We start from the raw sequence: 287,110 nt of genomic DNA on the forward strand, positions 1-287,110 counted from the left end.
TGTCCTAATCTCACAGTATATATGGAAGGGGAGGGTAGGGGGAAAAAAAGAATATACATCAACTGTGATAGTGGTGTGATGCGACAGGATGCGAAGTGAACTTACTGTTCCTGCCCCGGAATATGAAAATTATCCAATTTTCAGCAACAATTACGTTTTATTTTATTTTTCATTTTTATCCAGTTACGTTTAACGTTCAAGTTAGTTATCCTACGAGTCCCTGTGGAGGAGCTGTTACTATGGAAACCGTAACGGATTAGAACAAGCGCGTTAATAAAAAAAAAAAACCTGTGATTTGAATTACAGGTTAAGATCAACAGCCAATCAGAATACAGAATTCTACACAGCTACGGTTTAAACTTTATTTATTTATTTATTTACATTTTTATTCTCTAAGTGCAGTGCTGTCTGCAGGTAAACGAAGATAAATAAAGGAGCTAGGAGAAGAGCAGGTGGAACCTCGTTAGGCTTTGTGTAATTGGATAACATCGTTACGGTCACTCCGTAATGGATCCTAATTACCTAATAGCGGTCGTGACATAAATCACGAGTCGACTGTGAAATATTTTGCCTTATTTTCCATGATTATGATGCAATCATGTAAGATCAGTTCAATGTGATTTTTTTTTTCCCCTCATGGTCTGATTACATTTTTGGGTTTCTGTCCTTGATTATGTTTTGTCTTTTGTCTTATATTTTCCTTAACTAGCCTTGGGTATTAACTCGTATTTTATACTAGTATGAGTATAAAAGCCAAATGTATCCAATTTATGTTTAGACTAAGATTGAGACTACCAAACGCTGTAGTTCCCGCGTAATAACTCATCTCTTTTGACTTATACCCTGGCTCTTGGTCTCCTTGATTCTCCAAGCATCTTACTTCTGGTCAAGCTGAAGCATTTTAATCATCCAGAAAAGATTTACATCACAGCAAAGGATCTTGGAGTGTCATGGAATAATGTTTTCGTTTGGGCGTAACGTTCGATCCCTGAAAAGACGCGATATTTTTAGCTACGAGAGGACGGGAAGCAAATATTGATTGATATTTATCGGTTAATGTTTTCGTGCGTCGGCTTCTTTTAAGTTGATAACTTGACGTGCTGTATGAGAACTCGATAAAATCTCAGTCGTGTCGTAGAACAGACGAAGATCCTCTAACGATAGACCTACGATTTAAGGGACTTACCTACGTTCTGCTTACGTCCGTCAATCAGCGCGGTCCGTGAAGAACATGGTGTCACATAGACGGAGACGGACAGAGATTTTCCAGCATCGTATTTGTAGCTACCCCGTGAGTTTCACGTCCTCCTGCACTGCCGTCCTATTGGTGGACCTTTTGGACCAGCGTTGGCGCATCAAAGAATGTCACACGCCGAACAAATTCATTTTGGTCGACGTTGGATTTCATCTTATTTTTGGTTGTTTTGACCAGAATTCAGACTAGCCACATCGACATCAGGCGCAATTCAGTTTTATTCGACGTCACTGGATGCAAATCGAACCGGATTTTCATATGCTGACGCTGAATGTCCTCAGCACGCTCGTCTCTCTTGGACGTCTAATTGGATGCCAAACGGTTTTCGAGGTACGGCGAGAGACACAGTTCGGAATGGAAATGTATTGATTTTCTTCGAGCTTTTGCTAACTCTGTCTTTTTCTCTCTCTCTCTCTCTCAGTCTCTGCATTTCTTTTTCAGTTGACAGAAGCTGTTTTGTCCTGTTTTGCACTCAAGCACACTTCAATCGATACCAATTGAGACCGATTTTGTCCGACTGTCCCTCATACGAGCCGGGGCCGTCCCGAACGTCTCGCCTGGTCATCAATCTTAGCAGGTAAGCGTCACGTCGAGTCACTCGATGTAATCCAAATGAGCCACGGTGTATTTCTGTTGTCCTTACTGAAGAATGAACATGATGGATTTCTGCAACTAATGCACTCTCATGGAATGGGAACTTATTATTATTTGGATTTCTTATTTTTTTTCTTTTTTGTATTGTTGTGGGGTTTTTTTGTTTTTTAAAAAACCCAATATATCTGATTCATTTACTTACATTTTGTCTTCTCACAGTGACACCACGGAACGGTGTGCTGAACGCATGAATGGTGATTGGAAAGAAGCGAAAAAAATCATCATTTTGTCAGTAACGTGTACATCAAGGCGTAAAGTATCAACTATAATGAAAGCTGCCTTCCTGCAATATGTTCACATTTGGAGTCGCTCCCATCTGGCTGTTTTTAGATTTTCCCAAGGGCTGGGGGGAAAAAAAAGCTTGTATAAAAAGTTTAGTCCCTGCAGTAAATCCTGACCGGGCTGGAGGATGTAAGGAATAAAACGCTGTTGTAAGTAAATAATCAACAATGTCAAGTTTTCCAGCGCAGCTGTTTTATTTGCTGTTTGATACCACAGTGAATTTCCCAACACTATTTATTTATTTATTTATTTATTTGCATTGCCACGTAAAATGTAGCCAATCCACCAACCAGGATGGTAATGTAGCTAAAATGTAACGAAAGTTAACGTTGATAAAGTTTATCGCGGTTTTGTAAACTACAAGTGATTTGGTTGCTCATAACGATAATGATAATGATAATGAGTCTTTATTAATCACATATACATATGCACAATGAAATTCTTTTCTTCGCATACACCGGCATGCCAGGAAGTTGGGGTCAGAGTGCAGGGTCACCTATGATACAGCGCCCCTGGAGCAGAGAGGGTTAATGGCCTTGCTCAAGGGCCCAACAGTGGCAGTTTGGCAGTGCTAGATGTTCCAATGTGTAATCCAGAGCTTTAACCGCCAAGCCACTACTGCCCCCTGTATTTTTTTAAACGTGTACATTCTGTAAGTTTCCTTAAAAAGATCGATTAGAAATATATAGGAAGCCATGTATCTGAGCAAAACCTCCCTGACTTTACATCAACGTTATTTTACCGATGATACGTTCAGCAGCTTGCTAATGAGAAGCGAAGTACACACACGGAAAGAAATGTTTTTAATTGCTTAATGGCCATGTTAAAGAGGCTGAACATGATGCTTGTAGACTGTATGGACCAGATCACAGTGCATAGACTAGGCTGCTTTTTGGTAACACACCAAATCCAAACAACGCTCCAAATCCAAACAACGTTCCAAATCCAAACAACGTACCAAATCCAAGCACCAAGGTATGACAATTTTACATCACTGTACATCAACTTGCATGTTTGTTGAGGTGTTGAAGTTTCTAATGTGTTTGTACACACAGAAACCTTCTGTAAATCTGTGTGTGTGCGTGTGTATGTGTGAGATGTGAGGATATGTGTTTACTGTAAAGGACGATTCATATTCACAAAAAAAAAACAAAACCCAGATGTTTGCGAAAATTAATTAGGCTAGTAAATGTAAGTAAAAAATATAGCTTGGAAAAGACAGGAACTTTACTTTGTTTTTCTGTGAGGCTGTCAACTGACAGGAGAGAAATGGAAATGTTTATCTTCAAACTCTCATCACGGCACAAATTACAGCAGCTGTGAAGCGAGGTCTGTCTCGTGCCGTGTTTGTTTGAGCTGACAGACGACTGGAGATCTTTCGACGCCGACGACACTGTCCCAGCCTCGGGCTATGCTCGAGAACTCGGTTAGTCATGCAGAACCGATCGTGTGTATGTGGAGTGTGTATCGATTACGTTAACACTCACAAACTTCGTTTATGATGTTTCCCTTAACATGTTTTGTGCGTGATCTTGCACTTTTTGCAGCAGCATAAAGACCTCAGGACTTAATTACCGTTTTAAATAAACCATGTATTCATCTATCTTTCAGCTTTTAATAAATAATACAAGCTGTCCATTTGCATTCTAAATGCGCTCACTGTCTCATTTCACACGCACACACACACACACACACACACACACACACCATATTTACTGGCACCCTTCGTGAACATGAACAGAAATGAATAGTCTATATAAAATGAGTAATACAGTATGAGGTGATCGTCAGGAGGGACACGCTTAAGTGTGTACGCTTAACGTGTTTATTTAAAGAGCACCTATTATGGTTTTTAAAGCGTGCCTAAGTTTGTTTTAAAGCTTTAATATGATAGATTTACACACATCCAAGATCAAAAAACACTTTAACACGCTCATGATTTAACCTGCAGCATTACCATTTTTCCCCCAGTGTCAAAAAGGATTTGTATTAAAGGATTCATTCTAAACTCTTAACGTCCCAGTCTGTTGTGATTGGTCTACCGCTGTCAGCGTGTGTCGAAAAGGAAACGCCCACTACCATAACGAGTATCAGCTCCGTCTGTCAGCGAGCAGCCGATGAAGACCAGAGGCGGGGCTCTTTGTTACAAACCTTCGTCGGTTAGTACAGGAATTAAAGTCTGGAATCACTAACGAGTCGTTTCAGCTGTTCAGAATCACTTCCTTCTTTTGAGAGTTGATAACTCAGTTTGTTGTGCATTTTTTTTAGATTTTTTAAACTTTGCAGACGTTTTTACATTCACGAATGGGTCTATAACACACTACGTGAAAGGTAATATCTGAAAAAACATAATAGGTGCACTTTAAGGCAATCAATGAATCATAGTCAAAGTCCATTGCGGTTCCAGACAGCGACAAACCAGGATAAATTGTAAAAAAAAAAAAAAAAAAAAAAATCGGAAATAAACCAGAGTCAAACTTACTAGGTAGGTAATACTATACGTGAAAGTGTCACCTGAACACTGAACAAAAAAAAAAAGAGTAACAAATGCATGATACAACAGGGTAAAATAAGTAAACAGGTGCACACAATCAGGAAACACAACAATGGCAGAACAGGGGCGGAGACAAAGTACTATAATGCGAACGCGGGACTAAATATTTATAAACCAAATATTCTTTCAATGTCATAATTGGGTGGAGGTCCGGGAAAACCCATCAGATGTTGCTGTGGCTGAATTCTGCCAAAAAAAGAGGAAAATCAGGCAAAAATTTTGCTTTAGATGGTAACCAGGCTACATACGATTGAGCTCCATGCAAAAAAAGGAAATGCATTTCAGGAACGTTGAAGTAGAAATGACAAGGATTTCCACAATCCCCCCCCCCCACACACACACATACTGTTGCTTCACACTTTTGTAACCTTAACATGTACTGAACTATTTTCACACAAACACAATTATAACAAGTTTTTGAACACAGTATATCATTGACAAACTGGTTCATTCGTTCAGGTCGATTTTCCGGGTCGTCCTGCAATCTCCTCTCTTGGAGATATCGGGACAGCGACGGCGGTCCCTAAATGGCTTTTGACATCTCCTCAAGGTAATGTTTTCCGCATCAGCACAATCCAATCCCGCAGTCGACTTGATTCTGTCAGTTCATTTCACAGCTTAATGAGAGTACGATGTTAATCCACTGACTCGACAGCGTTCGACAGCTGCGATCGATCCCTTGGCTTCAATAAGCGAACGACCTGCGGCTAAAGACAACGGCTGCACTGCGTCAAAGAAGCGACACTATACAGTGCCAGCATAAAGGAACACAACATGATGAACAAATCGTTTGCGTTCCATTCCATTATAATAAGCTGATATTAGTTGATGGTCGATCATTATTTCACACACCGTGCGTCTGCTTTAAACCCAAATCAAGCATCAAAGTATTTACATTCATCCTACCACAACTTGTGTTTCATTGACTAATATATTGTAAACTGGAGGCTCAGATCTCAGCTTTGCAGCATGATAGGATGAAACTAAGTGCACTAATGTCTTAGTCATAGTCTTCATGAGACGTGGTGTGAATTTGGAGGAACTCTGAGAAATTCGTCGCCTTTGTGGGGTTTATTTTGGGGCGAAAATTTCGACTTTCTCTGACTTACACCAAATTGGCGTCGTTGGTTAGTGGAATCGAGACAAAGAAGGGAGTGCATTTAATTTTATCCGATCACATTCCAATCCACATTTGAATTTATGCATGAAACAAACATAAACATCTTTAATTTAACAAGTCAAATTTTGTGGGGGGGTTTTGTTGTTGTTGTTGTTGTTGTTGTTTTTACTGTTTATTGTGTATCTGTGCGTTAGCTACTGTAGCTTCCTCCAAAGTGGAGACATTTCCTCAACCACAAAATTGCTAGTCAAAGCCAAAACGTTCCAATTGTTAACTGAACCAAAATGCAGGACTTTTACTAATCCTCACTAATTTCAATCAATTGCATGTCTCTAGTGGGACTGTCTCACCGTTTGTTTCATTTCTACCTAAACACAGCACTGTGCTAGCATTATCTAACAAATTACATCCGGTGTAGTATTCATCGGGTTAAATCTCTGTAAATCCCTGTTTTTATTCGGTTATTTGGTGGTAGGTTGATCATAGTTTTACGATAGCAGATATGATAATGAACTCAGTAAACCAACAGTGTGAATTTGATGAAAAGCCCCCCCCCCCCCCCCCCCCCCCCCCAAAAAAAAACAAAAAAAAACAAAAATGGGAAGTGGGAACTGTTAAGCCCCAAAGGATATCCCCCATCCAACATGAAACCCTGTTCTGATCTCGTATTTCACTCCACAAATGTCAGCTAAGTCTACCGTAATTGCATATGGACAACATTAACGGGATCCTCCTGCCATCGACTGTTTTTCCCCCATTTTCTACCCAATTTGTGTACGTGCTCATTGCCGCCAGCTAGCTCTCCCCATCGTGGGTAGGGTGAGAGCTAACACATGCTTCCTCCAAGACATGTGGACGTTCCTCCTTATGCTTATTACAGGGCAGTGTGCACACTCAGCTCACAGATGCCCACGATTGGCAGTTTTGCTGTGATTGACAAGGAAGAAAAAGCATCCCATGCCATACCATCAGCACCAACATCTAACCTCTGACCTCTGAGGTGCGAGAATAACGGCATTCCTTCCTATTCTTTCCAGTTTCCTTCCCAACTCTGTGCAACAGTGTTAGTTTATAGTTCTAAACGAAAGTGTCTGCCAGACTTCCTGTTCTAGTAAATTCGAACGTGCTGTGCGCTATACGAATATAAAGCAGTGTAGCGTGAAGATATATCACATCATCACTTTATCGTTCTCTTGACTGAGCCAAATGTAAAGAAGAACTCCCGACTTTGCACACTTGACTTTGGCCTGTCTAAACCTATATTCATTGGAGCGCGTTATCCGGCTCTTTATCTTCTACCACCTTGGCAGTGACAGCCTAAATGTCCATAGCGGTGATGCTGAGCTTGAGCATTACATCATCACAGATGGTAAAGCTGTTAACCGGTGGTCTGCTAATGCCCATCCATCAGCGTGCTTACACCACTTCCTTTCTCTCCGAGGACATCCGACTGATTAAATATTCAAATCTGAGAGGAGCATGGCGCCAAGACAGAAAAAAAAATGCACCTCAGCACGAGGGCAATTTAGCGTAATGAAACATGACCCCATACATATAGTGTATGAGCGCTCTTCCAGCATCAGCAGCCCCATTTGGCTAATTACACATTGAAAGCACAATCACTCGGGCACCTCGGACGGGATTGATGTAAACATGGCAGGAGTAATCAGCGGAGGAGATCAATTGGGATTCGTGACTGGGCGTTATGTTTAGCTGTGATTATAAATCCTGAATTTCTAAGCTAGGATTCTGCGAAATATCTTCATTTTCCATGACTCGGCTTTCTTTTTACAGCGGGAAAATTCAGACAACGCGAGAGGTCAGAAAAGGTCAAAGAGCTTTTTGGCAGTCGTCTATAAATTCATTACGTTAATTGCATTACCTCAACGCACGCCATAAGCTTGTTTGTCAGGTCTAAATGTGCAGCTGACTAGCATAAATATGTATGAATTATCTGTGACACGTGTTCATTCCTGACTTGAGCACTCGCGAATGAATCCTCATTAGCATGCTGCACGAAGCTCGCTGGCTAGAACGGCGGTGCATCGAGGCCGGGAATATACAAAGACGATGACGAGCTTGATTGCGAGTTCATCCAAAACAAACAGCTCGATCGCAAGATTAAAGCTGGACCAAATAAAATGGAGGAAATTTTGTAGAACAATAACCTCAACAAAACAAAAAAAATCTCTACACATCTACAGGAGTGGGTCAATATGAAGATTATTCGTCAGTTATTCTAGTCAGAGGATTGTCACGCAAACACTCGGAGCTGAATTCACGCAAAATTGCTCCGATGAAACATTTACAGTCCTCGTGACGAACGAGCCCAAAGTGTTGTGAGAGAGACGTTGAATTTCACATTTTAATAATCAGGCTGGAAGGCAGTCAGAGGAGAGACCGCTCACTGAGATGAATCTGCACCTCGGCCTCGCGCATCAATCCAGAGCTACTCGGGCTAAGTTAAGACAGCTTGATGAAACGCTCAATCAATTGAGGTGGTTGTTTTTTTTTCTCGTTTTTTCACCTGCTTGGAGGTAGAGCTCACGTCATCTCACTCTGCAGGCTTCCATGTTTTAACCAGAACCTGTTGGGAGCTTCGATTAAATGATAATTCCTCACTCGGGTCCGAAAGTGAGATGGTCTGTTTAGAAGCTTTTTGGGCAAAATCGATAAAAAATGGACGAGCAAACCGAACAAAAACGTGGCCTAAACGACGCCCATTGAGGATCCAGTGGCTCAGAACCTTCCTAGGTTTCACCACATGTAGTAGGAAACGTGAGTATATAAAGAGACAAATTCTTACTGCAGTACATTTCGCTGGAAAAACCTAATCGGAACATAGACATAAAAAAGCAAAAACGTATAATGACAGACAGCAAGACGTCTGCTTACGACAGCTGGGAGAGTTCACTTAAAAAATAATAAATGACCACAGTAAGCTATATTTAGTGAACTTAAAAGCATATTATGTACAAATACAACCTCGAAAGCGTGAAAAATGCGTTATACACGCTAGTATTTCTGTGACTAGCTATGCTAGTTATCGCTACAGAGGCGCGGACGTTTTGGACGATCAGTTCAAATGGAAGGATGATGTGAATGTGTAAAATGGCTGACACTAACCAGACATGAATTATGGCTTGTTTTGTTGCGTGCTGCGTCGGCACCTTCGTATAAACGACTTCACATTAAACGCCGGAAACATTTTCAGCGATTTCTCATGTGGGTTTTTTTGTGTGTGTGTGCACTGACTAATACGTTTTGAGAGCTTATCCATAAAATATGAGTTGTGACCAGGTTTGAGCAGGGTTGGTGCGGCGCTGCACGCTGATTTATGAGTGTTCTCACCCAGAGCTGTTGTAAAGTCAATGCATGCAAATCAAATCTATAAACAGCACTCAGCTACCGCACATAAAACACCCCAGATTATCGACGCTTTTCCAGTCGCGCGCTTCGTAAGAGCCGACGGAACGGTGCGAAGCATGCCAAGCCGAGCCGTTCGTGTTTTTTTTTTATTATTACACGCAGCAGTTTGTGTACAGTGATTAAACTGTAGTAACTGATACAATCAGTGGATGACGTTATAATATGATCTTTCCCTGTGAGAAAATCAGGAGTCAAGATTACATGTTTACAAATTGCTAGTCTAGTGCTAGCTTCATTATCGAATAAGTCACAAAAATTTCAATTGTGGTGTAAAATGGGTCTCGATTTTTTTTTTTTTTTAGCTTCTGGTTCAAAACAACACAAGCTCTGCTCTCTAGAATAACGGATCGCAACCTTTGTTACATAGGAAAATGTTCGTAGCTAACAAGTTAGTAAGAAATCACAGCTAGTACAAACGATTAAGCTTTAAGTTAGCGATGCGTTTCCTTAGCTACATGTTTTGCCTCTGATGTACGTATTAAAACAAACCTCCACATGTAAATGCAATTAAAGGTGCAACTGCAAAGTGATTTACTAACTGTGCCTGCCAACGATGACGTCTTATACATAAGCAAAACACAGTTGCATATGTTTCCCTTAATTGGTCCCGTCAAAGTAGTAGAAATGAATGCCAAATCAAGCAAACTCGGCAATATTTTTAAAAATATTTTTAAAAATCTAGCATTTTTGGCCGCAACAATCACCAAAATAAAATTTTTAAAAACTCTGTACGGAACTAAAAGCCAGAAATACAGGGCGGAGGTATTACATTTGCGGACGTCAGTTGTTGAGGATGTTTATCAGGAGTGTGACTTAGTATATATAAAAATGATTACTGTGGTTTTATGTTAAATATTCATTAAATATTCTTCAGCCAACAGTATTCTAATATATATATATATATATATATATATATATATATATATATATATATATATATATATATATATATATATATAAAATATAAAAATATATCCTCCATTGTATGTGCTTGTCCTTGCTGTGATTCACTGAACTCTTATCACGGCTGAATGGGCAAACCTCGGCTCTAAGCAAACTCTTTTCTCTACTCTAATCGTGGTCCAACAGCTGTTCAAACATGGAAACACAGTGTAGGTGTCGAGCAAATGGCACCGTGTTGAACAACACGGGACGAGGTGACTGACAGCCGAATCCACAACTAATTAGAGCAGCTGGCTTCTGAGCCTGAGAGTTTGACAGGAGCGTTCAAAAAGGGCCTGGTGCATGTAAATGGGCTGTTTTGGGTCTAACTGTATTTAGATAAGAGCAGGAGAGAAAGAAAGAAAAAGAGAGAGTGAGAGAGAGAGAGTATGTGTGTGTGTGTCTGTGTTGGAAAGGATGGCTGCGGAATGAGGAAAAAAAAATCCCATGCAGTAATTAGATGTGTGGATTAGAGAGCAACAGAACGGCTGATTTGGAACACAATAACGCTCAAGACTCCCATATACGGAAACACGGGACAAACTTGGCTTTAACGAGGATGAATTACAGATGGAAAATGTTTTATTAGCAGCCTCATTTGTCAGCGAGGAAAAGTTTTGCAATGCATTTCGAAAGGGATTATAAATAGCCCTCGGAGCCGGGAGATAAGTCTTGCATCTTCTATGCGATGATAATTCGAGGTCCTGTTGGGAAATTAAATAAATAAATAAATAAAACACAAAAGACCAGCATTAATCAGCAAAAAAAATTAGCACTGACCATCTTTTAGCAGCATGGCGTTTTGGCTAATCTAAGCAGTTTTTGTTTATTTCTGTTAAGCGTGAGGGGAAGGGAATACGCACGCAATGTTTTCTTGAGACAACGTTCTCTCGCGGTCACAACAATTCCACATCCGCCACTGCTGCCATTTTCATTCATGCTGAGTTCATCTAGATCATCCAGCGAGCCAGCTAGACTTGATGTGATCGTCGTGCTGCAGTTCTGAAGACACGGCATGTAGGAACTGCTTCTTACACGGTTCACGGTGAAGCATGGTATTGGCAGCATCAAGTGCAACCTTGTTTAGAAACCTGCAGCTTCTCCATTAGGTGCTTTTTCAAAATTGTTTTTATAGATTTATATAGTTGTCGTATTTAATAAGAAGAAGAAGAAGAGGAAGAAAAAGAAAAAAGAACCTCTTCCTGTTTAGACCACACCCATTTCGGGTTTAAATCAGCGTTACACCTGTAGTTCATGAAAACGATTTTTTTTTTAAAGAATAATTAAAGAAAATATGAATATTATTGTTATTAAACACTTTTAAACACACTCCAGAAGATGTTTAAACAGTTGTAAATGATTTTATTACATTGAACACAAATAACAGTACAGGAATAGGACATTCTGGCATCTTTGACATCTTGGAAATACAGTATTAAGGCTCTTCAGCATAATACATAACTACATACGGGGATTTTAACGGAATAGTAAAAAGATCGTGTCCCTTTGAAATGTTGTATAAAAGAGAGAAATGGGGAGAAAGCATCACTGACTGCGCACGCATTAATTACCACATGACTTGTATGTGGACATTGATCAACGAGTTTTAGCCCAAAAAACCAGTCCATTATTTTAACAGCGCTGGCTAAAGGCTTTCCGTGACACTTCTATTGAGCCACTTACAGCCTGTCGATGAAAATGTAATCGAGAGCTAATGCACGCTAATTACCTCAGGCTCTTTCGTTTCACATTTCTCAAATCGCGACAGCTTTCAACGAGCGACTTTAACTCCGACGATCGTGTGCCCCCGTGTCTGATTCGTTTCGGGGAAGAGCATCGAGATCGAGAGAGCGTTGAAGAATGAATTAGGGCCGACGTCGGTGCATTTTATTTGACAATAACCTCGAAGATGCTTCTGCGCTAATAAGATGACGACATTTACGTGTCAGCATCGTGCTTGGGGAAAGTGGCGCGATTGACGTTATGGCGTCAAGCTTGGCGCTGAACATTAAACATCGAGGAGTGGAAAGGAATGCGTCTGTAAAGTTCTCAATGAAGGAAGGAAACACTCGTGCTTGCTTTTATTTTGTGCGTTGGTATACGTTAACGTCACCGCGAGGTGATAAAATAAACCAAGGCCATTTGTGTTTAACGGATGAACTCACTGAGCACTCATCTGCTATGGTTACGTCTCATGTTTGTTCAATTTAGTTCATAATTGAAATTTTAAGAATCTATATGCTGTATAACGCTGTATACGTGAAAGGCATATAATAAGCAATCACCTCCATTAGTTCGTATTATAACGTCCTATTTATATATATCTACGTATTTCTGTTGCTTTCAATCATGTAGCTACTTTTTTTTTTAACGGATCTGTGCAACGAATCAAAATATACTGACGAGATGCCATACAACTTCTTCTTCTTCTTCTTTCTTGCACGAGAAAACCACACCAACAAGGCTCGTCAGAGTTTACCTGAACACAGACGTAATGAGAGCAGCTGTTATAAAGCAGGGGCTTTGGACTCTGTTTCTTGAAAGCTACAGCGCTGCACAGCATGATTTAACCTAATTCTGAAATACGTTCGCAGCAGAATGAGGTGTGTGTGTATGTGTGTGTGTGTGTGTGTGCATATATATATATATATATATATATATATATATATATATATATATATATATATATATATATATGTACATATATATATATATGTACATATATATATATATATGTACATATATATATATGGGCATGAAGGAATCCTGATTCCAGTGGCAAAATAATAAGTAAATACTGTATGTAGGAGTGATCTCTGTATGCTAAGAGAAGGCATAACAAGTCAAGAGTGACTGAAATGTGGCTAATTTCTCTTCTAACTGTATACTGTACTGTTAAAAGGAACTTGATCATGAACATCGTTAGAATTTTAGTATATACATAATGCTTGCAAAATATGTGTATTTGATAAATGCTTCATGTCCGCCTTCTCAATTTCCGAGTCGGAGTCTCTTGAGGAACTAGCGGAGGTAGATGGACAGCGAAAAGTGTGCGTTTTTATTATTATTAATCTCCTATTGCAGCATGTACACCCCACCAAACACACCAAATGTGGCTTGTTTGAAGTAATAGGACGTCTTCGCGATATAGTTAGAGTGGTTATATTCGTGATTATATTCGTAAAATAAATGAATAAAGCAAAAGAGGAGCTTGTGAGCGCCTCTCACAACCCCATAAGAACATCCATGCAGTTTTACCCGATCAGCCAATCTGGGTCACTTGGACTGTAGTATGGTTGCTGGAAAACTGCTGATCTGCTGAGATCTTCACGTATGGTGTAAAACAAAAACAAACAAAAACTAACTTAAATAATCACTCTTTGCAACCGTGGTGAGCAGAAAAGCATCTCAAAACGTTCCACGTGTGTCCGCCAAGAACAGGAATCCATGTATTTATTTGCTGGCAAGACCTGAAACTGAATCTGACATCAAAAACTGGAGAAAAGGGTTGAGTTTGATCAGAAAGGATGGCGTGAATAAATGAATAACGCTCGTTCACACCTTCATTCTTTCATATTGTGTTGCGTTTGCATGGTGGAGAACAGCTCCTTCTAAATGTTCCCTCAAGTGTCATTGTGACATGAGTCATTTCAATGCTACGATATTGAATATTGTATCGGTATATAATGATATAACTCATTAAATAAAGTTCATTTGAAACAAATCAAAACGAGACCAAAGTTGGTGAAGTATGAGACGTTTTACAAAACACGTAGCTACCAGCGTTTTTAAAAGACCGGACTATAATAGGAAAATAGGGTGGTGTGATCCGGTAAAGCTGATTATTTTTGTTTTCCTGCATATAGTCTGGCTTGTTATGGTAGGTTTTATTTGTGTGTTTGTTTGTTTTGGGGTTTTTTTGGGGGGGTGAATATTTAATATGTTGCCAAAAAAATTGTAAAAAACTAAACTAAAAGGTTGAGGTGTTTAAAAGTCCCTCGAATAGTCTGTCGGGGTTAGTCTGAGCAGAAAGTGAGAGTGTTTGTCATCAGCTCTCTATCTCCATCAGTGTTCAGGACAATGCGCCAGCTGAATAAACATGAGGGAACATGGTCAATACCGAGGCAATTAAAACGAGGCTGCTTGGGGAGGGACGGCGCCATAATGAAAGCTCTCCGGTGAAAGGGACGCTATCGGCTGAGCGACGCATTGGCGCGAGACACAGCAAATTGTAACGTGGCTGAATAAAAGGAGCAGCAGTGAAGCAACTGATGGTATCTTGAGCTAATTAATCCGGAGGCCTCCTCGGACAAAACGTTGGACCTTTTGTAATAACTTTGCATCAGTAGTTCAAATCCCTTCACGGCTGACCGCGTGAGTGTGAGATTAGCAAAAGATCCATCTCTTAAAAAAAAAAAAAGAAAGAAAAAAGAAAAACCCCATCGCGAATGATGCCGGAGACGTGCTCGAAGTTACCGAGACGACCTAACCGAAAAAGCCCAGAAACCACACAAAGACACGGGTGACATTTCATTTTCTCGCAGCGCTGAGCTTTTGGCAGGTGTCCTCTACTCTTAATCGAGATGGATGGAAGCGATTAAAGTGTGGGCTTTGTGTTTGGGGGAAAAAAAGTCATTCGTATGGTGAGGAGCAGAGAACACTACCAAACAGGAGCTGATCGAGTGGAGCGCAAGTGTCTCACGGCGCCAGATGTGCTGAATGCAAATTCGAGCTGTCGGGAACGTTTCAAGCGTCGAGCTCGAGTGATCTGCACTCCGACGAGCGCTGAGAGACTCTGACGAGAAGCTGAGAAACACAGGAGGTACATGCCAGGGAAGCATGAGAGCCCCGCAATCAAATGATAAGCACGTCTTCTTCTAATGAGACCGCAGATTTAAGTGCTCCATCCGAGCTTTTAATCCGAGGGCACCGTTGCTCGCCGCAATTATTGTCTTTCAAAGTGCACAGTTTGCAGTAGTGAGCGTCGAGAAGGTGCTCAGCAAGGATGATTCTAGAGCTCTTGAAATTCTAGGAAGGAATATCTACAGCCTTATATAAAGGATAAAACACTCAGAGCAGTGCCATTTCGGTAAAATAACCAAAGACGGAGTGCTGTGATGAAACAAAGTTACCACAAAAAAAACGCAGCTTGTCATACATGGGGGCAGCAGGGGCTTGGGTTACTGATGGGAAGGTCAGGGTTTCAAGCCCCAGCACTGCCAGGCTATGGGTTACTCAAGGCCCTTAACCCTCTCAGGGGCGCCGTATCATGGCTGACCCTGCATTCTGACCCCAGCTTCCTGACATCCTGGGGTATGCAAAGAAAAGAATTTCACTGTGCTGTATACGTGATCAATAAAAGACTCATTATCATCATACCATTACCGAGAAACCATAACTGGTAACCTCTTCCGTCCTGAAGACTTTCATGTGGTGGAAAACCTAATGATGTTTGTTAGAAAGCACTTACACTGGCAAATGCGTTCATAAACTTTAAATAAACAGCTCCTAAAGGGGAAAACTTATCAACCATATCAACAACTGCACATTCTGGTCAGTTTTATATTCATAAGAGGTACAAATTAAAATGGATCCCCAGTTTTATGAGTTGGCCAAAACATAAGCATTCTCAGTTTAACAAGCTCGAAACCTTTGAATTTTTTTTTTGTTGTTGTTGGTCCATGCTTGCTAGTACAGGACAACCTGTCCAACCTTACTACGATAAAGCACCAAGACTCACCTCACCTCATCTTGCATCGGAAAACGTAGATAATCGATTGGATGCGCATTCACGTTTATCTTGGAAAAAAGCTGTGCCAAAAGGAAACTACATCCACATCCATCCAAAACACCCTCTTTTTCACCCTCTTTTGAGGACAAAGCTCTGAAACTTAACTTTGGAGCACTTCTTCTAACATGACAGAGACCCAACAGAATGCACTATAAGCTTTCAGAAGTCTTCAGAAGAGTTTAAAGGATGGTCGATTTGAAAAGCAGTCTATGTATGACGGATAAACAAAGAGAGCTTCAGAAGTTCGTAAAACAGGGAAACCTACTGCATTCATGTTCTTTTAATGTGAGCAGCACCGCAAACCAAATCATTGAGGCTTGACACACAATCCACCACCTCAGGAATGCCTTATGATTTCAACTTTGTAAGGATTTATGAACCAGTAAGGATAAGTGCCGAACTAGAACTAGGAAACACCAAAGAAAGGGTGTCCTAGACCCCGGGTTCAGCACGTGACGTCACGCCAACATGGCCGCTCACGTCGTCAACAGTAAATAAAATGTCACTGTATTTCTTTAAATGACTTTACAGCTGTTTTGAGAGAGTAAATCTATCATACGCTCATGATCGTCAATGTTAATTGGCTAGCTTGTTGCTCATAGTGTCCGCGTTCATGAAGGCATCCATGTCTTTTCCCACTTTGAGTTCAGACTTCCGACTTCTGAGTAAAGTCCAATACCACAGTACAACAACAATGGCCAAGTCGAACACCATATATGAGAAGCTTATAGAAATAAACTGGCAGTAATACCACATAATAGCGGATCGATGATCTCTACAATCAAGCCTCTGTGTTTTTGGGAGGAAGGAGGAAATTGTGGAACTAAAATTTCATATCGAAAAAATCAAACCGGACTGTTCCTTATCGTTGTTCTAACCAAAAACGAACATCGACGCATGGGTCGATGCAAGCGGCCCAAAATGTGGTTAAGTAAAATATATCAGCTGAGATTTCTTGTTTATGCCGCTCCATGAAGAAGGTGTTGTTATTATGTGAAGAACACTCGACACGTTCATTTCATATTCAGGACACCGTGGCGACGCCAAGATTTGCGTGTTTGCAGCTTTGTGCTCCTTATTACTGCTGCCCTCTCATCTGTGCTCGTTCCCTGCTGTGCATTCATGCATGAATTAAAGTTCTTTGAACGTGAAGCCTATCTGAGGTCAGGCAAATTAGACTTTATGATGGGCCTGGGACAAAGACCAAGAAAACAAGGGCTTAAGTCTTGTACAACGGATTATCCGAGATGTATAAAGCGCTTGATTAGAAATTCTAAAGCAGTACCAGAGCTCGTGGAATTTGTGAAAAAAAAAAAGCTTTATAAAGAAGCTTACACAACACAATCAAGAAATAATAAAATGTACTTGTGTTCTTAAACGATTGGAATTGAGGGTGTGAGGTTGCTTGAAAAACACAAAGGAATCTGAATAAGTAGCTGTGATTTTGTACAAAACTTTCAATCTAGAATCCCAGGTTCACCTGACGTCGTCACTCCACACCACTAGAGGTCAGAGATGCAGAGATCCTAGTTTCCGGTTACGCTTCGCAAAAAGTCTTGCCTATTTGGCCATCTGCAATTCTGAGCTGATTGTTTGTTGGAAATTGTCTACAATCTAACAAACCTGTTTTAGTTGATCAAGAACGTCTCAAGGCAGTGATTAGAAGGTCAGGTGGGCACTATTATGGTTGGGGGCTAAAGTCTTCAGGAAGGTAGATCTCCAGGAACAGGGTTGGTGACCACTGCTCTTGAGGAACCCTCACTGGTTCCATCCTGCAAGGGTGCTTCCTTATCAGATAGGATCCCAAGTACAACTATGTCCCCTGTCGAACGTGGGCGTCCCTGATCTTTCATATGCGGAAGAGGGTAGATAGCGCTCTCCTCCGAGTGTGTTGGCTGGCTTCACGTGTCTCAGAGGAAGCACGTGATAGCCTTCACCATCCACAAGTGGTAGTTGTTGTTATGATAATGTCGAGCTGCTTGGTGGGTGGGAATTGCCCAGGACCAATTTCCTTGTGGTATTTTTGAGTTCTTTGAGGTTCTAGGAATCAACGATCCATGAGGAGAGTATATGAATGCATTAACCAATGTGTGACATGAGGAAAGAATAAAGCACTTGCATTGCTGCTACACTTTTTTCGACCCAACTTGAATTACAGTGTAATGTTTACAGTTTATGGACAATTCTCTGCACTGTTTTCTTCCATCCAATAACGTTCTGTTGTCCTTCCTAGTCAGGATACGCTATTTGATGCTCATCTTTCTCTGCCATGTATCTGCACTTTACATTCTCCTGTGTACAGTACCATGCTGCTGTATTATATGCCGCACCATTGTCCTGAAGAAACATTTCATTCCAAATTATACAAATATAACCCACTTGACTTGACACTACAAATATTTTTATAAAGCTGGAACAGTTGAAGACAGAATATTAAAGGACAGTGTACGCCGACAATGTCAAGAAATTGTGCCTTTTATTCTTTACAAATATGTGCCCACACAGTACTGGCAAACACTCCAACACACACACACACACAAAGAGCAAGGACAATCACTTGAACAGGCCACTCGACTGTAGATTCCTGATTGGCCAGACAATCATACAGAGACAGTGAAAAGACAAGGGCGCTGCTGAAAAGAACGCATTCGCCTCATTCAGGACCTGGCCAAGCAGGAAGTCCGACCTGACTTATTCAACAACAGATACTTATTGCTGGTTCACTGAGCATCAATGTTTAGGAGAAAACCATGTTTAAAGTGTCATTTTTAACTACCACTACAAACTGTAATTTAGTTTGTGAGGACTGTGCAATGGGCAAAGTCAAAACGCTTTACGTTCTCAAGCTGATTGTATAAGAGACTTCGAAGCCTTCCACTGTTTGTCCCTAAACAAAGCTAGCAAGCTAATGGTAGAGAAAATTCCCAAGCAGAATCTAGTTCATCTTTGAGAATATCCCAAAAACTAAATAGGGAAATCTTAGATAACATGCCCAAACAAAGCTAGTTAGTGGAAAAAGCTAGCATTAGATAATCTTCACAAAGTTAGCAAAGTAATTTTACTAAGGAAATACTTGGACAACATCCTCTAATAAAGCTAGCTAAATAATGTTAAAGAAGATACCAAAAATGAAAGTTTTATATATTGGCATTCAAGTGAGAAAAATATATTTGAAGTATATTCCCATTTTTTAGTACACTGAGGTGAATAAGAACAGGAAATTTTTCACCCACGATTAACTGTTTCACAGGGGTATAAATATGAGGTAACACACAGGCCAAATTCCCTTAGTCATTCATAACAATGGGTAAGACCAAGGAATATAGCTGTGACGTGCGGCAAAACGTTGTTGAGCTTCACAAAATGGGATGTGGCTATAAGAAAATAGCACAAGCATTGAAAATGCCTATTTCCACCATCAGGGCAATAATTAAGAAGTTCCAGTCAACTGGAAATGTCATGACTCAACCTGGAATTGAACGCATGTCTATATTGTCTCAACGCACTGTGAAGAGGACAGTTCGAGTGGCCAGAAAAATCTCCAAGGATCACAGGGGGAGAACTGCAGAAGTTAGAATATGGGGAGAACTGAAGAGGCGTGGACCTTGAAATTTGAAGGGTCTGGAGAGATTCTGTATGGAGGAACGGTCTTCGGATCCCTCGACATGTATTCTCCAACCTCATCGGGCATCATACAATAGGAGAAGACTCGGAGCTGTTATCTTGGCAAAGGGAGGTAGCACAAAGTATTGACTAAAAGGGTGCGAATAATTGTTGCACATATATATTTAACAAAGTTTTTTTTTTGTTGATAAACCTGTGTTGTGTTTGCAATTGTTTGATATCCATGAGAGCAGAGTATTTTTGTGAATTATTTAAACAAAAGAGCAAAAAGTTAAACAATAAAGACCATTTTTCACAGCCTTCTTTGGTCATACTTACCAAAGGTGCCAATATTACTGGAGGGCACTGTGTGTGTGTGTGTGTGTGTGTGTGTGTATATATATATATATATATATATATATAAAGCTGTACAGATCCTGAATTTCTTACGCACATTGATTTAAAGTCGTTATGTGTTTTGTACCCCACACCATTGTAGTAATTTATTATATAGTCTGTCAGTTGTAAGCTTTATTGGTTCCTGTACTGATTGATTAAAGTGTGTAAGGAAACAGCAATACGCAGCAACACCAATAATCTGTGACATGATAAAACACAGCTTTTTTTCTCTTCTTCTTCTTCTCCTCCTTTTTTACTCCAAAGCCTCCTCGCTGTTCCTTTCCATAAGGGCTATTTTCAATCAATCGAGAAATCCTGTTCGCCGGAAAAAATAAATCTCTGTCGAACTAATTAATTAGCTTGTTGGCGTCCGCGCGTTGTGACCCAGTGTTCCGTCTTAAGCGATGGTTTTAAAAGCACTCTGCCACTTGGCTGAAAGAGATGAAGTGTTTTGTTTGGATGGTAAAAATTCAATATACGTGTACAAGCTAAAAGAGCAAAACATCTCTGACTAATGCATTAGAGCCTGCACTCGCAAAATTCATAAATCATAAACCGCGAAAGCAGGAAGATTGAGAGCTAGTGAGCAGGAGGATGCGGGTTCAAATCCCAGAACGGCTGAAGAGCCGCTGTCGTCAGTTCTCAATTTTCTAAAATGGGTTGTATTTATTCCTCATGTACCGCAGTAATTTGTCAAGAATTCAATTTTCTATTAATTAAAAAAACTACACATCATACTTTTTATCTGTTTACAGGTGTACAGTAGTTGATAATATTTGCAAAACATGGTAGTTCCTGTTCTTAGTCCCCTTTGTGCCCATATTAGCCTCTCTCTCTCTCTCTCTCTCTCTCTCTCAAACAAACAAAACAAAACCCTGATTACAGAAAAACCGCAAACTGCTCAGTCCTTTTGTCCTTGCAAGAAGAGGAAGAAATACTCAATGAAGGCGACAGTACGCAAACATGTAAGCAAGATAGAATGAAAAAATAAAAAGACAGGATGAAAGTAAGAAGGAACGAACCAAAGCATGAACAAAAACAAAGGCCAGAAAGAAAGAATGACAGCGAGCAAGAAGGAAGGCAAGAAAGAATAAAAGCGAGGGAGAGACAATGAAAGTTAGAAAGAAAGGACAAAAACAAGAACAAAAGAAAAAGTGAAGGCATGAAAGACTGACAAAAAGAAAGAAAGTGATAAAGAACAAACATAAGTAGGAACGAACAAAAGCAAGCAAGCAAGAAAGAAACAAACAAACAAAAAAAGACAAGAGGCAAGAAAGAAAGAATAAAAGCAGGAAATAAAGATGAAAGCAAACAAGGGCGAGCAAAAGAAAAAGTGAAGCCAAGAAAGAAAGAAAGAAAGAAAGAAAGAAAGACAACAGGTAAAAAAAGAAAGAAAGAAAGAATGTGTCAACAGGCAAAAAAGAAAGAAAGAAAGAAAGAAAGAGGAAAGAATGAAAGAAAGAAAGAATGAAAGAATCTGTTGATGTGGAGCCCCTGCTATTCAGGCTGCTTCCTGTTTGGATTCTTTGCACTGAATATTGATTTTGTTTTGGGATTTTTTAACTTAGCCCCAATCTTTCAAGCTGCATTTCTCTACTACTTCCTGTATTATTTCCTGACAGCCTTCACCTGAAAAGGGTATAGTTAAAAAAATAATAAATAAATAAATAAAAGCTTAAACTGTGGGACATTTTTCACTGAGGACATTTGTATATTTGTGTATTTGTGTATAGACTGAATTTTGTTTTTATTAAAACGAAGGACCTTGGTGTTCTTTAAAAAATGAAAATATGCCCCATCCAAGTTACTGATTGATTGTTCTCTTTATTCGTTGTAGCTTATTGCCTAAACTGTCCTAGACCTTTCTTCAAGCTAGTCACGTAAATCTGTCAAACAACATCGTTTTGTTCAGCCTTGCTCTGTTTATCTGCCTATGGTCGGAAATATCAACATTTAAAAATTTTTGTATTGTATTGTGTTATATTGTATCTAGCTAGCAATCTACTTATATTTCTCAGACCAGTGGGCGTGGCATGGCCACTTTTTTTGGAAAGTCGTTTTCGATTCACGTGCGTTGAACATGAGTACAGCTGAAAGGTCTCATTTACCAACAAACGTAACTGCAAAAGTTTCGTGCGAATGCGATTTTGCCAATTTAAGTAGTTTTCCGCAAATCGCATTGCGAAATTTGGGGGGACAAAACCCGCAGCAAATTAAAGCATTTTTTTGAATCCAAGCATCCAAAAACAACTCCACAAAATCCTGTACGGATTGTTCACTACAGATTGAAGTGCATATCTTACAATTGTAATATTGGAAAACTGATTTATTGTCCTAGCTATAGTTTAGCCCTCGTGGCAGGTTTAGGAATTACAACTTCACGTACAACAAATTTTTTTTCACAGCCACTGAGAACTGGTGGCTTAAATAGGGCGGCAATATTTGCACTTGAATGTACAAAATTAAGTTCCAGCACCACCGTGGCACCTTTTATTCTTTCTTTCTGACAGAAAAACCCATGGCGGCTCGATGCAGAGCTGATGCAGCTCGCCTTCCCTTTCAGGACGCTGCACAATGGCAAGATAATTGCTTGAATTCAGCTGTCATATTAAGTCAAGGACGACCTTGATTTGAAGAAGAAAAACCTCCAAAACAGCCCGAATGAATGAAAAACATTATAGGACGTGCAGCTTTCGTAGCTTAGGTTTGTTAATGCCAGCTTTATCAAGCCGGTTTACCCGTTTCTTTGACACTTTCTCCTTTATCTTTATCATATATACATATATACGTTTTTATTTAAACGCTACATGTAAATAGGCTAAATATGTGTTCATACATACCGTACACTCATTTATACAGAGATTAGAAATTTGCAACGGATGCAAACAAGCTGTACGGAATCCAAACCTTTTTTTTTTTTATCTCTGCTAATTAGTTTCTTCCTTCAGTAGGCAAAGAGGTCAGATTACAACTCTAAAAGTCAACAAATTATTCAGAACTGTCAGTTTGCTGTCAGCTATAACACAAATACAAAAATTAGCTTTCACAATTAACTAGACCTTCACCTGGGTTTGTGCTGGGGTTTATTTTTTTGTTTTTTTTTGAGGTAAAAATGATTCATAGGGTTGAAAAGCTAATTAGTTTGACAGAAATAGTAAAGTTAAACACGTTTAGCTCAGAAACCTGGTTTGGAAATAACTTTTCTCTTCCTCTCTGATGAGTACATGCTGCTACGGGTGACTAATTGAACTCACGTTCATGAATAACCGTGTATTGTAGTTGCGTAAGCAGCATTCTAGGAAACGCAGCGTCTAAAATGTGACTTGCGCCTTTAATATAAACACGAAACTCACGAGAGATGAAGTAGGATTTACTGAAGCGGGTGGATTATCCACCAGGCAAATTTACAGCTAATACATGTGGCGGGTGGTTAGCATTAACATGTCAATCACTGTGTTTGTTTGGGTTTTTTTTTTTTTGTCTTTTCACGTCGATCTTGGAGGGAATTGATGGTTTATTAAAGCTTTGTAATTAGCAGATGGCTTCAAGGCTTATACCCGAGCTTGCGTTGCGGTTCTGCTGTTAATAGCCTGTCGACTGACTTCCTCTCATGAAGAAGGGGATTTATTAAAGTACACTCGACCTTGGCAGCAAAGCATCTGAATTTCTTTTGAACCTTGGACAGAGTCAACCTAGCTTGCTAATGAGCTAGCAAAATGTTCAATGATCATAGATCAGCTTTAAATTACAGATTGAGTAGGTGGCTGTACAACATTTGGATTTAAAAAAATCTAATAAGTAGGTTAGCAAGTTATAGAAGATGAAAGGATCACGATTTTGCGGATTGACACTAGCATTAGCTAACTAACACTCACAGCAAGAACAGCAAAACATATTTTCACCTAATGTTAATTTACTTCAAGAACACAGGCAGGGGTCATTCCTATGTTCCCAGGGTCCTATGCTCCCAAGTTTTATATGACACATAATGAACACATGACATAGGATATTAATTAATAAATCTGGGTAGCATAGGAGCGAACTTAGCTCACATCATGTAAATCCAGTTTTGGTTAATATTAATAAGCTACACTTGCTAGCTGGTAACCGCTACCAAGCACTTCATCGTACATAAGTGATTTTTAAAAAAGAAAATAACACGTGATACCACATATATTTATTACTAAATTTTGTTTAGTGATTAGACAAGGAAGTGGGAGAATAACTGAATAGCTAGCAGTTTGACTAGCACAGCCTGTACTTTGGCGCTTTTTCCAGCAAAGATGTTAGCTAGCTAGCTAACTAACATTAACTACTAAACATACCTAAAAGGTTTTAGGTATGTGAAAGGTTTGAGTAAAAAAAATAATAATAATAAATAAATAAAATGCTAGTTAGAGTTCATTTTCACTCATGCTAAGTTTACCTTCTCCTAAAAATGAATGCTAGCTACCTCAAGAACACTAGCATGTTAGCTAACGTGGCGCATATGTAACTACAGGTTACTGGTTGGTATTAGATAAATACTTAAGTAAAAGCAAAGCTATAGCTATTGAAAACATGTTTGTTTGTTTGTTTGTTTATTATTTTCACTCCAGACCTTCAGACTCCATGTTTATTTCTGCAATCTGCTTTTAGCATCCAGCATTAGCATGCTTAATTGAATTGATTTGTTTTTGTTTTTTTACTCATGACCTTCAGCTCCTGTCGGATCAGACACCATTTCGGATCTTTTATTTATTTATTAATTAACGACCTTGTGGAAATGACACAGTCCGAAGCAGGCGGCAACGCTCACCCTGAGAGACGTGGCCGAGTTCCTGAGCGTCCCTCAGGAAATCTGACATGACAAATCGCATTAGGCTGGTGCTCAGGCTTAATTGCTGGTGGTATTGTAAGTGCAGCAGATGTGTACGTGTTTGCGCTGGCGTGTGTGGGTACCTCGCACACATGGGTAATTACAGAGCCGTGCGTAGCCGAGCTCGGTTACTTAGCACGAGCGATCGTTTCATCCGGTGTAATAAGATGCGATGATACGGAATGTTACACGAGGCGTCCCACGCTCCCGGTGTGTCTACTTGCGACGGGAATAAATGACAAGTGCAGTGCAAATTGATCACCGGCTGCCATGTCGCCCACGTATGCATGACATTTATAATGCATGGCTTCACCTGAGGGGGAGGCAGGAGTGCCAATTACATGCCACTCTGCCAGGGCCTCGGGTGCCACCGGGGTAATTACACCAGAGCAGGAGACACCGGCGGCGCTGGATCGGACAGAACTCTAATTTGTACACGAGCGCAGCGGGGGAGGTCTGAGAATTTTATTATGTGCATGGAGGATGTAGTGATTATGTTCGGACTGTAGAGTCCAGAAGTCCAGCAAGAACTATTCAAAACAAAGGAAACTGAGATTTTCAGGATATTTAATTCATCCATGAAAATCAGTCATATATATATGTGTGTGTGTGTGTGTGTCTATATATATATATATATATATATATATATATATATATATATATATATATATATGTATGTGTGTGTGTGTGAGTGTGTGTGTGAGTGTGTGTGTGAGTGTGTATACATACTAATATGTACAGGCTTCTAACACAGTGTTCATTTTTATTACTAGATTATATGACTAACATTACTGTAAGAGCAAAAACAGTTGATATACAACGGCAGTAGTATGATGTATGTGACAAATCAAGAAATCTCTTTTTTTTGCCCTTCAATCAGCTAAGTTTGGTGTCTAATTTTTTTTTTTTTTTTTTTTTTTTTAAATGTATCTCAATACTGCAAAAGTGAAACATTGCACCACTACAAAAAGGAAAATAATGCTGGTGCCAGACAAGCTGTTTTGAGTGTCTTATATACTGCTGATCCCCTGGGATTTTCACACACAACAGCCACTTTAGTATACACAGAGTGGTGTGAAAATCACTCTCACTCTCTCTCACACACACACACACACACACACACACACACACACACAAAACATCCAGTGAGCAACAGGTCAGAAGACAACTGCTATGAGAAGGCTATGGTCACTTAAATAACCACTCTTTACAGCTGTGGTGAGCAGAAAAGCATCTCAGAAGGCCCAATTTGTTGACACAGCAGAAGACCAATTCGGGTTCCACTCCTGTCCAGGAATCTGAGGCTCCAGCAGAGACAAGATGATCGAATCAGAATATTTTGTCCCATCCCTCGCTATTAATGTCTCAACATACGCCATTGACATCACGCTTTTTGGTACGTGTCATAATACAGGAGCATCTATGAAACCTACGTAATATACAAAATGTCTTAAACGCGGTCTTTAATCTGTCCTAATGCTGTGCAGAACTTTCCACTGTAATGTAACTTTGATGATCTCATGTGGAATTAAAAATAATAATATTATCTTTTTATAAGATTTCTCAAAGTGGATGTATCTCTTTTAAATAATGCTTCGAGGCTCCACGTCGATGAAACGAGACGGTTCTTTGTAGTGACCTCAAAGTGGCTGTGGAAGTACCTGCAGTGAACGTCTTTTTGGGAGGAATTCCAGGAAGAAACGAGTGCTCGTTAATGAAAAGAAGCAAGGAGACCATATGTAGTTGCCAGAAACAGAGCAGATGGGCTCCGCCGTTCTGTGGCATCGGTCCAGGAACAGAGAGCGTCTTAACACTTAAGTAGCTCCTCGAGGTGCAACGAGCAGCGCTATCAAAACCTAGCACAGAGACGGGTTTTTTAGGAAGCAGGCTCGCTGTGCTCGGCACGCTGACATTTTCGTCTTGAGCTGCACTGATGTTACGGCTCAGACAAAGCTCATGCAATCTGCTTGGTTAGAGGAACAGTTTGACTAATAATCAACAATATTGAAAGCATTAAACAGCTGCTCACATTAGATTGCTAGATTAGGTGCCTAGGGTGTTGCTAAGTGGTTGTTAGGTGTTTTCACTGTGCTGGTAAGTCGTTGCTGTGGTATTTCAGGTGGTTGCTGGGGTGTTGCCAGGCAGTTCATAAGTTATCCCATGTGGTATTACATGTGCTTGCTAGGGTGTTGCTAGGCAGTTGCTATGTGGTTGCTGTGTTATCCCAGGTGGTAGATAGGGTCTTGCTAGGTGGTTTCTTGTAAAAGTGCACATGTAGCTACAGGAGCGTGATACAAATCGTCATGTCATGGATCCCATGACGACAAGCTCCTGTCCTGTCATTCACTTATTACCTGATTGTGTTCATCTGTTTTGTGTTCCTTCTTGATTTATACCCTGTTTTGTCTTTAAACTTAAAAAAGTTTATTATAAACGTTATTATGCTTTTGCTACCCCTAACTCCAAGCCTAGTTTCCATGTTACTCGACCTCCTGGTTTTTGATTTATGATTATCGAACACCCACGTTACCCATAACAATCCGACAGACAGCTAAATCTGAATAAAAATAATTTTGGAATATAGTAATCGGGATCTTGCGCAGTTATTCCCACGCCGCGTCTTTGTGAGATTTATCTTCTAGGTTTATCAGAGCATTCTTGCTCCTGAATATCGGGCAAACATGAAACGCTGCGCAGGTTGATTGACATCTGACCATGAAACAAAGCATTGAAGGCATGAATAAATATTATTGTGTATCTGGATTACAGAATGATCAATGCATAGCGTAGCTATTACCTGGACATGTCACATTCACACACACTCCACCGAGGCTTCAGCAAATTTATTCCTCTTTACTGGCAGCTTTTGTCAGACCTCAGGAAATTCGTGTCAAACGTCCAATGTCCAGCTTGGCAGACTGACAGGCCCCATAGAGGGACATGTTATTCTCATCTGAGCAGTACAAGGAAATAATGAACAGTGTATTGCATAGGATTTCATTTAAATGTGTGCGGGGGGGGCTCACACCTGCCTGAACACCCCCACTGGGTCCTCAGTCCTATTAAACTTATAGGCATTTTGGGGTAATTCACGACGTGACATTGCTTTTTCCGCTGCGTCAGGACACACTCGGGCCTCCCGGAGGACTCGTTAATGAGCCGGAGACTGGATCTTCACGTCCCAGCTTTCTCAGCAGCACACAAGTTGACTAGGAGCAGAGGATATAAAGTGTATGTGGAACTGTTATTATTTCATCAGGTAACGTTTTTTCTTTCTTATTGCGCATTTCTCAAGCAATTTTTCACTAAAAATAAATTGTTAGCGATTAGCAATTAACACAGCGACAATGAACGAATAACGCACACAGGGGCAGCCCCCCCAACCCCCCAACCATACACTTTTTCATTTCTAAAAGAATAATATGTACTTTTTTCCCATTTATAGTTGCGTTTAACCCTTTCTCACAGTACACTGGCATTCGAAATCATCTTATCGGGCATTTTCAGTTTATCAGTTTAAACAAATGAATATTTATCACCTCGAGCCTGTTACAAGGTTAGTCGGGACACCATTGGGTTTCTGTGTGTAGAGTATCACGGATCTTTTTTTTTTTCTTTAAACAATGTGTTAGCTGTTACTAACGAAACAGCAACCTATCGGAACGAGAGCAGTTTTACAACACCTTCCAACCAATCAGAATCGAGAATCACTGTTAGCGCTACATGCATGTCAGAATTTTTTGTCCGTTTTCTCCCCATTATCGATCATAATCATATAGAATAATATCTAGAGCTACGGTCCGGGGCAGACTGTGAACACCACACAGGGGTTAAACTTTTTATGTCTTCAGAATAGAATAATAAAATTGGCGTAATTGTGATACGGTGCTGCGTTTCATGCCGTCGTACGTGTCAAGGCGTGAAATGGAGTTAGCTCGGCGAAGGATTTAGCACCCACTCAGTGGAATGCGATTGGCTATGAGAGGTGGTGTGGGGTGAGAATTTCATGTTAGTTCACCTCCGTTTTAGTGCTTTAACGACACACACACACACACTTGAATGAAATCACAGAGCAAATCTACTTTGCTGGATCTCATTTCACAGTTCTGCTCACACACACACTGTCAGTTCTCGTCCGTATCATCTTCTGCGCTCTCCTGATTACATTCATGTGTAGAAACGTATCATTTGCGCCACTCGGACTGACGCCTCGTTACACTCGCACGCCGCTTTCCTCACCATGGTTATGGGTGTGAGGATACGCTGGTAGGGTATGAGTCACTGTTTTCAAGCAATCTTTCAAATATGGGATTTTTAAAAAAAAATTTTTTTTAAAAAACAATAAAACAGTATCCTATTTTGTTTACTCTCATTTTTGTCATCATCATCGAATAATCAGAACTTTGAAAACTGGCATTTGCAAATCTTTATCCTTTAATCCATCTCATTAACTCGTTAGTTTATCGGGAATAAATTCCGTCCGAATCAGAGCGCTGAATTTCCACGAGGCAATTAAGGGTCCTAATGGGCTGTTTGACAAGATGTAGAACTTTCCAGAACATTTTTTTTGTTCTTCATCCATGCTGTTATTGGAAGACAATCAGCTTAACAGTAACTCCACGTCATATGGGCCACATCACTCCAAATTGATAGTCATTGATTATTTTTCTATAACATCAAGTCTTTTCAGTTTCATGGTTCATATTAGAAGTCCATTTGCCATTTTAAACCAATCCAATGGTCTTTAAAAGCCTGCATGAAACTCTTTTTGAAACAAATTGAAACAAAATCAATTAGAAATATACTGAAATATTTACCAAGTCACACCACATGATTCATTTTTAATGAAACGGCATACTACACTCCCCCCCCCCCCCCCCCCCCCCCCCCCCGCACCCCGTCTTAAGATGATCTTGACTCAATAAATAATTTGAACTTCTTACTAAATGGAGTAAAGCGCATTCCTGCTTTCCTTTTTGACCTGCGAAACGCTGAAGAAGTCGTATTTCTCCATTCTTTTTGCTAAACAACACACGGCTAAGAGCAATCCTTTTAACAGTTCTTGCAGATGAAAATCGTGACGCATGACATGTTGAGCGGTTGGTCCTGCTGTGAATTTTTCCAGACTGTTCCACCCCTACTAATGAGGAAAAAAATTTATAAACTAAAGCGGTACGAATGTAAAATGGCCTTCCGCTGAATTGCACAGCGGTGTGTGTACAGACGCACAGATTTAGCGTTCGTTTCAAATGGCATTTTAACACAATGGCCAAAATCAGCAGAGCTAAATTATTTCCTGCAGAGTTAAGTAGTACTGAAGTCAACGTGATCCATTTTTCACTGAACAAGGTGTTAATTTTTGCTCGGATACACATGCCGATAGCATATAAGAATTTATCATGGCAATATACATTAATATATTTAGTATTAATAAACATTCAAGTGGAAGATTTTGGAATGGAGAACACAAAAAAGTACTCCTTGATTTTTTGTTTTATTTCGCAATGTATCTGAGCAGATCGTGCTGGAGCTCAGTGTTGCCCTGGGAAGACGGGATGGAGGAAAGTGTAAAGAGCAAGGCGAGCGTGGAGCGTGTGCGCCACAGGGACACGATCCAGGGTAAGTGTGTGTGATGTTGAAAGAGCTGAAAACACCCAACGACCCCAGGATACGCATCACTGGTGATGTGTCAAAGTGCACGAGATGAGAGATGGCGCAACTGTAAGGATCCAAAAGCACTTTCTGTTTCCGAGAATACAAACAAGGTTAAAAGGCACTTGAGTGCACATAAAACTTAGAGAACATCACGTTCAGAAGGGGAGATGTTCAAATATTCATTATGTTTCACGCCATTTGACATGTAATTTGTGTTATCGTCTTCTTGATCTTGCTCTGAGGGTGCGCAAACTTTCGCACTCGGCTGTATCTGTATGGTTCTATCGCGTTTTATTGATGTACAGCTCTTAAACTGGATGACCCTTTTAACATTAACGGTAGGAGTCTCCGGTTTCAGTGCTTCGCTAAAGCCGGTAAGTTTTCCACCATTATGAAGTCTTCAGGACTTTGCTAGTTTCTTGGAAACAAGACACTTTAAATGTAATTATTAACAGCTTTTAAAATAAATAAATAAATAAATAATGAAGGACAGCATGCCATTCTTTAATCAATAATAAATGGAATGAGTGGCTGTGGTAGAAGGAGAATAAAACACTTCAAGATGCTTATTCTTAGACTTCTTGATGAGATGTTGTCTTGGTCACTTGGTCCAAAATTATGGACCAGATCTTCATTAGGCGCAATTCAAAATGGTCCATAATATTTCACACCTCACTTTTTCTCATCCCCATAAACGGCTTGATTAGCGTGGACACGTGTCTGACTGCTCAGGTTGACCATTTGTTTTATTTTCTCCTCTCCTTTCTCTCACATGCCTCTCTGGACTTTATTGTCCATTTGCAAATATATATATATGTATATATATATATATATATATATATATATATATATATATATATATATATATATATATATATATATATAAATATATATATATATATGTGTGTGTATATATATATATATATATATATATATATATATATATATATATATATAAACAGCAGTGTAATGGATATTGACATGACTGGAGTCATGTCCCTGTCTGTCGTGACTCACGACTGATTTCCTGAACAAGCCATTCCTATTCTTCTACTGCCGGACTCTCACCGGTATACGGAGGGCTGGGGGAGGACAGATATACTGCAGCTTTGAGTCCACGCATCGGAAATTACTGCTGTGCATCAGACCAGCCAAAATAATTTGCCTTTGAAAGCACACAGACTGCAGGATATAAACACAAGTTCCACACAAAAGCCATCTCTAAAAGCTAGCTCGGTTATTAAAGTCATAGAGGGCTTTAATTGTAAAATTAACGGTAAAACAACAGCCAGTGAAGGTAATGATTCAGATGAAAATAATTAATGAACACAGCTGACCACCCGTCGCCACTGTTTATTCTTTCTCTCTAAAGCAGATTCACAGAAGCGCCAGTTTATTATGCATCATCACCTCGATATGGTGTTCAGAAGAAATGCTGTGGGAATAAAACCTAATTAGCATGCAGTTGTTTTAAAACCTCTGTGCCATTTGAGGAGAAATACAACTTCAGCTCCAGCATGACTAATATTAATGGGGTTTTTTTGTTTTGTTTTGTGTTTTTTTTAGCTATAACACCACAGACAAACTGGCTACCTGCTAGCTCGATAACAATACGCAGACGTAAGCATTGCTTGTTTGCTAACATACTCGTGTATATGTGAGAAGTGAAACCACATGAAATTGTTAATAACTACACGTTCTATATATTTATGATATAGAACACGTTTCTTGCTAGCTCACCTGCTAGTCACTCATAGTTGCTTTTATTTATAGAACATGAATACTTAACAGGAAAGTTAACAGACTCCGCAGTTAAACTGGCATTCGCCAGACATCTGTTTCGGGTGGCCCTTCATGTTAGCCCTTCATATACAATGTTCGGCCAATGTTGGCAGAGATGGATTTAAAGGTGGCTTGAAGAATGTTGGTCGAACAGAATGGAAATGTTGCCTTAATGGACAAAATGACATTGAGCTCGTGTTGAACCAACAGAATGTCTGACACTGGCCCAACAGTTTGGCTCATGTTGACCCATTGGATTGGCTGACATTGGCTCAACAGAATGGCTAATGTTGGCCCTACAGACAAAAGCAAAAAGCCAATGCTGACCCAATGGAATGTCTGATGTTGGTCTAGCTTTGGCAAGGTGGATTTGAAAGTTTATGAAATCCTGTTGATCACTGTGACCCAACATTGGTCCAATGGAATGTCTGGCTTTAGGCCCTATGGAATGGCTGATACTGGTCCAAAGGAATGGCTGATGTTAGCTCAGTGAAATATCTGGCACTGGCTCAGTGTAATGGCTGATTTTGACCCAATAGAGTATTTAGTGTTGGCCTAATGGAATGGCTAATGTTGGTCCAGTGATGGCAAGATGGATTTAAAAGTCTTTGAAATGCTGTTGACCCTAGTGACCTAACATTGGCCAAATGTAGTATCTGGCTTTGGCTCAATGGAATGGCTAGCTGATGTTGGCCCAGTGATGGCAAGGTGAATTTAAAAGTCTCCGAAATCCTGCTGACCCTAGTGGTCTAACACTGGCCCAATGAAATGTCTGGCTTTAGACCCCATGTAATGTCTGACATTGGCCCAATGGAATGGCTGGCTTTGGCCAAGACTGTCAAGATGGACTTCATGGTTGAAATTCAGTTGCCCCTAGTGGTCATTTCAAAATGATTTGAAATGATGGAGAAGGCCAGATATAAAAATGTCAATTCATACTGATGTTCAGTGCTAGGGTTTTTGTTTAAACAAGAAAATACTCCAGCCTTCCTATAAGTCCAGTTCTTGACTGTGAAACATCATTATCTGTAGGGGATGCAGCAGATTGCACAGAATTTTCTAGCCTCAAGTACATACACATCTTTTCATCTAGATTTAATGCAGTCTTCCTCAGATAGTGTTGTATAATTAGTCAGTTCAAACACCAACACTGCCTCTGATGCCTCCTTCATACGTCGGCTTCAGCTGGGAGATCAAAAAACGCAGCATTCACCCCAAAGGCGGGCATCTGGTTACTTTATGTAAGAGGCCAAGGAGGATCCCGCTACGTTGGGTATTTCCTCGCAGAATATTCTGCTTCTGATGCCTGTAAAGAGACTTTGCTAATTACCTTGTTGGCTGACTCTACAAAAATAAGCAAATGATGTATCAGGGGTATCATTAAAGCCGACTGGAAAAGTCTTCGAAGGAAGCTCAATTTATTTATTTTTTGAATAGCGTGTGTCCCCCAAGCAAGAACTCAGCCTTTAGCATTCGATTTTAAGAAATTGCCGGCATTCGAATAGTCAAATAAAAATCAAATTATGTGGGGTTTTTTTTCCAAAGTGTAATGTTAGCTACAATATCTGTAGCATGCCGCTGTTTCTTCAGCGCTGAAGAGATTCCTGTCCTTCAGCAACCTTTGCAACACGGCATCCATTTTTCAGTTGAAAAAAGCAACGGTTTGGTGAAGTTCTTAACGCTAACAGAGGCGCCTCTCAGCACGTTGCCCGTTCACAGGTATTTTAAATTTGATTGAAAGCTTAAAGACGTGCTCTTAAAAACACAGATGGTTGCTCTCTAAATCAAGGCGCCAGGTTTCGTTGAAATCGAGCAGACGCTTCATCGCTCTCAAAGCTGCTTGTAGATTACAGACATAGCGAGATGTTTGTTTCTTCACCGTGAGCCAAGTGGAAGGAAGAAAGTGTTGAAAAGCGGACGAGACATTCTTATAGGATTCATCATCTCTGGAAAAAAAAAGGCACGCATCATCAGACACCCAACAGACTTCCTGGACAAGAAGCTGAGATGTAGATGAGTTCCTGTTATGCGCAAAGTCACAAAACTATTTCACATAGAAATCAGTGCCCTTTTTCGAAAATAGCGCTTTATTTGTTGGACCCGATAGTAGGTTATTACTATTATTATTATTATTATTATTTTTAGTTTATTGTGCATTGCTTGGATATTGTATGTGTGTTTTATGTATTATAGATAGTGCTGTGCTGTGGAGTAGAAAGAATCACACCTGCACCTTGTTAATCTCATCGTATCCCAGATATTGATTTTGACGACCACGGATGAGCCCGGTTGATTTGATTGACAGCAGCGTGTGGGGTGAAATGACGGCCTGGAGTCTGTCAGAGGGTTTGGCAGAGCAGGTCTGGCTTTGAACGTTGATGCATATTTGATGTGGCTTGGATCCACGCTGTAGGCTCGAGTACAACGGGCCTGGCACTCTGGATTAGTGGAAGCCGATTAATAAATAAAAGCCAGGCAACTTTCTCTCCTCTGCAGGGCTTGCTCTGGACAGCCAGGGAGAGGAATGTAGCTGAAAATTGAGTAAATGAGGCAGTTTGGGGTTTGCATTGTGAAGTTCTTGAGGTTTTTTTGTTGTTGTTGTTCACCTTAAAATCAGCATTATTATCACAGTAAACCAGGGCAACACTCTGTATTTCGTAATAGTCCAACGTTTTTTTGGTGGTTTTTTTTTACATTCTATTGTCCGCATACAATAGCAGCTCCAAATCTAGACTTCAGAGGTCAAAAGAGAATGGCCAGACTGACTGTTCAAGCTGACTGGAAGGTTACGATAACACAAATAACCACTCGGTACTACTGGGTTAAACAGAAAAGCATCTCAGAACTTGTTGAACTTGCTTGAGGCTCAATTGCTACCACAGAAGAAGACCACATCCGCTCCTGTCAGTCAAGAACGGGAGTCTGAGGCTACAATGGCCACCGAACCTGGACAATTTGGAGATTGGAGATTGGGAAAACGTTGCCTGATCTGATGAATTTTGTTTCCTGTTGGGTCAGAATTTGGCATCAAGAGTGGACCTTCAGAGTGGTGGTGGTGGTGAGGAACGCTTTCTTGGGCGCCGTAATATCAACCGAGCACGGTTTGAATCACGAAGTCATCTTGAACATGACAATGTCAAGCGAATGTATATTCCAGTATTTAAATAACTTTTTATTCACACACCCGACACACGTCTCAGTTTTCTTGCTTATGAACACTCTGACACGTCCCCTCATTTTCTCATCATCCGTGTGTCGGTATCTAATCGAGCGCCTGCACGAGTGCCATCGTCTCATATCCTGATACTAGCATTTATTACAGAGCTGGAAGTGTTGTGACACCCACGGCTCTAAAAAATGGTTTTCTCTCCTTATAATACAGTCAGCAAGAGGGGGAAAAAAATAATCCCCACATACCAGAAATCTGGAGAATCTGGGGGAAACATTTCTGTGTTCATTTTTTTTCTTTAAGCACCTCCGGCATGGTGCGATGCTGACGCTCAGCCGTAATCAGGATCAAAAATTGATGGGCTGCCTCGATTAATTATTAAGCAAAGACTCAACAGAAGAATCACTGCAAGTGGTAAGGTAGGCTTTGTTATTCTCCTGCAACAACAAGGCTGGGGATAGTCTGATATTTTAAAAAGTATTTAAATAATTCTCAAGTCTCAAGATGGTCATTGATTGTCATTCATAAATACACCTTAATGCCGGTCTTCTTTTTTTGATTGATTTGATTGAGTCAATCAACCTACAGTATGAATCAGAATTTGCGCAACTCTCGACCACCTTGAAGCTCTGCCTCCTTCACTCGACTTTACATTAGTAATGCTTTGAGTTCGTTAACGCGAAATTAAATGTGACAACGTACAAACATATACGTACTTAACATCACTTAATATGTTAATTGGGGATGCAATTTTTGAAATATACTCAAATATACTGTATACTTGTCTAATGTTGGAGAAACCTTCTCCATTTAGCTTAACAGAAACCAAGAGCACGACATCAGCACTTTTTTCACATTGGAAAAATCAATCTTCATTATGCTATTCTTTTGACTTGGTTTACTTCCCATGTAGTAAAAACCCACCAGACTTTCTTTTACAATACTGAACCTGTCGAAACGGGGTCAACCCTCCAAGGAGCTACTTAGACTGGTTAGTTTGGGCTACAAGGTGTTCCTTTTGCTTTGTGGATGCATCCGGTGCTAGTCGAGCAAAGACATTAAACCAACAGCGGGGCCTTTAACGCTCTTGTCCAATGCATTGGCCGAGAAACTCCCAGCATGGACGCTATTGAGAGACTGGAAAGAGAGGTAATGTGGTAAATTGGGAATTTTTTAGGGGGGTTGATCCTTTGGTCACAGGAACTTGGAATTGAGTGCACAGATGGTCTGATCTAGGTCACGTGATACGCCTTTCTCAATCAGGCCTTTCATTTGGAGGTCGACCGCCTCTCTAGAAGCCTCCATTCGACGCCTTCCATTATTGATCAAACCAAACGCATCCACCAGTCATGCCCTTGTTGTTTTCCTCAACCAGGTCGAGGGCAGGATGGTGCTTCAAACATGCGTCAGGCTTGTGTACTGCTCTCTGGCAGACAAAACACATCCCTATGGCCGTGTTATAGAGCTGACTGTCGTCTATTTGCTACACAAAACCGCTGATCTTGGGCATTTTTGTTGGTGATATTTGTAGTAGTCGGCCCGTTATGGGGTTTTTTGGGCCCAAACGAAAGTCTAGTCTTTGCCAAAGTGGCCAGATTAATAGCGATTCTTTGTTTTAAAAAGTAAAAATGTGTCAGCTAATATTCTATATACAGTGTAGAAACAAGGACACAGTGACTGTTGCACCAAAGCATTGCACTGTAGTGCCATCTACAGGATATAATTTTTTTTTTAAACACAGGAAACAAATACACAGGGTACTGTACACATCCATTCCTGATACATACAGTAGAGAGAGATGTAGAAGAGAAAAGTACATCCTGCTAGATACATATTTAGTGTCCTAAAGAGCAGAAGCATTGACGTCTCACGTTGACGAAACTGGAAAAGAAACACAAGCAAAATGAAAAAACAAACAAGCTGGTATAATATCAAATAAATTTTTTTTAAAAAATTACATAAAAAAAGTGAAAACTTACACAAGAAGGAACTCCTGCTCCTGCTTTTTTTTATTTTATTTTAATTATTCTGCTCATAGAACATGAAGTCCTAACGAATAAAACAGATCCAACAGTCAGATGGAGGAAAAGTGCCGGGTTTTTAAAAAATATATATATATAATTAACAGGACAAATAAATGCTTACGATGAGAAAACTGGCTCCGAGAAGTACAGCCTTCATCTTCACATCCAGATCCAGTGGGAACTGGATCCCAAAATTGTCAGCATCGCTGAAAGCCTCTTTCACGATGCCTGTCCAGTGCTTGCTGATCCGACCCACAGACTCCGCTTCATCCAACGACAAAACCTGAGGTAAAAAAAAAACAAACAACTGACATGACATTTGTATGCTTGTATGCTAGCTTTACAGTTTACCTTACATTTAAACTAGCAAGGGGCAAACAGCTTATAGTTCATCTCTTCTGACACACTAATCAGTGTGAGAATCAGTTTGATTGGCATGCTATGTGCTAGCTTCGCGATCCTACTAGCGTCGCTAGGTTAGCATAGTAAGCTTACTAGCGACATACATTCTAGCAGCATCAACAAACTATAGTTATATAGTTCCTCGACCATAGGAACTATACTCGAGAGCAGGGAACTGAAGAAACGTCAGACCACGCGCTTTATAGGGTTGGTCCAAGGAATCACTTAGGTACATTAAAAAAATACAGGCAAACTCCAAAAATATTGGCACCCTTCCAAAAACAGTGGGGGAAAACAACGACAACATATCTGTTCAACACATCATGCCAGATTTTTCACGAGGAGTTCAAATGGTAGTGTGACCAAATAACCCGAGTGGTTCTCGGAAAGAACTCTACCTCAAAATTCACATCGAAACAACACTTCCAGGAGCAGCAAGGTCCCACCACCTTCAGAACGTCCTGCTTCATCTCGTTTTGAATGGTGTACTTGGGCAGGCAAGGGTGCCACGTCTGAACCACATACCCGATAGGAGTGCCTGGTGGAGACTGCACCTCGAGCTGAAAGTGGGGGGTAAAAAAAAAGTTTCAGTCGACGGAATTTGACCCGGAAGTTAGTTTCAGTAGTGCTGCAGTACCTCTTGCAGACAGCAGGGCCAAAAGCAGCTGTCGCAGCGCAGAGGTCGGGTCAGTGTGATCACCTCCTGGCCCATGTTGTCCAGGACATGGAGGACGAAGGAGCGGAGCGGTCCGCAGAAGTTTCGGTTACAGCAGTCGTTTTCCTCGGCCACGTAGAAGACCTGCTGCCCGAGTGCGTTCCTCACCAGATACTTGTTGTTGGATTCCCATCCTAAAAGAACTATTGCAGAACAACGTTTTGTTTTCGTTAACTGCACTGCAGAAGCCTTCGGACGTTAATAACGACAAACAAAAAAGTCGAGACGCTATCACACCCGACTAATAGGCAGTTCAGCGTCGCTAGCACACAGTTGTCCACAGTATGCACTCTAGATGCTTGTTTTGAGCCGACACATTCGAGTGAATATCATGTCTGCCACCCATCCCCCACTCATAAAAACTAAACGTTCAAAGAGCAAGCATGGGGCAGTGTGATTCTCACCCCAGTTGGTTTCTTTTTATTAGCGTGTGTTGCAGTTCCCATTTTGCAGTTCCCAGTTTGACCACTAGGTGGTGGTCTTATAATAATAATAAAATTTTTCCATGATTATTTGTGAATGGATACATGACTTATTCCTTTTAAGACCAATTCAATTTAATGTGATTTCTGAAACCATTTGTTTACTCATGATGTACACGTGTCTTATCCTTGGAAATTATCTGTTTGTCCTAGAGTGTGTCCTTTTGTACGGCCGTGTCTATGTGGACGCCCAGGTTGTCTTCACTCATGCAATAAACTATTTTATTATAACCTGGCTCTCGGCCTCCTGATTCTTCAGTCTGAAACTGTAGTATTTTGACGGTCACCCAGAAAGATTTATAGCAAAGCGTGGCGTCATTATGTGCTTTACAGAATTCAAATTCAAGTGAACAACGCCGTGTAGTGGCTGCCAAAGTGTCAAACGCAAATGCAAATCCTGTTTGACCTTTGATCGGTTTAACCTTGTGCTGGAAGTGTTGCAAATATCAAGATCAAGGAAAAAGTCACAACAACATTGTTCATGTTCGTGACAGAATTTCTTCCATTTTTTGTTTTAGTTTAAGAAAGTTTTTTTTCTTAAAAAAAACACTCACCCTCAAGCATCTCCACTTTCTGATGAATGAGAAGCTGGTCGATCTGATCCCCATAAAGAGATCACACATACACAAACATTCAAACATACATACACACCCATATTTAATGTTGGGTGACACAGTGTCTATATCCAAAGTACACTAGAGGCTCACACGTTACGTACACATGAATCCTTTTGGGTGAAATTCTACCTTGGACGTTGCTCAGTGATTTTAATAATGTCGGATCTCACCTGTGTTAAATACTCCAGCCCAGATGGACACCCGACTGGTTTCATCGGCAGACCCTGAGAAGCTAAAAATATCACACACACGAATATTATATATATATATATTTCCTTCCCCCTTTTTGGTTGACTGGATATAATCAGCCCTGATCATCGGATGTTTTTAAACTATTGGCCGATTACGGGGAAAATAGTCTTTATCGGCCGTTACCGATTATCAACCGATACATCTCTAATTAATATATATATATATATATGTATTTAGATAGAGAGAGAGAGACAACCATACACACACATTATACACACACACACACACACACACACACACACATACATATACTTATAATCCTGAGCTCTTACCTGCTTGATCCATGACGGATTTGTTTCTGATGGCACGACTCCACAAATACAGGTGACTCGTAAGTAGAGGCTGGTCGAAAAGAAAGCTCACAAAATGTGCGGTATTGCATTTTACAACATAATGACAGTGGGGTTAATAGCTAACCTAGCTACACCCACATGTATATTTATGATGCCTATTACTGTAATAAATAAATAAATAAATAAATAAAAAGAACTCAAGAAGAAAGATAGTTCAAATCAAGTAAAGCTACTTCTATTTGAATCTTTTTTTATTAAATTAAAAATAGTTTGGTCACTTGGGGACAATGTGGTTCAGGTTCCTTAAAATGCAATAAACTTATTGGTTTAAATAAACACTTTTATGCATTTATAAATTTTATATATAAGATTCAGTTGTTATTGCAGTCAAAAATGAATTTTAGCATGTTACTTGTCCCTGTTGGCGATGATCTTAATATGTAGACAATTTCACCCAGTTCATACAATACTACAAGAATATGTTGATGATGCTTACAGATGCTGTTACTAGGCGTGCTACAAACGAATAACGTTTTGAACATGTAACTGTGAACATACCACATGCGTCCCAGATTACCTTCTGACCAATCAGATTCCAGAATTCAACAGCGCGTGATACCGTATGTCTACATGGAATGCCTAGAAGACGACACAGGACCACAAAACCGAGTCTTCCTTCTTTTTATCTTTATTGTTTGATACATGCATTGAGAATAAACACTAAAATGTGATTAGACTCTGTATATGTACTAAAATAAACAAAAAAATATACATATGTTTTTAACTGTATCTTTAAATACATATATATATATATATATATATATATATATATTTATTATGAAGACTTCTAAAATTCTGAAATACTGAGAAGAAAACGTAGATACAGTCTGAAATAGACTGTCGAGCACCTTCGACCTAATCAGAATGAAGGATCGTCTCTTTTTCTTGCACTTTATCAGCGATGGATAGAACTTTGACATTTCCGTTTGCATTGCTCGTTGTTGTCAGGTGAACGATGAAGAGAAGAAATGTCAGGAGAACAACTTTGGAACACCATCGAATTAACTCAATGTTCTGGTGTTTTTCCATTATCAACCATTTTGTCCAAAACATCATGTTTCTATTGATTATGTTGAACAAAATGTTTACATTAAGCGTGTTGCGCTTAACTTTTACTACATCTACTATTATTATTGACGTACGCTGCAGTAACTTCCTGGATTCATACACTGGAGATGCCGTTTCATCTCCTTACTTCATCGTACTTTTCAATTAAGCAAGAGCCAAACCTTCACACATTTGGCATAGGCATGGGAGAACTTCATTCGGACACACCGGAGTACGCTGCTAGGCATTTTCACTCAAAAATATGTCAAAAGTGGAATCTTTATATCGTTTCCTACAGTATATTGACAAGGAATTTAAAAATATATATATTAGCGAATATATGTATATATATATATATATATATGTATAGAGAGAGAGAGAGAGAGAGAGAGAGAGAGAGTTATATAAAAAAAAAATAGAAATAGCAAGAGTTCTTTCATTTTCATTCCTTTTCCGAGACTGAACATGTTTATCCAATCAGGGTCAACCCACCAAGGAGCTGGATTAGTTTGGGTTACGTTCCAGTTTGGTGTATACAAGTCATTAGGAGATTGTGCGTTCAATCTGGCCTGTTATGTTTCCTGTTTTCTTGTGTGAACTTCCAAAATGGACACTAGGATCAAAGTGGGATTGTTTTTGGGCGCGTGCAAAAGCGTTCTTCATTTCGTTAGAAGCGAGTTATATCAGAGTCTACAGTCCACAGATGGCGCGATGCGGGTCAGGTGAAACGAGCATCAATCAGGCCTTTCATTTGGAGGAGGACGACTGCCTCTCCAGGGGCCGCCGTTAGACGAATCCTCCATTATTGATCAAACCAAGTCACACCCCTGTTGTTTTGCCCAAAAATGGAATGAGGGCAGGATGCAGGCTTGCATACTGTTCTCTGGGAGAAGAAAAAAAACCCCACTCTATTCTAGTCAGCCTAGGAACACGGCAGTTTTAAGAGGCTGAGTGTCGTCCATTTTCAACACAAAACCTCTGTTCTTTGGTGTTTCTGTTGGATAAAGTTGGAGTAATTGTAATGTAGACTGTAATGGCTTCCTGAGCACCAGTTAAGGTCAAAGTGCCAAAAGTGGCCCAATTAGTGTTGATTCTACAAAAATTTCTGCTTGGTCTTATCTTTAAACGACAGACATTTACAGTGTATACACAATGATACGACAGCGTGAAGGGACAATGACATCCGGACTGCTGCTCAGAACAATTGCGCTATGGTGCCATCTAGAGCTTATAACTAAATAAAAAAAAAAAAACACATAGAAATGAGAAGTCCCATACACAATGTACATGCACAGTATATTAAAGATACACTGAATATTTGTAGTAAGAAAGAGATGTACAGTATATTCTCCTGTTGTATTTGGTGTTGCGGGTAAGGTCCAGCGAAGACACGAAGCACGGACGATTCATGTCGAGGAAACTGGAACAGAAACAAAAGCAAACTCAGAACGGACACATGACGTGACAAATCAACACTTTGAAATATAAATTCGAATACTTACACAGGAAGGAACCTCCCGCTCATTGTTTATTCTGTTTATTCTCGAAGAACATGAAGTCCTACAGAGGGTCATACAGGGGAGAAAAAATGAAGGAGCGTTTATACATTTCTCGTGTGTTCGTTCAACAGATCGTTACAAATAAACACTTACGATGAGAAAACAGGCTCCGAGAAGCACGGCCTTGATCTTCACATCCAGGTCCAGAGGGAACTTGATCCCGAAATTGTCGGCGTCCGTGAAAGCCTCTTGTAAGTAGCCTGTCCACTGCTTATTGATGCGGCCCACAGCCGCCGTTTCATCCATCGACAAAACCTTACGTAAAAAAAAATAAAATAAAAACACAATACTTCAGTTTTAGCTTTCTAGATAACCCTACATTCACACTAGAAAGTGATGAGGCACTTGTGTCGCTCGTACTTTTTCTCTTGAGGGTCGGTATTTGTAAGAGTTCTTATTTGTCACCAACATTTGTTTTTTGGTTGTTTTTTTTAGCTCTGATGAGAAACCTTAGTAGTTACACATAGTATCTTCTAAAACTAACTAATTAAACCCAAATCCATTAACGTACTTAGCAGTGTGAACATTTGTTGTTTTGATTCACACGTCGGCCGGCGGAATGGAAATTGGCTTACCGGACATTTTCGATCAGTACATACAAATGAATTATTGTATTGCCGCGAGTCTGTTATAAGAGCAGTCAGGGCACTGTTGGGTTTCTGTGTGTAGAGTATCACGACACTGTATACAACTGCTACAATAAAATTATAATATTTAAAACTAGAAGGCTAGATGAGAAGAAAAAAAAAGGAACCACTCGTGAAAATTCTTAAAGCCCTGAGTGACTACTTTATAGGAGCCATTAACCAACTACTGTGGAGCCTCTGGTAATCTCATTCATCATATTAATGGGATGCAAATAATTATAGAGTTGACTTGTACTATTGTATTATTATTATTATAATTATTATTATATGCATAGGTTTAAAAAATACCTCAAAATTCACATCGGAACAACATTTAAAGGTGCAGCAAGGTCCCACGATCTTCAGAACATCCTGCTTGTTCTCGTTTTGAATGGTGTACTTGGGCAGGTAAGGGTGCCACGACTGAACCACGTACCCAATAGGAGTGCCCGGTGGAGACTGCACCTCGAGCTGAAAGAAAAAGTGGAAGAAAAATAAATAAATATATATTTTATATATATAATGTCATCCGCTGAAATGTTCTAACGATTATGTTCCTATACCAGCCTTATAGTGTTTTATTCCTCTTATAAAATCTTATACTCATGTACAAATGACACGTCATACATTTTATCTGTTGAAAGTAATTTTTAAAGGTTGTACGTTCGTTATGTGTTCACTTGCGTTATAACAGCTATAAACCTGCCATCCCTCGCCAGTATTTTATTGCTCTTGTTTACATTTCATACACAGCTTCAAGTCATCATTTCGATGCCTCCTGGGTAAAGTTCTGGTTTCTGAAGTCTATCATGATGTTGAAAATGGAGAATACACAGAACACGCAGTACCTCTTGCAGACAGCAGGGGCACAAGCAGCTGCCACAGCGCAGAGGTCGGGTCAGCGTGATCACCTCCTGGCCCATGTTGTCCTGGATGTGGAGGACGAAGGAGCGGAGCGGTCCGCAGCAGTTCCGGTTACAGCAGTCGTTCTCCTCAGCCACGTAGAAGACCTGCTGTCCGAGTGTGTTCTTCACCAGATACTTGTTGTTGGATTCCCATCCTAAAAGAACTGCGTTACATAGCAAGGAATTGTGTTTTCATTACCTGCGTTGGCTTTAAAGATCACATTTTGGCTAAATAAAAGGGATAAGATTGCAGGGGTGGACATGTGGCTTTATAATGGAATAATAGAGATGATGTCTTGGATCACTAATGATTTCACTGGTTAAGCGGAAGACATTAGGCCACTTTCCATTAGTAAGTGTTTTATCACTCACCTTCAGCCAGCTCCACTTTCTGGTGAACGAGAAGCTGGTCGATCTGGTCCCCATATACAGAACAATCAAACACACACACACATTTTTTAATAGCGTCAAGTGACACACCGTTCACATCAGAAGCTCACACGCTGTGTACACATGAAGAGTTTTGATAGCAGTACGATGGTGCTTAGTCATCACTGATACAATCAGCTCTCATTTTCCATCACAGCTTCGCAGACCATGCTGACGTGTTAGTAACATTAATAACGTAGAACCTCACCTGCGTTAAGTACTCCAGCCCAGGTGGACACCCGGCCGGTCTCAGAGGAGCCGGCATCATCGCCGGAGCCTGAGGAGGCACATAGCCTGCAAATACGGTGGATTTATTTGTAAAATACTAGCTTAAAAAAAACCCTACAGTATACTATATGTCTATATGTAGTGTATAAAAAGCATATTGTATATAACACAGGGTCTAAATCCACGACCAAGAACTTTCCACAGCAATAAACATAACTCTAAACTCATAAAAAGTATGACGTGCGGGTTGTAAAAGTCAATTTTCTTCATCACACCATCCAGTCGGTGATTATTTCCCCATAACAGCACATCCCCAAGTGTTTTATTCCTTGCATATCGACTTACCTCGGATAACTAGCACTCTTAACGAATGATACTAACTTTTGCTATAAAATGCATTCGTTTAGCTCATCAAAGGAACTGAAACATTTCTTTGTAGTGGACTCGCATGTTCGTACTCAGCTTCATACCTGGCGGGACGGGCGCTTGTCCATAATTGGGATTGGAGAAGGTTTTTCCCGGTTGGAGATCAATGCAGTTGGCTGTAAAATGACCAGTGTTTTTGACTGAATGATGGATCAGATATAAACAACATTGGAGAACCCAGAGTCTCAGAGAACATACCTCAACAAACAGCATCGTGATTAAGGGGCAATCAAAACAAGTCTGAGACAAAGTTCTGGACTAATATAGTATGGTTATTGAAAAATATTAGGAAAAAGTCCACCAAATAAATCAGGGTGGGTGAGTAAAGATCAAATGAAAGGTAACACTTAATCAGAGAAGTCAGACTGAGCTATTAAACTGACTTACCAGCTGGATCCATGACTTTCAGTCGAACTTTTCTTTCTGTCGAAACAAAGAAATACCAGAAAGTCACGCCACCATTTCCTGCATCCTGATAGAAGTGGGGAAATAAAAAGCAAATCATGTGACGCCTAGTGCAAAAATACATAAAGTGATAAAGGATGCATACCGTGACGGACAAACAATGAGTCTAGTCGTAGCCAGTTTCAACGTGAACTTGGAGCACAGAAACCAGATGTTTTCGTGTTGAGGAGGAAGGAGGAGGAACCGAGCTGGGAGGTTTAAAAGGGGGTCCTTTCAGTGCTTGGGGTTTTTCATAATAGGAAACTGAATACAGTGTGTGTGGGGGGAGGGGGGAGGGGAAGTGTGCGCACTGTTGGAAATGATATGTTGATTACACTGGGGTCTGTTTCTAACACAGCAAGATGTAAATATATACATATAAATGTGGCTGTGTGAGTAGAAGAGCACTAGGACCTGATGGGATCCTGATTTGAAAGGAGTCCAGATCCAGTCGTCTGTATTTTTATTTTTTTAACACTTAATCGGCCATTTCCACTGGGCTATGGAGGGAATGTTATTGTCACGACGCACACGTCTTTCTCTTTTTTTTTGGTTAAGGAAAGGTCATTTTGCTTGAAAACGCTTCGCTTTGAGTTCATCTAAGTGGGCTTTAACATCACAAAATGGAGAAAGGCTTATTATTTAAGCTTACATTGCCAAAAAAAATAACCTAGCCCAAAAGATAATGAACAAAAGCACACCAGGAGCACCCTTAAAAGAGTTTTGTTTCATCCCAACAAAGCAACCCTAACCTTGTTAACTGTAGATTAGGAGGCATTTTGGAAATAACTGAACTAAAAACCGCCCATATCCTCTCTGAGCATTTGAAGAATTGATACGTCCTTAAAGATGGTCCTTAAAGACTTTGGCAGACTTCCAGGTCACAGGCTGAAGGACGTAGATTCATGCCATCGAGGATATTCCCACTGATTCTGTGCGGTTGGTGGAGTTATCTGTCATGACACTTGGAACCGCCCAAAGTTGTTGGTCTTTGCGTCCCTGTCGCTTTAATAATAATGTGTATCAGTACATTCTTACTTAAACGTCGTATTACACTGACCGTGCATCATCATTCATCTTCATTAAGCACTTCCTCCTGATCTGGATTGTATCGCATTAACACCAGGTAGGAGGCTGGAGTTCACCCTGGATGCCAGTTCACACCTAGGGGGACAGTTTAGTGTAGGCAATCCACCCACCAGCGTGTTTTTGGGTGGTGGGTGGAAACCAGAGAACCTGGAGGAAACCCACATGGAAACTCCGCTCAGACACTGATGACGCTGGAGCTGTGCAGTGAAGGGTTTGCTCATGATCTGGTTTTAGCCTTTTTTTAGTTTTTATTTATTGCTCCATCTTTCCACAGTATGATTGATTTAATATGAATTTAACCACGTGTGATTTTTACATTCGTTGCGGATGGCTGATCAATTAAAATCAATCTTGACAAGTGAACTCAGACTGTAGATTTTCATTTACCCATCAAAAAAAAAAAAAAAAAGTGTCAGTGATGATAAGAGATAAGCCTGGGAAACAAGGTCTGCCTTGATGAAATCTAACTCCTAAAATGGTTGTTAAGAATTTGCATGCCCCTGTGTTTGTTTGTTTTTTTTCTCCCCCCTCTCTTCTCGGGACAAGGTCACCAGAGATTGGCGTGCCGTAACGCCAATGTTTTGAATTCTAAAAACTCTAACATCGAACTTGTAGGAATACCCATGTCTAATATCCCCACCCCCAAGACCTAACTTTAACCATAATAGATTTACTATTATAGTGTGGACCTGGATATCGTATATTAAAGGGGTATATGTGGTAAATCATGAAGTGAGGAAAAATAAATAAATAAATGCACCGTTACCAAAGCGACAGGAATGAAACACTTGGGCGTGTTCGGTTATAGGAAAGCAATCAGTGACAGAGTGATGATGTGAAGAGGAGTTACTGTTACGACGTGACCATGGCTACCAGTGAGGTCAAGTACTAGGTAATTTTATTTTCCCCATGAAAACAAATTACTAAAGAATCATGCTGAGTGGTAGCCTAATTAACACTGGGTATATATTTAAAGATGCATTCGATAGAGCTTTCTCACGATTCACAAGAACTCCAATGACCACGATCTATTCCACACACAGCTACAGCACAGCGTTTGCGTTCTCAAGTTTTGCATTGCTTTGGAATAGTTTTTGCATACTTACGTAATATTTTCCCCCCCTTTTTCCCTACATTTTAGTTAGGCATTGCCTCACGATAGCTTCCCGTCCTATCGCAAGAGTTAATTTTCCATTCCTTTGCACTGTAAATGAGATTTTAGAACGGCAGAATAGACAGACATCTCCTTCTATACTCTGTATATTTTAGCCCATATTTTATAATCATAAAACAAAACAACAAAAACAAAGTGCAAGCACTGCTAAGGAGTATTTTATGTTCATGTTGTAGCTGGGTATCTAGCTTCGAAACCACAAACACCTCTGCCTTGAAGACTTTCACGTGTCAGAAAACGTACTGGCTGTTACAAAAAGCACTGACGACATTTCAATTGATAAATAACACTTTAAACAATAAACTGTTTAGTCTTAGGTACACCATACAAATCTGTTGCTATAAAAACAACAGCGTATTAGAACTGGTCGTTCAATTTACAGCGAAAACTCCACATAAACGGTCAGCTATTAAATCACTGTGTGAGCCTCTGCATTTATTGCTTAGATTTTCTTTTTAAATCTATTATTATGAGTGTTAGTTAATGATGTATTTGTATCAATGCTGAAGTTCACAGCTTGTGTTGGTTTATGTAAAGCGTTACCAACATTTTTACTGCATAAGAGTCAATAAAAACCATCTTTAAATGCATTAGGTGATATTATCTACTGAATTCCTAAAACTGATTTGAAATCCGTGCAAAGTATACCTGGAGATACTAATGCAAATCCCAAGCTAATGAATTCATAGCTTGGACAGGCTTTTCAAATCAGCTCTACAAGTCAGTTCACCAAAATGTCTGCCATTTATTGGACAAGAACATCCTAAACACATTGTGTACTCTTGACTAACTATAAAAGTGTTGTTGAATGTGTGCGGGGGGATAAATAAATAAATCACGCACCTTTTACTCAGTAGATTCGGTTTGGAGAGCAGAGTAGAATGAGGACGAGTAACACCACGCCTGTTAGGTTTCCACCATACGCTCATGACGTTGCCCCTCTCTCTCTTCTGCTGTTATAGCGATCCGGAAAGCTGTGAGAGAGGCTTACCTAAACACTCGCTTTGCACCAGGAACTGGAGGGTAGCTCCCACAAGAAAGGGGTGGAGATGGTAACTCTAGGCTATAGGCTATAACTATAGACTATACATTTCTACAAAAACACTGTACATATCTGTCTGACGTCATTCCTTTACTTTTCCCTTTTCAGAAACACCTGCTGGGTGCTGAGTTTTGTGTACGTGTGTGTTTGTTTAAGCTCTTTAAGATCATATGACACCTGACAATGGAGGTAGCTCCAGCAACAGAGAGGGAAATCCTAGGAGAAATGGTGTTTGTGGGTGTGTGTGTGTTTACATAAGTATGATATTATTACTCAGTTTTTCACTCTACTATGAATTAAACATTGACTACAATAAAACTAAAGAGTAAAAGTGTATAGCTACAAAAGTAAGTGCAGAGCCCAGGACTTTAACCTTCCCATATTGGTTATAATGTTTAATAACTTGAGCATGTGACGAGTCGATTCGAATTTCTGCCACGTTCCAAGTTCATCGATCTAGAATAAAATAATGCTGAATTGGTCACAATTATAAATCTATTATTTATAGCCTGTAATTTGTTAACCAAAACAAGGTTACAAATAAATTTCTTTTACAAACTTTAGTGTGTAAGGGTTGAAGGTAACGAGCCATAGATACTTTTGTTAGAGTGTTTGACTATATGGTTCACTGCAGTAGTATATTTTACTATTGTGTAAAATACCTGGCAGCTGGAGGGTGGACTTATGGCTCAGTTCACAATAAACACAGCGCAAGTGCCCTCTTGGGTACCAATATGGAAGGTATAAAGTGATAAAGTGCCCTCTAGTGTGTCCTGACAATGGAGAAAACATGATGAAGCACCCTAATGACTACCATTCAAATGAAAAAAGATGGATGGATGTGTGATCTTTGTCCTTACAGAGAGAATATGATACATGAAGCACTGCACTATAAGCTTCCACTGTGTGTGAGGAAAAAAAATTATGAAGTGCCCTAATGGGTACTCTTCTAATGAAGGACACATGATGTGCCCTCTGGGTTACGCTATTTGCAAGGAAAAACATGATAATGTGCTCTCCAGGCTGTCCATCCAGTGAAGAATACATGATGCAGTGCCCTATAGGGTGCCGCTATGTGTGAGAAAACATGAGGAGGGTGCCCTTCCAATGGGGGAAAACCAGCCACAGTGCCCTTCAAATAGAAAAACATTGGATGGATGGATGGATGGATGGATAGATAGAAGTGCCATCAAGGGTGCCCTTGCAGAAAAAAAAAATACATGATGAATACAGAGAATACATGATGCACTGCCCTATAGGGTGCTGCTATGTGCGAGAAAACACGATGAGGGTGTACTTCCAATGGGGGGAAACCAGCCACAGTGCCCTATAGGTGCGTCTACATGTAAAGAAACACAATGACGTGCCCGAATGGGTATCATTGCAGCGGAAAATACGTGGTGTGGTGCCCTATAGGCTCCAAGAAAACATGAAGCAGGGCCCTATAGGGTGCCCCTGAGTGCAAGCAAACATAAAGCTGCCTTTCCATTGGAGAAAACCAGATGCAAATGCCCTATTGGCTCCCCTACATACAAGAAATGAGAAGAAACATGTACGAATTAACATGAGTTAGCCCGCTAGCTAGGGAACATATCAAATTACTTAACCCTAGCCCAACAGCATCTGGATAAGTTACTTAGCTAGCTACCGTTTATACTATTGATAATGATAAGTGATGTTCACCTAGGAACCTAGGCGGAGCTCACTTGGAATATTTTGTTACACCACCCACACACACACGCGCGCACGCACGCACTCGCACACATACACACATTATATTGACCTCTATAAACCACACACAGTTGTATAAAGTGCAATTTCTAAACACACAGCCGAATTCACTCCTTCAATAGGAAATGTCAGGTACGGTTCACTGCAGAGAACATGGAGCACCAAGCAGGAACAAGATAACATCATTCAAATCCAGTTAAAGCCAAATGGACATATAATGCAATCAGTGGATATGAAGTCATAGAGGACGTCCATTAAACAAATGGTTCACTCACACAGGCACACACACACAGAGAGAGAATAACATGAAATGATCCACCACCCAAATATCTGCTCAGTGGTGCTTCATGGATGGTTTTAGTAGATATATGTTTGCAAAGCAACACCACACTTTATAATGGCTGAATAAGTTATTGTTCCCGATGGGCGTGGTCTCTTCCCGGAATTGACAGAATGGTTTGATGAGTGTGAAAAAAGTTGCTGAAACCTTACACTATGCCCCCATTTATACTTACCAGATCACAAAACATATGAAATGATGTATGCGGGTGTCATTTTAAGCTTTCTAGTTTTCTACATATCGTGGCATGTTTCTGTACTCACTACCCAAAGAGACACGGGTTCTCACTGGCACTTTCGGCTTCCCTTGAGTTCAGGGCCGAGGGTCAGATTTCTATAACGTTGCCTTGTGACAACGACTGTTACCAAAAAAAAAAAAAAAAGAACTGAAATAGAAATTTGCCTGTGTACTATTTTGTAGCAATGGGAGTGTGGATAATTTAATAAACTAATAATTCAATAAAGTGTCAAAGTCATATACATACATAATATACATACATGTATATGATTAAATAAACAATACTCTGTGACATTTCCTTTATTAATATGAATGTTAGTCTTGATTTGGTGAATGCTCGAAAAACATGAAATCCTGTCAAAGAAAAAACAAAAAAAAACAACCAAAAATAAAATTAAGAAAAATCATTAGTTTCTTTTACACTGTTTATATTCATATCCACATTAATACACAGTGAAACGACACTTACAATGAGGAAACAAGCGGCCAACACAACAGCCTTGATTTTAACGTCCAGATCCATGGGAAACTGCACACCGAAATGATCTGCGTCCGTAAACATTTCAGTGTCCAAGCCTGCCCACTGTTTGCTTATCCTACCAATTACCAAAGCCTCGTCCAGGGACGTCACCTATCAGGGGGGACACAGAAAAAAAGAAGGGATAAAAAGGAATGATTACGTCATTGGCTGAGCATCGTACACAGAATCTCGTGAATTTATATACAGTATGCAATGTGTAAATAGTTCATTTGGATAATTGTGGATCCTGCGCTTACTAAAATGAGGTATTCAAGCTAAACCCTGAACAAATAAACACTAGAAGAAGGTTTTCAAGAACTAGAATATGCCAAAATACAATTTTAAAAAGCCTAAATAAAATCTCATAAATCTCAGAATGCCGAAACGAAATATCACAACGCAAAAAAAACCCCAAAAATCTGAAAAGGCCAATATAAGATCTCAAAATGGCAAAATAAAATCTCAAAATTTAAAAAAATATAAAATCGGTCCGTGTACGTTCATTCGTTTTTGGTTTCAAACTTGAAAAGCAAAATGCAAATGATGACGCGTTCATTAATTTTGTATTTTCATATTGACTATTAAATTACTCATTAATTATGTTGAAACCCCATTTTGGCTCAAAAATGTAAAAGATTTCAAATCTGCCTCATTTATAGTTTCTTGCTGTGTTATTTTTTGAGTCTGAGTTATTTTGTTTTGCAGCATGCTCGCAGAATGTTCTGACTCGGTCCTAAGGGACTGTCTGGCAATTCCACAAACTGAGTTAAAACGTCAACAGGTCTGGTTCTTGCAAGCTAAAGAGGGTGGGCAGACTGAAGCCGCCTCGTGAGCATAGAACACACATTTGCTTTCAGCCAGTAAAAACGTAGAAAAATACTGCAATTTTCTGGCATTATTTTGTGATTGGTTGTCCAGATCTACAGCCCTTCCTCAAAGTTCTCAACATACGGATTGCTTTTAACCAATACACGAATTGTAAAAAAATAAAAGATTAATGAGGTCTTTGCCCAAGTTTTTATTGTGTGGGCAAGACATTTGTTTGGCTGGGCTCGGACCACCCTGGTGCCTAGATCCGGCCCGGAATGTGAACGCTGTCCATGCAGTAATTAAAATGACATAACTATAAACATACAAAAGTCATTTAAAAGCGCACATTTTTACATTCTAAAGGCTGTAGCAGGCTCACAATTCAATGGTATTGGCAAAATCTCACCCAAGTTGCCTAAGGGACCGTCTGGCAATTCAACCAATGTAGTTAAAACGTTGACGTTGTCCACACATTAATTAAAATGACTTATAAAATTTAACATACAAAAGTCATTTAAAAACACACATTTTTACATTCTAAAGGCTGTAGCAGGCTCACAACGAGATGCACCTCACCTAAATGTTTTAAAGATATAATTCACCTAAATGTTTATTTATTTATTTATTTACAAATTCCAAAAGTTGTAGTTCCTAGTGTCCAGACTGATGTATTACAGTTACACAGTGTTAAAGCAGGAGAAGTGCAGTCCAGATGTGGCATTTAATGCCTCTGGTGTGATGTACTACAGTAACTTGCAACAGAACCTTAAAAACAACGTCTGAGCAGCAGTTACAGTCACAGAAAGGTCCGACGATCCGCAGCACCGCTCTCTTTCTCTCATCCCTGATGGTGAACTTGGGGAGGTACGGGTGCCAGTCCTGCATCACATATCCAATGGCAGTGCCAGGAGGGACCTGGACCTCGAGCTGAAACACACAGTGTATTTCATATGTAGCTAGAGATGGCAATTCTCTATAAAACAGACGACATTATAACTGTGTAGTGCTGTCGTAAACCATGAGCCCTTAAAGTTCAGGCTTAGTAGGAATACGGGATCAGAGATAGAGAGAAATAAGAGTGGAAACAAGTGAGGAAGGGGGATTGGTCAAACTAAAAGCTAAGAAATGCAATGGAAAGGATGAAACCTCAACCACAGTCATGACTACAGTAAACAGGAAACCTCAAGAGTGTCAAGAACCTGTGCTCTACAATACAGACAGAAAAAAAAAGGTATGAATGAGATTTTAAGGGTCTTACTCATTTAGGAGCTTGATATTGCGTCAAGGTGTTGCAAAAAGTTATAAAAAAATTCACTTTAGTTCTTTTTACTAGATATAAGTTGATGTTCCATAGCTTTGCATAGACTTACTATTACACCTAGTGGTCAAAAATGGGAATTGCAACAAGTGCCAAGAGAGGTCCATTAGGGCACGAATCATGCTGCCCCAATGCTCACGTTCTATAACAAAGAACCGGTATTACTCCAAATTAGACTAATTTTTTTTAAAAAAATACTTAATCAGAATTAAATCTACCGCTCCAAATGAGTTGCTAGGATGACTAGATAGGTAAAAATGCTACAGATATACTATCAATTTTACCATGGCTGGTTCAGTATTTATAGAGTCAGAAGAGGAAACAAAACTATTACAGAAAGAGTGTTTTGTTGCAGAAGTGGACCTGGAAGTGAAGCTAACCTAGTTCGCTACACACTTGTGTCCTAGTCTGTATGTAAATGATGTAACACTATATCCATTAATTCTTGCTACCTCATTTGAATGTTTCCCCTATTTAAAGGAAGGGTGGTGGGTAAAGCAAAATTGTGGTTGACGTTGAAGTAACACTACTCAATTCAACCACAACTTTGCTATTTTGGAATCAGCATTGCTCTCCAATACAAGCATGACCGCTAGTAATCACAAGTTGAACATGGCTGACACTGCTGTAGCACATCCTCCATCCAGGGAAAGTCCAGTTATTGAGTTATAATGAGCTAGGGATTTGTTGACAGATAGGAGTTTCCATGCTGCACGCACTCAGTTTCAGAATCAGTCATTCCAGTGTAGCTACTTCAGTTCGTCCCCGAGTGCATTTTTAAAAAGTAGTGCATTCTTAGGGGTGTAATATAATCCACAGATTTTTTACTTTGCACATTTATTGCACAGATTTATTTATTTATAAAGCTGGAAATGTAAGGCTGTTAACTGAAGAGCCTCACATACTTCCTGCAGGCAGCATGGAAACCAGCAGCTGCTGCACTTTAAAGGCCGCGTGAGCGTGAGCACTTCCTGCCCCATGTTGTCCCGGACATGGATGATGAACGAGCGCCTGGAACAGCAGACTATCCGCGTACAAACGTCACTCTCTTCGACCGCAAGCAACACTTGCTGTCCCACGCTATTTTTCACAACGTACTGGTTGTTGGTCTCCCAGCCCAAAATAGCTTGGAGAGAAGAAAAAAAAGAGACAAACACAAGTTTCACTTCTGTGTATGATGTTGTGTTTAGTAACTGAATTAAGACTTGGTTTATTCTCTACCTTCGATCAGTTCCACCTTCTGATGCACAAGGAGCTGGTCAACCTGTGTGCGATTATAGTGTGATTAACACTTCAAAGTAAGGAGCAACACACTGGAGGGCATGCTGGTTTAGAAATACAATCAACGACGGACCCAATGGAAAATAACATCACCTCCCGAAGTGTTTTATTCCACGGCAGTTTGCCGACAGTTATAACATTCGATTTATTGACGGGCGTAGTTTTTTTATCCGTTTATAGTTACGCGGCATTTCTGCATCGTTTGAGCATTGTTCCGCTGAGATTATGACTTACATAGTCCCTCACCTGGGTTAAGTACTCCAGTCCAGGCGGGCAGCCAGGTGGTCTCTGAGGGACGGGCATTATCGTGGGAATCTGATGTTGCACATATCCTGGCGTAAACACAAACACTGAGTGCATGCTCTGTGACTGAAGGTGCAGAAAGTCGACATAATGCTTTTTTTGTTTTTAAATGTACCTGGTGGACAGGCCATCATCACAGGTACCTGATGGGGAACAAATCCTGCAGGAAAGGATTACTGGACATTAAATTTGTCATTACAGCAACCTGTGTACGCAACAAACTGTGATGGAAATGCACCCTGGTGGCAAGGGAATCTGTCCGTTTGAGAAAGAGTTGTCACGAGGATCGGTGCAGTAAGCTGTGGTAGAAACTTTAGAATGGTTAATATTACAGTCTTAGCTAGAACACTCACTCTCTCATATATATATATATATATATATATATACACACACACACACACACACACACAGTATCTCACAAAAGTGAGTACACCCCTCACATTTTTATAAATATTTTATTATATCTTTTCATGTGACAACACTGAAGAAATGACACTTTGCTACAGTGTAAAGTAGTGAGTGTACGGCTTGTGTGACAGTGTAAATTTGCTGTCCCCTCAAAATAACTCAACACACAACCATTAATGTCTAAACCGCTGGCAACAAAAGTGAGTACACCCCTAAGTGAAAATGTCTGAATTGGGCCCAAAGTGTCAATATTTTGTGTGGCCACCATTATTTTCCAAAACTGCCTTAACCCTCTTGGGCATGGAGTTCACCAGAGCTTCACAGGTTGCCACTGGAGTCCTCTTCCACTCCTCCATGACGACATCACGGAGCTGGTGGATGTTAGAGACCTTATGCTCCTCCACCTTCCGTTTGAGGATGCCCCACAGATGCTCAATAGGGTTTAGGTCTGGAGACATGCTTGGCCAGTCCATCACCTTCACCTTCACCTTCTTTAACAAGGCAGTAGTCGTCTTGGAGGTGTGTTTGGGGTCGTTATCATGCTGGAATACTGCCCCGCGGCCCAGTCTCCGAAGGGAGGGGATCATGCTCTGCTTCAGTATGTCATAGTACATGTTGGCATTCATGGTTCCCTCAATGAACTGTAGCTCCCCAGTGCCGGCAGCACTCATGCAGCCCCAGACCATGACACTCCCACCACCATGCTTGACTGTATGCAGTACTTCTCACCTGGGCGCCACCACACACGCTTGACACCATCTGAACCAAATAAGTTTATCTTGGTCTCATCAGACCACAGGACATGGTTCCAGTAATCCATGTCCTTAGTCTGCTTGTCTTCAGCAAACTGTTTGTGGGCTTTCTTGTGCATCATCTTTAGAAGAGGCTTCCTTCTGGGACGACAGTCATGCAGACCAATTTGATGCAGTGTGCGGCGTATGATCTGAGCACTGACAGGCTGACCCCCCACCCCTTCAACCACTGCAGCAATGCTGGCAGCACTCATATGGCTATTTCCCAAAGACAACCTCTGGATATGACGCTGAGCACGTGCACTCAACTTCTTTGGTCGACCATGGCGAGGCCTGTTCTGAGTGGAACCTGTCCTGTTAAACCACTGTATGGTCTTGGCCACCGTGCTGCAGCTCAGTGTCAGGGTCTTGGCAATCTTCTTATAGCCTAGGCCAGCTTCATGTAGAGCAACAATTCTTTTTTTCAGATCCTCAGAGTTCTTTGCCATTAGGTGCCATGTTGAACTTCAAGTGATCAGTATTATTTACAAAAATGTGAGGGGTATACTCACTTTTGTGAGATACTGTATTTTATATATTATATATATAATTATCTCATTGTGTGTGTAAATTATAGAGGCTGTCGTGTTTGAAAACCACAGTAGAACAAATGTTATGTATTGACACTGAAATGAGGAAGCAACATCACAAACATGTGTTTCATTCCCCCTGATTTAAATAACAGCAATGAAGCGTGCACACATGCACACTACTGGGCTCGTTCTTTGTAACTGTAAGCAAGTCGATTTTCAATGAAGTGCATTAGCTAGGTACTTGAATTACTTTTGGATGAAGTACAAATGGAAAAAAAAATCCAAATTAAATCTTGGACCTTATTTGGAACAAAGATGTTTAATGAAGCAAATTGTGGCTCAATTGGAGGAGATTTGCCTCTGGGTCAGGCGGTTACTGGATCAAAACCCTGTACGCGTCTCAAGGATATGAGCACTGAAGGTCTGAGTGGCAACAGTGAGAACGGACATGTCAGAGGCAGACTTGAGAAGGGCCCCATATCCTAGTGCAATATTGGGATTTCACCCCATCACCTCCACATTTGATGGGGTTCAAGCACCCTTTCCTTCACACCCAACCACTTCAACGGCTCTCGTGCAATGCAACGTACCGAGTGTGCAGGCAAGCCGGATTTGAACAAGCAACCGCCGAGTTCTGAGGCAAGGCTTTTACAACAAGAAGAGGAAATTCAATATACATTAGACGAGAGGAGATAATAAAATAGTAGGACATTAATGAAACTAGAAGGAATAAAGACCGAATGTGAAGGAAAGACAAAACAGGTCCACACTAATACCAATGTGTTGTTGGATTTAAAATATCCCCTATTGACTAATGAATAAAGCGTCGTAGGTAGGATACAGCAATTTAATCCAGGGCTACCCGAGTCATGCGAGGTGATTTACCACCAAGGTTACAGTGTCAGATTTGCTTGCCAATGAAGAATTACACCATTGGCACCATTTTCAGTAGCTTTACAGCTCAATCTGTACTTATTGGCAGTGTTCTTATATGACAGGTTTTTGAAGTTTATTGGTGCATAAAAACAGAACCAAAATCTTCGACCTGAAGTCTAATGGCAAGGAGTCGAGCAAGACCATTAATGGATCAACATACAGTAAATGAACATATACTGTTAACACCTCACTCACCCGGGTTCATGGGTACGGTGCCTGGAGGTCCGGGAAGTTCTCCTGATGGATCAAATATAAAGGGTTAGGGAAGGTTAGCATGATCTACCTTCCTTTACTAATAAGATCCATGAAATATGGAATATAAATGGGTTATCAATCATACTTTTATGGAAATATAATTGCAGTTTCATTTTCCTTGGTGTTTTAGGAGTAAATAGATTGTCCAGTGTCAATAATGAACAACAGTTAAAGCCATATGTCCTTTATGCAATAGGTTCCTGATTTCGACAGCTCATGAATTAAAGAAAGAATGAAAAGAAGAAGAAGAAGAAAAAAAAAAAAACAGTGAATTTGGCAGGATCATTGTAAGCAGCTTATATTTTCTGAAAAACCTTGCACAGGTTTTCAGGAGGATCCTCCCAAACTGCTTTCAAATACCAGGAAATTCAAGGGTGAGGCAAACATCTTGCAGGCATGAGATTTGTTCTTGGCTTTGGCTCGTACAGCATATGATGTATTTAATACACTTTCCTGGAACCGGGCGTCAGAATCTTGAAGACTGGCTCTCTGCTACTTCTGTGTATACGCGCTAGCCCGGTTTCTAATGAAGACTTTTTGGGTATTCAGAGGAAAATATGATCACGAGATTATTAAAAAGTCCACAGCATCAAGTATTTAATAGCATTTCAGGTGTGGAGGGTGAATAAATACGGCTCATTTTTTACAGTATCGGTCGATCGATCAAGCTTTTCCTGTGATTTGTAAGCAGTTCTTGTGTTCTTTAATTGAAGAAGCTTTACCAGCCTCTCTGAATGGCAACAACGTGAGATTTGTGGCTTGGCCCCTTCAGCTGCCTTCAAGTAAACCTCAATTCTTTGAAATGCTTCCAACATCACCATCTGATGTCAACAACCTCTTCATACCACTACAGGTCAGGCTTCCAAGTTGGAGGTTGGAATTGTAATCAAATACTGGTTTACGTCTCTAAATAACCCAAAGAAACCTAAGGTGATAATATATATTTGCTTCTATGCTACAGTTGAGGTAAGAGATAAATCAAGTAATTTTGTCACAACATCAGTTTGAAGTTCCTTCAAATTGTTTTATTTGGTGAGCTGAATCATGAACTTCCAAGAGTTTGACAGCAACTTGGCACCTCTCATACCTATACTTCCTGTAATCACTCCATTTACAGTGATTTTATGAGTCTGTTGAAACAAGCTTGCACAATAAGTTCTTTAACTATTGAGAATCCATAGAGTCAGTAAGCTACAACCAGAAACTTAGAAACTTTGCTTGAATGGCAAATTGCCTCATTTAATGGCCAAGAGAAATAACGTGTTTCAGTGGTATTTAAATTTTTTATTTTAATAAATAGATGGATAGTTATATTGAGAAGTGGATATGAACTTTAAAAACAACAACAACAAAAAAAAAAACAACCACACAAAAAAACTGCTGTCCAAAAGTTCTCTCTCCTCAACTAGCAATAGTTTCTAGTACTGTTTCAGGTCATATCCTACCTCGTCCATACATGGTTGACGATTAACGCTCTTCTGAATGACAACACTGTAAAACAAAGGATCAGCAACTTGATACAAAACATTTCTATGGTTACTATGAACTTCTGAAGTCAATTTTAACTCCACCTGCTGACAGAAACTACTATCGTGCACTGGCGCGTCTATGAATTATTCAGAATTTTTCCTCGTCCTGAATTCTCAGTGGTGTCAAAGGGAGTATACCGTTTCATTTAAATTTAAACAGAGAACCACAAGACACACTTAACCTGGTGTCAAATTGGATTTAGGATTTCCCAGGCTGTAAACACTATACAGCCGACGTTTATGTAAATATAATTTGAGGTTCAGTCCATACTTCTTACTACACCGCTCATGAGAACGGGTACTCAACCATGTTGCTAGGGCAGAGCCCTTATTTTCTTTTGTACCTTTAATATCCATCTTTCAGCTGAAAACATACATATTTATCTTTTAAGATTTAAAAGGCGTGCACATGGACCACAATTAGCTTTAGAGTAATGTTTTAAAGGTGCACCTTTCATTGTAGAAGATGCATACTAAATAAGGTACAGAGTGTTTGAGAGTACCACCAAAGCAACAAGGTATGTTAGAAGAAAGGGTACTTATCTGTGTGTATGAGAAGAGTATCTTTCGATGCACGTGATCATGCTTAATACTAAATAAATAAAAACTATTAAAAGCATCACATAAAGCAAAGAATTGGTTAAGCTCCACCTTCCTGTACACCCTTCAATTTAACCTCTGTTAATCAATCTTTTCATCTTTGGTCTAATACAGTAACCCACACCTCTCTCTCGCACTCGTAGCATACTTACCCCTCAGAGACAGTCACATGCACCATCTACATTTACAGGACATAACGAACTGTTGGTTAATTCTTCACTCGGCACCTTTTCGCCCCGTCTTGAGTAGCATTTCCTACAACTAGAAGACACCTTATATGCTACAGAACACTCTAGATAGCCTAATAAACCTCTCCTATCATGCAGAAAGGTTGCCAGGTGCTCAAACACCACTACACAACATCAAATGTTTCCCTCTTAATTTTTAATGACCGTTGCACGACTCGGTAATAGTTGTTGGGGTAGGGATCACAATCGGGGTAATGACCGACCTGGCGGCTGACTGCAAGAGTAAAAGGAGTAGAGGTAATGTTTTTGATGAAATAGTAGACAGACAGTTGCATATTCATGCATCAGTGATCATGGAAGTTTTAGAAAGAGTAAGAAAGGGGTAAAAACAAAACCTGACACACAGGCGAGCCTTTCAATCATTACAATTTTATTGAACGACAGGTCAACAATGCCAAACAGTCAAAACCAACAATTCTCTGCAAAAAAACAAACAAACAAACAAAAAAACAACACTACAACAAAGCCCTAAACGTGAAAGGATATACATTCCATATTTTCAACGGTATATGACATGACACCGTTTGTGTTTTACCTCCCGGCCACGCTCCCCATTTCTCAGATAGCCTCCGATTATGTCTTCTTTTCTACACCCCGCAACGAATTCTGTTGTGGACAGTTTGCTCAGAAGGACATAGCATACTGCATGCATACCACAACATATGCAGCAACGAACAACAACAACAACATAACACTCTCCAATGAACTGCCTAGAGCAAGCAAGTGTGCTATGCAAAAATAATAATAATAATAATAAAATAAAAAAGGTTCCTGGTTTATGATCCATCTAATCTGGCATTTGATGCACATTTTACAATCCCTCTCCAAAAATCAGCAAAAGTGTGCACGATATCATCATCATGGAACAGTTCATAAGCCATTTCAGCAATGTGAAAACGCTAGCATCGACATAAGCATCAACATTTGCCCTAAACGTCACATTTCAAAAATCACAGATTTCCTCATGGTATTAATTTTAATTTTATTTCTTTTTGCTTTACCTTATAACTGGAGCCCTTGAACGGTCTATGTTCAGCAGAGGGACACAGTCAAAGGACTCCTCCTTAGGGACAAACCCTAGCTGAGGACCTGATTCTACGAACTACGCCTGCAGCGTCTTCAACACTGTGAGCGAGAATGAAGGCAGCAATTTGTATTAGCGCCACAACAGCACAGGGGTTTCAACCATGTCAGCATACATAACACGAGTACACTTTCAGAAAGTGGAGTAGTTAGAATTGCCATAACAGATCTTTTTGGTTTTTTAAAAAATGGGGGTTTTTTTTCTTAAAAAATATATATCCAACTGCATGCAGCATTGGTAAAGACAGGGAATACAGTCTACAGTGCCATCGATTTGCTCTAAAACAATGACTAGCACACTATCAGTATGGATATGCATTGATATATATATATATATATATAAATATATAGGAAACAGCATTTCAATCAATCATGTACAGAAATCCTTAAAGTATTCTGCATATTTATATATTTATGTGTAGGCTATTTGGGAGGAAGAAAAATATATATCACATTGCCAATAACAAAGCAATTAATACAACATTGGGCCTTGTTCAACATTCAGAGAAATTCCTTAACGAAAATGCAGCAAAAAATTTCGGATTCACATCAAGACTTGAGTCAGAGTTCAAACAGTTTTGTGTCTTAGGTTAAGCTTACCTGTGTTATCGCAGCAGAACCTAAGGTGCGGGGACGACGCTGCGCATCGTGCCGCCAATCAACATTGGGTTATTCAATATATTTCCGAGAGAGAAAAAAAACTCGCAAAGAAATCTGAGTCACACGCAAAGAACTAGGACAGCCTGGAAAATGGTAACAGAAGTCTGCCAACATCCGAACACCACATATTTTGGAAATGCGAACAGCCTTATGCCTGAATTGTTAAGTGGTTCATTAACTTGGTCAAACAGAATGCAAAACAATAAAAATAATATTAATATTAAACAACTTGCACAACGATTAATACTCATACAAATGGCACTGTGAAGAAACGAGATGAACATTTCGTATCGTCAGGGATGGACAAATCAGTAGCCCGGGCTCCCAGGACAAGCGAATTTGGGATGTAAGCGTATTTTGTCTGTTCAACCACAACCGGAGAACGGAAACACATCCCTACTCCTTTACCGACTTTCACAAAATGTTTGTATTTCGAAATGGTATGGCATTCCCAAATTCTATGCGCATCGTCCGAGGCGAACGCCGTTTTACTTTATACGCATGTCAATTAAACCAGAACAAACTCGGTTTCTGGAAACTGGAGGTTTTATGCTTCATCTGTGGGGGCTAGATTAGAAACAAGAACAGATTTATGATTTGTTCACCCCTGATTTCTAATGCAAAAGTAGTAGTAGTTTTAACGCCATGTGCTGCCCTGACTACACAATGTCAAACTTGCACAGATATGGATAAGCGCATAATTTAAGGATTAATACAGTTGAAATGTTGCTTGACAGAACTTAACAGTCTAGGGTAATGTCACAGGCTCAAGAGAGACTTCGGCATTTTCATACGTCAATCAATCATTAAACTGTAGCCCAGACATACTTACCCCAAAACACAGTCAAAAAGTAATTTTTTTTTCTTTCACAAATTCAGGGTACAGTTCAACTTTATGCACTACACTTGGTCAAAGACAATGCATTGACAGAAGAAACTGGGGCTGTCTGTATTGGGTTTTTTTTTGTACTTACGGAGGGCTCATTTCACTGGTGTGGTAACAGCATAGCCTCCTCAGCCCTAAAAACACACACCTACATGACTACGCCAAACAGGGTGGGCATTTAAAAAAAATAAAAGAAGGCCACATTTTTGCGTTTTAAGTAGTGAGACATTTGCCAGAAAAATATGCATTTAAGAATCGGTAAAAGGGGCACAACTGTATAAATACATTTAATAATGCAATACAAAAAACACCTCACCTGGCCTGGGAGGGGGGGGGGAGAGAGAAACAAAACCAAAAAAAAGCAGCTTGCAGTGATATCATATTATCTTTTATGACATATTTGCTTACCGCTGTCCTAAACTGGCCTGTGAGGGGGAAAGTTTCTCACGTTATATGAGTAACAAGACGTCATAGCATGGGTCACATACATCCTCGCACCACCTTTCCCTCAGATACACCTGCCTACGCCACTCCTACTAAATGCCAATAAACCAAACTAGTTCCTTTCATGTCGTAGCTAAAAACACCAGGAAATAATAATAATAAAGCTGTATAGACAGTTGGAGAGAAACAAAAAAACGTCACTTTAGACAGAGAGAGGGAGGGAGAGAGAGAGAGAGAGAGAGAGAGAGAGAGAGACTGAGTCTGTGGATTGTATCCCTGTTTCACCCACCCGTCCCATCCCTTGATGAACAAAAACATAAAAAAAAAAAAAACACCCAACAGTATATACACATACAAATCAAGGTCAACCTTCCCCACTTTTTCTTTCTTTTTTTACCGGCCCACTTACCAACACAGGAGGTTTCATTATGTTTTATTGCAAAACACAACAGGCATTTTTAAAACTGAGCATTTACATGAAGAAAACAAAAAAAATAATACTAAATTTAGAGAGAGAGAGAGAGAGAGAGAGAGAGAGAGAGAGAGAGAGAGAGAGAGAGAGCACTAGAGCACTTGTATAGACATGAGTTCTGAACTACATAATGAGATACAGGAGCTGGAATGACCAATATTTTAACCGCACTAAAAACAGTTCATTTTATACAAGAGGAAAAAAAAATATTACAAAAACAAATGAGCAAAAAAAAAAAAAAAAAACAGGAGGAGAATTCTCAATCCGGAGCCATTTTTTTCCTCTCTTTGCAATCTAGTTTAAACGCAAAAACCAAGGAAACTACGATCTTCGTCAAGAGGCGTCTGCATCCAAACATTTAACAAAGGTAGCATTTTTCGACAAGGTAGCATTTACTTTATGTCCGCTTCACATTACTGGCCCTGTGCAGAAGAAATACATAAAGAAATACACAACATGTTAAGAGCAGAAACAGTGACTTGCTACCCCGCCCCACCCCATAACCTAATTACAGAGATAAAGACGCCTGTGGAGGAGGAGAGGGGGAGAAAGAAGAGCTTGGTTAAGTCTCGTGTCGCTGGGTTGTGCACCTGGATGCCTGATGAAGCTGTGGAGCAAAAACGTTAGAAAGAGAGACAGGGGGAGAGGGGAAGCACAAACACACACTCACACAGAGAGACCACAAATCACTTTATACGACGGGGGTATAGATGTTATTAGGAGTGTACCTGCTGGGCCGGTGGTGCTGCTCCCATGGGCTGAGAGGCGCCCTGGCCGTAGTAGGCCGCTTGTTGGCGGTAATACTCAGCCCACGCGGCGCTGTAGTCCGGCTGGCCTCCGGGCTGAGAGGAGCTCGCCCCGGCCGCCTGAGGAGCTGCCTGACCTGCAATGCGTGATCGAGACAGTAAGTAAGTTACCATCCACAGAGTAGTCAAAACAAGAACAAGGCTTTGTTAGGCTACTAAATCTATCACTCACGATAACGAATCAATGAAAAGGTCTGAACTAACAGAACGTACGATCCATCACTACGATTCCATCCAATCTGTGCACATTCAACTTGTGTGAAAAATTGGACTTCCGATCAAAAATAAACAAATAAATAACTTAAAAAAACAAACAAAAAAACAGCGTTTCCATCCCAGGTGTTCAAGAATACACGTGCCTCTTCCCTGAAATGTAATAACTTAATCACGCTCTTCCATTTACTTCATAAAACAGTCAAAAGGTTTCACGTATCCTTTAACGATCATCATCTTGGAAAAACCCCACACGTTTCGTCTTGTCGATTTCTCCATCAATAATTTAAGTCACATGATCAAAAAACACATTTGTCGAGGCAACGTCACATGACTTCTGGGCATCGAGGAATTTCTTTTCGTCGTAGTTTACGCTGTGTACGTCGTCGAATTTAAAAAATAATAATTATCCGCCTGAATTGAGCGGACACTTTTTTGAAATTTTATTCGCATCTGGTGTTTCCACCCAGCGTTTATTTTAAACGTGATACCCCAAAATCCACGGATGGAAACGTAGCTATCGCTCAAGCAGAATGAGGACGTACAAACGCAAGAAACGGATCAAAATGACTAAAATTGAAACACGGGCTCGACACCGATAGCGTTCCTGGTTTATGACCGATCGTGTTTTGATTGAAGATTACGACCGCTTTAAGCAGAACCCGACAGAGCAGGCTACTTGATCGTGTATTCGTCATGAAACAAAAAGGTTCTGTAAGAGGGGGAACGACCCCGGCCACGCTGCCTCTGAGTGGCGGGGCAGAAACCCACTAGCTTGCTCTAGGGCAGCCGTATTTACAGCAGCTCTACCGTAGAGGGCCGTAACACAGAACGCAGCTGCCCGTGTGCACTGCTGAACGAGAACACCTACGCCGACACCTCTCACCTTGTTTCTTATAGTACTCCTCCCACGCTTTGGTGTAGTCCTGTGGCTGCTGGCCTGGTTGACCTGAGTGATCAAAAAAAATATATTTCTTACCTTATTAGAAGCACACACGTTAAAGAAACGAAGACTTCAATTAAATCACACAATTCACTAATCCTTTAGGAGTTGTGTTGCTTTGTGTACCTGAGGTTTTATTTATTTATTTTTCTTTTCTGGACAATAAAACACCACTGAGCGCACACAAGCTCCTCGAAACGTATCTAGGCATCTCGTAGGAAGTTAAAAACATGCGCACCCATAATACTACCTCGTTTCAATGTGGAGGAGGATGGGTAGTAAATTCACAAAGAGGAGCCGTTCTATTAGGCCCACGTGGACTGAATACCAATGAACTTAAATGCCTGGTACGTTTAAAAAAAAGGTACACGGTGAAAATACTGGAGTCTAAACAGCAGGACTTTCGGTGGAGGAACCAAAACCTGACAGACTTTTGTGAATTAAAAACCAAAGGCTGCTGTTAATGTCCCTGTTGCTGTTTAGCTTGAGGTTTCATAATAAATAAATAAATAAATAGAAGTGATTGGTGGTGTGGAGGGGAGTGAGGGAGAATAAAATCTAAAACTACAATTTACCCATTTTCTTGTAATATTCTTCCCAGGCCTTGGTGTAATCTGCCTGTCCGCTCTGACCTGGAGCCTGCGGGTCACCTGTTAAAAACGGTGCAAACTAATTGAGAACCGTCATGCGGGGGGAGGAGGGAAAAAAAAGAAAAGAAAAAAAAGTCTGCGCTTGACCCAAAATTACCCAAAACTAGAAGGGAAATTTAACTACACATACAACTTGCTACACTGCTGATGTAATGGTGGTGTGGGTCTCTTGGAGTTGATCTCTGAACCTGTGTAATGTAGAGGGGGGTGTGGTGTTAGAATAGGAAATGATGTTTAAACCTTGACCGTTGGATGGAGCGGTTCCAGGGGCGGCGGCGGTGGGCGTCATGGGTGCCTGGGGCTGGGGCTGCTGCTGGTACTGAGCGTAATAGGCAGCCCACGCTGCTGCGTTAGCATCCGCTGCTGCTTTGTCTGTAGGTCGTAATAAACAGCGTGTCGGGTTACCTCGTTCTACAAAAGTAATAACAGCAAAGCAAACGCAAAAATAAAGAAAGAAAGAAATAAAGCCACTTACTGGGATCAGGCTGGCCCTGCTGCTGCCAGTGAGGGTAACCGTTACCCCAGCCCTGAGGCTGGTACGGCCCTGGAGGACCACTGCGAACAACCAAGGAAAAGGTGAAGCCACACAACACACACAACTCTCTTATCGTTCATATCCCCAAACAATACACAGAAGTCGAAACTCTTACTGTGGTCCAGAAGGCCCCTGGTTGTAAGGCCCGGGATTGTAAGGTCCCATAGGCGCAGGAGGTCCAGGCGGGCCTGGGGGACCATGCGGTGCGGGGCCTCCATGCGGCCCCGGTGGTCCGTGAGGTCCACCCATGGGGCTGACGGGACCCTAACCACACACACGTACAAACCTGTTAGTTACGTACGAGATGAAACAAAAGAAACAATGTTTTACAATTTCTTTCTTTTTTAAACTCACCCCGATCTTCTCTTCGACAAGCTGTCTGGCGTAGTCAATCTGCTGTGGGTTCCCACGCACAGTGAACATCTTTATATTGGGGTCGGCGTTGGGAGGAGGGTTCCTCTGCAGCTCTATCCTTGCGCCGGACTGCTGGCTTATGCTTTTAATCGTCTCACCTCCTATAGATTGGGGGGGGGGGGGCGCAGTGTATGGGGGTTTATATAGTGTTATAAGCCGTTAGGATTAGATGGAGCTGGTATATTGATATTTTTCTCTAATTTAGAACTGAAGCAGGACTGACCTTTGCCAATAATGAGACCGGTCTTAACGGTGGGAACGGTGAAGGAGAACTCCTGCAGGCCCCCTGGTGGCCCCATATTCCAGTTACCGTGGCCGCGACCTCTGCCCCTGCCCCCGGGGCCTGGCGGGCCGCCGGCCTGCACGCTGCGCAACAGGTCTGTAATGATACTGGCTGCATGCTGCGCCCGATCAGGGGGACCCATGATCTGAGCGATCCTGTCCGGTGTGGTGCCGTCATCTACGAGTCAGGATAAAACCCAGAAGTCACGGGTTACCCACGGATGATACCACGGGTGTAGCTATTTTTAACACCAGCATAAACCTAGACAAACCTGGTTTGAACTGAATCTTAACACCCGTGTCGTTCTGGATCTTCTTGATCATTTCGCCGTTCCTGCCGATCACGATCCCCACTGCGAAGCGCGGCACGGGAACCTTGGAGATCGAACAGCACACCAAATGTTAATGTTTAAACCCTGAACACAGAGTATTGTGACCGTAAACTCTCCAACATCACAACTTACATCCAAACCTTCTCCTACGCTGCCACCCATCCGGGATCCGTATTCGCTTCTCTGCTCTCTGAAACCCTGGTCTCTGATCAGGTCCATCACCATGTCTTTAGCTTGCTGAAAGTAAAAACGTTTGCGCTACTGATCTGGATAGTGACAATTCAATCTTCTTTAATTCTATGTGTGTGGCGTGAACTTACCTGAACTTTAAAAGGATCCCCAGAAATCCTGAGCGGTTTGTCTGCCCCGGTGTTCTGAGGCCCGTCCTGAATCATTACCATCTTGACTCCGGCTCGCTCCTGCAATTCAGAACTCAGAATTTTGTGCTGATTTTAAAAAAACAAAAAAAAAAGACAACAAGTCTGACTTTTTTTTTTTTTTTTTTTATTAAACACACACGAAACAAACTAAATCGGGTAACTCACTCACCTGTAACTGTTTGATCGTCTCTCCTCCCTTTCCGATGACGAGGCCTGCTTTGGAAGCCGGGATCATAATTTCCTGCACGGACATCCCAGGCCCATCACTGTGGTGAAACGGAGTCGGCCTGCCCTTTTCCACAATCTCCGTCAGCAACCTCTTTGCGGTCCTGTGAATTAACACAGAAAAGAAAAATCTCTCAATATGCACACTGCCGGCTCGTAGACTTATAACCACGTTGCCCCTCGTGTCCGCGTGCACACTCACAGGATGGAATCTGGAGAGCCCGTTAACGTCACACAGCGATCAGGCATGCCGCCGCTGTCTGTAAAAAGATGAAAACAACAAATAAAAACATCCTGGTTGTGTGGAAGTCTTACAGAAAAAGGGGGAATTCTATTAGCTGGTCGTATCACCTGGAGCAATCTGTATCTTGCATCCCGATTCCTGCTGTATCCTTGAAATCTGCTCTCCTCCTCTTCCGATAACTAGACAGACAAAAAGCTCAACGATTAAACCTCTGTAAAACTACAGATAGAAATACGAACGACGCGGACATCTTGGGATCTTACATAATACAAAATATACTCACTGAAGCCGACCATGCCGTCTGGAACCTTGAACTCCTCTGATGTAGGCCTGGGTGAACAAATCAGATAAGACTCGTGCGTTTTAAAAAAAGACCAAAAAAAAACCCGAACGCCGCTCCAACCGCTACTATACAAATATAGTGTACCTCACCTTGGAAGACCTGCCATTCCACCCATTGCAGCAAAAGCTGGAGGGGGGGGGGAAAAAAACAAGTTACACAATGTCTAATAATCAAAGCAACACTAAAGCGTCATGATCAATATTTTGGAACTAAAATAAAATAAACGCTTACGATCACTTGCGACTTTCTTTGTTTCTGGCTGATCTGTAGAGTAAAAAAAAACAAAAGACGAAAAGGCGATGTGAACAATGTATACCAAAATAACACAGGGTTATATTAACGCGCTCGTCCGAATACGATATCTTGTTTACTAACAGATAGAGAGAGGTATACTGTGTTTAACGTTTATAGAAGGAAGGAGTCTCCAGTGTCAGCGGTTTATTGGAAAATAGCTGTCGAGAATCCCAAATCCCATTTAAAAAACCGAATGAATTAGTTTTTCAGGTCTAGCATTAGAAGTGAGCGATATTTTATATATAAAAAAAATTAAATTTAAACTATTGCCAGAAAACAGTGCAGTAAAAAAAATATATTGTTAAATAATAAAAACATACGGTATTGCAATGCCCAATCAACTTGTCACTAGAAGTAACAACTGAATCGAGACGAAGTGTAAATCAGTGTAATTTAGAATAATAATATTCATATTATTTTCCAGATATCGTACAGAACGATTCACTACAGAGTCGCTTCATCTCAAATGAGTCATTAAAGAAAAGATTCGGTTGAACGAATGGAGCAACGCTACTTCGTAGTGCTGGTTCAGGAGGAGTTCCGGAACTCTTAGTTCCTTTAAAAAATTGAGTGGGAACTTACCGCCGTCTTCCAAAGGCCTTTTCTGCCCTCCATACGCAAACTCGTTGGCGGCAGGAGGTGGATTCACGCCATCGCCTCCGATTTTAGCTGCTATCTGAAAAGCCAAAAGAATGAAATAAAAAAAACAAACCATCCTTTTAGTTCAAGCGGCGCGCGTGCTAACAAGGCCTCCGTCTGAGGTAGCGGAATAAATTGGCCCATTGCTAATTTAATAGCAAGCTATCTTACTAGAGCTAGCTATGTTAGCCAGCTTGTGAGAACTTTTACATTTGAGCCATTTCGAGCCTATATTTAAAAAGAAGGAAAACACCAATAACCTGTATTCATTTAGAGCTCGTCAGTGAGGATGTTAGCATGCAAAGCTAGTTAGCTATACTTATAGCTCAAGTTTAACCATAGCTAATAATTTGTTTGATAAATTTTTCACACTGATTTTTTTAAATAAACACTGCATAAAAAAATTTTGAACGAGAAAATTGCAATAACGGCCAACTTATATTGAAACATCCGGGGCCTTTAGCGTCCCCTTTGTTGCAATCCGCTGTCCCATTAGCAGGCCCATAATCGACAAGGGCCACGTCCAGAATCCACCCGTACTAGTTTTAGAGTGCACTACGTATACATGCATACACGGATACGTTTAGTACACTACGTAGTGCACTTGGCAGTAAAGTAGACGCGATTTGGAATGTAGCCATAGCATAGCAGTGCAGTGCGCTGCTTTGTAAAGTAGTTTACAAGAAACTAGGGTTTGATAGTTGTTGTTTTTTTTTAAAGCTGGGAAATATGTTTACAGTTATCGAATTAGTCGCTCACCTGTCTCGCCCGCTGCAGCGCGTCTTTAAAAGCGTCGTTCATTCCTCCGCCGGAGTTTGAGGACGGCGGCGCCACGCTCCCGTAATCGGCCATGTTTGAGGAGAAGTCGTGTGTGGGGGAGAATAATGGCCGCGCGGCTTAGACCACAAGGCGGAAAAAAGTCTAACTGCGACACGAATGCAGCCTCGCGCCTGGAGGGGGCGCGCGAACAGAAAGCCGCGACTTCCGGTTATGTGGGGGATGGGAAAAGGATTAGCATAGTTAGAATTGAAGATCAAAACCCGAGTTTGTACAAAACGTTAAAAAAAAAAACTAAAAAAAAAAAAACCGTGTTATGTCTCAGACGAATATTTATTTCCTGAGGAAAATAATCAATGACTACGTTTACATGGACAGCAGTAATCTAATTATTGACCTTACTCTGAGTAAAACAATATTGTGATTAAGGTGTTTACATGAGTTGCTTTTAGAAAATTCCTCTCCTGTTCCCGTTTTACATGTTATAGAACCTAGTTCGTTTAACAGCACGTCTTTATGTCCCCGCCGATCCTCCAGAATTTCACGTATCAACATACAGTTCATGTTCGTTATGGTACCCTATACAGATTTGGGTGTTTTTATTTATTTATTTATTTTTACAAACTCTTTAAGTGTGGATAATTATTTGTCATGCTGTACTTGCAAATAGACAAGTGCTTGAAGCCGTAGGCTGCGTCCCAAACCGCGTACTTACCATCTATATAGTAGCCAAGATACATGTATTTCTCCTACTACAGGCCAATAGTAGGCAAGTATGCCGTTTGGGATGCAGCCGTGCTCTCTTGTTTGCCGTAAAACGGTTGAGCACTGCCGTGTGTGATCGTGTCTTGTCGCAAAATGCGGTGAAAACTCTCACACGGCGTTAATAGTGTGATTAAGGTGTTTACATGTCTGTAATACACGTCGATAATGCGACTAAAACAGGAGTACTCCAAATGTCTTAATTCAATTTGTTTACTTCAAGTATGACCTTAATCGGATTAACTGAATTAAAAATTGCTGTTTACATGGTAGTTTCTTAATCAGAGTATTGTCTTAATCGGGTTAATAGTGGATTATTGTTGTCCATGTAAACGCACTGAATGTCAGGGTGGTGTGATGAAACAGAGTTACTGTTTAAAAAAAAAACAAAAAACAGGTTTATTGTTTTTCTGTTTAAAAAAAAAGCACATCCTGAAGTGTTTTATTCCTCTTATACCAACTGCCACCAACAATAATTTGTTAAAAAAAAATTAAATAAACAACACATCATAACTTCTATCCCTTTATAGTTACATTTAATGTTCTGGAACATCTGTGAGAAAAGTTCCTGTTATCACTTATCTTGCAGCAGTGATACGGATGCAGATATACTTTGCGTCCTCCATCCATACATTTTCTATACCGCTTATCCTACAGGGTTGTGAGGAACCTGGAGCCTATCCCAGGGAGCATCTGGCACAAGGCGGGGTACACCCTGGACGAGGTACAAATCCCAATCCACTCACATACACATTCACACACCCATTCATACACTCCAGACACTTTGGACATGCCAAGCAGCCTACCATGCATGTCTTTGGACTTGGGGAGGAAACCCCCGTAGCACGGGTAGAACATGCAGACTCCGCACACTACTGGCTCTGGAAATATGACGCTGGCACCACGCAGACGCATCACATTAATTTCTGAGGATGTGTCCAGGCAACATATTTTTTACCAATAAACCTGAAAGTGCAAAGTCCTCTGTTCTGAAGTGTCCCATGGCAGAAACCTTACAGACAAACACTGACACTCCTTCCGCAGATCTTAAATAAACATTTCCTCACATAAAGCTTCACCATATCAGTTAATTATTATACATGATGTTTCTACCTTCCGTTTACTATTAGCCTTAGATTGTGTACATTGTCAGCCATACAAGTCCCAGTGAATGACTTCTTACTATAGAAACAATACCTTATTAGAACAAGTGCATTAATATTAATTGTTAAATTTGTAGCTGTCCTGTTTTTGGTGTATTTTAGATGACTGTCATTGGATGACTTTGGTTAAAATGGAACCAAAATGGTCGCCGGTAAGCACCTCACATAATGGCTAACGATCTCAGCTCATGCCCAAAGAATGAATCAGAAAAATGCATGGTGTGTAGGACCCAAAAGTAGTACTGGAATTCAGCATTAAGTGTTACATAAAACTTCCTTAAACACATTTCACATCAGTTTTAGGTACCGTGCCAAACAACAAAACTTAAGTTATAAAATTTTGCTTCATAATAGTTGTTCTCACCGTTGAAACACTTTCCATTGGCCATTTATTAACTCATAAATTTGACATTGTAGCAGCACAACCTTTGGACAGTTTTTACAGAAAAATAATTTGATACTTAGACAAAATACATCCAAGTTCTTTTAGCATAAATATTTAGCATTTAGCTTAACAACCGAACAGGCAGTTTAAGCTCACATTCTGGCATTAATGTATTAACAAAGGTGGAGCTTAGATTAAATTGTTTTGATCAGTTAATCATAAATCTGAGTATAGAACTTCACCACGGTAATTTAACAAACATTATCTAATCAACTCCCGATTTTAATGACCATCATTATTAGTTAGCTAGTACTAATTAGCAAGCTAGTGACGGGTAAGATTAACTAGGTAGCTGAAATAATGTTGAGGTTGCTAAATGTGAGTGTAAACCAGTATCTCAAAATATTAGGATAAAGAATTTATAATACAGAAATGTCAACCTTCTGAAAAGTATGTTAATTTATGCACTCGACACTTGGTCGGGGCTCCTGTTGCAGGAATTACTGCATCAATGCGGCGTGGCATGGAGGCAGTCAGCCTGTGGCACTGCTGAGGTGTTCGGGAAGCCCAGGTTGCTTTGATAGCGGCCTTCAGCTCGACTGTATTGTTGGGTCTGGTGTCTCTCGTAGTTTCTCTGTGGGGTTCAGGTCAGGTGAGTTGGCTGGCCAATCAAGCACAGTAATACCATGCTCAGCAAACCAGTTACTAGTAGTTTTGACACTGTGGACAGGTGCAGAGTCCTGCTGGAAAAGGAAATCAACATCTCCATAAAGCTCATCAGCAGATGGAAGCATGAAGTGTTCTAAAATCTCCTGGTAGACGCTGCATCGACTCTCGACTTGAGAAAACACAGTGGACCAACACCAGCAGAGGACATGACCCCCCAAATCATCACTGACTGTGGAAACTTCACACTGGACTTCAAGAGTGCCTCTCCACTCTTCCTCCAGACTCTGGGACCTTGATTTCCAAATGAAACACATTGAGTTTCATCTTCCCCGTGATTGTGGTTGTGTGTACTGAACCAGACTGAGAGATTAAAGGCTCAGGAAACCTTTGCAGGTGTTCTGAATTAATCAGCTGATTAGAGCTCTTCTCAGGTCGACATTACTGTATTATAAATTATTTATTCTAATATCTTGAAATATTCGATTTTTAATTTTAGTGAGCTGTAAGCCGTAATCAAGATTAAATTTTTTTTTAAAAAGGCTTGAAATATTTCACTTTGTGTAATAAATCTAGAATATATAAAAGTTCCACTTTTTGAATTAAATTACAGGAAAAAAAAATTACTTTCACCACAATATAATTTTTTTTTTTTTTTAGATGCACCTGTAAAGGAAAAAGAAGCTAGTAGTTATGTCATATGATCAAGTTTGCAAGTGGCTGATTTAACTTAAGCTCCACCCCTTTTGACACAATGACAGTCACGCAGTCAAGTCAGGATTAAAGAACGATCTGTGCTAAAATTTGTTAAAATTTTCAATAAAAAAAAGAAAAAAAACCCACATCCAACATTTACTTCAAACTTGAGAACACGATAAAGGTGCTATCAATAAAGCTTATTGTTGTAACAATGATATAATGTCCTCCACTGCTGTACATTACGCAGTCTTGGGGGGGGGACGACACTCTTAAAAGCCCAAATTTCTGGTTCATCCATCAAAAGCAATAAGGGGGTATTGATTTAGGACAATTCTAGCCAGAGGTAGGGCCTTTTCGAAGAACATTCAATCCAATTCCCAGCACTCATTCAGTCACGTTTTGGGACCTATTCGTTGGCAATCATTTCAAGAATAAAAACAGATATAAAATAAATAATTCATGTAAATACCAAGTGTGATCACTCTAAATAGAGCAGCACATACTAACAGTTTCACTCCGTTACATGCTACACTTCGACCTTTATCGATACAGACAAGTCAAAAACAATGCACTGATTGTGAGAACATGTTGTTCTTCAAGGACGGATGAAATTATGAATTGCTGGAGAGACGCTCACTGCACCCAGGTCTCAGGCAGGGCGCCGGACATCAGTCGGGGCGTTGTGCCGACGCAGCCGTTAGCGTGGTGGGGCACAGTCAGAGCCCGAGTAGCTCAGGAGCAACTCAGCTCGGTAGTGCAGCAGGTGCAGTACGTCTTCAGCCAGAGTGTCCACGCTGGAGTAACGCACCTTCTCCAGATCAAAGATGTCCTTCAGGAAGAGCAGCACCTGCTCCTGTGGGAACAGAACCAAACGTTAAAAGCGTGACGTTGAAATTTGGCGTAGAGCCAAAACGTACTGTCTAAACATCGCACCTTGAAGAAGCAGCAGAAGTCATGCAGGGAGCTTTTAGGCCCCAGGAAACCCCACGCTAACTCTGGGCTGATGTGCTCACACACCATGTAGAAGTGAGCGATAAAGCCATCCTGATCCTGAAAAAGCAACAACAAAAAAATTTGTTAAGCCACTAATTTGTTTACAAAAATGTCAAAGACAGCACTGTTGTGGAGTTCATGGCCAGCTTCCCATTGGCTGGGAAATGTTTCGCACTGATGTTTGTTGGTAAATGAGACCTTTTAGCCGTGTTCTTGTTTGACATGAATGGAAGAGGGCTTTGGCTGAACATGTGTCGCGATGACATATCATCACATGATGCATTGTGATGATGTCACATGACGCATCTTGGCCCAAACCTCCGGATATTGCGGAGTTTCCTTAATTTTGCGTCCATTTCCGCGATCGCTAAATCCCAGAGGGACCGATTCCCCTACTAAGCCGGACAGCTAGCATGACTAGCAGTGTTCTCAGAAACCGTACCTTCACATGTTGTCGCTTCTGCTTTAGAACAGACCAGCAGCTCGATGCCACCGCCTGCAGGGAGAAAACACATTAATAAGCTGAGCTAGCCCATGAAGCGCACCTGGAGGTGAATGCACACAAATCTTTTTGACGTACGGTTTCTTTGAAGGCGCTGTTAAGCCAGCGGTTGTTAACGACATTCGTAATGGACATGGGCGGATTCTCCAGATCCTCAAAAGAATCCATTAGGATAAAGTCGAGGACGATGTCGTAGAAGTTTAAATGCTTAACCTAAAAACAACAACAACAACAAAAAACCCACTGAAAATGATGTTAAGTTGCTCTATTTAACGAGTCTTTAATAAAGAGAAATGACTTACCCCTCTCGTAGAGAGCTCAGCCTCGGTGTTCTCCCAATGCTCCCTCTGCTCTAGGAAGCCAATCATCTCTTCATAAACTTCCTCAAATCTCTTAGGGTTCTGCCAAGCCCAAACATTATCTCAGCAGGTATAGATCTACTGAACGTCAATCAGAGTAATAGATTAAAACAAAAACACTCACCTTGCTGGCTTTCACAATTATTGAGGACAAGATCTTTTTCCCCGTGTCAGCCAGAAACTTCCGAGTCGATATTTCTTGGAGAATGACCTTAACAGAGCAGCAATTCATTACACAGCCTGACTGGGTGCCTCTAGAAAGCCATTTTAAGTGGATTAGTTAAGTAGATCGGAGAAAACGTTGTTGTACCTGACAAGCCTGGCGGATGCAGTGCAGCTTGGCGAGGAAATCTGTGTCTCCAAGGCATTCAAGCATCTCGGTTCTTAATTAGATGAAGAAAGAAAAAAGAAGAAGAAGAAAAAAAAAAAACAGTAAAGAATTAGCGGATCATCGTGTAAAGAGTTCAATCATACAAAGTCGGCATCTGTCAATCACGCAGAACAGCAGTTTCAAAATTAATAAAATGAATACAATAAACGTAGACACAAAAATTACTATACTAATCGAACTTTACCATTTAAAATTCCTACAAATACACACTCACATTCTCTAGTTTGCCTTTCACATATGAACAAAAGTCTCTCACATATTGAAAAATTCTCTCAGATTCCCCCAAATAATGTCCTCACATTCCCATGCTCTCGCATTCATTAAATTAAAAAACAAAAACAAAACGCTTTTACACAAAAACTCTCGCATCTCCAAAAATGTCCTCATATTCCCAATATGGTATCTGATTTAATCTGAAACCGCTTACATTCCCACAAAGATGCTCTCATATTCAATCAAAATGCTCTTGCCTCCCCCCTCAAAAAAATTTTCACATTCCCACAAAATACAACTGCATTCCTGCTAAACGCTCTCGTATTCACAAAAGCACACTCGCATTTGCAACAAAACAAAAGAAGAGCTCACAAAAACCCTTGCATTCGCATAAAAAGCAACCTCATTCTAAAAAAATTCTTACTTTCATTCAAAATTAATCGCATTCGAAATGCACTTGTATTCACGCAAAACACACTCGCATTTACACAAAACGCTCAGATTCCCACAAAAATTGCTTGCGTTCCCATTCAAAGCACTTGCATTCCTATGAAGCACTCTCACATTCACACAAAATGAACTTGTATAACTACAAAACACTCACATTCACAGAAAGCACCCTCACGTTTACACAAAATGCTCCGATTCCCACAAAAAGCACTCGCATTCCTACAAAAACACACTCGCATTCACACAAAATGTACTTGCAATCCTACGAAACACTCTCGCATTCACAGAAAGCACTCTCGCATTTCCACAATATACTCGCAGTTACAAACCTTCATTCCTCTAAAACATACAAAACACTCTCGCATTTCCACAGAACGCACTCGCATACACTTTTACACAGTGCACAGTTTTACCTCTCGCACGGAAAACTCTACAAAGTGAGAACTAGGTCAAACTAGGAAAGATGAGCATTTTTATGTACATTTCTAACAATGTAAAACTAACTAAACGAGCATTTCCGGTGAGCATTTTGTTCGAATGAGGCATTAGATCAACTGTCTCTCGTGCGATCCTGGTTCTGGGTCTCACCGGAGAACTCTACAGGATATTTTCCCGTCCTCGGCCATCTGCAGAGCCTCCTCGTAGAACGGGTAACGACAGAGAGAGCTGAGACCCAAGGCACTCTTATGCTCAGACAGCTGAGAAAGACAGGAACAAATCAGTTTTCGAGGACAACATGGCTACAGAAACGAATTCTGACGACGCTCACCTCTGCAGCAGACACGAACGAGTCGGTGGAGCCGATGCTCACGGTGTCTCTCCAACACGAGTCATCCAAATCCTCCCTCACAGAGCCTTCCGTGTGCTTCACTACCAGACAGACAAGCGTTAGATTTCACACCCCGTTAACAGCACCAATGCTCAGTACTGGGGGAAAAAAAAAACCGAGGTCCTTCCTGCATTTCTGTAGGTATCGACTCACTGCTGTGGTGCGAAGACGGCGCCGTGAACCCCAGCGCTCCTTCGAACTCCTCCTGGAGTCTGTACGCCCTCTGCAGCAGAGACTCCAGCTTACGGATGAACTCACCGCTGATGATGTCCTGTTTGAAAACGTGACACAAGCCGTGAGCGCCTACAACCGCATGCAGCTGAACCGCTGCGATAACGCGTAAACCACATCTATATAGGTCGCTTACCTCTACGGTCTCCTCTGCGATAGCGTCTCCGGCTCCCAGTTTTACAGAAGAGCACTCGGCCTCGTCGTCGGCCAGCCGGCTGCGGAAATTTAGCGCCTCTTCCCAGCGTCGCAGGGCCTCCTCGAACAGCTCCATACCTGAGTGTGTAAGATTCAAGAACCTTGAACGTTCCGCAATACTAAACTGTTGGGAAATTGCTGCGGTATAAGAGGAATAAAACACATTTACCAATCATGTAGAGGTTTTCTGGAGTCGTGGCGATGTTGCGTAGATCGCCGCCGTCGTCCATTCCATCCCAGCAAGCCGATTCGTTGGTGCCCTCGCTGCAAGAGTTCACGCTCTTCACCTGAGAGAAACGGATATTTAAAACCACGTGGTGATGGAACAACCTGGTGTGATATCTGTACCTCAATACATTGTGGCATAATATTGGTTTTCATTCAATTAAAAAAAACAAACACAACAAACACAAAAAATGCATGAGGCAATTCTGTGAATGTGAGAGTGCTGCTTGTTAATGTGTGTGGGTTGTTGTGAAAGCAAGAGCTTTTTGTGTGAGAGCATTACGTGTTTTGTATGAAAGAGAGAGCGTTTTGTTTCAAAGAGAGACCGTTTTGTGTGAATGTGAGTGCATTTTTGCGAATGCCAGAGTGTTTTCTGTGTGAGAGCTTTGAGTGAATGTGACAGCGTTTTGTGTGAATGTGAGAGTGTTTTGGGACAAAGAGAGACCGTTTTGTGTGAACGCGAGAAGCTTTAATTGAACACGAGAAAGTTTTGTGTGAATGTTTTGTGGGAATGCGAGTGTTTTGTGAGAAAATGAGAGCATTATGTGTGAATGCAAGTTTATTTTATATGAATGCGAGTGCGTTTGTGGAACACAAGCATGGTTCATGGTGATGTGAGCATGTTTTGTTGGGATGCGAGTGCATGTGTTCATGTGGAAAAAAAAATTTGGGAGGAGAGGAATGCGGGGGCGTTTTTTGTGGAAGGTGAGAGTTTTGTGAGAATATGACCACTTTTAATTGAACGTGAACGAGTGAACGTTGGAGTGCGAGATGATTTTGTAGGAACGAGAGCATTTCGTGGAACGTTTCACATGAAAGCTTTGTTTTTTGTGTGCGAATGCAAGAGCGTTGCGTGTGTGCATTTTTTGTGCGAACGAGAGCTTGTTTTATGGGAAAGTGAAGAGGTCAAGCGCTCGTAACTGAACAGGAGAAAGTGTCGTGCAAATAGATACGAGAAAAACACACGAAGAGAAGATGTTTTACCGAGGTCAGACTCTGCAGGGAGCCGGAAAGTTTGCTCTGCAAGCCACCGTTAGACGCCGCGTGACGGGAAAAGCTGCTCTTCGAGTTCAGAGACAAACTGAGGTTCGGACGGGTGCAAGCAGCATCTGGAAGAAGATGCGTGTTTAAAGAAAACCTTGTGAGGAGAAATCCTGTGAATGTGATTAACTAGTATTCGAGGCGCTGGAGGTAAAGGTAAGCATTTCTGAGACCGAGGAATCGTCTTCGGGAGGTTACGAACGATAATTACCGCGGTGTGAAGGTGGCACAACGCAGCTGCTACCTTTCAGTGGGGGAAGCGTGGAGAGGAAGTCAGACCTCTTCTGCTCCTGCAGCACTTTTTTCTTCCCTTTCCGCCTCCTGAAGCGACGGGCGAGGAAGAGGACAGAGAAGGCGCCGAATGCTGCAACCGCCACGAGCTTCTTGGTGCCAGAGCTCAGGCTCACCTGCTCAAAGAGAGAGAGAGAAAGAGAGAGAGAAAGAGAGAGGGAGAAAGAGAGAGAGAGAGAGAGAGAGAGAGAGAGAGAGTGAGACACAGAGGAACCGAAAAGGAAGAAGATCCTACTCCTACACCTACGTGCACGAGAGCTTCTCACCTGTGGAAGGGAGGAAAAGACGGACAGAGGAAGGTCCGCCGCACGCAGGACGGCCGTCTTTAAGGACAGCGAGGCGTCTCTAAGCACGTCCTCCGCCATGCTGCCATGTTCACACCATCGTCGATGTTCCTCGGCTCTGGCTCGACCTAAGGACGCGCACGAAACATGCAAAACGTTAAAATCTCTCACTATATACACACACACAACATGTATGTATTATGTATACATCAACATTTTTGCCTCCAGTCTCATGGACAGCCGTACACTTCCATTACTTGTCAGCTGCATTAACTCTGTCACAAACGTGTCTTACATGTTTCCACTGCAGGTGTGGTGATGAACTTCTGTAATCACGTTTCAACCCAAAGAACTCACTTCATTCACCATGTTCTTTCTCCTTATACGCAGGAAGCTCAAGCTGTGTTTCAAACGGCGCCATGTTGGAATTTTAGTGCCCTTGTTATAGTGTAGAAACCGTTACATGCACGCGCCGTTTAGTGCACATATATAGGGAATAAGGAGGCGTTTGGGATTTAGCCGGTGGCGCATTGGAGGAGAGCAATCACGAATCTGTGCAGATTTTAAATATAATTATTAATAATAATCATAATAATAATAATAATAATAATGTTACTTCATTTTAGCTTAGCTAGTAATAACTTGAATGAAGAGGGTAAATTTTAAATAAATAAAAACCCGTCAGCTACAAATTAGCCAGCTAGCTATCAGCGCCACCATATTTCATGTCTTATGTTCATGTAGAAATGTTAGTTTTATTGTTATCGCATTATCGAGTTATTAATTATGTATTTTCTTAAGCAAAAACATCAAACAAATCGTTCTTCTTACGTTTAGTGCTCTAGTCGTCTTTTTTAAGCCATCTGTGCACTCGAGAAAGAGTGCTGGAGATGGCACAATCCCAAATAACGTTCTACACTCTACACAAGTGCACTACATATAGGCTTCGGTAGTGCTAAGTATGTGCCCTCGATATTCAATATGGCGTCGTTTGGGGAGGAAAAAATACAGGTCTTTCACAGGTCAAGCGTCAGGTCTTTCAAAATAAAAGTCGAATAACAAAGAAAATAAATAAATAAATAAACACTGTTTAAATGACAAGCGAACAAGTAAGATATAAAATCTAAAAAGATATATATATTTTTAAAATGTAAAGAATGCGGGATTTGCAGGATATCAACATCCTAAACCCTTAATCTCTGGAGAAATATTTAAGATTAAACTAATTGATAATATAACATGCATAATTTAAAAATTGTGTGAGAATAAATAATTATACTGTAGTGTATGTATATCAAAAATCTGATTTTGAGTAATTCCCTCAACTGTCCACTAAGTGGCCCTTGGGCCGGGAGATCAAAATTCAAATCTGCGTGGATTTTTGCTTGTTGTTCCCGAGTCTGACCGCTGGAGGGCGAGTCACTGTTTTTGACATTTACGCCCAATCATTGGCGGAATACCAAACGGCGCCTTATTAATAAAAAGGTAGTGCACTACGTAGTCGGTGGACTTCCGTTATTCCACACAGTACGTAGTGCGCATGTATAGGGATCTGATAGGCGTTTGGAATTCGGCCGCTTTCTGTTGCTCCGAACCGGAAGCAGCGGTAACGACTGCATCATGTTGTGTTACAGGGCGAGGATAGTGAATGTCAGCCGTTGCTAGGCGGATCTCTACAGTATTCGCGTCACAAAATAAGATGATTTAAAAAAATATATATTTAAAAAAAAAAACATGATGTAGCGTGATAAAGGACGAGGACGGGATTCTGAGATCTTCATCAGCAAGTCGGAAGCTTTTATTTACGTCGCCGCGCGCTGCTTTGAAGGTAAAGCCGTGCAGCTGCGCCAGCTCTGCTAACGGTAGATAAGTTAGCTAACGCTAATGTGCTACCAGGCAGAATGTACTGTTTCTAAAATATAAATATATATATATGTATATTCCTAAATGCTTCTATTCCTAAATCATCGAATGAACACTCGTTAGGTTTAGTTACGTAAGCCGTAGGTCGGCTAACAGCTAGCTAGCTAATATTAGCTGGGTCAGGATAGCACAGCTGTCAAATAGCCGTAAGGACGCAGTGCGCATGCGCAGCGCTCATTTTCACAGCGGTAGTTAGTGTACATTGAACTCTTCACAGTCGCATGAAAATATTTTATTTAAGACTAAATCATATGAGAAATGAAGCCTCAACATAATGATGAACACTTTAACACGTAACACAAACAGACTGGTGGTGTTTGTTGGAACCGGTTTGGATTTAAAGAGTTATAAATAATGGGATTTTGTTCTTGTGTGTCTTCTCTCTCCACATCTGATCATCAGCAGCGTCGTTTTTCTCTCAGAGCTTTCAGATCTTCTCTCTGGTGCAGGCTTTACTTCCTGTTTATAGCACCACAGCTCTGGTTCCAGCGCCACCAAGTCGTGTAATAACCAAATACCCGGGATTATACACCCACACACAGGTGCAGAGACAATAACAAACCCGGGTGTAAGTCTGATCGTGGACGGGGAGGACATGGAGAGAGAGAGGGAGAGAGAGACGGAGCGAGTGGGGAAAGAGAGAGAGAGAGAGCTGTGTCAGTGGAGCGCTGGACGCTTTGATTTCAGCTTTGCTTGTATCCTGAGTCACTCTGTAACGCACAATGCTGCAGAAAACAATCCCACAATGCATGAGGGCTCATTTTAATCTGGACCCCACACTTTTCTTCTTGCGTCTTTGGTTTAGGAAACGAGAATTAATTTAAATTTAGTTTTTAACTTTTGGGGTGATTGGAATTGGGATCGATCCAGTTCTGACGCTGACTCTCTTTCTGACTCGCTGACTCTCTCTTTGACTCCATCTCGCTGACTCTCTCTGTCTCTAATTCTCCCTTTCTGACTCTCTGACTGACTTTATAATTCACACTCTGACTCTCTTTATGACTCTCTCACTCTGACACTCTCTCGCTTTATGTCTCTCTCTCTCTCTCTCTCTCTGTCTCTCTCTCTCTGACTCTTTTTCCCTCTCTAATTCACTCTTTCTGACTCTCTCACTCTGACTGACTCTCTCTCTCTCACTTTATGGCTCTCTCTTACTCTGACTCTTTGACTGTCTGACCGTGTTAGTGAGTCTCAGGACCAGCTGACAGCTCTTGGGTTTTCAGGGCTTCATATCGCAGTGTGTTTTTGTTACTTGATTTAATCTGTTTCCAAAATGTTAGAGTTCTTTTGTGCATGGTAGAATCAATGCCAATTAGCCTAATTCTGCCCGAGTGGACCCCGAACCTCACATCTGTAGAGCGAGATAGGCGCAATAACACCGTCAAAGATTTTACACCCAGTTCTAATCGGGAGGTCTATTTTGTTGATGATGATACAGCAGAAAACCTTCCTCATCACCGCTCACACAGATGACCTGGTAGTTATTTGGGTTTAATTTATCTCAGGGATATAAGCCGTCTGGTTCCAGAGGTCAGGAACACATCCAGTGTGGAGAACCAAGAAGACCCTCTGCATTTCTGTCCTGATGCTGTCAGGGCCACATGCTTTTCTGTCTTTGAGCTTCATTTGGTAATTTGGTAATCAAGTGGGTTCTGATTATTTATTTTTTTAAATGATCTTCTGTAAGATTATGTGGGGAGACTTCTTTAAAGAGTGATTCCAAATAGGTTTTTCCATATTGTTAGGTCTTTTACGGAGGTGTCTTGGGTTTGTTTAGCGTTTTTTTTAATTGTTTTATTTCTCCCAGAACTGATTTTGATTAATGGACCTTTCACTGGACTTTCCCCTTAATGTCTGGTGGTAGTACTGCTGCTGCTGCTGCTGTTGTTGTTGTTGTTGTTTTCTTCTTATAAATCATCAGTTTATAGTTATTAAGTACTTAAGAACAGTAATTTAGTCTGAGTTCAGTGTTTGGTAATAGTTTGTGGTGTTTGTTAGGTGGGCTAGCTGTCGGAGTTTCTTTCTTGCATGTGCACGTTCCGTAACAGATGGAATCATTGTTTACGATTTTTATTCGTTTTACACGGGTTTGCTTTGGTTGCAGGTACATGGTATATTCCATCGGTCTGTTTTACTGCTAGGTTTCCGTTAGTTTGGTTGGGCTGGAACTCGGTTATTAGAATAATATTAGAATTGGTTAATAAGATTAGTAACATCTGCAGAGCTCTTCATACTGGAAAATTCAGACACGCTGTTGCGGGTCCATTTATAGCACAGATTTATGTTGTGGTTATTTGGTTGCTGAGTTCGGCAGAGGTCCGATAAAGGTAACTGTGGTCTGACAGTGAATGCACATATACAGGAGGGGTCCATGTCGGTAATGGCATAATCAACTAAACTAGACCCAAGAGCTGAGCAATAAGTGAAGCGACTTGACGGGTCCCTTCGGATCCTAGCGTTACAGTACAGGCCCAGGCTTCGACAGACCTGCACTAACTTCTTATCATTCTTATTTATAACAGGATCTGGGTTGACTCTTCGTTTTGTTGTAAGGGCGAAATGTGTTATTTTTTTCCCCGTGGATATCTGTGGTATCACTTTCCGAACCTGTCCTGGCGTTGAAGTCTCCACACAACATGAGCCTGGAAATGGCAGGTTTCTGTGTGGAGATTGTGGAAAAAGTCATCACTGTAGTATGGGGACTCTGCAGGTGGAGTATAAACTGCGCAGATAAATAGGCTTTTGTCATTCTTCACTACACCCTGTTTAAGCTGATGCCAAATGTGAGCTCTTTATTTATTTATTTTTATTTTTAAAACAATCGACAGGTAGGGTGTAAGATCGTCTTTATACCAAGTGATTACTCCCCCAGAGTCTCAGCCATGTTTTATATCCGCTTTTTATGGGATGGTAGAAGGATTTCTTCGTATCCTGAGGGACAGCGAGTTTCCGTGTCTGTCACATAGGATTGATTGATTAGTTCAAGTGGCTATGTAAGTATTTTGCAAATGAATTGTAGTAGTTGTTGCACCTTTCCAATTTCTGTGGAGTTATGAGTATGTATTACATCAAACTACATCGGCGTACGTGGGATGCTGCAGAGGTAAAAGAGGTGGAGTTTCATTATAAGGTGCCCTTCGCCACAGGGCACTGCTTAAGACGCGATCCTGTCCCTGTGCATGTCTGAATTCAGTCCTTGAAGGCTGTGCTTTGCTAGAATGGGATTGGTTGGACTGGGATTTGTTGACCATGGCGCTAAGGTGTCCTCACGTGGTGTGTGTGTCCTTTCTGTCTAGGTGGCTGGTGGGGTTTGTGGTAGTTGGTAGATGGTCTTTGGCCTTGAGGTTCTCTAGATTCTGATTCCCTCCTGGTGTGGTCAAGTAGGTGTGTGTCTGTTATGGTTGGATGCTGTGCAATGATGGTGATATTTTCCATGATTTTTTTAAATGAGAAAAAACACCCAGTTGAAATGGTTATACTGGCTTTTGGGAACGCCATATGAGCGTTTTCAGCCATCTTCTTCACTGAGTCTGTTACTTTGTCTCCTTTGGAGTGCATGTCGTTTGTGCCAGGGTGAATTACTGTGTTTTGAGGGTAATATAGCTTGGACTGGCAGAGTAGCTTGAGTGCAGTGTCCGTGGTGGGACACCAGAACTTTGCAACCGTTGGAATCTGTAAGAACTGCAGTCTTCGGGTGTTGTGGGCTGGCTGGTCAGGTGGTTAGTTGGCTGGTCAGGTGGTTAGTTGGCTGGTCAGGTGGTTAGTTGGCTGGTCGATGGGGTGGTTAGTTGGCTGGTCGATGGGGTGGTTAGCTGGCTGGCCGATGGGGTGGTTTGCTGGCTGGTCGATGGGGTGGTCAGCTGGCTGGTCGATGGGGTGGTCAGCTGGCTGGTCGAGGGGGTGGTCAGTGGGGTGGTCAGCTGGCTGGTCGATGGGGTGGTCAGCTGGCTGGTCGATGGGGTGGTCAGCTGGCTGGTCGAGGGGGTGGTCAGCGGGGTGGTCAGCTGGCTGGTTGAGGGGGTGGTCAGCGGGGTGGTCAGCGGGGCAGTCAGCTGGCTGGTCGAGGGTGTGGTCAGCTGGCTGGTCAGTGGGGTGGTTAGCTGAATACTTGGTTTGTTGGGTTATTAGTTGGCTGTGAGCTGGAGGCTAGTGGAGGTGGTGTGGTTGTTCTTATTGGTTGTTAGATTGGGTGTGCTCTGATTGTGGGACTGTTTGAATACCTCAATTGAGGTGGTCAGCTGCTGTTTGAGACTGAATCTGGGACTCTTTCTGCAAGGGTGCTAAAGCTCTGTCTCTCAGATTTTTCAAACATAGCCATTGATGGACTGTTACGGCTAGCTGTGATACTGGTTAGCAGGGTAAAATCAATGCCTAGTTACCTTTTGTAGATAGTTTGCTTCTACGTATACTTTTATAAAGTCATTTTCCTCTGTTTCCCTAAGTTTCTCTTGCTCTTCTTTTAGTTGGTATCCTGTAGTTGATCTGTGGTTGATGTCCCAGTTAGCGGATTAGCGTAGTATCACCTTTTTGTTCATTTTGGACAAAATAAATGATTAATATGTGCCAGTATTGTCCAGTGTGTCTTCTGGATGTTTAGCATTAAATTTGCATATTTCTTCTCTTTCCTTTCTACTTAAAACCAACAAAATTTTATGTTTGTTTAGGAGCTCATGTTTTTGCTGCTGATCTACTCACTGCTCTCTCTCACTATCTCTTTCTGACTCTTTCTCTCTCTCTGTCTGACTCTCTTTGTCTGATGCTCTCTCTCTGACTCTCTCTCTCTCTCTCTCTCTCTCTCTCTCTTTAAATCTTTGTCTGATGCTCTCTCTGTGACTTTGACTCTCTCTCTCTATCTGATGCTCTCTCTCTGACTCTCTCTCTGACTCTGACTCTCTCTGATGCTCTCTCTCTCTCTCTCACTCTCTCTCGCTCTCAGCTGTGGTAAAGGGATGCCAGCTGCCTCGAGCTGTGATTGTCCGCACCTGGAGTGCGTCGGAGAGATCACTAAAGAGGAGCTCATCCAAAAGTCTCATGTGAGTAGACACGGTCCGATCCATGGTAATTACGATTTGAAATCAACTCCGTTAACAACGTGACATGTTTTTATTTATTTTATATCTGTCACTCTGTCATTGTTTATCGATCTATCTATCTATTAATACATTTTAAAATTGAGCTATAAGTAACATATTTATATTCAAATTATTTAAATTAAATGTTTGATGGAGCCTTTTTATATTTTTTATTTGTATATTACTGATAACGTCACTGTGTGATTTCAGGGCCAGTGTCAGGACTGCAATGTCGATGGGCCGAACCTGTGGGCCTGTCTGGAAGTAAGTGAAGCGAAAAAAAACACCCAAACAAAAGCAGGATTATACAGTGGACTCCAGAAATATTGGTACTCTTTAAAAGAATGAACGTGAATGTATTTTTTTTATATATTAAGTTTGTGTGTGTGTGTGTGCATTTGTTTCCCTCTAGAATGGCTGTGCTTATGTCGGATGCGGAGAGTCTCACGCCGACCACAGTACGGTCCACTCTCAGGTGTGTGATCCTTCGAGTTTCATTTTTTAAATCCATCATTAAGTGATTACGCACATTAAACGTACTCGCTGACAGATTTAAAGTCTTCACATACACTCTGGCACTAAAACAGGAGGGGCTCAGTCTCACGAAAGTACGAGGGGCTCAGTCTCACGAAAGTACGAGGGGCTCAGTCTCACGAAAGTACGAGGGGCTCAGTCTCACGAAAGTACGAGGGGCTCAGTCTCACGAAAGTACGAGGGGCTCAGTCTCACGAAAGTACGAGGGGCTCAGTCTCACGAAAGTACGAGGGGCTTAGTCTCAGAGGTGCTGCAAACACTTACACACGCTCCATCAGCACGCTCACACCGAGCTTAGGAGCGCTGCAAACACTAATCACTGAGTCAAACTCGAAGAAGAAAAAACACATTAATAATAGTATTAACAATAACATGTGAGTTGAGTCTAAAGATTTTCAGATTGTTAGGGATGAGTCAGAACATTGTCTGATTGTTAGGGATGAGTGGGAACATTGATCAGTCTGGATAAGCCAGAACGTTGACAGATTGCTAGGGACGGGTCAGAACACCCGCTGGTCAATCGGGATGAGTCAACATTGGCTGTAATTTAGGGATGATTCAGAACATTGCTGATGGATAGGGATTTTTAGGTATGAGCCAGAATGTGTGCTGATTACTTACTGCTGATTTTGGCCAGCTTTGTGCAGAATCGTGAGGCTCAGAGCCAGCACTGTGCACTGTGAAGCTAAAGCACGTTGCTAAAGCCTTTATCCAGTCTGCCTCTGAATATTTCATGTCCTTCAGAAACAGCTAGTCAGATTGTATTTTTTTTGCCCACAAATGGAAGGAGCAGGGAAAAGCTAATCCATCGCCATGAATAATGTAGTGGCTTCTGCACTGCAGTGTGTGTGTGTGTGTGTGTGTGTGTGTGTGTGTGTGCGCGCGCATTGCTGGAGACCAGTCCTCACCCTGCCATGCCCCACTTCTCAACACTGCCCACCACTAACACATACACACACACACCCACACCATATGCTTCCTTTTCCTGGAGAAAATGGAATGGTGGAATATTTCACTGATTTGGGAATCTGATTTTGGGAATGTCTGAACAGTACTGAGTGTATGTATTGGTGTCATAAAGTACCACCATGCCCTGCATTATTTCCATCTCAAAGGCAACGTACAAGCCCTCCGATGTGACAATTCCCAAACGTGGTTTGGGAATTGTTTTTTCTTTCTGAACGTGTATATAATGTGTATTCATATATCTCTACGTAAAACTTTTTCGTCTAAATCCCTGTGGATTTCCAGGAGACGCAACACAACCTGACAGTGAATCTGACCACGCTGAGGGTTTGGTGTTACGCCTGTTCCAAGGAAGTCTTCCTGGACAGGAAGCTGGGCCCTGTAACCCCGCCCCCTGGCGCTGCCAAACCCATCTCACCTGTCCCGCTGCCTGGCCAGGTAACCTACACCCAAAGTGTCTGGTGAACGTGATGCCTTTACTCTTCCGCATACGTTAATTAATCTGCTCGAGCATGTGCTAAATAAACTCTTCGAGTCCTGAGGGGATTAACTGTCTGCATAACCCTGTGTGATCAGGATCCCAGAGTTCCGGGCAGCCCCACCGTCCTGAGAGCACCCGAGGATCTGGACATGGACACCGAAGATGAAGAAGACCCGAGGACCAGAGGTAAGTCAAAAACAAAAATTCTAAAATCTGATCAGTTAGAAGGTGTTAAATCATTTTCTACAGCAGCAGCGGCCTTTCTAAGGCATCACCGTTACTATAGTAACAATTCGTTCGTACGGAGGACAAGTATATATTGTAAATAGTTGTTATAGCATAAGCAATAACTGGTTTTTAGTGTTTTAGCAATAAATGTTGCTGCAAACGTTAGTAGAAACGGATAAAAGGCACAATGTGTTGTGTAATAAATCACATTGCTGAGGTATAAGAGGAATAAAACACACTCAGAATCTCTTCGTATCATGTCATGTGCAAGGCTGATGTTAACACCCCTAATATTTAGTGCTGAAAGTTTTACTTCGACTGTCTTATTAGTGTCTTATAACTACGACTACTTGTTATTACTCTTAATAACTACTCTTAATAAAGGCACACACTTGGACTTAGATACTAAGGGATAATGAACGACATGTTCCCTGTGGCACAGTTTAAACCCTGATTTACGTTCGTTCTGCTCTCCTGCAGGTCTGACCGGCCTGAAAAACATCGGCAACACCTGCTACATGAACGCAGCACTACAGGCGCTGTCCAACTGGTGAGAGACGCGTATTTATTTATTTATTTATCTTCACCTTCCTCACCTCGTTAAGTGTGAAAATCGCTCTTCTCTCACTGTTTTCACTGTGTAAAAATGGCCGCTGTGCTTTGTTACAACTTTTTACGACCTAGTCAGGTAAGGGTTTTTTTAAAAACGTCTGTTACTCCCCCCCCCCCCCCCCTTAGGATTGTGATGGTCACTTTCAAGTCCAGAAGCTAGATTATCATAAATAATCATCGGCCTAATTGTTCAAATTTCCAAAGCCTATGGAAGTTCATTCTAAAAATATGAAAAGTGCTGTTACGGTCATATTAACATCAAGAGAGAAAAAAAAGAGGGCTGGTGAGAGAAACAAACTTGTTTCATGGAACATTAAACGTAACTATAAATGGATAAAAGTTATGACTTCAATCTTCAACGAATGAAAAATGGCAAACCTCGGCAAATTGCTGTCGTATAAGAGGAATATAACACTTCAGGATGTGACGATGTCGTTGATCTAGGGCGTTTTATTACGAGTAGTGGAATTCAAGTAACGACTTGTTGCTAAGGATGTACTTCTAGACAGAACATGTACTTATGGACAGACCTTAGGATTAGGACTGTAGCTCTGGGGCTGGACTTTGGTAACACTAATGGGACAAACATTAAACTACACCGTATACTACAAATGCAACATAATGCATTTAATGATTTTATTTTTAATAAATTTCTTTTACTTTTGCTTTAAAGCACCTTTTTGTCTTTGTGTCATTACATAGCATTGTGTTCTTCTGTATTTTGTGTTTCAGTCCTCCACTCACTCAGTTCTTCATAGACTGCGGTGGTCTGGTCCGAACAGACAAGAAGCCGGCACTGTGTAAAAGCTACCAGAAGCTCATTACAGACCTGTGGCACAAAAACAGGTGGGTATATATATATACACCGATCAGCCATAGCTTTAAAACCACCTGCCTAATATCGTGTAGGTCCTCCTTGTGAATCCAAAACAGTTCTGACCCGTTGAAGCATGGACTCCACAAGAGCTCTGAAGGTGTGCTGTGGTGTGTCATTTAACTCGTGGATCGGACTTGTTTGTCCGGTACGTCCCACATGCTCAATGTTCGATCGGATTGAGATCAACACCAGGAACTCTTTGTCGTGTTCCTCAAACCGTTCCTGAACAGTTTTTGCAGTGTGACACGGCGCATTATCCTGCTGAAAGAGGCCACTGTTATTAGGGAATACCGTTGCCATGAAGGGGTGTACTTGGTCTGTAACAGTGTTTAGTTAGGTGGTACGTGTCAAAGTAACATACACATGAATGCCAGAAACCGAGGTTTCCCAGTAGAACATTGTCCAGAGCATCACTGACAAAATTGCAACTGAACGGTGTATGGTATGAACGTTTAGCTTTTCCTGAACACCACATTTCTGGTGTAAATGCTTCTGTGAATCATTTACGAATAAATGTGTTCGTATCCAGACTGATCCATTTTGTGTGTGTGTTTATTTCTTTGCAGGCCTTCCTATGTCGTCCCAACAAACCTGTTCCAGGGCATCAAAGCTGTTAATCCAATGTTCCGAGGTTACTCCCAACAGGTGAGTTCTTCACCAGATACCTGACGTTCTATCCATGATCTGTGTGTGTGGACAAGATTGAAGATTCTTGGTCTGTAGTCTTGGTCTCGATTGAGAGTTTGTAAACTTTAGTGAGTTAACGTATTAAAGCTCTGGGTTACTGATCAGAATTTCAAGTGTTCAAGCCCCAGCACCGCCAGGCTGCCAATGTTGGACCCAGTATCTGCTCCGGGGTGCCGTATCAAGACTGACCCTGCGCTCTGACATCCTGACAAGATGGGATATGCGGGGGAAAAAAACAAATCTCACTGTGCTGTAATGTATACATGACAAATAAAGGCTTCTTCTTCTTCATCCTGTTCTACTAGAAGACCGCCTAATCGTTGGTGTAATGCACGGACTAGTTAAAGTACAGGCATGGGCTCAAAGGACTTGATTGTTTTCAGTCTCGATCTTGACACAGTCTCACTTTCATTCGGACTCGATATTGACTTGACGTCAACCTGGTCTTGGATTTGACTTTTCCTTACAGAACGTAGTTCTGTTACAGTATAAATTGGGGTTTGGTTAAGAAAAATACATCCCAAATTTTGTGCTTTGAGCGTTATTAAATCCATTATATAAGAAGACGGAAAGAACATGGCACAGCCGCGATTCTACAGGAGGTCTAGAGGAGGCCGTCCACCAAAAGCCAGTGACCGGGGAATGATAAGACCGATACAGACTGTGTTATGTGTTTATTGAGTCAATAAAACCTGATAGCTGATGTTATGAAGTAAACAGTTCTTGGTAGTGATCCAGGACTTTTGAACCTTCTCGGATGTATCCTCTGTAACAGCTTGTGGATATTTGGATATTTGGTTTATCTAAGTGAAGTACTTTTTCAGCTACTGGAGCGTAACAATCCCACAGATTGAGGCTTGCAGTTTGCCTGATGTTAAATTATCTGCTGTAAGCAGGGTATTAAATAAACATATATTAACCTTCATAGTTAATTAGTCCGAGCCGATAACTCGTAGAGCTGTTGAATATATTTTTTTGTAACTGTGTGAACATCTTTGTGTGTCTCTCTTTTCAGGATTCTCAGGAGTTTCTACGCTGCCTGATGGACCAGCTGCACGAGGAGCTCAAGGAGCCGGTAGAAGAACTCGAGGACCAGAGTCAGACCGAAGGGGCGGACGAAGACGAGCCAGACGAGCCGGCCGAACCTCACGAGGCTAACGAAGCCAACACACTCATCTCGGATGAGGACAAGGCGAGCCGAGAGCGGCAGAGGGACAAGAACCTCATCAACGAGCTGCACCGAGCCGACCTGGACAAGGACGAGGACACGGCGACCATCATCAGCAGCCAGGGAGCCATCAAACACAGCAAGGCCACGGGTCAGTGCTCTGGTTGTGCTTCAAATTCTCAAACCCGTTTGGTCCGAAGGTGCAGGTGCAGCTCACGCCGGACGCTCCGTAAGATTATTCTTTCCGTGGCTTTTTTAATCCGACGCCCGCTTCTCCTCTTCCTTCAGACAGCAACACGGAGATCCAGATCAGTGGCGGTGAGAACATTGGGTCCAAACTGTCCAGCAGCCCGCCCAAATCCTCCCCCATGTGGCCGAACTTCAACCCAGCTCACAAGAAAGGTAGCAGAATTTTACTTTCTGAATTTTCAAATATTCACGAAACTCTTTGGCGTAAAAAAAAAAAAAAGCTGATTGATTGAACGCGTGTGTGTGTGTGTCCGGATCAGTGAGCATGTTTGCTCCCCCAAAGAGCAAGCGGCAGAGGAAATACCGCAGCGTCATCTCCGATGTTTTCGACGGGACCATCGTCAGCTCGGTTCAGTGCCTGACCTGCGACAGGGTGAGTCACTCCGAGGCGTGCGTGCATGCTCATCGTGGTGTCTTTTTAAATGTTTTCTAGTACGTAATAATAATAATAATAATATGAACCTGCTCTCTTCTCCTCAGGTGTCAGTGACTCTGGAGAACTTCCAGGACATTTCCCTGCCCATTCCCGGGAAAGAGGATCTCGCCAGGCTTCACTCGGCCACTCATCAGACGTCGCTGGTGAAGACGGGTTCGTGTGGTGAGGCTTACGCTCCTCAGGGCTGGATTGCCTTCGTCCTCGAGTACATCAAGAGGTGCTTATGTATTAAACATATATATCAGTGTGGTGTTGAAACAGCGGCAGCCATTTTGAAACAGGAATCATTTTTACTCCATCACATACAATATATCGTAGACCTTGAGCTTTTAATAATTTATTCTCTCGGTTTTGTTTATATGTAGCTGGTTCTGGGGCCCGGTGGTCACGCTGCAGGACTGTCTGGCTGCCTTCTTCGCGCGAGACGAACTGAAAGGTAAGTAAGTCTCTCTCTCTCTCTCTCTCTCTCTCTCTCTCTCTATCATCATACAAATCACATTTAGGTGCATTATGGGTACTGTAGTTTGGGCCGTTTATCGCAGTATTTTAAAATTGGAGAGAGAAAAAAGCAAACCTGCAATTATAGATCCTGCCCCTAAATGACCACAAAGAATATTTACATATTTGTTTTTCACTTTAGGAGACAACATGTACAGCTGTGAAAAGTGCAAGAAGTGAGTATGGTGAATATAACTAGTGTAAATATTGTGGTATTAGATTATTAGTGTTATTATATAGCCGTGTTTACTATACAGCTATTTATTTTGCATATTACAATAAGGTTAATAAAAAAAAAACAAAAAAAACATACAGTCCGGGAAGTGTAGTACTATTAATCATTTTTCGGAAGGTTTCAACTTTGTTTGTGTGTGTGTTTTTCTCTATCTTTTTAGGTTGAGAAATGGAGTCAAGTTCTGCAAAGTGCAGAGTTTGCCAGAGGTGCGTGATGAAAATCTGTTTCTGTGTTAAATTCAGTACAATGGTGTAATTGTCTGTTAACATATACAGTCTTAAAAGGTTACCTTTCGTTTTGCTAATTTTATATTTCCACACGAATAACAAGTGAACTCTCGGAGAACAAGTGGCGATGAATCAGTTGTTTTTGACGCTAAAGACATCGCGATCTTCTTCTTCTTTGACTGGTTTCTTTTTTGTGGGTGTTAAACACCCTGATGACCTGAGTCCATTCTGCATTGCTGAGAAGGGAACTCCTAAAAAGAATATTTCCTCTTATTTCAGATCTTATGCATTCATCTGAAGCGCTTCAGGCACGAGCTGATGTTCTCCACCAAGATCAGCACTCACGTCTCTTTCCCACTGGACGGCCTGGACCTGCAGCCCTTCCTGGCCAAAGACAGCTCAGCCCAGACCACCACCTACGACCTGCTGTCCGTCATCTGTCACCACGGCACTGCCAGCAGTAAGTTCTAATTGGCTGCTGGAGAGAGAGAGAGAACGAGAGAGAGAAACAGAAACAGAGTCGATGATTTGCAGTGCAGCTGCAATGAAACAGTATCTAATTTTCAGAAATAATAACAGTAAAGTAAAAATGTTAGCATTGGTGAGAAATTAAAAACGTTATGAACTCTACAGCCACTTCACCTTGTAGTGTTGCGCACAAAAGTGCGTGGAAGTTTGCCATTTTGGAATGAATAACGATAGCTGGTTACGATTGCTGAAGAATTTCTTTTGTAATATTTACATATGTTGAGTTATATTAAAGGTCACATGAGTTTGTGGTATTCCTGTGTGCAGGTGGTCACTACGTGGCTTACTGCCGCAACGACCTGAACCAGATGTGGTATGAGTTTGACGACCAGAGTGTGACCGAAGTCTCGGAGTCCTGCGTCCAGAACGCAGAGGCCTACGTTCTCTTCTACAAGTAAGTCCAGAGTCTGAGGGCTAAGGGGGTGTGGCCAGGTGAATTGGTGCTGAGAGATAATGGGGCATGGCCAGGTGAATTGGTGCTGAGAGATAAGGAAGAGTGGCCATGGGGATTGGTTCAGAGAGCTAAAGGGGGTGGGACCAGGTGAACTGGTGCTGAGATAAGGGGGCATGGCCAGGTGGCTTTGTGCAGTGAGATAAGGGGGTGTGCCCAGGTGGCTTGGTGCAGGGAAATAAGGGTGCTTGGCCAGGTGGATTGGTGCAGTGAGATAAAGGGGCGTGGCCAGTTTGATTGCTGCAGGGAGATAAGGGGGCGTGGCCAGTCAGATTGGTGCAGGGAGATGAGGGGGCATGGCCAGTTGGATTGGTGCAGGGAGATGAGGGGGCATGGCCAGTTGGATTGGTGCAGGGAGATGAGGGGGCATGGCCAGTTGGATTGGTGCAGGGAGATGAGGGGGCATGGCCAGTTGGATTGGTGCAGTGAGATAATTTTAGGATTTGATGCATTTTTTTTTTGTTTGTTTTAACATGTGCTCCAGGAAGAGCAGCGAGGAGGTGCAGAAGGAGAGGCGGCGAGTGTCGGCTTTGCTCGACATGATGGAGCCGAGCCTGCTGCAGTTCTACATCTCGCGCCAGTGGCTCAACAAGTTCCGGACATTCGCCGAGCCCGGGCACATCTCCAATCGTGACTTTCTGTGCGCACACGGAGGTGAGGAGACGGCTTTTTTTTTTTAATCCACTACCTCCATGACTACACCCCTACACACAGCAGCACAGACTGATCCGAGTGAGTTTAAATCCTACGCTTGTCCACTTCCTCTCAACTCACTTTCCCTTCTGCTTCCTCTTTTCCGTTGTAAGCAGTTGAGGAGCGATTTCACATAAAGCCATAAATCAGAATGTTTCACAAAGCCAGCTCCTCTGCTCTGATTTTATACTCTGAGTCGAAAGCAGTGGAAAAGTACTGAACACTGAATAAACCAATTTCTGTACTGAGTGTTAGTCTATAGTTCTGACATCTTCACTGTTATTACTAAATAAAAGAATTAGTGCAGAAAGAAAGGAATTTCTTTCTTCTTCTTCCTTCTTCTTCCTTTCCTCTGTCCTTCCCTGCTTCCTTCCTTCCTTCGTTTCCTTTTTTGCTTCCTTCCTTCCTTCCTTTCTCTTTCCTTTTTTTTTTTTCTTACCCCTTCCCTTCATCTTCCCTTTTGCTTCTACCTTTTTTCTTCCTTCCTTCTTTCCTTCTTTAAATAGTGGAGAAAGGGAACTCTTCTGCGAGATTGTGTTCCGGAGTGTTGAGTTTCTCTCCTCTCTGCAGGTGTTCCGCCCCACAAGGCTGCATATATCGATGAGCTCGTGGTCATGCTGCCCCAAAACGTCTGGGACCACCTGTACAGCAGGTATGCAGTGATCACAGTGTGTGTGTGTGTTTGTGTGTGTGTTTTTCACTGGGGTTTGTAACGGTTGCCATGGTGATTAGGTATGGAGGAGGGCCAGCCGTCAACCATCTGTACGTCTGCCACACCTGCCAGCTGGAGATCGAGAAGCTGGAGAAACGGCGCAAGAATGAGCTGGACATGTTCGTACGGGTGAGACACCTTCTTTTCACCCGTTCCTATTCCCTTCTTTTCTTTCCTGCCTTAATTCCTTTCTTTATTCATCACTTTATTCTGTCCCCCTTCTTCTTTCCTTTCCATCTTCCTTGTTCTTTTCACTCCTACCTTGGTCTTTTTACTACACCCCCCCCCCTTCATTTCTTTCTTCTCATTTTCCTTCTCTTTCTTTCATTTTATCATCTTTTTCCCCCATCTTAACTATTCTCCTTTCTTCCTTCCTTTCTTCCTCCAGTCCTTGTTTTTCCTTCTGTTCTTCCTTCGTTCCTTCTTTGGTTTTCTTTCATTGTTTTTCCTTCCTTCGTACTTCCTGCTTTTCTTTCATTGTTCTTTCCTTCATTCTTTTCTTTCCCTTTCATTTATTCTTTCCTTCTTTGTTTTTCCTTCCTTCCTATCTATCCACTTATCCTGTCTCTCTATTTCCTTCCTTCCTTCCTTCCTTCCTTCCTTCCTTTTATTGTTGATTTCTTAGATTTTTCCTTCCCTCCATTTATTCTTTCCTTGTTGTTTTTTCTTTCCTTCCTTCCAACTCACGCTAACCACATGTTGGAGCACTTTCTGAGCAGCGAAGGCGTTTCAGATCTCTCTCTCCCTGTCTCTCCCTTTCTCATGTGTGTGTGTATTTCTTTCGTTGTTCAGCTGAACAAGGCGTTTCAGGAGGAGGAGTCCCCCGTGGTCATCTACTGCATCAGCATGCATTGGTTCCGTGAATGGGAGGCTTTCGTAAAGGGCAAGGACAACGGTCAGTGTGCATGACATGATGGTGATGATGGTGATGACGATGTGCAAAAATATGCACAGAACCAAAAATTACTATGTTCCAGTTTTACTCTGACCCTCTTTCCCCTCAGAAATTTCATTTAAGTGTGAATATACTTTTTTTTCTTCTTCTTTCAGATCCTCCAGGACCTATCGACAACTCGAAGATAGCTGTAAGCAAAAACGGCCACGTCACACTCAAGCAAGGTAACCATGTGTTTTTGTTTTAGGTTTTTTTTTTTGTTTTCTTAAACCGTGATTTGTCTTCTTTCCTGAACAACAACGTGGTCCCATGTCCTCTCTTCCTCAGGCGCTGATTCGGGTCAGATCTCGGAGGAGACGTGGAACTTCCTGCACTTGATCCATGGCGGCGGTCCCGTGGTGACGGTGCGACCCAGCGTGAGCCACCAGGACCCCGACGCCTCTCAGGCTGAGGAGAAGATCGAGGTGGAGACTCGTGCCCTGTAGAGAAAAATAGGAAATCGGTCACTTTGCACTTGCCTTTCCCTCACACACTCTTCATTCCCTGTGTGTGCATTCTTTACAAAGTTATAAGTTAATAAACGTTGTGAATTACTCATGTTTGTATATACGACACTGTTAGTTAGTTAGTTAGTTAGTTAGTTAGTTAGACTTAAAGGGGAAATTGTACTGAAAATCAAATTGACACATTTTTTCTTTTGCTCCTATGTTGCTGTTCGGCAACAAGTAATGCTAAGTCTATCGCACGTAAAATCTTTCCTTTAAATACACACCATTTTTTAATCACATGCATCACTTCCAGCTTTCAAACCTAAGAAGGCAGAGCCTGTGGAACAGATTGTTTTGCTAATAAAATAAAGAGACGATGCTGGTTGTCCAAACTGGCCGCCCCATAACATTACGCTTTACGTTTTAAGATTGCTGTAAGCTATACAGGGTTGTAAATCACCCAGAAAAAAAAACAGGTGGTTTGAGCAGGAATTAATTTATTTTTTGCGTGTGATAGATTTCTATTACGTTAGTGACATTGTCCGAAAAAATTTTTTGCTACAAAAGCAAATAACAGAAATATCTGTGGCGATTGAAAGAATTTTAGCAAACAATTTCATTGTGTAAATTTTCATTGTTTTTAGACGAACTATCCCTTTAAAGGAGCGATAAACATAATTATGTATTAAAAAATGCTTAATCATTGATTAGTAGCTGGACAACACCTTTCGGTGCTGCGTAATGAATCGCTCGAATTGTGTGACCATTATCAAACTAATAAAACCTGACTTTTATTGCTTCTTTAAAGAAAAATTCTCAGAAATACTGTAAAGGATGTGTGTGTGTGTAATATACATATATATATATATCCAGGTGCACTCTAAGCTACGGGGAAAGCGTCTTTGTGAGCGACGTGTGCGATTATGAGGGGATCAAAAGCTCCAAGTACCGTATTTTCCGGAATATGGGTCACCTCAGTGTTTAAGAGATATTGGTTGCATAAGTTGCAGTAATGTAGTAGGGATTTTTACTTAACATGCTCGTGACCTTTACTAGTATAGTTGAATTTAGTTTTTGTCCCTTTAATGTTGCCGTAGTTTAGCGATCTTAATCCCTATGTCCTAATAAAGACGAAATCTTGTTCACTTTAGACGTAGAATTGTTTGGCTTCTCATAATATAGATGCTCATAAACATCCTGTACCCACCCGAGTTAACACCAAATAAGTATGTGTACTAGAATCAGGCCAATACGGAAGTTAAAATGAATACTTCGCTTTCCTAGAAGACAAAACAACCCACGCATCTTATACTCCGGAAAATATGGTAATCTCAGGAATCTCAGCGTTCCCAACCGCACCCCCCCCTTTCAGTTTAGTACCGTAAAAGCAGCACATGCTCCAGCCCCAATGTCTGTCTATGAATGTACTTGTATTTAAAGAGCTCTGTGTAGTCTCTTATTTATTTCAGAAGGTTATGTGATCCGCTAGAATGTGTATAGACCTATAGAACACGCTAACCCAGATCCCGGAAGCATGCTCATAGGAAAGTCTAAGCTCTTCTTGATCGCATGTAGATGCTCGAAGAAAAAAAAAACCCACATCCTGAAATATGTATGTAAAAATGCATAAATTAAATATAGATCACCTTCAGCTTGTTTAAAAGCATTAATTTTTGTATATAATATCTTGATTTTTTAAATTTTTTTTACTGAATGCTGTATCTGTGCTTTTGAAATGTATAAATGTCAGTTTTGATTTTGGTCGGCTGAAATTAAACACAAAATATGCTGTGAAGAAAAAAAACAATGGTGCATCGATTTTATTTCATGAAAATGTAACTATTTTTTTATGGGATGGTGATTTTTTAGGAAACATGAATCCATGATCAGGTTACATCATTCTGGCACTGTTATTATAACAGCTTGTGAGAAATACCGCATTTTCTGTTTGTGATGAATAGTTATATCTTATTGTGCTCATGATGTAAGGGGCGGTGCCAAACATATGCAGTGATTGAAGGGGCGGGGCTAAAACACCAAAAAAATCCAAATACGGAATATAGAAAAGAAATCATGGACGTAAAACCTTTGAAACACGTCGAATGTACAAATGTTCCTTATTAAATGTCTCATAAGATGCTCACAACAAAATCTGGTCATGTAGAATTTTACAGAATGACTTCAACTCCATATTGTTCCTCACTGGACACTCGTTTGTCCACATTCAGGCCTGAGAAGGAACCTTTTTAGGTCTTTATTATTATTATTATTATTAAATCGTGGTTAATGAATGTCTGCCTGGCAGGGCAGCCTGCACTGAGCCACTAGCCAGGCAGCAGACATGGTTTATTAAAGACAATATCACAGTGACACATATTCCCATCACGGCAGGATTATAGTGATCCGCCAGCGCAGTCTATTTGTCTTTCCACACCCGTATTCATTGAAATCCCGCCTCCTGTGCTCCTATTGGCTAGTATCACCCATCCTCTTGCGATAGGATTGGCTAATGAATCGTTCCCTGCGTAAAAGGTGCCCAGTTACAGCAGAGGAGGCGGGGCTTGTCGGAAAACAGGTGGGAAAGAAAAAGTCTCGCAAGTCTGCACAGAAAACATGGCTGCCGCCCAGTGCGCAGCAAACCGTTTGCGGAAATGAGGTAAGTGTAATTCTCGAGCTTCACAAATCGGTTAAAAAAAACATTTGTTCTCTCGCGTTTTTGTGCGCGTGTCTATCTTAAGATGAGGCTAAACGCATTAAATATTAAACCAACCCACTGGACTGCTACGTCCACGGTGCGCGTGGAATGCAGGAGCGAAAAAGTTGTCGCGCTAAACAATTAGCTAGCGTTAGCTTAGCGTGCTAGCATAAGCTAAGCCAACACAACACCTAGCCAGATATGTGTGCCGTTTATTTTTGACACGACTAATCACGTATAAAGTTTAATTTCTAGACTTCCTGTTCGGTTTGCTTGCAGGTGACGTTTTTATATAGCTAGCTAATCCAGTGCTAGCCTAATACGTATTAGCCGGTTATGCTAAATCGAGTTCGTGCGGGTCCGAAAGCCTTTTCCCCCCCTCTCTCACACACACACTCTCTCGCCGCAAAAGCTCGGATTCATTCTCAAACGCTCGCATGCGCATTTCCCAAGCGCACTACGACAAAGTCTGAACGGACGGCACGCGCGCCCTACGTAGTGCACTACACGACAAAATAGGAGCGTGTTTTGGGACCGAGCCTGCTAACTAGCCGTGCAACTTGCTCCGGCTAACTTCTCATGAATGACACCGTTATAGCGTTAGCATTTTGGTTAGAATAGCAAACGCTGTTCTATTATTATTGTTATTATTAATTATAATTATTAATTAAATAATTATGCATTGCTTTATTTGAAATGTAATGTCACAGAGTGAAATAAAATGTTGAGCTTGTCGCTTTTTAATTTCCGTTGGGAATGCGGTTGCTAGTTTAGCAGGAGGTGAGGTGTTAGCTAGCAACACGTTTGTTTTTGTTCACGTCTAGCCGGATGAGCGAAGCGTTAAATATGCGTATTAAAATGAGATTTATGTTTTAATGTATGTTAATTATGAAGTGCTCGTCTCGTGAGTTGTGGAAACCCGGTTTAGACACACACACACACACACTGCACAAGGGGCCTGATAATTGATAAACCAGGAGAATCTTCTGGTTGCTGTTTTTTTTTTCTTTTCTGCAGGTGAAATGATTTCCTAGTCAGGAATAAAGGTGAGTTCATGAGTTGTAAATAGTGTCTGCAGCTTCATGAGGTTCTCTGGGAGTCCTCTTAAATCCTGAATTAAACCTGTATAACTGTTTGCTGCCACAAATTCCTTGTTGTTGTTGTGTGTGTTAAAGGAGAAGTCCACTGTGTAACACATTAAACGTGTTTCTACAGAAATATTCCTGAAGTGTTTGGTGAACTTGCTCCTGGTTTGTTGCTGCGTACGGTATTTGCATTATCGCTGTCACAAGATCGCCGTCTGACGTCACAGGCGGACATTCACGAACACGATGTGGTTTAATCCCGGCGTTCCGAATGTTGAACTTCTGAGGTTTTTAAGTTAAGTAAAATGAATGCTCGCTGTAATAACTTGTCTGCGAAACCCCAGACAACCCCGGCGCAATTATTGACGCACAATTGCGCCGAAAACGGTGTTTAGCGCCTGTGCAGGCTCGGAGAGACATCTGAACGGATCTTTTCTGACTTCCCGGGTCTCACTTGGTCATGAACAGAGCATTAAGGCGGTCAAGTGATTTTGTTGTCACGGTTGCCGTACGTATTCCCCCCTTCACATGTTCATGCTGCAGTACGCTGCTACGAATTATCACTCGAAAGTACGCCAAAATACAGATCGTCAAAAAAAAACCCCTCCCAAATAAACAACTAATAATAATAATAATAATAATAATGAAGGAATAATTGACGGATGAATCCAGAATGATCAGCTGGTTTTGAAGTCTCGCATATTAATGAACTCTCTGGAAGCCCCGCCCCCTTTCCCACGTTTAAAGTTAGCATCGTTTCAGTTGGTGCTGTTGTCTCGAACTCTATGCGAGTCTTTTTTGTGGGCGGGATTTTCCTTCTTGTATATCCTGAAACGTATTCTTTCTTAACGTATTTTACACGCTCCCTGGGATTGGGTCCAAGTTCCCCCGCGACCCTGAAGAAGGAGTAAGCAGTAGAAGATGGATGGATGGATGGACGTATATTACACTTTTTTTTTTTTAAAGACAATGAAACATATTTTAAATATATATATAAGCTCAACATATATTTTAAATATATAATTATATATAAGGTTTAAATATATAATATTATTTGACCCTGAGCTAGAAGAACATGGCTCGACATATACTATCGTGGGTGTAAAAAAGTTTCTCGTTTTATTTATTTATTTATTTTCCAGCGTGAGAGATGACAACTAATGAAACGTGTGCATGCGGGTGAGGTGTGAATGGAAAATCTAGAAGGAATCGGAAAGATAGATAGGTTCTGTTCGTTATAAACAAGGACCGATCACACAAGCGTTTTAACCATAATAAGGTTAAGGAAGTCATCATCGTGTCCTTTTGACACATGATCGAATGTCGGAGCTCGCCGGCAGATGTTTTGTGGACGGGGACGGTCTATCGTTTTAGTCTCAAGTTGCAGTAATTGGATACGACCTGTTTAAATCCCACAGCTTGCATTCGACATTTAAGTCGGCCTCATTTCACAGAAAGATTGGATGGAAATTGCCTGGAAATCTTCGCCGGTGCTTGGTTCTAAACTGCACAGCTTTGGTTTGTTTATTTCTTTCTTTATTTATAAAAAGCCTCTGTGTAGCTCAGATAACAGAAAAACTGCATTTTCTGGCACCAGTGAGCTTTTTGTATGTATGATGCAGATAAGGGCAGTAAAGGAGAACGACGGTTAAAATCTCTCTGGCCAGATACGTTTTTATCTCATTGTGCTAACGCTGACAGGCATTTTCCCGACTGCTCGGTTCTGCGTTTTGTAGAACACATGCTGTAGTGTTTGAGACAGAACCAGCCTGTATGGGAACATAACAGTTTTGTTGTTTTTTGTCTTTTTTAGGTGCCCATATTCTGCTGAAGAGGAGAGCACCAGGATGAGGAGTCAGTAGGCACCCTCCATAGTATGGCCGCGTCCCGTTCTTCGCGCGTCACAAGATCATCAGTGGGGTTAAATGGATTGGACGAGAACTTTTGTGGCCGAACCCTCAGGAACCGCAGCATCGCACAGCCGGAGGAGACCTCGCCTCCTCCTACACCCAGAACTCGATTGCCCTCGAAGAAGCAGGACTACCAGCAGGGTGGGACTCAGTCGGGGAAGGTAACCGAAGCCGAGTCCTTGCCCGCCCACAGGAAACGGGGCTTGTCCGTCTCGGAGAAAGACGAGCCGGAGAGGCCGGACGCCTCCGAAAGAGTTCGGGTTGGAGTAGGACAAGAAGCCTCCCCTTCCCTGAAGAGGGCTAAGCGGTGCGCTCGCTCAGGGGAATCCCAAGGAACCGAGGAGGAACCTTCTCCCAAACCTGAGAGCCCTGATCCGGCTTCAGGCAAGGACAATGATGAGGACTTTAAATCGGACTTTGCTTCAAACTCGCCCTCAGATTCGGGCTTGGCGCTGTCTGTCAGCCTCGACAAAGAGTGCGAGGAGGAAAAGGATGAGGACAAGGAGCACAGTCTTTCTTTGCCAGGCAGCGAGTCCCACAAGGCAACCAATGGCCTGGCTGAGGTCCATAAGAAAGACTTAGAATCTGCAGCCTTGCTTGCAGAGCCCTGTGCCTGCTCCACCACGCTCACGAACAGTCCCTCGCTGCCCAATGGCAGCCAAGTGGCAGCTTCAACCCTGGACCCCATTGTGCCTTGTACATCCCTGCTTCTTAAACCGGTGGACGAGTCCAATGGCCCTCAGGCCGACAGCGAGAAGAACTGCTCAGCCGAGGAGGCCTCCGAAGCTGTTCTGTCTCTGGAACCGGAGGTCGAGGTTGAGGTAGACGTTATCGGGGATACTGGCCCGGTCCAGGACGAGCATGTGGCTGAGGAGAGCACTAACGGTGGCCTGCTTGTGGATCTGCAGGACCCTTCAGACGATTGCTCAAATATCTCAGGGGAAACAGCAGGGCTGACCTCCCAGCTTCCCGCGGAGCCGCCTTCCTTCACAGAGCCTCAAGAGCATAGATATACCTTGAGGACTTCCCCTCGGCGCACTTCCTGTGTTAGTGGGCCAAGATGCAGCTCCCCCAAGCCTGGTTCCCCTCACACGGATAACGGATTACTGAAGGACGACGTCGCGGTAGTTCCTCTCGACTCTGATGACTCGGCCTGCCATAAAGAACCTCGGACTGACGGGCCAAGTCTCGTTAGCGAGGCCGACAGCGAACTCTCCGAACACGTAGGGGCCAAGGTCAGTGAAGACACTGGCTTATTGGATAGTCGAGGTTCCAGATCCACCAAAGAACCAGAGGAGGAAGACGCAGAGGAGGACGATCCTGATGTCTACTATTTCGAGTCTGATCACTTGGCTCTCAAACACAACAAAGAGTAGGTGGAGCGTTCTGTTTGTCATGCGAAGTGCTTGTAGTCTTTTTGTGTCTACTTTTTTTTAATACATGGTTTGAATTGTGATATTATATATTACTGATGATATTAGCGATGATCTAAATAAGGTCAAGTGTGTGTATTAGTAAGTACATGTATGCTGTGCAAATTTTTATTTATTTATTTATGTCTGCATTGCACCTCCTCGCAGATTTGTTTTGGCTTAAAGGATTTAAAGTGCTACAAGTCTTGCTTATGATGTAAATCAGTCTTCACAGGGAGCTGCGCATTAACAACGCCTTATGATCCGATCGTTTGTCTCGTCCTGTTTTATACGTTGCAGCGTTTAGCCGAGGCTTAGCAGAGATGTATGCTCGGTAATTTCCGTGCCTGTGGTTGGAAAGGCAGTTGGCGCGGCCTGCTGTCGGTGGACAGGTTGTGTCAGGTCGCGCCCAGCTGGTTCGTCCCCTGACGCCGTGGCAGGGTCATAACGCTGCCAACTGCACGGCCTTATGGTTTGGAGGAACAGCAAGTCTACGGAGGAATCAATCCACACGAACAGCGCTTTTGAAAATATCTCCATCCGTAATAAAATGCTCGCACGACCACACCGACTCGGTCGAAGGTAAACGTTAATGGCTTAACATTATCGAGCGGTAGAGGTAGACTACTCGAATTGGCGGAATCGCAGTTGTTTGAAATCGAAATTGTTCCGCAGTTATGTCTGTCTGTAAACTAGAGTTTTTAGCCGCGTTCCTGCTTGACACGTGAATCGACGAGGGCTTTGCGATGACGTCTTGAACATGACGTTTCTTCGGAAAATCTGCGGTCACGATGGAAAAATCGCACTCTCCTCTGAATATTGGGTGATTTTATTTATTTATTTATTTTTTCTGCGATCTACAATTTCTGCGATCGCTCAATCCCAGATAAACCGATTGTATACCACTGACGACCTGCTCAACGGCCTCGATAAATCGAGTCCTAGGACGTTCTGACCAACAGATGCGACGTCCGCGTTTTTTCATAAACTTCTAAGAAAGTATGGGAACGTTAAAACAATGGACCCAGTGAGATTAATATCTGTATACGTGTGGACAGGGCATTATTGTTCAACTCCAAGCTGGATCCATGAGTCTTTTGGTTTTATCGTATCTGAAACTCAGAAAACTGAAAATCAGTTTGATTGACCGCATTTATTTAAAACTAATTTTATCAGGAAGTGATTCTTGGCAGCGTGTTAATTTGAGCGCTGAGATTTTTCTCCCCTGTCGCTTTGGTAGAAATGATTTAGACCACACTTTGGTGGTAGTATAGTCCCGTCATGGGCCAAGACTCGACCCAGAGCCGTGCATAATAGATACATAATCTCTGTAGCTTCCTGTGCTTATACTGGTGTTTAAGCTGGCTATTTTTGAACCATTCAAGGGAAAAAGGATACATGCATTCCTGTTTGAGGAAGTTTCTAATTACGTATTTATTAAAATCCAGCGCTTGCAGGTTGCATTCGATTTTCCATCCATGACACGTTGGGCATGGACCTCTGTCCCGTCCTCGTGATCCGAGTAGTTCTCGATCCGTCGCGTGCCTAATAGAAAGGTCACATTTCTAGACCAGTCATGTTTTGTTGGGTTTCTCTGTTAAGCGGTGTTTCTCTTGCCTTGTTGGTTTTCACTTCGGTACATGCCGCCGTATCGATTTGTCTTCCACGCGGCGAATGGATTTTAACGTGAAGTCGTATAAAAACAGCACCGTTCCTCAAACAAACTGATGCCAGTTGTCGATAACCCTCGAGATTCACTGTTCTCCTCGTCCTCCACTTTTAAGCTATCAGAGACTGCTCCAGACCATCGGCGTGTTGGAGGCTCAGAGAACCCAGGCCATCCTGGATCTGGAGGCACTGGCTCGCCACCAGAAGCAGGCCCTGGCCAACCCCGTTGCCTTCGTGGACCAGCTTCAGAAGCAGGTGAGGTGTCATCTCAGTGCACACATATGTAAGCATCTGTAAAGATCTTGTCATAGAGAACCAGTCGAAAAACGCTCTTCATCTTGTTGATTAGCGGCACATTTAGAAGATGACGAACAGTATGGAAGGTCTTTATTAACTTCTTTTCCCGGTAGCCAAAGAATGGCGTTTTTGTCTGTTTTGGGGGTACCTGTGTTCAGCATTGATTTGTTTTGTGATCTCACACACCACAGTAGTGGTTAATGGTCATATGAATGCAGACCCTTATAACTGCTAATTCTTAAAGTCTTTTCAAGAATTTCTTTTTTTACCTAACCTACCTGGGCAATGTATTCAGATTTTTTTTTTTTTTTTTTTAAATATATATAAAAAAAATGGTTTACTTTTAACACAAATGTTATATCTTCACAGCAAATGTTGATATCAACCCCATTCCTGGTCTCAAAGGTGCCCCAAGTATTTGTCCATGAATACCCAAAATATGACAAAGTTATCTCTAACCACTAAAATTGTGTGTGAGGTAAAATCCTCTCCAAAATGGCACAAAACCTCTCCAAATGGCACCAAACGTCTCCAAATGACATAAAACCTCTCTAAATGGCTCAAAGCTTATAAAAATGGCACAAAGCCTTTAAAAATTGCAAACTTCTATAAATAGCAAATATTGTTGTTGTTTTTCTTTTTAAAAAAGGCACAAAATAACCTCTCCAAATGGCACCAAACGTCTCCAAATGGCACAAAATGAAAACAAACGTCAGTAGCATGAACTCTGTCACACAATGTGTAATTTCACACACACACAAAAAGTCTGAAACATACTTATAAAATATAATGTTTATTAAAAATAGTGCCAGAGCCCCAGGTGAAGGAGCACTTGCTATCCTTATGGCTCAAATGATAGACACACAAGTGACCCCTCTCCTCTGACTTCTCGGGGGGGTAGATAGAGCGGTCAGTTTTGCAGTGGAAACCTCTATGTGGGTGTTGTGGGAGAAGGCCTCAGAAGAAGTGTGAGGAGGATCAGGAGCATTTTTCTTCTCTGTAACAATAAATAATCATGAATACAAAGTACAATAAGTACCCAAAATTACCCGTAGTAAATACTAAAATGGCTTTTATATTTATATGATAATAATAGTAATTCTACATATTATGTATAATATATATTCTATATAACCCATGCTGGTGCATTTGCCGTTGTTTATTATTATAAAAAATGCAGTGCCGTGTTGCATGTAGAAAACAAACGGTGCAGTGTTTAATGGCACACTTCTATAGCGCTTTTATCCAAAGCGCTTTACACTGTGTCCCATTCACACTCGCACACCAATGGTAGCAGAGCTGCCATGCAAGGCGCTAACTTGCCATCGGGAACAACTTGGGGTTCAGTGTCTTGCCCAAGGACACTCCGGCATGTGGAGTCATGTGGGCCGGGAATCAAACCGCCAACCCTACGGTTAGTGGACAACCCGCTCTACCACCTGATCCACAGCCGCCCCATATTGCATATAGAAAACAAACACCGCCGTGTTGCATGTGGAAATCTTTCTGCCGTGTTGCATGCAAAACTCAAGAATTTCATACTGCATGCAAAAAATACATTTCCATACTACAAGCAAAATTAATTAAAAAAAAAAAAGAAAGCAACATAATTTACGTACCTGCCAAGGACCGTGCCCACTCCATGCTGGAATACTCCTCAACTCAATCCACACAGTCTTCCTCCAAAAAAAAAAAAACAGAGCCACTCGGAAATAACTGCTCCAGAAGCTGTGACGCATTCAGGCTTTTTCGGGAGCACGCCGCCGCTATAAGACGCCGATAAATCGCACGCTGAGCGAAAACCAGGAGAAAACTAGCGATCAGAAAAAACTGCCAAACATGCAAAAACCTGCTCTATAAAGTTAGAGCTAGAGCGGAGCTGCCGTTTCCTGATAGTTTCTCTGCACGGCCCTGTAGCGCTGTGCTGATTGGCCTGTACCCGCTGACACACAACTCAAGACGCATGCGTAAAAGGTTTGGTTGTGCTGATTACGCGTTTGATTTTCTCAGCCTCTTAGTGGTCAATCATGTCGAGTTTCGGCTTGTTTGAAAGCTAGAAGTATCTACAATTGGTCCATGTGGATGTCAATCAAGTTAGACTGCCCGATTAAAATTTAGGAGGCAGATTGTGCAGCATAGCCAAAGCAGATTAGCTTTTTTTAGAGTGTGTTTTAGTTCAGTTTATGGCTAATTACTAAATTCCAGAGGGGTAGGATATCAAAACACTTAATGCATTTTGAAGAGGACATTTGTGAGTAAATATGGAACTTTGCGTTTGGTTTCTCCAATAAAGCTGATGAACTTTATACCGATGGAAATGTGCATGATTTATAAAACCGCAAGCAAACTGGATTTTCGTTTATGTAGGTAATGTAAGGTAGTAAACGTTTCTACAAGTCCGATCTTTGGTTTAAATGTTGTAATTTTATTGTGGCAGTTGTATACGGTGGTTTACTATCAAAAAAGCTTTAGTCGTGCTCTCCGATTTATCTCTGTCCCAATGTTTTTGTGGAGAGGTGTGAATTGTTTGCCCAGCAGGGAGCTCAAACTCCGCCCCTTTCTCATCCCCCTGCTCACCAGCAGTTAAGCACACAGTTATGAAACTGTACACACAGAAAGCCACCAGTGTCGTGACTAATCTTGTACCAGAACTGCGGTAAAATAGTTCATTTGTTTATACTAATTGAAAATGTCCGATAAGTCGTTTTCCATTCCGCCAGCAGAATGGAACGCCAAGTGTCGGGGTTTATGGGGTTAAAGAGACGCCGACATAAGGTCCATTTCTACGTTTAAGTTAGATCAAAGGATGAACAGGAGCAGCCGTTATGGAAAATCTGACATGCCGTATTTCGGCTCAAGGAGGCATCTTCCCCATCTCCCCCCTTAACGTATTGTGTCGCCTTCTTGAACATCAGTGACCATTTGCACCTTTTTGTAACAGTCGTGTACGAGTCCCTCGGTTGTCCTCAGTGTGAAAAGACGGATCTCGACACCGTATAGCTGCTGCTAAAAGGGAAGGCGGGTGGGTCAGATATGCAGAAGATGCTGGAAAAGCAAAGAGTGTGCAGGACCTGGAGGATTTTTTTTGAAGAACGGTGGGCGGTTTAACTGCTCGGGACAAACAAGGAACTCGTGAACAACGCTCACAAAACGTAAAAACATGGTATCGTCGATCATCCAGGTAACGACACGCAGTATTAAAAATTGAGCGTGTGTAAACGTTTTGTGTAAGTTCGGTTATCATCATGTCTTGTCGAGGTATACGTAAACGCACGTTATGCGAGATAGCTGATTCAGGGCAGTACTAAATGTAAAAAATAAAAATTAATTTTTTTTTAATTATTAACATTTTGCGGATTGTGCAGGGGGAGGGGTGTAGATTTCTGAGCACAACTGTATCAAGTGACACGGCAGATTCGAGACGTTAAAGATCCGTGGCTACATACTGACACATTTAAGAGTCAGGAAAATGTTCTCCATTCAGTTAAAAAAAACCAAAAAACTAGAAGCTGGTGAGGTACTCGATTTATGAATTATGAAGTCCTTTCGTAGGTGGAGTTGGGCTTGCCCTGTCCTCAGAGAGTCGTCCAGCTCCCCGAAATCGCATGGGACCAATACACCTCAGGCCGCGGTGAATTCGAAAGGGACTTCAGCGACGAGAAGCGCAAGACGAGGCGGTTGAAGTTAATCTTCGACAAAGGTATCCATGTTTATCTTGCTGTTTTTGCAGGACGCAACCGATCAGACACGGGAGTGTTTTTGTTACGGTGATCGTCGGTGTTGACTTACGCTGCTGTCTGCTTTCAGTGGGATTACCAGCAAGACCGAAAAGTCCAGCTGATTCCAAGAAGGAGAGCGACGTCTCCACTCTGTACTCGTCTCTGCCCTCCAGTGACGCCCCGGAGCACGGCACGCTCGGGAACAGGACGCAGGTGAGCCTCGAATCGTTCATGCACCATTCAGAGAGAGTCGCTCGTGTAGACACGGTTCATATCAAGCTGCTGCGTTTTCATGTGCTTTTCGTAGATGATCAGAGGGAGACCGTATCACCAGAGCAAACCGGACACGTTTAACCAGCTGTGGACGGTGGAGGAGCAGGTATCGAGGCGGTCCGCTCGGAACATCCGCTCAAATCCAGCTGTTTAGATGTTTTGCATATCGAGTGCTGGGTCGTGTAAAACACTTCCTGTCCTTCCTGTTCACCGTAGAAAAAGCTGGAGCAGTTGCTCCTCAAGTTCCCGCCCGAGGAGGTGGAGTCTAAACGGTGGCAGAAGATCGCAGACGAGCTGGGGAACAGGACGGCCAAACAGGTGCCGCTTCAGCAGCACGTGGCTGTCGTCACGTCCCGAACGTGTCTAAAATGAATTCCTCCACATCTGCATGTTTAATGCAAAAACGGTTTGATTAATTTATTTATTTATTAAATTTTCTCAGCAACCCCGTTTCCATCTCCTCTGCAGGTCGCCAGCCGAGTGCAAAAGTATTTCATTAAATTGACGAAGGCGGGAATTCCAGTTCCGGGGCGAACTCCGAACCTGTGCATGTACAACAAAAAGGTCCGTCTCCGTTTCTTTAGAAATTCGTCGCCCTCCAATCGTATTCTTATCCTCCTTGTTTGTTTTTCTTTCTCAGACCTCGAATAAGAGGCAGCATCACCTGAACAAGCACCTGTACCGGCCCTCCACCTTCCTGACGTCCTACGAGCCGCCCGTCTACATGGAGGACGAGGACGAGCGCTCGAGCTTCATCTGCGGTCTGCAGGATGGCACGGCCAACGATTCGGTCAGCAGGTTTAAACGGCACGCAACAACAAACATCGTATCGTCTAATAGAATAATAATAATAATAATAATAATAATAATGCGAGTAAACAAAATGGGGATATACTACTGATAAATGATTCGAGTCAACGTAAAACGTTTCTACGCGGATTTGGCTACACGATATGTCCAAAAGTATGTGGACACCCATTGAGCGGTCTTATATGGATCGAATGCTTCCATCAAACTGTAGAAATACAATTCTGCGAGGTTTCCACACATCAGATCGTAAACGAAACGCTTCTTCAGGACCGAATCCGCTTGCTCGACTCCAGACCGGGTCTGCAGTTCGATTTCCTTATACGGTCGCGACGCCAGCCTTAAATAAATCAACCGCAATCCTCTAAATATGGCCAATTAAGACTCTTGTGTTACGTTTCATATTTTTGGTTACGACGGTGCAATAGCGTCAATACGTCCTCCATGACGTCTCTGTTTCAGGACGAGGACGTCGTACCGGTGGAGCTGAGGCACCTGCCAGAGTACAAAGAGCTGCAGGAGCTGAAAAGACTCAGGAAGCAGAAGATCCACGAGCTCCAGAGCGAGAGCACCCTCGCACAGCACGTAGGCTACAAGGTACAAAATAAACTAAAAAAAAAATAAAAAATGCTTTGGTATCGGTGTTCTAACGCGTCGTGTAATCATGCAATTACTAATACATAGTAAAGACCGCTTTTATGATGTGTAATTTTTATTCATTTATTTAATTATTTTACAATTACAGCGATGTGTGGAATGCAAGCTAACTAGTTATGGATGCATTCATGGGTCATTATAACTGTGACCTTCGTCAAAAGTGTTGAAACTTTCAGGCTTAATCATTTTCTTATGAAATATGAGATAAATTTGAGTATATTCAAGATTTTCACTTGGTAAGATATTAGGAGGCATTTGGATGTGTTTCTCAGCCTAGTGTACAACTCGTAGGTGTGTGTGTGTGTGTGTGTGTGTGTGTGTGTGTGTGTGTGCTCCTCCCCCAGTGCGATATGTGTGGCATAGAGCCGATCCAGGGCGTACGGTGGCACTGCCAGGACTGCCCCCAGGACAACGCCGTCGACTTCTGCGCCAACTGTGCCGACTGGTCAGATCCGTTCTGCTTATCTGCACCACCACCTGTCTCTTTACTACACATCTGATACACACACATACACACTATAGCGAGATGATGTCTAACACCGTATGCTTCACTTGACCTTGATAAAAGCGCTCGATATTCCCAGACCATCGATGGATCGACCGCTTTTGAATCGGTTAAACGATTACAGCGTGTTATTTCGCACGGTGTATTATTCAGCACGTGTCGTTTAAAAGGATTCATTGTTTTGGGCCACGTGTCCATCTTGTACATATCGTCCTAACCCACTACTGCACGAATGATTACATTTCCATAAATAAATGTTTTTAATGGAATTTTATTATTTGAATTAGTTCTTCTGATTGAAATTTTCCTTAAATTTGAAAAATTGTTGAATGAAGAAGAATAGATTTTCGGTGGGGTAGTTGGTAAATTGTTGCCGTACGGCAACAATGTGCAGTGGTGGAACGTTTCGTATCATGTCATATAATCACAAAATAACACGCAGTGCACGAGATACAGTTACAGTTGTAAAAAGTATGTGGATAGAAAAATGAGATCCAGACACGTTTTGGGTGAAGTGGATGTTTTTAATTTTTTCTCTTGAAACATACATTTTAGAAAATAACGTGCAATTTCAAAAACGTCTGAAATGGCAACAGATGTTTTTTTTTTTTCTTCGAATGTGGGGAACAAAAGTGTAAATATCCTGTTAGAGAAGCATAGTGTATTTATTTATTTTTCGTCTGTAGGCCTGTTTCAGTTCACAAACGCACGTACTTCTGTTCCGTTATCGCATGTTGTTGCCATATGGCAACAATTAGGTTTTTAACAAATTTAACATAATACTCAAAACGTATAAAGTTGTTTAAACAACAAAAAATGTCATTGATGTTAACTTATTTCAGATAGTGTTTAATTTTTTTTCCTCCTTGAAGTAGTTCTGCCTAAATATTGAAAAATGAATCAAGCCATGTCACATGACCAAGCACTTCCTGGTCATGTGACATGGTGCTTTTTTCTGTTGTGTCAAAATGCTGATTAAAGCCGCCTCTTTCCTGTTACATAGGAAAAATAGTAGTTGTGTGTTCTCGCCTGTCAGAAAAATTTGAGATATTTTAATTGTTGCCGTACGGCAACGCCATCCAGTAAATGAATCCGTGCAGACTAAACGGTTTATTTGGTCTTGTTCAGCACTTTTTCTAATCTCGACCCCTGAACTCTTCGTCCTCCAGCGCGTTCAAGACGGACACGCACACGCCGAGTCACCGCCTGGAGCCGGTCCAGCAGGTCGAGGGCTTCCTGGACAGAGACTACTGCTTGCCTGCAAGCGCTGCCTACAACTACCTGGACCCCAACTACTTCCCGGCCAACAGATGACAGGAGCGAGGCAGGGCCGCTCGAACCCGGGGCCGGACTCACTTCGTCCACTCACCAGAGGCAGATCCGCTTACAGCAGGAGGACCCTGAACCACCGCTCTACCTGAGCTCACACGCCATTGTCAACGCAAAAAGGGAGGGAGCGACGTCCCAAATCGTCTCCGCTCTCCGTCACCCAGCTGCTGTCAAGCCTTTGTGTGTGTGTGTGTGTGTGTGTGTGTGTGTGTGTGTGTGTGTGAGAGAGAAGGTGGAAATGAAAAGGGACTCGGTGCTGACTTTCCATTCACGCCAGGTTTTTAACCAGGAGGATTTGCTAACAAATCAGACGTTCTTAATTTACAGACCCTGAACACACTTTTACTAGAAGCTGCTTTTTTTTTTTCCCCCTCTCTTTTCTTCTCCCCCTTCCCCCTCTTTCACACCCCAAGACCTTACATTATGATGTCGATCATGTGTTTGATGATGTTTTTGTTTAATGTTAAAGCTCCAGCCCATGAAGCACTACAGCACGGACAAGACCAGCTGAGAGACGCACTTGGTAGGTGTCAGTAGCGTATGGGGTGTCGTTTTCTTTCTCTCAGTCTCTCTCTCCCTCTCTTTCTCTCTCTTTCTCTCTCATATCCCTTCCTCCTCACGTCTTCTCGGTGTGTACTGTCGTCGATCATGTGGAGTATACAAACGTACAGTGAGTTTAGCCAGTCGTAGGTGCTGTGCCATTTTTGTTCTTCCGTTCTTCTTGTTTTGTTTTTTTTAGCGTCCGGATGATTCCATGTCACTCGTTTTAGGGGAAAAAAAGACAGAAAATGAAATGGTGGGAAAATCTGCCCAGTCAGCTCACTTCTTACTTTCGTTTTTTTTCCCCTTCCCCTGCCTCATGGTCCACGACAAAGTGTATTTTTATTAATCTATTTAAACGGCATTGATGCCAGAAAAGATGATCCGGAGGTGGTGCCAGTTGTCGTCCACCCGGTGTTATTTTATACACAGATTTCGTTGTGCTTTCCATGTAGACCATTTTGTATTGGATTTAGTTTTGTCCCCCCCCCCTCTTTTTGCTCCTCCCGTCCCCTGCTTCAATATCAGTGTATAACAGTCTGTTCTTAAATAATGTTCACATGTTAGAGGAGAACTGTGGAAATAAAAGTATGTGAAAAGTCTTTCTACACCACACGCCTGCGCTCTTGTCCTTCACTTCGCCTCCTCTCTCTCTCTGAAGAACGAATGCTCGAATGCCAGCTTCTTCCTCCCTCAAGAAGTCGAAATATAAAGATACTAATACACGTGAAATAACGAGTTTTCTCTTCCTGTAGCGTGAAGAATTATTCTATAATATTTAGGATTTAAACGTTTACATACGTCTGTTATAATGGATATGAATATGTAGATCAATGTAGATAAAAACAAAATAAAAAATAATATCCAGTAACAGCAGGGGAAAAAAATGTTAAATAAAAAATGGACGTTCTGTATACTAGATTTTCTGGTGAGTAGATTTAATGATTAAATGCTGAAGTTTTATTTTGTTTAATTATTTATTTCGTTTGGGCATCAAACTTTTTTTTTATTGTAATTTTTCAATTCATAATTTCAACGTTCTAAAACATTTTTTCAAAATATAAAAAAAAGGTTTAATTGATCACTTCTTATTTGAGTTAGATTTTTTATATATTAATGAAAAATAACATTTGGAATAAAATATTAAACATAATCATTTATATATATGTGTGTGTGTGTGTGTGTGTGTATATATAATATATTACACACACATACAGTATCTCACAAAAGTGAGTACACCCCTCACATTTTTGTAAATATTTGATTATATCTTTTCATGTGACAACACTGAAGAAATGACAGTTTGCTACAGTGTAAAGTAGTGAGTGTACAGCTTGTGTAACAGTGTAAATTTGCTGTCCCCTCAAAATAACTCAACACACAGCCATTAATGTCTAAACCACTGGCAACAAAAGTGAGTACACCCTTAAGTGAAAATGTCCAAATTGGGCCCAACTAGCCATTTTCCCTCCCCGGTGTCATGTGACTTGTTAGTGTTACAAGGTCTCAGGTGTAAATGGGGAGCAGGTGTGTTAAATTTGGTGTCATCGCTCTTACACTCCCTCATACTGGTCACTGGAAGTTCAACATGGCACCTCATGGCAAAGAACTCTCTGAGGATGTGAAAAAAAAGAATTGTTGCTCTACATGAAGCTGGCCTAGGCTATAAGAAGATTGCCAAGACCCTGACACTGAACTGCAGCACAGTGGCCAAGACCATACAGCGGTTTAACAGGACAGGCTCCACTCATAACAGGCCTCGCCATGGTCGACCAAAGAAGTTGAGTGCACGTGCTCAGCGTCATATCCAGAGATTGTCTTTGGGAAATAGACGTATGAGTGCTGCCAGCATTGCTGCAGAGGTTGAAGGGGTGGGGGGTCGGCCTGTCAGTGCTCAGACCATACGCTGCACACTGCATCAAATTGGTCTGCATGGCTGTCGTCCCAGAAGGAAGCCTCTTCTAAAGATGATGCACAAGAAAGCCCACAAACAGTTTGCTGAAGACAAGCAGACTAAGGACACAGATTACTGGAACCATGTCCTGTGGTCTGATGAGACCAAGATAAACTTATTTGGTTCAGATGGTGTCAAGCGTGTGTGACGGCGCCCAGGTGAGGAGTACAAAGACAAGTGTGTCTTGCCTACAGTCAAGCATGGTGGTGGGAGTGTCATGGTCTGGGGCTGCATGAGTGCTGCCGGCACTGGGGAGCTACAGTTCATTGAGGGAACCATGAATACTAACATGTACTGTGACATACTGAAGCAGAGCATGATCCCCTCCCGTCGGAGACTGGGCCGCAGGGCAGTATTCCAGCATGATAATGACCCCAAACACACCTCCAAAACGACCACTGCCTTGTTAAAGAAGCTGAGGGTGAAGGTGAAGGACTGACCAAGCATGTCTCCAGACCTAAACCCTATTGAGCATCTGTGGGGCATCCTCTAACGGAAGGTGGAGGAGCACAAGGTCTCTAACATCCACCAGCTCCGTGATGTCATCATGGAGGAGTGGAAGAGGACTCCAGTGGCAACCTATGAAGCTCTGGTGTACTCCATGCCCAAGAGGGTTAAGGCAGTGCTGGAAAATAATGGTGGCCACACAAAATATTGACACTTTGGGCCCAATTTGGATATTTTCACTTAGGGGTGTACTCACTTTTGTTGCCAGCGGTTTAGACATTAATGGCTGTGTGTTGAGTTATTTTGAGGGGACAGCAAATTTACACTGTCACACAAGCCGTACACTCACTACTTTACACTGTAGCAAAGTGTCATTTCTTCAGTGTTGTCACATGAAAAGATATAATCAAATATTTACAAAAATGTGAAGGGAGTGCTCACTTTTGTGAGATACTGTGTATATATACATATATAAAATGTGTGTATATGCTTGTCTGTCAAACGTTTAGAATGTTTTAATATTTTAAAAAAAAATTAATAATTGTGACTTATTAAATAATCCCAAATTTGCAACATTATCTCTTTAAAATTAAAAAATCGAATAATCGTGAAAAGTAAAAAGATTCACACCGTGGCCACAAGATGGAGCTGTTAGTCAACGCCATCCTCATTAAACGTTAAACCTCAATAAATATTTTAATATTATTTTTATGAGTGACTGTATTGGTATAAATCTGACTCTGGTGGATGGGGGTGCAATATAAAGGACAAGTTCAAAACATAGTAAATGTCTGAATGGGATTGTAGATGGTAACCATGGCGACCATGCAAACCAGTTTACAACGTATGAAATGATTTTTTATTTCATTCAAACATTTCAGAAGGAAAATACAATAACAGGATTTCAGCGTGAAACTCAACTCCTCCATGGTTTAAAAGCCTGTAGCCAGACACAGGTAAATACAAATACGAAGCCTGTGAATTTTTTTTTCTTCTTTTTTTTTTTTCTTTTCCATTTTTACACAAAAGCGACTGGTTTTATTGATCGTTGATGCTTTTCTGACATGCTTACAGAGCAGTAAGAGATGAGAGTGACAGAGAGAGAGAGAGAGAGGGATGCTCCATCAATATGTAATAATACAGATACGCAGTAAGTATACATTTCATAGATAGATATCCGTGTTAGCGTCCCACGCCATTCAAACGTGCACCCCCTGTAAAACGTTTGATATCCCACATTGTCATGGGATCATGGGAAGAAGAAAAATAGGTTCTCTTGTCTGTTTTTTTTTTTTTTTGTCCCCTTTCCTTTGTTTTTAATGATATTGGGATGTTCACCATTTTGAACGTACAACCCTCTTACCCTGAAAGTCATTTATTATATTTTAAGAAAATCTAATAATAATAATTAGAATGTCCTTGACACCTTCCTTGACTCAATTTTGTGTGTTTTGTCAAGTCTATGCTAAAAACAAACAATTCAACCTGTTACTCGTTTAAGAGTGCGAGAGGAAAAAAAAAAAACCCTCATAGCCGTCATCTGCAAAAGAAGCGTTACGAAGTCACGGGGGTCGGCCAAACTGTTTAAAAATTACACAACAAAACCAAACCTGGGACTTCTGGAAAAGCGATTTTTATTTATTTATTTACCCCCCTCAAAAGCCTGTTCTCCGATGATGGATAATTCGTCTCTTACAGACGAACCAGATTTTCTCTTTTGAACCCTGGTTATCGGACACTTCTCCATGATTGATTTTATTTATTGATTTTTTTTTTTTTTTTTTCCAGAAAGGTTTTGTAGTTTTATTTAAACGTTTTAATTTATACTTTTAATGCTCGAAAAAAAATTATTCCCACCAGCATCGTTTTCAACTTGAATTGAAATTCTCCGCAGTGAATTTGAAGATCGCTGCCGTAACAACTTCGACGCTTCGTTTCCCTGCCTCGGTCGGTATTCCGACATGTAAAAAAAAAAATCAATAAAGAATCTCCTGCGTTATGATTGGCTAGCAGGTTTACAGTATTGTAAGCCACGCCCACCGTTGCTCATCATTCTGTATTCGATCTCGCCAAGACTTCGTACTTGCTAGCCGATCTAATACGGGAGGCGGAGTTTGTCGGAACACAGCCGGAGAGAGGAAATAACGTGATGCGACGCAAATTCTCGCCCCTCGTTCAGTCCATGCTAGGCGGAGCTAAAGCACTTCATACAGAGAGCTAGCGTTAGCAGAGGAGATTCGAATCGGATCAGAATGCTATGTACAGCAGAGCGTAAAGTCACAGCTTGTTGCCAGGTTCCTTTTCCTACGTGATGTGATGGTGGTGGGTGGATGAGCGATGGATGAGTAAGTGCAGGATAGTGGTGCGTGGTGTTCTGTAGAGTTCCATGGTGTTTAACACGAGTCCAGGACCAGGCAGATCTGCTCGAACACATCGTCAGGGGGCTGTTCTGCATCAATCTACACACACGCACACACACACACACACAGAGATAAAAATGTTTGGATTCTTGTAATGAAAAGTAGGCCACCGAGCCACATGAGACATCCGTCACACATACGAATCACGACAGTAAAGGCACAGCGCACTCCCAACTCCGTTCCTCATTATGTACCGATCTGTAAGGAGTAAAACACTCAGGATGTGCCGTTATAGGAAAATAATCAGCGATGGGCTGATGGGAAGCAGCCGAGACAAAGCGAAGCTACCAGTAGCGCTCTACCAGCGTGTCCCAAAGTGTTTTATTCTTCTTATACCACAGCAACCTGCCGACGCCAACATTCCTTTTATTTGCTGAAAGATAGGACATGTCGTACTTTTTATCCCTTTACCATTACATTTAACATTGTGGAGACAAGTTGGTCTCACTTGCCTCTCTCGCTCTCGCGCGCTCACTTGTGAAGTTAACAAGACCAAAAAAAGCGAAGCTTTTCCTCTTATCAAGAAACCAGAGAGTATAAACGACACTCGCACTGGAGACTCCTTCCAAAAATGTTACACAAACATCTCCTTATCAACGACTGTTTGTTTAATAACGCCACCACTGCGTTGATCCGTTTGATTGGTTGTTTATCACGTCACTCAAGTAACTTAATGTTGGTCACGTCTGGACTGCCATGTTCAAGCTGGTTGCCATGGTTTCTGCCGGAGAGCAATCAAACCGTAAACCAGTCGTTTGACCGCAAATCCCCAAAAATGTCCTCCCTGCTTAAAAAAAAAAAAAAAAAGGTGCGAGCCCTTTCTCCGTTCGTCTCCATTCATCCATACCATCCTCCTGCTGTATATTTGCAGGAAAAGACACCGGTGCTGCTGTTTGTAATTTGTGTAAATCTGACACTTTAAGGTCACATTTTGTCCAGGGTTGAAGCTGGTCCAGGTTATTATTGGCGACACTCACCTTGTGCAGGAGCCCGAGCGTTTCGTAGTGAGTGGCGAGCGGAGTCAAAGTGCCGCAGAAACCCTCCACGCGGAGATGGGCTTCTCGGTGGCAGGAGTCTGTGCGGCGCAGGCTGGACAGCACCCTCTGCTGGAGACGTCTAGTCATGGTGGAGGCCGAGCAATCGAGTAGTAAGACGGTGCTGGGCTGGCCCATCTATCCCAGGCACACACACACACACACACACACACATGCGTATACACAGAAGTAAGGGCTGGTTTTAATTTGGGGAAAATTAGCTTCCTACAAGTCATTCACCCAAACAAGGCCTCTAAAATGGAAGTCCATGATGCCTCATGACCCGTTTGCACTTTTCTAGGCCCTGAGCTTCAGGATATCAAAGGTCGCAATCCAATTGGCTCTCTGCACGTGATGTATCTCTCTCTCTCTATCTCTCTTTCTCTCTCTCCCACCATCCGTCCCTTCAACACACTGACCTTGGCCTCGTAGTCCTCCGCTTGTCTCAGATCCCGCGGGAAGCCGCTGACCAGGAACCCTTTCCCCCGTCGCACTGTGGACTCCATCGACTCGCACAGCAAATCCATCAGCGTGTCCTACACCAGTGGATCAACACACACACACACACATTTTGCAGCGCTCTTTGGATGACTAACGCTGTAAAAGAGTTCTACATTTTAAGAACCTTTTAAGATTTTTCCCTCAGATGGCAGGGATAGAATAGTTGTTTTTTTTTTTTGTTTTTTTTTAAAAAATGTGTTAATTCATACACAAACAGCTGCGAAGTCAGACGCCTATCTTGCTGAAGTAGTCCATGATATCCTTGTTGCTAGGCAACCCCGGTGAATCATAAGTCATCAGATTAGCTCCGAAAACATCGCCGACCCACACTCCGAACGCTCGGAGACGAGGAACATCAAACAACGGCTAAAAAAAACCCCCCCCAAACTCTCAGAGAACCGAGAACACTCGGGCAGAGGTGCGTTACTTCCTGTAAAGGACTTCCTGAAACTACAGTTACAAACCCTGCTCGATAAGCGTTAACGTACGTGTAGACTTGTGTTTCATAGCTAACGGCGGAACAGCAGTGAAATCCGGTCAGGATGAACGGATCAGGCCGTTCTCGTGTATGCAAACGGTGTCGGTTTGGTGTCCACACCTCAGGAAGTTGGCGTCCCCTCTCGAGCAGGTCTCGGAGGAAGCGTCCCCGCTCGCTGTGCGACTGCAGCTCGGTGCACAGCATGTCTCCGGGACAGAGGCGCCTCAAACCGTAACGCTCCTCCATCTTCTCACACTGCAGCGCTTTGCCTGAGCCGGGCCCACCTAACACACACACACACACACACACACACACACATTCAAATGAGCTATATTGGCACGAACAAAAACACCGGTGAACACAGTTTGCTTTGTTAGACGGCGCTTGTTTGCATATTACAGGCTTGTATGTCGCCAGGACTGCGATAAGCAAGGCGTTTCATGCACATGGCAGCGAATCCCGAATGTGTACGGAATTAAAACCGTCGATCTGAACGGATGCACGAAAGAGTTTCCCGTTCATTTTTCCCTGAATCCTTCGCTATAAAACTGAAAATTGCTCTGATTCAGACTGCTGTACTTGGAACCTCAGTAGGAAAAGACCAGAGCGGTAACACTCAGCCCACCTCCTCGACAGCTTCATTGATCATTAACGCCAAGCTCCAATTAGTGGCGCAAGGAGATGCTCGGTCTGGAGAGAGCTGGATAATGAACTACCTTCCGCGCGCCGCTTTCTTTCAGTGCGCCGTTTGCGCTCTTCAAATTCGCTCTGACGTGAGGCGAGACAAAAACTGGAAGAAAAAAAAAACGTCACCGCCGGAGCTTCGGATTCCTGTGGTTTTCGGCGGTTGTAGCTCGTACACCTCGAGGTTCGGCGTGCCGCGTGTTCGGAGATGCTTTTCTGCTCAGCGCGGTTGTAAAGTGTGATTCTTTTAGTTACTTTAGACTTAGTGTTCAAAACAATCCGCCTACCTGCCACTCTGAAATGTACAACAGAATATAGTCAGTAAGTTTATATATATATAAAATAAGTAAAATACTTATTATATATAATATAAACCAAGAAGTAAATGTTAGCGTGGAAGTATAATTTTTTTTAAATTTCAGGCAGCCAGTGCAGCTTCATGTCCGCACTGAAGCGAACGTTTACGTGACGAGTGCTAATGAGGTGGCGAGGTGCGATTTAATGAAAGGTTTCGTCACAGAACCTACCGATCACGAAGATGACCTTTGGTTTCTTCTTCTCCACGGGCAAACCTGTCACACACACAGCACGTATGTTAATATGCACCATAGAGACACGTGAGGCTGGTTTTTCCCGTTCAGAGGTAAACATGAACGCTGACGTCTGAGAAAACGTGAACGTTCTTATAATAACGTGGCTAGCCTGGATACGCACAGGACACGGATTTAGAGAATAAATACACACACGGCAAGCGACCAGATGTGATGGGCGTGTTCTCCACACCAGCTTTTCACTAGCTAGCTGGATAAAGTACCGTCGACGCAGTGCTGCTTTCTAACGTCGCAGAGCGAGTGCGATCGTGGCCGGAAGCACACAGCTAAAATTCTTCTCAATTTCCAACTTCAGGAAAAAAAAAAAAAAAAAGTTACGAATATGCTGTATTCCCAAAAATTCTTCTTAAGATTGTTCCTAAGATAAAACCTCAAATTCTTAAAAAAAAAAAAAAAAACAAATATCATCGTAAATATATATTTTTTTTTAAGTTCGGATAACTGCCAACTTGTCGTAGATCCCGAAAGGGTCCGATTTTTTTTTTTTTTGAATGAATGATTTGGGTCATTCAAACTATTTAACATTATAAAATGATAAAACTTGCAACTGTATAAACTACTGCAATGTTTTATTTATATAAATTAGCATGCTCGGATTATTGGTTTCCACTTTCCAGCAAGTAAATTCTCCTAGGATGTTTAATGTCGTTAAACAAAACGCAGCTTTGTTACGAATAAATGATGGGGAAATTATTGCTACATTTCTAAAAAATAAAAATAAAAAAAAAATGTAAAAGTTTTATTTAAAAAGAATAATAAATTTGATGAATTGGACAGCATTGAATTTGTTTTAGTTATTACACTACTGTCATTTTATTCTCAAGAAAATAATTCAGATATTCTTAAGCAAATGTCTGAGAACTTTGTAAGAATTTCTCAAGGATTGCACTTGCGAACGTCTCGGAATTTATCTTAAGAACTCTCTTAACTGCGTTATCGAGAAGATTTCTGTGAATCCGGCCCCAGGCCGGTAATGTGGGAACGGACCGCTGTGGGATCAGTGCGATACAGTTTTAGCTAGCTGGATTACACAAGCTATAAAACGAGCTCTTGTTGAAAGTCGGATATTTTCGGACTATGTTCAGTAGCTGTAAAGGCGGTGGTGATGATGGGAGCCGATAATTACGTTCTCCGGTTCGGGATGTATCCCATATCGCGCTACTGCACTAAATATTTCTCCACAAGTAGCCTGCAGTACCGTTTTCTACCACAGAGCGCGGGGATTTCCCAAATCTGCAAATCTCACGTCCTGGTTTAAAAGTTGAATTCATGATATTATGCGCTTGAGGTTTTTTTTTTTAATATCTCTAGTCCACACAAAATCTTGTTAAGGCAGTGGCTCAGAGGTCGATAAATAATTTGTAGATGTGACTGCTGTGTCTCAGGGACGCTGGAGTACATAGTGTTCGAATAAAGCACTCACATTCTGCCGGATGTTCTCCGTACCCTGACGCTGCCTCTTCCTCGTCCTCCTCCTCCTCCATCTCCTCCTTGATAGCCTGCGTGAAAACAGAAATGTTTGAAATGACTGCCAGTGTCGTAGCAGCCATGGCGGGACGCTCACGAGTCGCTAGTCACGACCACGTCCCTGTCTACAGAGCCGGCAAATAGTCTCAGATAAGGAATTCTGTCGCATGACAAAGCCGGATCCGTCGTATTCAATGGACTCCTGCGCTAAACTGCGCCGCTTTTACCAGTCAACCGTGTAAACACACTCGATGTTTGCTTTGTCCTCATGTAGTGATTAAAGAAATGAAAGAAATTGGTAATATGACACTGTGTTTGTGTGTGTGTGTGTGTGTATGTATGTATGTATGTATGTATGTATATATATCTATATGTATAGATATATATCTGTGTGTGTATATACATCTCGCCATGGATATTACAACTGTCACGGTTACGTTTGAACTGCAGAGTCTAAACTTTCACTTGTGCCCATGTTTGTGTTTATAATTAAGTAGATTTTACTCCAATTTCAATTTATTTTTTTTTTTAATTACGTTGTCGGTCATAAGCTCGCAAGAGATCACATAAAGTAAAAGTACAGGGCTTCAAAAAACTTTTTTTTCCCTTTCTTCGTTTTACTACAAACGTGAGTGGGTTTGCGTTACTTTTTTCCCCCCACAGAGTTGTTTGTTTGTTTGTTTATTTATTTATTATACATTTTGTATTGGTTATTTTTCACTTGTTAAATCGCAACCACACGCAATCTGAAACGTTGTAAAATATAAACAAGTGAAAGTTTAGACTTGATAAGTAAGTAGGTTTTACTATGGTCGCTATTAAGCTACAAAGTTTACTTAAACAATACACTTTTAATTAACACTGTTTGTAATTTTTTACAATTTAATTATGGTAAATAAATAAATCTAAATAAATGTCCTTTACATCATTTAAGCATTTTTGTGGGAGGTTTTATGGCACGAAAACACAGGAGAAAAAGTCAAAATTTGGGGTTTTTTTGTTATTTATTTTGGCTTTTTTGGGCTTTTTTAAAAAAATATTATTATTGTCATGTTTTATTATTATTCACATTTTACAAAGAAACAATCTGAAAAGTAACATTTAAAAGCGCCAACATTCACTTGAGCCGATGTTTGAATGTCTGAAAGTAAACAAGTTTTGTTTGTTTACTACGAATTACACGATCACATGACGGGTGCCATCATTAAAAAAAAATGTTTTAATTTGTTTTAACACGTAACTCATAAACGAGTGTAAAAGTTATGTCAAAAGTGCAGAACTTTTAACTAACGCCATGTTTTATTTTATTACGATTTGAATTGTGGGGGAAAACTGTGCATGCTCTGTTGTCTTGTTTGGGGGGGGGGGGGGGGTGTTTACATGTGTTTGTTTTTTTTTGTCTTTTTTTTGGCATCAAAACCTTTACAAAATAGGGGTGGGGGGTGTTAAGAGCCTTCGTTGGAGAACTCAATGTCTCATGCACGGCAAGTAAAGACGTACAGCTGAGTGCAAAAGTTTGCACACTCCATGGCTTTAAAAAAATAATAATAAAAAGGAGCATTCGGATGACCTGTGGCAGAGCTATACACAATGATCCAGGATGAATCGGTAATGCTGTGAACACTCTTGTAAGGGTGTGCAAACTTTTGCACTCCACCTGCAAGGGAATGCCAGGTGATTCCTGTCGTAACTCCTTTTTAGACAGGTAGAGAAAATGGTGTGTTACTTTTGACTTTGTTTAATTAATGGATTTATTTGTTTATAATGTAAGTTATTGTAAATGATCACAGGTTAGAGAAGAACCACGACGTGCAAAACGACTGGAAACGATTCCGTGGGTGTTTCAGGACATCGCTGAGGATCCTGAGCCGGTGACGTGGGCGGTCCAGAAGGGATGATGATGACTTACCGCTAAGAAGGCACGTGTATCTGCACATGCATACGCACTCCTACACGTCAAAGACTACAGTACAAACTAGATATGTTGGAAGCACTGGATTGTAAATGAAGCCCTCGTACAGACACTAGAACCCCTTTTTCTCTCCTTCTCTCTCTCTCGCTGAATCATGAATCCCAGCCGAGCTCCAGCTCATTAGCGAGGCTAACCTGTTACGGAGGAGTGCAGCGCTTCCAGTACTTGTGGAGGAGAACGTGGGCGGCACAGGAAGTGTTCGATGTTCAGTCCTGCCTGTTTTGCGCATTAGACTTACAAAACCGCTGGCCTCATTCGCGTTGCGTTCTTTCTCTTCTCTTCTCTCCTGACTTCTACGAAAGTTTGTGCCCTTCCCCCCGAAACCAACCAACATCGTCTTTGGATCTTTTACGAAGGGCGCAAACACACCTTCAGCGCAGAATTCAGACTCTCGTCTCTTGCTTTCGGAGAGATGACTCGTCCCGTTGATGCGTGCCGTTAATAGAAACGCTGTTTGTTCTCGCCGCTGAACTGAGCGGAGGATGTTGAGAAAAATCTCGAGAGTGGTGTGAACAGGGTGTGGGCAGCACCGCCACGCTGAGCGCTGCGGGTTCTCTCTTTGTACCACTCTCTGGACCCACACACACACACGCACGCTGAGAACTGCTTCATCTGTGCCCGTGTTTTCACTTCCATTATCTACCGAGCGGCTCTCGGCCCACACCTCCACTCTAAAGTAGATTTATTAGGTACGGCTTTGGAGGGATTACAGACCTAACTGATCTTCCTGTATTTGGTTCTTAGGAGTATACGTTTGAGTGCATAAGTTTGTACACCCCAGGACAAAATGGCTGCCCACACACAGGGAGAAATAGAATGAAGACGTTTGTATGTTAAGTAAGGTTAAGTAAACGTACTAAGTCGCAGAGCCGGCACTCTTCTGAATCTGTCGATTCAACGAGCGCCCTCCGCAGCCGATTTGAGGACTCGTTTTTTTTTAACGTGCCTCGTTCGCTTAGTGACGAATTAAGGAGATGGGCCGGCGCCAGAGCACTTGGCTGTGTCCTAACGACGTGTTTAAACGTGTTATAACGCCGACAGCACTGAGTCCCGCTCCCGAACTGCTGGATTAAAGGTTCGGCGTTAGCATGAAATGAGGAGTGAATGAGGCAGGAAGTGAACTGAAAGGGACTCTGTGTACCTGCTCGTCGAATCTGGACGGAGCATCGGGCAGGCTGGTGCTGTCGGCTAGCACGCTCAGATCAAGCTCGCTCGGGCCTGCGGAGAAAATACACAAGAATATCAATGAAAAGCAATTCTCGATCCTGATTGGTCAGAAAGGGTTGACGCATTAAAGATCTCTACGACTCAAACGATGCGATCGATATGTCGTTTAGTTTGGAGTTAAATGTGTAAAGTGTGTATTTCTGGTGTGTACATTTCATGTCAGTCTGATTCTACCGTAGTCCAAGAGTCTGAGCGCTTATGGCTTGCTCCGTCCTGCTCTCCGTCTCGGTTGCACTCGGAAACAATTTTGCGGCTGATTTGTTCTGACAAACCGCGAGAGTAAACCCTGACCTGCGCTTTCATCCTGCCTTTCATCCTGATTCAGGAGTCGTGCATGACGCACGAGTGTGGCTTCAAAGGTTATGTGCTATAGACACGAGCATTATATGCTTCTCTTATTTAGGAGTCCAATTTAAACAAAACATGATGTACTTAATGTTCTTATGGTTGTTAAATTGGACATTTGTGCCTCGGGTGTTTCATTTGAAATCCAATCCACCGACATTTTGCATAATTAAACCCTTTTTTTATTTTAATTATGCAAATGTACTGACGTTATATTGTTTATACGAGTGGAATGAGTAGTTTATTGAGTACCGTTTTGTCTTGGCAGATTGATAACATCACGACCGTGCCATGTCACCGATAACGACTCGAACGAACCAGGAGTCGGGCGAGTTTATAATGAGTTATAATCTCATTAGCATGTGCACTACCACAGCGTTCTGTTCGTCCTCTACGGGTAGATCTGCGCTAATGATGTTTACTTTCATTTCCCATCAAATAATCCTCGTCGTCCCCGGGTTATGTTATCGCCTCGACAATCAATCTCTTCCTTTTACGTCAACCGACGTTTACCGACGAGGATCAGAGCCGTTCTGCTTCTCGATAAAACGCTTATAAACGGCGCAAATCTAAACGAGCGCCGAGAGCTGCTTCTGCACGTCCGAGAAATAGATTCAGCCCCGAAAAAGTGGCTCTTTTTAAAGAAGTAAAATCACCGGCACGTTGGGAGGGAGGGAGGGAGGGAGGGAGGGACGGGTGGAAAAACGCCAAGGATTTTAGTGTTCTTGGATTTAAATCGCACCTTTTTAAGATACACACAAAACCCTTTGTATTACTGCTATTTTCTCAGAGACCTTTTTCAATGGTGTCGTGCCAGAAAATGGAGAAACTCTAGAAAAACAAGTGTCGAGATAACGGCAGGGGTCCAAACGTCCTGATTTCAGTCCATCGGTTATCCGAAACTCGTATCCTCACGCACAGGCACACATATACACACATATATATATATATATATATATATATATGCTGACAAGCGACATCCATGTCCTCAGGCACACACACACACACACACACACACACACACACACACAGAGACAGTAACTTAAGTGAGCGAGGAGGTACAGTCGAGTGTCAGGTTATATGAAGGTCAGTGTCAGTGCTGTTCCCTCACTAGTGTGTGTGCGATATTAAAGCTTCTGGTTTAACACTTCCTCTCAGAATGGTTTCCTTAAGCATGTTAAACATTACTGAAGTATAAAATTACTAACAAAAACGCAGACTCTTTTTTTGTCGTCACCTGCTACGGGTTCTCTGGTGGGGAAAAGCTTGTTGTCCACCATCATGCCGATGTCTGAGAAGACTTCCTCCTCGTCTCGGTCTGCGTCCAGCTGTGTGGGAAGAAGACGTAACGTTAGCATTCAGCTTGACAGGAAAACCGGACATTCGCTCGGGCAGTATCAAACTCGTGACATGTGATAATAATAATAAGAAGAAGAAGAATTCGCCATTGCCTTGGAAATGTTTTAATTTTTTTTAACGGAACTCGAACGGACCTTGAATTCTCTGACAAACACGATGAATATGGGACGCTTCGTTAGGAACGCCAGCCAATCGTGTGTCAGCTTTGTCGGCTGTCGTGTTCCGTCAGCCTCAAGGATCTGATGGAATGCTTTTCTGCTCGACGGGGTCACAGAGAGTGCTTCTTTGACTTACAGGCAGCTCATGAACGAGGCGTTTCTGCCCACAGGACTGACCGATGTTTTCTGTTTTGCGCGCCATTCGTCGTGTGGGACGTCGGCGGTTTTTCCATCCTGACGTTTGACGTGAGCGCTCTGCTCGATCTGTATCTGCGCCGCCGCCACATGATTGGCTTACAGGTGTTCCTGTTAAACTGGCCGGTGCGTGCATATTGCTTACATGAGCTGAAAATTTCCTCGCCATCCTCTGGCATGTCTAATCAGCGTGTCCTACAAAAATTCCCACGCTTAGGAAAAAGTCTCCTTGACTTTCCTACTGCTAGACGTCGAGAAAGCCCAGGACGACGGAGGCTTTAAAAAAAAAAAAAGTCCGGCTTTTGTACCCTGCCAAATCCTGTAATAGTGCACGCTTCTTCTGAACACTCCTACGCCTCGCCGTCTTTCTAGTCTGTTGTCATGGAAACAGCAGCCAGGTCAGATAGGGGCTTCTTCCTGTTCCTCCTTGTATCTCGAGATTTTTTTTTTTTTTTATTCTCACCCCAACCCCCCCCCCCCCCTTCTCAAGTGCCTTTCTAAAACGTCAGGCAATTATCGACACAGAGACTATTTCCTTTTAAGGCGTGAGTCAGTGAATGAATGAAAGGGGAGGGAGGGAGGGGTGATGATCCTGAGCGATGGAATCTGCATTCATTCATAAATCCTTTCCTGAGGATTTTCCTCAATCAACCACTTCACTTTGCTTAAACATTATGTATGGAAGATTTCTGTGAGGCGATGTTTGTTTAATGTTTATGGAAGGAGTCTCCAGTGGCGGTGCTTTCTGTCAGACCGAGATAAAGCTGTAACTTCCAACTCCCCCAATTCCCCCGCCATTGATTTTTCACTGTTGAACGACACTCAACCCTTCCATCGCCTTGGAGACACCACTGTCAATCATAATGAAATCTGACACAGGCAGACCAGTCATTTAACCGTAATTAAATGGTATTCAAAAGATTTCTTGGATCTGAACGCACGGTAAGAGCTAAGAACCGTTTTATTTATTTATTTATTTTTTACACGTTTATAAATCTAAAGGTCCAGAGCTCGTTTCAAGTTCCAGACATGACATCACTTCCTCACCCTGGTAATTAAACTGACCTCAGTGTGTGACTTCAATCAAAGGATAAATAAACAAGTCTTCTCGTGTGTGTGTGTGTGTGTGTGTGTGTGTGTCATTGTCAGATGAGACGAGCCTCGTCATCAGACGGCTTTCGTCTCTCTCGCATCTTCCTCTGACCGAGACCGAAAGCAAAGGCAGCGATATTTCACCGAGTTTAATGGAGTTGTTTACGTGGCGTGTTTTGAGCTGAACGTAAAACCTAAAGTAGCTTGGTAATGTCTCGCACATCACACCACAGACGCTGTCAAATTCTCGACTCCGGATCATTGTTGATTCATTTTCTATAACGGCTCCCCCAGCCGGGGGGGGGGGGTTAGTTTTCTACAGTCTGTTGTTCAAATAATACGTTTCAGCAAATTTACGTGATAAATAATGAAAAACATCCGCAACACCACTGCTTTTATGTCCGTGTTTGTTCTTTTAAAGTTACTTTTGGGATTAACTGAATAAATTAAGAGTGTGTCTAAGATGCTATGCCGCCACGCCTGAACGTTTAATCGTATTATTGTAAAATGAGTTACACAAAGTAACAAAGTCGAACTCTCACATTTTAACGCTGCGATCGAGGGCTGTTGAAAAAACTGGGAACGTTTCTATTTGGAAATTGCGCTCGAACCGCTGACAAACTTGTAAGAAGATTTTACGATTTCGTGGGGGGGGGGGGGGGGGGTTTGAGGTGAAAATTGCTGAACTTGCCACATTTGATGCATTTCTAGAGGTAAATTTTTCAGCTAGTTATTTCTGAAGAGACTTTGATTAAAATAATTGTTATTTTAATTAACGTGATATCAATGCGCTGGTTATACTGTAGTCATGTCGCAACGTAGACGACACCGGAGGTCGAATATGGGACACGAGAAACTTTGTGTATTTCAGTTTGAACATAAGACGTATTACTATATCGATTGCCTTTCGGATTTTATTTACATTTATTTATATTATTTAATATTTGTAGTTAAAACCTCCTTCCTTCTTTTCTCCACGTTGCGAGTGAATCCTCTGACAGAACTGAGCAAAGTCAGGGATATTAACGTCATCTGGTACGGTTTTCCGATGAGCACCTGAACGCAGCATTGCAATATTGCTAACACGTTGGGTCTGGGTTTTTTTTTTGTTTGTTTGTTTGTTTTGTTTTAAATCATGCAAAAGGTCACGTGCTGTCGACGATGCTTAACAAGGACGCCTCAGGTTATACACGAATGTCACCGAGAGTTCAGCGCCTGGAGGATTAGGCTTAATCCCTGAATTAGTCCCTGATACATGCAGAGCCTTAATTTGCAAATATATATATACGTGTATGTATGTATGTATAAAATTATTTTTTTCATTTCAATTTCCGCATGATTTAGTTAAAGCGTTTGAATCTGTTCGCTCCCAGCTCCAGCGTGTATGCGTACGCATTAATACCTGACACTCCTTCAGCCGCAGCAGTAATTAAGGATCATTATTGAGAGTATTGGTTATTATGAAGTGCTGAGTAATGCTGCTAAGGTCAAAATGACCACAGATGTTCAATTCAAGTTGCAAAAAGACTATTACTGAAAATGTACATTTAAATGATGGATAAGGATTTGGTGTTGAACTTCTGACACCATTTATCATTTTAACAAAGACGTTTAACACTAGAACAGTGTGAATATAGCAGTGTTTAAATACCTGTGTGTGTGTGTGTGTGCGGCGGCCTGGGAAAACCCTTCACGTGGTGAAATGCTGACATCTACTCTGAATTTCTCTCATCTAGAGTTTTCTAGCAAATTAAAAAACCTGCCCCCAGCCCCACCCCCCCCCCAAAAAAAAGTGAAAAATGTAATCAAATAAAGATTTCTTTCCAGTTCCATGTCCGAAAGACGCTGTATCTACCGATACGTATCTAACCTTAAAACTAAAAAAAAAATTGTACAAAATAATTAATAGTCTGTAATACATTATTGAAACACACTGATTTTTAAAAAAAAAAAAAAAAATCAGTTCTTTGTAACAATACACACAGGGTCTTTTATGTAATAATAAACTGAATTTTTATCATTTTTTTTTTCGTTATTGAACATAGAACACTATATGTTTATACAGTGAATGTTTCCGTACGATGTTTATTTCACTTTCTTTTTTCTTTTTTTTTGGAAGGAGTCTCCAGTGTCAGTATCTTTTTGTACATTTTATTTATGTCAACAGAGACTGGTGAGGGAACGACTGTTTATAGCTGCTATAACGTAACCGAGAACTTGTTTTGAGGAAATGTAACTATAAATAAAAAAATTTTTTAAATGTAAACGCTGGAAAATTGCTGTTATAGGAAATTGGTAATCATGATATCCAGCGTTATAGCACATCCATTTGTTTGTCCAGTATCGCATTCTATTCTATATAAAATGCTTATTTACTTGTCCGACCTCCTTTTCAACAGAATTCTTAACATTTTAACTACTGTCTCGTAAATAAAAACTAAACCCGACATCCTGTGCGTGATGACTGCATTACAGATCGCTGCACGGCCTCGCACGATGTTCCGAAACGCCTTTTTAAATCATTTCCACGCATCCAATAGCTTCCAATTATCTCACAGCGGTGTACGAAAGCCTGAGCCTGCAGTCAAACAACACGTTCAGGACGCAGAGCGAATTCGATTTGCGCAGGCTCGTCTGAAATTAAAGGCTTCGGAACTGAGGTTTGGATTCGCCTTGGGGAAGGAAAACGTTGTCGGTGATCACTGAAGCCCCTTATTCATACGGATATTGCTCGTATTACTTGTCAATACGCGAACCAGAGGCACGTTTTACACCCTGAACGTGTCTATTTTTGGGATGTTCAGCGTTAGCGTTACGCGATGTGACGTCCTGCTTTAACAATCCCCCCCCCAAAAATAACCCAGCTGTTAATTTTCTTCCTTCAAAGCTAACAAGGTTTATTACTGTTCATTATAAATCTCATATAGGCTAGTTAGCTAGCTGATACTAACTACCCTAGCTCTTTTTCTGGGGGGGGAGTACATGCCAGGTGTGAAATGGCTTTGCTTGCTTGCTTGCTTGCTTGCTTGTTGTGTCTGATTCTTAAGTTTGTTTGATCTTGCGGATATACTGCAGTTCTAATTATAGCAGATCTGTGTATTCCCAGCTCTCTCCAGTTTCTCCTACTTTTTTCGGTGTTGCCCGTTTTCTGGATACCTTTTATGGATTTGCCTTGGCTGGAGTGATCGGTCCTCCACTTTGGATAATAACCATGAACCTCGAATATGTCCTAATAAAGAGACTCCGTTACAGTGACCAAGTGGTGCCTGGGTTTTTTATTTTTTATTTTTTTTTATACTGAATTCCACTGACCAAGCTTCTGCCAAAGCAAAGACAGATTTAAAATCTGGAACATGGACTTGGTATTGGAGCAAAGGAAGACGTCACGACGTGTCTGCTACAGACAAATCATCTCAACACATAGGAGAACTAGTTACATAGAATGTCGGTTAGTTATGTTACTCGTCTTGAAAATTGGCAACGAAGTGCTTGCTCTGGTGTTCTCTATCCTTTTCACCACGGATCGGTTTGAAGAAACATCTCCCTCCCAACGTGCATTTTTTTCCATCATGATGATATCACACTCACTTCCTGTTTAGTTTAAAGAATACTGTAAGCAGGAGAAAACTCTGGCAGGTTGACGTGACATGCCGAAAAACCGCAAAAGTCATTTTTCCTCATCAAGAGGCACTTGAAGTACTGCATATAACGCTGCGAGTTGAGGGGTTTGGGGGGTGGTTGGGGGGATGGTGCAGACCTTATCACTCATAAACCAAGGCTGGGATTTGCTGGCATGGAATTTTCCTTTCATAAAAATCAGACAAATTTTTTTTCCATCAGAGCTGAATCATGGATTCTGATAGGTCAGAAGGTGTTGATTAATTTTCTATACCAGCAGCTCTGAAGGTATTGCAGCTACTACAGCAAATTACAGTGGTCAGTAAATGTAAAATAAGTGTGTAAGCGTCGATCATGCAAATGAACACCATGTGTAGAACAAGGGGGATCATGGTCGGATCAGCACGGCTGGTAGAGCTGGAGAAGTTCACATGCTTGGGTACTGTGATCTCGTGGAATGTGGACGCGGAGGCGGACGTCAAATACCGCATCGGGAAAATGACAGCTGCCTATCGGAGGATGAACAATATCTGGTCCTCGCCATCCATCTCCCTGAAGATCAAGCTCCACCCGGTTACACTCCATCATGATACCGACGACAAGCCAAGCCAGTGAGACCCGGAAGGCATTGACAAGAAGCTCGACATCTTCCAGAAGAGGTGCCTTCGCCGAATCCTTAAGATCCGTTATCACGATCATATCACCAACGAAGTGGTGGCATGTACAAAACTCCACGTCATCGTCACGCACGGGAGACTCCGACTGGCTGGCCACATCCTCCAAATGTAGAACCATTGGATCCCCAAGACCGCAATGGCATGGGTACCACCGGGCGCCAAATATCAACAAGGTGGAGAAGAACATTCATGGGGCGACGTTGAGACCGTGGCTGGAGACTGGAAACGTTGGAGAGAACTTCCTGCCTGATATGCTGCCTAGCATGAGAGGGTCTACATCCAAGTCTGAGTAATCGTTGATGGAAAACTGTAACTTTTGCATTTTCCGCCACAGGAAAGTCATCAGGACAATTTCTCGGTAACATGACAAGCTGTGTTTTTTTTGTTTTTGTTTTTGTTTTGTTCTATTTACTTAAGAAAACACAGAGAGAATAGGTTAATCAGAGTTGCTATGTCTTTCCAATCGTGTACCAGATGAAAGTCTAGGAGTCACATTTTGCTTTTTAAGCGTGAACAGAGCTCCTCGCTTCCTGCATGCCACTAATGAGATCTTATTTTCAGTCCAGTGCATTTCCAGGGAATGTGAGGTGTGTGCTTTGTATACCTCAGTGGGGCATTAGGGAAAGGTAAGGGGGTGAAATTACCCTGACCCTTTTCTCTGCCCTGTCAGAACTCCAGCATATCATTTATATGAATAGCTTTTTCCCTGAATTTCAAGTGAGCTGCTGTGCGCAAGCTCAGCGTGCTTGGACTCCTAGCTACAGAATGAATTGATTTCCGAGAAGCAACATGAGATCACACTGTAGCATGAAACAACATTTTCAGAAATGGCATGCGGAGTGGTCAAGGTCTTTTCAAACACAAGTACCTGCTAAAAGCAACATTATGTATAAATATATATAGTATATGGCTGGTGAACTGCACCTTCGAGAAAAACTGCAAGATATTAAAGGATATGTTACTGTAGTACAGTAAATCCGATCCCAACTTTCATTAACGATATACTGTAGAGCAGGGGTGTCCAATCTCATCCGCTGAAAAGCAAAACCTTCAGTGCGTTGCTCTTACTCTTCAGCGAAAGACAGTCAGTGGGGGATTGTTTTTCTTTTGTTTGTTTTTTTTACATTCCGCTCTCATCACTGTGTTGTAGTCGTGCTGCACTGAAATGCAATCACTGTTGAATCACAGCTCTAAGCTGCATTCAGGGGCGTGGCTGTAATCCGAGAAGGGAAGAAGGTCCAAAAAGAGTCACTTTCCCGGCCATATAAAGACACACCGTTTACAGTTTTGTATCGGATTCTTACCTTACGAGTTTCTTACTTTCAGTGAATGCTTTGCGTTTCGGCGTAGTATGTTTTCTGCATATCCGTTCCGAACCTTGAGCAATCCTGTACTGTATTTCATGTTTCTCACTGGTGAGATTCATCAAACCGCATGGGAAGAGAGAGGTTTTTTTTTTTTTTTATTTGAGATCTTTCTAAATCCGGGCCTTATAATGAATTTAAAAAAATTTACTAATGAAAATACTATATAGATGCAATCAAGAACAATTTAGAATACCTTCACTAGCATAATGCTTCTGCACTAGCATGATATTCCCATTTCAAGGATATCAAAGCTCCCAGGTTTGGTCCCCAGGAAATGTTTTGCTAAATTGTGGCATTAGTAGGTTAAAATAGCTCCCAGCTATTCACATTTCCATTTTATAGCTTGCATTAAGTGCAAAAACATAACTGGGTGCTACTGCTGTCCTTTTAGTGTTTTTGTACAGTGCTGGAAGATTGATCAATAATAATAAAAAAAAAAATTAGCTGGCAGAATCAATCAATTGTATCAATCACAGTTCTGAGGAAGTGTCCATTTTCAGCTCACAAAACAACCCCGTTCACGTCTCGTTTACGCGCTTTGTCACAGAAATTCACCTGGAATCTAATCTGAACCGAGCGCCTTGCAGTTCACCCTGCACCCAGTGCAGCCTTTTCATCAAAAAAAAACTCCAACAAAATGACATTTTCAAGTGAAAAGGAGCGGACTCAGCTGGAAAGAGCCGTACTTCGCATTACTCATACGCTCGGTACAGCAAACCGTGCAGATCTGACACGGCATGGACGCCGCCGCCTTGAAGTTCAGCCTTCTTTGGTTTCCATGGTTATACACCTGAGGGGTTTGAGGAAATGGAACAATTCCCCCTGTTCCTTGGGTTTAATTAATGCTAAAATGAGCTGGTTCCAGTTACAGGAAGCCTGCGCTGGGACTTCGCACAAGAATGTTAATCTTCAGTGATTTGCATGAATCCTTATCCACATATGGCTTTGTTTCTTTATTCTATAATTAATAACATACAGTATGTCTCTCTCTATAGCTTCTGGTCCCTTCAGAAAATTAGCATTTGAATGAAGCGAATTAGCTAGACATACGAGTTTATTTTGTTTCACTTCGGAAAAGCACTTTAAGTAAACTTTTTTTTTTTCTTTCTTCTTCGTCTTTCCATTGTCTGATTCCCGCATAGCCAATTACCAGTGACTTTTCCTAATACACTAGACGACGAGAAATGCGATCCTGTTGCTCACACCGATGAGACCACACAAGAAAAAAAAAAGCCAGAACAAACGCTTCATTATTCGTGTCAGGCTTGGCTGTAAATCGTTACGCTACACTGAACAAAGCCGGATGTTGGAAAGACGTTTCACTGGATGCACTTCGCTGCATGGGAGTAACATCAGGCCTACAGAACGCTGATGAAATTTCAGCCGGAGCATCACGAACAGGAAAATAAGAAACAAGCTCTTCCAATGCGACTTCGCTCCAAAAGCCAAAGTGTTGTACACTCAAGATGCATCACATCTTAATAATGTTTATAAACGTGCAACGGTATGCACTCATCAGGTTAACGTCAGATAATTATAGCCTTTACGCTTAAGTTTATAACTACCTAAGCAGAGTCTCTGTATGATCAATCATTTTGCAAAATGTTCAACCGTCAAGCCGATTTATGTTGTAAAATTAGCAATACGTGGTACTAAGATAACAGATCACTGACGCACATTGCTAAGTGATGAGCACTATGAAGAACGAGTTTATGATGAAAGCCTTCTACAAAATGGCTGGGTACTTTTTAAAACCCAAACTTTTGTCTCCTTACCGTCACGATGAGGCCTTTCTCCTGGAAGAACTTAACCAGTGGTACAGCATTCTGTTTGAAGTTGGCGAGGCGTCGCTCGGTGGCTTTGGGGTTATCGTCGGGTCGTCCCTGCTGCTCCGCTCTCTTCTCCAAACGCTCCTTTAAACGCTGGTTAGAGCACGCCAGGAAAACCACCAGGTCTGGAGTACAAATCTGAAAGACAAGTGAAATACCGTGTTTAAGATAAATGCATAATATAATATATAGTTTTATTTTTAGAATCTCTCTCTCTCTTATCCATGGATGTCATTGAACCAGTACAAATCTCTTAGGCAAATTGTATTGCAATCGCATTGAAAAGTTCTAAAGTTCGTCACAGAGTTATGGGGGAAAAGTATGACCAACTTTGGCATGTCACTTTCGTTAAAAGGTTTAAGCTACACACCCAAAAATTGGTGGAAAGATTTTTTAGACCACGCAGAAACACTACGCCAAATTTCATTCAAAGCATGCAAGCGGTTCTATGGGCTCCGTTATGTAAACAATCTAAAGAAACGTCTCGGTGCTTCCATTGCTATGCGTTGAAAAGAACGGACCCCTGTCAAAACTGAAGTGTTACCCATGTGTAGTATAATGAACCATTAAGTAAGGAACACAACACTTGTGGGCATGATGTTATAGGAAAATAATCGACGACATTAAGCAGAGTTACTTTAACCATTCCAAAGTAGACACTTTTTTTCGATTGACAGCACATTTTCCTCCAGCAATTCGCCAACAATTATACAGTTTTATTTCTTAAAGAACGACACATTATACTTGTTATCCTTTTATAGTTACATGTAATGTTGTGAAACAAGTTAGTTCCTGATTGTTAACGATGGTCAAATCTCCCCGGAATCAAACGGGTTCTAGATTTTCTAAGAACTATTGTTACCAGTCACAACGTATTAAATGAAGATTACAGGCACGTTCCTGGAATCGTTCCCTTGTTTGGGGCTGAACAAATGAAAGGTGGAAGAATTTAATGAAACATTCAATCACACATTTATTATGCTGTCATGATCTACGTTTTAACGTTTGCGTATCCGAGTAGTCAAATACTCGTGCTTGTATCTAGTTATCTGGCTATGGGTTCGTTCATCTTGAAACAACCAGTCACAACTCTGAAGGCATATGATGTGAAGTGTGTGTAGCGGGGTGGGAGGTGGGGGGATGCCATAGGGACCTTTTGTTGGACTTCACGCAATAAGCTGTCACACACTCTGATGCTCGGCTTTGTCTTCCCGTCAGCCCCGGAGGGAAACGTTAAACATTCTCAAATCAAACATTGACACAGCCATGCTGAATTACGGTTACTCGGTCGCCTCGGAGGGAATATCAAACACTCATTAATCTGTTCGTGAAAATGTAGCGCAAGCCTTTGGAAATGATTTCCTGGAGAGAGAAATAAGGGAAAGGGAGAGTGACGCTGAGGTCAGATATAAAACGGAAATATGGAATGACGTTTCAAAAGGCACTTTAGCCAGTGGTCCTACACTGATAGCACACATACGCACGTAATGCCTGGGGCTGATGCACACTTCCACACCCCTCCATCCCACTTTTCACGGAAATTTCGCCCAGGGAATTCCATTTCTGTCCCTGTCCCCACTGGCTTTCATCTGTTCATTTTGATGCCACCTTTATGGTCCACATGAGCTACTCGTTTTCAAACACTGAGACTCTTTCTTGCTTTGTATAAATAAAAAAAATACAAATTTTGAGATGGAAAGATATACATGTTGGGAAGATGATGACGCATTTTCAGTGCTTCACAGGTACCACTCTTTATCTGTGGTTGCTATGGTGACGGGAACAACATCTTTAACATCTAATCAGTGCTCTTCTACCAACTGAACATTCGAGAAGTTATTCTTATCACCATTGCAACCATGGCAGTGGAAACTTATGTTCCTGTTCCGGATTCGTTGAAAATAATGAATATTTTTCCAATCAAACATCTGAGAAGTTATCATCACCATAGCGACAACAGCAAACTTGAGAAGCGTCCGAGATGAGTTACGTTCTTGTTCACGGGCCAGTCAATTGGACAACCTAGATTTGTGGAAAATGAAGAGGAATATCCAGAAAACCAGATTTGTCAGGATATCAGTTGGGGAAAATGGTAACGCATCATCAGTCGTCTATGATCCAGCAAAATTAACCTTGGATAGTATTTCTCTTCAGTTATTTGTCCAGTCTCTCTACTCTTACGCCATCTTTCTAATAGTACACCACTCGGACACTCAGGAAGTCATTCCCATCACCATAGCAACCAAACTTTCTGGATATTTTTCTCTGTTTTGTACAATCTGGCATCTCAAGTGTCCAGTCATTGGACCCCTGGAGTGCAGGGCTGTTTCCTCAGAGCGCTTAGAGGATTTAGGGACCTTGTTTTCGGTGGTAGGACAGGACAGTGGGACAGGTAGCACTCCGAATACAGGATTATTCCTGTCAAACTCGACTACTCCTTGGATAGAGAATCTTCCCAATGACCTGCATCTTAAATTCCTTGCTTTCCTTGTCTTTGTTCCACTGTCCTCCTTTGAGACATGATCCCGGGGGAAAAAAAAAATGCCTCACTTTCGCTCATTTTCTCAAATATTCCACTCTTCTTTATTTATTATTTCACAAAACATCAGAACTTCCACATTTCCCTCTCAAGGGTGCCAGTGGAAAGAAAACATTCTTGTCTCTTTCCCTCATCTCCATCCATGTTCCCCTCCCTGCCATCTTTCTCCATCTTCTGCCCTATTTTTTTTTTTTTATTTCCACTGCAAAAAATCTGCCATCCATCACTCTGTATATCTCTCCTCCTCACTACCTTTCAGTCTCTCTCTCTCTCTCTCTCTCTCTCTCTCTCTCTCTGAATCAGATCTACATGAGCTGTAGACTCGAGCTCTCCATGAATCAACAGCCTGCTGCAATAGAATATAAAGAAATAATTCATTTCTGTACAATTTCATTATTTTGCTGTTATTTCTTGGAGGCTTTTTCATCATGACACACAACATGTGGCTCGTCTTCTTCGCAGCGCTAACAAACAAACAAAAAAAATTAATAATTCAGCCGGTTTTGCTGGTGAAAGGCAAGCTGACTCCACATCATCACGTCTATATTTTCTGCCACGCTTTGACGCGTTAAAACATCAGTCTGTTTGCCGCCCGCTGACATTTTCCACTAATATTTGGTTGACATTTGGACGGCGTGCGAAGCTGAATCTGTCATCGGCGCGTCTAAAGCTGGGGTTCGCTTCCATCTCCGCCTCTAATCCGTTCCCTGCTCTGACTCCTCCGCGCTCCCTTGAAGTCTTTCTTCATTAATGTAATTTGCTACATGTTATTAGCTCGGGATATTACAGAGGGCCTCAGTCAGAACAGGACACATCCCAATATCCACACTCACCCTTGTGATCTCCAAGCACAATGATCTGTGAGGTTTGAGGCACTTGCGTGTCTTCTATTCCAAGTCTCCAGCAGCTCGTTTTCTCAATTCGTTTTTAATTATGTATGTCCGTTGTAAACCATGTGTGTTGAGCTCAAAACCAATAAGATGCTCTAAGACTCTTTGAACTTTTTTTAATACAGCATTATGCTTTAGTAAAGCTTTAGTACTCTGTCGATTTTCAGCTTGAACTTTGTACAGCGCAACTTTTGTTCTATTACCGTAAGTTGCGTAGACGAGCTACAAGCGTGTATGTACTTGAGGTTCTTCGTATACGCAGCCATTAGGGGTGTAAACCTCAAGTTTCCACGATATATGATATGATATGAGTTCGATTCATAACTGTTAATCTGTCGAGAAAGACTATTTTATAAGCATCAAAGTTTACGATACAATTCTGATCCTTCGAGGTGATTCATATGGCGATGTTTTCGATATTTGACGATACCAGTGCATCTGATACGATACGATTTCGATTCATGAGGCAATAATTCGACGCAAATGGTCGGATCATTACACCCCAAAATACTGTAGCTATAGACGTCAGACATCAGAATGTTGCACTCTATAAGTATCGGATAATTGTGCCATTCACAGCTGCCTGGACGCTGTAGGGGTGCCATTTCTTTTGGGAGCATGCCCTTTTCTACTGTCAGTCTTGCGTCTGGTGTCTTCCGATTTATTTCCACAGACACAATGAGCCTGATGTTAACTCGGAGATTAAAAACAACAAAAAAAAAATCCTTCTCTCTCATTTCGCTCTATTTGACTTCTGGGATTTGATTAATTCCCCTAATTTTTTTTTTTGTGGCTAATTTCTCGCAGCATGTGTGTGCAGAGACAGATGGCTGGAATTAGTCTAATGGGCAATGCTTAATCCTTTCAGAAGTAAGATAAACAGTTTTTATCTCCTTGTGTATGCCTTTTGATGCTGGGATGACGAGTACAGCTCAGCCACAGGGAATGTCTGGAGGTGGGATCAGTCACGTGTTCGTCCAAATCTAAGACAGGAAACGGGCCATCAAGTGAAGATCGTTCTGGAAAGTGACATGAGGAATCATGGGTAGACACTGATTGAGGGCCTGGCTTGTCGAATCTTTTCCTTACGACTCCTTTGGCACGTCTTCGCTCATAACTCCTCACAGAGATCAAGGCTGGTTCTGGAGATGAACAAGAGTTAGGAGGAGGAGGAAGCGCACGGGAGATGTTGTGCCTCATTCTGCACAGCCAGTCGAAAAAGCCGGAGCAAACTAATTACCAGCACGGCACAGGTGTGCCCGGTCATCGGAGATACGTCGTCTACTTTTATTGGTATACCGAGAACCTTGTACCATGTCGAAGGAACGTCTTCTAGACCACGATCAGGATTTCTATTACTTCAGATGAGAAGACGTGATGGACGATCGGCAATGTTCCTAAGGGTGCAAATGACGTCGCTGACATTTAGTGCGAGAAAGGAGGAGGGACAGGTTTGGAAAGGAACGGAGAAGCTAGCGAGAACATGCGAAGACGCACATCTACGTAACCTCCTGAGTGACGTAGCTGTCAGATCCAAAGAAAGCAACTACCGAAACAATGAGCCTCGCCAAAGATGGATCCCTAGTGAGTGCCAACCGAGGCTTAGTTTAGCAGTTAGTATTTTCCCCACACATAAACATCCCTTCATAGCAGCGCTAATGGCAATCTCGACAACCAAGAGAGCAAGACTTTCCACAAAGCTCGCCCATTAAAGCACTTTTTAAAAGATAGCGGCCCTCGCTTTCCAACTCCGTAATCGACTTCAGTCAGTTCGGCTCTCGGCCGTCAGAGAATCCATTAGCTGCTCCGATACTGACATGTTGTGTTCTGCTCACAGCACTTTCCCTGCTCAAATCGGACGAAATTAGCACGCCACTCTCTATTAGCACTTCACAAAGAAGCGGCTGAGCACAAAAAAAAGCAGCCGAGACACGGCGCCCCAAAATTCTCCGCACATGGTCTTTTTTTTGTTTTTTTTTGGCAATCATTAGCAAAATGTTGCCTTTGCTGTACCTTGCAATCGACAGGAAACGACTTGCTTCATGGATGTTCCACAGCATTAAAAGTAACTACAATATAAATGTATAAAAAAAAGTATGACAGCATTCTTTAATTTAAAATAAAAAATGTCATTGGCCAATTGTTGCGGTATAAAAGGAATAAAACTCTTCCGTATGTGCTTATAGGAAACAATTTTGGGGTGGAAACGGTAAACTTGCCAACGCTTAGCCCAAGATAACCACCAAATTGTACGTTGTTTTCAAGTCAAGACCCACCTGATCTTCAAAAGAAAGCGCCTGCGCCACGTCCCGAGGGAAGCCATCGATGACTATTCCGCTGGCGTCTGGTAGCTTCATGATTTTCTGCTTGATCTCGGTGATGGTCGTCTCCTGTTAGGGAACAACGATGATAAGATTACGCAACAGATTATACACGCAATAAAATACAGTATTTACCCCGATTACACTCGCTTCGTCAGCTTGTTTAGTTTCGTCGACGTAGTTAAGTGAATTATACTACACTACATGTCTAAATCGTTAAATACATTCTAAATAATATAGTTTTCAATAAACAACTATACGGAGGGGGGGTCTGTTTAAAGTGAAACTACACTTTCAACGTCGAGTTGAAAAAAATCCCTCGATCTTGGCATTTTAGGACCGTGTAAGATAAATACACTCACCAGCCACTTTAATATGAACAACTGTTGTATCCAGTGGCAGCGGTGCACTATACAGTATAAAATCATGCTGATGAGGCGGCTGTGGCTCAGGTTTAGATGTAGAGCAGGTTGTCCATTAATCGTAGGGTTGGCGGTTCGATTCCCGCCCACGTGACTCCACATGCCGAAGTGTCCTTGGGCAAGACACTGAACCCCAGTTGTTCCCGATGGCAAGTTAGTGCCTTGCATGGATGGCAGCTCTGCTACCATTGGTGTGTGAGTGAGTGTGTGTGTGTGTGAATGGGTGAACCAGAACCAGTGTAAAGCGCTGAGGTTTAAAAAAGGCACTATACAAGTGCAGACCATTTACCATTTGATGCAGAGAATTTGACCGTCGTATGGTTGTTGGTGCCAGAAGGGCTGGCTTGAGTAGTTCAGACTTCCAACAAGCGGAAGTTCAACAAGTAGAGGTCAGAGGTTGAAGCTACCGGGAACTCAAATACCGACTCTTGACAACCGTGCTGAGCAGAAAAGCATCTCAAAATACATTAAACGCAAACCGTCAAACCCTGAGGCTACAGTGGGCACAGCTTCACCAAAATCGGAGACTGAAGAAAAAATATCAGTTTTTCAAAACCTACCCCCACTCCAATCAATCCCACCAATATACATTTTGGCAAGGGGGATACCTTCAAAATGTCAAGGTTTTACTTGTTTTACATTTTAGGTTTTCACTTGTTAGCTACATAAAGTAAAATGAAAGGAATAAACAGTACATATATAATCTACGGTCTCTAGACAGTGTTCGTAGAAATATTCAGATCCAAATATTCAGATCCACCTCCAGCACTGACCTTATTAATCCTGCACAGCATTTCATTTTTGAGAACGTTCTCCTTATGGGGTTTTTTTTCTTTCTTTTTTCAGTCCACATTAGCAGTAAGATGTCACAGTCATGAAGGCTTTTAAATTACTTAAAAAACACACATTAAAAAGCAAAAAAACAACTCTTGTGCCTTCAGGGCTGAAAAACACCTTTTTTTTCTGCAGATGAGAACGGCATGATTGGAATTTTCAAGGGCAGCGGGAAAAACTCCCAAGCACTTCCTGCGCTTTCACTCCCTGCAGACGAAAATGCCAGATAAATGCCACCGAACCCATGACACAATGAATATATCTAACCACGTTAAGATATTATTTTTCCCTGATGTGTTTCCCGGTGAACTGCAAGCAGAACACAGTGTAACGATCAAGCGCTAAAAATATCCCTGACCTCCGCTGTTTTTGTGGAAGTTCCACAGCGTTAAATAAAAGTATACTTCTATAAAAGGATAAATAGTATGATGCGCCGGTCACGTCCGTGTGTTACTATTTAACAAGTACGTTTTTTTTTGTTATTGTTGTTGTTGTCTTCTTTGGTTTGATCGCTGTGCTTACAGTGTCACTCATGTCTGCTAGCATTGCTAGCTATAGTGCTAAGCTATAAGGCTAACAGTAGTGTGCCTTCCTATAACCTTGCAGCAGAAAAGCGTTGGTTTTATTCTGCTCTTCGTGGCAAGTTTCAGGACTTGCTGCTTGCCGCGTACGTGAGAGGAAATATACCGTACACCCACGCCGGTCCGTTCCGGTCGCTCAAACTCATGCAAATTAGCCACTTTATTTTTATTTTTTCAAGCCTATGCCCTAACATTGATTTTTACAAATCTGTCCATCTCTGAAATGACGCAAATGACATAAACGGCACGAAAGGTGCAGCAGCGACCGTTTGAATTTACGAATCCATGTTTTTGCTAAACACGCCTTTCATACTTCAAATTAAAAAAAAACTCCTGACCAATCACAATGCAAGTTGAGGGGCAACCAGGACAAACAAAAACAAACCAAAAACAAGTCTTGTTAGTGAGCTAGTGTGAGGACATTTACGCCATTCAAAAATATTTAATCTTCAATATTCGTCATATGGCTGCAAACAACCTCCTCGTTGAATTCAATTAATCTTTCTTTCGTGTTTTTTTTTTTTTTTTTTTTAAAGTATTACTCCATAATGATAAATCTCATCCAGAGAGCACGCTTACTTTTACATCATATTAACGTGCACGCCAGATGTTCCGGTAATCCGCTACCAATTTTTACCTTAACCTGCATCCTAATCTGATGCTTTATCACAGGCTCGGCCTTTAGATCTAATAGATCTAATGCTGCTTGGGATTAGTGACTCATGATGTACCGTTTCATCCTCTCCGGACTAATCTTTGTAGACTGACTCTGTCTCTCTCTCTCTGCTCTCTTCAAAAAGGTATCAAAAGCCTGGAACATTTACGGTTTCCTGGTTTAACTCATAGGCCTCGTACCACTCGTGCAAAAAAAACAAACAAACACATTTCCGTTCAAATGACCGCGCAGGAAAGGGTGTGGGAGCACACGACCTTATGTTTCGGCCAGGAATTTAAGACGTGTTGTCATTAGCGGTGGTACACGGACGAGGAATTCGAGCTACGCCACATACTCTAGGCTCACATGTATTCTGGGCTTTGGAGAGAAGATAAGCATTTGGATCTGAGAGGATTTCACACAGAAAATCTGTGGTGATCCATGCTTCTAAAAATGAGTCACTACTGACAGCGCCACGTGATATCAAACAAACACCAGGATTTTCTTTTATTTATTTATTTAAAAATGCGGACCATAATGGGACTGAATTTCTGGCTTTGCTGCAGAACGTGAAGGTAACCTGAGGTGAAAGACGGATAAATTGACTCACTTTTTACGTCCGATTAGGATAAATGGTACTTCATCAAAGTCAATTAAACAGACTGCGATCCTTATGTTCCCTAAACTGCTGACTCGATGTAAACTGGAGGAATAAAAAAAAACACTTCCCAGCTAACGTTTAGGAACACATGCTCCAGAAATATAAACATCCCACTATAAAATATAAAACAGCTAGCTAGCTAGCTAGCATCGCTACCAGGCTGCGGTTCTGCTTCCTCAAGATGTACTATATACATATATAACGAAATGTATTAGAGCAGTCGATTTATCAGTATAAAAGGTCTAATTAATGAAGCACAGACTCAGTAACATGGATGCAGTCAGAGTGCTATTAGGGCCTCAAAATGACGGCCGTTATACGGTGTGAGAGGACATGAAACACAGATTATGTTATGTAATTTCCCTGAATCAACACCAAAAAACACCAGAATATTCATCTATTATCTATTATAACTTTAACATTAAAAACTGAAGAGGAGTTTGTTTCTAAGCTGGATAATGAACTAAAGTAGCACCAGGTCAGTTCTAACCAGTTCAAACCGGTTTGGGCCAGCTCACTCTACTCTAAACAGTAGTACATAAAGTGAACACCGAGCTAATGCCTGAGGCTATGAGTTTATCTAGCTAGCACAGTTCAGTAAAGATTTCTGCACAATGTAAAAGCTTAGCAACAGTGGAAACAAGACAAAACTATCAGCAATAGCAACATCTCTCACATGTGTTGGTAAATTACTGAAAAAATTATTCTGTGGCTAAAATTACAGTGTGACTAGCGCTGTGACTAACTCCCTGTTCAACTCGTATGCAGAGAACTCAAATTTGTATCAGAACATATTTAACTTCTGTAGGGAATACAAGACACGAATATTTTATTCACAACACTGTTTGCAAAGCCTAGCCATTGAAAAACAAGCTAGGAAAGCAGCCATTTTTTGTCATCTTAAGTTTCCATGTAACTAAATATCTAGTCAGGTCTTGTTTGTGCCTAAATGCTAACCTGCTAGCTTTACCTTAACCACACCACTTTAAGCTTAGCAATTTCAATCAAAACAAAGTAGCCACAATCATCCAAATAGTTAAATATTTGATTCTTCAAGGCAACTTGTTTGAGGATGTAAGAAAAATAATAAAAAAAACGTATTTACACAATTAGCAAAGTAACATCCACTTTATTCCCTGGTTCACCTCTAATTAGCACGTTTCCTCATGATTACCCATGGCATCTTCTCCATTTGCTAATCAAGCAACACTGTACCTTTTTAGTTAGCATTTGTTTCTCATGGTTAGCCTGAAAATGTGCTACATTCACTAATTGAGGAATGTTATGCCGTTAATTAGCACATTCCTCCTGCTTAAGCTAAGCAGGCTTTGCTAATAAACGGATAAACAGGTTCATTTGCTCCATTACCTGAGGCGCCAGTTCGCCATTAGTAATGATCCGGGCGATCAGACTCCACTTCCTGTTGCTGGTTGCATTGTGGATCATCTTCTTTCGGAGCAATTCACCCACGGAGACGTACTCGAAGCCGTAGCGCTCTGCGATCTTCAGGCTCTGCGTGCCTTTACCGCTGCCCGGGCCACCTGAAAGTGTCATTAATAGACATTATATTTTTGGTAAAAAATGTGGAAAACACAATTCTGATGTTTCTGGAAAGAATTAATCAGCGTTAATAAAACTACTGTACTTCCTAGATTTGAATTTTCACTCACCGATGATGAGGATGACCTTGGGCCGCGGTCTGGAGGGGTCAAACACTTCATACTCTTCGATCAGCTCTGCTGTTTCAGACAAGTCCGAGTCGCTCTCGATGGAGAACTGGTGGATGGGAGGCAGACGCTCGTACCTGTCGGGCAGCACTGAGAGAAGAAACATACAGTACATGCAGTTGCATGATGTACACGTAGGTCCGATACCAAAAACGTTTTCGTTTTAATGGAGTTAACACCATCTTCCCTTACGATGTTAATATTACTAACATGTAAGTGAAACATATAGCTACCAGTTTAGCGTCACGCAACTTGCATGTCTAAATTGTCACACGTTTACCCTGGTTGTCTTAGTAACACTATAAACCGTCATAAAGCAACAGAATCAGTCAGATTTTGTGGCTTTAAAATTTGAGCCACACCTCCTTACCGAGGCTTGGAGTGACACCAAGCTACTGGTTTATTCCGTGATCTACCATTATCTCTTTAATAGACTCATTTATTATATGATGCCACTGCTTTTGGTCAATAAGAAGACACTTGAATTGACTTGTATTAGTGAAGTATGTCCTCAAAACAGATCGTGATAGCCGGTTTTTCGAAGGGAAACTTCACCTGGGTTTCGTTAGGGCCGACATCAAAAACCAGTACTAAAAGAAACCCAACAAAAAGCCAGCGACCGTTGCAACATGAAGCTCACAAAACAATTAGCCCATTGTCTAACATCTCAAATTGAGATGGTTTATTGCTGTGCAAAGCAAACTCGGCAGGGAAAAACACTTGCTGATTATTTTCTTATCTGCACAGCCTACGGCAAAGTGTATTTATAGGCACAAAGACACACACACACAAGCCTCACACAAGTATCGTGTGTTTGTGTTTGTGGTAACCCAAGTGGACTGTATTTCCCACCGCATATCTAGTGTTTCAGGGATCCACCCGGAAAATCACCAATAATTAATTTTAGTAGTTGAACTACTGTATAAGGCCAACGCTGCTGAAAACGAAAGGAAAAATATAGCACATTCTGTTCCATTAACACACACGCAAGGGGTGACATTGTTCAAGAAAATCTATGTAAAATACCAGCAAGTGAGTCCATCCAGCCATCATCCATCCATTCCGCTTATCCTACACAGGGTCGCCTGGAGCCTACGGACAATTAGGAAATGCCAAACCCCCAAATCACGGGGAAAACATGCAAACTCCGTGCACACAGGTCAGAGGCAGAATTCTAACTCCAACCCCAGAGGTGCAAGGCAAACGTGCTAATCACTAAGCCACTGTATTCCCCTGCACGCGAGTCTGTGTTTTCAAAATGTTATTTTGACCTAAAACTATATCATCCACTATCTAGTACAACTCCATGTATAAACTTTTGGAGGCAAAATTTAAATAGTCATTTGGTTGTCCAAAATGGCTGCCCTCGCAATTTTGGGTGAGATAGACTTCTATAAGTCTCATAGCACTGGTCCAAATCTAAATTGTAAATTGGGGCAGTAGTTGCTGAATGGTGAAAGCTCCTGGCTGCTGATAAGAAGGTTGAAAGTTAAACCCCCAGCTCAAGTTTGGTCCCTTGAGAAGACTCTTAACACTCTCTGCTCTGCTGCTTTCCGGTGCTTTTGTAGCTGTACTCTCATTACTCCCATACTAATTCCTCCAGGGTATTACTGCGAAATACAAATGATTGATTGTTTAAGAACAGGTTGCCTATTGTTAAGTGCTGACTCACAGTCTACGTCATTTTGACGCCAAAAGTCAAAGTCTCACTTCATGTTTTCCTTACCGTTGCGGAAGAAAGACCGTCGCGATTGGCCTCCGTTGAGCGGTGGCAGGGACTTCTTCTCCTGTCCTACAAAAGTATCCCATCTCACTTTTTCAGTCCCACCGAGCTCGCGCACCTTCTTCAGGCATGACTCCATGTAGTCGATGGGATCGTCTGGCCGGTAGTACATCAGTCCCGTCAGCAAACTCTGGAGAACCAAGAACACAGTTTAACTTGGTAAAGCTATTTGCAACAAAAACAACAACAAAAAAAGGGTTATCCAGAGAGAGATCTCCAGCTGTGGTTTCTTTAGACCCTGAGGAGCTTGGAGAGGTCCACAACTCAAGAACAAGGGAAATACTTGGTTGGACATGATAAATGTTGTGGAAGAAGTTCTAGAAACTCCTCCTGCTTGTTCTATAGTAAGAATCCTCCAAGCAGGAGGACTGTCTAGAACTCTTTAGACCAGAGGAACTTGTAGAGTCTCAAGAACAAGGGAAATATTTGATTGGACATGATGGTAAATGTTGTGGAAGGCATTCTAGAGACTCCTCCTGTTTGATCTATAGTAAGAATCCTCCAAGCAGGAGTGTCCAGAACATTTTAGACCATGAGGCGCTTGTAGATTCTCAAGAACAAGGGAAATATTTGGTTGGATATGATGGTAAGTGTTGTGGAAGGTGTTCCAGAGACTTGTCCAGCTTGGATTGTTAGAGGATTGTCATCATTGATCAAATTACCCCAAAGTTTTGTAGGCATATTAGAACAGGGATATGTACAAACTGTGCTGGACTCAGAGGGGTTCCACTGATCTAGAACAACAACCCAAAGAAGAGAAAAGAACCCTATTGACTTTCGCAATAGTTTTCATTTCATCTCAAAGCCAAAACATTCACTGACAGCCTCTTGACTTTGTGTACAAGTGTACAAACATTAAACCTTTGACCCTTACCAACACATTTTCTAATCTGTTTATCATCAGGATTAGATTACGTGGAGCGTCCGCCTTACAAGTCCCTGGCAATGAGCCGTTACTATAGAAACGATAACGTATTACTGTATAACGAGCGCATTAATATAAACCTGTCATTTGAATTCCAGCCAGAGCTACTGTCAGAGATGCTGTTATAGAAAACTAATCAACACCACCTGACCAATCAGATTCAAGAATCCAATAACATTGCGATATACGTGGCACTCGTACACTACCGGGTCTTCTGTTCTCCCGATCGACTTGGAAAGGGAACTTCTCAAATATTGTCGAAACAGTACACAACCAAGTACCAAATACCACCACGGACGCTTCGGATCTTACGAGGCACGTTTTCCCACTTTTTCCAAAGGAGTGCTGCTTTTGTGTTTAGGAAAAGGTCCCGAACATATTTCAGCTCTTTTCCCAAATCACATCCCAACCAAAGCCAACACCAACAACGCCAAGTTTCCCTGCTTTCCCTGCTTTCTTTTCCGGATCCAAGTCCTGGTATGTCAGAAGCTGCGTAAACGTGGTAGGTCACGTACATCCTGACCTACATAGTACTACATAGTCCAACAGCATGGTCCTATGGGCCACGTTATCCTAATTTTCCCAGAAGAGTGTCCCTTTTGTGTGAAAAGATCCTGAACATGTTTAGAGCTTCAAGCTGCAATGGACTTTTTAGCCGAACTATTAAAAGTTAAGAGCTTGATCATGATGATGATGAGGAGGAGGATGAAGATGGTATGACTCAAGACGATGTGAGCATTCCAGCACATCACATCACATTCATATGGAACTGTGCATTGTGAAAGGACTGGAATGGAACAGGACTGAATCACCTGTTGATTAAATAACAACAACAACAATCATGTCCATAGCTAAAAAGAATAATAATAAATAAAATAAAATAATAATAATAATCATAATACTACTACTAATAATAACACATTTACAGGAACCCTTCAGCACTGCAATTTCCTTTTCAGAAATGTTGCCAGATCAGCCAGTTGCATGAAGAGCTTGGATATTTTGGTGTGAAACAGTCTCACCTCCATCAGCTGGGGTATTTCTCTCCTGGAGAGATACTCCTTGGCATCGTTCACGTTCATGTCTCGTGCTGGGGCGCGCGCTGGAATCAAATGCAAAAAAATAAATAAATAAAATAATAACAAAACAAAACAACAACAATCCTGGTTTGCCGTTTATCTGCTTCACTTTGACTGGATTGTCTACAGATCTGCTCGTGTGTGTGACATTCTGGCTCCCACCAAACCCCCTCCACTCAGCAGCAAGTGTGGAAGTTGGCGAGCGCCAACACGCCGCTTTTTCACGAGCCCGGTTGCCAGGTTAGTTTCATAATCACGCTTTTAATACAGTTTATATTTGGTTATCTACTTATTATTTTTTAAAACAGGTACCGCTCACATTATAATGGGTTTATAATAACCTCCAGAGCGCACAGGTGCTCTATTTTAACCCGTGTTATATGGGCGGAGAGATGAAGAAAGAGGGCAGAGGGGGTATTTTAATCAATCTGGCAACGGTGTATCTTTTAGGCAACGCTCAGGCATCAGAACTCAGGGCGCGCGCAATGCCAGCTATCGGGAGCGCGCACGATGGGTGTAAACACCTCTGGAAATGTATGCGTTTAATTCGTAATGTAATACAGGTTATCGTTTTAAACGTTATAAATGTATAGAATAAGTTCTGTTTCAAAATCCTACAATATTGTATGTTACAATTATTTTTATTTAGAAGTTTTTTTATTTCATTTAATGCATAAAAAAGTGTGTATTATAGTCAGCAACTTTACTATTTGTAAAGTTAGATTTGAGCTTCAACCTTTTATGTCCTGATATTTTTTAACACCTATGCTTATTTGACACAAATAAGTGTTTCAAAAAAAGTATTTATCTACATTGTTTTTCAAGAAAAGTTTATTTTTATTTCTGTCCCTCTTCTGTAAATAACACTTTGTATATGTATATGAATGATTGATTGATTGACACATATAGACATAAATCCTGACATTACACTAGTAATTAGGAGTTTGACAAAGACATGAAAGCTTGTAATTACTGTAATTCCAACTGCACACTGACATCTCGGTCTGCATTCCAGTCAAAACTGCATGTAACACATCTACTTGTAAATAAACATCAGTTAGTCCTTAACATATTGTAACACATCACAACATGTGATCATGCTGAGTATGGAAAGAAATGGAAAGAGGAGCACATGACAATAACGCTGGTGTATACTCTATTTAAAGGACAATTCCACCCTGAAACAGATTAATATATGATTATATTGTAATATTAAATGATAATGAGTTTTTTGGGGTCACGTATACATTACAGCACAGTGAAATTATTTTTTTCTTTGCATATCCCAGCATGTTGGGTGGTTGGGGTCAGAGCACAGGGTCAGCCATGATACGGCGCCCCTGGAGCAGAGACGGTTAAGGGCCTTGCTCAAGGGCCCAACAGTGACAGCTTGGCAGTGCTGGGGCTTGAACCCCTGACCTTCCGATCGGTAACCCAGAGCCTGGCAATGCTGGGGCTTTGTAATATTGTGTTAATATTTGTGATATTTGTGTTTTTGTTATTCCCATGAGAATTTTGCAGTTCTGTCACAGTATGGTTACGATGGCGTTTAATAATAGAAAAATCGACGATCTCAAACATTACGTGAAAATGCTCAGGTTTCTCTGTTAGCACCGAAAAAGCAAAAGACCATCAGCTTCTTTTCTCACTCCCACCATTTTCTTTTGTAAATATTTAAATATTGAAGTGTATGGAAAATAAGTTATTTTACTGATTCGTTTTGTACTTTTATTTTGAAGCCGTGTCTTTTATGAATGTGTGATCAATTGGCTACTTCCGGGTTTGAAAGGCGAAGCTGTCAAAGCGCTCCGCCGGGCTAGCCGAAATGGCAACGTTCATATTTATAACGCTGTACGCTTTTATAAACTGTTTAACATTTTTGCCAGTCGTACACAGCAACAGTTTCGAGGTAAGTCTTTTATTTGTTTTGTAAAGTCACGTTTGTCTCTTTAAAATAATAATATAATAACACTAGCGCTTTAGGACTGCTTGCTAGGCGTCGCTATGACATTCGTTGGCCCATTCATAACATCACTGGGCGCGTGCTAATTCCAAATCGCGGCGTATTCCCTACGTAGGTGCCCTATATAGAGTACAAAGTAGCGTCTCGCGCGTACCATTCAAGTGCACTGTATGTCCAATTGGAACGCTTTTGGGCTTCAAACCTTGTAAGGTTCGCCTAGGCGTTTCTCAAAAGATTTAATTTGTTTATTTGCGACAAAATAAATGGTTATTTAAAAAAAAAAAAAAGGTTAATACACTATATAATTTCAGCTTAGGTTAGATTATTATATTAACAAAACTGCATTAGCTAAAGAGCTAATTAGACATATAAGTGTATTATATAGTGCACAATTAAAAGGAAGCAAGCCGCCATTTTGAATTCAGCCAGACCAGTTTCTTTATATTTAGTAGTTTTATATTTGAATCTTATCACTTGTGCCTTTCTCTGCTCCGTAGGCACGTAAAAGTAAGGAATAAAACACTGCAGGTCATGCTGTTATGAGAAAATAATCAAAGATTTGGGCCGAGTTACAGTTCCCATTATTTTCCTATTAAAACAGCAGTGTTTTATCCCTCTTATAACACATTTAACAATTCATCAACGCTTACACTTTTAAAATTGATTAAAGAACAGCGCGTCATCATTTTTCACATGATCGTGCAGATAGGTGTTATGATATGATAGAAATTTGATGGGTATCATTTGTAGGAGGAGTTGCAGCGAAATCACTGATTAGATTCGAGCACTTTCTACACGCCATTGTAACGTTTAACCTCTAGGTGGTGCTGTCATGAAATTTGATGCGTAGCCTCAGGTCCCAGACCTGAACACGCATACCAAGTTTCATAGCGATGCGTAAAGTCGTTAATGAGACGCAGCATCCCGTCCTGATTGGCGACGTCACCAGATTCGTTGGCTTGTTACAAGCGAATGTTTTCAAAAATCAAAATTCCATTCGATAACTTTTTGCGTGGATTGGTCTGAAGATGTTTTGAAGAATTTTATAGGAGGAGTAGCGAAAAAATCTAATTAGGAAGAATTTGGCATTATAGGGTCCATTGAACGCTGTATGATCCAAGGAATCTAGTGACTCCTACTGTTGAAGTTTTGGCCACACGTTTCAAAAGTTATGGGCGGAAGCGTACTTTGAAATTTGGCCAAAGTTTGACCTGTTGGTGGCGCTAGAGCTTTTGGAGCTTGGGGCCCAGATTTGGTTGATTTTGGCTCTTTACCACACGGTTCTATGGGCTGCCATAGACAACCTAGCCAGGATAATAATTACATTTACATTTATTCACTTAGCAGACGCTTTTATCCAAAGCGACTTACAAATGAGAAAGATACAAGCAAAGCGATATCAAGCAGAGAACAATACAAGAAGTGCTACCATACGAGATCTATTAATTGAATTCCAGAAGAAGCAAAGTGCAGAGTAGAGGTGTAAGTGCATTTTTTTTTTTTTTTTTAATTATGAGTTTGTTAGGTGTTCATAGAAGAGGTGGGTCTTTAGTTGTTTTTTGAAGATGGTGAGAGATTCTGCGGATAATAATAATAATAATAAACAGAGTCTGTAGAATACCACTAGGGTGCCTGTGCATCTTCAGTGCATGGGCCACTAATAACAGAACAGCTCTTTAGGAATGTGAGTCAGTGCCCAATATTCACCTAAGAGAGTCAGTTCAAAGAGTTGACTCATATATTTTTTTAAGAATCTGACTGATGCTTTGGTTCAGAACTTGTTCTTTTTATAAAGAGCAAAAAGATGGACAGCATTATGACGCCTTCAGTGGCACATTCTCTTGGTTTCTTTTTGGTGTTGATAATTTGTCAAATTGTGTTTCAGACAAAAGCCACACGGTTCTTCAGCAGTGGTCACACAAACAATTGGGCAGTGCTGGTAAGACTAAACCTGATTTTTCCGCATCATCATACCATTTCCTCTCCTGAGAGCTCTTTGGGCAAACCTCATTAACCACATTAAATTTATGACAGTAACGATACTGAATGTGTGTTTAACACTTGTGTGCAGGTTTGCACGTCGAGATTCTGGTTCAACTATCGACACGTGGCCAACGTGCTGTCTGTGTACAGGAGCGTGAAGAGACTGGGAATCCCGGACAGGTTAGTGTCGCCGCTGACGCTCGTGACAACAGTGACATCAGTGTATGTGTTAGATACACTGCGCCTGTATTCGTTTGCATATAACTGTCATGTCCGTCATCTGTCTTTCCTCCACCAGTCACATCGTTCTGATGTTAGCCGACGACATGGCCTGCAACCACAGAAACCCTAAACCTGCTACCGTGTTCGGCCACAAGAACATGGAGCTGAACGTGTACGGGGACGACGTCGAGGTGGATTACCGCGGATATGAGGTGGGCGGGGCCTGTTTTTACAGCGGAAGTGAAATAATCGTGCTAAACAGGAATGTTAATGTTGCATATATAGCACCACAGCGGTGTTGAATTCTCAATTCTGATTGATCAGGAGGTCTAATACGTTATCGTTTCCATAGTAACACTTGAACATGGAGGCGCCACGTAAACGCATTTTAAGACGTGTGTAATTATGCATATGGTGAAGTTATTTTGTCTTTTAAGCAATTTTGTAAGAAGTCTTATGTGTCAGTGCTTTGTAACACTCAGATTTTCGTAATGTGAAAAACACTTCGACACACATTGTGCGTTCTCGGTAACACAACAAACTGCGTTTTTGTTTGTTTTTTGTTGTTTTTAATTAACTTGTAGAAAGTGTTTAGCTGCTGTAACAGAAGTGATAACTGGGATTAAGTTGTTTCATGGACGTTTTACAACATTCAATGGATATAAATGGATTAAAAAAAAAACATACAATGTGTCGTTCGTTGATTATTTTCTGATAACTGATTCCCTGTCGTGTTTTACGTTTGTTTCATGAAAGTTTCTGTATTTTATTTTATTTTTTTAAATATGTAAAATATTAATATATCAGTTGTTTTATTTTCTATACTTAATTTGCACCTTTAGTTCTTTATTTATTTTTGTCTCGTTAAGGTTACAGTGGAGAATTTCCTGCGAGTGCTGACCGGGCGACTCCCGGCGAGCACGCCTCGCTCCAAGCGCTTACTGAGCGACGACCGCAGCAATATCCTCATCTACCTCACAGGTAAACAAAACAACAACAACAAAAAAAAACAGTTTGCGCCTGAAAAAACAAAGTGGCCTCCGCAGGACTCTTGTAATGTGTAATGCTTCGTAACTGTATGTTTGCGACAGGTCATGGCGGGAACGGCTTCCTAAAGTTCCAGGACTCGGAGGAGATCAGCAATGTGGAGCTGGCCGACGCGTTCGAGCAGATGTGGCAGAAGCGAAGGTAAAACCATCTGGACCGTGGTGTTTTTTCCATAACAGCTCGCTCCATTGTCTGTCGAATCAGATAAAGTCTGATTTTGAACTGTGTGAAAATGCCGTGTGTTTTAATTTGGTTTTCGTTTTTTTGTGAATGTGAACTGCTGAACGAGTCACAAACTGAGCCAAAGGACAGAACTGTAAAGCTGCAGGAATGTGAGGTCCCATAGATATTTGGGCCAAACAAACAAAGGAGAAAATAGAAAAAAAACATTTATTTATTGATTGCTTCTTGGTTCATTCATTATGCGCAATGTGAAACTAAACGGAAACAAAAGTGTCAAATTCGGTCAAAACTCCGCAACAGTGGACCATTAGGCGTGCAAGTGCTCTTTAAAACATTTGTACTCTTCCATCCGTCGATTTTATTTATTCATTCAGATCATTTTATCTGTCCAAAGTGACTTGTACTTGAGCTGAAGGTGGTTCTCTGGTAGTCATACGATTTGGACTTAACCATCTGAACTCGGAGCCTAAAACACACAATGATGAACATAATAAACAAACAAATTTAAAGAAAATACCGTCAACATGCGTAACTTGATTCTTTAAAAAAAGAGAGATTGAGACAAATCCAATAACACTATGCTGTTGTTTATAACTGTGCCCAGCGCTTGACGCACATCCGGAGTTGACCTCGGCAGCGAGCCGAATGCGTTAGAAATGCAGCAGTCTTGTATCGAATCATCTGATCTCACTAATCGATTAATGGCGTGTGTTTTGGGGGCCCGGGCGTGGAATGGACCGGGAAGTCAATGCGATGGGCGCTTAAATGTTCCAACCTGCCATTATGGCTGTGTATTAGAGTGCCTGCTGATGTGATAATTGGAGAGTTGATGGCAAATTTAGCACAGTTGAACCCCGCTGTATCTGCTATCCTGTCCTTCTTTTACTTCCAAACGTGATTTTTCTTTTCTTTCTTTCTTTCTTTCTTTTCTTTTTAATTTTTTTTTTTTGGACTGGAAGTCAACAGGAAATCGATCCTTTTGTACAAACAAATGACATGACTCATGACTTCCTCAGGTATAATGAGCTGCTGTTCATAATCGACACCTGCCAGGGGGCGTCCATGTACGAGAGGTTCTACTCACCAAATATCATGGCTCTGGCCAGCAGTCAAGTCGGAGAGGACTCGCTTTCAGTAAGCACTCTGCAGTTTCAGCGTTCTTACGTCCGTTTATGGACTTGATCAGGCTTAGAACGTCCCAACCTAACTGGCTGCACCAGTGATTACTTAGACGTGTCGTAGTAAAAAAAGGGGGGGTGAATAGTTATGCAACTGATCGTTTTTTTGCCTTTAATAATTGTAATAAGCTTTAATGACTGTGTAGAGACTACATTAAAGTTGTAATGTAATCTTCATGCTTTTGTGAAACATTAAAGCACTGAAAAAGTTCGGGGGGGGGTTACTGATCTATATACCATTTAGATCTCCATAACTGTCAACAGAATGAGTTTAGTGTCAAAAAGAGAGAGAGGTTGTTAAGCGCAAGGTGTCTGTTACGTGAAAAAAAATTTACATTCAGTTTTCTGAGTTTAAAATTAATTTTTATTTATTTATTAATATTTTTTTTATCATTTGTTTTTATCTCTCTGACGTGCAGCACCAGCCTGACCTCGCCATCGGAGTCCATCTGATGGACAGATACACCTTCTACCTGCTGGAGTTCCTGGAAGACATCCATCCCGCCAGTCAGGCCAATATGAACGATCTGGTGTGTGTGTGTAAATAAAGTCGTAATTAAGGTATAAGGATAAATGACTTGGTCATAATAAAATCGTAATTACGGTTATATATATTTATTTATATATATAATATAAAGAAAGAGAGATAGGTAACTCCTGATTAAAGTGCATCAAAGTTAAGGCAAATTGTAATTAAGATGAAGAGAAATGAGAGTAAGTAGGAATTTAGGTCATTTTAATATAAGGTAACTCGTAATTAAGGCAGTTTAATATCCTGGTATTTCAGGTGACTTTAAGGCTATTAAAGTGAGAAACGAGGATGAATTGTAATTAATAATTGCTCGATAATTAAGGTGGCATTTATTGAGAACATTCTTGTAAATCATAATTAAGGTAATTATAACACGTAATCAAGGTCATTCACGAGCAATCTGACTTAAAGTCGTCATGAAGTCATTATGAATTAACTAGATAACGTGTAATTAAGATGTTTTAAAAATGAATTTCCCTCTGTTCATGATTAAGGTGACTCTGAATTAGTTGAATTGTAATTAAGGTCCTTCGCCGTCGACGTGACTTCATTAAATTAATGTAATTTTTTCTTTTAAATAACGTTGTTTTTTTTTTTTTTTCTTTCCACAATCATTTATTATGGTCACTTGTAATTAATTAAAGTTAAACCAAATGAATGTGTAGTTAATGTGATGGGGAAATTAGGATCGGAGAAATGTAGGTCATTTAAATACAGCCATGATTTAATTACCTTGTTAGTTAGCTTGTTTTCAAGTGACCCTAACTGCAAGTCAGTTGTTAATTACCTTAATTACGATCCGTGCTAATTTAGCATTTTGAAATCAAGGTGACTTGACCGGTAAATACGGTAACGTTTGTACATTTTACAAACACCCTAGCGATTTTTTTTAAATATTAGGATGAGGAAAAGAAATCGAGAAGCCGTAGCTTGACGGTAACGAGGGTGATTCACGGTATTTACATAATTCATGTTTGAGATAATAACGGGGCCGTGATTTTTGATTTAGCTAACCAAGCAAGGTGACAGCTTTTCGGTTTCCCTTCCAGCAGTTGAACGGTTTCTGGCGTCTGCGGCGAGAAGATGAAAAACGTGGCAGATGAAAAACGTGGCCACTTTAAATAGACTGCCTAATCCACGTGTAGGTCAAGCGCTTTGAAACGCGCAGGAGGTAGACGGTTTCTCTCAGCGCCTAAGCAGGTTATCAGCCCCTCATCCGACTCGGGTGGCGTGCCGAATTCCTTTTCATCTGCCTTTTTGTTTTTGTGTGAAGCGAATGCCCCCCGCCCCCCCTCTTCAGACCGAGCCAGATTGATGCGATGTTGAAGGATTTGGTCTTGACAGTCTCAGAGACCAAGATGTGCAAGTGACTCCGATACATATGCGGTGAAGCAGAAACAGCAGCTGGCGCCTCTTTGAGCTTATTACAGGCGCTAAAAGCCCCACGTCCCCGTTTTAACAAATCACGAGTCAGGTTTTCACTCTGCTTTAATAGGAATGTAATTGGGGTCTTTTTACGTTGACGTTCTCGGAGGTGAAAGCCGTCGCTCTTTTTATTTATTTATTAATTCTGTTCTTTTTTTTATATATATATATATAGTGTGTAATCACAAGTGTGTACTGTAACCAGCATGTTTTGCTTGAATGCTTTTATTTATTATATGTAAATATTTGCTGGTTCTGTTTTTGTGTATGTAATCTTATGATCGTTGATTGACGAACAGATGTGTGATTACATGAACATATTGTGGAGATATGAATTATTATTCTCTAAAAATGTCATTTCTTTATCCCAGTTTAAAGTGTGTCCTCAAAGCCAGTGTGTGTCCACTCCGGGCCACCGTACCGACCTGTTCCTGCGAGACCCCGGCAGCGCCCTGATCACCGATTTCTTCGGCAGCGTGCGCAAAGTGGAGATCACACGGACGGTGGTGAACCTGACCACGCCCATAGAGAAAGTCACGCCCGCAGTCATGTGAGCGTTGTTTAATTTTAACCCAACACTTCAATAAATCACGGACCAACACACCCGGCACCGTGCGTTGCATACACAACATTTTAAATTTTATTTATTATATAATTGCCTTATTGTTTATTTAGCGCCAGCGCCGTGTTCTCATGATTTCTACACACACTTCATGAACGTTTTTCAGTCATCATATTTCTGACCAACAAATTAAAGTTTTATGTTGTTCTCAGGGAGCGAGAGAAAGAGAGGGAGAGACCGAGGGAAATAGAGAGAGAGAGAGAGACTGAGGGAAAGTGAGAGAGAGAGAGAGAGAGAGAGATCGATGGGAAATAGAGAGACTGAGGGAGAGTGAGAGAGACTGAGGGAAAGAATGAGAGAGAGAGAGAGAGAGACTGCGGGATAGAGAGGGTGACCGACGAAGAAAGACAGAGTGAGTGAAAGAGAGACTGAGTGAAATAGGGAGGGGGGGAGAGAGAGAGAGACCGATGAATAGTGTGTGTCTGTGAACGATGAAGAGAGAGCGAGACGGTAAAAGAGAGAAGAAGCGGGAGGGAGAGAGAAAGCGAAAGGGAGAGAGATGGGAGCGGGAGAGAGAGACTGAGGGGGAAAAAGAGAGTGATCGGTGGGTGTGTGGACAATGGATGAAGAGAGCGGGAGAGACGGTGAGAGGGAGGGAGAAAGAGAGACTGGGGGAGTTATAGAGAGAGTCTGAGAGAAAAAGAGAGTGATCTATGTGAGGGAGAGAGTGTGTGAACGATGAACGAGAGAGTGAACGATGGAGAGAGATGGCGGGAGAGAGAGACTGAGAGAAGAAGAGCGGGAGAAAGATGCACAGTGACAGAGATGGAGAGGGAGGGAGGGAGAGAGAAAGACTGAGGGTGAGTTAGAGAGAGAGAGCGCGAGCGGGAGAGACATGCACAGTGACGTGGAGAGAGCTGGGAGGGAGGGAGGGAGAAAGACTGAGGGTGAGTTAGAGAGAGAGCGGGAGGGAGATGCACAGTGACGTGGAGAGAGCTGGGAGGGAGGGAGAGAGAAAGACTGAGGGTGAGTTAGAGAGAGAGAGCGGGAGGGAGATGCACAGTGACGTGGAGAGAGCTGGGAGGGAGGGAGAGAGAAAGACTGAGGGTGAGTTAGACAGCGGGAGAGAGATGCACTGCAATGTAGAGAGATTAAAAAAAGAGAGAGATGTAGAGAGAGAGAGAGAGAGAGAGAGAGAGAAAGACACAGTGAGCGAGAGAGAAAAGGGAAAGAAAAAACACGGAACAGTCTCTCACACACACCTCCTTTACAGAAAAATCACACACACACACTTGCACACAAACAGTGTGTGTTTTTGCCGTCAGCGAATCAAATAAAACCCCAATTTGCGATATCTGCTCTACAAACGCCGCTTTAATAACCCGCTGCACATCTGTCGTCATGGCTACCACAGAACAGGATGAATCAGGATGCCACGTTACTCGTTTCCTCCTGCTAAACGAGTCCATTACTGCTTTTATAGCAGAATCCACTACTGATATCCGTTTCATCAGTTTATTCAATTCATTCACATCTCATCACCAAGTCTACCCTCTACCTTGAACCCTAAAAGATCCTGAAAGCACAGAATAAACAAACTATTTACAATAACAGTCAGTATCAAGTGTCGCTTATATCATAACAACGGTTACTGAGAAACCTTCTATAAACGTTAAATAAACATCTCCTCGCAGAAAACTTGTTAATCCATGAATCCATTCATTTGTCTCCATGACAACACGCGGTCCCAAATAGTTTATAGAGAAAGATTAAAGCGCAGTAACTTATTATATACGTCTGTATTTATATAGAAGCATAATGCGTTATCCTGATCATATTATCAGTGATAACTGTGGCGTGTACTAAGAGGAACAGTCATTCAGGTGTATTTTATCAAGGACACCACTAGGTGGCAGTAGTGCATCATCCATTTCCTCATCCTGTCTTCTACAGCCACAGGCCTGTGTAGCTCTCGCAATTCAGAAGATTGCACAAAAACATTTCAAATATCTATTATTACCTAATATTATTATAATTGGCACGTAATATTTTGGAGGATAGGATTATAAAACTACCACGTTACAGCGTGAGGTAATAATAGCGTCCGAGTCCACATCCACAAACCAATATTTCGAATATTCGATTATTTATCCAACAAAATGTGGTGTTTAAAAACTTTTTTCATAGCCGTTGAATTCTTTCGCTTCTGATTGGTCAGAAGGTGTTGATTAATTTTCCATCACAGCAGCTCTGATGCTTCACATTAAAGGTTTAAAAGGCGTGTGTAATTGTCATTTCTGGGGGGAGGGGGAACATGTGGTAAAATTATTGGCACCCTGAAGAATGTTTAAAATACATGAAAACTTGATCACAATATAGAGGAAGTCATCACTTTCGAGCCTTTTCTGTTCCCTGGGGGATGTCACGGGGTCGCATACATGTAAAACTATTTTCTCCAAAATAAATAAAAATAATACTAATAAAGCATAAATATTCATCAAGCATGTGAACCGAGCGAGACGCGGTGTGCCCCCCCCCCCACCTCTAAGGGAGAGGGAAAATTAGTGCTGGAAACGCACTAACAGCCGCCTCCATTAGCACAAGTAGCTCCAAGCGACAGCTTTTCCAATTAATGGGAGAGGCGCTTCATTATCATCGTTTTAATTTGAGGCTTCGGAGGGGAAATCACGCCGCATTCGAGCTAATCAGCGGGGCGGTAATGGAGAAGGAACGGAGGGAGGAACGAGCGCCCAGGGCGCATGCCGAACAAGGCGAGCCGATCCTCATTTCGAGCGCTAATCAGTTGTAAAGCATCTTCGATTAGGATGCGGTGTGGTTTCTCGCGGAGCTTGGACAACATATTTACGAGCCCGAGGACGTCGTGTTATTCAGAAACGGTGATTACATTCGGGAACGTGTCTCGCGTGTTGTAGATAATGATGCAGTACTGTCTGAAAGTATTAACGTAATACAGGAAAAATCTTCAGATGGTTGGTTGATTGATTTGTTATGTTTAGCAAACTAATCACGTGAGGTGCAGCAGCTCGCGAGCGTCCTTTTGTTTTGATTTTGATGGACTCCATAACCCCCACTTTTCTTCTCCCAAACTTCATGCTATACTGTATCTTACAATAGAAACGCTTCTGTACATCATAGACACACTGTCTACACTTGCACTTTGGGGGGAAAATTATATTAGATTTAGTTAATATATCCGTTCTTAAATATGATCTTGGTGGCTGTGGAGTGTTATTAAACTTGTCCAATCTGGCAACCCGGTAATTAACTCTCTAGTCCATTCCACCTCCTTTAATGAAAATGTTTGGAGCGTGAGCATGGGGCAGCGCGATTCGTACCCCAATGGGTGTCTTGCAGTTCCCATGTTTGACCACTAGGTGCAGGAATAAGTCTATGGTGCAAAATGGGGCGCTAGTCACTCAAAATAGATAGTTGGAATTTTAGCGGAATTTAATATGCATTGAGTTGAACCCCGTCTCTGCCAGGTTCTGTCCCAGAAACAAACAAACAAAAAACACAGACTGCTTTTCTAATTGCCAGACCTGGAAACAACAATTGCAGAAAATTATTCAAATGCAATTCAAATATAGTCTCTATATTTCCGTCTGCCCCTGGTGCAGCAGAAACTTAGCATTTTTAGCTTGCATGCTGCTTTCAGCTTGCAGGAGAGCCTCCTTTCCTCCTGCGTCTCAGTGGAGATGAAGATGTAGCACATCCACCCGCCTCATCCCTCGTTCCTCTCCTCCGCCACCTCGCAGCCTTGTCTACTCCTCCATTAAGATTATTGCACCGCTTTAATAGACTTCCCCCACCCCACCCTTTCCTCTTTACGCTTCCTGCCCACTGTTTTATGAGAGCGGCTGGTAATTCAGGACAGCCCAGCTGCGTCAACGGCGACTGCTCACCTCGAGTCCAGAGTTAATTAAAACGTCAAACGATGCAGAATAAATAGTAAAAAAAAAAATTTTTATAAAAGCAGTCGCGCTGTCATTACACAGAGGCCGGTTTACACAACCACACGACGATCGAAAGTTCTCAGAGAGCATTATTTGTTAGGCAGTGTCGCAGTTTCATCTAGCATGTCACCACTTAACATAGTTACGTTAACATCAGCGTTGAGTGTTTATTACAAATCAATGTGAAGAAGACGTCTCATGGTCAGAATGCACATATATTTCTATCATAAGTATCTCCACAGTTTATTAATTTATATTCATGTTATAGATATGTTATACGTGCAGCTGGTGTTCAAAAATCTGAAAAACGATTGGACAAAATTGTTGTTTCTACCTGCATAATTTCAGGAAACCTTCTCATTGTTATTTTGAGATGCTTGGACAGTTTTGGGGGTTTTTTTGTGTCGTCAAATAGCAAACGCAGCTTTAATGCAAATTTCATTTTCCCGTTGGTTGTACTGATTTACACACAACCTCCTGATGTGAATTTTAGGAGGATTTAGGATTTAGCTCTGCTTTCTGACTTCGCCCTGTTTTTAGCATGTTTAGCTATCTAAACGCACCGAATGATGTATTCTTAACGGCAAACATACAAAACAATATAAGACAAACACGTGGTTGTATAAAACAGTCTTTCATACTGACCAAGTCTCATTCATTGCTCATTACTCTGTATTTGTTTCGCTGCTCTGTCCTGCGTCAGATCGTAACCCTCTCTCCGGTCAGCATGTGGTATCGATGGCCTTGTCCCAAATTCAATTTCAGGAGCCACTCGTGTAAGGAGCTGCGGTTTGGCCGGCTTTCTAAGCTCCGAGCGCCCTTGATCGACCCGCATCCTGTAAGAGCTTAGCCAGCGCGAATCAAGGGCCAAGACATTACTACAGGTCCATAAAATGAACGAGAGAAAGAAAGCAGGAATGGGCGAAATGCCAAAAAAATAATTTCTATACACAGTAATATTGGCACCCTTGGTAAATATGAGCAAAGAAGGCTGTGGAAAAACAGCCTTCTATTGTTTAACCCTTTGTTCAAAACATTCACAAAAATACTCTGCTCTCATGGATAGCAAACAATTCCAAACAACACTTTTTTTTTTTTTTTTTCCCTCAAAAAAATCCTTTGTTAAATATAGGTGTGCAACAATTATTGGCACCCTTTTTGTCAATCCTTTGTGTTACCTCCGTTTGCCAAGATAACAGCTCTGAGTCTTCTCCCATAAATCTTGATGAGGTTGGAGAATACATGGCAAGTGATCTGAGACTGTTCCTCCATATATAATCTCTTCAGATTCTTCACATTTCGAGGTCCATATGTTAAAATATACCCGAGTTTGGTATTATGTGTTATTTAAGAGTGAAATAAAAAGGAAAAAATGTGTTTGTGTGGGGGGGTTGGGGGTGTTGGGGGATTATCTCTTAAAAGTGTATCATGACGTGACATCATATGATCGTTTATCATTTCACCCAGTCACACTATTTTTAATGCATTTCATAGGTTTTCTTTTTTTCCGTAACGGATCAAAACACCACGTTATTTTAACACCAAACTTACTATAAGAGTTACATGCTTTATAAAGCACAAGCGGTGAAACCTGCGTTTCTTTGCCCTCTGATCAGAGAGCCAAGGGTTTTGAAAATCAGTTTGAGAGACTTGTGTGTCGCGTCACTGAAAGGTTTAGTGAACATATCAACATTGGAGATTTGTTTCCGAAACTCACTCTTTCAGACGCAACAAGTCTTCTTTTTACCCTCTTTAGTTTACAAACCATCGCTTTTCTGATTAGAGATCAAATAAAGGCGGTTTGATCATCAAAGCAACGTTAAATTGTGTTTATTTGGCCAATCACAGCTATTAGTGTATTAAAAAAAAAAAACAACATTTTGTGTCTGCTGCAAAGAGAGTAATGGCTTTTTTTTTTTTTTTTTTCTTGATGTGTTTTTTTTTTTGTTGCTACAGATCTGTTGCTCAACGCAATGTGAAGAGCGAGGTGCTGTCTTATGTAGACCAGTTACCAGTGGCTGAAATCATTCATCAGGTATGTTTTAAGTTTAAAAAAAACCAAAAAAAAAAACCGTGAGAAACGAATAGAATAAAATTGAACTGCTTGCTCGCAGAACAGCTCTGAAACTGTAGAGATAAACTCCAGGTTTATGAGGCTTAATAGTCTCTCAGATGTGAAATCTTCTCGTCTGTATGCAACACTTTACACCACAGCGCCACTGGGTGCTCGATTCTGATTGGTCAGAAGGTGTTGATTTAGTTTTCTAAAACAGAACATAAATGGGTTGTCCAATTATGGGATATAGTGAGGAGATCTTTGTAGGTGGAGTCTGCAGTGTCCTGCAGAAGGCCATAAATACACCTCTTGCATTCACCAAACTCGCCTTTGAAAATGAGAGTTTTTCTTGTAAAGGTTTATATGTAAATTAATAGACTGAAGGGCAGGTATTAAATTTGCTTTAACCCTTCTCCACCAAAAGACATAATAATAATAATAACAATAATAATAAAATGGTTATTTTAATTCGAAGTCCTACATTGTTGTTCTTTTTCTGTTTCACCAGTGAGGTTTTCCTGATACTGAAGTACGAAGCTAATCATGAGTATGATAAGATTTTCATCCTTTTTTTTTGCGACTCAGTTAAAAACCTCTCGTTTTCTTTCTCCCAGTCTGCTTCTTTGTTTTTCATCTGATAGTCCACTCTAAATGAGATTGTCTTGCCTTACCTATTTTTTTTGTCACGTTACGCCGCTTACACATCTTACGACACATCTGAAGCGAGCGGTTTAAACGGATTAAAGACTCCATGCTGGTTTTCCTCTCAGCCAAGGCCACACTTAAACCCATCATGTTCCCTAGATGCCCCACGGGGAGGGGTTGGGAGGAGAGTAAGTTAGTTTTGTTGTGTGCTATCTTATTGCCTCCCTCCGAGTACACTTTAAGAGACAACCAGTTTGTCCCATTTGGAGGTTTTTGAGCTTGTAGCAGCATTACTGTAATATATAAAGTATATACATTTATTGCGTTATGTTTATACCACAGAGCTGTCGAATTCTCCGTTCCGATTGGTCTGGTTTGAAGACAAATCGCATGCGCTTGTTAATGCGCCTGTTCGAATGTTATTAGTTTCCATAGTAACAGCTCCTTCGCAGGGACTTGTCACAGCACTATATTTTTTTTAAAAAAAGTGAAAACGGTACAATGTAATCTCCAAATTCAACCAAAGTGTCCCAGCACTTGACGCGTCTCCAGATTTCTCGACTAAATTCTCATTTATGTCACACTTTTAGGTTTTAATTTGACTGTGGACATAAAATCGAATTCAATCGCATGCAAGTTTAGCTAGCTAGTCCATGTTTAAAGGGTCCCTTTAAGAAACACAACAATATCTTCGGCAGAAGATGACATTTTCCGTAGCATAATATTCATTTTAGACAAATCGGAATTAAAATTCTTATCAAAGAATACCGTATACGTGAAACGTAGACCTGTAATACATCAATAAGCTTGTATAAGCTCCGCCCCAGTGTTTTTATTTTTTTGTTTTGTTTTTTTTGCTCCGACTTGCAAGTATTAAATTTGTGTGAAAGCATTTTTCTCCACCAAGACAAAGCCATTATTTTTAGAAATTGTCACCGTTAATTCAAATAATGAAAGGATAGTTTTTGTCAGAATACCAATTTAAAATTTTTTTTCACATTTGAATCTGTTTGCAACCTGAGAAAGTCAGCGCTCAGTTTATTGCCAGAATCTCAGCTCAGAGTCGTGCGAAAGGAAACGTCTCCTGTCCTTTGTGTTGCTCGCTAGTGCAATTTATGTCTGCAAGTGTAATTCCTGCTTTGTGCTCAGTAGGAACACTATATATTGTCTCTGTGGCTAGAGAAAAAGCGCTTTGTCCAGATCTACATTATCTGCACTGAGAGGAGTCGTATGTCGCAGCAGAAAGCATTCGGAAGCCCGTGATTAGCGGATAATCAAAAGATTGCGATGAAGCACACAGTTGTCACCCGTTTATCTGCAAATGCACCGTCTCAGTGGGAGACGAGTTTATCCATCCCGCCCTCCCAGCTAACACTAATCACGGCACGCTCAGTTGAAGATCTGGGCCATTATTTTCCTCTCACTCTCGGTATGATTACTTTTTTGGCTTTATGTGAATGCAGTCCTGTCTGTTAATGAATTTGTAACATGGGCAGGAACACCATGACTTCAGGTGGTCAGATATAAAGGAAGGAAGTACGTTTTATTGAGCTTCGTGTTGGGATCTGTTCACGCAGAGGGAAATGTCTTGTTGGTTTTGGTGAATTGAGCAAAACAAAAGTTCTGAATTTTCATTCTGATTCAGCGAAATATCCAATGACGTGTTGACGTCCCGTATGTTATATACTGTATATAACCTCCAAGCAAGAACATCTGAATTTGTTAGCGACTTTTTGGGTTGGTCACGAAAACAAAGCGCTTTTTTTGTTTTCACCACAAGCTGACTGAAAACGGAAGTGGTGATTAGTTTTCATCTAGCCCGTGCCTGACCTGGTGTAAAACTGAAAGCGGTGTATATTTAATTGGCTCGGGGTGAAAGTGTGAACGTGACTTTGTGTGTTAGAGGAGGTGTGTGGTGAACTTTAACCACTTTTTAGCCTTTTGCTTGGAACTAATTGTGCCAAAATCGCATGACATCAAAAAAAAAATTGTATTAAAAATCCTCTGATCCACTCACACAACGTGGTGGAACGATCTGGACCAAATCCTCATCCGGACTCATCACTGCTTATGTAATTAAATACATCAAATATGACTATGTACAAGCACATAAATAATCAGCAGTCTTTGTTTTTTAATTAGCTGCTATTTTTTTTGTTTTTTTAAGCTGCAAAAAGTTTGCCCACCCTTACAACAAAATGGAGCGTTTCATTTCAAGCACATTTCATGGTTTCACATACGTTCCTTCATTATCACAAGAAGCAAATTGGACAAATAGTGCACGTGAATTCCCTTCGTCAATATTTGTTTGTTTTTATAAAAAAAAAATAGTTTCCAAGTCGGGGGCGGGGGGCACAGACTTTTGCACGCAGCTGTGTATGTATTTATCGCTTTACTTTATACAGTTCCGTCTTGGGATGCCTCATGGATCAGAGATCAGTGACCACGTTGTGTATCTGGACCACCTGTGTCAACAAGTTGTCGTTTCCATGGTGACGTCAGGTTCCCCCCCTTCAATATTTCCCATTACAATCATCTCATGTTGATCACTAAGTAATTAAACACAGAGTAACCACGTGCGCCCACATCAATTTTTTTTTGTTAAGTTTTTTCTTGTCCAGCTGTGTGCGATTGCGTAATTATTTCCAAACACGAGCGAGCTGCTAAAAGGTCTAGAGTCCATTCTGCATTTGCATCTCAGATCTCCACATCAGGCCAAGTGCCAATCTCACCAAAATAATAAAATAAAAAAAATTACACTTACAGTGCCCTCCAGATTTATTGGCACGCTTCCTGAAAATGAGCAAAAATTACTACTGTTGTAGTCACCAAAGTTTTGGCACCTCTGGCCTAATTACATGTTTTATTGTTCATGCTTACTTTATTTATTTATTTTTTTATATTTTTTACTTCATGAACTAAAAAAAAAAAACACAACAAAACTAAAATTGAGACAAGTGCAAAAGTTTGGCCACCCTCCATACGAAGTCAGTACTTCTGGCAAGATATCACAGCTTGCAAATGCTTTCTGCAGCCAGCCTTGAGTCTCTCTCTTTTCCTTTTAGGAAGTTTCACCCATTCTTCCTTACAGAACGCTTCTAGTTCTGATGGATTCAAGGGTGGTCTCGCTTGCACAGCATGGTTAAGATCTACCTACTATACCATCTTTTCAGTGATGGTTAGGGGACTGAGAGTTAGACATTAGAACCATGCATTAACGTTGGCAGAAAAAATGTTTTTGTTTTGTTTTACTGTTTGAGATGAATAATTCCTGCTTCTACCACCTTCATCTGTAGCCTGGCTAGCTAATGGCACGCCGGCTGGAGTTCTACACGAACACAACAACGTTTTTGTAATAATCTGCTCCAAATTCCACGCAAACATTTATTTTCCAATGGTATTAATTAGTAAGTGCATAAGTAAGTCTTTCCGTGATGGGCCGACCTTCTCCCAACCCCACAAACCCCCAGCCGGCTGTTGGCACATCCAGCTCTCTCCTGCTCACTCCCTGTAAAGATGGCCTTTGTCTCTCTTCCCGAAGGCCGCATGCTGCTTTATTAGATAAGAGAATTGTAGTGCTCATCTTCAGCGTACGACAAAGCAGTTCAAGAAGACTGCCCGGTGTTATTCTCTCGAACATAATTGCACAGTCTTTCTTTTTTACAGAGTAAACCTCTCGGCTGCATTAGCATATAAATGCACTCCTGCTGATGCATGCGTAAAAGGAAGCGATGATTTAAAAGTTTTTTTTTATATATATTTGCAATCAAAATGTTTCAACCCCCATTGCAAATCAGGTTTATTGTCAAAATTGACAGATTTTCAGCTGTTTGCAATGAACAAATCAAACAAAAACAATTGCAATAGTTCAACACAATGAATCTTTCAAGTGCTTTCTCCAAATTCGACTGAAAATGCAACTTATAATGACTTCTCCAGGTTCTAAATTATTCAACCCCTTCATGGAAAGCATCTTTAGTACTTAGTAGAGCACCCTTTTATGTTATGACCTGCTGCAGAGCTTCTGGCAGCGTTCCTGAGGAATCTTATCCCGTTCCTCATGAGCAATGGCCTCCAATTCAGTAATATTGTTGGGTTTGCGTGCTGCAACCGCCTTCTTCAAAGCCCACCAGAGATTTCCTATGGAGTTCAAGTCAGGTGACTGTGATGGTCCTGTAAAATCTTCCAGGACTTCTGCAACCAAGCCTTGATGGAATTTGAGGTATGCTTGGGATCATTGTCCTGTTGGAAGTTCTGATGACACCCAAGCTTCAGCTTCCTCACAGATGGCATGACGTTTTCTCCTAGGATTTCCTGATACTTCAATGAATCCATCTTGCCTTCTACACGCTGCAGGTTTCCAGTGCCAGAGGATGCAAAGCAGCCCCAGAGCATCACAGAGCCATCACCATGCTTGACTGTGGACAGTGTGTTCTTTCTTCATTCTTCTTCCTCCAGACATACCGCTGATCCATTGTGCTGAAAAGTTCCAGTTTTGTCTCATCGTGCCACAGAACAGAATCCCAAAACATTTACATGCCTTAATGTGCTCCATGAAACCTCAGTGCCTGTTGCCACCAAGTCTTGCTGCAGGTCTTTTGCAGTCACTCAAAGGTTTTTCCACAACCTGCCTTCTCAGAAATCTGCTTGCAGCCATTGATAGCTTCCTTTTTCTGCCCCGTCCAGGCATTTCAGGCACTTTCTACCACTAGCCAGTTCAGGTATTTCATGTGTTCCAGCTCAAGCACACCTATTGCATCTAACAAAGCCCTTGATTAGTTGCATCAGGTATGTTTGAAACAACACCTGTTTTGCATATTTGTGCTACTGTGAGTGATTCTATTCAGGGGGTTGAATAATGGTTGAATAATTTTGAGATTATAAGTCATTATAAGTTACATTTTCAGTTGAATTCGAGGGAAACCACTTGAAGCACTATTGTCTTGTACTAATGAGGAAAATGTCTGTTGTTTTTGACACTCTTTTTGCTCTGCACAGAAACCCAAGCAGAAGGACTGGCACCCTCCGGACGGCTTCATCCTCGGCCTGTGGACCCTCATCCTGCTCGTCTTCTTCAAAACCTACGGCATCAAACACCTCAAGCACATCTTCTGAATGCCGTACGCGTTTCTGTCAGAAATTCTCATTTTCACGCAGAGGTTTTCGACAGCACCCGTGCTTTAAAAAGGCCTCATGCTTCTTTTTTTTCCTCTTCAAAAAAAGCATTGTGAAGCCTAGGACGGACTTTTTTTTTAAAAGGCGATGCGCTCTGACTACTGACTTCGACGAGCCTTTGTTGTGCTCTGCTACGGAGTGTAATATGGTTACATTTCAGCACAAGGGACTTTGGTCAGGAAGGGGTTCTTTCACCACACTTTTTTTTTCCTTCCCTTTTTTTTTTTTTTTGTTTTTTTTTTAATCCTCTGATACATTCGACCAAGGACAAACTGACTTTGAAACTCGGTTCAGCTCTCTGAGATCAGGATTATAGAAGCGTCACTTGAGGAACTCTTTGTTGATAATCACTCGTTGATTATAATTTGCGTTTGCTGTTTAACGAGAAACGAAAACAATTTTGCCTTGACCTCGTGTCCGGTGTGAGTGGAAGTTTGCTCCTTTACTTTTGTGCCAGAGCTACAAGGCTAACACGGCTGAGAAATGACGAGCGCTAATAGCTATCGGTTTAGCACTGTACAAACTGCATGTCTGAATAATTTAGTATAGTTTAGTATCCCAGCCAGAAACGCTTGTTCACGTGGTTTGTAAATATAAATGTGTGTGTATAATATGTAAATCGCAAACTTAACTTTAATACTGCATATATATATCGCAAACTGCAATATATAAAAATTCAAAGTTTGCTACATCAGGCTTGTAGCTGCAAAGAAGCAAACTTAAGACAACAAAATATGTTGTCGGTGATCAATTAGATTTATGATACGTTTTGTTGCACGTTAAAAAAAATTACCCATGATTCTGAGCCTTTGTCCAATAACTTACTATAGCGATAATTTTTATTTTATTTTATCGCCAAATAGTTTCTTCGGTTCAGTTTTAATAAATCTAACAGGTTTTGGACACTTTGGGGAGTAGTGAATATTTAAAACTTTCGGTTGAATATAATCTCATAAAATTACGTCAGAAAGTAATGCATTTTTCAACTTTTCGATTAGTGTCAGACTTTTGGACATGGGCTAGGAATCATGAGTAGTTTTTGAACATGGAGTTCCTTCAATGATTCATGCTCACCACCCACTATCGAGGAGGTTTATTATTTAATCAAAAACAACAACAAAACAAAACACTCTTTAAAAATAAAATCAGTTCTGGAGCTTTTTCAGGAATGTACGAAATGTGTGTGACTCCATTTATACCACACACTCGACGTTGGCGAATTCTCCATTCTGATTGGCCACCAGGTAGGTGTTTCTATAGTAGCAGCTAATACTGTGGTGGCACCTAATCTAAGGTTAGTGATCTACAGAATAGGTTCAAAAAATGTTTTGTTTTAAACAAATTCATTTCTTTTTCATGTCTTTAGTTAGGCATAATGGAATCTTGTCTGTTTAAAAAAAAAATTGCTTTACCTTTTCATAAATTCTGGGATGGAAATAGCTCTCGCCGTGGAACCTTTGCACATGTGCAAATGAAAGAGGTTTCCTCCCTCCCCCTGGTCTAATGCACTGGATAATGCAATATCCTGTACTGCTCCACCAGCCACTAAAACTCTCAGATGTATTATGAAATGAACCTCCCCCCCCCCTCCCTTATTTTTGTTAAATGAGGAGGTGTTGCTTTTTTTGCCTCTCTTTTTAAAAAAAAAAAAATTATTATTTAGAGAAGATGAAGAGGCTCTAAGTGCTGTTTTTTTATTCTTGAAGCTTTCAACCTTGCATAAATGATTATATCAACAGAGTAATGAAATTGTATGTTAAATTGAAGGCTTTTTGGCGTTTTAGTCCATTAGGGTTATATCTAGGTGTAGGGATGTTACTGGATACGAGAACGATAGAGTTCTGTGGCACTGTGGTGAGGAAACCTGAAAGGATTTATGTTTCTCACATTGTATAGCGACGCTCTGAAAATACTGACCATGACAAAATGTAAGAACGCTGAAAATGATCATTTCATTCCCAAAGGTCCCCCAATAGTTTTATCATTTATTATCATTTAATATGCATATCCTTTTGAAAAGACAGATTTGTCATTGATGATGATTTTAATTACCGTGGATACTTCCTCCAAGTAATTTTTTGCATTAGTTTTATTGATTTCAGCACAATTTTATTGAGAAATATCCTCAAAAATGCCACAATAGTCGATATGTAAATTGATCAATAATTTTTTTTTTTTTTTAAATGAATACACTAAATATTGGTTCTAAACATAGCCTAGGTGGAAAGTTTCCATAAACCGCAGAAGGTAAGGCCTGTTTTAAAAATGTAGTCATTTATCACGAACAAATAATCGAGTACTTTCATAAGTTTGAACTAGATTGATGTACATGTTTTATGCGATGATTGATATTGTGAATTTTTAATATAGTTCCACTCCTAATCTGGATAATGAAGGCAACCAGCAAAATACGAAGGTAATGAGAACATTTACGTGTAAAGTTTTGTTACTTTCAACTGTTACTTTAAGGAGATGTCTCTGTTTAGATAAAATGGGTAAAACGAACAGGAGCCAGACGCAGTAAATGTACCTGCAGAGTCTGTCTTTAAGGTTCATGGCCAGGGTCAAGAAACAAGCAGTGTGAGGATCAGCAGAGGTATATTTACTATTTACACGACGTGCACAAGGACATTTCTTCTTCTTCTTTCAGGGGGAAAAAAAAAATAACCCATTGCTGGATTTGACAGGTTAGAAAGCATTTTTCCTGAAAAGCTTCGCCCATTCACCTCAGATATTCAATTCCTTCTAATTGTTATTACGAAAGGATGCCAGCTTCACGGGTGTGATAACTGTTAATTGCGACAGTTAAGTGATTACCTGAACGGTGGCCTGTAATATCAATCGTGCTCCCCATGTTATGCAGCAGAGACACTGTGCGCTGTCGAATTCAGCCTGTTTGAGGCAATTCAGAATTAAAAGCATGACAAAATAGCCTACGTTTACGATAAAATGTGAAATAATAATGTGCTGGATCAAGTGCTATTTTATAAGGTGCTGAATTAACTCAAATATGCAGTGAATAATGTGATAATGCTTTCAGTGCTTCTCTTTCATACAGTACATCAGTGTACTAGTAGAGAAAAATCCCTATTTTTCAAAATCAACTTAAAAAAAATCAACTTAAGCAGCAGCAAAACTTTATATTGAAATATTGAAGCAACTTTTGGGCTTAAGCCACCAACTTTGAATATGGCTGTGTTGATATTTATAGACATAAGCAATTAACTGGATAATGCCTGTTGAATAAACCGTTAGAGTAATAAGTACATTTTGTGTAAAATTACATGAGCACACAGTAATTCATATTTTAAAAGTTGATGTGAGGCTGACTGCTTCATCCCAAGTTAATAGTCCTGCTGTTGTGTTTGGCTGTGTGTATGCTGGGCACAATTTCTATCTCCATTATTTCAGCAAGCATCGCTGCCCTGACTCTTAGCCAGAGATTTTCATGTGGGGAAAAAAATGGCTCAGTGTAGCAGCAGGACAATAAAACCCTCCAGCATTAGCAGCTGAATACAGGAAATCCCTATACACTGAGCATGTCCTTGCTGTCCTCTTGCACCAGATGTTTTTCTTTCTTTAGGCTTTTAAAAATTCAGCTCAGTGGAGAAACAAACAGAGTCTACTTCCTTGTCTATTCGAAGCCTCTCATGTACTCAATCTCAAGCTTGACTGGATTTGGACCACAGTGTCCAATCTCACAGAATAAAGCAATTATTTTCTAGTGCATCTCAGAATATGTTTGTAGTCTTGACAGTGACATCCCACAGCTACTCAAGCTGGTTGTGAGCTCCTACAGGTCTGGGGGCAAATTCTAAGAGGGTGCCATTAGTTACTCCACTGATTAAGATTTTCAACCGTATCTTCCAGCATTGTACTTAAAACTCTCAATGGTAAAGTTCTTGTTAAGTGATTCTTCAATGGTAAAGGTTTGAAACTGCGGGTCTACAGTGGTAAAGTTCTGGAAACAATGATTCTTCAATTGTAAAGTTCTTGAAACTGTGATTATCCAACGGTAAAGTTCTTGAAACTGTGATTATCCAGTGGTAAAGTTCTTGAAACAATGATTCTCCTATTGTAAAGTTCTTGAAACTGTGATTATCCAACAGTAAAGTTCTTGAAACTCTTATTCCCCAATGGTAAGATTCTTACAATGTTGATCTCCAGTGGTCAAGTTCTTGAAACTATGATTCTCCAATTGTAAAGTTCCTGAAACTCTAGTTATTTGCTTTACCGGATAAAAAAAACCATTCTAAAATGGATTCTTTAATGGTAAAGTTCTTGAAACTCTGATTTTCCATTTGTCAAATTCTTTAAAACTGATTCTCCATTGATCAGGTTCAAAACTTAAACAGTTTCTTTGGATTTGCCAATCAGACAGTTCCTCAGATATCCAAAAACCTGTACAGTCTTGAGCAAGAAGTTCTGTATGTTCTTGGAAGTTTGTGAATTGTGAAAACCTAAAAGAAAAGAAAACCGGGGCTACTGGCTCCCGGCCTTCTAATGTAAACACGTTATTGTATTTAAATGTGAGTTTTGGCACCACCATCAGTTGAGAGATGACGTAAGAGAAACAAAAATGAAAAAACTCATGGTCATTGCAGAACTTAAGAATGAAGAAAATAAGAAGCAACATACACAGCTGAAGATAATCATGGTCAGATGAGAGGCTGAAGGCTTTTCACAGAATGGAACTGGACAACATCTCCAGATTGAAAGCACATAGAGAAGCTGCACATATGTACAGAAGTGTCAGGAAGAGAAGGATCACACTTTTCAGCAGAGAGACAGAGAGGTCCAAAGAAGAGCTGGAGGCTCTGGTGAAGAAAATGGATGGAAGACACTGAAGGATTCAGGCTGAAAATGATGGAACAGTGTCCGATTTTGAAAGAAGAATCAGGAGGAATGTGGAGAAGGAGAAAGACGGGACAATTACAGAGATGACATTTGTTCTGAAGCTACAGCAGGAGACTGTCTGAAGTGAGACAGAGAGCAGAATCATGGCAGTGAGTAATTCTCTGGAAAGGCGAGTAGCAGAGCTCCAGGGTAAGCTTGACCTGTAGAAGATTAGCACTGTGGAAAATGAGCATCTTCTATTTTCAATGGATCAATACATTTCTCGTATTAAAATGTTTTGTCTTGGGACATTTTTACAATTAGGGATTTACAGGTCTCGTTTTTCAATATCGGAGCTCTGAGTTGAGTTCTATCGACTGACACCTGATACAGATGCAGTACTTCCATCCTTACAGTAATTGAGGCTACAGTTTATAAACTTGCCTAATCATGCAACGCATCAACCTTTTTTCTTCAAATTTACATATAATGGACATTTTACTTTCAGGTCAATATGATCCTGAACATATATTGTGTAATGAATAGGCCCTCCTACTGTTCTGTATCTATTTTGTTAAAAGCCTACATGAATTCTCATCAGTTTATGAACATATCTTTACTCACTTTATGTTTAAAATGAAATATTTGTAATGATGATTCAGCCAACTTGCTGTCATGGCCTATCTGGATTCATAATGTTGAAGCAGTGACCGATGTCGAAAGATAACAGTGTCAAAGTTGACTAAATTACCTTTTACAGTTTCCAAATTGGTTACGTTTATTAAGTACAATTTCCCCAACGGTTACGTTTATTAAACACAGTTTCCCCACTGGTTACGTTTATTAAGTACAGTTTCCCCAATGACAAATTTGATGAAATACGTTAAATAAAAAGTTAAATATTGTTTCTCCAATGGCAAGGTTCAATACATTCAGTTTCTCCAATGATGAAGTCTATGAAGTACACTTTCTCAAATAGTAAAGTTCTTAAAACAGTGGGGGGTTTTTGTTTTTGTTTTTTTTGCGAAAGTGTTCCCAGCAGAGGTTTCTACTTCGGTGCCGATGGATGAATGAACACAAGTTAGGGATTAATTTGCATTATTATTCAGTTACATCTATACAAATGAACAGTATATTGCTCATTTGTTTTTTGTAGAAAAATAAAGTTAAATTCATTGACTTATTCAGCAAATGTGTTCAAAAAGTACTGCTGACAAGTAACCCAGCACAGAATATATTTCTATATTAATTATGCTGACGCCATTGGACAAACCGCTACAGTCTTTACTGTAAGTTTCGCAGTGATAACCAGAGCTCATGAATGCAACAAACTTTATGCTTAATTTTTCCAGTCTGCTTAATTTCGGGAGATTATGAGATTCCAACAATGCCATCAGGTTAATCCTTTATCCAGGAATGTTAGATTAGCAGTAGTTGAAAAGATTGAGTGGTTTGTCATGCATCTAGGATGACGAACGTTAGCATTCACCCTTCAGGACCGGTAGCAGTTGTGCGAAAGAGGACAGTGGCTGGGAACCGGCATTTGATTAAATATATCTAAAATGATGATAGCTGATGTTCATAAAAGTAACATTAACTAGACATAAATTCAGTCATTTAGTAGTGCAAGATACAACACTGGAGCTGAGCAAGTCCTTAATGGATCTCAGTTAAGTCACATAACTCAATGTAAAGAGGACGAGTCCAGAAATCAATACGACTGTGGCAGCCAAATCTATTAAAACAATGTCCCTATTTCGTAAGACTTTCTTTCCCGAAGAACACTCTGCTAGAAGGATGTGCTCTTTATGTTGAGTCAGATGCTTAATCTGGACTGACGCTCTTGTAAGTTTACATGACATGCTGCCATCTCGCAGAATAAATCACGCTATTAGCCACTGACACCGTTCATAGCGGAGTGATGTTAATGTGTCTGACGGTGATCTACTGCAGCTAGTCAGGCTGAGCCCACGCTACAGAGAGGCAGGAAATGTTACTGTCACCGAGAATAATGCGTGGTTGTTTGCTATGACAGATGGCAATCCACATGACTTGCTCATATCCATACTTATTTAGCCCGTGGCAGGAAGGGATGATGTGTGTCAAATTAAAAATTCGAAATGGACCTGGTGAAAGATTACATATGAACTCATATTAAAGCAGCGTTCACCTTTCTTTTGTTCGAGCTGGAAGCTATAATCAGATTAGACATTCATGGAGCCATGTATAATTGAGTCGAATTGAAGGGAATCTATAAAAAGCTCAGCACATATTAGTGCTTGAACTGATTAAAGGAGATGAAACAATGATTTAATTTGTCCCTGGTAACTTGCAATATATTAGGCGCATTAAAAATAGAAAGCCTCGCTGACTTTACAGTGTAATTTATTTTGGTCAGACTGCAGTAGTTCTCTGCAATGCTTGGTTTACAAATTCCTGCGTAGTGTGAAATTGTGTATACACTTAGCTTTACTCATCCCTCCTTTTTTTTCTTTCTTCCTTCCTTAGGTACAGTGCCTTAGGGTAACTCTGAAATTACTAGAGAGCTCAGATGGCAGAAGCTATTCACAGGTCAACTACAGCCTGGACATTCTACTGTGTCGAGGTATTGGAGTTTGCCGAAAGGCAAACATGTAGAAAAGATTTCTCTTGTCTGAGGAGAGCAAAACTTTTTGGCGTTGGGTTACGTTTTGCGTATTGGAGACTCTAGACTGTAACAGTTCTGCAAAACATTTCTGCACTGCTTGGATTACAAATACCTGTCTAGTGTCTCCTGTCCACTAGTCTGTACATTTAGCTTAACTCCTCGCCCATTTTTTTGCTGAAGAGATCCACGGCTCAGATAGCCCAGGCTCTCTACAAAGCTTGGCTCTGTTTTTGAGGCATTCGGAGTCCGTTTCAGACCAAAACTTTGTGGAAACGTTTGGCAAAAAACCTAGCACAGCTCATCCCCCTGGAAACACCATTCACATAGTGAAGCATGATGGTGGTAGCATCATATTAAGCGTTAGCCATGGCCTCTTCATTACTTCTCTGATTAATGCTGTCCTTACCTGGTCACTGACTTTTTTTAAGCGAACCAGCTTGAGCCATATTCTTTATATGTTTATACTAACGGATTTATTGTCAATTTGCAGGATGTCTTTTTTAATAACCAATCCCTATTTAATACTTTTCCAGAACTATGTCCCCTTCAAATGATTCAGAATGCAGCAGCACGCCTAGTCTTCAACCAGCCCAAGAGAACCCATGTCCACACCCCTCTTCATCTCCCTCCACTGGCTTCCTGTAGGCGCCCGTATCAAATTCAAGGCCTTGATGCTCACCTACAAGACCTTGTCTGGTTCAGCACCCCCCTACCTCAACTCTGCTGAAGGCTTACGTTCCCTCACGCAATCCGCGATCAGTCAACGACCGACGCTTAGTAGTTCCTACTCAGCGTGGCTCAAGGTCCCTTTCATGAACCTTCAAACTAACTGTTCCTCAGCGGTGGAATGAACTTCCAACCTCAATCCGGACCACAGAATCTCTCACCATCTTCAAAAAACAGCTAAAGACCCAGCTATTCCGTGAACACCTAACCAACCCATAAAAAACCCCCCAAAAAACCCCGTACTCTGGCACTTACACCTCTACTCTGTGCACTTTGCTTCTTCTGGAACACAATTAATGGATCTTGTATGGTAGCACTAGTTGTATTGTTCTCCGCTTGATATATTGCTTTGCTTGTATTTTCTCATTTGTAAGTCGCTTTGGATAAAAGCGTCTGCTCAATGAATAAATAAATAAATAAATGTAAATGTCCCAGACTTGTTTCGATAGCTCTTAGCTCTTCGATAGGTCTTCATGGTGCTTCTTTTAGGTATTTAGGTATGCTCTTGGTTCTTCCAGGAAGAGGTGTATTTTGATATTGAGATGGCATGATACTTTAATTCCACACAGGTCGACTTTATTCGATTCAGCTAATTCTGTGACTTCTGATGGCGACAGAACTCATTTCGGAGTTTCACGGCTACAGGGCTAAATATTTTATGCAACCATGATTTATACAAATTTTTGTTTTCTCTTTTTAAAGTCAGTATTATGGATTCATCACATGATCTCAATAAGGTCCGTTTCAGTTCATAACAGTACAATATGTGGACACGTTTAAGGCTGTGTGTACAGCTCTACTTTGTCTAGTCTAGTCTGTTTCTCTGCATAGTGGCTTTTATCAGTGGAAAGGAACCTCCATTACACCACTGCTGAGCAGATATTATCTGGGTGATGGACCGTTCTCAACCCAGCAAGAAAGTGAACACTTTCTTAGGTTCTGTAAAGGGGTTTGATAATGTTTGGGGGGGTAGCTGCAGGTACAAATCAAAGTGGTTATACAGCACAGTGCAGATTTCGTGCTGCACTCATGAAAATGAGATCACCAGCTGAGCGACTGATTAATTCCGCGCTCTCTTTAAAAGTGGAACATGGCCAATTTCCACAAAACAGGCCTGAGCTCGAGCGACTGGTACTTAGTTTACGCCTTATCAATACAAATACCATGGCATTTATAATAAGAGGCTTTTTCTCAGCACGGATCCATTCAAGGGAGCAAATTTGAAAATCATGACTAATGAAATTACCCAAAAAATACACTCGGTTTCATTCTCATTCTCACAGTCAATAATAATTTGAGATTTCCACGCGTCCACAAACTCGACTTGCAAATCGGGGAAAATTGTTTATTCATTTGGATCCCAGGAGGACATTCTGAATACAAAGTCATGGCACCTGAATACAAATGTAGTTCCAGTTTTACTGGCTATTTATGTAGAGTCATCCATTTTAGTGCCTCTATGACCAAAAAAAAAAGAAGAAGGAAGAAACAACCACCTTGCGATTAATGCGATGAATTAATGTTCCCTCACTTGAATGGTGCTTTATTCAAAATGTTAATGTCTTTTGTATCGATAATGTGTTTGACATTTTAAATGCAAACTAATATCAGGAGCTTCTAAAAATTCATACTAAGGAATTATCATTATGCTAGCTTTGAATTCTTGATTCTGATTGGCCGGAAGGTGTTGATTGAGTTTATAACAGCAGTGCGGCTGCAGATCACACGTTTATATTAATGTGCTCGTTCCAATACATTATTGTTTTTATATAGGAACAACTGGCACGGGGACGTAGCGTAACTGCAGCCTGATAATGTAAAAAAGAAAGAAAAACAGTATAATCAGTATATAATGTTTTTGTTAACACTGATGAAGTAATCTCCAAACGTATTGTAGTTGACCACTCGAGACAAAACGTTTGGATTCATTAACAGTACTTACAATTCTTATTAATTCATAAGTAGCTTCAGGTTTCATTAAGCTGCAATGTCCGTCTAATGTAGCTATAACACCATATAGAGCTGCTGTTTACTGACTGTAAAGAGAGGCTCGTTTCTGGCTTATTAGTACTATCTGCAAATTACAGATGTATTCTGTGATTGCTGTCAAGGTTATTATTAATTTCATAGATTCTCAATCAAGATAGCCCTTCAGTTTGGAGTGGCTTTAGAAGATTAAAGCTAACATTTTATTTGCTCTTGTTAAAGGGAATCAAACAAAGTTCATTTGTGAAATTGTAAGCAACTTACGTATGTTCTCATACCGTGTGTTTGTATGCTCTAGTATATACAATACAATTTTTATTTTAGGAAAAAAAAAACAGATCCTGAGAATTCTGCAAAGCAAAAAAAAAAAAAAAAAAAAGGTAACATTGTCCTTCATCTGTAACAGAAAATACGATGGGTAATAAATGAAACAAACTGCAAAATTACGACCGAAATAAGGTCATCTTAAATAATATTCTACTCCAAATAGCTCCCTTAAACCATTTTGCACTATGAGCTGGAAACCTCCAAAGCTTTTTTTTTGTACTATTAGCTCAAAATGACTTAAGCTAAAACTTCATCTACCAAATATAGAAAAATGACGACATTCATGCCTCTTTTAGGTAACGGCAGAATTTTGTAGGTAATTACAGTATCGTCCGTGATTTATTTCAGACCTTAACACTAATACGTTGACATGAATTATCTCAGGTATCACTAACGCTTCTACACATGCTTCTATCTTGAGCGTTTGTCCAAAATAAATTGGTCCCGGCACTGACCCCTGTGGAACTCGGTCACAGGTTATCCAAACAGTACCATAAATGCAAATCGTCTCTGCTTCACGGATTCGGATTAGAAATGTCCATGCGTCAATAGCACAAAGAAATACTGGATGCTTGTGGAGTTCTCTATTCGTTCAGTCTGCAGAAGAAGAAGGGGAGGGGGGGGAAGCAAGACAGCTCTTTGTATGTATTAGCCTGTGGACATGATAGTTCCAAGTTTGGAGTCACGTCCTCCGTGACTGAGGTGATACTGTGGTCCCCGTGCTGTTTTTAGGTAAAGGTGCTGGGCTCCAGTCGGGCTGGTAGAAATGGATGTCAAACGTCCGTGCCCAGTTAGCGAAGACGCGCTTCTCTGTGATGAAGCGGTGATGGCTGCCTCGGCGTCCGCGCTCATGGGAGATGTACATGGCGCATTCGTCTGGCCCCAGGGGCTCGTAATAATGGTATGGGACGGACGGGCGCTGAGCTTCCCTGTGGAGAATTGTAACATATTTCTTTTAAAAAGGGTGCAATCACAAAGTACACGAGAAACTAGATTCCCAGATTCCCAAATTAATCTGGAGTTGAATAACCGTAGGCGAGGCAATTAACCTGAATTGGTTCAGGAGAATAAGTGGAATAAATTGATTCCATGTAACAAAATAAAGCTTCAGAATGGCCTGGGAGAGGTCATGCCTCAGTGGAAAAGCGTAATAAATCATCTCATTTTCCCCTCCTGGTTATTGTTAGATTGGAGTTTGTGCATAGCAAAGCTGCATGGGGTGGGTGTTAAATGATATGACACAGTGCTTCAAGCGAACAAAATAGATTTTACTCAACATGTTTTATGCAGAAAGATTAATACAGAAGATTTCTGGACTTACTTGCAGAAGTCTGGAGGCACCATGCCGTAAACATTAATTCGGTCGCACAGCTGTAGGGCTATCGTCATCGTGAACCAACCCGTACTCAACCAGGAGTTGGATGTCCTCCTGATCGAGAGAGAGAGAGGGAGAGAAAGCTAGAGAGTGGCATTGATTGATCACAATGCTGTAATTACATTATGCAAATCTGTAAAACTGATGAATTCATTCCAGTGGCTCACACCCGAGTACGAGTGCCATTTAGGAAAGGTTCCCGTCTGACGTGATATAACTATAACCGATCGTTATCATCAACTGCTCATCAACTCTCCTGTTCTGTCATCTGATACGGAAGCCCTAATGGTTTCCCACCAAATAATAACAACGGAGAAACAAACATCATTAGGGAAGAACATCACAGGAGGTGATTGATTAGGTAGTCTGATTGCTGGGAAATTACCTGTGCCAAAATAAAAAAAAAAGTCGCCCATCTGGCAGCACGGTTACATCCGTAATCTCTTGTGCATATGCGCAAAGTGAGCATTCACTCAACATCAAGATTGTGTGCTTTCTGGGACCCAGTGTGAGCCTCATTCTTGCCTCAAACGTCTCTGCTGAAGCTTTTACCATGCTTGATTTTAGGGTAGGTCATTACTTTGACCGTATTACGCCAAAGGATGATAGTCTTGCCTTTGGCCTTTAGCCAGCCATGGAAAGCTGTGCTATTATCAGGATTCACACTGGTGGTCTCCTGATGACTGGGCAGACGCTTTTCTGTTGCACCACTCAGGAGCCCTGTGGATTTTATGTACAGTTAAAGGGGTCCCTGGCTCCAAAAAGTTTGAGAATCCTTGCTTTCAGTAATTACCCCTCTTTAAAGCCCTGAGTCATTTAAAAACTTGGTTCCTTGGTTGTATGTCATGGCATACTTTTTGGAATAGCTTTAAGGGTGTCAGAAATGCAAAAGACTCCTTTGGTTTGATTTCAAAAGGCCAACATCGTTGACCCAATGAGGACAGAACAAAAGAACAGGGAAATATCAGAGGACTGCCGTAAGCAGTTGGTCTGGCCTTGTTTGAGAGTACTTTGCAAATATTATGCAGGTGGTGGGGCAAGGGTAATTGAGCAGCTGTTCTCATTTACTGGTAAAATCCAATACAAGGCTGTTTTCTTCTATTGGTATAAGAGACCCGAACAATTACACGAAGAGTGTAGCTCTCAGGGCAAATTTTTTTTCTGCCGTGAAACTATGAAGATGGAAGGTGCTTCCTGAAGTTGGGAGCTTCTGGCAGATGCCTGGGTTTAGTGGAAGCAGATGGATGCAACTGATTTATGTCGACGTGAGTTCAATAAGAAAGGCCAGATGGTTCATTATTTCTTGCTTCTTTTTCTGCATGTTTGGGGAAATCAGTATAGTTTGGCACAGCTGCTATGAGTATTACTGTGGCATCCTGGGAAGAAACAGAAATCTCAGAGGACAACTAATCCATATCAGAGAGGACGAGCCTGAACGCCTTTTATCTGAGGATAATTGCACCTGACAGAGTTTAACCAGTCTATAGCACTTTGGAGAATAGCATGGGTGTTTGTGTTGGGGCAGTAATGGCTCTTGTTTTCGTCACAGATGATGATGACCGATGATCAAAGGTACCTTCAGGAATAAAGGAATGAAATCTGTCTACTTGTTAAAAGAAAGAACTGACAGTCTTCCACAGATTCATTTTTTTTCATGCATTCATTTTCCTTTCTCCTTTCCTGGTGGGGATCATGGTGGCAACAGGCTGAGAAGATCAATCCACGCTTCTCTATCCCCAGCTCCTGCTGGGTGATTCACAGACATTACCAAACCATTGAGACATGTAATTTTTCCAGCTGGTCCTGGGTCTGCCCTGAGGTCTCTGTCCAGTGGGACAAGACTGATACAGCTCTACCGGGAACCGAACGGGGGGCATCCTCGTTAGGTGTCCAAATCACCTCAACTGGCTCCTCTCAAGTCAGAGTAGCAACGGCTCTACTCTGAGGCTCTCCCTGATTACCAAGTTCCTCACCTATCACAGAGAGTAAATCCAGCAACCCTACGGAGATGCCTCATTTGCCCTTATGACTTTATTCTTTTGGTCACTACCCACAGCGTATTACCAGAGGTGAGGATAGGGACGTAGATTATTAATCTGAAAATTGGCGCAGTGGATCCAGTTCCTCGCCATGGACGGAAAATCACAAACCCAAACAGAGCTCTATGAACTTCATGAAGTGCCTGTTTTATGTGCTTACTCCTGGGTTCATTCATTCAGCCAAACCTTTTTCTTTTGGTTTCGTGTGCAACCATCAAATCCTTTCATCTTTCGAAGGTCTGCCAACAGTTTGGTGCTGCGATGATTATTGATGGGAAGGGGAAGTTAATCTGTTGTCAGGAATTTTGAAAGGATGTGTTACAAAACTATGGTTGCATGCTGCCAGCTCTATATGACAAGCCTGACACACTGAGATGATGAATTATGAAGAGATTATAAATAATTCTCCAGGATTACAGGGTTTCATGGTTTGATGCAGAGACCGCATCTGGAGGGTTTGATCACATTCACAGACAACCTTTTAATATACTGTACGTGACCGTGTGTCTTGGCATCTTCTGGCATCCTGAAGAGATTTGTGAGATGATGTATACCAAGAATTGTCTGTTTTATGGAGGATTTAAATGCTACCCCTGTGGTCGGATTTTACAATTCGGAGAACACTTCAGGAATGTGAAGGGGAAAAAAGTGCCAAAATGTGCGCACTCAACCTCGTTGACTGGAAGTTTTTTATTTAAAAAAAATATATATATATATATATATATGATTAAAGGAATTTCTCATTCAGAAGAGACAAACAGCAGTGGCAGCTTTGGAGCTCTTAAATAAGCAACAAACCCGTCAAAGTTTCTTGGAACAACTTTGACAGGCCGAGTTTGCTCTTTGCAATTACAAACGTGTCAGGCAAACACAGACAACAGCGGCGACAACTCCTCGCCCATCTGACACTGACATCTAACAGGGGCTTTTGGCGGAAAAGGCATTGGCATGTTTCTCGTAGCAGTCTCTTGTCCTTTCATCCTCACGTCTTCCCTTCTTTTCTTCCCCCCACCATTGTGCCACCTTAGAGATTTCCTCCAAGTAAACAAGAGATAAAAGATGAAGAGGTGATTACATTAGAGAAGTATGCAGCATAGAGTGAATACTAATTTGGTGCGGCACAACGCCGAGGATGGCCAGTGTCTCATTTAGACTAATTAATCGGTGGCAATATTTTGTATTGCTTTTCTAATTAGACTCCGTGAAATTTGTTGGAAAGATGTGGATCGTTAAATTTGGATGATTCGCTGATAATTCATGTTGCTATTGATTTTCTTCATGACATGTCGTTGTGATAGACCCGTAACGTTTAATCACAAATACGGGGTGACATTCAGCGCAATTATGAGATAATTACGAATTGTCAGGGTTGCAGAAACAAACATTGCATATTCTATTCATGTCACACACTGCAAACATCAAGACCAGAATGCCTAAAGTTGTAAGTAAATAAATAAATAAAACAGCAGTACTATAGCGTTAAGTGTGTATATGCTTAATGCCAAAATCACTAAGAAGCATTATTCTCTTTTTTTTTTTTTTTTTGCCTCACGTCAAATAAACAAATAAGCAGTAATTACGAATACTCAAAAAATGAGAATTAGCTCAAACAGGCTTCACTCTACGGTGCTAATTTACATATTTTTCTTATCACCAACAAATTGACATTGACATTAGACTTTAAAAGCAAGTGAAATACTGGATATGTTTAAAACCGTTTATACGCCAGCGTGGTGCAAATCACCTAAAGGTTACCAAACTGTTCTCTTACCTGTCTTTGCCCGTTTCTTTTTTGAAGAGCTCGTCAAACTGCAGCATCTTCTGCCAGGAGATGATGTAGACCTTAAGCTTGGGCAGCACCTGGTTCATGAGGCGCAGGTTGTTGTAGACCAGGCCCTTCCCATCCCGCCGCATGTAGTTGCTCGGGCCCCAGAAGATGAACACGGTGTCGTGACTGGAGTTGAGCAGTTCGTGGCGACTGCGTAAGACGCGCTGCATGCTAGAATGCGCAATCACCCTCAGGGTAGTGCGTCGGCCAACGTCTGGACCAAAGCCACGGCCACTGGGCGCATCGTTCATACGGATCACGCACTCGGCACTGTCGATTTCCTTTCCCCGCCCTCCGGCTGTCAGGTGACCTGAGCTAGTAACCAGTGAGCAGCTTCCGCAATGCATCTTCAGGGGCTGTAGGTGCAAATTGGGATGAGTTGGTCTTAAAAGCTATGAAAACGTACTCAGTTCTGTTACTACTTTGTTGTAAAGCAGTAGGGAATGAACCACAAGCTAGAGTTTGAAATCTGAATCTACAATATTCTACTCTTTTGCACAGAACCCTATAGTCAACTCTGTATGTATTAATGGCATGCTGAGAGAATGTCTTATCCCTCTGCTGTTGGCTCAATGGTTGAGGCACTGAGCTGGAGGTCGTAAGTTCAAATCCCAGCATCACCAAGCTGTCACTACTGGGTCCTTGAGCAAGACACGTAACTCCTCAACTGCTCAGAGACTAGTATCTCAATTGTACTGTACAGTAAGTGGCTCTGAACAAAAGCGTCAGTCAACTGAGAGACACTCGGACATGGGCAAAATTACTGACACTTCTACAATATTTACTATTAAAAATAATAATAAAAGCACCAATATGAGCTTGCATATTCACAACTATTTCATCCAACATCATGGAGGAAAAAGAAAATAACTTTAAACACAAAAGAGACAGATGGATGCTGCTGTTAGCTAATAAATATAAAAATGTATATTTAAATATGTGTGTATATATATATATATATATATATATATATATATATATATATATATATATATATATATATATATATATATAATGTAAATAAGTACAAGTACTACTGAAGCACAATCAGACTTAATTAAAATAAATATGTTTAAAAAATCGCTGTGCAATCTTTAGGCAGATCAGTGATGCTGGATTTCGGCTGGAGGTCCAGAGGCTTTTGTAAAGATTGATGGTAACATGAGTTGCGTTAAGTATAAGGAGATTTTAGCCCAAATCCTGGTTGTATCTGCCAGGAGGTTACATATTGGTCAAAGATGAATAAAAGCCACTTTTAACAAAAAAACATAATGACTCCAAACAAACATCCAAATCAACACAGAAATGGTTGACAAAAACACTGTTTTGCAATGAGCACTCCAGTCTGGGTTTTAACTGAAGACAAGTCCGAGATACTAAAATTGAATTCAATTAACTGCATGGTAATAACGGTGCCAACAATTCTGCAGCCGAACACTGCCTTAAAGGGATTGAGGGAGGTCACAGAACAGTTCTGAGCAGCAGATTATTTGCGCAGAGCCTCAAAGACTGCTGCTTTTATTAGAAGAAGCTCGACGAGGGACTTCCACCTGTTCCAGTTTTTCGCTAACAAGCCTATTGGATCAAGCATCTTGGTAGGTGGAGGAACGTAAAAACATCAGAACAATTCAAAAGGTTTAGCCGGCCTGTCGTTACGTTCTGACTGGTTCTGACTAAAAGGCCAGCTGGCATTTATTTTAGCTCCACGACAAGAGACTCTGGACATCAATGAAGACGCTACGATTCTGTATCCAGACAATAAACTCATCAGTTGTGAACGTCCTTTACAAATCCCTGACATTGGAGAGTTCATTCCAAAGATTCTTGTTGTGCACGCCTTTTTATGGCATACTGTGAATTATTCCAAGCCCAAGCCTCTACGTAAAAGCATCAGTATTCAGGTAGCGGTTGGTATTAAGGGCACATTCTATCTACCCTGCCTGGTAATTCTGGGATTAATGTCCGTCCCTGCTGCTCAAGCAAGTGTCGCACTTATAACAAAATTTCTGTTTAAATCAATAGTATGCAGAGAGCTCATAAAAAATGCCATGCAATTTGTCTGGGATGACAGCATCTGCTGTGAGAGGGGAGAAAAATAACAAATGGCAGCAGTGTACTTGGCGACCCACAAGCGACCATGCGGCATTTGCATGCATTTTCTCTCTTACTCTTGGCATCCCCATCTGTATTTCTCTTGCTAATGAAATCCATCAGCCATCCCCCAGGTTAGCAGAGGTGCACGTGTAGGTCTGGTGTAGGCATCATTTTCTATGGCCATGCCTGATTGGATTTTTAAAGGAAGTGCTGGACGATACACAGGAAGCTCACATGGGGCCACAAAAACCTCGATAACATCCTTTCTACGTTCAACAATAGGTCAGTAGTGATGTATTGTTGAACATAGCCAGATGTTATCGAGATTTTTGTGGCCCAGTGTGAGATTCCTGTGTATTGTCCAACGCTTCCTTTTAAAATCAGTACAAGCATGACCAAGCAAAATAGCAGAGAAACCTAGAACGAGCTCTTCCAGCTGAGCCCTGGAGAGCCATTTGTGTTCAGGTCTATTAGAGGCACCCGAATGAGGACACTGATCAACAACCCGCTCGGTCATCTCCGTCTGTATTTGTGCTGTGCATGTGGATGGAGCAGCTTGGGGATCTGCTTTAGCAGCATGAACACGTTTCCAGCAGCGGAGGGAAACAGGCCTGTGGAAATCAAATCAGTTATATCGGAGTTATCTGAGGCGGAGGAAGTCAACAGACAGGATTCGGCTCCCGGTGGGACTGGGAGCCATCGGCGCCGGAGCTTGTCTTTCATGCACCGAGGAAGAAGCGCCTAACAAACACGTTAACGCTGAAGGAAAGCGAGGAACATGGTGAGAAGTAGGTACAATAAGTTCCATCACTCTCAACACACAGTGTATCAGCTGATCTAAAATGAGAAGCAAAAAAATTTACCTGCAACAAGTTGACGCAGTCTGCCAGTGTATAATGAATGCATGAATAAATAAAACACTTGGGAGCATGCTGTTGTAGCAAAATAATCAACGACAGGGTGGTGTGATGCTGTCGAAGACTGCATGATCGTTCTTGTGAGATCCCTCTAACCGAACACGAGGACATCGCTGTTTTTTACAGTTACTATTGTTGAGATCTCAGTAATATTTTGTTCCTCAAACTGCTTCTTTTTTTCCAAACATTGATCGGTTCCTCCACTTATTCAGTGTAATAATAAAGCAATAAGGAGGAAACAAAAATGCATTCAAGTAAGAGTTCACTTGTACATTCTGATTCAGCTTCTATTGAAACCATTCAGGGTGAAAGCAGGAAAGAGCCACCGAACAACATCAATGTGTCCTTCATAAACAGTACATCATAATGAATACTATTCACATCTTTTCCTGCAGCTTCAGAGGACAAAACCGCACCGCTACCAAATTCCATATGGTTTATCATGCCAAAGAGGAAGGTCGGCGTGAACAGATCTATACGTCAAGCTGAACGCTCTCGGCCGCATCGAGTACTGTTCTTTTTCCGTCTTGCTTCCAGGACAAAAGCCTTGCTGGTTTATGCGCGTCAGTCTTCTCAATCTTAATCTCATCTACGTTCAAAACCACAAACATTCAATATAATGTGATTTAGGGATGTTTAACAGTACAATGAGTCTGACAGATACTAAAGCCACACCTCCTTCACTGAGAATGACAAATACAGAGGCCACGCCTCCGTCCCGGAGACTGACCGACACAGACGCTGCACCTCCTTCAAGCCTTCGTTGAGATTCGCAGGTGTAAAGGCCACACCTCCTTCACTGGGATTCACAGGCACAGAAGTCATAGGCTGTGCCTCGTTATGTCTTCTGAAAAACGCGGAGGCCGCGCCTACTTTGATCTGTTGAACTGCACAGAGGCCACGCCTACTTTGATCTGTTGAACTGCACGGAGGCCACGCCTACTTTAATCTGTTGAACGGCACGGAGGCCACGCCTACTTTAATCTGTTGAACGGCACGGAGGCCACACCTACTTTAATCTGTTGAACTGCACGGAGGCCATACCTAATTAAAAAAAAATAATAATAATTTATGTAAAACTGGTCATTCTGACCTGAACAGAACACAATGAGTAATACATCTGAGTAACAGTAAAAAGACATGCTGCATTGTCGGCGTTAGAGAAAATGTCAAATAACATTTCTCTGCAGAACCCTTTTCAATCTTCAGCAGTCTTGCAAAGAGTTCTGTCCTATTTCTCTCCGCCTTCTACGCAATACTCTCAAATCCTTTGCTCTTTTTTCCCCTGTGATTGCCATCACCCCTCCCTCCCTCCCTTCCTTCCTGAGGGGATCTTGTTATATTGCGCTCCATATTTAGGGTCTGAGAGCTCGGCTTCAGATGCCGGCGAGCTTGTTGCTTACACTGCCTCTTCCTCTGCATGAACCCTAGGCAGGATGCCCTTTGGGTTCGAGATGTGGCCGTCGTCTCGATACGGACCGTCTCCCCCTCCTGTCCTCCCATCCCAATCACCTCGCTATCTCCGTCCTCCTGCTGTGGAGGCGATGAGCATGGCGTATGAAGTGGAGGAAAGCGTGTGCAGCTCGCAGATTGAGTTGCTCGCTGGTGGCAAGGTCACTTTCAAGGTGCATTTACGATTGAAAAATGTATCACGCATGTCTTAAAACTGGAAGTCTGTAAAAACTTCATTTCAGACTTGGTAAAAATGGACAGATCCAGAAGGATGACGGGGGGGGGACGGACACTGGAGACTCCTGCAAATGTTAAATAAACTTCACCAAAACTGATGAAACTAGCTTTGGTTGAGCTAGTCTTGTTCGAAGATTTAAACCAGAGATTAAGCCTTTCATCCATGCAGTAATGATTACAACTCAAAAGAAAGAGATTAGCATAAATCAAGGGCAGCTAAATTAGTCTAAATTCTAAACTAAGTGCAACAGGTGGCTAATCTCCATAAAAAAGTAAATCTGTTTTTTTTTTTTTTTTTAATTCCACGTTCATTAAAGAGCTCAAGCACTCAAAGAATAAATGTTAAAACACTTGTAGTAAAAATTTATAACAGTTCTTTTTGATCTGAACATAATGTGAAGGTTAAGCTAAAGATAGCCGAGTGGAGGTGTTAGCCTGGCTGCCAAAATTTAAACTGAATTTTTCACGAGATGGAGAAACACTTGAGGGACCTTTTTACCTTTTTTCCAGACCTCTTTTCTCTCCAATTCCCCAGATCAAACCCTCCTTTTCTCTTCAGGCTGTAAAACTGCTCAGTTTAAATGCAGTCTGGCTGGTGTTAAACTGACCTATTGTACACGAACATGTCCTTTTGTTTCCTTCTCCCAACCCCCCAACCCCACCCCCGCCCATTCTCATCATTCCATCGATGCTCCAAGCTTCTCCAGGTCACGCGCTCTTTCCCTCGACCTTGGATAATTGGGCTGCGCTTGCTTTTCGGAAGGGATCTTAGAAAAGACGAGGGAAAAAATGCTTTGTGTCTAATTAAGAGCTACTGGTGGAAATGTGCGGCGGTGGTGGCTGCCATCGGAGGGGGATGGAGAGAAGGCAAAAGGGATTCGGATAATTGGAGTTCAGTTTCAGCAAGTGTGGTATGTCCTGATCGCCGAGGGCCCATTAACCAGCTTTCTCAGCAGGTCTTAATCGACTCTGCCCCAAAGCCTCTCCTCACATTATGCAAATGATACTCACACTTTTTTACTCGCCTGAGAAAACACCCCAGAGTATTCAGTTTTTTGAGCTTGCTTGGTGGTTCTTTTGTTTCTGAGCATGGGATCCGGCACGTGAGATGACATGACTATGACTACAAGTCTATGACTAGACAGCTTCAGTGGATCCTAGGAGTGCTAGGTGGGTGACTGAACCAGATACATGGGCAATAGGGGTGTAAATACTTATTGAACAAGAGTACCACCTAAAAAAAAAACTAAAAATAAATAACTCAAGTTGCGTTTCTACACATTTGTGAAATTTTGTCCAGCTGTACAAGACGCATTTTCAAGTTTTAAATTAATTACATAGAGATTACTGTGCCCCCCCCCCCCCCTCCACATTTTTGTGAAGTTACAACCTCTACTCATTTGGTTTTACGTCATGAATCAACACGATACAGTCCTATCACTGATTTTGGATGGATAACCATCTCTAGATGGAGTGTTTACATGACACATCCTTTGCATTTTTTTTTTAAATAATGGATTTAATCTCACTACCCAGGATGTTTTCTTTTTTTAAATAACTAAACCATGAATGATATTTTTCCAGAAATTTGTCCCAGGATGTCTGTTTTCTCTTCATTATCCTGTGTTTAAGTATGTTCTGTAACAAACTCTGGCTCCCTCCAGGAACAGGTCTATTTACACTATATTGAGATCACATGACGCTTTAATTGCACATAGGTCCAGAGCTGGTCATGTGCTCACAGCTTTGTTTTCCCCCCTCTCAGAATGGTTTCCCGCTATAAACACTACTAAAACTTTATCAAACATGATCAAACATTCACGCTGTGTTTCTCGACACCTCGTAGTCTCTGCTTTTTGTTGTTTTTTTTTAAAACAAATTGCTAACTATCTCGCAAGTTTAAAAAAGTCCAGAGTTTAGACGTCCATATTTACGAGTGCGCAGCAGAAACGGTGACTTAACCTGCGGTAAAAATGTGGACTAGTGCTAAAACGGTTAATTATAGTGAACAGCATAAACAAGTTCGGTCAGCGGTGTTTCAGTGTGTAATTACTCGGCAAGCGATGGATTGTAGGAGAAAATACACAGGAGTGGAAACAATAGCTTCGAATCCAGAATCCACTCACCATAGGCACCGAACGATCTCTTCTCGAATTTAGAAAATCTCGATTTAAATGGCGCTCTGTTGCTGTCGTTGATATACACGCGCACACAAAGGTCATTAGAGACATTGTGCTTGCCATCTCCCCTGAAAGTCATTTCCCTCACAACTCTTTATCCGATAATAATAATCCGGGATCACAAACCATTACACGCCAAAGCAGATCTCATCATCATTTCATTGCATCCTTTTCAATTTATCACTTTTTAAAAATATATTTATATATACTGTGTATTTTAATACACTGGCTCATAAACCATTACCGCCTACTCCTCTGCATGTTTAATTGATAACGATGGCCAACTGGAGCGACAGCCTTTTATGTGACAACAACACACGCTGGATCCGAACATGGATGAACTCGAATGCTTTAGAAGAATTATTCTCGCGTCACGTTTTCATCGCGCTCGGACAAAAACGAATGGCTCAGCGGGTAAACGCCACGAAAACACTCGCATGCAGATCCGCGGATCTGTGGCGGGCTTTATACAAATGGCAGTTATTATCCTGCCGTCGTAAACCTCCGGCCCTCGATTTGTCCCAGTGGCCTCCGTTCATAACCGCAAATATATAAATAAATTTCTCGAAGGACTGCAAGTCAGGAAACTCGCGCCTATCGACGCAGCTGATCCTGAATTGTTGTCAGCTCCCAGCAGGAGAAAAAAAAGAAATAAACAACAACAACCAGAATATAATGTACAGCTTATACAATGCGGTTCCCAATACTACGTTGTCAAGGATGTTGGAGACCAACCCACTGTGAGACGTTTTTATATTTTTCATGCCAGGAAAGCCACCCAGGGTCTGCTGAATACCTGAGCGCTCATTAGTCTGTAGGTAAAACGGTAGAAATGCCTGAATTCCTTCGCGAGAACCAATTTGGAGTTCAGAACGACAAGGTGTCAAGCTGTTCTTGGAGAACACTGCGTTCAAGCAAAAGGGAATAAAATAGGATGAACGGATATACAAAAAAAGGCAGAATGATTAAGCTTCGAGGTCTCAAATGGCTAGCACTTTTGTAACAGCTCTAATTTATTGCTTTTCCTCGAGCGAAAAAAAACAAATACTGCGGAGTGACTGCAGAGCTTTAATTATTATCCTCAACAAGCGATATTCTAAATCTCACAAGAAATTCGATTGGCATGCAATGAGAACACTAATAATATGGCACGATTTTTCTTTTTTTTTTCCTCCAACTACAGCCTCATCAATCACACCCAAATAGCCGAGCGATGCTTGCGGCCCCAGAAACGCGGCAGGAGGGAAAATAAACACACACACACGAAAAAAACCAAAACATACAAGCATTACCGCGTGCCGTTCTGCCGAAGCTTTCCCTTGAACATTTCATAAGGAAGGGAAAGGCTCAATCGCCCAATTCATTTTGCTGCATGTGTACATCTGTACGTTCGCCACAGTTTAGGAAGCCCGCCTGGCACAATTTCCACTTTCATTAAGGCTAAATGTTCACAGCACGTTGAAGGTTAATCATAAACGGCGTGAAAATTGACATTCCGGACTCAAAATCGTCCCCTGTCTGGCATTGTGATGAAGTATACGAGTTGGGGAGCAGATGTCCAGAGCGACAGAACGCCTAAAACTCCAGGGAGAAAATGTTTATCAAAAGAGAAAGACTGGAACAGCTTTTGCCAATACCCTCAGGCTCGCTTTCGCTTGGCAGAAGCTGGCTTCTGTGCTGCCTGGTGCTACGGTCCCGAGGACCGTGCTGGCACAGCAGAGTTGGGCTCCGGAGTCATGTTTCATCTGAGCAGTACAGAAGCTCAGGGGGGTTATCTATGAATAAGTTCAAAAGTGCTACTGTACAACCATGCCGAGTTGAGTTCTCGAAGGCACAGTCGCGAGCCTTTCCTCCTCAAATAAACGCAGAATGCCATGTTTTGATGCCGTATATTGCTTATACACTCATGGGAAAAGGCAAGCGCACCCTTCGTCAAGTATATGTTTTTATTTATCAGGGCCTATTACTATTAATAACTGTGTGGTCCTCATAAGTTTCTATAAACAAACAAATAACCTCAAGTGACAATACCACCACCAAAAAAAAGGCAACGGATTTCAATATGTAGTCATTTTTTCCCCAAAAGGTAAACCAACATTCAGAAACCAGATGGGGAAAAAATAAGTGCACTCTTCCTATTTCCACAATCAGTTAATCATCAAGAAGTGTGACTACCTCTATGAAAGCAGAAGGTTTGTTAGTTTGGTGTTCTTGTGTGTCTACATCCTGCCAAGAAGAAAGGACATCAGCCATGACCTCAGAGAAGCAATTTTTGGGAGCAAGGGTTATAAGGCCATCTCCAAACAATCTGAAATTCACTGTTGTACAGTGATTACAAATGCAGAGCCTTCAAGACAGTCGAGAATCTTCCTAGGAGTGGGCGTCCCAGCAATTCCATACAAGGACGGACTGTTAATGGTCAAAGATATAAAGAAAAACCCGAGAGCACTTGTAGTGTGCTTGATAATGCGAAAGGTCATAGGTTTAGATTGAGATTACTGGCAGCATACCTAAAGAAAAATTTACATTTAAAAATGTTTTACCATGTATTCTAGGGTCAGCATATTCAGGTGCAGGTGACATTTGCAGCTGCTTTGTTGTCTTTCGTTGCCGTGGTTCCTTGCTAAAATTCCTTTGTCGCACAAGAGCCCAAACAGAACAAGCGCATGAAGTACAAATACAAGAGATGGAGAATGTTATTACACTGAGAAAGACGGATGCTGACCTCTTCCCTGCGTCTCGATGATGGGCGCAGTGTTTCCTGTTGATGCCAGATTGAGTTGCTGATCAGCTTCATGTTTAGTGTTGAGTTACGCTTTTAGTCACAGGATTTGGACTGTGATTTAAGCTTTGAGAGGTGCAACTGGCTGCCAGAAATGAATCCACTCGCTAGGTGGAAAAAATGGATTAAAACAGTTCTGTTCTTGTTGACTGAATTTTGTTTTGCAGTAGTTTGTAACGTAGCAAACAATAAGCACGTGAATTCAAATTAGTTGCCCAAACGAATACTGGTGTGTGTTTTGCTGCCTGCCAAAAATGAGATTAGATGCAGTTTTGCACGACAGGGCAATTGTGCCACAGGGAGATGATCAGGAAGGAAACAGGAAGCTGCGAGAGACACTAATTCGAGAGGTAAAAGATTAGTGGATGAGTTTTTCCGCTCTGAAGCGCGTGCTTATTTTGTACATTTTCCTCATTCTCACCTGGGGCCTTTTACCGTCATACAGTACGTTCGTTCTTCTTCACCAGCCTGCGACGTGTTTCAGCTTTGGGGCTGAGAGCGAATTCGCCACCACTGGAGACATCACAGTGCAACGGTGTGTAGACAGAAGACCCCCGGGATGCTCTCTAAGCCGTCTCTCTCCCTCTCGGTCTCATTCTTTACACTGCACATATGCACCCAGAGGATCTATGAAATCAGCCATGCAGCAAATGAAAGCACTGACCACGGCTCCTGCCAGCACCTCTCACAGCGTTAATCTCGCAGGACGGACGAAAAGTTCAACGGCGCACACAGAATGGCCGAGCCATCGCTATCGGGAGACAAACGAGTTTTATTAGTATTTGATCGCACTTGACCACTGACGCTCTGTAGGGTCAGGAACCGAATCAGATGCTTCTCGTGATGATATAGTAAAGCCACGCAGCGGGAAAGGCTTCAGCGTAAACCACGCGCCGCCGCACTCTCATTAATTACCAGTCAAGCAAAAGGGCACGAGGGTCAAATCCACAAGCCATCAACACAATATTAATATCCTCTGGTTTGATAAGCCACAAGAGGCTTCTTCCTGTTAATTAGCTTTATGGGTTATGGAGATAATTTGTGTTTTCTCCGAATGTCACGCCAAGAACCAGTGATATATGCGTTTGCATCTCTTCCACTGAGCGTGAGGGTTTTTTCTTACCTTTTTTTTTTCCTAACCTTCTAACCAATCAGAGGCAAGAATTCAACAGCAGCTGTTGGTGGTATAAACAATTTTTAAATCGGGCATAACAACTATTTTATAGCTGCATAAGAACTAAGGTATTCCAATCTCAGCTGTAAAAACGAAACAAATTATTTTCATTTCGTCGTAAGATCACATGATTCCATCGAGGCGGTCCACTTTGGTGGTGGTGTCATCGTTAACAATCAGGTCTGAACATCCCGTTGATGGGAATTTCCGTCTGTAATTCCGTTGACGCTGTGGTCAGACCGTGTATTATCCAGTCTGACAGTGGGAATTTGCGGGAAACTGGGCTTGAGATTCTCTCCCGGTAAATGCAGACAAGAAAGAAGAAACCTTTAAAACTGACACTTAAGAGCACGTCTGACTTGACAAATGCACAATTTAAAGCTCCTACGAAGACATGACGTAAATGCCAGCGAGGGTGACTCGGTGCTAAAACAATGCTTTCACACGCAAAGCACCGTGAGGCCACTTTGCCATGCTGGTTTAAAGATGATGCGACTCGTGGATTTATTGCTGTAAAGATGTACGCTGAAGTCTTTATCACGTCCTCAGCAGCAGCTACACAACTGGCCACTTGCGTCACGAAGAACATGGTTTTAGTGCTTTCCTCCTAAATAAAAAATAAAAAATAACTTTTTCAAGACTTTTTAAACGTTCCAAAAGTTTGGTTTTCTTGGGGTTTTTTTAAAATCATGAAAACAGTAAACATGATATGATCTTTATTAAGAAGGATGTGTTCATGTAGAGAATAAGAAGCAGAGAAAGAGGTTAGAGAACCTACGTGTAGTCTATTACATGTCCGATTAGAACAATCAGGATTCGTCCGCAGAACCAGTTTAATGCCTATTTATCGGTTCTTGGAGACTTGCTTTTGTTTATTTTATATTTTAATATGATTTATATGGTTTTTTTTTTTTTAAATGTAAAAGTTATTCAAAACCCCTTTTCTGTATCAAGTAGACATTTAGCCAGATAGTTTAGGAAATGTTGTTAAAGTAATGAAACATTCGGGGGGCGTGCTGTTCTATCAACAACAGGGTCGTGTGATAAAGCGAAATTACTGCTGCTGATAATTTTTTATCCATTTATAGTTACACTTAATTTTGTGGAACGTCCCTGAAACAACTAAAAACAACTATAAACTGTCACCAGCCTCTCTTTTTTGAGCCAAATGAGAACGGGTAAACTCCTTTGTCCTGAAGACTTTCCCATGGTGGAAAACTTTCGGCTTTTTCTCTGACTGTTACAAAGCCCTGACAGTGGAGACTCCTTCCGTAAAAATGGAATGCCTCGCTAGTGTAGTAATACTTACTTTTCCAGCCTTTTGTTGCCCCCATTCCGACTTTTTTGAGACGTGTTGCAGCCATCGAATTCAAAATGGCCTAATATATTTATTTTCCTCGGTTTAAACCTTTGATATGTTTTCTGCATTCTAACTTTTTTTTTTTTGATTCGGGGTTGTAAATAAATAGACTTTATTATATCACTTTATGGTGATGAAAAGTAAAACTGAAATCTGGTGGCCCTGTTTTAAATGAATACTGTAAGCTAGAGATATTGTAAACAAAAGTTCCTATATATTTCCAGACTAATAGGTGCTGTGATGTGCACAGCAATCCAACGTATACGTGATAATGTTTGCATTTGTTTTGTGGGGGGGTGGGGGGTGGGACACCAAAAGTTTTAGACCAAAAATAACAGCTTTATATGAAGTGAATTATGAGGTTTCACAATTAGATATTGCTATTTGACACTAGTTAACACTAGCTGAACATTAACAAAGATTAATTTAGCAGTAATTTTCCAGACTCTTTTTTTTTGTTGTTGTTTAAGCTTCATGTGTATAAACAAAATGTCTCACAATCAGATTTCCTCCATTTCTGTTTGCTGATATTGCTTCTTTTTTTTTTCTAGATAGGAATACCAATATGTTTCCACTCCGAGGCTGTGCTGTGCTGACAAAGTGCTTTTCCATTGTCTGCTACACTTTTCCCATCGAGATTAAAATGAATCTGACAGCTGTGGATTAGCAGATTCGCTTCAGCCGTCACTGCTGTTCCAAGCTGAGCCCGGGCCAATATCTGCCTCTGAGCCTAAAGCACTCCCACTGTATGAATGAAGTGTAACGATGTGAACGGGAGACACTCTATAACTGAGAGACTTATAAAATCATGTCTTCCTAGACCCCCTTTATCTTTCATCTCAGCCTCTTAAAATGTTATGGAATTTTCCCCGAAAATAATTGTTTCGTTGAGTTTCGAGAGCCATGAAGCTTTCTTTCCGTAATCCTTGTCCAGTGTGAACACACCAGGTCGCCATTTGGGAAAGTTTGATAAAAGAGTCGTTGGAATTTATTTATTTTTTTAAAGTCGAAACAGCTTGTTAGCTTGAAATAATATCAACACAGCACGAAGGTTCTGTGTCAGGAAGACGAAACGGTCAAAACAGCAAGAGGAATCTTGTAAAATTATCTGCCAGGTAGCGTACAGTTGTGTTGGGTGTATTGATTGCGGTGAAGTGGATCTCAAATCATTCTTCCTGATTCCATTGGGATCGTATTTTCCTCACTCCTGTTGTTCATTTGCACTTTTTATTTTATTGTTTTTTGTTTGCTTTGTCTGAGAGCCTTTCAGGGAAGCATAAGCTGTAGGCACATTCATGAACTAATCTTACTACACCCCCTTTTTCATTGCATGTGGAGAGTCAGGGCTGTTAATTCAGCAGTTAGATAGCAGCTGTGCTTGTGGTGTTTTTGTGTTGGTAAGCATTAATTCATTAATATTCAAATCTGATAGGACTGAAGGTGTCACTTAATTTTTTGTAGTAGTGGGCTGATTGCAGGATAGTAGTAAGAGTAGTAGTAGTATTAGTAGGAATAGCAGTAGGAGTAGTATTAATAGTAGTAGTAGTATTAGGAGTTCTAGTAAGAGTAGGAGTAGTAATAGTAACAGTAGTAGTATTAATAGTAGGAGTAGTATTAGGAGTAATAGTAGGAGTAGGAGTATTAATAGTAGGAGTATTATTAATATTAGTAGTAGTAGTAGTAGTATTAAGAGTAGGAGTAATATTAATAGCAGGAGTATTAATAGTAGGAGTAGTATTAATGGTAGTAATAGTAGTAGGAGTAGTAGTAGGAGTAATAGTAGCAATAGTAGTAGGAGTAGTAGCAATAGTAGTAGGAGTAGTAGTAGGAGTAATAGTATCAATAGTAGTAGGAGTAGTAGTAGGAGTAATAGTAGTAGGAGTAATAGTAGTAGGAGTAATAGTAGCAATAGTAGTAGGAGTAATAGTATCAATAGTAGTAGGAGTAGTAGTAGTAGCAATAGTAGTAGGAGTAGTAGTAGGAGTAATAGTATCATTAGTAGTAGGAGTAGTAGGAGTAGTAGTAGGAGTAATAGTAGTAGGAGTAACAGTAGCAATAGTAGTAGGAGTAGTAGTAGGAGTAATAGTAGTAGGAGTAGTAGTAGGAGTAATAGTAGCAATAGTAGTAGGAGTAGTAGTAGGAGTAATAGTAGTAGGAGTAATAGTAGTAGGAGTAATAGTAGCAAGAGTAGTAGGAGTAGTAGGAGGAGTAATAGTAGCCATAGTAGTAAGAGTAGTAGGAGTAGTAGTAGGAGTAATAGTAGCAATAGTAGTAGGAGTAGTAGTAGGAGTAATAGTAGGAGTAATAGTAGCAATAGTAGTAGGAGTTGTAGTAGGAGTAATAGTAGTAGGAGTAGGAGTAGGAGTAAAAGTAGCAATAGTAGTAGGAGTTGTAGTAGGAGTAATAGTAGTAGTAGTAGTAGTAGTAGTAATAGTAGTAGGAGTAATAGTAGCAATAGTAGTAGGAGTAATAGTAGTAGGAGTAATAGTAGCAATAGTAGTAGGAGTAATAGTAGTAGGAGTAATAGTAGCAATAGTAGTAGGAGTAGTAGTAGGAGTAATAGTAGCAATAGTAGTAGGAGTAGTAGTAGGAGTAATAGTAGTAGGAATAATAGTAGCAATAGTAGTAGGAGTAGTAGTAGGAGTAATAGTAGCAATAGTAGTAGGAGTAATAGTAGTAGGAGTAATAGTAGTAGGAATAATAGTAGCAATAGTAGTAGGAGTAGTAGGAGTAGTAGTAGGAGTAATAGTAGCAATAGTAGTAGGAGTAGTAGGAGTAGTATTAATGGTAGCAATAGTAGTAGGAGTAATAGTAGTAGGAGTAGTAGTATTAATAGTAGGAGCATTAGGAGTAGTAGTAAGAGTAGAAGCATTATTATTAATAGGATAGTATTAATAGCACCAGCATCAGTATTAATTGTAGTAGTAGTATTAGTAGAAATATAACAGTATTATTATTATTATTATTATTATTATTATTATTATTACAATTATTATAGTAGTATTACAGACATACAGTGCAGGTGTGGCATTTGATACAGAGGAAATTAGTGGCAGAGAAAGTGAAGAAACCCCAGTCCTGATGACCAAACAACTAAAATATCATGAACAGTATATCATAAGCAAACTATAACGTTAATGAACACACCTTATTCTAACCTTTATAAACCTGCATGTTCACGCATTAACCAAAGCTTTCCACACAAGACGAAAGAAAATATCTTCATCATTACTGTCTGTGATAAACTATCTGATCTGAGCGGACACGGGGGATTAAAAGGACTGATTAAACACTCTCTCCAGACCTCCTTTACTGATTACAGTGTTCACTGATAATATTTTTTTTAAAACTGATCTCCAGCTCGAATATCCCCTTTCCTCTAGCCACTAATCACTCCTTACCAGTACCGGCCCACATCATTTTCTGGAACAGGGTGAAACACAAGCCTTCTGCTCTCTTCATATTTATTTTCTGCACCACGTAGCTGCTCTCCGCAGGCTCTCTTTGGCTGAATTAGTTATCATTATTACATTTTAGCCATACATATTCTGAGAAATCCTAATTCATGAGCGACGATTCTTCTTCCTACTGGCAGGTGCCAGTGCCACTGCTGAGTGGTTGCTCGTTGAGAAAATTCCCTAACGAATGAATAACAAATTTCTGTTAAGCACACATTGGACATGAACTTGATCATTCAGAATTGCAACAAAATTTGATTTTAACCCCCTTTTGAGTGAATTACGTTCAGTCTTGGTTTCATAACCAAGATTATGCGAACGCTGCTATGAATAAATCGCCATTTCAAAAAAGGCTTCGTTTGCTTGTTTCTAAGACAATAACCAAAAAGTTCTTGGTCGTCTTCTTTGAGAAGTCAGTGGATTTGTCTGTGCATAAAAGAGAATTAATCATGGGCGAAAGTCAATTGCTCTGCCAGAGAAGCCCCACACTGAGCATCCGTGCAGGAGGTCTGCATTGATCACCAACTGTCGATCGAAGTGCAAAGCCATTTGGGATTTCAGCACTTCGCCGGAGACTCACTGCCACTTCTCATCACCGAGCAGGATTTTCCGCGCAGACCTCGGTGTTGGGAGAAAAAAAAAAACCCAAGCAGCACAAAGAAGAAAACAATCCAGGTTCATCGATAGCACAGGGAGCAAAGGGTTTCAGTTGGGCTTGGGCTGTTATTGTTAATGGCAGGTGGCTATTGAGCGGCTTGACCGGGGTAGATTGTGATTAATGGGACTTGCAGGAGTTGTGGGTAATTTTACTCGTATGGTTCCTTCCTTCGTTCCAGGTGCATTTCAGAGGTTTTAGTGGATGGCCCTAAACACCCGGCACTGCCGAAAACGCATTCGAATGAAAATAGGAAGCTGGCTCGGGGTTATAATCTACAGCTGCAATAGAGAAGTTGTTTAAACTTTAAAGTTTAGGATGCTGGATAGAACAAAAACAGTCTAACACACACACACACAGCGCTCTGGAAAATGTCAGCAGTGTTCTAAATGCCACTGATTAAATTTCAGTCACATTTGCTTCTCTCATTATTCGTACGTTTCAATTTTCAATGCATAATGACAGAAGATTGAATGATAAAAGCATCACAGAAAAAAAAACAACAAAAAAAAAAACAAGCGCATCGAACAAAATGTAGAACACAGACTGCAGGTCTATCGTATTTCAATCCAATTTAATTGAAATAAGTCCAGGCTTAGTACATTAACTCACAGAAAGTAACTCTAATAAATAAAGAAAAAAAGGTTTTAAAAAAAAAGATAGGCTACTTCAAACAGCATCATTCAGTTTCCTGGCTTTGACTAGGACTCGACGGACATATCTTATTATTATTATTTTCCCTTTAAAGAAATGAGTGCTTTTACAGGCAAATAATCAGCGATGAAGCAGAGTTACTGTTACCACCCTCGAAGTGAATTATCCTGTAACGGCGTATTAGAATGAGCGTGTTAATATAAACCTGCGGTACGCAGTCGCACTACTGGAAGTATTTGAGAATTCAACAGCATCGTGGCACAAATTAGGTGACGGATAACAAATGGTTTCATCGATACAATTGGTTAAAAAGTTCATTTCCAGTAAAGAGTGTTTTGAGATTGGAACCAGAGGGATTATTGTTCAAGCCTCTGCGTTTTTACACGTTGGTCTGGGTTTCCTTTCAGTTTGGTAAGAGAGAGATGTTTGTTTTGTTTAGTTTTTTTTTTTAATGGAAATGAAAGTCCTCAGTAGAAAATCAATAGTCTAATCATTTTCACAAGGAGGTAACAGTAACTCTGCTTCGTCACGTTGATGATGTTTTCCATAAGAGCAGTTTTATTCCTTACGTAACTATTCGTTCACTGTTTTTCTTAACAGATATAACAGTCATTTGTGTTGTGTTGTCAGAAGTCGAACGGCCTGGCGGTCATGGGATTCTGACTTAATCATCCGATGGATGTGTTACAGCAAGGAAACCTGCATTACGGTAACTGAAACACGTTTGATACGCGTTATGACAACCAAGGACGTGCACTTACACTGTGGTCAATAATGCTGATGTATCCCTGCAGAGGTGGCGGAGGAGGCGCTTTGTGCGGTTTCTGGGTGGACGCAGCAGAACTTCCAGCGTTGTTGTTGTTGTTGTTGTTGTTGATATTGTATATGAAGAACAAGCTGGTGCACATGGTGATGGCCAGAAACACGGCTGCTCCATGGCGCTGGGTGGACATGAAATAAAACAATTTCCTATTAGCAAAACGTTTTTTAAACGTTTTTTTGATTTTGGGTGCACTGTGAGTAATTCCCAGACAAAAAGGTGTGTCCGAGCTCAAAATTTTGGCATTTGCTACTCTGGCATGTTGCCAAATTTTAAAGCTCAGCATGCAGAAGAGTTGAAAGTTCTACAATTTAAAAATTCATCAACTGTGTTTTTATGTTTGTTTTGTAGTTGTTGTTGCTTTTGTTTTGCAAGAGCTATAAAAGAAAATAGATGGTAAACTACATGGGTGTAGTTCAAGGTTTCAAATTGGACATCCACTACATTCATGGACGTAACCACGCATACTTTGGAGGGTCGTGTACCCCCCAATGTTGAGGAAATACCAATCTGTCCCCCCCAATATACAGTAGAAAATATTTTCTATATGTCCCCCTTTAATGAACCCTGCCAACAGATCTGTCTTTTCTTCATCTATTCTATTTATTTATGTCTATTCCTTTTTAATATATTTCCGTTTGTTAAGGAAAATATGTGTGTACCCCCCCTCCAATTGTACACTTGGTTGAGCCCATACTCAACGCAAGTTCGTTGATATATTTTAGCAGCTCAGTCTGTAAGAAATGGAGACAGCAGCCAAGCGTAGAAAAGTGCAGCAGAGCATACAAGCTTTTTTCAGAGAGTAAGTAACTAGATACCTACATAGTAGGTAACCTTAGCTTAGTATAGAAGGCATAATACCATGGCTTGGTTTGTTCTTAAGAATGTCAATTAACTTTTTATATTTGCACACCCATGAAGTAGGCTAGGCTAACGTCAGTTCCGGTTTTTGACCATTAACGTTACACTCACTTGTATATCCTCCCGCTGAGTTCATTGTGAACCCTCACGTTGTGACAGACTGTTATAAATGCGAGTGAAAGTGAGGAAAGTTGCACAGCATTTCGTTCCTTTACACTACATTTGGGCTAAGGACAACTAAGTGATTTTACAAATATAAGGCTCAGCATAATGCTGAGATGTGCTAGCTTGGCAACGAGAGATATGGAACTAACGTCTGAGTTGTGGCCATATTGTAGTTCTCCATTCAGAACTAGTTATGGCAGTTTGTCTTTAGAATTAAGAAAAGAAAACTCCAGTACTCTTTACATAGCTAACGTTTCAGGTTACCGCTATATATTGTTGTACACTTTGTACACTTATTACATAGCAAGCTAAACAGCATGATGACATTAACATAATAAATGACACCAGTTACACAAACAGAATATTCAGTTTATCAAGTTAAAATGATCATCTAAGTCAGTCATTGCTCTTCTGGGAAAATAATGGTACCTGGTCACAATGCAGGCAGCACAGCATTGGTTGGGAGCATCGGGGAAATTGTATTTACAACATATAATGTTGAATTTAGTTTCATAGGTAGCCATCCTTTCTAAGTTGGTTTAAAAGTCGTGATTGCGTGTTTAAATGTTAGCGTGTGTGGTTTGCCTGCACACATCTTAGCTCGCCTCTACTTGGTGTGGTAGGTTTCATGGTAGGTTATGGAGCAGAGAATAAATCTGCCCACAGGACGTCCACAGAATCCTACAATTTCCCCATGCTGTGGGAGCTTCTATCACTCAGAAATCACGTGAATTCAAACGGTAACTGTAATCCTAAAACTATGTTCTAAATATGCGAATTTTCAGTATCAAACTTTGGATGTTGGGGTATGTCCATACCATGGTTACGCCCTTGACTACATTTCTCACACATAAACAACCTTTATATAAGTTAGGGCTTAGGTTAACCAGTCGTCATTATAGTGCTTCCAGAATTCAACTAATGTTCATCCATGGTCCTAGCATACACTACACATGTCGTTTAAAAGAGGTTTGGAGATGTACTACTGTACCTTGTACCTTTTGTCTTTTTTTTTTTGTTGTTCCAATACTGACAATATAAACATTCTCACAGCTTAAAAATGAGACTTCCACTACTACACTGTCAAACAAAAGGCTTCTAAACTATACATTTCCTTACTACTGGTGTAGTTAGTGTGTATCTTTGACATTGTAATTTAAAAATGGAGATTTAATGCACATAACTGGAACTAGTCTTCAGCTTTTAGATTAGTACACCTCAGTGACAAGTAAAGGGATCGATTAGTTTAGATAGATAGACAGATATACACAACCTTATATATAGCACATGCAATAAGTGCAATAAAAACAACAAAACTACATGGCAGGTAGCTTACCGGTTGCTTTACGAGTCATTATAGTTCACGTGCATTGAGCTACGTTTATATCAGACTGCTCTGTGTTATGAAGTTGAATATAAACATATAAATATTTATATAGGCAACACTTGCAGTAGGTTACTATTGCGCACAGTGCTGGCCGTGCAATTACGCGTTCGCCCGAAAAAAACAACAACAACGCGCGCGTCGCGTGCAACCGCCGAACGCGATTAAAGTAAAAGTGTGTTAAGTGTTGATGAGGTGCGGTTCTATTGTTCAAGCAAGGAACGTGCTACAAAGAACGAGTTACAGTGACACCAAACCGACCCGCACCGACCACGCAACCTTTTTTTCTTTTTGAAATTAAAGTGCACGGATATGAAATATTACCGTCGCTGTCCTCATTTTGCTGCAGTGTTTCCCGCGAGCGGCGCATTCAGCTCCACTTTGTTCTGAAAACAATGCACGGGATTATGTTGAGACCCAGAGCACCATCATCATCATCATCATCATCATCATCATCATCTTCTCTCTCTCTCTCTCTCTCTCTTCCTCTTCTCCTCTCTCTCTCTCTTTCACCGCCTTGAGTGCGAGCGTGTGTGCGTGCGTGCGCGTGTGTGTGTACGCTCGCGCCTCTGCCTCACTTCTCATCCTTCACTAGGGCTCGAGCAGTAAGCAGATGTTGCCTTGCTTCATGGTCTAAAAGCCCGCTGAGTTAAATACACAGTGTTTCCAGTATTCATTTAAGCTAACAGTTCAACTCTTTACCTTTATTTTTTCTTTCTTTTCTTCTTTTATTTAACTTTCTTTTTTTTTAACAACTCGTTCCTTTCACCGTTTAAACCGAGACAAAAAAAAATGAAAGCCGTTCTGGTAACAATTTACAATTTTTATTTATTTATTTATTTATTTATTTATTAACATCTTTAATCACCTCAGGAAATATCAAAGTTTTTGGTACCCATGTCTTGGAATGATCTGGAAAACTCGCGTTTTGTCCAGTAGGATGCGGCTAATCTGATCACGTGATCGATTGATTGCTATTCAATAAGCTTTGCTAGCATTTTTTTTTTTTCAGCAGCCAAAAATATCACAATGACTTTTAATTCTTTCCCAATTCTCCAGACTGAGCTGAATTTTGGTCAAGTTTAGTAGTTGTAGCAGTGACTAGCACAGTTTAAATAGTAGCCCATGATGCTGAAAATACATATCTTTAACCTCAAACTACAAAGTGCAAACAATATAACAATATAACCGTACAACAAATAGCAATTTGTACAGTTCCTCAAGCTCAGCTACATCACACAAGTTCATAATAAAGATTAGAAAAGTTCACCGGACACGCTATCAGTATCTAAGCAGCTAGGAAGCAGTGTTGCTAGTCCAACTGCTAGTCCAACATCTAATATGGATTTTTTATTTTTTAAAAAAAATGAATACATTTTTGTCAGAGTGTCTGAAAATGTCAACCACATGCAAGGCATTTAACTTTTAATTAATGAGAACAGATTTGTTATACCAGTTAAGAATTTTGGCGTAGTTGGTTAGCAGTGCCGAAGCGGAAAAACAGGTGGTTTAATAACGGCTCGATAAAGCTCTGTGTTCTCATGTTCACAGTTTTGTTTAGAAGAAGAGGAATTGAATGAAAGATCCAGCATGTGGGACTTTGAACTGTGAGGGTCTGCAGAACAATGTGCCGTTTGTTAATAAGAAAACACTTCAGTGTGAGAAAACAGTATGCTTTTGTCCAAAAGATTGTTGTGCAAATTGGACATTTTATATCTAGTGCTCCGGGTTGAGAGAGCAGAAAGTATAATGAAATGTACAAAGAAAAAAATATTATTCGTTTGTTACTGTATTTTCATTCACCATGCACTTTATTAGGAACACCCATACATGTGCATAAAATCATGCAGATACAGGTCAAGAGCTTCAGTTCAGGTCAAACATCAGAATGGGGGAAAAATGCTCAAAATCTCAGTGAATTTGACCGTCTTAAACTGATACACTGCTGGGATTTTCATGCAGAGTTTACACAGAATGGTACGAGAAACAAGAAACATCCATCCAGTGAAGGACGAGAGGAGTTGAATTGCCAGATTGGTTGGAGCTGACAGGACAGCCGGTAACTCGGATGACAACTCTTTACAACCGTGTTGAGTAGAAAAGCACCTCAGAACGCACAACACACCGTGCAGAAACATAAGGCAGAAGCAGAAGACTACATCAGGGTCAACATCATTTCGATTTGTAACTTTCACATTATTAAGACAGAGTTTGTTTTGTTGGAAATGGGTGCTGCAAATTTAATACATGCTTGTAGGTTGCACTACACAAAGTGAATTTCAAGCTGCATGTATAGTTTGCTTTAACTTAGAAACATTACAGCAAACATGCACAAACTCACACAACGGTGCTATTTCACTTATGTGCTTTTTGCTAGAGTTTCTCGAAATTCGTAAATCAAGATGTACATCAGACGCAGCGCCGGACTGTTATGGAGAGCCACTGATCTTCAGAGACCTGGTTTGAAATTCATTTGAGTCTTAAAAAAATGGCTTCACCGAGTCTAGAACGTTTTAACAGCATGGCTTAGTAAAGAAAAAAGCTGGATTCTGCACACAAAGAATAAGAATTCAAAGCCATCGTCTTCGCTGTTCTGTGTAGACCTATGTGCGAGCGCTCACATCGCAGCTTGACTGATTTGAGTAAAAAAAAAAAAGTGCGGTCTCTGTTGATGCAGCGTCAGCTTCTGGAGAAAACAAGACAATCTGAGCTTCCCTTATTGAGAAGCCTTTAATGTCGGCCAAGTGTTTTTGTGTTCCTGCCAAATCTCAGAGCCTCACTGATCGAAGCCAAAATGTGAGGGGGGGGGGGGGAGCTTTGCCTGAAGCTTGCTCAGAGGAGAGAAGTGTGGGTCTGGAGGACGATGCATTCACTTGAGCACAATACGATCCAACCATCAAACCAGTCATCTCCAAAGTTATCGGTGCCGTGTATGACGTTTTAAAGATGCGAAAACGTTGCAAACATATTATATTTGTCTGATGCACATCAGCGTACATTTTGCTCCAAATTAAAACTCATTCCAAGTCCGAAAACGACGAGTGAAAAAACACACCGGTTCTGCAAAGGAAAGTGTTTCGAGAAAACAAATTTCAGCACGAAGGCGAAGTTAAGGAGAGTTTTGGGTGAGATTACAACGAGAGATTTCTCTGCAGCGCGATAGATGCCTGTCTCGCCACGCCATCGCACTACGCTGAGTGTAGTGTGAGTTAGAGGATATGCTCTGAGGCAATGAATATGTCAAAACAAATCAAAACAACAAACCTGAGTTGAAGCTAAGAGAAAATCAGAGGAAGCACCGATTCATCATTTTACAACTTGTTGCTCTTACTGAAGCGACTACACCACTTATTGTTTGAAATAATCAATCATTTATTCAATCAGTTTTGTATATGTCAGGTCTACTCCCTCAAACATACGAGGATATGTGATACAGCATGTCAGCCAAACGATGTCTGAGGTGTCACTCCCATGCTTTATTACAACCCCATTCATTGTCTATGGGTGGACAACCTGCGATTTTGGCTATGTGTGTGAAAAGTCTACATGGGAATGCTGTGAAAAATAATAACACACCTGTCTCAGTCTGGCTACATGTTTTGCGGTACGTTTCTTGACAGTGAACCCAAAAAGATCTTCGGTTTGTCCATCTATAGCAAGTCTTCTATGTAGGACCCTACAATTGAGTGTTTCCCCATTTAGAAGCGGTTCCACGTAGAACTATGTGGAATCTAGAGCCATTAACCATGCAGAGAACCCATTAAGAACCCTGTTTTATTACAGCCCGTGTTCTTACAGTTGAAGCTCATGAGCTGAATCCAGTTGAGAAATACTGTGTTATGGGTCATAAAGTAAGGTAAAATGTTAAACTATAGCATCCCAAAGTTTTATGTTATGAGGAGAGTTTATGTTCTTACTTTATAAAGGGTATTAAAAAGAATTTAAGTACAAGTACATCATCTATTTCATCAAAGACACGGCAGTGGAGGGAGATTTCCAAGCAGCAGTAATCCTGATTTGTGTTATTAGAGAACTGCTGGAAGAAGACATTACGCGTTCTCTGAAATCATGGTACGCTGAAGGATTATCAAGCCTCTTTAAAAAAAAAAAATATTGTTCCTCAGCATTGCCAACGCTGCAAGAAAAGTGCTGGAGTTGTGCTTTCTTAAATGCCGTCTGATTATTTTTTCTCTCTTCTCATTTGCTGGGTATCGCAGTGCCTGAGATAATTAGGGTAAAAAAAAAAATCACTGATGCACACTGCACAGTCCTTAATGTAGCGATAATAAATGATCATTACACACAAAGCAATGTGTGTAGGCTTCACGTGACCGTAACGCTGATCTATTCGCTTAATATACAGCTAGCTATAATTACCGATGATAATTACACAATAATTATAATCAGATCGTGCGCCACTTCGTTTCACAACCCGTAATGGCGTTCAGTATCGATAGATTGGCTCCAAGCTGTAACCTGGAGATTTTCTTGACGTATCTCAAAGAAAAATCTCACACTTGCTTGTCCTTATGCTTGTATTCCAATTTATAATAAGACACGCCGTCGTCCGTCACTGTGCTGCGCCTCCCCAGAGCCATAAATTCTGAGGGGAGCAGATATGCATGTGTGAAAATCAGGGTTCTGTCCCATTTGTCATCAGATTCTGGGTAATGAGCAAGGAGGGCTGGATGTACTCTGTAATTATACAGAGGACGAACAGGTGGCTAAATCCCCAGCCAAGGTCCCTCTACTCATGCCGAATTATGAATTAGCAGCCTCAAATTAGCCGTGGCACCAAAAACGAGACGCACGGCGCTGCCAACGACGATCGAGAGAGCATTGGAGTAATGGCCTCCAGTGGTGCCGTGACCCGGGTATTTATCGGTGATTCTAACTGTTAGTTTCTTAATGTTTTTAAAAGTGTAAGGGGTGGAAATTCCTTTGGTCTATGACTCTATTAGTCAGTGCTTATACCAAGAGTGTGTCCATTCAGAAAGCAGCTTTTGTGAACTTCATATCTGGTCAAGTTTGAAGAGCATTCATTGTGTGTAGACAATCCCATAGTTCAAAGTTTTATACATTCCAACAAACACGGTGGACCAAACTGTTGCTCCAATGGAGAAGTGTATTTGCTAGGTTAAATCAGCGGTTTGTTTTGTAGACAACGAACATTTATTTGTTGATTAGCGTAGCAGGTATCATTTGTGTAGTGCCTTTTTTGTGGTGGATTAAATAAAACGGCCTCTCAGCTTCTGTAGCAAGCGCATGTGGCCAACTTTCAGAATAATACCATACACTGCTGTACTCATACCTTGCTGGTTGACCTCAGGGTTGTCAGGACAATCAATGTAGCCAATTTTTACTCAAACGTAGTGCTAAATGGGAATTAAAGTGCAAATCATCGACAGCTTCTGTTGTAAAATGAGCGAGAACTGAGCAGTAATTGCAGTGATTCATATCGACTCCTGTCACGAGAGGTTAACGAGCCTGCGTTTGAAGGCGAAATATCAGGAAATCATTCTGACATGCTACCAAAGTAGCAAGGGTAACTGTGGAAGAAAATATAATACCGATTAGAAGAGAGAAAAGAGGATTGTGAAGAATTAGATAAAGCAAGTCAGAGCACTGCGCTCACCATCGTGACCTTGTACCGGTATTCAGCACAAGATTCTCCCTCATTTGCAGAGTTTATAATCAAACCGTTTGTGGAAGAAAAGTCTTTCCAGATGTGTGGAGAAGAACCAGGCGGAAGGTTAGGTATGTAACCATGGCTCTGTGAATAAGTAGAGGTCCACCAGGGCACTTGGGTCACTCAGGGTGATAGCAATAGCATAATGATGAGTGGGATGTTTCCAAGGGACGTTTTTTTATCTTCACAAGGTGATGACGTTGCTATTCGTCCAGGGACTTACTTCCATATATGCAAGGTGCCCATGTTCTATGGCCTTCAAGACACACCCACTCTGAACCACGCTCATTTCCATATATTAATAGTCAAATAGTCAGTACTTGTTTTTTTGTTTTTTTACTTGATTTTACTGCTGTTTTTTGGTTGTTATTTTTTTTCAAAATTTGCTTGAATTGGCGATCTTGCACTTGCGAGAAATTGTTTTGCACGTGATTTTTGTTGGTAAATGAGACCTTTTAGCTGTACTCATGTTTGACACATGTGAATCTAAGAGGGCTTTGGTGGAATGCGTGTTGTGATGATGTCACATGGCGCGTCTCGGGCCAAAACTGCTAAAAATCTGTGGTGATTTAGAAAAATTGCACGCTCCTCCGAATATCATGGAGTTTGCTTGATTTTGATTTCGCATTCATTTCTGCAATTGCAAAATCACCAAATCCTGGACGGACCGAAAACCGATGTGGTGCTGTGACCCTGGAGTGATCTGTAGGGAAATTCCTTATCCTAAAAAACATTGTGTTGGAAAAGCATTGCAGGAGGATTCTTCAGTCGTCATGAAGTCACATAAAGATTCCTGAAACTTTAAAAAAAATAAATAATAAAAGATTGTTTTCCTGTCCATATCGATGTATATTTTTAACTGCTAAATCACAAGCATGGAAAAATGCTGCATCATACTCAGCTAGAAATTTCTGGAACAATCTTAGTCCACCGTCCTTTAGCCTCAAGCCATCACACTGAACCACAACACCAGTGTCCAGTCGGTGTAGTTTTTGTTCTTTTCTTCTCCGGGTTTTGCTTAGAGCCGATGATTGTCCTGTGCTCAGAGTGATTCGTTAATTAAATTGCTTCCTGAGGCATGATGGAGCTGGAATTGAATTTCAGGCGCGGCTGTGCCACCGGGGACTCCCGGCTCCTCACGCCCGATCGCTTTCTGCACGCCCAAGCTCGCATACGTTCAACACATTTTTCTCCTCGAGAATCAAAATTAAAAGAAAGTTCTTTTAAAAAAACACGATGTGGACATCTGTCTGAAGGATTTGCTTTGCTCGACGAGAGACAGCTGTGTTCACGTACCGAAGACACTTCACGCAAATACGAACTGCTCAGTGGAAATGACCGCTCATCAAATGCTCCTAATTAATGGAGGAATATTGTGTGTTCTCTCACAATAGTCTGAGAAACAAATCCCTAATACAAGTGGTCACAAAAGATGTTTGTATTGTAATTCTTTACAATTCAAGCCCTGACAAGACTATAACGCAGTTTCATTTTACTTTAAGCTCAGATAATTGCTTGTTTTATACTTCCTATGGAATGCTAGCTAAGTCAAGATGTACAACTAGCTTGTTAGTCAGAGTGTTAGCTAACTATCATAGCTAGCTTGCTAGAAATAATGCCGCATTCAACTTAACTCAGCAGTGGGAAGTCCGAACTCTGTAATATTTACATATTCACATATTCACATATTACATAATATTTATGAGCGATAAAGTGAGGGAAAAAAACATGGACGCCTCCATTAAGCATGTTAGATTAGCAACAACTTAGCCAGCTAACGTTTCATCGTGAATTTACTTTTTCAAACTGTACTGTCAGTGTTCTCGATTTAGCCAAATGTGTCTATGTTGATTGATCTAAAGTAAATGCTACTGAAAAGTTGGTGTAACCGTTTCAAGCGGCCATGTTGCCACGACGTCGTATGCTGAACTCTGGGTTGAGGATGGCTTCCAAACCTACAGAGTAGGAATTAAAGTAAGAAGTGTGGGTGGCATTTACTGTGGTATTTCCAAGTCGGGAAAGGTCGGAGCTTTACTCAAGCAAAACGTCCTGTTCGCTAGGTCTTTTGTAAATGCTAGAAAACAAACTATAAATTGACATTTTAAATGAAATGATTTCTCTTGGCATTCGGAACACTGAAACACAGCCTGATCCCAAAATAGTCATTATCCCCCCCTTAATAACTCATTAAAAAATGCATTAAGTCGCTGTCACTTATTAAAATTCAGACTGGAACTTTGGGCTTCGACTTCAAACTAAAGCGGCCCCTGATTGAAACTGTGGAAGGACCATTTTAGAAAAGATAAGGAATGAATTCCTAAAATTAGCACACCACATTCGCCCCTAAATATTCTCTTGAAATCCATATTTTCTACATTAAAGGTTTAAATCGAAGCTTTAGCCCTAGGCACTGCTTTTTAGTGCTTTCACGTCTATAAAAACGGCTGGCGCGCAGTCAAGGACAAGGTTCGCGCTGTTAAAATGGACATCTCTCTGCTTTTCCATTATCCCATCAGAGTGTTCGAGATCACTTAGACAATGCTAAACTGGAGGCTATAAACTTCCATTACCTTTTAGCTACATTAGCCGCGTAGCTCCGGGGAAAAACAAAAGAACTAAACTTCATGATTGATTACATTTCCTACTGCCATGTGGTGACGATTGGGATGCTTGCGACACACAGAACAAAAGAAGATGGAAAAGAAAAAGCATAAAAAGAAAATCGCTACAGCCTTTCCATATGCGAAGGAACAGAAGAGCTTTTCATCTCACAGAGTGATCAAATTCTAAGCAAATACAAAAGAGCACATTGATTCTGAGCACATGGAAAATATGCTCGGTGTATTTCTGAGGCCATGTGCTCCAGCCGAGCTCAGGGTGAGTGCCAGAATGCTGCATATCACTAGACCGAATAACAAAGCCATTTTGTGGTTTAGGGCGCAGTGAGGGGTTACTGAAGGCCGAGCCCATCGTCCAGAGATTTCAAGTTCAAATCCTGACGATGACACCACAGTTATCCATGGCCAGGAGTCCAGAGAGCAAATTTGGTCATGGTGTCCGGGTGGGAGTGGCATACACTCAGTCCACTGTCAATCACAGCCAGAATAGCCGATCGTGGGCATCTGTGAGCTCATGTATGCAGAAGAGGGCGGACAGCACTTTCCTACAAGTGTGTTACGCCGCCCTGTGATGGAGAAGGAAGCACGAGTTAGCCTTCACCCTCCCTGTTTGGAAACTTTCATACAGTATGATAGATTGGGGAAACAAAGAAAGCTGAAATGGTGCAGAAACAGACATCGCATAACGATGGAGATTTAGTTCATTTTGATTTCTGGAAAAACGCTGTTCTAACAGGACTGAGTTTGGTTCAGAAGACATTGCAGAAGCACGGGGCGTACGGTCGCGCCATCTGTTCAGCTGAGCACATTGGCATATTTCATGGAAGTTGCAGGCCATGTGGTTAACAATACATTTAAACTGTAATAACCCGCAGATAATGTAGCCAGCAATGCATTATGGGAATCGTGTATAAATTAATACAACCGAAGGGCAGGAATTATATTTGTGGAAGCCCAAAACAACAAATTATTTAGGAATTGTCGAGAAATTATCGATTGTCATAATATCGAAAAGAAGAAAAATGTTTTGAATGGAGTAATTTTACCATAGGAAACTTTAATATTCCAGATTCATTAGAAATTCCAGAAATAAATAAAGCAATTAAGCTGCATTTTTAAAAAAATGTTAAATATGGTAAGTGATTGAAAAGTAATATGATTGTTGTTGGGTTTTTTTAACTGATATAAAAATTTTTTTGTTTCTCATTTTTATTTCGATAAAAGTAATGTAGGTATGTATGAAAAAAATACACTAAATGTTGCGTTCCTATGAAATTCCTCTTTTACATGGTTCTAGGTCTACACAAACACAAGCATAATATTCTGAGGAAAACAATCCCCAAACAATCAGTTGATCAGTTTATTATTATTATTATTAACACACTGGTTTAAATTACACAGGGACAGATTTTGTTTGCATTTCATTGCAAAAATGTAAAAAAAAAAAAAAAAAAAAAATCACACAAGATATCGAAAAACCACAACTGATTTACAGGAAATGCATTTTTTTAAAAGCAAAATCAAAAAACAAATTCGCAAGATTTTGCAAGAGCACACGAACACAGGAGAAGCTAAAAACGATTATAAATGACTGCTTTCAAAAAATACATTTTTAAAAATGTTTTTATACCTTTACCCTAGGGTTACTACAGAAATTGACTCCTAAGCACGTGTGAACGCATTATTATATCTGTACGGACAAAATAAAACACATATTGTGTCCCAAACGCTGACATGATAAAGTGTTTTTTAACTGGAGTTCACTCTAATATTTAAAACGTGAATGTGAGCCAAAGCAAGAGTGTGAAATGACTGAAGTACGTCCATTAGCGTTGAAGTCTAAAGCACATGTAAACCATTTTCTTACCTCCAGAATTTTTTACAGTAATTAGTTAAATAATTCTTTTTTGAATGGAAAAATATGCTTTCCTGATCTGGGTTTCCCTAGAATAAATAAATAAATAAATAGAATAAAAGGTCAAATGAAAAAATAGCACTTCATATTTTAAACAATTTCCACATAGTTTTCACAGAGTTCCATCTACCATTTAACATACACAGTATGCTCATTATGATGCCAAAATTGTGTGAAAAACAAGAATCTGGAGGTTGGAGAAAGTGTACACACGGACAAGTCACTCTCAGTCGTATTTACTAGCTGACCGAGCGCAAGGATGCTAAACAAATAGTAAATAACGTAGCTGACGTTGTGTTACTAACAGTCCCCATTAACGCTCATTATTAACTACTAGCATTTGGGACATATTAGCATTCTAATCTACAACTACATATTTCTTTCAATTCCAGCATTTGAGACATATAACGAGCTAGAAAAAGGACACTCGATGCATGAAAGCAAACATTTCCAACACAAAGTACAAACATACATAAAAAGCACTTGCGGAGATCATTTTTAAAACTGGAACGAGAGCTGAATCGTGTGAACGTTCACACACTCTTGGCGTATGTACAGCCAGTAATGTTGCAGCCAAACTATTAAAAGGCATTATGAAAAAAATAACAAGGTGATGAGAGAGACCTTTTTTTTCCTCTGAGAGAACCTCACAAACCGTGACCTGAAGTCTGCAAATAGGGGACTAATACAGAGATGCATCAGAGAGTGAAAAAGCACTGCTTTTTAGTGGAGTGAAAAATCTGATTCTGGATCAGAATCGTAAATAAGGTCTATTTAAAGGCAACATTATTGTTCACTGCATTTTTTTATGTGAGTAAAGCGAATCTTTTCCGTGCACAGTGTGTGTTAACCGTCGTCTACACGTCTAGACACGTGCAACATAACCCGACCCGAAAGTCACGGCAGTGGGCAGGTTTTACTTTCACACGGGCTGCAGTGTGTGGGGGGGGGGCTAGATATGAAGCTCGCGGGACAAAGAAATGCCACGTTCATCAATATTGGAGCATTCTGCACATTTACTGCCTTCCATTCATCTTTCATCTTCACTAAAGGCTTTATCCTGGTCAAGGTCACGGTAGTTGAAATGACAAATTTTGTTTATATTTTGGGAAATATAAGGATGGGCAGGTACAAACAATAATAATAACTGCAGAATTGGGTGGAATTGGTCTAGAATTGCATCAGAATTGGTCAGGATTCCTTTGGGAGTGGCAGAGATTAAGCAAAATTCCTTTGGGATTGGGTGAGATTGGTTAGAATTCCTTCGGAATTCAGAAATCCTATGGAATGGGTGGGGATATATTGAATTCCAATGCGAGTAGGATGGATTAGGTAGAATTCCTTTGGGAGTGGGTGGGATTGGCCAGAATTCCTATGGGAGTGGGAAGGATTGGCCAGAATTCCTTTGGGAGTGGGTGGGATTGGCCAGAATTCCTATGGGAGTGGGAAGGATTGGCCAGAATTCCTTTGGGAATGGGTGAGATTGGCCAGAATTCCTATGGGAATGGGTGGGATCGGCCAGAATTCCCTTGGGAATGGGTGAGATTGGCCAAAATTCCTATGGGAGTGGGTGGGATCGGCCAGAATTCCTTTGGGAGTGGGTGAGATTGGCCAGAATTCCTATGGAGTGGGAACGATTGGCCAGAATTCCTTTAGGAGTGGGTGGGATTGGCCAGAATTCCTATGGGAGTGGGAAGGATTGGCCAGAATTCCTTTGGGAGTGGGTGGGATTGGCCAGAATGACTACAGGCAGTAATTATAGACCTACAGACCTCTATGGTAGGTGTAGCTGATAAAACAGTGACACTCTGTATGATCTGTATTTTGGATATCAGTAAAGGGATAACGAACAATTAAAAATGAAACTTCAGTAAACATTAGTTTCATTCTAGTGATTAAACAACACTTGAGTAATATGCTTTCATAGAAATAACTTCATAATAAAGTGACATTTTAGGAGATTTAGCTATTGCTGCTACTTTGTTCACTTTCAATTCTCAATTGCAACTTTGTCAGAAATGGATCTTCTCAGAAATGTTCTTTTAGCTGTTAGAAATTTCATTTTTAATAACGATCATAAACTATAAAGAAATCAAATTTCCTATTTTGCCTTGCCCTCTAGCTCAAACAAACAGGCAGAAAAGCGTGCAACAAGAAACTATCCATCCTTTGCATCCTTTGCCAGATTTCACAATCACATGAGGTTGATTTTATTTTTTTAAAAGGAAAAAAAAAACCCTAAATGTAGCATTTTTAAAAAATTATGTGGGTTATTGTGAAGCTACGGCACTTGGCTAACGCAGATAACCGTTAGCCTTGAGGTTTGACAAGAAAGAGCTTGTGGGGATTGGGGGAATCTGGCAGGTTACGTTCATAGTAAACATGGGATAAACTTGGATTTGAACTCATGGCTCATCAATCAACTCCAGAACGACTTGCTCCATTTAACAGACAGGGCAATGATTTTCCACCCAAACAAAAGAAAGAGCGTACCTCTAACAAACACAAATTCACAAGGAAAAAAAAACATATGAAGGAAATTATTGGCACCCCTGATGAACACTATAAACATGACATAAATGTAAACCATCCTTGAAAGTACCTTTTTTCCCCATCATCGTTCTCAACCTCTAGGAACTCTATCGTTAGCATTGAGCAGTTCCAGTTTCCTTGCACTGAGGAAGTACACATGTAAAATCTTTCTGTCACACTGGGGAAAAAAGACAAAAAGCTTTGAAAACAAAAGAGACAGAAGGTTTTTGACTTCAGGTAACGGATACAAAAAGAAAGAAAATTCCTACGTAGCTCTCTGTACATCGCATGTCACTTCCTTGGCACATGAAACCGTACTCGCTGGCTGTTTTTAACACACTTAACCGCCCACGTTTGCTTTCCCGTCTCTTATTTCACAGCACAGATGCTAACTTATTAATAATTTATCTATGTAAATGCTACACTAACACTTAGCTAAAACTTGGTATGGTAGGCAAATACCTTTCAGAGGAAACTGGAGGAATTCTGCTCAGTTTGATCATTAGGGCTCCAAATTTGCGATGTGTCTAACATGAAAGTCTTAGGAATATACACAATGCATGAAAAGCTTCAAATGATTTTTGTCATGAGATTCTTCGTTGGGGTTTGTTGGGTGTTTAATTTTTTTCCTATCATTTCCTAACATCCTATCAACACACCCAACAGTCCCACCCAGGTACATAAACATATTCCTCTCACAACCTTCGTATGGCGCCCTAAGGGTTAGTCTTCCTATGACAAATGATCCATATTTAGTAAGAGAAGTGCTAAATTTCAGCTGATATTTCCGAAAGGTGGGCGTGGCTAAAAGGCAGGTCTTCATACAAGCGCATGCCGTGTAGCAAAATATCCACTCCTGCTACGTTAATTGGGATAATGTTCTGTTAATTGTGGTTTCTAAAATCGCACGTAGTTCGGCTGAGTATGCTCTCAGAAAAGCAATAAAACACTTCCGGACGTGGTGTTAACGGAAATTAATCAACGGGGCAGCAAAGTCTCTGTTACCACCCTGAAGCTGATATGTTCCTATGACAGTACATTCACAAGAACATGTCATACTTTTGATCCATTTCTAGTAACATCTGACGATAACTTTACGATAGCACGCGTGTTGTTATAAACATGTGATGTGTATTACGAGACCTTGTAGCCAATCAGAATGGTAAATGGTCCTAACTTTCTATCGGGGTCGTCAACCTGTTCTCAAAAGGAAAACCTCAGAAGTACGGACCATTTACCATGCACAGGAGCTTTACAGGTTCCACCAGACGGATCAACCTGAGGAACCTGTTGGGGAGTAATAATAAGTACATTCAGAAACTTTGATTTCATGAAGCACATCACAGACATACCCCCCCCCCCCCCCCCAAAAAAAAACCAAACAAACAAATATCCAGAACTTTAAAGGGTCTTTACTTTATATCTCTGGGGGAACCCTATTAAGGAACCCTTTAGGAACTTTTTTAGGTTGTACAGAGCGTACAGTAGAGTAAAGCTGACTGGTTGTTGGTCCCCAGTATGCTGAAGGAAAATAACCAAACAAACGACAAATTGCCAAGAGCTTATTTGGGTCTCCAGATTTACTCTAAAACACCCAGCCGTGATAAACGTGAATAAATCGTTTGATTACTATAATCCTCTGCCTTGTGTTTTTTTTGCACTTCGAGATGGAAATTCCTATAAATCAGGGGTTCTTAAGATGAGGATTGCAACATGGTCCTTGGGGGACGTCATGGTAATAAACAAAATAATTTTAATGGTTGTACAGTATGCAAGGTCTGCTTAATGGCACCACTGGCAGGCCTGATAGGCTATTGTTACTGGGACTAGTGACATTAGTGGGAGTAGTGGGGAAAAAAATGTAAGAACCCCTGCTATAAATGCATACGCAATAAAGGTAAAGCACAAGATAGTACCGTTGTCTGTTTTTTAAATGCAAGACGTTAGTAAATACGGCTCATTTGTCTCTGGCTACCTTGTTTCGTACCTTCTCCAGAGATTTTCAGAAAACCTTCGTGCAGTTTAGGTTGTGATGAGAATTGTCTATGTGCTATGGAATTGTCTTGTTGTCTTTAGAAACATGCAGTGTCCCACCACCATAAAACATCCTAGCAAGGCTCTCCTCCTTCCCATGATATCCCATTAGACTCACGCTGTGACCAGTGAGTAATCAGGATGGGTTGAGACGATTGTTCTGGCCTGTTCATTGCTGCTTGTTTGTGCATTAAGACAGGAAGTGTTTGGACCAATCAGGCCTTGGTGCTCAAAAGAAGGTGTCGTCCTGTGTTGGTCATGACAGCTGCCATTCGGGGTGGAAAAACTTCATGGGGTGTGTCTTGGCCCACTTGGCGAAAACTGCCTTCTCTGTTATGAAGCGGTGGCCGCCATAAGGGGCATTCTCGTGCAGGACATACTCGGCACACTCGTCGCGGTTTCCGGCTTCGTAGTAGTGATACGGCACCTTCCTGTAGCCTTCAGATCTGAGAGCAAGAACGGAAATAGAAAAGTGGATTAGATTGTGATTGTTCTTATGTTATGTCACGCATGACGTGATAAACCTTTAAGGGAACCAAAGCAATGCTAAGACGTCACTCTTAGGTATAAAAAGTAGAAGGAGGTAGAAGTAGGTTCTCTCCAGTAGTGAATGTTTCCAATGGAACCCTGATTGATTCATCTTTCATCTTCAGTGAGCGCTTTATCGTGGTCAGGGTCACGCTGGACCTGGGGAATGCTTGTTGCAAGGCATGCACACAACCCTGTACCGGACGCAAGACCATCGCACGCTCATTCACACCAAGGGGCAATTTAGATTTGCCAGTCCATGTATCAGAATGTGTTTGGGAGGAAACCAGAGAACCCAAAGGAAACCCACATGGACAAGAGCGGAGAAAATACGAAAATCCAGACAGACAGGATCCAAGGATCGAGCTGTGAGATGTGAGACTTTCCCTTTAAGAATGCTAAAATATCCCAAGAACCCTTGAAGAACACTTAGATTGTAGCCATCCTGTGGCCATCAAGGAAGAGAAATCTGTCTCAAGCTAAATCTCAAAAATGTTATTTTTAGTTTCAACTCAAAATGTCCCACGGGTCTCCATCCAGACAGATTTCCATTAGCCTCACAGCTCCACTGCAAAACTAAACAAGCCTTGGCTGACCAATCAAATCCGAGTCAAAGGGAAATCAATTCTTTAGCGCTCGAACACTATTTACTGTTAAAGTACAAAGATTCAGCGTGAAACTCTCCTGTAGCGTTACAGTATACTCTGTCTGTTCCGTTCTGCTTCTCTTCTCAGGTCCTGCAAAGTTATAAACGATTTCAATCTCACTCCCCTGCAACACCCCAGAGCACCTGTTGGATTTAAATGACAGTGAAACCATTTAGGGTCAATTGCTACTACAGCCGAGCAGAACATTTTAAAACAGATGCCTTCCTCCGGTACTGTCTCGTTATGGAAATTGGAAATGGCTCCACAGAAGATCCCTGTTCCTCCGCTTTGCAGCTTTAACTGGTGGCCGAGATGAGATTAGCTATAAAATGAAATTGGCTCATTGTTTTGGAGCAGGTGGAAAATGCATAATGGATGGCTAATTACAAATATACTAAGCACACCATCTTTAAGGCTATTCAGACCCTGAGCAGTCTGCAGAGAGTAACGAGACAACCGGACTGGGAATTACGAAGCCATGCTGCTGACTAACGGGGTCGGGTGAAGCATGACAGCTTGTTAAGACAGCAGTAACGTGACGGTAAAATAAGATTGATTTTATATCACTAGACATAACTAGGTCAGACACTTTAGCATTACACATACAGCTTATGGCAGCAAACAGATGTAGGAGCAGGAGGAAAGCAAGAGCAGGAAAAATAACTCCTCCAGAACGGTCAGCAGGGGAAAGCGCTATGGGCAAGAAGCGTAAAATAAACCCTGCTCATATCGGCTTTATGGAGAATAAATATTGATTCAGTGTCGCTTTATTATCTGCATAAACTGTTACTTTATGTATAGTCATGTAACTTTATGAAAAATCGCAATTATGAAGTAAACATCATGTGAAGTGAACCTACAGGTTGGTATTTGACACTGTTCTCAGATCAGGGTTTCATATCATCCAAGCCTCCTTTTTAGTCAGTCTCGGTGCGTCTTGTTAAGGCGAGCGTATATTTCACGGGTTCTGAAGGGGCTGCAGTATGGGAAGAATACAAAACACTCATACAGGTATGGGTATTCAGAGCCGAGTTACGCACGCCCAACTACGGACTTACGGACTCTACTCCAGTGGTCACCAACCCCTCTTCACTGAGATTTACCTTCCTACAGGTTTCGTCTCCAACCAAAATCTAACACAAGTTAGTTGATCAAGAACTTCTTAAGGCAATAATTGGAAGGATAGGTGGGCACCATTATGGTTGGAGCTAAAATTTTCAGGAAGGTAGATCTCCAGGAACAGGGTTGGTGACCACTACTCTACTCGTATTTCCATGCAAACTGCACCGGAGGGCGTAGTTTGCATAAAACAGAGGTATCTCTCACTTAGGCATGATTCTCAATGGACTTGAACCCTTACCTTGCATAAGTAACAATATTTCTCACTTGAAGGCAAGGTTTTGTTTGTTTGTTTGTTTGTTTTTTAAAGGCAGTGGTCTAGACCAGTTGGATGGTGAATGCAGGCCAAAGGGTCTATGATTTTTCAAAATTCTGCACAATTTTGAGTGGCCTTCATCTAAAGGTCAACAGCCCAAACACAAGTAGACCTACAAACAATGTCAACTTGGACCTAATGAGTACTTTTGGTGGAATTTATTGTACAGTTAAATGGGTCTCTGGCTGCAAAAAGTTAGAGAACCACTGATCTAGAAGCTGTTTTAAAACAACCTGGTCAAATTCATATGAATTTTCTTTCACACAAGCTAACTATAATTTCTCATTTGAACATCTTTGTTTACCTAGTAATGCAAAAAAAAAGCATTCTAAGCATTCTTTTAAGAGTATTTCGGTAAAAGCAGATCGTAATGATGGACCAACGAGTCTGTTATAGACATCGGAGGTTGTTTAGGCTGTTCTTCTGTCAGTGACCATGTAGAAACAAAGGTTAATCGTCTAACTCACTTGCAGTAGGTGTTGTTGATCATACCGTACACGTGTATCTCCTTGCACATGTCCATGGCTAAGATGAGGGTGAACCATCCGGTGCTCAGGTATGACCCCGATGTAATCCTGTCAACAACAAAAAAAACACCCTTGTCAAAGATCACACTGTTGAGATTCACATCACGCCCAGTGAGTGAGTCATGTTCAGTGGAATGAAAATCACCAGCCGTGGTGGTACATCATCCTGAGTGATGGAGCTACGGTTTAGATTTCAACCCTGGAGAGTAATGAGCGCTCACCTATTAATAAACCAAAAAAAAAAAACCATACATGTTTAAAAATTAATATTAGTATTTAAAATGTTTGTTTTTTTCATTTTTTTTTCCTCCATAGCCATATGGCATAAGCTATATTTGTGACTCGCATGCTGATTTGTCATAGTGTTAGAGAACAGATTGTTTTGTTTGTTTCATAAGTAGCGCACTCAGCCTTTTGTATCCTGCTGCAGCTACACGGCTGCATTTGATGCTTCTCGTGAGTGAGAACGATGGAGACGGGCTCTAGCAGTACGCCCTCTCGGCTTCTCGGCTTGGGAATAAACAGCAGCTGAGAAATTAACTCTGACAGCTAGAGCCATGCTCAAAGCAAAGAATACACCAGGGCTCCGTGCTTTTCCCTGCCACGCTCCGCAACCAAAAGCATCCCAACATCGCTCGTCGTCGATTCGGCCGGCGCTTTCATATTCCTCTCAACCTTGGGTAATATGGACCATGCTTTGCATCCTGGGCCTGAGCTGCCAATCATTTAGACAAAGTAGTGGGTTTCGTGCCTAGCGGCGGAAGTGATGGAAACCAACAGCTCGATCCATTTCGCAGCTCACTAAACTGCTATCTAGGTATTGTTATAGTAGCTGACATTGTTCAGTGTAAAAGGCGTGCCCAGGGGAACACAATGCGTTTTTAATGGCCTATCTTCCGGCGGGTGGAGCGATTTAAAAGCCTTGCTTTTAGAAGGGGTTAAGAAGAGGAGAAAAAAAAGAGGTTGAACCGCTTTACCTCGCTGGTTTTCTGGAGAAGAATCTCTGATTCCCAATAATACCTTGTGTGTTTAGCTAAAAAAAAATAAAAATGAACCATGACCTTGGTCACTTAATGTCCACGCCTTAACATGCTGTGAGGAGAACACTACCACTTTTACTACAGATGCATCGATAGCACGTATCTTCAGACCACGCACGAGTACACCGAAATGTGTAAACAGAAAGGAGAAACATTCTGAACAGCCAAAGTTAGGGCTAACACAATGGCCTTGATTGATTATGTGCACGAATCAGACATTGTGTGTCTCTAATAATTTCTCCAAATCCTCCAAATCCTTCTGGCTGCAGTGAAAGGACTCAAGTAAGTACGAAGAGACAGAAAGCAAAAGAAGAGTCCAAAAGTGAAGGCAGATAAAAATTATATCTATATAAAAACACCATCTCTTTTTATTTCGAATTCCTTCCAAACGCATTTCTTTCCTCAGAGACTCATTCATGCGTGCAGAGCTAAAGCGTCACGCCTTCGTGTTCTCTTAGCCTTATATTATTATCTTTATCTCCCCAAACCCGCCATCTTATGGATTTCAGCAGGCAGGAAATTGAGTTCCCAACATTCTTTATTACATCCCGGACCGACTTATACGCCATAATGCCTACAGCTAGATTTGTGCAGATCTGTCTCATACAAACACTAAGATATTAAGACTTTATGTTCAGTGTGATTGCTTTAACGCCAACACTTACCGTCCCACCTCCACCGCTTTTGTGATTCCTGAACTGTGTCCTTCTCTGGATTATAAAAAGGGTGCGTTTTGAATCAGTGCTATTTCACTCTGGGTTAAAAAAAATAAATAAAAAGGATAATTATGTCCTTATGGCCTGTTCTGAGGTATTCTATCAGATATTTTGCTAATTAGGGTCAATTGTATTTCAGTGAATAGGTGAATATGAAAAAGTGGACTTCCACATTTCTGATTACGCAATTAATTTGCCAAGGTCTGTCCTCATTGTTTTTATATTATGTCCACTATTTAAAATACATGAAAATGAATGGGGTTTTTTTCTACTTCAGACTGCTTGATAAGTATGGAACAAAACACTCAGTCAGTCAATGATGTGGTAGTCTGATGAAGTGGAGCTGCTCTTTATTGATAGTTGATATTTATCTGTAGTACTAAAGTGAGATACAGATATTTGAGGCGAGATACATCTATATGATCTGTAACGCACACATGCTATCAGTTTGAGTGCGTTTGTTCAGAAACCTAATTCTGGCCTATTTTTAAGATTTTTACTATTTTCTCATCCAGTTCTCAAAATGTCAGCTTTTGTGCTGTGTCGATCAATACTATTATGAAACTGATGCCATAAATATCGACTGGAATCTCTCAAACAGAGGATTATGGGATTTTTGCCTTCCCTTTCATACTAGAACAAGAACTATAGGACCGAAGGTTACATGAAATTTCGCCCACACGGTCTGCCCTCGTGTGTGTGTGTGTGTATTATCCCGATTAGCTGCAAATAAAAAAAAAAAATCGAAGAACTTTTCATTTATGTAGGTGTTTTGTAAAACTTTTATAAAACAATTCTGACACAAACTCTAAAACAAGGATTGGTGGCTGTTAATGTACAATAAGGCGAGGTATACCTAGGCAAACAAGAATCAAGAACTAACACGAAACAGGTGAACACAATCAGGTAGCAGGCAAACGACAGAATAGGGGGAGTGTCACGTCGCGAGACGTAAGGGCGTAGAATACAGAAGCAGGTGCAGGTAAAGATGTTTTTATTTAAAGGAGACAGGCAGATAAATCCAAAACGTGAAACAGATGCGTAGTCAAAAACAGGCAAAGGGTCGGGCGATCGGCAAACAGGCATGAACGGGGCAAAGCAGGAATCGAAGTCGCGGTCACAGAAAACAGGGTCAAAACACAAAACAAGAAACATGAACTAGTACTATGGACTGGGAGCGGAAAAACCAGCGGGGAGTAGATGAACTAATCTAAAGTTTAAACTAACTAAATCTATCAAGGAACATAACATTAACTATCTAACTATTTTAACTATACTATATCTAATACTCCACGAGGTGTAATGGGAAGCGAGCGGTATATATCCCAAACATAATCACCGCTAAGCGCTGGCAGCTGAGAACAATAAAGACACCCCCCGAACAACAACCATGTCACGGTTATCAACATCCGAAGAGCATGCGCTCGCTGAGCACTCGTGCACGTAGCTCGTGCATGCGCGCGCCCTACGTCTCTCTGAGCGTGCTGCCAGAAGGGGAGATCGTGCCAGGGAGGACACAGAACCAAAACAGAAACCAACATGATATATGCGCCATGGGAACCACAATGCAAACGGGGCATCCATGTTAATCCAAGTTAACATTAAAACGCAACCCGATATCAACCTGAATGTAATCGGATTTTGTTCAAGTTCATACTAACGAACCCTAGCTCCACCCATAACTCAGCTTTACATGTGAATTGATACATATTAAAACGTATGAGACCATGGTTTTACTGTTTAGAGTACTAAGAGAACCTCACTGCTGTGACTTTCGATGGATTTTAAAAAAAAAAAAAACAAAAAAAACAAAGCTGTTCAGGTGAAATAAATATAGAAGTGCAAGTTTTATAGAAAAGATTTCAATAAAGATTCTTACAGTATGCTTTTTCCCCCATAAAAGCACTACACTAATTAGGATCATGCAAAAAAAAAAATGAAAATGATAAGATGCATCACTTCACTGTACACGCTGCAGCACCTGCTAGAGATAATAAGGATAAAGAAAAAAAGTCAACAAAATTTACAAACTATTTATAGGAACGTGTAATGGTGGGAAAAGTGTTTAGAGATAGAAACAGTTTGAAAAGCCAAAGATATTATATGGTCTAATGGGAAAATATTAAAACCTAAATATTTTATATTATATATATCTTATTTGTTACATTTTATTTATTTATTTTTTTTAAACAATCACTTGTGATCAAAGACTCTGCTGAGCTATTATTATCTTAACATTCACGCTTAACAAAAAATAGGACACGGTGCCAAAATGTAATATTTAATATTCCGAGGTCCAGGATGAATATTCGAGCGGTATGTTAGATATTGACGGAAAAAAATGTGAGCTTGCAGGAGGTGAGAATCATTTCAGCATTTGTAATTCTCCTCAGGCGACCTTTTTAGTAATGCCTCCTCCAAAGTGCGCTGAGTAACCACTAAAAAAAAAAAAAAATCGCATATAAATGATGGAGGCTTTTGAAATGCATTACATGCAGGCTTTTCCTCCTTTTCAGTTTTTCACCCTGCTCAACTACAGGTCTTCCATCATCACGCCGCACTGAAGAAAGAATACAAAACAGCTGAATATCCCGAGGTTAATGAAGGGCCACGGCTGATGATTACCGAGCCGAGCTTTTACAGACGGCTTACTGTAATTGTTGCTAAAAATAGGCCAAAAATGAGTGTATAGAATGGATTTTCTAACGGTGACTTATAATTAAGACAGGTACACAGAAAATGAGAATAAGCTTATCATGATAATCACTAAACGTTTAGTGTGGTTTGAAATATCACGTTATTGTGTATTATTTTAAAAAAATAAATAAATAAAAAAGTTGGGCAGCATTTTAACTAACAACGAACGATCTGCTGTAATGTAGAAATCGAGCATGTTTTAACATCAACATATGAGAAAATAACTTGCGTTACTTATATTATAGCAGCTATAAACAGTCGTTCCATCACCAGCCTCTCTTTATTTTCTTTCCTGATGTTAATAAGACAAAAAAAACGAAAACAAAAAAAAAAAACGCAGCTACAAAGTGTTACCGAGACTCTCTGTCGTCAAAATTTCAGAAAACGTCGAAGTTATACTTTTAGCTCTGACTGTTACGAAGCGCTCACACTGGAGACACCTTCTATAAATGTTAAATTAACGTCTCCTCAAAGAAAACTTCACCGTATAAACCAATTGCAAGGTTTTTTTAAAAATCCAATTTGTAGCTGCAGTTTTCGGAGCTGCTGTTAGAGAAAATGAACAACTTCCAACCAATCAGAATTGAGAACTCAGCAGCGCTGCGGTATAAAACGATGTAGTTCATGCAGGCCGATATAACAATCTGACACCGACACAAATCACTTTCATAAAATCTAGGCGTAAAATCCGTGATGGGAAAACGTATTAGTCACATCACCCACATAATCAGTGGCAAGGACGGGGTTATAAACTCAGGGAGGAAAACGAGGAAGAGAAACCAGCGAGCAAGGCTGGGGTAATAAACTTTAAAACCTCAATTAACAAAATGAATGACACGCATAAAAGACACATTCGCCCACCCTTTACTTACAGCACTTATCTACTCTTTACTTATCCTTTATGAATAAGTAAAGTGTGGAATTACCGTCTATAGCCCATCTGCTGTGCTGCACAAAGTATTTGCACCCCCTTGTACCCCATCCATCAAGGGAAAGGGATCAGTACTGAGCATCTGGGTGATAGACGTGATGTACGTAGCAGTGTTTAACAGCGAATTAATACCTCCTAAAAAGTCTGAGTAATGAGAAGGCTTATTGAAATTATGACAGTGAAATAATCAGAAAGTTTCTTTACTGCAGTAAGAATAATCAACGCACTTTTGTGGCTCTGACACCAACAGAATGAAAACGTACGAGTCTTGGGAAGGCTGAGAAGATAATTGAGGTTTCCATTTGTACCTTTGTTTACACGTTTTAATTTCAGGTTCATGTCATATTTTGAACAGATTTTCAACGCATGTCACTGTTTTTAGTTACTGTCATACTTTCAGTTTCCTAAACCTTGACTCCAACCCTATGTCTAACCCCAAAACCCCAACTCCAACTACAATCCTAACCCCTTTCCAACCCTAAGTCCAACCCTAAACTCTCTCCAACCCTATGTCTAACCCTAAAACCCCAACTACAACCCTAACCCCTTTCCAACCCTATGTCTAACCCTAAAACCCCAACTACAACCCTAACCCCTTTCCAACCCTAAGTCCAACCCTAAACTCTCTCCAACCCTATGTCTATCCCTAAAACCCCAACTACAACCCTAACCCCTTTCCAACCCTATGTCTAACCCTAAAACCCCAACTATAACCCTAACCCCTTTCCAACCCTATGTCTAACCCTAAAACCCCAACTACAACCCTAACCCCTTTCCAACCCTATGTCTAACCCTAAAACCCCAACTACAACCCTAAACCCTCTCCAACCCTATGTCTAACCCTAAAACCCCAGCTCTACCTCTAAGCACAACCCTAAACCCTTTCTAACCCTAAGTCTATCCCTAAAACCAAGTCAAACTCGAAGAACAACCATAAGCCCTCTCCAACCCTAAGACTAATCCTAAAACCTCACGTCCAAGTCTAAGCACAACCCTAAACCCTCTCCAACCCTAAGTCTAATCCTAAAACCCCAAGTCTATTCACAGCCCTAACTCCTTTCCAGCTGTAAGACGAAGCCCAACCCTGAACACTCTCCAACTTTAAGCCCAACTCCAAGCGTAACCCTAACTTATATCAAAACCTCACGTAAATTAGTATTCGTTAATTGGGATCTTAATAAATAAGATCCTTCATCAGTGTTAGTTTCTGGCTGACAGAACTGCTGTTCAGTCCCAAATTGTGCACACAGTCAATAACTGTATACCAATAAAGCAGCCTATATGGAGGATGTAACTGATAAAATGATCAATGAGTATAGTTACAAGGTAATATAAGGTAACCTAAAAAACTGGCAGCTCTGTTTATTGGATGTCCGACCATCATTATAATTGCTTAGACTCACATTGAATGAATGAGAGGATGAGAGAGAGAATCCATTAAGACTGAGTGGGTTTGTGAACCTGTAGCCTCTCTGTTGCCTGTTTGTTGTGCCTTCTTTTCAGCTGGCCTCTATTGGTGCTCTGTGTGCGTATTTAGCCAGATTAATTCCAGACAAACAGTCAGTTCATCTAATTATGCCCTAATTACATTTGTCATGTTATATTATATGACATGCAGGTGCACTCTTCAGCACAGTGGGAAATTGGCCTGATTCAATTAGACTGGGAGAAAGAGGAGTCCTGGACAGCACTTTCTTTGTGCTAATGTCTACGCTGTTTAATAAAAGCAGTGAGAGTTTGTCTGTGCATTTTAAGTGTACCATCCAAAATATCCTCTTAAATTAAGGTTTGGATCACTTCTACAGGTCTATTTCAAGGTTTAGTTTGTACAACAGTTTGTACAATAGTGTTAAATGAAATTAGTGTCAAAGCTTAAGCCCCCAACTATAAAACTAATCCCGACTCCCACTCTAAAGCTAATCCTTTCTCCATCCTAAATCTTAACCCACCCACTCCAACTATAAACCTAATCCTGTCTCCATCCAAAAATTAACCTCCCCCACTCCAACTATAAACCTAATCCTGTCTCTATATCAATACCATGTCTCAATACCATTTCCAGCTGGAACACTAACCCATGATTTATGTAGCTCTATTGAAACACACTGCATCACATGTTTTATATCACCTGAGGATGGAAAAGCTGCCACGCTGCCAGCTCCTGATTATGTAACAAATGGCTTTATATCTCAATTTCAGTCTAAAATGATTTTACAGATGAGAGCTAAATATAATAAGACGCTCCCCCATGAACTCCTTTAATGCGTGCAACAACAATTAAGCTTGAAAAATCTTTCCAGGAAAAAAAAGAACGTTTAGCAGAAACCGAGCTCTAGGGCAATGCTTACAATATCTGGAGTGAGTTACTGCCTTGTGAGGTCCAGCGGGTCAAATGTCCTCGTGTAGCTGCATAGTAATGTGACAGTGTGATTTAAGAGTGCTGTCCACTGTTATCTACACAGTTACCCATACCGCACACACAGGCTTGCAGCAGACAGCGAACAGCTATATATGCTGCATTTCTGCTAACAAAACCTCAGGGGTAAGGATCTGCTCTGGATGACAAGAGTAGAGACACTCTGTATACATTAGGAATACTGAAATAGTGCCAGATGTGAGTAAGAGAAAGCAAGAGGCAGGTGTGAGGAAGGAAAGCAAAAGAGGAGCTGAGAAACCAACCAGAAGAATCCAAGTTGTGTGAAAAGGACGATTAAGGGTTAAGGGGTAGAGTTACTGGTCGTAGCTTGTCACATATTCTTGTGGTTAAGAGGGCGGAGTTAGTGGTCGGAGGATTCATTAGCAGTCCTATGAATTGACCAGGAAGAATGATTCAAGAGCAAATCATGTGTTAATTAGGCGCTAGCATGCACCAGCATATTGACATTTAGCAAGGTCAGACAATCAAAATTCTCGTACAAATTTCTGATTAGTCGAACCAGGTCAAGTCTAAAGTCAGTCAACTCAGCGTTTCAGCAGTCCGTCTTGCATAGACAATGCTAAATTAAACTGTCACATGACCAAATGGGCATGCTAATCACATCCCAGCCTGTGACACTGACCATAAAAGTCTCTACTTTTTGCAGACATCACAAATCAACATAGCAAAAGATTCAAAACCATCAACCAGCGGTACACACTTCTAATGATGAGAGAACAAAATTTAAAAGAACCGCAGGCACACGTAGGGCTTGAAAGGTGAGCAAACAGTACTATGATTAAGTTGTCTCTCGAACGTATCCCACATCCTGCTTACGTGAGTGCAAGCAAATGGAAATTGACCAAATTGTGCATTTATATAAGAAACCATGTGATATGTGGAGCAGTCCCGGAAAGTAGGTGGTGTCCAATTAAAATATACAGTGGTTTAGAGTTGTGTTTTAAAGTACCCACACATCGCAAACGTCTTCTTTTTTTCCGTTTAAAGTATCCAGCTAGCTTTAAAGATACAAAGTTAGGCTTAAGATCAGTTGTCATTGCTTTCAAAAGGTCACAAAGGTCATAAAGAAATCCAAGAGAACTTGCTAACCCACAGTCGCATAGCCCTGGATATGCATCATGCATTTTTAATACATCTGTTCTCTTGGTTTCAAAATATTACTGCTTGTAGCACATTTTCTTTAGCAACTGTGACTTGCTGTAGGCATCTAAACTGTGCATCTCTGCAGAATATCTACAAGGCCAAAACTTCACAGGAGTGCACTGCTTCTACCCGAGTGTTATATCACCACTCCTTGCCATAAAATGTAATCCTGAACAAAATGGCGCACCAAACCTCCCAGCGAGCTCGAGGAAATCCGTTCATCACCCGCTTTGTTAGGCCTGCCATCACTCATATCCATAACACCACTACTCCCAATGAGAATATGGACGTCTGACACCAAGACTAATGGGCTGTCTCTCACACTTTGCCCCCGCAGATCCATGCTGATGGATCACATGCAGCTTGCCAGATGGAAATGGATATTCTGCCGTATGCTCAGTAGTCTATCTTAGTTTTGACAAGTCGCTCAAAACTTTGATCAGCCAAGAAGTGGATTAAAAAGATAAGCAACGCTGCTATTCAAAAAGGAACCCTGAATTCCTCAGGGTCCTGGTCTTCGTCCGCTCATATTTATAATTTACTACACGAACGTGAGCACATAATTCACGATCATGGCATTGCTTTGCAGAAATATGTGCTTGTTCAACATCCCATTCCAGATTTAGTCCCCCTCTCCCACTCTTCCGGGAAGGCTTTCCACTAGGTTCTGGAGCGTGGCTGTGAAGATTTGTGTTCATTCAATGACAAGAGCGTTCCTGAGGTCAGACACTGACTCGGCGTTCCAGTTCATCCCAAAGGTGTTCAGTAGGGTTTGAGGTCAGGGTGCTGTGCAGGACACTCGAGTTCTTCCACTCCAACCTTGGCAAACCATGTCTTCATGGAGCTCGCTTTGTGCACATTGTCATACTGGAACAGGTTGGGGCCTCACTGAAGGGAAATTGTAATGCTACGGCATTATATAGAAGACGTTCTATAACAACATGTTTGTGTCAACATTTTTGGGAAGAACGACACATCGGTGTGATGGTCAGGTGTCGACAGACCACAAGATCGTCCTCCATATTCTATACTTCCATATTTGAGTCTTATGGCTTATGTATATTTATATTCAAGTTGTGTTTCCTCTTTCATGTTCTGATAAATGTTTGTTTTTTTTTATTTCCTTAGTTAGGCTATTTGTTTATTCCCCTACTACTGGCAAAGTCTTTGTACTTCTCAGCATTTTACATGGTAATTTATTCCCCCATTTTTTTTCACCCTTCCTGGGTTTCAGAGGATTTCCTTTTATCTGTATTGAAAATGAAACCCAGTGTACATTACTGGTGCCTTGTGATCAAAAGGACAAATAAAAGCAGCTATTAATACATTATGTCCAGGCTTGAAACGCAGGCTATTTTTAAGCTACATCTAACTAGTCCTGTCGAGAATTCCTTGAAGATTGCGTGATCTTTCCCAGTACGCGTGTTTGCTTTATGTGAAACACGGCTTGCCAAACAACCGCACACCTTGAAGTGATTTAGGCCTAACCCAGTCAGCCGTTGTTTCAGGTGATACCGAAATCATCTTCCCTGCCAATGTCTCCTCGCCGCATGTTCTCGTCACAGATGACGGCTTCAAGTATTTCTTTGCGCCTAAAATGCAATCCAAAGCCAAGGCTTTGCCACCAACTGTTCCCCAACGCACCAGGCTGCTCTATTACAACTGAATTATTGTCAATATTACACACACGTCTGCTCATCACCATGTCGCCTCACGCGCACGTTTCCTACCGTGGTAAATGTATGTCTCTGCTACACGCTGTTGTCTGTTGGCTTCCTTTCCCTGCAGAAGATGCCATTAGACAAAAAAATAGCATTCCTACTGCTGTAATTGGATTGTTTTATTTTATTTCTTTTTTTTTTTGTGCGATTTTTTTTCTTCTTACATACACGAAGACGTTAACTAATAATATTGTAATAAAATAAAATGAAAACTGTGAATTATAGCAAGTGAGAAGTGAACATGAGCGCGCTCTCGCATGACGTTAACCGCAAACACACACACACACACACACACACACACACACACACAAAGAATACGATGGCTAGAAAGAAGTGCGTGTCAGGAGCACAAAAGCAAAAACGTTTTAAAAAAAGTTGGAATGAAGACGTTAAAAAAATTTAAGTTTCCCTTACGAATTGGGTCCTTACAAATCAATATATATATATATATATATATATATATATATATATATATATATATATATATATATATATATATATATATAAATTCTGATTTGTAAACTAAACTAATTTTAATTTTAGTTAACTATTGATATATATGTCTCTCTCTCTCTGTATTTCTCTCTTCATGTCTCTCTCTCTCTCTCTCTCTCTCTGTATTTCTCTCTTCATGTCTCTCTCTCTCTGTATTTCTCTCTTCATGTCTCTCTCTCTGTATTTCTCTCCTCATGTCTCTCTCTCTCTGTATTTCTCTCTTCATGTCTCTCTCTCTCTCTCTCTGTATTCCTCTCTTCATGTCTCCCTCTCTCTCTGTATTTCTCTCTTCATGTCTCTCTCTCTCTCTCTCTGTATTCCTCTCTTCATGTCTCCCTCTCTCTTTGTATTTCTCTCTTCATGTCTCTCTCTCTCTCTCTCTGTATTCCTCTCTTCATGTCTCTCTCTCTCTCTGTATTTCTCTCTTCATGTCTCTCTCTCTCTCTCTCTGTATTCCTCTCTTCATGTCTCTCTCTCTCTCTGTATTCCTCTCTTCATGTCTCTCTCTCTCTCTGTATTTCTCTCTTCATGTCTCTCTCTCTCTCTCTCTGTATTCCTCTCTTCATGTCTCTCTCTCTCTCTGTATTTCTCTCTTCATGTCTCTCTCTCTCTCTCTCTGTATTCCTCTCTTCATGTCTCTCTCTCTCCCTCTGTATTCCTCTCTTCATGTCTCTCTCTCTCTCTCTCTGTATTTCTCTCTTCATGTCTCTCTCTCTCTATATTTCTCTCTTCATGTCTCTCTCTCTCTCTATGTATTTCTCTCTTCATGTCTCTCTCTCTGTCTCTCTTTATATATTTCTCACTATCTCTTGCTCTTGCTGTATCTCTGTCTCGCTCTGTTTTTCAGTCTCTATCTCTCTATCTCGCCTCTGTTTCTTGGTTTCTATCTCTCTGTCTCTCTATCTCTCTCTTTTCTGTCTCTATCTGTGTGCATCTCTATCTTTCCATCTCTCTCTCTGTGTGTCTTTTCTGTCTCTGTGTGTCGCTTGATATCTCTCCTGTTTTTGGTCTCTATCTCTCTGTGTCTTCCTTTCTCACTCTCTCTCTCTCTCTCTCTCTCTCTCTCTGTCTCTTGCTCTCTTTCTCTCTCTCTGTCTCGCTCTGTGTGTCTCTCTACCTCACCTCTGTTTTTGGTCTCTCTCTCTCTCTCTCTCTCTCTGTTTTTCACTGACTCTCTATCTCTCTATCTCTGTCTTTTGCTCTGTCTTTCTCTCTCGCTTTCTATTGCTGTCTCTTTCTCTCTCTCGCTTTCTATTGCTGTCTCTTTCTCTCTCACCTGTCACGGCCCGTCTCATTCTTGAACACGTCATCGCAGTAGTCCATGCGCTTGTCAGTGGTGACGTAGATGCGAGCGTTGGGGAAGTCGGCGGCGACGTGCCGCAGCATGTTGTAGATGACACCGCTTCCGTCCGGACTCATGTTGCGCCGCGGCCCCCACACCACGTACACGGTGCCGTTGGACGCCGGGCCGAAGAAGTGCTGCGGTTTGTGCAGCAGGAGCGGCACACTGGTGTGTGAGACCACGCGCAGGTTTGTGCGGTTACCCACATCCTTCTCGTACCTTTGCGTCGGAGCGTTGTTCATCCGCCAAACGCAGCTGGCGCGATCGATCTCGGCGCCCGCACCGCGACCCAGCACCTGCCCCGAGCTCGACACCACGCTGCACACGTTACAGCTCAGCTTCAGCGGCTACACAGAGAGAGAGAGAGAGAGAGAGAGATAAAAAGAGTGACTGTAGTTTAGAGAGCCAATCAGTTTGCAACCTTCAAGATCCTGACGCTTGTGGCCATTATGTATGAGACTCACCATGAGTGCACCAGGACTGGGGAGTGTACACTGCTATAACCCAGTGAGTGTATTTTGAGTGAATGCTGATTAAATACACAGTAGGTTCACCCCAGGTTGAAGAAACCCTCCGTGTGAAAGTGCACTTGTCCAAGTAGACAGTGAAGCTAATCGTTGGCGGTGCGAGAGCAGAACAGAACGCCGCCACTGCCAACAAAACACTCGGCTGCGCCAACTGATCCGCCGCCAGCCATCACCCGAGTCTGAGCGGCATATCCATCACTCTGCTCTCTCCGTTTAGGCAGCCGGAGTAGAGGATAAGTGCTGATTGCTGTTGGACGGGTCTCTCTCTTTAAACTAGGGCTTGTTCTTGCTTGATGCTCTTCTGAATGTGGTCGAAAGAGCCTCTGACTGACAGTGATGGAGGCGTACAGTGCCATGCTCAGAATGTCACATTTCAGTTAGGAACTGACTCTGATACTAACATTTTAAAACGTATACTCTTAATATCAGATGTGAACCGTTGCTTTTGTTTTTGTTTTTCATTTCTGCATGTATTGTAATAAACGCCTCGTTTTCTCCATCAATATATCCGAACAAGTAAGAACGAATCCGAACGATTCTACTTGAAGGAAATCAAAGTCAAAGAGAACGTACCAGGTTTTGTGGTTCTTTTTTGCCATTTTTTCATGTTTCTCCTACTGTATGATGCTGGATCAGTGGGACACACTGTACAGTACACTCTTAGGAAAACTTGTATTATTTGTGTTGTAAAAAAAAAGTGCATAGAGGTGTGATGTGGATTGGCGTAAATCGGAGTTACTCTTCCCACCCACCCCGGTGGATTATTTTCACAGCAATTTGCCAACAATTACAATTTATAGTTACGTTTAATACTGTGCAGTGTCCATGAGACCAGTTATGCTATAGCAGCTCATCAGCCTTTCTTTTTTTTCTTCTTCTTCTTATTCTTTTTTTCAGCTGGTCAAGCGTTAAGTGTAAGAACAACGAGACATTTCGTAAATGTCCGAGGTGAAAAGGAAAGGGGGTGAACAATTTTCTGCAGAGCGGAGCCAGGGTCTCTCACATAACCCTATCGTATTTTCTAAGCCTCTTAGTGGAGGCAGACAGTCTGTGAACGCGCTCCGGTGCCTGCATTAACGCGCGGCGTCTCGCAGCCCAAGTCCAATCTTCACAACTCGCTGCGCACGATCGATCGGGCCGGCCCTGCCAAAAGCTACATCGTCTACATCATCGCCGAGACTCTACTCACTCGCATCTGACCTGACGCTAAAACATTTCCCTGATTGATGGTAAAGCCCTGATGTAGTATATTATAAAGGCATATATTAGGATGCAGAAAAAATGATTTAATTGGATGGCAGGAGAGGGCCGTAATGCAAAATCACCCTCAAGGACTTTAGAGCACTAGGAGCATTATTAATATTGATATGAAACAGCAAGCATAGAACCATCCACTACCACGATTATTGGATATGTTTTCCATTATTTACCATGAAATTCTTAACCCTCAGAAAACTGTCCTGTTTTTTCACACATAGGTTTAATGTTCAATGAAATGACCCCTATTTCGAATCAGTGTTGTTGTTGTTTTTTTTTTTTAGATGACCTTTTTTTTTTCAGCAAAAGGTGAGTACAGTATTGTCCCATCAAGCAATGAAATCCTTTTCCGAAATCCAAAAACAATAAGGTAGGCGAAAGGTCAAAACACAATCGCCGGTTGTTAAATCGTGGCCAAAGGGTAATGCAAAGAATAAACCGATATATATATACAACAAAGCCTCAGCGCTTGCAAAACAGCTGGCAAGACTTGGTAAAAGAAACTGAAAAGAAGTTAACAATAATCAAAACCAGGACGTGAACAGGAAGTAGTTGTTAGAGGTCACGTTGAAACTCTGGTCACTCTGACCTCTTGCTGGCTGGGAAGCTAAGTGTCCTGAGCTATCATTAAAGCGCTGCTGCATCTCTGTCTTTAGCTAGAGGTGATCAGAGGGCTAAATCCCATTGCGCAGTAGATGAATTGGAAGTCCAAAGTGTGCGTTCGCGCTACGTATTCCGATAGCAAACCACACACAAACCACTGACCTCCTTCGACTCCTTTATTTATAAGTTCCTGACCGCCATTTATAAATAAATAACCTCTCTAGGGCTGAGAGTAGCGTAGCATCTGTATTTCAAGTGTTTGTGTACACAACGTGCATGGGCTGAGTAGCATAGCACACTTTGCTTATAAATGTGAAGTAAAATTGTAGTACTCTTGAATGAATGAACGAATGAATGAATGAATGAATGAGTCTTTATTGATCATATATAAATATGCACAGTGAAATTCTTTTCTTTGCATACCCCAGCATGTCAGGAAGTTCGGGTTAGAGTGCAGGGTCAGCCATGATATAGCACCCCTGGAGCAGAGAGGGTTAAGGGCCTTGTTCAAGGGCCCAACAGTGGCAGCTTGAACCCCCGACCTTCCAGCTTAACCGCCAAGCCACTGCCAAGCCACCATTGCCCCACCACTGTTCTTTACTCTTGGGTAAAGAACAATTCTGCTGATCTGCTGGTATTTTCGTTCACATCTGTAGAGTTTATACAGAATTGTGTGAAGAATGAACCCAAAAAAAAAAAACATCCAGTGAGCAGCAAATCTACAGAAAGGAAAGACCTTGTGGCCAGGCTGGTTCAAGCTAACAGGAAGGCTACGGCAACTCATATAACCACTGTCTACATCCGTGGTGAGCAGAAAAGCATCTCACATCACAATTAACCTTGAGGTGGAAGTTCTATTACAGCAAAAGTCCACCAGGCTTCCACTCGTCCTGTCAGCCAAGAACAGGAATCTGAGGCTACAAACTGGACCGTCCTTCCAGGTGGATTATCATTCATTTCTGCCTTATGAAGCTGCAGTCAAGCTTTCGATTCATCACACTGCTTAAATCTATTGCTTAAACACCAACTGGTAACCGTTTGTTCATTTGTGTCCGGTGCAGATTGACGAGGACAGTACATGACACAACAGTACACGATCTTTCATTTTCCATGCTGCAGTAAACCGCTATACTAATGACTAATGCCTTAATGAATGTGAGACACAGTTCAGCACCATAATCATAATTGTGATGACTAGTAGAAGAAAAATCCACTGCTGTTAAAGAGTACAAGCCTTCTTTTTTTTAAATGTAATTCTGCACCAAGAACATAAAGTAATAAGTTAATGCTGTCTTCGCGATATTAATAAGACCTTTTAGAAAGCAGCGAAGCCAAAGACTTAAAATAGACTACAGTCTGGCCAATATTAATGTTTATTCATTTTGCCTACGCTTCACCAAGCTGAAGACAGAATCCAATTCTACATGATTAGGTCTAAGGAGCTTGCAACTTTCTGGTCATTAACCATTGATAGGTATATAGTTATGAGTCGCTTTGACTGGTCAGTACCAGAACCTGTTTTTATATATATATATAAATATATATATATTTCAGCATCTATGAAAAAAGAAAACAGATTCCGTTCACGTCTCAAGTAAAATTACAGCGTTCTTCCCTAATATAAGCCCAAAATGTGTGCCGCAAAGGCAGGCATAGTCATGATATCATGTAATATCATCATCGCCAATTCGATCCTCACCCCTACCATCGATCCACAGCATTCTGCCACTAAACAAAAGCTCAGGAGCTGCTCTGTAATGGAAAAGGTAATAAGCCCCGTCGGCTTCGGCTCTGGCACCGATCTCAGCCGATCAAAGCCACTCCGCTCGAGACTGGATCGATGTGGAGAGCTCCTGAGACGCTCCTAAAAAGTGGCACGCAAAACTCCACTGTTTTTCTGTCTCCCCGATGAGTTCACGAGCTGATGCACCTGACCGCTCCAGAACACAGCTGAAGCCCGAGACGAGACACACAGACAGCCTGGGGACTCAGCCTTCACTCTGACAGGGTTTTTATTTATTTATTTATTTATTTTTTTGCTGTTGTTAAAACAGGTTTATTATGCTTTATCCTAGGCAGGCTGTAGAGCTTACACTACCTTAAAGGTGTCCAAAAGTACCTCTGAATACAAACCCACGGTTTTAACCAAAGAATCATTAGCCAATTTATTAAATGTTAGCTAGCTACTAACATTATGTTAATGTGACAAAAACGTTTTCTTTTACCCCATGTCAAAATGAGCGTGTAGCGTAAATATATCTCTTCTAAAAAAAACAGTCTAAAAGCAGGAAAGAACAAGCCGTAACGAAGGGACATACGGATTGGTGGTGTAGCGCATCGTGTCTTATGTCGGTGTGTACGCATTGATGCTTCGCGCTTTGAGATGAAAATAACAAAGTTTTTCCAGACATCTAACAAAAAGAGGTTTGCGCTTAGGGTTTATCATTGTAATGCTGATTATGTTCTCCATGTACACCCGTGCCTTCGAGACTCAATTTCCATAAACGCCACTGGCACGGTGGAGGCTTCAAAGCCGATCGATGTCCAAACATCATGATCACGGGTGTGAGGAAGTAATGACCGGAAGACACCGGAAGTCTTACTGCTTATTCCAGAAGTCCGGATCGCTCAAAGCGAAATAATTTAAGATCGAACTGATGTTGTTGGGGTTTTTTTTCACTGTCTGGCGACCTTTGGTACTCTGTTGCCAACATCTTCATCTCTCCTTCCGTTTAATAAGAGGTGGGAGAACGGCACAGCCACTACAATCCCGTTTTGGATTTGCATTTTTGTTTCACCTTGTTATCCGAGTACAATCGCATGATTATTATAATTTATTCAGGGCTGAGAGAGAATTCGGTGGCTGCGTGCCAAACCACTCAATGCACACTACTACTGTAAGTAGTATACGTAAATAGTCACGGCACCAATGATGTACGGGGCCCTCCACTAATGTTGGCATCCTTGTAAATACGAGCAAACAACGCTGCGAAAAATTGTCTATTGTTGAACTTTTTGACCTTTTTCACAGCCTTCTTTGCTCATATTTACCAAGGGTGCCAATATTAGTGGAGGGCACTGTACTGATGTAGTGTTTAGTAGTGTATAGTTCAATACGTGTTCTTGTGCCAACTCTGAGGATGTAATTAATGAAATGCTGCCATTTCTGCAGTATTATTAATATCCTTCTAGTAAAGTCTGTCCACTCAGCAGCCATCTTGGCGATGCTCCCGTCAGAGTTATTTTCAGTCCTACAAGACCGGGTTTGAACGACGAGAGACCCATAAACGATAAAAGACGATGATTCAGAAAGTAATGCACAAAAACGAGGACAAATCATCTGAATATCTCCGGCTAGCTTTTCATCTCTTTCTTCTGATAGGTTGCAGCTCCTGTCTGTCACTTTGTAGTATAATCAGACTTCTTTACAGCCTAAAGTTGGTGTACAACAATTTTATTTTTTTTATTTTTTTTTACATTTCTTAAAGTTTTGAGACAAAAAGAAAGTAAAAGGGTTTTAAAAAAAAAAAGATTATTGACTGCTCTATTTGGTCCTGGGGGAACAAAAAGCATGCTAACTCTAGTGCTAATCCCCTGGAGTGCAGTTAAAGGGCATTACCGTTGCTCCCTGATGCTGCTATGAATCACAAATCCGTCTCAGATAATCTCCCCGGTGACCTTGGCGGCTCTCCATTGCGGCGACGAGGGTGCTGAGCCGTTATTGTTAATGTTTTTATGTGAATAATTTAATGGCTAGAGGGCCAGACGAGGAAAACAACCGGGCATGTTGTTATGAATATGAGCAGCAGACCTTTCTCGGGGAAAGAAAAAAAAACCCCAAAACCTGAGCTATAGAGATGACTAAAACACAATATTATTGCTGTGGTGTCACGAGAAAGGGGCTCGTAATCCTGTCTGGACAAGTCTGAATGGGATTTCATTGCAAAAAGTAATCTATCATCAAGTGAGGACAAGACAAAACAAAACAAAAAAAAAACGGGATGGAATTATTCTTAAGTACAAACAACGTAGACAATAAGACCTGTCTACAAATTACATTCTCCGCCAGATGTCCTTGAGTCCATGCGTCTTTGAGAGGAGCTCTGATTAGGGCGTGTCATTAATGAAATATAGGTGTCTTTGAGTCCATATATGGTGTTCTTCAAGTACAAAGAAGGAAGTTACTGGCATTTGATTATAGCACGGTCTTGTGCTAGCTAACATGATTTCTGACAGGAAATTTTAGTCATATTCATATGAGCTAAATTTATAGCTAAATTCAAATGAACTAGAATTTAAGCTATATTTATAAACGTGTACAATCATCACTGCTCATCTTCGCTCAAAATTCTGGTCAAGACCCACCTAGTTTCACAAAAAAGACACAACTTGGCCAAGATATCTCATTTACTTGCCAGTGTGTTTTGTGTCAAGTTGTTAAGAAGTTTGGAAACCGGCTCGTGGAAGCGTGTATATGTGAGCCAGTCATTCATAAGTCATTCAACTTAACTCAGAAGAAGAAAATCTGAACTTTGAAGTTTAGACGAACGCAGAATCTGATTGTTCGTGGCAAGATCCTGAAGCTTGTGGCCAGAAAAGTGTACAAAAGCTATCAGGTGCTTTGTGACTTGTGGGCTGTGAGTTTTTGAGGCTGAGACAACATATAAGCTAACCTGACAGGATATTTCAGAAAACCTGCTACAAGCTACTCTGAAATGTTTGACGGGTGTGTCTTTGAGTCCATATACGGGTTGGTTAGAATCTTGAATCTTGACTAGCTAGCATTTTTTTTTGTGTAACAGACCATCAACATATTATAAATGCTGTGAAAGAAATGGCAAGATTTTGCAGCATTTTAAGGTTCTCACCTCCTTCTTGGGCACGCTGACATAGCCCAGATGTGGTCGTGCCGCTTTGTGTAACCGTGACGACATCCATCGGGGGCTGAAACTCTGTCTCAGCATCGGCTGTAGCCGGAAGTACGGCTTCTCCGAGTAATTCACCAACACCAAGAACAGAGACACGGCCAACACCAGGCTGCTCGCTATCACCCACTTCTTCTGCAGCAGAGAATAAGATCAGGTCAAATACAAGTAATAGTGGTGGCAGAGAAATGGGAGGAATGCAAAAGTTTGTGCACCCCATCGTGTTTTTTTTAATAGACCAATGCACCTCTATTTGAACAGTTGAGATTAACCATTGAAAGAAAGAACCGTCGAGGAACCTTGAGGAACTGTCATAAGAGGAATACATTTTTTTCAATGAAAATGACATCGGATCACAATGCATTCTGGGTAACTTCTGCTCCTGAGCTTACATCGATCCCTCGGCACCAGCTAACAAACTTCACTTCACAACCAAGAAGGAATAATGGCGTCGATAATGGCACAGTCAGTTCTGTACACGTTAACGTGGCATCCTTGACCCTGTATCTGATTGGCCGGGGCTCCTTTAACCACCAGAACGCTATGCAAAAGTTCTCAGAAGTTCGAAGCGCTTTGAAATCGTCTCGGAACTTGTCTGAGGCTGTCTGTGTGTCTCAGATCTCCCACATCAAACATCTCACTTCTCTGGGACACATCAAAGGCCGAGCTGACACGCAAATATACGGCCATTTAGGGCTCGCGTGCAAATATTTTGCACCGTGTTACATCAGTACTGTCGTTTGGTGTCCCTTCCGGGGGAAAAACTTCAGTCATCTTTTGTGCAGCAAAGATAAAATAAGGTGGCTCTCGTGCATGTAGGTCAAGGCATTTAAAAAAAAAAAAAGAAAGAAAGAGCAATTGAACATCACCTTATACAGTACATGTTCTGATATTTGGGTATACAACTTCTAACATTGTTTGTGCGTATGTAAAGAGCGAACGCAAATATTTACTTCACTCACTACTTCCCTTTTTTTTTTTTTACAAGTGTTCTCTGTAGCGCTCTTGATTTATACACAATAATAGAGTGAAGAACCGTTTTGAAGAAGATTCGGAAGAAGTATGAACAGAATCGTAAGTAAAGCTACAAGCGCAAGCCCCGCCCCTCACCCGACTCATACCAATTGGTAACTTTTCTTACATCCTTACAGTAAGTTTATCTTGAACTTCGTTTGATCATTTGAGACCTGATTTCTGATTAAATTACAATTAGCGATGAACATGAACAACTGCTAACCACATTACTTCAAGATCCTGAAGCTTGTCGCCAGAAAAGTGTATAAAAGACATTGGATACGAGTTGAAGCAACATGGAGAAAATGTTAGCTCAGCTATGGCAAAAACTTCCTATTTTTACGCACCATTCAAAATCTTTCAGAAAGACTTCTATACCTCATTGTGATTGGCCCATGACCAAAATGAACATACAGCATAATCGAGACCCAGGCTAAGTCCCAAATACTAAATACAGGTTAATCTACTCGATAAAGTAACAGCTGGTGGTGCACTATTTTGCAGTTAGATAGCTAGATGAGAGAACTGATAAATGAATCCAATTTGATTTGTTATGCATACAAAGTTGGAAAGGCTTCGCTACCCTTGTATCGTTTTTTCCCCCCCCAACGTGATGTTTTTAATGATACCTTCATAGTTGATGCAGTCAGTGTCATTAGTGTTCGAATAACAAGGAACATGGGCGAGACGTTGAGAAAAAACATCCATCTGGCTCGTGCTGTCACTCTCATCCGTTCTCATGGCACGGTGAGACGAGGGGAAGAAGAAAGGGGAAAAAAAGACAAAAATTCTCCGGCGTCGATTTCAATCTGAAGACACAGATCACGGCAAAATGGCGTGTCAAATCTGGGCGAGACGGAGTCAATGAGCTTTCACAGACAGGCGACATATCATCCCGCTATCAGTCAGGATAATCGCTGCAGAGGCCCTACGTTCTGCACAATTTCACCCATTACCGCCTTTTCAGTGAGAGAGGGATTACTGAGAAAGAGAGAAAGGAAAAGGCAACGGTGCCGCCGTGGCACGGCTAAAGCACTGCCATTATAGCAAAGCAAGCAAAATTTCTAGAAATGCGAACGTCCGAGAATGATTTAATGGTGTGAGTGCTAAGCATGTTAATGATGACCGGTTGTAACTTTTCATTAATTTGTAAGGATTTTCTACAAAATAAAGTTTTTGGAAAATGCTACAAGCGCTAACTCGAACCCCTCCCCCGTACCGTAACTTCAAGCATTAACTCGTCCCCTCCCCCGAACCGTAACTACAAGCGCTAACTTGACCCCTTCCCCAAACCGTAAATACAAGCGCTAAATTGACCCCTCCCCCGAACCGTTACTGCAAGTTTTTCAGATGAGGTGAACAAAAATGTTACCGCTGTACCACATTTTCAATAATTCCAGTCCAGCTAGTGTATAATAATTCGTATAAACTGGGTATGAATGAAATCATAATTAAAGCTATGAGCAGAAACTGCACCCCTCAGGACTATTATAAACTTTTTTTTTACAAGATTCACTTTCAGAATTCTGAAGCTTGTGGCCAAAATACACTGTTGTAACTCGTGAGAAACGTGTCCAAGGATGAACTCAGGATCTGATGCAGTTTATATTTTTTTTATAGTTCTTGTTTTTCATTCCGATTTTCTCAAGCTCTGTTTCCAAATCTCCACAAAATCAGGGGAAGCTCGAAGGCACTTGACGCTCCTTTAAACGCTTCGAGATTCGAAATGAATTGAATTTTTGAGTCGCGTTCACGTAACAATTCCCAGAGTTCATTCAGAAGCTGCTTGCACAGCTGTAAGATAACGGGCATCTTGTGGGGAAGCGCTAACCGAGAGCTCTCCGGCGTGAAAATGACATTAGAAATGCAAAAAAGCGCGCGCTTCCTGCACTCACGCTCGAACGAGCCGTTAAAAATCCAATTCCGGATAATCACGAGAGTCGAGGGAATGTTTACCGTGCACTCCGCTTTCTCCTGTTCACCTCTCACACTGCGGCACCTCATCATTTCTGCCAGGACGTGCTTGTTAGCTTTGCGAAGAGACAAGATGGAGGAATAATGTAAAAGCTCAAGAAGTAATAATGTCGCCTCTCGCAAGTCAACACCATCTGAACTGGCACTGAATAACACTGAGCGTCAGCTTGTAAAGACGTGGAAGCTTCCGATGCTGTGATAAGGACAGAAAAGGCTGCTAGCACACATTGCATTTTTTTTCCTACAGAAAACTACAGTGCATTAAATATGCAACGTGACCCAAGAAAGTTCCAAGAAGAGCCACGTTTTAATTTTTTTGTAACACGGCAACGTTGGAATATCCATCGTCGGAAATCTCCTCATATTTGCTCACTAACAAAAACGCCATTTTGTTTGTTTTTCTCACTTGCCCTCCATCTTACAAACTTCTACTTCCATACTTTTCTGAAAAGTTCAACAGTTTTCAGAAAAAACACACACACAAAAACGCTAGCAACACCAAGTTTGGTGAATTAGCTGTATTAACGTCGGACTGGCAAAACACACGAGCTTTTTCAACCTGTAGGTTAGATCATGACTTTATCCACCATTTGTCCACCAATGAGCTTTCGTTTCTTCTAGTGTAAAAGGCGTAACATATAGAAAAGATGTTTTGTCTTTAAGTCTGATTGCAATGCAACCTGGGAAGTTTCCATTTTCTGTTAGATGTTGGTTGAGCTCCAAATAAATTTCTGATGGACCCCCGTGATGAGCTGCGAATCATACTCTTTGAATTAATTAATCTCATAAAGTTAAATATATATTTACGGTTAATAAATACGAGTCCGTTTCCCATCTGCTCTGAAAACAACCACATCAGTCACCCACTAATGTACAGCTTCAGCCAGCAAGTCAGAGCTCCTGCTGTGGCCTGAAAATGAGGGTCGAAATCTGCTGCGGAGCTTTAAAATGTGCTCAGAGAACCTGGAAATGTGTCAAATGTGCCACGAGCATGAGATAAGTAAGATTCAGAGTGGGCAAAGCTGGCGAACTTTTATCCAAAATTATCCCGTTTTGTTTCTGAGAATGGCCGATGATGGAGATGATTATTATTCATTGTTGCTCATTACTGTTTCATCACTTCCATTAATCCATTTGCAGGTTTATTGCGATGCGCTCGAAACCTAAATGTTAACTCTAGCACGGTTCAATTGGAGTGAGCAGGTGATTCGACTCTGAATCGATTCACTTCATCAAAATGGCTGCCAAATAAATACGTGGAAGCATTCAGTGCTGATGTTCTGAATTATGCATCACTCTGTGTGCAAGTGGCTGTAAAATTCCTCCCTGCTGTACCAGCCATGACCATCAGATGGCTCCACTCCGGCATCTTCTCTATATCTCATGGAGGAGGAGAGCATTATGAGTCCAGTAGACTCTTCTGGTGATGACTGGCGCTTTTTAATCAGCTCTCGTTGTTCCACCTCAGCTGAAATAAAAAAACCAGAACGAGCCTTTTCCCCTAAAGAGCATGTATTGCACTCTGTATGAGGTGTGGTTAAAAAAACACATTTTTATTATTGGTTCGTCGTTTCTTCCTATAGCGCAGCGCTTTTGAATTCTCCATTCTGATTGGTCAGAAGGTGTGGATAAATTTTCTGACAGAACAGCAGCAGATTTATAATATGTCACAGTTTCTATAGTAACAGCTCATTTACAGGGACCTGTACAGCGGACTCTCCACATAAACGGCTAAAAAATGAAAACGTATAAATAGTTGATATGATGACTTTTATGGAAGGAGTCTCCAGTGTCAGAGGTATAACGGATATATCTTCTCAAGGAATATATCTTCTCAGGGTATACCAGGTAACTAAGGGTTCTTAGATTCCTGACAGGGTTCTGCACAGGAACTTTGGGTTAAAGGTTATAAGTATCTAAGTAAGTAAAGCTTTATTTATATAGCACCTTTCAAACCAATGTTTACAAAGTGCTTTACAGAAGACATATATACAGTAGATACAAGATAATAAAATGAGTAGTAACAACAAATAAAAACGAGCAATAAAAGGAATAAAAGAAATGCAAGACAATAAGCAAAAAGAAATAAAAGGCTAAGCAAATAAAATAGAATAAATAAATGTATTCAAATCAAATCAAGTATGGAAAATTAACTGGTTTGAGGAAAGGCCCCAGTGAACAAATACGCTTTAAGATACTTACAAAGATATGCAGGAGCACCACCATGAAGACATTTGAAAATCAATTCTGTAAGACACAGGTAGCCAGTGAATTGATTTAAGTGCCAGAGTGATATGATTCCTTAGATTTATTTTTACAGTGTGGGGGAGTCCTCCTCACCCATAGCATCTGTGACGGCAGCCATATTGTGCCAGAATGCCCAGCACACACCAGCTATTAGTGGAGTGGAGTGGAGAGGAGAGTGATGTAGTCAGTTCGGAGATGGAGATTATTAGGAGACCATGATAGATAAGGGCCAACGATGGATTTTCGCCATAACACCAGGGTTATACGCGAAGAGCAAGGGTTATACCCCTACTCTTTTACAAGGAGTGTCCTGGGATTTTTAATGACCACAGGGAATCAGGACCTCTGTTTAACCCCTCATCCAGAGGACAGTGCTGCTGTTTTTTTTTTTACAGTATAGTGTCCTGTCACTATACTGGGGCATTAGGACCTACACAGACCACAGGGTGAGCACCCCCTGCTGGCCTCATTAATACCACTTCCAGCAGCAACCTTAGTTTTCCCCAGGAGGTCTCCCATCCAGGTACTGTCCAAGCTCAACCCTGCTTAGCTTCAGTAGGAAACCAGGCAAGAGCTGCAGGGTGATATGATTCTTCAGTCTAGTACCTATCAGCATTCTCACATCTGCATTCTGAACTCTTTGTAAGTGTTCAATGGAGCTCTTTGCTAAGCCAATCAAAATACTGTCGCAGTAATCGAGTCAAGATGTCACCAACGCATGTATGAGTTTCTCACTATCTGTGCGGGGAGAGAATATCATCTACTTTAGAGATGTTACAAAGGCGATAATACGCTGTTTTACAAACACTGCTAATATGTTGCTTTTTTTTAAACCGAGCTCACTGTCAAACACGATCCCTAACACAGTCTTAACGCAGTCTTCTTAACGCCTTGAGAGACAAGGAGTCTAAATACGGCATAATTCACTTTCTCTGTGCACCATTTCCGATCATTAAAAAGTACCTCTGTCTTACCTTTATTTAGCTGGTGAAAGTTCTGTGACATCCACAAGTTTACACTCTCTACACAGTTTACAAGGGTGCTAATCGACTTGTAGGCATCTGGTGAGAGATAGTGAGATATCTCTCACCACTAGTGGTAATATCCATAAGTGATATAACCACTAGTGAGAGATAGAGTTGCATGGAAGGAGATGCTATATTGATTAATTATACCATCTAATGGCAGCATATATAAGTTAAATAACAAAGGACCCGAAATCGAGCCTTGGGGAACACCACAAGATACCGCATGACGTCTGGAGGTGTGTGTACCCAGTCCAACATAATATTAGTAGGATCTAAACCAATCGAGGGCTAGGCCTGATAAGCCAACCCAGTTTGGCAGCACTGAGATCTAAAAGAACTAGAATTGACAGATTACCCGAGTCCTTATTTTGTTGCAGATCGTTTAAAACTTTTAGAAGAGCGGATTCTGTGCTATGGTTGGACCGAAAGCCAGACTGAAACATCTCCTTAAAATTACTATTGTTGAGATAGTTACTGAACTGTATGGAGACAACTTTTTCAACTATTTTGCCAAGAAATTGAAGATTAGAGATAGGTCTGTAGTTAATAGTGGGTAATGGGTCGAGGGAGCAGCTAGAAGAATCCATAAGTGATATAACCAGAGCATGCATGTTAGAGCCGACCACTGAGAAAGACGATAGGTGTGATGGAACATTTTCTATTATTATTATTCTATTATGTTCTTCTCTAACTCCTGTATCCAATGTTTGAACTGTCTGTAACTGTCCTTTTAGCAGTTTCCTTATTTGAGAGAGTGGAAAACAACTCTCTCTCTCTCTCTCTCTCTCTATATATATATATATATATATATATACATATATATATATATACATATATATATATTCGCTTTTTAGACTTTCACCTACTGGGCAGACAACTTCTAGTGTCAGGACTAGCTCTTTGCACGTTATTTGCGACTATATTCTCAAATGCGACTCAAATTGCGACTCAAATGAGGAAATTCGCTTTCGTCAAGTCATATGCTGTATCGAAGGGATTGGGGATCAAAAGCTTTTATCATTAAAAGGATTCAATCCTGACCGAGGTTACTGGAGTCTTTTCTATACTAAATTATCCTAGACTAGATAATTAAAGTGAAAATGATCTAACAAGGTGGAGAGTTAGAAAACCTACCAGCAGGACAAGTACTTACTATGTTTCCTATGCCTAGTAATTTTACCACTGAAGAATGCAGCAAGCTCACTGCACTTTTCAGTTTTGAAAAAGTCTGAGGTGAGGCGTTTAGGGGCCTAGCTATGGTGGAGAATAGGAATCCGGGGTTGTCTTTGTGGCTGTCGATTAAACTTGAACAGTAAGATTTTCTAGCAGACCTCCTTTCGTTATTAAGTATTTTCAAGCTGTTTTTATACAGTAGATAGCTTGCTGAACCATACGCTTCATGTGCTTCCATTGCCTTTCCGCTCTTCTGCAGTCTCTTTTTAGTCTTACAGTGGAGGTTCTATTTCTCCAAGGGTCAGCTTTAATTATCCCAGAGACGTTTTTTTTTTTTGTTTTGTTTTTAAGGGGGCAACAGAGATAATACATTTGGTCAGCTCTCCACTAGAGTGTCTAAGGAAGGGAGCGAAAGATGAGAACGGAGGAGAGATGATATGAGCTCCATGAAGGTCGCAGCTGTATCAGTTTAACTGTAACGTGTTTGTGTGTGGGGCCAGATACAAAAGAGTTTAGTAACCCTGTGAAGCTGACAGTCGATGGATCAGAGATTACATCCATAATATGGATGTTGAAATCATCGGTAATTAAAATATATTCATAGTCAGTTCATGTCCTAGAAAGCAGTTCCCTGAAATCCTCAAGAAAACCTTCGTTAAGTCTAGGAGGGTGATAGATAACTAATAAAATTACAGATTGATCACCCTTGAGATGCACTACAAGGTACTCGAACGTTTGCAAATTTCCCCAGAGAAATCTGTTCGCAACATAAAGTATGGCGGTATAGACAGGCGACGCCCCCGCTCTTCTTATTCCTTCCAGGGACGCAGAAGAATTTAAAACCTACAAAAGACTTATTTCTCAACGACCGTACGTTTAGCACCGCAGATTTAAGAACAGGGAGATGTGACTGCTCAGGAAAATAATAACTTGTACAGTTCACCTTAATTAAATCGCATGTATTTGAGGACCTCTTCTGTTTCCGACGGCCATGCCAATGAGTATTACAAAGGACTGGAACGTTCTGAAAAAGCAGCATGGTTACCTACATGTCAGACACGCTTACTTGTAGGGACGGCGGAAAATGTAGTGGGAGAAGGAATAAATCTTGGGGTGCGACGCTCACTGAGCTTAATTGGAAGCCCATGCATTTCATCCATTTCTCAGTCTGGTGATGAGGGTTTGTAAATGTTCTAAGAGTGTAACCACGATAACTCTCTAACCTTTTATTATAGTAAATGTTATTATAACAGTATTTCACTTGAAATAATGACCTCGTGTCGTGTTTACGGCGTTCGCAGAATAGTACCAACAATCATTTTAACCTCCCTTCATGTTAATATCGTGCTGTAAGAATTGAAACCTATAGCCGAAGTACGCTCCTGTCTTCGTCGTGACCTGGAAGTGCGCCTGGCCTGGCACTGCATGAGCTTTCTGGGGTTTCTTTTGCATTGGCTCTGAACCCAGCCATCTGTCCAAGTCGGAAAACGTTCACATACTACCCCGTGCTTTTTATGTGCTGGTATTACTTTTGTTGCTATGTCATGACCTTTTATGATCATTATTTATGTTGTTATTATTCTGGGAAAAGACATTCCCATACTGAATTCTCGGCTGAAAGCGACGGAAGTGTTAAATGGACAAATGGGCAAACTACCATAACTGCTATAGTAGCCTGATTTCTGTAAGCGAACTAACAGTAAAAAAACAAACAAACAAAAAAACCCCTATGATAATAAACACTGAATATTGATTGTACAGCTTGTTAACACAACCAGGGACACAAATTTTAGTGTTCGGTAGCTAATGTGCATATGTCCTCTCCTGATTGCCGGTTAGCTTGATAAGCCTGTCCTGAAATAACCATGGAAGCTGACAGTGGACGCGTCCACATCCAACAGCGTTGTTTATTTGGAAAGACCAGCCATCCATCTGCGCTAATAATAATAATAACTCCGGAGCGAGCGAGCAGGACGGAGCGATACACAGCCGTTTGATAAGAGGCCTTTATTTTTCTTCTTATGACATTTTTGGAATGAAAGGAACATTAATCAAATTATACATACTCAAACAAATGTAGTGACTAATACTATGCAGAATAAGCTGAAGAGGAACAGCAACCCGACGATCATCAAAAGAGCATCGACCAGCTTTGATACAGAGCCATGTAATACGTAGCAGCTACAGCATGTAGGACGAGCGCTTAGCCTGTGCTAAGTAGATTTTATTTATTCTAATGTATGAGCAACACATACTGTACCACTCACTCCTTTCCCATTAAGTTAGCTCCCACTAGACGGTAAACAAAGTATACTGTATTTTGTTCACTTGTAAAAAACAAAAAACAAATACAGTGCCTTGAAGGAATATGCAATGCTGTGAACTTCCTAGTGAACCGAAATGGACTTTGGATTAAAAGTTATGAATTGACAGCCCATAGTATCGCATAAATATTCACCCTTGTACTCTGAAAACCCCCAAATTAGCACTTAAAAGTGTCACTTGATCTCAACATAAATGCATGGAAGCGTGTCGAGTCATGTGACATCCCGTTAAGAGTCTGCATGACGGCATGTCGGAGACCAATTTTGAAAAAGTTGAACTTTTTAGCCGCTGTACGAAGTGCTACGGTCAGCAGAAACCCGATTGAAGCATGGCGGCAGCAGCATCGCGTTGAGAGTTACAAATCGCTGACACTCGAGCCTCCTTCCATAAAAATGACACAGAAACGTCATCATGTTGTTTTTTATGTAGTTTTACAAAGTTTGCTGTAGGACTCCGAGTGGCATATCTGTGTCCGTAAACTGAGAACACGGCTAGTTTGAGTGAGGTGCATGCCAATACGAACACTACGCTCGAGCCTTTTCTAACAAAACAGCTCAGGTCAATAAACAGTACTTTGGTGCAAGTTGATTTACATTTATGGCATTTGGCAGACACTCTTATCCAGACCGACTTACATTTATCTCATTTATACAACTGAGCAGTTGAGGTTTAAGGGCAGCTTGGCAGTGGTGGGATTGGAACTCACGACCTTCCACTCAGTTGTCCAACATCTTAACCACTGAGCCACCACTGCCCATGATGAGTGACTGTCTGCGGTCTGCATCCACGCTGCTTGTGTCATGAATCAGTTAATCCTGATTAAAACACCACTTTTCCAGCACGGACAGAACAACGGCTTAGGCGACATCTGATGTCATAGGATTAAGTCATCGTAATCAGAAAATATTCTCTCCACTGGACGAGTCTCTCTAGAGATCGTCCTCAGAGGGGTCTCGGGGGTTATACTGTAGTCTCCCTTCTATATATTACTGTTATTGCTGAGAAGAGAAATAGTCTTCCTCATTAATCTGGTTAAATTTAGCCTGAGACACCTGTGTGGAGATGTGGACAGAGGCGAGAACGAGCATGTTTAAAATACGATGCTCTTCATCACCCTGTCCAAATGATCTAATATCTGTCTGGATTTTTCTTTAAATTATTATTCTGTCCTGAACCAGATACTTCCACGATTACACTTTCTGGTTATTATTTTCATCACCAAAGCATTACAAACGTTTGTTAAAAAATGGAAATTCAGACAATGAACGCCTTACCTCAAACATATCCTGTTACCGAGTAATGGAAGCTTCTAGTCTTTCTGTAAAGCTGCTTTGGGACAATGTCCATTGTTAACAGCGCTATACGAATAACATTGAACTGAATAGCCTCCAGTTTAACAAACCGCGTGTCTAAATCATCACGTTCGCCTTATTAAACCAGATCGAGTTGTTCGGTATCTCAAACTGCACAAAAAAAAGGAACTCAAAACAGTACAGGTATCAGTAATTTTTTTTTTTTATGAGATATTTTACATTATGCATTCAGACATGACTTATAGCAAGCCAACCATGGATGAACCTAAAGTTCCCCAAATCCTGAAATGGTTTAAGTATATATGTCCTTAAAAAGGTCCCCGCTGGTGGAAAAAAGTTTCTGAATCCCTGAGAAAGTTCCTGGATTCCCAGAAAGGTTTTGCCAGTGGAAATGAGCACAAAGCTAACAAATACCTGGAAAAGTTCCTAGGCTCCTGTACACCAGTATAAGTGGCATTCTAGGTTGCTGTACTATTTAGTACAGTAGTATACAGTACGTTCTAGCCTGTACCCTGTACCCATGGCAACCAGTCAGCTATCCACCCTTGGTATGGTTCTGTTTTAATTCACTATTAAGTGAGTTTCTACCACAGCAAACTTCACCAGAACCCAGGAACTTTTCCAGGAATTGCACACAGGGTTTCTTCCAGTGGAAAAGTTAACAAATCCCAGGAAAGGATTCTGAGTTCCCAAAAAGGTTCCGCCAGTAGAAATAAGAATAAAGTTGCTCAATTCCCGGTAATGTTCCCGAAAAGGTTCCTCTGGTGGGAAAGAGCCTAAAATTACAGAATTCCTTTAAAACAAAGGAAAAATTGAATAGTAACCTGGGGTCCTGAAAAGGTTCCTCTGTTCCATTTTTTTCCACCATGGTAACGGGCTGTTTCAGGAACCGTTACAGCGTTGAGCATAAACGAGTGTGAAATTGCCAAATCTCTGGAAAAGTTCCCAGGTTCCTGAGGGGTTTCCTGTAGTGGTTTCCTGAGTTTATTCCGTGCCAGACAGGAAAGCAATCACACTTTCACTCAACAGATCAAGCAACAGTGAATGTTATGCTTTTCATCGACTACGTTTACATGGACAGCAATAATGTAACTATTGAATAAGAATTATTGAATCATTCTTATTCTGAATAAGACGTATATTCTGATTAAGGTGTTTACATGAGTCGCTTTTAGATTATTCCTTTCATGTTCCCGTTTTACATGTTATAGAACATAGATCGATTAACGGCACACGTCGTTATGCCATGCCCCACACCATGCCGTCCGACGTTCCCTCCAGAATTTCACATATCAACATACAGTTCTGGTCTTCGTTATGGTACCGTATTCGGTTTTGGGTGTTTCATTTTGAATTTTACAAAAGCTTCGAGTGCGGTTAATTATTTGTCATGCTATACGTGTAAACAGATGACTACTTGAAGCCACGGGCCACGTCCAATGCTGTACATACTTGTCTTTCGCCTACTATATAACAGGTAAGTACGCGGTTTCGGACACAGCTGCACTCTCGTTAGCCGTCAAATGGTTGACCGCTACCGCGTGTGTACGTGTACGTCTCCTGTCGCAAAACGCGGCGAAAACTCCCATATTACGTTAATAGTGTGATTACGGTGTGTACATGTCTATAATACGACTAAAATAGGAATACTCCACACGTCCTAATTCGCTTGGTGTTTACTTTGAGTATGACTTTAGTCAGATTAAGGTCATCAATAATCGCTGTTTACATGGTAGCTTCTTAACCAGATTATCGTCTTAAGCGGGTTAATATCGGAATATCGTTGTCCATGTAGACGTACAGATTGTAGCACATTGACCTTGTGTTACTAATAACTAATAATAATAATAATAATAATAATAATACCGACTGTGTAGAGAAGTGTGATTGTTTTTCTATCTGGTTCTCCACAGAAATGAGTGTTTAATATCAGTATAGACACATATGTGGCTGGACTGTTGTGTCCAGAGTGTTTATAATACAGTAAATGACAGCATGTCGTATTTCAAGGGGTTTTGATGCTGATCAGTTGAATAATAAAAAGAAGAAGAAGAAGAATAGGATTAAGAAGAATAACAGTGATATGATATAACGCTATAACGCTTGTGGAAGCCAGTATTCACCTTAACCAGAGGAAAAAAGCTAAGCTTGTTTATTTCCTCTAAACCCTGTTATACATGATGATGATGATGATGATGATGATGATGATGACGATGATGATGATTTTTTTCCCGACAGGGCTTGTGGGTATGTCGTATTCGCTCCAAGCAAATAATCAGAAAGCAGATTGTCCATTTTAAACACAAAGCCGTGCATATGTGAATGTATAGTTTACATTACAGGAGACATGTTTATAAATCAGCAGTGTGTGTGAGTGTGTGTGTGTGTGTGTGTGTGTGTGTGTGTATTTATACCCTCACCTTACAGATCCAGGCCATTCTGCTCGGCAGTGTACCGTTATGTAGCCCGCGGTGTCGGTGTCGGTATGCGGGTTTTACGGAGTGAAACACGGCTCCTCTTGCCCTCCTGCTGCTCGCTGTTTACGACATGAAAAGCCGACACTGAGGAGAAAGCCACGCATTTTTAAAAGAGTAAATATAACACGCGTTACTTCTTTTATTTCTGTTTTTTAAATAGCCTCGGCTTGACGTCTGCTCCTATTGGCCGGTGGGTCTCGCGGGCTCCGCCCCTCGCGTCACGTGGAGATGTCTGAGTCCTGAATGGATGGTGTGATAAAAATCACAAAATAATAATAATAATAATAATAATAATAATAATAATAATAATAAGCGGAAGAATAACAACAACAATAACTAGAAGAAGAACAACAACAACCACAATAACAACAACTAGAATAATAATAAGAAGAACAATATCAACTAGAACAAGAACAAGAAGAGGAACAGCAAGATCAACTAGAAGAAGTAGAAGAGGAACAACAAGAATAAACTGAAGAAGAAGAAGAACAACAACAACATCAACTAGAAGAAGAACAATAACAACAACTGCCAACAGTTGTTTATGCTGTTGTTATTGTTGTTGTTGTTATTATTATTATAAATCTTTTTTATATATATTATCTTTCAAACATCAAATGCAGCTCAAGGTGCTTCAAAGTGTGAAGTAAAAAACAGAAATAATGAAACAAATGGTAGTCTAAAAATAAATTAAATAGGCAAATAACCAACAATAACAAACATCATCGTCATTTCATTATATTGTTGTTATTGTTGTTATAAACCTTCTTTATAGATCACCTTTCAAACATCAAATGTAGCTCGAAGTGCTTCATAGTGTGAAGTAAAAAAAAAAACTGAAATAATGAAACAAAGGGCAGTCAAACAAACCAATAGAAAAGGCAAATAATCATTTTTATTATAATAACAGCAGCAACAATAATACCTTTCAAACTTTTAAAATGCAGTTTAAAGTGCTTTAAAGTGTGAAGTAACAATAATGAAACAAAATGTAGTCCATAAAAAATATTAAATAGGCAAATAATAATAATAAGAAGAAGAAGAAGAAGAAGAAGAAACATATACAACCAGTGTAATGTAATAACATTGTTATTATAACAACAATTATAATTAATTACATGCTGTTATGGAAAATAATCAACATCAGGGTGGTACGAGTAACTCAGCTTCACATCTGGACCCATTCCACTACCCCATCACTGATTATTTCCCTATAACAGTGCACCTTGACGTGTTTTATTCCTTTTATAACAACAATTATACTTGTTATTTATTAAAGAATTACATACTTTTTTTTTATTTATAGTTGCATTTAATGTTGTGGAACGCCTCCGAAACATTTTGGTTTGTGTATGAAAACATTCATCCCCCTCACCAGCCTCTCGTTTTTCTAATCTCCTGGAGTTAATAAGAAAAATTGTTTGTTTTTTTAACGGAAACAAGAAAAGGGCTGAAGACTTTCAGATTGCAGAAAACTTACTGGGCGTTACAAAGACTCCTTCCATAATTATGAAAGAAACCTCTGTCTCATCTCATCTCATCCTTTGAATTCCATGCGCTTACTATACCTCTCCGGTCAGCCTTCTTTTGATTGTCATCCATCGCCCACCTCATCCCTTAGGAAACTTTCTTGAAGAACTGAACATTCTCCTGAGTATTTTCCCTACTGAAGGAACCCCCCCTAGACAAGCTCCAGTCCTCTCGACGTCCATTTCTTCTGTACTCCTTTTTACTGAGATTCTTCACACAAGAAGAAATGTTCTTCACCCAGCCCTTCCCAGATATAGACATCAATGTTACCCTGCTTGACATCTCAGATCATCACTTGATGTTCTCCAACATCACCGTCCTTGTCTAACCTGACACCAATTATTCATACCCCTCCCCGACTTGCAGCAACCTCCACTCCTTCCTCCGTAGCTTCCAGCGCCTTATCAAACCTTCAACAACCAGCGTCCTTTTCATCTCTACCACTCTACAACTTTATTCACCCACACTTTCCTCATTTGTGGACCTCCTCTCTGGAGGAAATCACAAATCGATACCGATCTCCTCTCATATCACTCTGTCTTATCCAATCCTAATCCAATGTGACAGCTGCAAAGACTTCTTTCTACATGGGAAAGATGAAAGCCTCTCACACGATCCTTGCTGCACATCATCTTTCCTTGACTTCTTAACCTGCCGCCTCCTCATTCCTCTTCCTTTCCTTTCTCAGGCACGTCAACTGTCTACTTGGATCTCAGCATCTCATCATGGATGGCAGCTGAAATGAAATCTGGCTAAAAAAACTGCGCTGCCCTACGTAGCTGGAGAGATCATGATCTCCCTGGACGAGATGTCATCATCTGTGATCGAGGCATGCAACCTTGGGATAAACATGGACCACCAACTGTCCTTCTCAGCTCACATTGCTAAACTGTCTCAGTCATGCAGATTTCCTCTACGACATTAGAAGGATGCAGCCGTTCTTTCCACAGAGGCTACACAGTTACTCGTTCAGTCACTTGACCTTTTGAGACTTGCCTACTGCAAGTCCCTCCACGCAGATCCGCCTCTATGTGCAAGGCAACCTCTGCAACTGATCCAGAATGCATTTGTTTTCAACTTCCCCAAGTTGTCCCAAACCACCTCATTGCTGCTCTCCCTCTACGTTCTTCCTGTAGCCACTCACACCAGATTTTAAGCACTGATGTACAAAGCCAAAAACAGACCATCAACCGCCTATCTTAAAGCAATGATCACACTCCACTCTGCACCACGCTCCCAAAGAGTCTCTAACTACTTGATTGGACCCACTATCCCTCAGGGTAGAAGGAAGACGTGCATTAACCTCTTCCTGTTCTGGTGCCTAGGTGTTGGAATTAACTTCCCCTGGCTGTCTTCAAACAACAACTAAAGACCTATGTCTTTACCAAGCACTTAATATGGTCTTGTGTTAGTTTCATAACTATCTCCATACCTAACCTACCCAACAGGGCCTCGTCTGTCTTAGTCCCTGACCTACAGTAGTACGTCGCTCTGGTTTAGAACATCTCTTAAATGCCATTAATGTAAACATCTGCTCACAAAAATCTTCACCACATCAATGAGTATACACTTTCCTTTTTAAATAACAATGTTTTCCGATCTGTGTTATTAGCCCTAGGTTATGCTATTACAAAATTAATCAGGACCGTCTGACCGATCTGAATTCAGAATTCATCAACGCTGTGGTAGAAGTTAAAATATTGAGTGTACCTACCGTATAACAAGCTCTCCAGGACACATGGTGGTAAGAAGGAGTGAGAATCTTACCGGCTGATTTCTGGCCCATCAAGCATTGCCCGAGGTCACGTAGTTCACGGTACACAATGGTTTGTGCTGATTGGAGCCATTTTCCAAGGCATTATTGAGCTCAGAGTGATGGATTTTGACTATTGAACCCTTTTGAAGTCAGTAATTCTCCACCCGTGCTGATTGATGATAACAATGCCATTCTGACCAAACAGCCATGTTTGGAAGGCATCCAAGCCACTGCAGGTTCACTTAAAGAAATGTAGTCCCTCTTTCCTTTCCTTTTCTTTTTTTACACTTTTGGGAACTTTTTAGCATGGAAAAAAAGTTTTGTTTTTATTTATGTGAACTCCAATGTTATATTTAAAAGTGCATTAGATCGGAATTATGAAACTTTGTCAAGATTAGGCAGTCTGTACAGGATTTCGTAGAGTTTTTTTTGTGATTGCTGTTTCCACAAACGCTCAATTTTGTTGCAGCTTTTTTTTTTTAAAATTGCGATGCAACCTGCGGGGTTTTGCACGGCCTTTCGCAGTGATGTTCCTTGGTAACCTTTTAGCTGTACTCATGTTCGACGCACGTGAATCTGAGACAGCTTTGGCTGAACGCACGTTGTGATGGCATCACACAACACGTCTTGGCCCAAATCTGCAGAAAACCTGCTGTAATTTTTAAAAAATTGCACGTTCCTCTGAATATTGCGGAGTTTGCTTGGTTTTGCATTCATTTCTGAGATCGCAAAATCGAAAGAAATCCTGGACGGACTGATTAGGTCTCTAAAGGTCAAATACGGTGGTTGGAGTTAAATATGGTTTTAATGATTATTCTGCTACTTGAGCCTGCCTCATTCCCACCAACATACAAAAAGCTCCTCCCAAGAACCTACGCTGTTTGAACTAGAGTTAGCATGCTAATTAGAAAACTGTCATGACAACACGTTATAACTCTATAAACACTTCATAGAGTTTGACTCATAATGTATGAAAAGTGTGGCCAGTGTTTCTTCTGGCTTTACTGCATTTCTTTTCAGAGTAATTTTTTTTTTTTTGCTCACAGGGGAATTATCTGGCTGTGCTGGACGCGTGCCAATTTCAGATTGAGATGGAGCAGAATGAAGGGGCATGGAGGAGTGTCTATAAAATGACAGACAGGAGGTCCATCAAAAAAAAAAAACAAGCTTCTGGACTGCAAGGCAATTTTCCACCTGGATTTTCTCAGCTACTTAATACACGTGTCACGCTCTCGCCGGCAGATGGCGCTGCAGCTGCGACGTGCACGGACAGCCGGAGAGCGCGCGTGCACGAGATTATGTAAGGAGGACTGTTTCCTATGGACACGTGACTTTGTTTTGGCTTTGGTTATCTTCCTGTTCAGGTATTGGTTGATGTCTGAGGGTGTATTATTGGTCACAGTTGTCTGTATTCAAGCGTGATTATGTTTGTTATTTAAAGCCCTCGTGTTGCTGTGCACTTCGCGCAGTATTAACTGAATGTATAGGTGAATACGTTTAAGTATGCTAAGCGGTCGTGTTTTCGTGCCCTGTTCTTGTTTCATGTCTCGAATCTAGTTTCATGCTTAAACCTCGATTATCTCTTCCAGTCTAGACCGTGTTTCATGTTTATTGACTTCTGTTTGAAAATAAAGACTTTGAGCTGCGCTTACTTCCGTTCATAGTCTCATTTCGTAGCAACTTGTGCTAAAGTCATGGCTTAAATCTTTTTTTTTATCATGTTTTACATATTGTTCCAGGTTATTTGTGCAAGTACGAAATTAAAAAAAAAAAACTTGACTAATGCACTTTTAAATGTGTAGGCATTCAGGTTCAAATAAAATGGATGCCTAATATACAGTACACTTGCTAGTTTACCAGGTATGACTACCTTATAGCTACATTTATTGGGCATTTAATTAGGCATATTTGTGTAGTGGTTCGTTCTCAGCATTTACACTGTCATGGTAGTGTGTGTGTGTGTGTGTGTGTGTGTGTGTGTAATGGGATGATAGTATAGGCGTTGCTAAAGTTTTTAAAAAACCTCAATGTGACTGCTGAGATACGAAACATTCCACCAACCAAAAATACCGAGCTAATAGCAGAGCTGTGGGCAGAAACTGACACTCATGAGGGGGGAGAGGATGATTAATACACACCGTGCATTGGAAAAACGCACGCACGCACACAGACACGTGCACACTGTGCCATTTCAAAACCTCAGCAGTCTGCTCAAGCTGATACCAATGTCTCTCTCTCTCTCACACACACACACACACACACATACCATCATTAACTAATTTCTTAGAATGTTGTACATATATATATATGAAGAAACATGAAATGTAACTATAAATGGATAAAAAGAATGATAAAAAGTATGACATGATGTTCTTTAAATTAATAGAACATTGGCAACTTTGATGTGGTAACAGTAACTCCACTTCATCACACTACCTCATGGGTTATTATTTTTCTATAACAGCACACACACACACACACACACACACACCAAGTGTTTTATTCTTTACCTTTATTTGAAATTTAACCTAGGCTTGTTATTTAGCATGTGATATCATTTACTAGCTGAAGGGGGGGGAGTGCAGGGTACGAGCATTAACGCTGATCTGTTGTGCTGAGTTTGGATAAATGCCCAGGTCTGAAGGGAGATGTCATTCCATGATGGTATAACAAGACCACAGTAACCTGGCTATTCCACATCCACCTGGAAAATTGAATGATCAGTATGAAGCAGCTCAGCGTGAGAGCCATCCTATCTGGACGAGAGCCACCGAAATGCAATAGATGATCACTTCTGCACACCTGGATCCTGTCCTGTAGGGACTGCTCATATTTCATACTGTTATCGTGTTGGTCTGCAGTAGGGGTGTAACATCTGTGCCTGGATGTATTTATTTTATTTTTTTTTTAACTAAATATGATCCTAACCATTATTCTGTAAAAAAAAAAAAAAAAAAAAAAAAAAACAAGGAAAACCCCCACAGCTGGCAGGAAACACAACACTGTCAGTATGATGTGTCTGACAGTTCCTCAACCTTAGCTACATCAGCAATGTTTACTTTAGTTTTTCTGCTTGTGATATTTTCCTCTTGATATTTCTTTTTCCAAAAACATTTACAAATTAGTTGCTTAAATGAAACAACAGCAACCCTGACCAGGCAGTTACTAAGGATGCTCTAAATGCATTCATCCATCCATCTTCTATACCACTTATCCTTTTCAGGGTCATGGGGAACCTGGAGCCTATCCCAGGGGGCACTGGGCACGAGGCGGGTACACCCTGGACAGGGTGCCAATTCATCACAGGGCACAATCACATACACATTCACACACCCATTCATACACTACGGACACTTTGGACATGCCAATCAGCCTACCATGCATGTCTTTGGACTGAGGGAGGAAACCAGAGTACCCAGAGGAAACCCCCGCAGCACGGGGAGAACATGCAAACTCCGCACACACAGGGCCACGGTGGGAATCGAACCCCCGACCCCGGAGGTGTGCGGCAAACCTACTAACCACTAAGCTACCGTCGTCTTTTTGGTGTTTGTCCCATGAACTTTACATCTGACCGCTCATGCTCACATGCAAGATTTTTTTGTTGTTGTTGTGTACGGGGACCTCGAATACCCCCGCAAGCAAATGAGCGTGTGATGCAGGTGAAGCACATGTGCCAATTCCTGTGATGCGCCTTGACCAAAAATTGTTATCCAGCAAGGCTCTAAGATGTTTGCTCCTCCACCACCACCACTACAACCCGGACCAGAACAAAGCACGCACTTACTCGAGATGAGCGAGGAATGAACGACCGACAAGTTTTGTCAGAACTTTCTCTCTATTTTCTTTTGCTTGCAATCGGACGTTTCAGCCAGAGCTGTTTAAATAAATAAATAAATAAATAAATAAATAAACAGATGCAGCGATGGAGGTTATTCCACCCTCTGCCCTATAAATCCCTTGGCTTTGCTGCACCTGGCACGCTGGTTGTGTTTCATGTATTACCAGCTCTAAGCCCTGCAGTGCACTGAACCACGGTGACACGCTGCACATTTTTAAGTCCTGAATACATGAACAGAAATCCAACGAACGACTTTTTCATGGTAGACGCCGGCCCCGAGGAATGAGCCTTAAGAAGAATTGCGGAGCAGGGAAAAAAAGAAATTAAAAATAGCAGGGAAATTACCTACTTGCAAATTTTATTCCTGAGCATGCATCGTTCACTCGATTCTCTTGATAAGTTTGGACTTTCACGGCGGAAACGGCAAAATTCTTCCACACGGCTTTGACGGTTTCACTGCTTATTTTTGAGAACATTTTGTGCTGGAAATATTTCAACGCCATACCTGATAAACAGTTACCAAAACAACTTAACGATATAACGATAAAGGCTCTGGGTTACTGATCAGAAGGTCAGGAATTCAAGCCCCACACTGCCAAGCTACCATTGTTGGGCCCTTAGGCAGGGCCCTTAACCTTCAGTTGCTCAGTTGTATAAATGAGATAACTGTAAGTCGCTCTGGATAAGAGCGTCTGCCAAATGCCATAAATGATGTACTGTATGTCTAATGAACTCAAAACATTCTCCATTCACCATTGGCAGAAAGCTAGGACGCCGCACCTTTTATGTGGGAAAACAGAGATGAGACAACAGCACTGGACCAAATACTACGAACGTGAGATTAGAGGAAGGGGAAGGGGGCAGAGCTTGGAGGGACGTCAGTTCACATCAGAGAGTTCTACACAACCGTCACTCGTTCCAGATTCATACAAACACTGTTCTTGGAAGGAAACTAAACACAAAACGCGTCTGCTAAATAGTTTTCTTCACTAACTCGGCGCTCTCTGTTATCAGGATGCTTTAATGGTAACGAAACCAACAGCAGCCTGTCGTTACAAATTTTTAGAATTTATTTATTTATTTTAATATGGCACGTTCACCATACAAGTCCCTGTCGACACCTTCTGACCAATCAGAATCCTGAACTCAACTGCGCTGTGGTGTAAGGCATGATCCCAAATGCTGCATTTATGAGCAAGTAATTATCTTCATAAATTATTCAACCTTTAAACTATCATTACATTACACCATCAATCAGCGCTCCATCCCAGAGTTGTGTGAGTTGACCAAGATAGAGGAAGGACAGGGCCCTGATGCCGGCTTTGCTTTGAGAACCACTGCTTTACCACCATCTAGTGTCAGAATGCAAACCTGCAGTGTTAAAAAAACAAAAACAAAACAACAACAAAAAAAACCCACACCAGGACGCCTTAAGCCGTTTTATTTAAGGAACCGTTCTGTTCATAACTTGGATTCGACTCCCGGTTCAGAAGAGCCGTTAAACAGTGTGTTAGTCTTTTCTCTTCCACGATGAACGACTTCTTTGAACTCCTGAGAATGTTTACAGCGTCCAGAAACACGTCAAGACCTTCCGACCAATCGGAATCGAGCGTTCAAAAAAAAAAAAAAAAAAAAAGCTCTGCACTGTGGCATAAAGGGATTTATTAACTCAGTATACAGGAATGCTTATAGAATAACAGAATAATAAATCAAAAGAAAAACAAGACGTGTGGCACAGAAGCTCGGGTGTCGGCTGGGTTCAGGCGCTGGGAGCGTACTGTGTCACGAGTCTGTCGAATTCGTTCTCCTGTGGGGCGAGAAGCGGGTGAGACTGAGAAAATGCATCATTTATCATCATCATCATCATCATCATCAAGGAGAAACAACTGGAAGTCGTTGGTGTTTTTTTTTTTTTAAAGACGCTTTCTCTTACGGCTTACTTTCTTTTATGGTTTGACGGCGTCAGTTCTAATTATTAGAAGTTGGAATCGCCTTACCTTGACGAGATAGTCCTTCACAAAAGGATGAGACTTGTGGGCGTCTTTTAGCTGAGACAGATAGCGATTTGTGACCTGCATGGATGGAAAAAAAAAAGGTCAGTTAAAAACAAAACAAAACATGGACTTCTATACAAAGCCTAATCTTTAAGAAGAATTTGTGCTTGGACATCTATTAATCTTTATTGTTTTTTTTCCCCGTAGAAATGTTTCAGGATATCACCAGTTTTTTTTTATTCATGCAACAAAGAATGCGACATATTGCATCGACCCTGCGTTCAAACTAGCGACAAGTCACTGTCATCAACGCTAATCTAACTCGAATGTTAATGCTTAAAAACAAACATTTTACAGGCGTGTATAATTTATTAATCGCATTCTAGCGTCGGATCGTGGAGAGGGAACGGAGAGGACTCACCTCGGGAGCTTTCCCCAGATGCTGCGTTAAGACGATCAGGTTGATGAGCGTTTCAGGATGGCTGCTGTCCTGCGTGTGCAGAAACATCATATCATTTCAATTCGGAACAAGCTCCGATTCAATCCTTTCTAAAAGCAGCGCTCAGACGTCAAAACTATGAGGCTAAATTAACCAGGTCTTCTCATCTTACGAGTTCAGCAAGTGACGTCAAATCAACAATCAATATGGGCTCTGCTCGTCAACAGCATCGACAGTAAATGCAGATGAACAAATATACAATTAGCTTTACAGACATGTTGGCTTGTTAAACGTTAGCTAGCCTGGTAGATTGTTAACAAAAGACGGACCACTGGAGGCGGCCATGTTTTGTTTTTGTTTTCCCCCCTTCGCTGACCGACTGACTGAAAGTACATACTTTATCCAGGGCGTCCTGCAGGACCGACTCGGCCTCGTCCCATTTGCACTGGGCCATGTGGCAAGCGGCCTGGCCGTTCAGCAGGATCAGAGTGGGCGAGTATTTATCGGACATCTCCTGGAAGATGTAGAAGGCGTCCTGCAGCTTCTCTCCTCCCTGTTTAAACATTTCACAGTGTTGTGGTGATGCTCCACGAGATAGTTTTTCTGTAACATTTATAGAAAGGCGTCAGAGGTAAAGCTCTGACTTTACAGGTGACTGATGCTGATACTCACGACAGCGAGGTTCACCCAGGCCGTGGCCAGCTGAGTCAGCGTGGCGTCTTCGTCCTGCTCCTGCATCTTCTTCAGCTCCTTCCTGCACACACACACACGCACCTCCTGAATCTACCACACTACGCGTTAGAACCTTATGGTCCTTCAAACAGTATTACTTTCACTAATGTCTACTTTCCGCAAAATCCTACCTTGCTACATCGACTCTGTCCAGCTTGAGAAGGATCTGAACGCTCATCGCCATGCTGTACACGGAAAATTATAAATGTTATATAACGTACATGACTTATACTTCTTCTTGTAGAGCGTGTAACAGAGTAAGGAGTGTGAAAGCATGCCGTATAAGAGTAAAAGTGTACAGAAAAATGTACGGGACACAGACCACTCAAGGCTTTCGCCCTGGTGCAGCGTGCGCAGCGCCGCGTCTGTGTTCCCCTCGTGCAGGTAGATGGACGCGGCCATCAGCAGGAAGGTGGTGTTGGACACGTCCACGCTCTTACTCATTTTCTTATCCAGCTCAGCCACGATGGCGTCCCTGCACAAAGCCGAATGCAGCGCTGCTGTAGTTACAATCTTTTTTTTACGCATCCATATCTTTAACCAGCCGTCTTGTTGCTGATATTTGATCTGACGTTAACGCGTAACCCAATGTGGACCTTTTTGTTAGTTAGTCAGTCAGTTACCTTTTGGCGTCGCCGGACATGTAATCCGCAAACATCCGCACGGCCTTCAGCTCCTCCGAGGAACTTGGCTTTATGTCCTCCAGCACCACTCCGTACTTCCTCTGCGGAGAAACAAGAAGACGTCATTTCACACCGCTCCAGCAAAGCAAATCCCGTCATGTTGCCATGTACTGGATGACATGGAGCTGTAATAAGTAATGAATTTTTGCTTCTTGAACACACACACACATACTCTTACCTGTGCGATGTACGCTCTGTACAGGAAAATATCCCTCTCCAGTTCTTTCTCAGGTCCGGAAGTCTGTAAAATAAAGCAAAAACGACACTCGGATACTTCAAGTGTGTAAAAAAGGAAGAAGGACTCATCCTTCATCACTAACATGTCATCTCCAGTTTACTACAATCGTCTTTTGTATATAATAGAACACGTTTATTGTGTTTCAAGGTTGATTTTTTTTTCCGTCTAAAACTGTCCTTAATAATTAATTACTAACCGCTGATTAATTAATGTTGTGCTTGCTGAATATCGCGATATCTGATTATGGGTTCAGGTCTATTGCAGGTGTGATATGAAGTTAGATGACAGCTAACGTGTCACAGCTTTCCAAGTAGCAAAAAAAAAAGTAACACTATCTGCGTGACATAGTAAATGTTTTATAAAAAAAAAAATAATTATACACCGTGATTTAAGAAAATAAAATAAAATAAACTCTAGCCAATTCCGACACCAGCTGTTTAATGTTAGCTCTGTTAGCTAAGCGGCTACCGGTGGACTTCAAGACTAGCAGACAGCACTAACTGCTTTATTTTGATTAAATATAAAATACATAGCCGTATACCTTTACTTTCTGAGCCTCGTTAATGCAATGCTGATAACTCCCGATATAAAAGGCATTTTTCACATCGAACAGCTCATCTACCTCTCCCTGCTGCGACGCCATGTTGTTATAATAGCTGTGAATGATGTTTGGTTAGTTCTTTTCCTACCCGTATTTCGACAAGCCCCGCCTCCTCCTCCCGGATTCGATCATTCTTCACACAACCGCTGTCCGTTAGTGAGAGAACCAATCGCAGTGCAGGAGTTAGGTACTTCCAACCAGTCCTGTGCCAAGAGGCGGGATTTTCCGGAATGCCAGTGTAATAACGTAAAATCTCTATACGTCACACAGCCACGTCGTCGAATAACGTCCGTCGCTTCCGCTTTAAGGAGACCGGACGTCCTCTAGCGGATAAACAATGTCATAACGGCGTTGATAAACAAATCATTAAATAATTTATTAAAGAGATGATAAAAGAAGTTGTCAAAGTAAAGTAAAGAAGTTTTTTTTAAATAAATTATTAAAAAAGTTAAAGAGGTTATTAAAATATTAAAGAGGTTAAAGAAGTTATTAAATAAACTATTAAATAAGTTATAAGATAATTTATTAAATACGTTATTAAAGATGCTAAAGACATTATTAAAGAATTTTAAAAAGGAAGTTAAATACGTTATTGAAGACATTTCAAAGAAATAATTAGGGAGTTTTTTAAAAGACGTTTTACCAAAAGTTATCAAAAGAAATTATTAAAGAAGTTTAAAAAGGTTTTTTTTTTTTTTTTTTTAAAGAAATGATTAAAGAATTTAAAGTAGATATTAAAGACATTATTGAAGAAATTATTTAAAAAATAACATCACAAAATCATAAGTATTCGTATAGGCCTAATCCTCTATCTATATTTAAGCCTTTGATGTAGAAAAATATATTTTGTCTCATTCTTTTAATATGTAAAAAAAAAAAAGATGGGGTAAACGAAATAAACAAAAAACCTTCGATTAAATTAAAAACAGTTTTATTTTTTGTTTAATATAATTGAAAACTGTTTAGTTTCAATTACTCGTTTTTTTTGGTTTTCCAATCTTTCGTTTTTCTTTCTTTCCTGTTTGCCAAGCTTTCTTTTTCTTTCTTACTTTCTTTCTTTCTTTCTTAGAAGAAAAAAAATACACAATTTTACTTAAATATCCAGTCCATACTCCTGAGAAAATCGGTGTAGCTGAAGCTGTAAATGTGTCAGGTTGTTCATACCGAGTAAAACACTGAAACAGTGTGAGTAATGTGAGTAACTGCAGGGGGCGCCATTGTATGAACCAGTTCACTGATTCATTTAAAAGAGTCGGTTCAGGGAAGTGAATCATAAAAGATGGACGCTCCCTTTTCAGCTTTCTGCATATTAATCATGAACAGCAGGTGTTATGACGTCAGAATTTTTGCCTTATTTGGTCAAAGAAGTCTTTGAGAAGTCTTTTTTTTTATTATTATTATTTAGAAGACACACGAGGAGTTAAATGAATGCAAATGTACACAAAAACAAACAAACAAACAAAAAATCCTAACAAGTCAGAATGGTGTAAACAGTTTATTCATTTTTATTTTATTTTAAATGAATTAACATGGTGAGTCATGATTGGCTATTTCTGATTTGTACTTACCATCAGCCAAAAATAAGGTGTCCGAATTACACATAACGCACTTTGCTATTTATAGGAAATGAGGAGTGGGGAGAAATCTGTGGCAGCTTTATTCCCTGATTCCCTGACGTACTCAGTATGCCATGCTACAATCCAAACTAATAATGGCACAGATGTGTTTTAACATGCACACCACTTATAGACCACTAGGCTTGTAGTTGTCCATTGTTTGTGACGCAGCCTCACCTCCATGCAGATGAGTCGCAGGTCAACGTAGCCAAACTACAAAAAAAAAAACTGTTGACATTTATGGCCAAATGAGAAGTAAAGAACACACAAGTACCCTTGATAATCGGTTATACCATATATACAGTAAGTTACATTGCCATAGCGTGACTAGCACCTATTCACAACGCCACAAAGTTACATAGCTATAAATTAATTAGCAGCTGCTCACCATATTGCTGAGTTACATCACCACAATGTATCTAGTACTTTCACTTCTCTAGGTATCACAACATAAGTAGCTACGTTGCCATGACAACATGTTGGTAATCAGAGAAAGTTGTGGCTAGGTATTGACAAAGTAGTTTGGTTAGCTGAGAGATCTGATAGCCGCAGTAACCAATAATAGAAACCCTCATAGAATTTGTAATGGTTACTATAATCGGAATTGTATTGGTTTTAATGGAACCTGTAACGGTCCCTGTGGGTCTCTACTGGTAATTTGTTGCCTTCTATTGGTGGCATGTTTAAAAAGTCTCCAAATCAAGTGATGAATATTATTTTTTTCATTTCTTAGTAGTACAAATAACTTGAAAAAAAAGATGTAGAAATGATTAAAAATAATATTTTAATCCGTTGTCTCAGAACAATGCTTGTTTCTATTTGGACTGGCCTTGTGTCAGTTATTTTATAGACACGCCCCCAACACCCGTTCACATCCTTATAAATCACTATGACAGGAAGGTTTATAGAGTGTTCATAGAGTCGTAACTTGGCTTTCAAGCGGCTGAATGTCAGGGGGGGGGACCTAATGTTAGAGACCTATTTTTCACAAGTCCCCGTGAAGTCCCTTGAAACTCGAAGTGACGTATTGATGTCACACTGAGTGGCTCCTCCCCCTTTTAAAATAGCCAATAGCGTTCGGTGCCAGTCGTACCGACATCCAACATCTCTAGTAACATACAATGTTTTGAAAGTGAATGTAATGTTAGAAAATTAATTTACTTTGAATAAACGTCATTTAATAATTGGCGATGCCCCTATACAGCGTAAACGGTAGAAAAAGGCCGTCTCTGAGAATGGAACGTAGTTCGCAAACCCTGTAGCGAACCTTCCAGGAATTAGTGACGGAAGCATCGGGGAAAACGCCCGTCACAAAGCCATGAACTGGCACAATTACCTCCTTCCTCGAAGGGAACGAATTCAAGGCATTTCCTTCTTAACCAGTGAATAAAAAGCAGGTTCGACCACCTCAACTCAACCACAACTCAATGAGCCATCGATTGTGATTTCTCTTGCTCAACGACAACAACTTCGGAAAGGCTGACATCATCAAAACCAAGAGAGACTGTAAATTGTGAACGTATATCTTCTAAACGAGAATTTTCGCCCTTGTTTCAGAGCACGAAGATATTCATACTAAACTTCAGTACCGACTTCATGGGGACTTAGTGGTGTTTAAAGTTACTTTGGTCTTAAGTCACGCCCCCTTCTGTACCACTGGAGCGATGCGACTGAACGGCATCCGGGTACTTCACCGGGTACGCGTTTGATGGAGATTTCAGTTCGGGACGTAGGAATGTTCCCTGGAACACGGATTTGGATGGGAAGATGGAGGAAATGACGTCGGCGTTTCTAGATACAACCCACAGATGCTGCTGTGGAGGGAGGGCCGGTCCGGGCTGGCTATTTAAAGGAGCAAATAGAGAAGGGAAGAAAAAAAAAAAACCACACACACACACACACACACACAGCACCAGAGACTCAGAACCGAGAAAAGTCATTGGTGCCATTTGGTATTTATAGAGGCTGAATCCACACACAGGGACGGGATTTTAATTTTAATCACAGGACACACACACACACACACACACACACACACACACAGAGGAGGAACACACAATGGGGAAAGACTATTATAAAATCCTAGGCATTTCCAAAGGAGCGGCTGAGGAGGATATTAAAAAGGCGTACAGAAAACAAGCTCTGAAATGGCATCCGGATAAAAACAAAGCGCCGAACGCGGCGGAGAAATTCAAGGAGGTGGCCGAAGCTTATGAAGTCCTCAGCGACCCCAAAAAACGCGAAATATACGACCAGTATGGAGAGGAAGGTAACGAAGAGGCTTCTGTGGATGGGGTTGGGGGTCCCCCCCCCCTCAGATAGCCTATATTTGTGTGTTTTTTGGCTCCTCAATAAATAAAAACAAACAAACAGAGGCCTTTGGCGCGCGCATAATAGAGTGTAACCATATTTGGGCAAAAATATTTTTGTGTTTCTATGACAACGTGGCTGTTGCTGTGTGCTTGGTGCATGAGCTGGTGTGATACATCATACCAGAGATACCGATATATCGTGAGAAGGCCACGTGTTTAACGTTTGGATAAATAACTGATGTTTACGCAGACGTTATACGTCACACTGTGAGAACAGTGAAAATCTACAAGAGCAAAAACAATTTTATTCAGTCAGCAAGCAAAATTACTTGCGTTTGATAAAAGCGGTTCGATAAAGGTAGGTTTTTTTGTCTGTAAGGTTGCACGTAAAAGTTTTCGCGGGCCGAGGGAACCGGAAAAATTCCTGCCAGATTTACGAAGGTTTTGCTTTTTTTTCGATTTCCTTCGTAAACGCTAATTGGCAACCCGGCCGGTTCACATCTAGCCCCGCCCACAAAACTCCATAAAAGGCTATGCTATTTAGGAGACGAAAAAACTGACAACTAAATGGCGAAAGAACGCGTGATAAGCGCCGTGTACACTAAATCTTTGCAGTAACGCAGCTCATCCATCGCAGCGACTCAGCTCCCGTAGATATGCACTAAAGGTGCGCTCAGACTAGTGAGCGAAAAAAGCGACAGGCGGCTAAATATTTCACGCGTCTATTTAATATTATATACATTTCGAATATTTACATTGTACGCACATTGAGGTTTTCTCAACTTTTAGGCTAATTTGGTATGACACAGGAAAGCAGCAAATCCAAACCACTGGTACGGACGATTCCTCGGACCGATCATTTATTCTGTCTCTCGGAATAAATAAATGGGGGGAAAAATTTTTTTGATCTTAACTCGTCATATACGAGCACTAATTAAATGCGTATAGACACATTATGACAAAAATAAAGCTTGGAAGGAAGTAGCAGTGATCGTTGGTGTTTCTGGAGAGTGTTTGTAGATAGTACAGCTAGTCAACTTGCGCGTGGAATGTACATCAAACAACCAGTTTTCACACTTTTTTTTTCTTCAGTTTATTAAAAATATTAGAAGGATTAGAATATTAGAAGCGACAGTGGTAGCACCCACAAGAGACAAACTACAAGCGAGGCGAGTGGCTAGTGCGAACGCAGGGTAACCTCATTTTATAACTGATGGCTAGACTGGTGCATTTTAATGCAATGATACAGGTGTCATATTGCTCTTGTGTTTTTCTTAATCTCATGATTTTCAGGCTTGAAAGGAGGAGGTGGAGGTGGAGGAGGAGGAACGTCCGATGGCCAGGGCAGCACCTTCACGTACACGTTCCACGGCGACCCACACGCCACCTTTGCCACCTTCTTTGGTGGCACCAACCCCTTCGAGATGTTCTTTGGCCGCAAGGTGATCACAAAAACACATATTATTTATGTAGCAAATTTCATTCACGCTAAAATCCCAAGGTGCTTTGCATGAGGCGAGCGAAGGGAAAAGGAGATTATTAGAACAAACCGAAATGATGCAGTAAAGTTAACCATAAAATGAGTAACTCTGGGAAGCAGTCGTGGGACTTCCGAGTTAAATTGTACTACTTTAACAATAATTAAAATGACACACAGGAGAGATGAAGGCGAAGAAGATGAACATCTGGATTTACACTTAAATGTTTAAAAAATTTTATCACGGCATGACTAGTATTTAAAATGTTCAAAAGTGCTGTATATGACTCGTGTTATTCTGATTGCAGGTGAACGGCAGAGACGATGAGGACATGGAAGTGGACACCGGGGACCCCTTTGGCTCCTTCACGAGTTTTAATCTGAACGGTTTCCCTCGTGACCGGCAACCTCGGCGTAAGCAGGACCCGGCGATCCATCACGAACTGCGCGTGTCGCTCGAGGAGGTCTTTCACGGCTGCACCAAGCGCATGAAGATCTCGCGCCGTCGCCTGAACGCTGACGGCCGGACCACGCGCACCGAGGACAAGATCCTGTCCATCGAGATCAAGCGCGGCTGGAAGGAGGGCACCAAGATCACGTTCCCACGCGAGGGCGACGAGTCCCCCGGCTGCATCCCCGCTGATATCGTCTTCGTCATCAAGGACAAGCCACACCCACACTTCAGGAGGGAAGGGTCCGACATCGTCTACCCCGTCCGCATCAGTCTGCGCCAGGTGGGCATCCCGGGCCCAAACGCCCCAGCTGCCATAAACTATTAAACACTTAATACAGCTGTCTCCGCTTTTAGCTACAGAAAACAGATGTTTACAGATGTTCAGGCTTTTATTAACTCATGTTTGCATATCTGTTTACAGATGTTGAGGTTCATGTTAATAGATTTTTTTTTTTCCCGGACCATATTCATGGACATTGTGTGTCATGTTAAGAGATGTTGATAGTCGTGTCAATAGATGTTTACAGATGTTGAGGTTGATGTTAAAATAGATGTTTATGGATTTGGGGGCAGGGGGGTCTAATGTTAATTCTAGATAGTGAAGGTCATGTTAATAGAAATCTACAGATGTTGAGGGTCAAGTTAATAGATGTTTGTCATGTCTAGATGTTGATATGATGCATATGTTGAGGATCATGTTAAGAAATATTTACAGATGTTCCATGTCATGTTAAGAAATGCTTACAGATGTTTAAGGATCAGGTTAATAGATCTTTACAGATGTCGAGGATCAGCCTAGTAGATGTTTACAGATGTTGAGGATGCGAATCATGTTAAAAGATGTTTATAATGCTCGACAGTCTAAAAAACCCCAGATGTTTACAGATGTCCAGGGTCCTGTTAATGCATGTTTATGGATATTGAAGGTCATGTTAATAGATTTTTACAGATGTTTGGGGCCACGGTCACATTAACAGATGTTGAGGCTTGTGCTAACTGATGTGTACAGATGTTTGTTTTTGTTGTGTTTTTTTTTGCGTGACGTTGAGGGCCGTGGTATTACGTTTTTAAAGATATCCAGTGTCGTGTTAACAGATGCTGAGAGTCATATTTCTGCTTTCAGATATGGAGGATTATGTTGCCAGATGTTTATGTATGCGTACAGATGTAAATTGATGTTTTAGGAACCTTTAAAGCTGTTGAGGATTATGTCCATTTCGAAATATTGAGGACTATGTTAAGAGATGTTTACAGAAGCCGAGGATCGTCACAGTCTTACTTTTTTATCCGTTTAATGTTGTAGACGTACCATGTGGTATAGGAAATGAATCAGCACCTTGTGACCAATCGGACTGGAGAATTCTGCAGCGCTGTGGTATTAATAGATGACATTTATTCTAGATTATTATAGTATTTTGAACACCGCGTTCCACTCGGCACATTTTCATTTCTAGCCTGTTCTAGTGAGTGCACTTTCCTTGTACCCTCGTGGTGTTATTACGGCAGAAGGCATTGCATCTACTTTCCATCTGTTATGTAATGTGAAGTATGAGCAGCGAGAGTTGATCTCAGCTGTTAAGTGCCAAAAGACGAGCGCTCGCCCACCTAAACGGTTTTTGACTCACTAGCAGCTCCATCTGTGGCAGAACGAGCGAGAAGTCAAAGCCGGGCGGATTTTCACTCCCATACACACCGCTACGTTACGTATTAACTGCGGCTAACATTCAACAAATTTAGTAATCACTAGTTAAAGGCAATATATCACACATTTGTTAGCTAACGTGGTACTTATCAAGAAAAATCATCCTCCATTTCTGAGTTAGCGCGAGTTTAAACCTACATTCACACACTGATAGTATCTATAGATTATAGCTTCTAAACCAAACTAGTTACACGCAAATTAGATAACGCACTATTCAACTAATGTGTCAGTGCTCGGCTTAGTACTAGTTTCGACGTTTCCATAGTAATAACTCATTCAAAGGCGGACTTTGTACAGTGACCTTAGGCTGATTATGTGTAATTGTTGACATTTTTGGTGAATTTTTGTTGAGTTGTTTGTTTAATATTTACAGAAGGAGTCTCCAGTGTCAATGTAACTTCAGCGATGCAGGAAAGTTAACGTTTTTATGAAAAATAATGACTGATTTTTTTCCCATCCGCCCCATTTCTCTGATTCCAGTCGTTGTGCGGTTGCTCGGTTACAGTCTCCACGATAGACGGGAAAACGTGCAATATGAAGATCACGGAGGTCATCAAACCGGGAATGAGGAAGACCGTAGCGGGACAGGGGCTGCCCTTTCCCAAGAACCCTGAGCAAAGAGGAGATCTCATAGTGGAGTTTGACGTGAACTTTCCTGACAGTCTGCCATCCAACGCCAAGGACGTGCTGAAACGCCATTTACCCGCTTCGTGAAGGGAACGCAACAGGACTGCGGCGGCGTTAAAAGCGCCACACTGACGCTCGCCATCTCTCCCAATCCAACACTCGGACAGATCGCCGCTACGCCCCATAAACAATGTGAAATTTCTATTTTTTAATTTAGTTAGCCAGTGTTTGTGCTTTTTAAAAAAAATTAAAATTTATGTTGCATGCCCAAATAAGGTCATAAACGTGCAAGTGCAATCTTCATGTCTGAAAGTAAACGTCAGATTTGACTCCTTTACTCGCAGTCTGCATTGTCTTCATTCTTTTTACAAGGGGTAACGTTGGAGTAGGTGTGTCCCAATAATAAATTATTATTATTAACATCATATAATATTCAGCACAATATTCTCATCATGGACAGGTCGAAATATTTAAGAGCAGTTAGGAGCGTGATGCGACATTTTAAAGGCTGCTTTCTAACGTTATAGTTGGAAAAATTTGAACGCAACACTGCATGCATCTTTCACATAAAATAAATAATACAGTCCCCTCTGAAAGTATTGGAACGGCAAGGCAAATTTGTTTGTTTTTGCTATACGCTGAATAAATTTGGGTTTCGGATCAAAAGATGAAAATATTAGATCAGAATTTCAACTTTCATGTCCTTGTATTTACATCTAGACGTGTTAAATGACTTTTGTATCAGACCACCCAACTATTTGAGCAAAAGTACTGGAACAGAGAGTCGTAAAGTAAATAATACTTAATATTTTGTTGCATGTGCCTTGCTTGCAATAACGGCATCAAGCCGGTGTCCCACTGACATCACCAAACAGTGGGAGGATTTTCTCTTGTGAGGATTTTCAAGGGCAATTTTTTCATTGGTTGTTTGTTTTCAGGGGCTTCCTCCTTCAGTCTCCTCTTCAGGAGGTGAAATCCTACTTAATTTGGGTTAAGGTCTGGTGATTGACTTGGCCAGTCTATAACTTTACACATCCCCCCCCCCCCCCCCCCCATAAAGTCCTTTGTTGAGTTGCCAATGTGTTTTGGATTGTTGGCTTGCAGCATGGTGAAGTTCCTCCCAATTAGATTGGATGCATTTCTCTGTCAGTTGGCAGACAGAATGTTCCTGTAAACTTCTGAATTCATTCTGCTGCTACCATCATGAGTTACATCATCAATAAAGATTAGTGAGTCTGTTCCAGAAGCAACCATGCAAGCCCAAGCCATCACACTACTTCCACCATGCTTGACTGACGAGCTTGTATGTTTTGGATCATGAGCAGATCCTTTCTTTCTCTATCCCTTGGCCTTTCCATCACTTCGGTAGAGATTAATCTTGGTTCCAGAACTTTTGTGAGTGGTTTGCATCTTGTGGTATGGCCTCTCTATTTTTCACAGCTCTCACAATGTACTGTCACCAACTGCTGTTGTTTTTCTCGGCTGACCTGTTCCATGTCTGGTTGTTACTACACCAGTGGTTTCTTTATTTTTCCGGAATTTCTAAATTGTCGTATTGGCTATGCCCAATGCTTGTGCAATGCCTCTGATTGATTTTCCCTCTTATCTCAGCTTCAGAATGGCTTGCCTTTCCCCCATAGACAGCTCTCTGATCTCCATGTTGGTTTATCCTTTTTAACAGCAAATGCAGTCTTCACAGGCGAAACCTAGGGCTCCGACTAAGAGTAGACATGCAGAGCTATTAATTATTTAAACAATCAATTTAACAGGGCACACCTGGGCAGCAGGAAACACCTATCAGTCACATGTTCCAATAGTTTTGATCACATGAAAAAAAAAAAAGGCTTGGTTCAAACAAAAGGTGCCAGGTTCTAAGTTGTTTAACATGTCTAGATGTAGATATGAGGAAATGAAAGCTGAAATTATGATCTGTCATCTCATATTCATCTTTTAATCTCAAACCAAAAGAAACCCACAGAAACCACAAGTGGTGTATTTTTTTGAGAAACAACAATGGCCATCAAACTTCATAAATTATATATATATATATATATATATATATATATATATAAAAAGTTTAAAGCCGTGGTTCTCAAAGTGGTGTCCGGGAAGCTTAGTTCTTGTAGATATATAGAATTAAGGCCTGTTTGACTGGTATGCTTATAAACAATGTCTACTTGAATACAATTTTAATAAAAAATGAAGAGACAATTTTAAGAATAAAAAGCTTTAAGGACTACTGTTTGAATATTTGGATTATATTCATAAAATAAATTTCTGCCAAGTCCATCCATCTTCTCTACCACTTACTCCTTTTCAGGGTCATGGGGAAACCTGGAGCCTATCCCAGGGAGCATCGGGCACAAGGCAAATTCCTGCCAAGTGGTCTGCGTTTTTTTTTTTTAAACAAATGTTTTATATGTATTATTATATTATTTATATTTTGAATCGTTAAAGGGTTACAGGGTAAAACGTTACAGATTTATTACTGTACAGTTTAGTTACTTCCACCTCGAGAGCGTCGAGATGTACAGATGTTGAGCGTGGTGCTGTAATAGACATGTCATGTCCACTAGGGGACGCCACATGTTTACCTGCAACATGATACAGGTGTGAACCGATACTCACGGTTAAGCTCACAATATTCACACTGCATAGTTTACAACATTGTCATATATATATATATATATATATATATATATATATATATATATATATATATATATAAGCATTTCCATATATCCAGTATTTATTTGATTTATGAGTACATTAAAAATACATTAAATATATTGCATTAATGCTTAGGTAGTAGCCTAATATATATATATATATATATATATATATATATATATATATATATATAATCATTTATGTTTGTTTGTTTGTAGTCAATTTAACACATTGTTTTTCTTTGTTTAATCTTACATTAATCTATCCATCTATCTATATGTGTGTGTTTGTTATACATATGTTTGTTTTGTTAGCAGTAATAATCATATGAAGATCATTTACCTCACTCAGGTAATCACTTTCTGTAACTTATTTATTAAAGTTTGTTGTCAATTGAACACATTTTTAAAGTTAGTTAGGTGGTTGTTATATTTGTTTGATGAGCATTAATGATCACACGCATGTGGCACACCTGACGCAGGTAAATGAGTTTCTGTATGACGTAGGCACGCCGCTGTGCGTGTGTGTGCGCATGCGCACTCGGCGCCGGTGAAACCTTTGCGCACCGACGGTTAGAGTTTATGGGAAAACGCTGCAACGCGCTTCCCTGTTTATTGACATTTGGATTCTCCGGTTTGTTCGTTTGTCGGTAAGATTTTCGGTTCCCGAGCTGTTTTGTTTTGTTTGTTTTAAAGGGGGAGAGAAAACAAATCACTTTAACCTCTACAGGTTGTTTACTCTAATTCTGTAGTTAGGCTCGCGCTTTCCGTACCTGCCGCGCGGATTTATTTCTCTCCTCCTCCTCCTCCTCCATCTATCCATCCATCCGCTCCCGATTCCTCGGTGAGGAGCACGCGATGCCGTTGGGCCTGCGGAAGAAGAAGAAGTCGCGGGAGAGCTCGAGCCTGGTGGAGAATGAGGAGGTCAGTGGAGGAGGTGGAGGTGGAAGCGGCGGAGGGCACGCGGGAAAGAGCGCGGCGATGAACGGAGGAGGCAGCGGAGGGCTCGCGCCACCACCAGCAAACCTGCGCCCCAAACTCGTGTTCCACACGCAGCTCGCCCACGGCAGCCCCACCGGCCGTATCGAGGGCTTCAGCAACGTCAAAGAGCTGTACGCCAAAATCGCTGAGGCGTTCAATCTCAGCTCATCAGAGGTAAAAAAAAAAAAATAGGGCAAATTATTCCCAAACAAGCACCACGAGTACAAAGAAAGTGTGACCTGAGAGCACAGGTGAAAGGTGCACGAGCTTAACAAAAAAGGGAGCATAATTTTAGGAATTGACCTTTTTACACTTTCCAGAAAAATGCCCCATTAAGTGTACACCTGTTAGACTTTTTACCCAGAAAGGCTGTAAAGGTAGTTTACAATCAGTTTCAGCAAACTGTGTGAACAGAAAGCATGCACGAAGTGGAAAACAATATGGAGTTCAATAACAAAAAAAAATGCGTCCTGATCTTGTACTTTTCTTTATCACTGAGGTGGTTCACCTTTTCTACCATTTAATACGTGGATATAATGCACCATTAAAACACGAGTTAATCTACAGAAATGGACTGTACTTAGCTACAAGAGCTATTCCTGGATGCTATTGTAGAAGAGTTCGCCATAGGTGTTTCCTTCTGGTTCTTTTCATCCGAACTATGCACAGAACTTTGATTCTTGAGGGGTGTGTTGATTTGATCATTATAGATTTAGCAAACCCTTTTGATACACCTTCTTTTTTTCTTTTCTTTTTTTTGTCGTACACGTTTAATCTTTAACCAATACACACCGCCCTCACATGAGAAAAGAGGAAAATGTTAAAACAATGCCAATTTGGGGGGGGGTAAATATTATCTCTCTATTAAATATTATCTATCGAATCATCGTAGATACACGCTAGAGTGTATAAAAAGGCGATTATTCATTCCAGATGAATCCCTGAAACCAGTCGAGCAGGTCATCAGGCTCAGTGGGTGTGAGGTGCCAAAACTTTACTGGAAGGCAAACAGCATGACGTGTTGAGTTTTAGGAGTGTTAGTCATTTATTAACCGACGAAGCGTGGAAAACAAACACGGAATGTACGCC

The 287,110-nt window shown here is 41.1% G+C and overlaps 14 protein-coding genes across 35 annotated transcripts in view; 5 read left to right on the forward strand and 9 right to left on the reverse strand.

Annotated features, from left to right (window-relative positions):
- Nucleotides 1-37,136: 37,136 nt before the first annotated feature.
- On the reverse strand, nucleotides 37,137-42,140 carry LOC128609715 (phospholipid scramblase 2). Its single transcript, XM_053628420.1, has 8 exons — nucleotides 40,258-42,140; nucleotides 39,904-39,965; nucleotides 39,671-39,713; nucleotides 38,557-38,777; nucleotides 38,318-38,479; nucleotides 37,639-37,800; nucleotides 37,473-37,542; nucleotides 37,137-37,374 (listed from the first exon to the last, which is right to left on the reverse strand). The coding sequence occupies exons 1-7, from the start codon at nucleotides 40,268-40,270 to the stop codon at nucleotides 37,513-37,515; spliced, it is 693 nt and encodes a 230-aa protein (XP_053484395.1). The 5' UTR covers nucleotides 40,271-42,140; the 3' UTR covers nucleotides 37,137-37,374; nucleotides 37,473-37,512.
- A 488-nt stretch (nucleotides 42,141-42,628) lies between these two features.
- LOC128609713 (phospholipid scramblase 1) lies at nucleotides 42,629-49,220 on the reverse strand. 5 transcript variants are annotated; one of them, XM_053628417.1, is made up of 10 exons: nucleotides 49,109-49,220; nucleotides 45,946-45,981; nucleotides 45,603-45,674; nucleotides 45,113-45,198; nucleotides 44,848-44,890; nucleotides 44,419-44,639; nucleotides 43,880-44,041; nucleotides 43,038-43,199; nucleotides 42,888-42,945; nucleotides 42,629-42,805 (listed from the first exon to the last, which is right to left on the reverse strand). In XM_053628417.1, the coding sequence occupies exons 2-9, from the start codon at nucleotides 45,956-45,958 to the stop codon at nucleotides 42,907-42,909; spliced, it is 798 nt and encodes a 265-aa protein (XP_053484392.1). In that variant the 5' UTR covers nucleotides 45,959-45,981; nucleotides 49,109-49,220; the 3' UTR covers nucleotides 42,629-42,805; nucleotides 42,888-42,906. The 5 variants fall into 5 exon arrangements, with proteins under 5 accessions (XP_053484392.1, XP_053484391.1, XP_053484389.1 ...); XM_053628416.1 differs by having other exon boundaries at nucleotides 45,603-45,698; nucleotides 49,109-49,195; XM_053628414.1 differs by lacking the exon at nucleotides 49,109-49,220 and adding an exon at nucleotides 46,109-46,547 and having other exon boundaries at nucleotides 45,603-45,698.
- Nucleotides 49,109-61,378, reverse strand: LOC128609714 (phospholipid scramblase 1-like). Its single transcript, XM_053628419.1, has 9 exons — nucleotides 60,216-61,378; nucleotides 58,711-58,752; nucleotides 55,963-56,007; nucleotides 55,791-55,876; nucleotides 55,485-55,527; nucleotides 55,169-55,389; nucleotides 53,711-53,872; nucleotides 52,085-52,246; nucleotides 49,109-51,969 (listed from the first exon to the last, which is right to left on the reverse strand). The coding sequence occupies exons 1-9, from the start codon at nucleotides 60,226-60,228 to the stop codon at nucleotides 51,931-51,933; spliced, it is 813 nt and encodes a 270-aa protein (XP_053484394.1). The 5' UTR covers nucleotides 60,229-61,378; the 3' UTR covers nucleotides 49,109-51,930.
- Nucleotides 61,379-61,496: 118 nt separating this feature from the next.
- fubp1 (far upstream element (FUSE) binding protein 1) lies at nucleotides 61,497-72,317 on the reverse strand. Of its 5 annotated transcripts, XM_053628408.1 has the most exons (20): nucleotides 71,752-72,316; nucleotides 70,936-71,029; nucleotides 70,291-70,323; nucleotides 70,149-70,185; nucleotides 70,000-70,046; nucleotides 69,824-69,895; nucleotides 69,675-69,732; nucleotides 69,417-69,576; nucleotides 69,188-69,313; nucleotides 69,000-69,104; nucleotides 68,808-68,910; nucleotides 68,477-68,713; nucleotides 68,194-68,354; nucleotides 67,955-68,103; nucleotides 67,780-67,859; nucleotides 67,545-67,676; nucleotides 67,230-67,304; nucleotides 66,598-66,660; nucleotides 65,421-65,575; nucleotides 61,497-65,114 (listed from the first exon to the last, which is right to left on the reverse strand). In XM_053628408.1, exons 1-20 carry the CDS (start codon nucleotides 71,842-71,844, stop codon nucleotides 65,106-65,108), a joined length of 1,989 nt encoding a protein of 662 aa, XP_053484383.1. In that variant the 5' UTR covers nucleotides 71,845-72,316; the 3' UTR covers nucleotides 61,497-65,105. The 5 variants fall into 5 exon arrangements, with proteins under 5 accessions (XP_053484383.1, XP_053484382.1, XP_053484384.1 ...); XM_053628407.1 differs by having other exon boundaries at nucleotides 61,497-65,575; nucleotides 71,752-72,317; XM_053628409.1 differs by having other exon boundaries at nucleotides 61,497-65,575; nucleotides 69,188-69,286.
- Nucleotides 72,318-72,905: 588 nt separating this feature from the next.
- On the reverse strand, nucleotides 72,906-82,419 carry miga1 (mitoguardin 1). The gene is given in 18 exon segments (XM_053628412.1): nucleotides 72,906-76,158; nucleotides 76,160-76,297; nucleotides 76,378-76,494; nucleotides 76,880-76,933; nucleotides 77,018-77,152; nucleotides 77,242-77,340; nucleotides 77,423-77,509; nucleotides 77,609-77,681; nucleotides 78,941-79,050; nucleotides 79,122-79,222; nucleotides 79,335-79,452; nucleotides 79,549-79,685; nucleotides 79,777-79,894; nucleotides 80,817-80,941; nucleotides 81,085-81,280; nucleotides 81,431-81,576; nucleotides 81,744-82,000; nucleotides 82,280-82,419. Coding segments are annotated over 16 exon segments (1,788 nt in total). The 5' UTR covers nucleotides 81,530-81,576; nucleotides 81,744-82,000; nucleotides 82,280-82,419; the 3' UTR covers nucleotides 72,906-76,077.
- Nucleotides 82,420-82,771: 352 nt separating this feature from the next.
- On the forward strand, nucleotides 82,772-100,787 carry usp33 (ubiquitin specific peptidase 33). Its single transcript, XM_053628426.1, has 24 exons — nucleotides 82,772-83,276; nucleotides 88,308-88,404; nucleotides 88,654-88,707; nucleotides 88,856-88,918; nucleotides 90,229-90,381; nucleotides 90,520-90,610; nucleotides 91,133-91,202; nucleotides 91,997-92,110; nucleotides 92,708-92,786; nucleotides 93,844-94,147; nucleotides 94,285-94,398; nucleotides 94,506-94,618; nucleotides 94,726-94,898; nucleotides 95,047-95,117; nucleotides 95,322-95,355; nucleotides 95,575-95,620; nucleotides 95,921-96,101; nucleotides 96,437-96,563; nucleotides 97,105-97,274; nucleotides 97,884-97,965; nucleotides 98,046-98,154; nucleotides 98,818-98,920; nucleotides 99,076-99,144; nucleotides 99,248-100,787. The coding sequence occupies exons 2-24, from the start codon at nucleotides 88,321-88,323 to the stop codon at nucleotides 99,403-99,405; spliced, it is 2,562 nt and encodes an 853-aa protein (XP_053484401.1). The 5' UTR covers nucleotides 82,772-83,276; nucleotides 88,308-88,320; the 3' UTR covers nucleotides 99,406-100,787.
- Nucleotides 100,788-101,704: 917 nt separating this feature from the next.
- On the forward strand, nucleotides 101,705-130,110 carry zzz3 (zinc finger, ZZ-type containing 3). Of its 7 annotated transcripts, none has more exons than XR_008386277.1 (15): nucleotides 102,113-104,706; nucleotides 105,002-106,470; nucleotides 108,295-108,433; nucleotides 112,028-112,175; nucleotides 112,283-112,407; nucleotides 112,502-112,573; nucleotides 112,684-112,785; nucleotides 112,936-113,031; nucleotides 113,108-113,257; nucleotides 113,737-113,871; nucleotides 114,276-114,376; nucleotides 115,606-116,288; nucleotides 119,588-119,662; nucleotides 119,781-119,856; nucleotides 127,692-130,110. XR_008386277.1 is itself a non-coding variant. In XM_053628425.1 (13 exons), exons 3-13 carry the CDS (start codon nucleotides 105,065-105,067, stop codon nucleotides 115,748-115,750), a joined length of 2,619 nt encoding a protein of 872 aa, XP_053484400.1. In that variant the 5' UTR covers nucleotides 102,045-102,064; nucleotides 103,319-104,706; nucleotides 105,002-105,064; the 3' UTR covers nucleotides 115,751-116,920. The 7 variants fall into 7 exon arrangements, 4 of the variants coding, with proteins under 4 accessions (XP_053484397.1, XP_053484400.1, XP_053484396.1 ...); XR_008386278.1 differs by lacking the exon at nucleotides 127,692-130,110 and adding an exon at nucleotides 122,066-122,084; XR_008386276.1 differs by lacking the exon at nucleotides 127,692-130,110 and having other exon boundaries at nucleotides 119,781-120,300.
- ak5 (adenylate kinase 5) lies at nucleotides 119,336-154,555 on the reverse strand. Its single transcript, XM_053628427.1, has 14 exons — nucleotides 154,101-154,555; nucleotides 152,097-152,283; nucleotides 150,314-150,460; nucleotides 150,012-150,184; nucleotides 145,446-145,559; nucleotides 139,687-139,878; nucleotides 130,683-130,773; nucleotides 129,015-129,091; nucleotides 125,858-125,933; nucleotides 124,351-124,395; nucleotides 123,260-123,423; nucleotides 122,580-122,696; nucleotides 122,104-122,298; nucleotides 119,336-121,165 (listed from the first exon to the last, which is right to left on the reverse strand). The coding sequence occupies exons 1-14, from the start codon at nucleotides 154,158-154,160 to the stop codon at nucleotides 121,100-121,102; spliced, it is 1,704 nt and encodes a 567-aa protein (XP_053484402.1). The 5' UTR covers nucleotides 154,161-154,555; the 3' UTR covers nucleotides 119,336-121,099.
- A 1,037-nt stretch (nucleotides 154,556-155,592) lies between these two features.
- On the forward strand, nucleotides 155,593-178,831 carry pigk (phosphatidylinositol glycan anchor biosynthesis, class K). 2 transcript variants are annotated; one of them, XM_053628428.1, is made up of 11 exons: nucleotides 155,594-156,066; nucleotides 158,006-158,059; nucleotides 158,192-158,283; nucleotides 158,402-158,537; nucleotides 159,195-159,306; nucleotides 159,417-159,513; nucleotides 160,572-160,689; nucleotides 161,153-161,263; nucleotides 163,062-163,240; nucleotides 169,183-169,261; nucleotides 174,926-178,831. In XM_053628428.1, the coding sequence occupies exons 1-11, from the start codon at nucleotides 155,983-155,985 to the stop codon at nucleotides 175,040-175,042; spliced, it is 1,179 nt and encodes a 392-aa protein (XP_053484403.1). In that variant the 5' UTR covers nucleotides 155,594-155,982; the 3' UTR covers nucleotides 175,043-178,831. The 2 variants fall into 2 exon arrangements, with proteins under 2 accessions (XP_053484404.1, XP_053484403.1); XM_053628429.1 differs by lacking the exons at nucleotides 169,183-169,261; nucleotides 174,926-178,831 and adding an exon at nucleotides 163,465-164,144 and having other exon boundaries at nucleotides 155,593-156,066.
- Nucleotides 178,832-183,777: 4,946 nt separating this feature from the next.
- st6galnac5a (ST6 (alpha-N-acetyl-neuraminyl-2,3-beta-galactosyl-1,3)-N-acetylgalactosaminide alpha-2,6-sialyltransferase 5a) lies at nucleotides 183,778-211,802 on the reverse strand. Of its 2 annotated transcripts, XM_053628430.1 has the most exons (5): nucleotides 211,384-211,802; nucleotides 208,591-208,770; nucleotides 190,810-191,222; nucleotides 186,946-187,053; nucleotides 183,778-186,553 (listed from the first exon to the last, which is right to left on the reverse strand). In XM_053628430.1, the coding sequence occupies exons 1-5, from the start codon at nucleotides 211,396-211,398 to the stop codon at nucleotides 186,307-186,309; spliced, it is 963 nt and encodes a 320-aa protein (XP_053484405.1). In that variant the 5' UTR covers nucleotides 211,399-211,802; the 3' UTR covers nucleotides 183,778-186,306. The 2 variants fall into 2 exon arrangements, with proteins under 2 accessions (XP_053484405.1, XP_053484406.1); XM_053628431.1 differs by lacking the exons at nucleotides 208,591-208,770; nucleotides 211,384-211,802 and adding an exon at nucleotides 193,824-193,844.
- Nucleotides 211,803-225,205: 13,403 nt separating this feature from the next.
- Nucleotides 225,206-262,896, reverse strand: st6galnac3 (ST6 (alpha-N-acetyl-neuraminyl-2,3-beta-galactosyl-1,3)-N-acetylgalactosaminide alpha-2,6-sialyltransferase 3). Of its 6 annotated transcripts, XR_008386279.1 has the most exons (6): nucleotides 250,462-251,750; nucleotides 248,762-248,953; nucleotides 241,441-241,853; nucleotides 228,925-229,032; nucleotides 227,883-227,998; nucleotides 226,227-226,293 (listed from the first exon to the last, which is right to left on the reverse strand). XR_008386279.1 is itself a non-coding variant. In XM_053628435.1 (5 exons), exons 1-5 carry the CDS (start codon nucleotides 262,328-262,330, stop codon nucleotides 226,104-226,106), a joined length of 918 nt encoding a protein of 305 aa, XP_053484410.1. In that variant the 5' UTR covers nucleotides 262,331-262,896; the 3' UTR covers nucleotides 225,206-226,103. The 6 variants fall into 6 exon arrangements, 5 of the variants coding, with proteins under 5 accessions (XP_053484410.1, XP_053484409.1, XP_053484408.1 ...); XM_053628435.1 differs by lacking the exons at nucleotides 227,883-227,998; nucleotides 250,462-251,750 and adding an exon at nucleotides 262,313-262,896 and having other exon boundaries at nucleotides 225,206-226,293; nucleotides 248,762-248,950; XM_053628434.1 differs by lacking the exons at nucleotides 227,883-227,998; nucleotides 250,462-251,750 and adding an exon at nucleotides 262,313-262,895 and having other exon boundaries at nucleotides 225,206-226,293.
- An 8,245-nt stretch (nucleotides 262,897-271,141) lies between these two features.
- Nucleotides 271,142-274,273, reverse strand: cope (COPI coat complex subunit epsilon). The gene is made up of 10 exons (XM_053628438.1): nucleotides 274,124-274,273; nucleotides 273,523-273,585; nucleotides 273,285-273,385; nucleotides 272,984-273,136; nucleotides 272,793-272,846; nucleotides 272,602-272,683; nucleotides 272,327-272,482; nucleotides 271,912-271,980; nucleotides 271,494-271,568; nucleotides 271,142-271,303 (listed from the first exon to the last, which is right to left on the reverse strand). The coding sequence occupies exons 1-10, from the start codon at nucleotides 274,223-274,225 to the stop codon at nucleotides 271,256-271,258; spliced, it is 903 nt and encodes a 300-aa protein (XP_053484413.1). The 5' UTR covers nucleotides 274,226-274,273; the 3' UTR covers nucleotides 271,142-271,255.
- Nucleotides 274,274-277,484: 3,211 nt separating this feature from the next.
- dnajb4 (DnaJ heat shock protein family (Hsp40) member B4) lies at nucleotides 277,485-282,708 on the forward strand. Its single transcript, XM_053628439.1, has 4 exons — nucleotides 277,485-278,068; nucleotides 279,405-279,553; nucleotides 279,897-280,322; nucleotides 282,225-282,708. Exons 1-4 carry the CDS (start codon nucleotides 277,858-277,860, stop codon nucleotides 282,456-282,458), a joined length of 1,020 nt encoding a protein of 339 aa, XP_053484414.1. The 5' UTR covers nucleotides 277,485-277,857; the 3' UTR covers nucleotides 282,459-282,708.
- A 2,797-nt stretch (nucleotides 282,709-285,505) lies between these two features.
- Nucleotides 285,506-287,110, forward strand: part of gipc2 (GIPC PDZ domain containing family, member 2) — a 13,925-nt gene continuing 12,320 nt past the window's right edge. The window contains exon 1 of the mRNA XM_053628440.1: nucleotides 285,506-286,195. Within this exon, the coding sequence (XP_053484415.1) occupies nucleotides 285,899-286,195 (297 nt within the window). The 5' untranslated portion in view covers nucleotides 285,506-285,898. The remainder of the gene's footprint in view (nucleotides 286,196-287,110) is intronic.

Source organism: Ictalurus furcatus, chromosome 7, assembly GCF_023375685.1.
Source record: "Ictalurus furcatus strain D&B chromosome 7, Billie_1.0, whole genome shotgun sequence".
NCBI classification, from domain to species: Eukaryota; Metazoa; Chordata; class Actinopteri; order Siluriformes; family Ictaluridae; genus Ictalurus; species Ictalurus furcatus.

Bases quoted from the DNA above. Each gene is read 5' to 3' on its own strand.
- usp33 (XM_053628426.1), top strand. From the start codon at position 88,321: ATGCCAGCTGCCTCGAGCTGTGATTGTCCGCACCTGGAGTGCGTCGGA. The intron at 97,966-98,045 runs GTATGCAGTGAT...CATGGTGATTAG, and splicing joins TGGGACCACCTGTACAGCAG to GTATGGAGGAGGGCCAGCCG. The intron at 98,921-99,075 runs GTCAGTGTGCAT...TTCTTCTTTCAG, and splicing joins CGTAAAGGGCAAGGACAACG to ATCCTCCAGGACCTATCGAC.
- ak5 (XM_053628427.1), bottom strand. From the start codon at position 154,160: ATGAACGTGAACGATGCCAAGGAGTATCTCTCCAGGAGAGAAATACCC. The intron at 145,560-150,011 runs GTAATGGAGCAA...GTTCCCTAACAG, and splicing joins ATGGCGAACTGGCGCCTCAG to GAGACGACCATCACCGAGAT. The intron at 130,774-139,686 runs GTAAGGAGACAA...CTTCCCACACAG, and splicing joins AGAAAGGCCTCATCGTGACG to CTGGACGCAGACCGAGACGA.
- dnajb4 (XM_053628439.1), top strand. From the start codon at position 277,858: ATGGGGAAAGACTATTATAAAATCCTAGGCATTTCCAAAGGAGCGGCT. The intron at 278,069-279,404 runs GTAACGAAGAGG...CATGATTTTCAG, and splicing joins CGACCAGTATGGAGAGGAAG to GCTTGAAAGGAGGAGGTGGA. The intron at 279,554-279,896 runs GTGATCACAAAA...TTCTGATTGCAG, and splicing joins AGATGTTCTTTGGCCGCAAG to GTGAACGGCAGAGACGATGA.
- LOC128609714 (XM_053628419.1), bottom strand. The intron at 53,873-55,168 runs GTATGTGAGGCT...TGTGTGTTTCAG, and splicing joins TTCCATGCTGCCTGCAGGAA to CTCGAGGTCCAGGTCCCTCC. The intron at 52,247-53,710 runs GTTCTGTTGCAA...CCCCCCTGATAG, and splicing joins GCTCAGACGTTGTTTTTAAG to GTGACGTCCCTGGACGAGGC.
- st6galnac3 (XM_053628433.1), bottom strand. From the start codon at position 250,563: ATGAGAGTGACAGCACGAGCCAGATGGATGTTTTTTCTCAACGTCTCG. The intron at 248,954-250,461 runs GTATCATTAAAA...TCTCTGCTGCAG, and splicing joins TGACTGCATCAACTATGAAG to AAGAAGTGGGTGATAGCGAG. The intron at 226,294-228,924 runs GTGAGTTAGACG...TCTTGCTCTCAG, and splicing joins ATCAACAACACCTACTGCAA to ATCTGAAGGCTACAGGAAGG.
- zzz3 (XM_053628422.1), top strand. From the start codon at position 105,065: ATGGCCGCGTCCCGTTCTTCGCGCGTCACAAGATCATCAGTGGGGTTA. The intron at 108,434-112,027 runs GTGAGGTGTCAT...GTCCTTTCGTAG, and splicing joins TGGACCAGCTTCAGAAGCAG to GTGGAGTTGGGCTTGCCCTG. The intron at 112,408-112,501 runs GTGAGCCTCGAA...TGCTTTTCGTAG, and splicing joins CGCTCGGGAACAGGACGCAG to ATGATCAGAGGGAGACCGTA.
- cope (XM_053628438.1), bottom strand. From the start codon at position 274,225: ATGGCGTCGCAGCAGGGAGAGGTAGATGAGCTGTTCGATGTGAAAAAT. The intron at 272,847-272,983 runs GTCTGTGTCCCG...TTCCGTGTACAG, and splicing joins CAGGGCGAAAGCCTTGAGTG to CATGGCGATGAGCGTTCAGA. The intron at 272,483-272,601 runs GTGAGTATCAGC...ATGTTTAAACAG, and splicing joins CCTGGGTGAACCTCGCTGTC to GGAGGAGAGAAGCTGCAGGA.
- LOC128609713 (XM_053628413.1), bottom strand. From the start codon at position 45,771: ATGCTGTTTGTTGAGGTATGTTCTCTGAGACTCTGGGTTCTCCAATGT. The intron at 44,640-44,847 runs GTGAGTGATAAA...TATGTAACGCAG, and splicing joins GAAAGTGGAGCTGGCTGAAG to TTCTTTTAGGATGGGAATCC. The intron at 42,946-43,037 runs GTAAGTGTTTAT...GACCCTCTGTAG, and splicing joins TCGGAGCCTGTTTTCTCATC to GACTTCATGTTCTTCGAGAA.
- LOC128609715 (XM_053628420.1), bottom strand. The intron at 37,801-38,317 runs GTAGAGTTCTTT...TTTTTACCTCAG, and splicing joins GTTTCGATGTGAATTTTGAG to GTTTTGTCGTTGGATGAAGC. The intron at 37,543-37,638 runs GTAAGCATTTAT...TTTATTCGTTAG, and splicing joins TCGGAGCCAGTTTTCTCATC to GACTTCATGTTCTATGAGCA.
- pigk (XM_053628428.1), top strand. From the start codon at position 155,983: ATGGCAACGTTCATATTTATAACGCTGTACGCTTTTATAAACTGTTTA. The intron at 158,284-158,401 runs GTTAGTGTCGCC...TTCCTCCACCAG, and splicing joins AGACTGGGAATCCCGGACAG to TCACATCGTTCTGATGTTAG. The intron at 160,690-161,152 runs GTAAGCACTCTG...TCTGACGTGCAG, and splicing joins TCGGAGAGGACTCGCTTTCA to CACCAGCCTGACCTCGCCAT.
- fubp1 (XM_053628407.1), bottom strand. From the start codon at position 71,844: ATGGCCGATTACGGGAGCGTGGCGCCGCCGTCCTCAAACTCCGGCGGA. The intron at 69,896-69,999 runs GTGAGTATATTT...TTGTCTGTCTAG, and splicing joins AGACGGCATGGTCGGCTTCA to TTATCGGAAGAGGAGGAGAG. The intron at 67,860-67,954 runs GTAAGAGTTTCG...GGTTGTTCGCAG, and splicing joins CAGGGGCCTTCTGGACCACA to TGGTCCTCCAGGGCCGTACC.
- st6galnac5a (XM_053628430.1), bottom strand. The intron at 191,223-208,590 runs GTAAGTGCACGT...TTGCACCTACAG, and splicing joins TCAGCATTATTGACCACAGT to CCCCTGAAGATGCATTGCGG. The intron at 187,054-190,809 runs GTAAGAGAACAG...TCTCTCGATCAG, and splicing joins AAAGAAACGGGCAAAGACAG to GAGGACATCCAACTCCTGGT.